The sequence below is a fragment of the Salvelinus alpinus genome, chromosome 36 (assembly GCF_045679555.1).
Source record: "Salvelinus alpinus chromosome 36, SLU_Salpinus.1, whole genome shotgun sequence".
Lineage (NCBI taxonomy): Eukaryota > Metazoa > Chordata > Actinopteri > Salmoniformes > Salmonidae > Salvelinus > Salvelinus alpinus.
The window spans coordinates 16,024,821-16,313,178 of record NC_092121.1 but is presented as its reverse complement, the minus strand read 5'-3'; the positions used below and the strand labels follow the sequence as shown (position 1 = coordinate 16,313,178).

General features: G+C 44.0%; 11 protein-coding genes, 2 long non-coding RNA genes and 5 other non-coding genes across 42 annotated transcripts in view; 7 read left to right on the top strand and 11 right to left on the bottom strand.

Annotated features, from left to right (window-relative positions):
* The window catches only part of LOC139565126 (cytoglobin-1-like), a 7,188-nt gene extending 5,291 nt beyond the window's left edge, over positions 1–1,897 (top strand). The window contains exons 2-3 of the mRNA XM_071385226.1: positions 620–851; positions 952–1,897. Coding sequence (XP_071241327.1) covers positions 620–851; positions 952–1,110 — 391 coding nt within the window. The 3' untranslated portion in view covers positions 1,111–1,897. The remainder of the gene's footprint in view (positions 1–619; positions 852–951) is intronic.
* A 19,778-nt stretch (positions 1,898–21,675) lies between these two features.
* LOC139565535 (fas-binding factor 1 homolog) lies at positions 21,676–33,663 on the top strand. Of its 14 annotated transcripts, none has more exons than XM_071385972.1 (31): positions 21,676–21,756; positions 22,873–22,897; positions 22,998–23,039; positions 23,159–23,237; positions 23,335–23,395; positions 23,487–23,537; positions 23,640–23,865; positions 24,008–24,046; positions 24,251–24,343; positions 24,453–24,597; positions 24,733–24,896; positions 24,984–25,077; positions 25,273–25,713; positions 25,860–25,922; positions 26,044–26,132; positions 26,687–26,920; positions 27,090–27,139; positions 27,249–27,299; positions 27,453–27,581; positions 27,675–27,775; positions 27,871–28,077; positions 28,246–28,353; positions 28,519–28,658; positions 28,792–28,928; positions 31,691–31,813; positions 32,022–32,207; positions 32,394–32,570; positions 32,694–32,831; positions 33,000–33,099; positions 33,183–33,316; positions 33,517–33,663. In XM_071385972.1, the coding sequence occupies exons 1-31, from the start codon at positions 21,733–21,735 to the stop codon at positions 33,598–33,600; spliced, it is 3,735 nt and encodes a 1,244-aa protein (XP_071242073.1). In that variant the 5' UTR covers positions 21,676–21,732; the 3' UTR covers positions 33,601–33,663. The 14 variants fall into 14 exon arrangements, with proteins under 14 accessions (XP_071242073.1, XP_071242067.1, XP_071242069.1 ...); XM_071385966.1 differs by having other exon boundaries at positions 24,206–24,343; positions 24,736–24,896; XM_071385968.1 differs by having other exon boundaries at positions 24,206–24,343; positions 26,062–26,132.
* On the bottom strand, positions 33,467–35,794 carry LOC139565537 (uncharacterized). Its single transcript, XR_011672919.1, has 7 exons — positions 35,643–35,794; positions 35,119–35,192; positions 34,757–34,792; positions 34,532–34,593; positions 34,281–34,309; positions 34,013–34,075; positions 33,467–33,765 (listed from the first exon to the last, which is right to left on the bottom strand). It is a non-coding gene; the product is annotated as an uncharacterized lncRNA (long non-coding RNA).
* On the bottom strand, positions 34,150–34,222 carry LOC139565565 (small nucleolar RNA SNORD49). The gene has a single exon (XR_011672932.1). It is a non-coding gene; the product is annotated as a small nucleolar RNA SNORD49 (small nucleolar RNA).
* Positions 34,390–34,461, bottom strand: LOC139565563 (small nucleolar RNA R38). The gene has a single exon (XR_011672930.1). It is a non-coding gene; the product is annotated as a small nucleolar RNA R38 (small nucleolar RNA).
* LOC139565564 (small nucleolar RNA R38) lies at positions 34,948–35,019 on the bottom strand. Its single transcript, XR_011672931.1, has one exon. It is a non-coding gene; the product is annotated as a small nucleolar RNA R38 (small nucleolar RNA).
* An 845-nt stretch (positions 35,795–36,639) lies between the features above and the next one.
* On the top strand, positions 36,640–57,687 carry LOC139565141 (sphingosine kinase 1-like). The gene is made up of 5 exons (XM_071385252.1): positions 36,640–37,159; positions 46,302–46,451; positions 49,867–49,961; positions 50,124–50,239; positions 53,828–57,687. Exons 1-5 carry the CDS (start codon positions 36,733–36,735, stop codon positions 54,678–54,680), a joined length of 1,641 nt encoding a protein of 546 aa, XP_071241353.1. The 5' UTR covers positions 36,640–36,732; the 3' UTR covers positions 54,681–57,687.
* Positions 57,688–58,739: 1,052 nt separating this feature from the next.
* LOC139564953 (serotonin N-acetyltransferase-like) lies at positions 58,740–60,212 on the top strand. Its single transcript, XM_071384895.1, has 3 exons — positions 58,740–59,026; positions 59,333–59,487; positions 59,672–60,212. Exons 1-3 carry the CDS (start codon positions 58,876–58,878, stop codon positions 60,131–60,133), a joined length of 768 nt encoding a protein of 255 aa, XP_071240996.1. The 5' UTR covers positions 58,740–58,875; the 3' UTR covers positions 60,134–60,212.
* Positions 60,213–64,738: 4,526 nt separating this feature from the next.
* Positions 64,739–65,885, top strand: LOC139565284 (uncharacterized). Its single transcript, XR_011672884.1, has 2 exons — positions 64,739–64,903; positions 65,033–65,885. It is a non-coding gene; the product is annotated as an uncharacterized lncRNA (long non-coding RNA).
* Positions 65,886–67,057: 1,172 nt separating this feature from the next.
* Positions 67,058–87,799, bottom strand: LOC139565282 (envoplakin-like). Of its 2 annotated transcripts, none has more exons than XM_071385482.1 (21): positions 85,715–87,799; positions 78,413–78,512; positions 78,033–78,187; positions 76,727–76,850; positions 76,294–76,425; positions 76,149–76,190; positions 75,698–75,967; positions 75,461–75,556; positions 75,256–75,366; positions 75,007–75,153; positions 74,732–74,886; positions 74,535–74,632; positions 74,223–74,383; positions 73,935–74,113; positions 73,648–73,786; positions 73,305–73,498; positions 71,594–71,744; positions 71,395–71,478; positions 71,170–71,277; positions 70,957–71,049; positions 67,058–70,841 (listed from the first exon to the last, which is right to left on the bottom strand). In XM_071385482.1, the coding sequence occupies exons 2-21, from the start codon at positions 78,473–78,475 to the stop codon at positions 67,359–67,361; spliced, it is 5,985 nt and encodes a 1,994-aa protein (XP_071241583.1). In that variant the 5' UTR covers positions 78,476–78,512; positions 85,715–87,799; the 3' UTR covers positions 67,058–67,358. The 2 variants fall into 2 exon arrangements, with proteins under 2 accessions (XP_071241583.1, XP_071241582.1); XM_071385481.1 differs by lacking the exon at positions 85,715–87,799 and adding an exon at positions 80,333–80,512.
* Positions 87,800–87,953: 154 nt separating this feature from the next.
* On the bottom strand, positions 87,954–93,631 carry LOC139565283 (probable ATP-dependent RNA helicase DDX5). Of its 2 annotated transcripts, none has more exons than XM_071385484.1 (13): positions 93,471–93,631; positions 92,514–92,685; positions 92,241–92,337; positions 91,999–92,132; positions 91,816–91,881; positions 91,592–91,733; positions 91,355–91,515; positions 91,089–91,261; positions 90,872–90,982; positions 90,529–90,590; positions 90,392–90,451; positions 88,913–89,144; positions 87,954–88,704 (listed from the first exon to the last, which is right to left on the bottom strand). In XM_071385484.1, exons 1-13 carry the CDS (start codon positions 93,509–93,511, stop codon positions 88,677–88,679), a joined length of 1,479 nt encoding a protein of 492 aa, XP_071241585.1. In that variant the 5' UTR covers positions 93,512–93,631; the 3' UTR covers positions 87,954–88,676. The 2 variants fall into 2 exon arrangements, with proteins under 2 accessions (XP_071241585.1, XP_071241584.1); XM_071385483.1 differs by having other exon boundaries at positions 88,926–89,144; positions 93,471–93,629.
* A 4,924-nt stretch (positions 93,632–98,555) lies between these two features.
* LOC139565016 (E3 ubiquitin-protein ligase SMURF2-like) lies at positions 98,556–158,380 on the bottom strand. The gene is made up of 20 exons (XM_071385022.1): positions 158,006–158,380; positions 127,311–127,349; positions 125,590–125,698; positions 121,081–121,214; positions 119,544–119,609; positions 118,639–118,723; positions 118,062–118,145; positions 116,804–117,018; positions 115,444–115,528; positions 111,769–111,927; positions 111,554–111,607; positions 106,712–106,913; positions 104,686–104,789; positions 103,943–104,057; positions 103,135–103,313; positions 102,764–102,901; positions 102,363–102,483; positions 102,001–102,202; positions 101,286–101,361; positions 98,556–101,083 (listed from the first exon to the last, which is right to left on the bottom strand). Exons 1-20 carry the CDS (start codon positions 158,055–158,057, stop codon positions 100,984–100,986), a joined length of 2,319 nt encoding a protein of 772 aa, XP_071241123.1. The 5' UTR covers positions 158,058–158,380; the 3' UTR covers positions 98,556–100,983.
* Positions 158,381–158,701: 321 nt separating this feature from the next.
* Positions 158,702–163,450, bottom strand: LOC139565015 (importin subunit alpha-1-like). 2 transcript variants are annotated; one of them, XM_071385021.1, is made up of 11 exons: positions 163,413–163,450; positions 163,047–163,173; positions 162,806–162,946; positions 162,546–162,634; positions 162,178–162,443; positions 161,978–162,072; positions 161,499–161,762; positions 159,564–159,797; positions 159,274–159,456; positions 159,010–159,159; positions 158,702–158,917 (listed from the first exon to the last, which is right to left on the bottom strand). In XM_071385021.1, the coding sequence occupies exons 2-11, from the start codon at positions 163,110–163,112 to the stop codon at positions 158,828–158,830; spliced, it is 1,578 nt and encodes a 525-aa protein (XP_071241122.1). In that variant the 5' UTR covers positions 163,113–163,173; positions 163,413–163,450; the 3' UTR covers positions 158,702–158,827. The 2 variants fall into 2 exon arrangements, with proteins under 2 accessions (XP_071241122.1, XP_071241121.1); XM_071385020.1 differs by having other exon boundaries at positions 163,363–163,446.
* Positions 163,451–165,209: 1,759 nt separating this feature from the next.
* Positions 165,210–189,870, bottom strand: LOC139565014 (nucleosome-remodeling factor subunit BPTF-like). 9 transcript variants are annotated; one of them, XM_071385013.1, is made up of 31 exons: positions 189,149–189,870; positions 186,596–187,418; positions 185,403–185,623; positions 182,422–182,619; positions 182,098–182,283; positions 180,258–180,458; positions 179,859–180,007; positions 179,200–179,555; positions 178,915–179,046; positions 178,438–178,567; positions 178,164–178,299; positions 177,705–178,022; positions 175,589–177,494; positions 175,269–175,393; positions 175,023–175,151; positions 174,585–174,735; positions 174,280–174,403; positions 173,722–173,947; positions 172,996–173,166; positions 172,233–172,375; positions 171,926–172,055; positions 171,382–171,623; positions 171,031–171,283; positions 169,872–170,892; positions 169,448–169,673; positions 168,958–169,232; positions 168,663–168,851; positions 168,372–168,564; positions 168,060–168,144; positions 167,618–167,804; positions 165,210–167,072 (listed from the first exon to the last, which is right to left on the bottom strand). In XM_071385013.1, exons 1-31 carry the CDS (start codon positions 189,624–189,626, stop codon positions 167,066–167,068), a joined length of 9,111 nt encoding a protein of 3,036 aa, XP_071241114.1. In that variant the 5' UTR covers positions 189,627–189,870; the 3' UTR covers positions 165,210–167,065. The 9 variants fall into 9 exon arrangements, with proteins under 9 accessions (XP_071241114.1, XP_071241111.1, XP_071241113.1 ...); XM_071385010.1 differs by having other exon boundaries at positions 165,210–166,044; XM_071385012.1 differs by having other exon boundaries at positions 165,210–166,044; positions 171,941–172,055.
* Positions 189,871–192,276: 2,406 nt separating this feature from the next.
* trnas-aga (transfer RNA serine (anticodon AGA)) lies at positions 192,277–192,358 on the bottom strand. Its single transcript has one exon. It is a non-coding gene; the product is annotated as a tRNA-Ser (tRNA).
* A 154-nt stretch (positions 192,359–192,512) lies between these two features.
* trnas-aga (transfer RNA serine (anticodon AGA)) lies at positions 192,513–192,594 on the top strand. Its single transcript has one exon. It is a non-coding gene; the product is annotated as a tRNA-Ser (tRNA).
* Positions 192,595–194,919: 2,325 nt separating this feature from the next.
* Positions 194,920–244,917, bottom strand: LOC139565510 (growth factor receptor-bound protein 2-like). The gene is made up of 6 exons (XM_071385910.1): positions 244,661–244,917; positions 243,052–243,338; positions 210,249–210,346; positions 197,998–198,120; positions 197,084–197,252; positions 194,920–196,753 (listed from the first exon to the last, which is right to left on the bottom strand). Exons 2-6 carry the CDS (start codon positions 243,127–243,129, stop codon positions 196,568–196,570), a joined length of 654 nt encoding a protein of 217 aa, XP_071242011.1. The 5' UTR covers positions 243,130–243,338; positions 244,661–244,917; the 3' UTR covers positions 194,920–196,567.
* A 403-nt stretch (positions 244,918–245,320) lies between these two features.
* Positions 245,321–249,001, top strand: LOC139565041 (melanin-concentrating hormone receptor 1-like). Its single transcript, XM_071385052.1, has 3 exons — positions 245,321–245,659; positions 246,154–246,268; positions 246,795–249,001. Exons 2-3 carry the CDS (start codon positions 246,190–246,192, stop codon positions 247,823–247,825), a joined length of 1,110 nt encoding a protein of 369 aa, XP_071241153.1. The 5' UTR covers positions 245,321–245,659; positions 246,154–246,189; the 3' UTR covers positions 247,826–249,001.
* The last annotated feature ends 39,357 nt before the right edge of the window (positions 249,002–288,358 follow it).

The following is a 288,358-nucleotide window of genomic DNA, read 5'->3' as shown; positions in this document are numbered from 1 at the left end:
TGATGAAACACCAGCTTTCTGAGTTTTAGGGGAGAGCTGTGCAGCTTGTATACAGTCACTGTCAGCCACTGAGACCAGACATCAGGGACCACATTGGAAACAAGTGGAATCGCTATACCGTGTTATCGCCTAGGTTGTACCCAGTGCATATTTTTCCAAATAAATCAATCACCTGGACCAACAGGTCTCCTAGACCTAGGAGAACATAGCAGTAGCCACCGAAATGCCAGGATGTACACAGACCTGTAGCACGATGACAGGCTGGGTGTGATACTGTATATCACAGGCTGGGTGTGATACTGTGATACTGTGGTACATGATATAATTGTGCTTTTTTTTTTTCTTCTTCACTCAGTTTTTTTGTAAACTGACAAACATTTCTTCTGCCTTATCAGCTAGAAGAAATGTATGTTTTTATCAACACAGTTATCTTGTATTTGAATAGCACATGCTTGTGCTCAGGCCATGGGTGAGTAAATGAAGCATAACCTGTACAGAACCTGGAAAGTGGTTAAACATTAAAAGGGAAAACATGCTCTGCAGCTGTGTCAACACGCTCCAACTATGTTTACTTATAATATCTCACTGGGCCAAGTAATGCACCTCCTTTCTTCTACAGGCTCTTTGTGAACTTCCCCTCCTCCAAGCAGTACTTTAGCCAGTTCCAACAAGTGGAGGACCCTGAGGAGCTGGAGAGGAGTGCCCAGCTCAGGAAGCACTCACGCAGGGTGATGAACGCCATCAACACCCTGGTGGAGAACCTCCATGACGGGGACAAGATGGTATCTGTTCTGAAGCTGCTGGGCAAGGCCCATGCACTCAGACACAAGGTGGAGCCTGTCTACTTCAAGGTGAGGAAGAACCAGGCAATATGTTTTCACATAACCATTATCCACAGGCACACCAAAGCAAATGTATCACTCATTCCATTTCCCTCTCTCTCTTTCTCAGATCCTGTGTGGGGTGATTCTGGAGGTGCTGGTTGAAGACTTTCCTGATTACATCACTCCAGAGGTGGCAGGGGCGTGGACCAAACTGCTGGATGCCGTCTACTGGCACGTGAAAGGTGTGTATGAGGAGGTGGGCTGGGCCTCCAGCTCTGTTGTGTGAACCATCTGTCTGTCTGGGTCAAAGTAACCGTCAGTGACTACTGTGGACTCCCGGAGACTGACTACTACTGGACCTTGGCTTAGGAGGAGGACGATCTACGTCTGACCATTCAAGGGAAGAAATGTATCTTTCCAGAGCTCATAGAATCTTCCTATGTATCATCATGGCTCCCTCCCTGTATCTTTCCCATGCCCCACTGTGGGGTGTGTTCTTCTCTTATGAATGATGGGGTGGTGGTTTGTGCTGACTTTGGTTGGAATGTGTGTGAATGGCCATATGTGTGTATGCGTTTATGTTTGAGGTAGAGCATAAGCCCTACACAGACTGATAGAATCTTGGATGTCTCTTCAGGTACATTGCCATGAGATTATGTTGAAGATTGAGGATTGGCAGACATAAGAACTGTATTATGTCATAGAGACAGTCTAAACGTACACTCTCATACACATGTTTTTATCTTTACACCAAAAACAGATATACAGGGGAGAGTATGTCTTCTGCTAATCACTCAGTTGTTAACCTGGGTTGTGCCTTTCTTTATCCCTGACACTGACATCAAGACCTTTGTTCATTTCATGTGATGCTTTGCTGGTGTATCCTGGGCAGTATATTGTATTTCAGAATCAGTCACCCTTCAGAATCAGATCCACTTCACTGTCTCACAAAATGAGAAATAACTTGTGAGGTGTGGTGTCCACATTTAAGCAATGTAAATGTTTTTTTTATCAATGCCTGTATCTGCATAATAACATAATAAACCAAAACAATGATTATATCTATAATGAAATCATGACATGCATATTATTCTTAATCCCTTGTTTTTCACTGTGAGGTATTAGCACTCTCTTTCCTCCTGCTGTGGCCTACAGTGAGTCAGCAGTCCTAACGATAGGTGGATTAGCAGGAGGCCTAAAGTTATTTATACCTCCCATTTCACCAGACACTCAGAGAGAGTTGCTCAGTTCTGAATCCAGCCACCTCTCCCTGCACATCATTGATTGTTGTGGGAACACAAGTGCACACGTTGCCTTTCACACCAGCATCAATAAAGACTTGTGTGCCGTATGTGCTCCCCCATACCAACCTACTGTATATAGATATCATTACACAATAGAAGGTGCAGTAACAATACATTAGTATAATGAGTCTGAATTACTTAATGACTTCTATGAAGGTGCAATAGAACTACTAGTGATATGTTATTTACATATATGCTGAATCTGATACTGAAAACAATGACATGAACACACACAAACATTAAGACAGCTATGCTTTGTCCCCAAGATGAAGGCTTAATCTAGGTTTTCATTACATAAAGGATTTTACACAAGATCAAGTTCAAGTAAACTCAAGAATTCTAGTAGCCGACAAGTGCATGCATTCTTTGTTTAATATAGGCTACACGCTCTACTCTATCAAAGCCCTGAGACATTACACAATAAAGACAAAACACTCATTATGACTTTAAGCATGAGAGTATGCTACTACAGCAAAATCAAGGTCCATGACAGCCCTGCAGCGCTAGTTCAACCCACACCACATGAATGGCCACAGTACATAGCGCCCCTGTAAAGCTACACTAGTGGCGATGGAGGATTAAAAGGTTGAGCTCAGACCACAAACACTACTTTCTGTTTACCTCCTGCCCCTGCAACAGGGCCTTCCCCTGATCTGAGCTAATCCCACAGGCTAATCTTGCCACTAGCTTGAGAGCCACAGGAATCATTCTACTCTCCCTCAATGGGAGGAATGGTCCCAGTGTTCTAACCCAGCTGCAGTCCCAAAACGGGATACATGTGATAGGACCATGTGCACCACTACGATGGTCCTCACCACTATTGCTGTCATCCTATACAGAAAGTTCTCAAACCGAGTCAAACCGTAAGTACTCTTGTTTTTACTCTTTATCATCCTCTCCCTCTTGCTCTGGTCACGTTCACTTCTTGAGGGAAAACCTAGTTGATAATACACAGAGCCACATGTATCTGGTCACATGTACAGGTAAGGTTGACAGATTTTGTGAAATGTATCTTGGTTGGTTCGATATATATATATTTTTTTATAGTTTTTGGTTGCTTTGTACTTACCTCTTGCATCACGGTGTTATGTCACACAGTGCATCAGAACTGTTAACAGGAGTGTATTTTGATACTGCCATGGAATGTAGTTGTGTACTGTTTGTAAGTGTTCTCATGCCCTTCATGGAAAATTACAGCAAATATCCCAATAGCACTGAATGTAAATTATTTGAACAGATATCTAATTACCAATCAAACATGAAATCAAACATTGATCAAAATGTGATTACTCTAAGGGGTAATCATCTAAATGCTAGATAAATTATGGTATATCACTGAAACTATCCTGAAAGTCATGGCTTGTCTTCCTCAAATAATACACAATCTTGATCTAACATCAAGTGGAAAGTTTCCAGGTTAGCGCTGCGGCTGCAACCTGGACTCAGGGGTAGACGTAACATAGTAAACAAAAATCTTTGACACTCACATTAGTATGATATGCTACGTTTGGTATGGTATGTATTATAATTTGTGGTGCTAAGTAGTTGCAAAGTTGTTAATTACCTAAAATGCTAAAGTTGTCCATGATGAAATTCGAACATGCAACCTTTGGGTTGGTAGACGTTCATGTTATACCTCCCTCCTTAAATAACCTTCTGTCTTATGTAACCACACAAAACGCAACATATCATACTAATTTGAGTGTCCCAGACAGAGTGACTATATATTAACAAAATTGCATCTAATGTAGGGATGCATCTGAGGTCTTGAGCTCTTGCATCTGAGCTCAAAAATGCATCTGAGCTCTTGAGCAGAGGGCTGCTAATTGACTCTAAGTGCAATCCTCTCAGCCCCCCTGGCCCTGCATGACCACTCACATGGCAACAGCACATAATGTCATGTGGCTGCAGCAACATATCACGCTCAAAAGCATGGACAAATATTCATTATCTGATTATATCAAATTAGGATCCATAGTTTTATCAGTCTTACTGACAAGTCAAGAATTGTAATGAAGCTTCAATATGTGCTAACATCAACAACACTGGATTGATGAATGTCCCTCATCTCCCATTTCAGGCACAATGTTGATGATGCCAATGAGGTGCCCTACATGAAGAGCAATGGAGTGGACCCTAAGAAATAACAACCCTCACAGCAGACGTAGCTCTAGTCTACAGTCTACATGGTACATAAAAGTAAAATAACAAGTAGCCTACAGAACTGAATGCTGTCTGATATTTCAAGATGTGGAAAGGAATGCAAGAGGAGGAGGGGAAGAGAGAGGGAGGGAAAATGGAACATGTGGCAGAAGTAGAGATGCATGAAGTGAGAAGATGTATGCCCGTTCCACATTAAGCTTTCAAGTACTCACCACTACGCTGCTCCCACTAAATGATTTAGTGGCAGAACAACAATCCATCAGCTCTGTGGAAGGTTATTATAAATGCATTACCTCCCCAAGCCTACATGTTCAATGGAGTCGTGCAGGGCCTCATAAATATGGGTCAATAAAGGAACACACACAAAAGACTCAGGATGAATGAAATAGGCTTTATTGTATTAGTGTGAACTTTCACCCTACCTGTGCGTAGAAGCTCTCAGATCTGAGGCGGGTCTTTTCAAATGAAGAGACGTGAGTTTATTCATTTATTCACAGCATGATATCTCCCTAAATGATTAATGTACCCCCGCATGTAAGCTTTTATGCACCCTCTTTTCTCTCAGACACGAACTGAAGACAGGTCTTCACCTTGATGGCTACACATCTGGTGAGTTCTCTCAATGGCTGCATTCTATGTCTCAAACTTAAACACCAGAAATGGAGAAGTACTACTGGATTACTACTCATTACTACTACCTGAGATCTACACAAAACCTACTGGTTTTACTACTTGATTGCTATTGAGATGTGTAGTAAACCAGTAGTGATTTATATAGTAATTTAAGTAGTAATGAGTGATACATTGAGACGTTTCACTACTGGTGAACACTACATATTTCCTATTCAAGTCAATACATAATTCTTCCTTGATGACTACTGAGCTTTTGGGTATCTGCTACTTAAACTTCTTCGGGATCGGTGTCCCTTCCACGGGACGGTTGAGCTAACATAGGCTAATGCGATTAGCATGAGGTTGTAAGTAACAAGAACATTTCCCAGGACATAGACATATCTGATACTGGCAGAAAGCTTACATTCTTGTTAATCTAACTGCACAGTCCAATTTACAGTAGCTATTACAGTGAAAGAATACCATGCTATTGTTTGAGGAGAGTGCACAATTTTGAACATGAAAAGTTATTAATAAACAAATTAGGCACATTTGGGCAGTCTTAATACAAACATTTTAATAGAAATGCAATGGTTCATTGGATCCGTCTAAAACGTTGCACATACACTGCTGCCATCTAGTGGCCAAAATCTAAATTGCACCTGGGCTGGAATAATACATTTTGGCCTTTCTCTTGCATTTCAAAGATGGTGGTACAAAACAAATACAAAAGAATGGTTGGTTTTCCTCTATATTATCTTGTACCAGATCTATTGTGTTATATTCTCCTACATTCCTTTCACATTTCCACAAACTTCAAAGTGTTTCCTTTCAAATGGTACCAAGAATATGCATATCCTTGCTTCAGGGCCTGAGCTACAGGCAGTTAGATTTGTGTATGCCATTTTAGGCGAAAATTGAAAAAAAGGGTACGATCCTTTAATACCTACACATACCGACACAATTCCTACATGTTCACTATTGAATAACTATGTAATGCCTTCACATTACTGCTCTATGCCTACTCAATCCCTAATGAATAACTACTGCCATTTGTGTGTGAAGTGTTATGTCACTACTGATCACTACTGAAAAAAAAGTGGGATACATGCCAGCAAAGCCATTACACAACACAACACTAAACAATACATTAATTGCACTGAAGCAAACAGTGCCCACAAACGGCCTACATAAAGCTGTCTCAACAGCAGTCCCAACATCTTACCACTGCCACACCTGGCTATCAGCGGAGCTTAGTCTCACAGCGAAACAGTTCATTCAGCCTCATTTACTGCCTTTTAGAACAACATAACTGATATGGCTGACTTGCCATAGCTGATATGGTTGACTTCCAAATGTGGTTTCTAATGACAATTAAGATGTACAAACTATGGCATAAGGGGACGACAAGCGGATTAGAGGCAATCCGTAATTTTGATTAAGACATTAATGAGCGAGCTAGGACGGACCTAGTCAATATAACTATTTGTTTTGCACTTTTGAAATGTACAGTCACAGAATTCAGAACATGGGCCGTTCTTACAGTGTTCTCCCTGTACCCCAAGTCAGAACCGTAGGATAAATAAAGGGGGCATATAAGCAGACAATGAAAGCTCTTACATTATTGAATGATTACATTTCTCTAAAACAGGTTATAGGCTACATGTGCACAACGAAGTAGAAGAAATTAAGAGGGGTAAATAGACCAAATTATTAGGGTGAGGCACATGGGCTACTAACATCTTACTACACAACATACACTTAGTATTACTTTCTTAGCTACAGTATAAATATCTCCCTGGCATATTACATCATTTACGCAGCAGCATACAATACCTTTTGGGCTCACCTTGTTGTGTTGTGCTCACTTGAACAGGAAGGTGGGCACGGCGGTCCTTCGTGGGCAGATTTTGTCATCAAAGTCTGGCATTCTCTGGATTTATGGTGCTTTCAAAACAACTGGGGACTCTGTAAAAAACAAGGTAGAATCATGATGACGACATTGATCTTCAGGTCATAGCTCTAGAAAAAGGCCGGATTTACAATTCCGAGTTGGATGACCGTTCAAAACTTATTTTCCCAGTCGGATCTCGTTTATTCCCGACTTCCCAGTTGTCTTGAACTCACTGATGTCAAGTTTTCGCAGTTCCGAGTTAACAGTTGTTTTGAGCTCGGCACAAATCATGCTTCATTGACAGCATGGCCAAGGTTGAATGTTAATCATTTTAAACTTGTAAAAGAGCCCCTTAATCCCAGATTTAAAAAAATATATGATTTAACCTTTATTTAACCAGGTAGGCCAGTTGAGAACAAGTTCTGTGACCACACAGCTACTCCACTGAATAGCAGGCCGGTGATTGCTTTGCAATGCTTGCAGTTAGCCACTGTCACTGATTCCTTCCAAACCACTCATTTTTGAATTCGTGATTTCCAACTTGTTGTGTAATGTTTATGTCCAATGGCCGATGAGCACTGATATGTTTTATCTTTACTATTTCTCTTCATATGACAAGGATTAAAAAGGATTTGCCAGTAGATTATCAACTTGATCCATGATGATGACTGCTAGCTAAGATTTTGGAAGTATGATGTTGACATGATCAGTCCAATCAAAGCTGCTGTACATATAACGTGATTTGAAATCATTTTACCTGTGGCCAATGACCTTGAGCCTTCTTGGATGGGCACTTCTAATGTAACTCTATGGTAGCACCCAAGGGGATATAATTTTCTAGCTCTGCCCTTAGACTTGGCAGTGATGTAGTGTCCCCATGAGTGACAGAACACTGAGCCAATAACGCTGCAACGCTATTTTCTGCTGGCTTGCCCCACCACCACAGAGAGCACTGAGCTAGGCTGAAACACCTGCATTTTGAAGCTACCTTACTCATGAAAACAAAAAAGAGACCATGTTTGTATGCGGCTTTATTAACTCAATGATATATATTTTTTTACATTGTTTGCAAACTGATATGTAACACGTATTAATGCCAAAATAATATGCAAAACAGGCAAGCCCCACCAACTTTTTTTATATACTGTATATTTATTTATTTTACCTAAAAGTGTGGTGCTCAAAAACTGCCCTGAATGACAAATCGCCACTGATTAAATTACATATTTACACTTTTGTTAATCCCTTTGAGGCCTTGTCTTCATTCAGCTTTGACTTCTTCAGGATCAGTGGGTCCCCCATGGGACGGTTGAGCTAACGTACGTTAATGCGATTAGCATGAGGTTGTAAGTAACAAGAACATTTCCCAGGACATAGACATATCTGATACTGGCAGAAAGCTTACATTCTTGTTAATCTAACTGCACAGTCCAATTTACAGTAGCTATTACAGTGAAATAATACCACCCTATTGTTTGAGGAGAGTGCACAGTTTTGAACTTGAAAAGTTATTAATAAACAAATTAGGCACATTTGGGCAGTCTTGATCCAAAAATGTAACATAATGCAATGGTTCCTTGGATCAGTCCAAAACTTTGCACATACACTGCTGCCATCTAGTGACCAAAATCTAAATTGCACCTGGGATGGAATAATACATTATTGCCTTTCTCTTGCATTTCAAAGATGATGGTACCAGATCTAACGTGTTATATTCTCCTCTATTCCCTTCACATTTCCACAAACTTCAAAGTGTTTCCTTTCAGATGGTATCAAGAATATGCATATCCTTGCTTCAGGGGCCTGAACTACAGGCAGTTAGATTTGGGTATGTCATTTAAGGTGAAAATTGAAAAAAAGGGTCCGATCCTTAAAAGGTTTTTAACTATCTTCAGATTCTCTTTTTTGTTGCAGCCACGTTTCTCCACCACGTAATCTTTTAGAAAATAAAGACAAGCACCAGAGACAACAAAATATAAGCCATTATCAATAATTTGCTATCAGAGGTCATATAAGACAACACAGAAAAACATTTGCATGCAAGCACACATACTTATTAGCTAGCATGACGAAAACAGAGGCTACATAGCTACATTCCAATGGGGCTAGCAAACAACTAGGCTAAACACAACACCGTTTTGGCTAGCAATCTTTTTGTTGTGGTAAAAAGTTTATATAAACTGCTAAACAACAACATGAAACTATTTGATTGAAGCTCCTTGCTAACATGTTAACTCCTGTGCTTTGGGTATTTTTTCAGTCTAGTTTGACAGGCAAACATTCTATAACCTAAACCCCAAAATGGGTATGTTACAGACAACAGCAGCAGCTCCATCTCAGTCATCTGGAATTGATGCAGCTGGCGCCATTGTCTCTCCAGTGTTCAGAGACTGTGCATTGCCACGTGAAAAGCATCCGAAATTAATAACAGGCCAGGGCAGGCCAGCACAACAAGGATCTTTTTTTATCACATCTTCAATCCCCCATCTGTCCTGCAGATCCCTCTAATGTTATTTAGGCAGAGGACAGTCCCAGGAGGCCTCCCTCCTCCTTCTTGAGGCAGGAGAATTCCATTTCTGGGAATGAAACCTCAACCAATCACATCTTGGTGGAGCTGAATCTACAGGACAACATCTTGGTTTATTGTGGGTTTCTTGTTTTGTAGAGTTGGACGTTTTCTTAAGGCTTAAAGAAGGCCAATGGTCAATGTAAAACTGTTGGAAAGTGTTCCGTGCCTCAAAAAACAGTAGTTTTCTTTGATTGTCATTTTTTGTCTTTGAGCAAATAGGGCTATACAGATTTGTGTCCATTGAGTAAATTATAATGGCTTTTAAAGAAGAGGCATAACTTAAAAATTCTGCACTTTAAATGGTAGGATGTTTTTGGTAATCTTTCACATTCCTAAAATGACCTAACTATTGTTTTTGACTGAAACAAGGAGCTATGGATAAGCAATATGTTTAAAATGAATCGCTTGAACCCATAAATATTTGACCAAATGTCAGAGAACATAAATGTCTTGTAGTGAAGATGTGTGTGCCATGGCTACTCAATCTAAAGCGCAATGGAAAGAGGCATCTGTTTTGTACCTCTCTGTCAACCCTCTCCAGTCACAATGCATTGCTATGTGATGAAAGAAAGCCTGCAATGAATCACCTCTTTCCCTACACCTTTAGCATCCCGTTGGTCCCATTGAAGGAGCAACAGTCAGAAAGAGGTGTGTTACTAGTCTGCCTATGTTCAAAACACAGCTCCAACTTTACTTTACATTTTTAAAAGCAGCTAGGTGTCACCTTAGTAAACGTCTGCCTTGAGTCAGAGCTTGGTTATGATGGTGGTTACTGGTAGGACGGTTTGTTACAGAATCGACTTTCCTTTGACATGTCATCTTACAACCTGCTTCTTCTCTCTAAAGCAAAAATGATGTCTGTTCTTTACTCTCCCCACCTGATCAAATAAAGAGATTGGAAAAAAATGTATTTAGTTTGTACATATTTTTATGGCCTTGGTTTTAATTTTCCCTTGTTGTAGGATATCTACTCCCAAATGTTGCATTGTATGTACTGCATGATGACCGTTACTGTATTAACACTTATAAGAGACCCTTCAACATGTAACATACACAGTCTGAGATATTGAATCTGTTCATGCTTGTTTTTTTAACCACTCCAAACAAGAAGAATTAAGTAGATGCCTCAGGAAGATGTCATCTGACCTCATAAGGATAAAATAGTGATCAAAAACGTGAGCAGGTAAATATAGCTCTGCTGCTGACACAACAGCCTTGTGTTATTCACTTCCAATCTCACCAGGCGTCAACATGACAGTGGTTACTATCAAATCATTAGAGTGGCAAATGACCCCACAAATTGATTGAAGGACCTTGAAAAAGGTCCATAAAGAAGCCAAACGAGTCATGTTTTGGAAGACGCACGGCTCTCGACCTTCGCCTCTCCAAAGTCCATACGGGAGTTGCAGCGATGGGAAAAGACCCTAACTACCAATTAGATACCACGACATTGGGGAGAAAAATGGGTAAAAAAAAACAAAAAAACAAGAAGAAGCCAAAGGAAAACACCTATGGTGTTACAGGCAACACAATATTATCTTTGCTAATAACACCAGCTTCATGACAATAACAAGATGTTCCTGAATAAATAGTTTGCAAATGCAGACTTTGGGAGAGGGTATAGAAGACTTTCATTACCTCTGATCTCCCCACCTCCCTCAAAACTACAAAGGGATGGCAATACCCACTAGAGATAAATGGAACAGTCGCTGTTACAACAACCATGAACAACCCAAAAAACGTGAAGCGGTGGTTAGAGGTCCCTCCATCTTCTACAAGCCTCCTCAGAGTAAGGCCTGGAGTGGAGACATCTGAAAGGGCCTTTGAGTGCTGGGGAAGTGGTCAAGGGGGAAAGTTGTTAGTAAGGCTGTTACTGTCCCACTAGACACACTCTAGTTGAATCAACGTTGTTTCCATGTTATTTCAATGAACCAACCGCCACACCGGCAGTCACGAGTCATGACCACAGTCAAATTCCACGTGACTGTTGAGGTATATAGGCTTCTCCAAAACGGCGTGCTGGTGGTCATTAGCAGCCTACCAAACTTGCTAACGGCCAGTCGTTAATGGCCTGGTACTCAGCGCTCTGTTGTCCCGCTAATCACTCTGGCATCAATGAAAAATGCAAATGCAATTGAAAATCAAATCAAACACTTCATGAGAGGCCTGGAATTCAGAGTTTGAGCGGAATATATTGTGTTCATATAAGCCCATGTTGTACAACATTTCTACAGGCTATACTATGAAAACAGAGTTTTGATGGCCTATATTAAAAAGAGGAGGATCCCATAAGCTTTCTATAGGCGAGGCCTACTACATTGTACAAAAATATAAATGCAACAAATGTTTTGGTCCCATGTCTCATGAGCTGAAATAAAAGATCCCAGAAATGTTCCATATTCACAAAAAGCTTATTTCTCTCAAATGTTGTGCACAAATTTGTTTACATCCCTGTTAGGGAGCATTTCTCCTTGGCCAAGATAATCCATCCATCTGACAGGGGTGGCATATCTAGAAGCTGATTAAACAGCATGATCATTACACAGGTGCACCTTGTGCTGGGGACAATAAAAGGTCACTCTAAAATGTGCAGTTTTTCCACACAACAGAATGCCACAAATGTCTCAAGTTTTCCAGGAACGTGCAATTAGCTGCAGGAATGTCCACCAGAGCCGTTGCCAGAGAATTTAATGTTAATTTCTCTACCATAAGCCGCCTCCAATGTCGTTTTAGAGAATTTGGCTGTACGTCCAACTGGCCTCACAACCGCAGACCACGTGTCACGTTCGTCGTAACATTGAAGAGAGGAGGACCAAGGCGCAGCGTGATATAAATACATTATTCTATTTATTATAACGTAATGAAGAATACTTAAACAGACTTACAAAACAACAAACGAACGAGACGCTATATAATGACAAGTGCAGACACAGGCAACTTACACATAGACAATCACCCACGACATACCCAATGAATATGGCTGCCTAAATATGGCTCCCAATCAGAGACAATGATAAACAGCTGCCTCTAATTGAGAACCAATCTAGGCAGCCATAGACATACAAACACCTAGACTAGACAAAACCCCATAAACATACAAAACCCCTAGACATGACAAAAACACCTACATCCCCCATGTCACACCCTGACCTAACTAAAATAATAAAGAAAACAAAGATAACTAAGGCCAGGGCGTGACACCACGTGTATGGTGTTGTGTGGGCAAGCGGTTTGCCGATGTCAACGTTGTGAACAGAGTGCCCCATAGTGGGTTATGGTATGGGCAGGCATAAGCTACAGACGACGAATACAATTGCATTTTATTGATGGCATTTGAATGCACAGAGATGCTGTACCGTGATGAGATCCTGAGGCCCATTGTCATGCCATTCATCTGCCGCCATCACCTCATTTTTCAGCATGATAACGCATGGCCCCATATCGCAAGGATTTGAACACAATTCCTGGAAACTGAAAATGGCCCAGTTCTTCCATGGTCTGCATACTCACCAGAAATGTCACCCATTGAGCATGTTTGGAATGCTCTGCATGTTGCGTTTATATTTTTGCTCAGTAAATAATTACTACTGTCTAAATAAAAATATTCAAAATACTTCACCAGAGAGCATGACTTAGCCACACAGGATCATTAGCTTGTTTTAAAAATGTTGCTATGGATAGTTTCAAATCACAAGTGTGTAAGCCTATGCTTATTTGGGAATCACGGAATTTGGCAACATGAACGGCAATATGTTTAGCTGATTGAGATGCGTCTGTCAGTGACAAGCAACTAAAATGTGTGAAGATAATATGTATTGAGTATAATATAAAATGTTGCAACAAGGAGGGGAAGGGTGGGTGGAGAAGACATGTCTCTCTCCAGAATGCATGCACTCAGCTCTCCAGAATGCGCTCAGTGGTCTCCTAACAATTATTGCGCATTAATTGTTTCATTATGTGAATTGTTTGCCCTTTGATTGTTATTTTTTTTTATCAATGTCCCATTACATACAGTTGAAGTCGGAAGTTTACATACACCTCAGCCAAATACATTTAAATTCCTTTTTTCACAATTCCTGACATTTAGTCCTAGTAAAAATTCCCTGTCTTAGGTCAGTTAGGATCACCACTTTATTTTAAGAATGTGAAATGTCAGAATAATAGTAGAGAAAATGATTTATTTCAGCCTTTATTTCTTTCATCACATTCCCAGTGGGTCAGAAGTTTACATGCACTCAATTAGTATTTGGTAGCATTGCCTTTAAATTGTTTAACTTGGGACAAATGTTTTGGGTAGCCTTCCACAAGCTTCCCACAATAAATTGGGTGAATTTTGGCCCATTCCTCCTGACAGAGCTGGTGTAACTGAGTCAGGTTTGTAGGACCTCCTTGCTCGCACACACTTTTTCAGTTCTGCACACAAATGTTCTATAGGATTGAGGTCAGGGCTTTGTGATGGCCACTCCAATTCCTTGACTTTGTTGTCCTTCAGCCATTTTGCCACAACTTTAGAAGTATACTTGTGGTCATTGTCCATTTGGAAGACACATTTGCGACCAAGCTTTAACTTCCTGACTGATGTCTTGAGATGTTGCTTCAATATATCCACATAATTTTACTTCCTCATGATGCCATCTATTTTGTGAAGTGCACCAGTCCCTCCTGCAGCAAAGCACCCCCACAACATTGATGCTACCACCCCTGTGCTTCACGGTTGGGATGGTGTTCTTCGGCTTGCAAGACTCCCCCTTTTTCCTCCAAACATAACGATGGTCATTATGGCCAAACAGTTATGTTTTTGTTTCATCAGACCAGAGGACATTTCTCCAAAAAGTACAATCTTTGTCCCCAAGTGCAGTTGCAAACTGTAGTCTGGCTTTTTTATGGCGGTTTTGGAGCAGTGGCTTCTTCCTTGCTGAGCGGCCTTTCAGGTTATATCGATATAGGACTCGTTTTATTGTGGATATAGATACCTTTGTACCTGTTTTCTCCAGCATCTTCACAAGGTTAACAAGGTTTACAGTTCCCGCTCAGCCCAGTCAAAACTGTTCGCTGCTCTGGCACCCCAATGGTGGAACAAACTCCCTCACGACGCCAGGTCAGCGGAGTCAATCACCACCTTCCGGAGACACCTGAAACCCCACCTCTTTAAGGAATACCTAGGATAGGATAAAGTAATCCTTCTAACCCCCCCCCCCCTTAAAAGAGTTAGATGCACTATTGTAAAGTGGTTGTTCCACTGGATATCATAAGGTGAATGCACCAATTTGTAAGTCGCTCTGGATAAGAGCGTCTGCTAAATGACTTAAATGTAAATGTAAGGTCCTTTGCTGTTGTTCTGGGATTGCTTTGCACTTTTCGCAGCAAAGTACGTTCATCTCTAGGAGACAGAACGCGTCTCCTTCCTGAGCGGTATGAAGGCTGCGTGGTCCCATGGTGTTATACTTGGTTACTATTGTTTGTACAGATGAACGTGGTACCTTCAAGCGTTTGGAAATTGCTCCCAAGGATGAACCAGACTTGTGGAGGTCTAAAAAAGAAAATCTGAGTTCTTGGCTGATTTCTTTTGATTTTCCCATGATGTCAAGCAAAGAGGCACGGAGTTTGAAGGTAGGCATTGAAATACATCCACATGTACACCTCCAATTGACGCAAATTATGTCAAATAGCCTATCAGAAGCGTCTAAAGCCATGACATAATTTTATGGAATTTTCCAAGCTGTTTAAAGGCACAGTCAACTTAGTGTATGTAAACTTCTGACACACTGGAATTGTGATACAGTGAATTATAAGTGAAATAATTTGTCTGTAAACAATTGTTGGAAAAATTACTTGTGTCATGCACATTGTAGATGTCCTAACCGACTTGCCAATACTATAGTTTGTTAGCGAGACATTTGTGGAGTGGTTGAAAAACAAGTTAATGACTCCAACCTACAGTGGGGAGAACAAGTATTTGATACACTGCCGATTTTGCAGGTTTTCCTACTTACAAAGCATGTAGAGGTCTGTAATTTTTATCATAGGTACACTTCAACTGTGAGAGACGGAATCTAAAACAAAAATCCAGAAAATCACATTGTATGATTTTTAAGTAATTAATTTGCATTTTATTGCATGACATAAGTATTTGATCACCTACCAACCAGTAAGAATTCCGGCTCTCACAGACCTGTTAGTTTTTCTTTAAGAAGCCCTCCTGTTCTCCACTCATTACCTGTATTAACTGCACCTGTTTGAACTCGTTACCTGTATAAAAGACACCTGTCCACACACTCAATCAAACAGATTCCAACCTCTCCACAATGGCCAAGACCAGAGAGCTGTGTAAGGACATCAGGGATAAAATTGTAGACCTGCACAAGGCTGGGATGGGCTACAGGACAATAGGCAAGCAGCTTGGTGAGAAGGAAACAACTGTTGGCGCAATTATTAGAAAATGGAAGAAGTTCAAGATGACGGTCAATCACCCTCGGTCTGGGGCTCCATGCAAGATTTCACCTCGTGGGGCATCAATGATCATGAGGAAGGTGAGGGATCAGCCCAGAACTACACGGCAGGACCTGGTCAATGACCTGAAGAGAGCTGGGACCACAGTCTCAAAGAAAACCATTAGTAACAGACTACGCCGTCATGGATTAAAATCCTGCAGCGCACGCAAGGTCCCCCTGCTTAAGCCAGTGCATGTCCAGGCCTGTCTGAAGTTTGCCAATGACCATCTGGATGATCCAGAGGAGGAATGGGAGAAGGTCATGTGGTCTGATGAGACAAAAATAGAGCTTTTTGGTCTAAATCCACTCGCCGTGTTTGGAGGAAGAAGAAGTATGAGTACAACCCCAAGAACACCATCCCAACCGTGAAGCATGGAGGTGGAAACATCATTCTTTGGGGATGCTTTTCTGCAAAGGGGACAGGACGACTGCACCGTATTGAGGGGAGGATGGATGGGGCCATGTATCGCGAGATCTTGGCCAACAACCTCCTTCCCTCAGTAAGAGCATTGAAGATGGGTCGTGGCTGGGTCTTCCAGCATGACAACGACACGAAACACACAGCCATGGCAACTAAGGAGTGGCTCCGTAAGAAGCATCTCAAGGTCCTGGAGTGGCCTAGCCAGTCTCCAGACCTGAACCCAATAGAAAATCTTTGGAGGGAGCTGAAAGTCCGTATTGCCCAGCGACAGCCCCGAAACCTGAAGGATCTGGAGAAGATCTGTAGGGAGGAGTGGGCCAAAATCCCTGCTGCAGTGTGTGCAAACCTAGTCAAGAACTACAGGAAACGTATGATCTCTGTAATTGCAAACAAAGGTTTCTGTACCAAATATTAAGTTCTGCTTTTCTGATGTATCAAATACTTATGTCATGCAATAAAATGCAAATTAATTACTTAAAAATCATACAATGTGATTTTCTGGATTTTTGTTTTAGATTCCGTCTCTCATAGTTGAAGTGTACCTATGATAAAAATTACAGACCTCTACATGCTTTGTAAGTAGGAAAACCTGCAAAATCGGCAGTGTATCAAATACTTGTTCTCCCCACTGTAAGTGTATGTAAACTTCCGACTTCAACTGTATGTCACCAGTAGGCCTAGAAAATGTACCGTTAATCTCCAGTCATTTTGTTACATTCATTTCTTTTAATGCATGTATTAATTACAGTAATTTACCGTTTACCAAACGTTGTTTGCAAAATTCACAACCTCCTACACTTGTGAGAAACAAGTTAATGTAGGAAAGTGCCCATTTGGCAATGTCTGATTTCTGATTGTCTTAACTCACCACGTCCACCCACAAATAAAATGAGATTCTCATAAATTTTTTCTTCACCTCACACAGTAAGTCAGTCTGTTTTTTTAACATCCATTGCGAATGATTTTAAATATTTTTGTTGAAACATCATTCCAACACCACCAGCCTCCATAATCACCAAACCTTGGTATGAAAGACCATAATATCATGATCTGATGATACCATATACAGTGCATCGGAAAGTATTCAGACCCTTTGACTTTTTCCACATTTTGTTACATTGCAGCCTTATTCTAAAATAGATTAAATTGCTCATCAATCTACACACAATACCCCATAATGACAAAGCAAAAACTGTTTTTTGTTTTGTTAAACTGTTATTTCCGTGTATCCAACCCATAGGCTTATATGTTTTGATAATGTTTGTATCACACCTAAAGTGTCCAAATAACCCCTGGAACAGGGTTGGAGAGCCCATAGCCTACAGAGCTTGGTGAAACAAGACACCTGGAACAGGGTTGGAGAGCCCATAGCCTACAGAGCTTGTTGAAACATGTATTCTTATAAACCCGTATCATTAGGCAATTTCGTCTGAAAACAGAGTTTTGACTGGCCTCTATTTATATTATGTTTTAGGAAAACAGCTAACTTCCTGCATTTCAACACGGTTTGCCATGGGGCAGAGAGAAAAATCTGCAGTTTTATAATGCTATTCTACACATATTTTCATGAGTCTGAGAAAAATGTACAGTTAAGGTAATATTCTGCTACTCTTCACATTTTGCCATGATGCTGAGAGAAAATGTTGCAGTTTTGAAGTGAAAATCTCACTTTAAAAGTTAATATTCTGTAAGCTCATACCCAAATAATGTTGACTCATCCTATACTGGTATTGGTGGCCAAAGCATGAATTTTAGAAAAAACACCCCACCTCAAACGTGTATCTTAAACAGACCATTTAAAAAATGCTTGCTATTTCCTCATAGAGGATGATGTCATCCTCCTGAGGAGGATAAACTGGCCAATCAACGGTCTTTATTTTTATTTAACTAGGCAAGTCAGTTAAGAACACATTCTTATTTACAATGATGGCCTAGGAACAGTGGGCTAACTGCCTTCTTCAGGGGCAGAACAACTAATTTTTACCTTGTCAGCTCAGGGATTCGATCTAGCAACCTTTCAGTTACTGGCCCAACGCTCTAACCACTAGGCTACCTGGTCTACCTGCAATAATATTTTTTATGACTGGTATACGCCCACACCATTCTGTTGTTGGGACACACACACACACACGGACACACGGACACACACACACTTCATTACAACACAGAAAAGTATCAGAGCACAAGGTGAGACCCAGATGCAGACACAGGAGGCAGATGGTTGGAGTCTTAGATGTTTATTGATCCAAAAAGGGGTAGGCAAGAGAATGGTCGTGGACAGGCAAAAGGTCAAAACCAGTTCAGAGTCCAGGAGGTACAGAGTGGCAAGCAGGCTCGAGGTCAAGGCAGAAGGCAGGCGGGTAAAGAGTCCAGAAACAGGCAAGGGTCAAAACCGGGAGGACTAGCAAAAAGAGAATAGAGAGGGCCTCCCGGGTGGCGCAGTGGTCTAAAGGCTAGCTGTGCCACCAGAGACTCTGGGTTCGAGCCCAGGCTCTGTCGCAGCCGGCCGCGAGGTCCATGGGGTGACGCACAATTGGCCTCGCGTCGTCCGGGTTAGGGAGGGTTTGGCCGGTAGGGGATATCCTTGTCTCATCGCGCACTAGCGACTCCTGTGGCGGGCCGGGAGCAGTGCATGCTGACCAGGTCGCTAGGTGTACAGTGTTTCCTCCGACACATTGGTGTGGCTGCGCATCCGGATTGGATGAGGGCTGTGTTAAGAAGCAGCAGGTTGGGTTGTGTTTCGGAGGACGCATGTCTCTCACGAGCCCGTACGGGAGTTGTAGCGATGAGACAAGACAGTAACTACTAACAATTGGATACCACAAAAAAGGGGGTAAAAAATGAGAATAGAGAAGGCTTGGACATATAAGACAAACTGGCACAGAGAGACAGGAAACACAGGGATAAATACACTGGGGAAAACAAGCAACACCTGGAGGGGGTGGAGACAAACACACGGATAGGTGAAACTGATCAGGGTGTGACAGAAAAGCTGCTCTTTAACATACATAATAATAAAAAAATTGGAAGGAAAATTATTTAACTTGTAATTAATTATAGGTCATATTTCATAGAAATCTGGAAACACTGGACAGTTACTTTAAAGGTCGACTTTGGACAAAACCACAAATATAATATATAATATATATATATATATATATATATATAATATAATTATATCAGGTCATTTAATGCTTAAAAACAAAAACAAAACATGAATGAGATATTTGGCTACAGAAGTGAGATTTCATACCAATCTCTACAGTTTCTGTGCAAAAACAAATCCTGTGAAATGACCTCAACACATACTGGAGGAGTTACTGGCTAGCTACAAGTGGCTAGCTTAGCTAATCAACTAGCTACATCAGTCGCGAGCGCATGACCAGAATGACAAATCGATGAACCACCAAAAGTGAGACGGAAAAGCTGCTTTTAACATTTAACATTTAAGTCATTTAGCAGACGCTCTTATCCAGAGCGACTTACAAATTGGAAAGTTCATACATATTCATCCTGGTCCCCCCGTGGGGAATGAACCCACAACCCTGGCGTTGCAAGCGCCATGCTCTACCAACTGAGCCACACGGGACCATACTTAATAAATAAAAAAATGTTTTCAATTATAAATGTATGTTTGAAAATTGAGAAAGGAGGAGTTCGACTGTTTTTTGTGCGCAAAGTCAACCTTTAAAGCTAATTTCCTACATTTTGCCATTGCTTATGAAGTGTTCATATGCTACCTGCTGGGCCCCAACTAAAAAAATAAAAATATTTAAAGTAATTATTGGGGGGGGAGGGGGCAAATCGACCTGTTCTGAACATTGGAGTTGCATCATGCAGCCTTAGAAATCTCTAGCCACTTTAATAATAAAAAATTGGATGTAATAAATGTATCACTAGTCACTTTAAACAATGTCACTTTATATAATGTTTACATAACCTACATTACATCTCATATGTATATACTGTACTCTATACCATCTACTGCATCTTGCCAATGCCGTTCGGCCATCACTCATCCATATATTAATATGTACATATTCTTATTCATTCCTTTACACTTGTTTGTATAAGGTAGTTGTTGTGAAATTGTTAGGAATTGTTAGATATTACTACACGGTCGGAACTAGAAGCACAAGCATTTCGCTACACTCGCATTTACATCTGCTAACCATGTGTATGTGACCAATAACATTTGATTTGATTTAGAATGTATTAGAAATCAAAACATACAGCTTAAGGTTTGTATCACAACTAAAGTTGCATAAATAATTAAGCATATAGGAGGACCTGTTTCAAATAATCACTTTGTTAACTGTGCTCAATACAGAATAGCTGCACGTGCGCACTCCCTCTGAAATCGTTTGGGAAAAATATATTTTCTATTTTATTCAGCTATATTCAATTGTATTCCTCTTACTATAAAACTATATAAAATAATGCCATGGGAATTATAAGCAAACCTTGTCTGCTAAATGAACTAGTGCAGCCTACAGCCATATTGCATAGCCAGATCAGGGCCTAACATAAGGACGACTCAGAATATGCTATTCTGTTCTTCTGAAATAGGCAACATTTTCTTCATATCATAATTTTCTTTAGACCTGCCTAAAATAAATAGATTGATTGTAATGTGTAGGCTATATTAAATGGATTTGTTAAGAGTTTTTTTAATGTAGATGTTCCAAAGGTCTGCATTAGTGGCTTGTAGGCTATGTGTGGAAGCCTATGTACGCTAAATGTGTTTATGTTAATTAACGGTCAATTACCGTGAGACCGACAGTTATTTGCATGACACTTACCTTCTGACACAATTTCATGATCTCTACTGCCCTACTTGTTAGGAGCTCAAATAGAATTGGTTTGATCCCACCTCACAAATTTAAGTGCTCTGTGTTGTTGGTGCTGGAATGGGAAGGGGACAAGATGCTTTGCATGTAACCAATAAAGTTTTCAAGATCTATAACTTTCAAATACAAAACGCAGCATCATATGATGCAAAATGCATCATACCGGCTGTATTTCGAAAGTTATATATCTTGAAAACTTGATTTCTGACATGCAAAACATTTTGGGACTAAAGAAACAAATACCAAAAGATAGTTTTGGGTGGAGTTTTCCTTTAATTCATCTGTTCGTGCCACTGAGATTTTGTTGGGTATAGTTGATACAGTCCATCACCACCATTGACTGAATGATTAGCTATGTAGACCAATTAACAATGTTGTTATATAATGAGTTACTTCGCTTCTGTACACCAATACTGACCTGCAATTAAACACAAAGTATTTAGCTAGATAAAAACAATATTTGTTATTCTATATTCTGCTATTCTGTACAATAATATATATTGATATCTTGAAATGTTCTAACCTGAAACGCCACCTAGTGGTGACCAAACAGAATGTTTAATTACCAATAATTCACTGGTAAACAGTGAATGCTACGTTGAAAATGCTACAACAGAGGAACCTGCGGGTAAACACACTGATAAAAGCATATGGATTGGTATTTTATGAACTTAAATTGAGGGGTGGTTAGATTTACTCAAAGTTAGATTTACTCAAAATATTTAAGTTAGTATTCAGTCATTCAACCTGGTCAATCAGAGGGAGTAGGTTTTGACTTTCTAGCTAACGTTAGCTAACGTTACCTACACAGTTAACGTTAATGCATTCCTGATGAGACAACCGCATTTCCATGTCATTTGAATGTAGCTAGTGCTGGTGTTAACGTTACAACACCTAGCTGTCCACACTCAGCATTATTTGTCCGTTGTTTCTAAATGCTTAAAAGGTAGCTAGTGACCAAATATACTAGCTAAAGTTTGTGAAATAATAGCTACAGACAGTAGCTTCTAGTCGTCTAGCCAAAGCAAATTTGCAGACTTGCTGGGATTTCCCTTCGTTGTGGTTACCAATAGTCACCTTGACGCTTTACTTTAGCTAGCTAGCTAACATTAGCTATTACATTTGCTCAGATTTAACGCTGCTGCAGTCAGAGAAACATCATGGTAAGTATCGTATACTATCTAAATCAAGATAAGAGTAATTTATCACAAGTCTCCTAATACATTCTTGGTCATTCTGCAAGATCAACCCTCTTGAGATGTAATAGTGCTCAGTATAGGTTGTTGAGAGCAAACGTTAGCCAATTCCCCACAACAAGATAGCGTCTAGTTAAAGCTTACAGTTTATAACTATTCAAGTGCCAGTCACCCCCATTGACTGCAGTGAAATTAGTTTTAAAACCCCTAACCTGGGTGGGTATAATTTATTGAACGTTCTAACAGGAATCTGTTCCAAAAACTTCGTAAATAACAAGGTTGTCAACAAACAACGCATACAAATGTCATTACGTTTTTCATTCACCACGTTTATTCCGAAAAATGTCTGTCCTCGCTCTGGTAGCCTATGGACAAACATTAAGAATAAGCTATGTGGTGAGTTGATGCCTATTCGACAGCTAGTTAGCAAGGTGAATTTATCGTGCTACTTTGTATGCGTTGTTTGGCCATCTTGTATTTTACTAAGTGTTTGGAAAGTTCCACAAATTAAACACACCCCCTATTCTATGTGTTTCTAATCGATACAGGCTAAACAGAAGAAAGGACAGAAGAGTAAGTCCCTCTGATGTTGTTATTTACCCATTTAAATCCTGCACAATACAACTTGAATGGAGCTCACAGATTCATTCAATATGATGTTTTTGTACTACAGGTTCAATTGATGACATGTTAGGAGACCTGTTGGGAGATGATGGTATGTAATTACATCCCTACAACAGATCTATGACCATTCAAACTGACAAATCATTAGTATAATATACTGTACGTACACACTGTGTAGTGATGGTAAAGTTTTCCTGTTTATTTGTACAGATTTCCCAGTGAAGGCCAAAGCTCCGGCCCGTGAAGCAGGCAGACTAGGACCTCCTCTACCATCACGCAGTGGAAAACGGTGAGTTAACTGGGACTGAAAAAATGACTATTCGTGACTATTTAGATAGCGGATACTGTCAGTCTGCTTGCTAATTCTATGCGTTTCGGTTCTCCAGCTCACTATTGGGCGACGACGACTTCTTCAGCAAACTGGCTGAGGAAGCTGAAAATGATGAGGTGAGTTGGCAGGTCATACATTAAGTATGGCAGAGAGGCAGTTGACTATGTTTTCCTTCATATACATCTTTTATATTCACTTCCAATCCAGGGCTCTGATGTTTCTGAGGCTGATCCCACAGCCTTACTGGAGAGCATGAAGGTAATGATGCCTTGTTCTAATGACAAATCCCCAGGGAGTAAGCCTCCAGGCTTTATGTGTGAACATTCATAACCCAGCTGTGTCTGTTCTATCCTTACATAGGACATAGATGATATGGACGCTGATCTCTTTGGATCAAAGAAAAAGCCCAGTTCAGCTCCAGCTCAGAGTAAAGGCTCCGGCATTGGAGGACCTACGAAAAATCCTCCTAAATCAGGAAACAAGTTAAAAGGAGGAGGAATCTCAGATGAGCTACACATTGAGGAGAAGAAGCCAAGTTCTGCTCCTGCATCGGCAGCACGTGGCTACCAGAGGTTCAGCTTCACTGGTGAGCTGACTGTCCTGTCTGGGTCTTTGGCTAGTCTGGCTACACCATTGGTTATCAATGACCTGGGCCACCAAATTAGTATTAATACAATGCGAATATACATAATTGTACATTATTTCTCCCTATTGCTGCATTGCTTCAGATGATGATGACGTTCTTGCCCCAACAACTGACACAAAAGGTACCAAATCTAACAGTTGGACACATGTATAGACCAAAAAATATCAGGCCAACTGTAAAATCCATTAGAGTGGCCCTAAGTGTAGAGTTCTTAACACCATAAAGCATATCAATATCAAAACAGTATCCCCAGCTCTGGTATCATATCTGTTGTCTACAGACTTTGATGACCCTTTGGCTGACCTGTTAGATGATCTACCCATAGAAAACAAAAATGAGCCAAAAATCACCAAAAAAGCTCCTACAGAGAAATCAGTGCTGCCCCCAGACTCCCCTATCATAAAGAAAAAAGAAACAGGTTGGTGAACTTTTTTGTGTGTTTTATTTGTGAATTTATACATTTATAATTTATACATGCCCAAAAGAAGAGAGCCAGAATGTATCAAATGCATATATTTCTCCTGTAGCCTCACCAGCTCCAGTTCCAAAAAAGCGGGACGAGCTTATGTTTGATGATGACGAGGATGACCTAATGGATGCATTGGGGTTTGGGGAGAGTCCCAAAGAGAGCCCTAAGAAGAATGAGACCGTGCTCATACCAAAGAATGAGAGGTAGGGTCTCAAATGCCTCAGTCAACATCATAAGTTCCAACCAAGGCTATCACAAAACCTATGGACTATGATAAACCCAACAAAAAGTTCATTTGAAATGCACCCTCCCTGTTCCTCTGCGCTGACTGTCTCTAGCAGCAGTGAGCTCCCTCAAAGAGCACGCACCAGGCTAGATGAGATTCTGGGGCGTGGGACGTCCCCTCGCCTTCTGGAGCGCCCTCCAACAGGGGAGAGGAAGGACCCTCCGCAGCAGCAGCAGGAAAAGCAGAAGCATCATCAGGAGACCCCCACTACTAAAGGTAGCTAACACTCCATGTTTTTGTATTTAAAGTGTGATATAGTATTCTTGAATGAATTAAATGAGAGTTGTTGTTTCCCTTTGTCAGACCCCTTCCTAGAAGAAGACCTGACGTTTGGTTCCTATCAACCTACACTGGTCACTACACCTGAGGGACGACACTCACGCAGACAGTCGGTCAGGTAAGTCAGAGCTCTAGCAGAAGCCCTCCTCAGTTTGTTTTGGTCAAAGCCTGGATCAATGCTTAGTTGGGTCAATAAAAAGTCCATCATATTTAGATATAATCTGAGTTCCTGAAGCTTATTTATGTCAGCTACTGGACCAGAGTGTATGACAAAGGAAATGGCCACCATCTAAGATTAGCCACTCCTTTTCAGATTCTCCACTGAGGACAACAGTGCCTCTTCTCCTGAGAAGAAACCCAAACCCATCACCCCCACCACGCTCACCCCTACCTTTCCCCGGCCTGCTGCAGACTGGCTGGGGCTCTCGCAGGATGATGATGAGCAGGAGGAAGAGCCCCCGCCTGTACCAGAACCCTTGAAGACCCCCTCTTCGTCAGTGGGAAGCAAACCCTCCTCGTCTGGCAACCGCATTCCACAGCCATCGACAGAGACTCCAAACACCTCCTTCAAATCCCCCAAACCAGTAGGACCCAGTGTAGAGGTCTTTGCAAGCCAAAAGGACGAAGAGGATTGGCTATCAGGGGCATTGAGCAGGAAGAAGACTCAATCATCCACACAGTCAGAGGAAAAGAGAACAACCCAGGAAGACTTTCTGGAGTTTGGAAACGAGGTAGATCTGGAGTCGTTTCTCAGGTAAGGCTAGGACTAGGTAAGGCTAGGACTAGGGTACTCTACAGTGAAGGCTGGGTCATACTACCACAGTTCTAGAGAAACACCTACATTAGAAGCGACTGCTAACATCTCAGTATGTTGACATTGATTGTCTGTTACTTCCTCAGCAAACGTGGTTCTTCACCAGCTTCCAGGAGGAAAGATGCATCCACCCCCAACAAGGAACCAGGGTATGATCAACCTTAATCTAAATAGCTGTGATGTATAATATCTACCACTGCAATATTGCCCCAGTGAGCTATATGAGTTCTTTTGAACATTGAGGTCAGGATTATGTTCCTTCTCTTCAAGAGATTCTCCTCTGCCCAGGGAGCCCTCCCACAGACAGCCCAGCCCTACTGCTCACTCTACCCCAGTGAGAGAGGACCAGTTCAGGCCTGGTATGTTACTCACTCCCGTCTTAGAGGACCCAGCTAACCATGTCTATTTTCCCTCCACGTTGTGCTATTCAACTTCTACCTCATGGGAAGCATCTTTTATAACAAACATGTTTTGTTTTTCCAAGCCAAGTCTCTTTCTAGTCATTTGGCTGACCCAGAGCCTACTAGAATGTCTACCCCTATCCCAACTGACCCTCCTGAGCAGACACAGGAAACCAATCACACATTCACTAGTGACCCAGCTGAGCCAATAGGGACAAAGAGTCATGCCCAGCCCCGACCAGCTCATTCCACTGCCGAAGAAACCGAGCCTATCAGGCAGAATTCACACACAGACCACACCCCCCACTCACCTAAGACCCGTACTGAGCTTGTCACACATCCACAACCCACAGTCATGTCAAAGGCACACATCAGCTCTCCCCTCCCCACAGATACCAGTCGAGCAGTCCACTCATCTCCTCCACAATCCCCCACAATAGTCATCCAACATCCACCCACCAAACCTCAGCCTTTCCCTTCCTCTCAACTAGTCTCCCCCTTTTTATCCACAGCTGTGTCTGCTAGAGTAGGCTTCTATCCTGACCAGACCCCAGACCCCTCTCCCCTGCCAACCTCTGCTACCATTAGCTTCCCCCTGCCCCAGCAGTACCATCCACCAGCCCTGCAGGATCACAGGGAGCCAGGATGGCCAAGTCAAGCAGAGCTGCCCCCTAACTACCCTGCCCAGCCCTGGCAGTCTATGTCTGGCCCCATGCCCCATGCTATGATGCCTGGCTCTATGCGGTGTAGGTACTCTTAGGGAAACATAGGGATAGCTTATGGACAGTAGTCATTTGAATAACTTTCCAACTGTATTCGTATTTCTAATAGTTATGCCTCTAGTTTCTTATCAATCACTGGCATTGATGATGGGCAGATTGTCCTGATTGACACATACTGTTCTTGGTTTCCCAGTGCCACAGCAAAGCCAGATGCAGAACACTGCACCTGTTGTCCAACCACAGGTATGTAGAGGCCTTTCTATTTTTCGTTTATATGCCCTAAAATCATCCATAATGACATATGTTTGGAAACCATAAGTCACTTATTTAACTCTTCCTCTCTTTTAAACAGGTGTCTCTTTCAGCCAACAGTTTGCAACAACTCTTACTACAACAGCAGCAGGTGAAACAAATCTTCAATTACCTTTTCATTTGATGGAAACACTTCGCATTTCATTCGTTTTACTAATGTGAACACAGAAACCTCAGGTTTTATCAGATGTTCCCTTTTGAGAGTCTTCGGTAACTTGACTTTGGTATCCGTCTCTGACCGTAGTTGGAGTCCCAGCTGCTGGGGTTAGGGGGAGCTGCGGATGTAGCTGGGCTGCAGAGACAGAAGAGAGAGACTGAGAAGCAGAATGGACATCTAGCTTTACAGGCCAGCATCATCAAACTGGAGGGACAGGTATCTATCAACTGTCTTTTTGACAGTGCTCTTCCTCTTTCTGCCACTTCCATAAACAACATTCAGCTCTGACTACTGCGTCTTCTCTTCCAGGTGAGATCTCTACAGCAGGAGCTAGACCAGAACCAGATGTTGCTGGAGAGTGTTCAGCAGAGACACAAGCAGGACACTGAGCTCATGGAGAACACACACAGGTATGACAGGAGCTCAGAGACCTATAGAGGTCCTGCCACCACCACAGACTGAATCACTACCTCTTTACCCAAAAGAGTGTGTGTGCTTCCACCAGGGCTCGTGTGAAGCTGCTTGACGATTCCGCGGCACAGCGAGAAGCACGGGCACGACAGGAATGCGAGGACCTAGCAGAGCGCCTAGCCACCGTCACACGTATAGCTGAACAGGAGCGTATGGAGCTGCAGGCAAAGCACCAGCGCAGACTGGCCCAAACCCAGCAGGACAGAGACCGAGAGGTGGAGCGACTCAGAGACCTACAGAGGTAGGGGGCTGCAAGATACCACATTGGAGAACAAGAGATTGTGGCCATGCCTGTATTTTCTCCCTAAAGCTCAGCTATTTTCACTGCTTGTGGATAAATAATGTATGTTATCTTTATATTTCCATAATGTTCCTTAAATTTTTCTGTGTCATGGTTTCCTTCCTCTAGGAAGTCTATTTTGGAGATGAAGAAAGACCACGAGGATCAGGTCCAGAGGCTGAAGAGATTGAAGGATGAGGAGATTGATGCTGTGACCAGTGCCACATCACAAACCAGGTCACACATGCATTTCTACTCAATACTCATTTTTAACCATACTCTGCTTAATATCCGACCTTTGCATAAGAATTATACAGAGGACATGCTACATGTAACCAAACTCGTAACTTACTACAAGTTGACATCATATAGCCTCTCTCATTCTGTGTATTGGTGTTGTAGGTCCCTGACAGTGGTGATTGAGCAGATGGAGCATTTTTCCCACAGGCTGGGGGACCTTTCGTCTCGGGTGGAGAGCACCCATGAGAACACAGCCCAGGGGCTGGAGCAGGGGGCACGGCAGAGAGACGAACAGCTCCGAGGTATCATACCACTACTCAGTTTTATGAAAAGAAAACAATGATTTTCACAATACAGTAGTTTCTATTTATTTTCCCTTCAGTCAGTGAGAATGTCATGACGTTATGTGAAAGTCAGCTTGTTTACTCGTTTCAGTGATGCAGGACCGTCTGGGCCAGCAGCAGAGGGCCATGGCAGAGGAGAGAACAAGGCTCAAAGAAGTCATCGCCAAGATGGACACCCAGCTGGCTGAGCAGCAGAGGCAACTAGAGAAGGTCAGGAGTCACTCAGAGGTTAGGTCTTTGTTGACTGTGCTTCTATGACAGGTCGTCATTGTAAATACGATTCTTAATTGACTTACTTGTATAAATAAAGGTAAAATAAAAATGTTGCCATGTCACCCTGGGAAAAAATGGGATTGGAAAGAAAAACGTGTCAAGTGACTTCATTTGAGGTCTTGTGTGTCAACACAGGGCTCCAGACTAACGTTTTCAATTGGTGGCACCACGCCCCTAAAAAAGATTTTATTGGCAGCTTCACAATAGTATACATTTGAGGCACCATCTTATAAAATCATTCACAATGCTTTATTATCATATATGCAGTCACTTTAACTATACATTCATGTACATACTACCTCGACTGGGCTGACCAACCAGTGCTCCCACACATTGGCTAACCGGGCTATGTGCATTGTTTCCCGCCACCCACTTTTACGCTACTGCTACTCTGCTCATCATATATGCATAGTCACTTTAACCATATCTACATGTACATACTACCTCAATCAGCCTGACTAACCAGTGTCTGTATGTAGCCTCGCTACTTTTATAGCCTTTCTTTACTTACCTATTGTTCACCTAATACATTTTTTTGCACTATTGGTTAGAGCCTGTTTTATTGACAATTACATGAAGTTGATGCAAAGAGTCAATATTTGCAGTGTTGACCCTTCTTTTTCAAGACCTCTGCAATCCGCCCTGGCATGCTGTCAATTAACTTCTGGGCCACATCCTGACTGATGGCAGCCCATTCTTGCATAGTCAATGCTTGGAGTTTGTGGGGTTTTGTTTGTTCACCCACCTCTTGTGAATTGACCACAAGTTCTCAATGGGATTAAGGTCTGGGGAGTTTCCTGGCCATGGACCCAAAATATCAATGTTTTGTTCCCCGAGCCACTTAGTTATCACTTTTGTCTTATAGCAAGTTGCTCCATCATGCTGGAAAAGGCATTGTTCATCACCAAACTGTTCCTGGATGGTTGGGAGAAGTTGCTCTCGGAGGATGTGTTGGTACCATTCTTTATTCATGGCTGTGTTCTTAAGCAAAATTGTGAGTGAACCCACTCCCTTGGCTGAGAAGCAACCCCACACATGGTCTCAGGATGCTTTACTGTTGGCATGACACAGGACTGATGGTAGCGCTCACCCTGTCTTTTTTCCAGATGCCCCAAACAATCGGAAAGGGGATTCAGAGAAAATGACTTTACCCCCAGTCCTCAGCAGTCCGATCCCTGTACCTTTTGCAGAATATCAGTCTGTCCCTGATGTTTTTCCTGGAGAGAAGTGGCTTCTTTGCTGCCCTTGACACCAGGCCATCCTCCAAAAGTCTTCGCCTCACTGTGCATGCAGATGCACTCACACCTGCCTGCTGCCATTCCCGAGCAAGCTCTGTACTGGTTGTGCCCCGATCCCGCAGCTGAATCAACTTTAGGAGACGGTCCTGGCGCTTGCTGGACTTTCTTGGGCGCCCTGAAGCTGCCTTCACAATTGAACCGCTCTCCTTGAAGTTCTTGATGATCCGATAAATGGTTGATTTAGGTGCAATCTTACTGGCAGCAATATCCTTTCCTGTGAAGCCCTTTTTGTGCAACGCAATGATGACAGCACGTGTGTCCTTGCAGGTAACCATGTTTGACAGAGGAAGAACAATAATTCCAAGCACCACCCTCCGTTTGAAGCTTCCAGTTTGTTATTTGAACTCAATCAGCATGACAGTGATCTCCAGCCTTGTCCTCGTCAACACTCACACCTGTGTTAATGAGAGAATCACTGGCATGTCAGCTGGTCCTTGTGGCAGGGCTGAAATGCAGTGGAAATGTTTGTGGGGGATTCCATTCATTTGCAAGGGAAAAAGGGACTTTGCAATTAATCTGATCACTTTTCATAACATTCTGGGGTATATGCAAATTGCCATCACAAACTGAGGCAGCAGACTTCGTGAAAATTAATATTTGGCCACGACTGTACACCTGTTGTATTCTGCACATGTGACAAATGAACTTTGATTAAGTGTAACAGATGTTATTCAATAAATACATTACATCTAACATGTCCAAGCAGGAATGAATGATTCAAATTATTTTAATGCAACCTAATCCAGTGATTCATGAATTTTTGGTTCAAAAATAGGGCTCCAGACATTTTAGCATATAGACATGAATGTACCTTCATCTTTATGAGCGCTAATATTATATAGACCTAATTCAATTGGCGCTAATTCACCCGAGGAAATGGAAACCCAAAACACATTAGCTAGACCTAAATAAACACCTATTGCGAGAAGCATACATTCATCTAACAGTAAATGTAACATTCTAAAAGATTTGGCCGATGCGCAATTTCAGAGCCATATCAGATCCTGTGTAAAACAGTGCGCTTTGAGCTCAATAATGATCGTTAAGAAATGTGTATTATACCTACAGAAAGCGGAGACCCTTCCATTTTTAACATGGATAACTAGTTTGCTTCCAAAGTTATTTTCCCCGCAAATACATGAGGCTCGCTCATTACAGCATCCGGACCCATTGAAACAGGCAGGTAGTGGCACAGCAGACATTTGAGGATAATGCACTTCACTGTTGAACAAAAATGTTTTGATTGAGGTGACCAGGTAGAATGTACAGCTTGCACCAGTACCACCAATAAGATGTACTTGCACAGCCAAGTCAAAAGGGTCACAATTATATTCACAAAGAGAGGTTTGGTCTTAATTTGCATAAATGGTTAGCTTTTCCTTCCATTTCCCCAGAATGTTAAATATGATTGTGTTGTAGGAGCGCTGGAGAGTGAATGCAGAGCAGGCTAAGGCCGACTCATCTCAGAGAGGCCTGGACGAGGAGAGACGCTCTCTAACTCAGCACATCAGCATGGAGAGAGAGGAGCTGGAGAGGGCAAAAGTAAGACAGATACTGAGAGAGAAGTGGTTAAAGATGTCTGCCAGATCCCTACTCAAGTGTTTCCCAACCCTGGTCCTCGAGTACCCCCTACAGTACACCTGATTCAACTAATCATCAAGCCCTGAATGAGGTGTACTCTTTGGGGGTACTGGAGGACCAGGGTTGGGAAACACTGACTTAGGAGACCCCTACTCCCCTCCATGTCTAGAGTGCCCTGTTGGAGGAGCAGCAGCAGGTAATGCAGCGCTGTGCAGAGGAGAGGAGGAAGCTGGCGGCTGAGTGGACCCAGTTCCACACCCAGGAGAAGCAGAGGCAGGACCGGGCAGAGCGGGAGGCCAGCCGGGCACTGGAGAGGGACGCACACAGAGAGGGCTCCATCATCAGCATGGCACAGGTACTGCAGACTAGGATAGGACAAGAGGCTTGTATGTCTAGCATTGTCTCATGCAAACTGCCAGCGTTTTAACATGTTCAGGCAATGGAGTGAACTTAACCCAATCGTCATTACATTTCACTCACTTGATCTCAACCAATTGAGATTTGCAGAGCTTTGAAACAGGCTGTCTTCTGTAATCACCAGGAACAGGTGGACCTGAAGCTGCGTGCTGGGGAGCTAAAGCAGCATGAGGCAGCTGTAGCACGGGAGAGGGAGGCTCTGGAGAGACAGAGGGAGGAACTGGACAAGGAAAAGGAGAGGCTGAGTGGTACAGGCCTGCAGCTGAAGACACGTGCCCAGGAGGTAGAGGCCTTCAGCAAGGTCTGGACCACAATTAGCTAGCTATTGGGTTGACAGTAATGTATATAAATCATTGGTTGTTGTATGCGATAGAGTGGATGTAGCACAATGTTGTGACTGGGCGCCCTGCTTCGGTATTTGCAGCTGGCATCAGAAAAATATATTGAGGGGGAGAAGGCCCTACAGGAGTCCAGACATGTAGAGACTGAGCACCAGACCAGGCTGAGGAGCATCCACTCCCAGATGGAGAGACTGAGACAGCAGGAGCAGCACCTCCATCAGGTAAATAAGTGGGGGGGTATACCAGCCAATCTCCCACCAGCCTCTGCTGGTACACATCTGGAATGGTTCCAGTCAGTCCTCCTATAGCACCTTTGAATTGTGTACAAATCATATCCAGACTCATGGAAATGTTAGTGGTATATCAACTAACCATTTCCCCTTCTGCAGGAGAGAATGAAGATGACTGAGCAGCTTAGAGAAATGGAGAGACTCAAGCACAGCCTTCCAATCACTCCTTTCCCTCAATCTATGGACCCTATATTCACAGGTGGGCTGAGCCTTTTACAAAACAAATATTTTTCACTGAATTAACACAGAACAGCATATTTTACAATATTGTAAATACTGCAGAATTCAGACCAGTGTTGGCAGTACCTCAGATGGCCTCCACTAAGGCTGTTCGCCAGCCCTCACCCCAGTTTTCTAGTCCGGATTCTACAGAGCTCCAGGCCAGATTGGCCCTGCTCAGACACACAGCAGAGAAGGTAACTAATGCATTACTAATCAAATTGAGTGCTTACAATCAGTTTAAAGTTGGACAGTGTGAGCCAATTTCAGAGGGCCAAAACAGTTTACAACAGAAGTCAGCTTTGAAAATTACCCTAGATGTTCTAGTAAAGATGGACCAAGCAGAATAGTTTCAAAATCTTTATTGTCGATCAATGTACTTGTTTTATCTTCTTAGGATCGTGACTTTCTGCAGGACGAGCAGTTCTTCCTGGACGCACTCAAGAAAGCACCTTACAATTCAGCCTTTCACACGGATTAACTGTGGGGCTTAGAGCCCTGTGACTTTCTGGTTTTAAGTACACCATTAAACTTCATTCTTTAATGTTTGCATTGAACTTGTTTCTTTTAGGGTGTCACTGATCATTCATTTGGTAATTTCAGTTCTTGAGTCCTGTCCTTGGCACAACGTCTTTGACCCCATTACCTAAAATGAAAAACATCTAGTAAGCCAAGGAAGGGCTCCAGCAGTCAACTGTTACCTTATAAAACCAGAAAGTCAGTACATATGGATCTCCCATCAAGCCTCAGGGGTTTCTATAAGTCAACACTGCTGTTCAGACAGGGATAACATGTTTCATCACAGGCTTGTTACCCTCTTCACATCTGCACCGCCATTACTCATACCATTTAATTATCAGCCATAAGACTAATTCAGTTCATGTAGTAGTTACCTGATCTGATTCCAATGGCATTACTTGCTGTATTTTCAGGGGTTCACATCCAGGTTGGCAGACCTGTGGAGAAATTATGTTAATTTGGTTCAATGCTACAATTGCCAAAAGCATGGTGACATTCAGGGCTGTGAATTTCTCAGAGCAGCTTTATCAGGCGTCAGTTATCGCATCAGACGGCACTTCCTATGCAGCAATTTCATCTCTGAAACCACTGTCGCCATTATATCCACGGTAAAGTAAACCTAAAACCTAGCTGAGCACTTACCAATCAACTGTCCTCTTGACTCTCCGGCACTATAAACATTTGAAATATTAATACGTGTTCATCATGGTAATACTTTAATGAATCATTATCCCACAATATGAATCTCCCATCAAGTCTCAGGGGTTTCTATAGGTCAACACTATTGTTCAGACAGGGATAACTTGTTTCATCACAGACTTGTTACTACACCCTCCACAGATTTAACACCTTTACTTAGCAATCTGACCATCACTTAATGGCCAAACAGTTACCTGCTCTCACGGGAGTAACTTCATTGGAACATTTTCATGGGATCACACCCAGGTTGGCAGACCTGTAAAGAAATTACCATGTTTGGTTCACATTACCACAACGGTCAAAAACGTTATCACATTCAGGGCTGTGCATTTCTCAGAGCATCTTCAGTGCAAAGTAAACTAATCAATGTCTCCGTTTGAGTCACAAGAGACCCATAGAGGTTCTAGCAAAGTACTCACCAAGCAACTGTCCCTTCACCCTCTGAGGCCACAACACTACAAGAAAGGGTATTAATTAGTCCATTACTGCACAACTTCAATTAATGATCTTGCTATGCAACATGGCTACATATAACCTTAAACTACGCCACACAATACATTCACTCAACTGACTGCCAAAACGGACCCATTCAAATCATATGAGTCTTCCATCAAGCCTCAGGGGTTTCAGTAAGTCAACACTGTTGTTCAGACAGGGATAACTTGTTTCATCACAGGCTTGTTAATTAAACTAGGTAGACACTTCAGACCTGTTCAAATCTGACTGTCATCAAACTGCCCAATTTTGAACTGGTCAAACGTAATCATGGAGATTGTTTCACCTCTTGACTGGCTACAGCTCATAGGACTTCTGACGTCCATCCACGTAGTTAAGATGGGAGTCCGTTCAACGGTTCTGAAAGGTGCAGATAAAGATCAGACGGATACATAGCTAACCACATGCAATAAGATACAATATAGAGTGTAAACAATGTTTCCGCGCTAGTAAATTAATCATAAGTGTGCCGCAAATGTTGACGCAGACCACCACGTTCCCACACCTCAGGCGACCTGCACCAGTGATTACTAAACAAAATCCCAACACTAACTAAAACCCGTTAAGTGATAAGGAAAATCAGGTAACATATGTTCGAACCTGATCTACAGAAACGCCAGGGTGGACTTTTAGTCGCTCTCTTGTAAGTCGCTCTGGATAAGAGCGTCTGCTAAATGACTTAAATGTAAATGTTCTAGAATGTTATTTAAACAGGCCAGGCCTAGACTTTTGGTTAGAAAGTTAGCTTGCCATGTGGCTAGCAGTTAGCGAACTAGCTACTTCTGCACATGGCTAATAGTTGTAACTTACAATTTACACTCATGGTGGCTGGTCGACACTGGAGTTCGTAGAGTGTCTTTGAAGCATTTTGCTATGAGTTGATGCAGATATTAACCCCCCCTAAAAGAAAATCTACCGGCCACATAGCCTCCGCACAACATACGTTCGAAAGACTGAAAATGTGCTTACGGTAGGTATTTATACATTTAAATACGTCATACCCCCCATGTGACCAATCTTGGACCAGTAGGGAGTGGGTTTGAATTTCCCAGAGCAGACCTCAAGTGGCGCACATATCAGGAAGGTTACTCACTCAGCGGTTGGGTTGGGTGACTTAATGTTTTAATCAGTGGTTGCAATCTGTCTCAGTGAATGCACCTATTAATACATATTTGTGATTTAATTTCCATATTTTTCTTCTTTCTTTGCCCTCTGTTGCAAGCCAGTGTCCCTTGGTGCACATTTATGCACGTGTGGCACACTGGGAGGCATAAACTCCAGGACATAGCAGGCATATATCCGATTTTGTGAAATAATAATGGAAATATATATACCGGTAGTCTAGAGCTAAATGATTGAACAACATAGGATATTCTGACCATATAGCCTACAAATAGACAAATGAGAGCCTTGGTTTGAAAATACCTAATTGCATTTGGTGAGGCTATAAGAGAGTAATCAATCTAAAGCATTGCATCTCGTCTTTCCTAATAATATTCTAACATCAATAGATCGTATTATTTGCTACTGGTAAAATAGGGCTCTTTAAGTAGCCTAGCCTATTCATTATCCACGAGGTAAATAGCAAAGCGGTAAATAGGCCTAACTGATCAACAATGTAACCAGTAGCCTGCAGGAAAATGGGTTATGGTAATATTTGCTCAAGATGCAAAACATTTATTATATTCCATGAGAAGAGGTGGATTCCTGGCATGGGGCATCCTTGTCCAACTTTCATTTCTCAGTGTGTGATTCCCCTTTTAGTCACTAGGGAGAGACCTTTCAACAAGAAAAACAGCTGGTTGACTCCGGGTCCAATAGCAGTCAAACAGGCAGGGGCAGCCAGCCGCAGTTATCCTCATCAACTGCACGCCGATCTGCGGATCACATCGTCCACGGGATGGATAACGACATCGCCGAACCGGACCCATCCCGGCAGCACAATGGTGTCGTGGAAGGGCTTTATGGAGAATTCACGGACTCGCTCAACGCAAAGGTCAGATATTCTGTGAGTTTGACTGAGAGTGCTCTCACTATTCAAAAGATCTCATCGTCACCTGGACAGGATGAGGTGGTTTTCCATTTAGCTGACTGTCTTGGCTGCCGGGCTTATAAAGTGGAGGACGAAGCGGACGTTGGGGCGTTCTTTACAGCCTATTTCTACCCGTTCAAGAGGCGACGGATAAGCACAGGCATGGCCCGGCAGAAAGTAGAGCAGTGCTTTCGGGTCGCACTGGTCCAGGACCCTCTCACCAATCTTCAAGAGGCAGAGAGATGGGCGCGTGCCATCAGAGAGGCTTCTATCCGCCAGATACCCCGACGACATGGTGAGAAGCAAGGCTGCATAGTTGAAATAAAACAGTTGTTTCTTTCTGGTTTAGTTATGTTTGATGAGGGCGTAGGTTCTAATTTAATTTAGCCAAACAGCATCAAACTTTAGGCTATTTATATGGATAACCTGAAAACGTCTGTCATCATTGCCATATACTGTGGGTCTATATGTTTCCTCATTTATTTAGGAGGAATTGTATACTCTGCCCAGGGAAATGGGGCTTATAAATTCAGTTCAAAATGTGAGGGTAACTTTCCATCACCTTTATCCCATACTGCACCTAAGGTCCAGTAATTCACAACCTGCTTACTCGGTTTCTATAGAATAGGATAGGCTTAAGTGCCAACTGACTGGGCAAGCTTGGAGAAGGAAATGGAATGTCCTGGAAATGGAATGTTGTTCATCTCTCACACCCAAGAACCAGCTTTACCTGCTGTGGGAGGATGACTGCCAGTTACCCTTCTCGGAGTGAAATCATTTGCATAGATTTGCAACTGTGAAATTTCTGTATAATTTGTAAGGGGTAATTTAGTCATCCCAAAAGCAACATTGCTGAACCCAAGTACACAAGTGATTGAACTCATCGTTTTTCATCTAATGGTGCTTATGCCGGTTGTCTTGGATCAGGAAAACCCTTATTACAACACAACCGTATTCAAATGCCTGCTTTTGAAATCTTCGCTCCATGTCATAGACTTAGTGCAGAGACCCGACTGACCCTTCAGTTCTGAACATGAAACAGAGTGCTGCTGATGCTAGTTACCCAGTTATCACTCACTGAGGAGATCATTTGGTGTGGATGAAGCTGCCTCAGGGAGAGCCATATACAAAATATTATGCTGACATTCTGTCAAAATATCACACATTATTTTGAATTGAGTTTATCCAAGTTATTGCTACAAGATGAAATGTCTCACATTATTGTGTGCTTCATTAAATTGCATTATTAGATTAGGTTTTATTGGTTTATTCGGATCCCCATTTGCTCTTGCGAAGCAGCAGCTATTCTTCCTGGGCTCCACACAAAAACATAGAACATGACAAGGAACAAAACACTGATACGCTGATAGACAAGAACAGTCACACAAATAAGATAGGAGTGCATGTGCCATGGGCCTAAATAGGCAGAATGTAAGGGAATTTCCATCTGAATAAAAAGGAGAGCTGTCGAGGATATAGTCAATCATACATCTATTCGGTTTAAGTTGCAACAAGGAGACACCCTCCAGCATAGAAACATAAAAAACATCTGCCAGTCCTTCTCTGAGAAGGCACTTATATATTAATCAGACAGTACCAAATATTCTCTAAACATCAGCCCGAGAGCCTTGTATGAAGTCAAAATAAAAGACAGTGACTTTGCCAGCCGCTACAGAATCACACAGTGTTCATAATGTCATTGTGTCCTCGGCCCTTGTTTCTTCAGTAGCTCTGGCGTCAATCACTATCGAACGATATGAGAACAATCCATAACATTCAGTGACAGGGCTAGTGACCATCAACCCCTACACAAATGAGTATCATAAATAGAGCACTGGAAATCATGTATTACAGAACGGGAAAACATATACATATGCTAAGCATGGTGTTAATTATCTTAACTGAATATCAACTTTATTCATCTTAAATATTCCCCATTAGACAGAGTGAAGATAATTGTCCATAAAACAGGGGTGCCTGCCTATTATCTGCTTAGGGGCCCATGCTTAGGGGCACTCTCTAGACCCCTCAGTGGCATAGTTCTAGAGGAAACGGATATTTGATTTGACAGTGACGGATTTGGAATGTTGGTTGCCAGAAATGGAGTCAGGTGTTGGTGGAATAAGGAATGAGGTCGCCCCGTGAATTGGCCTTTAGGTGTCCAAGGCAACTGAGACAAGGGTCTTTGTGTGAGTTGCACCTTAGGCCTGGAGCCAGCAGGAGTTGGAGTGTCAGAGCTTTGCCAAGAAGACAGATGGTAACCTGACCTGAGAGGTATATTAATGAAGTGTCTATCGATAGCCACTGATGATAAGCCATTGAAATGCTAACAATTGATGAACTGTGGCATGACTCAGGATTCCTGCTCTAGTACAAGAAGGCTTCTCCATCTGTAGTACAGTGACTAATGCATAATGCAATGATATCATTAATTTATACGTTTTTTTTAGCATTCAAGATTCGGGCCAGACAATAATACAGTATTCAACAGAATATATTATGTATTTTAAATGAGTAATGGGAAGCTAATAGATGCAACAAAATATGCCACATTAATTCCTTGTTCTCGAGCAAGGGTGTCAAACTCATTCCATAGAGGGCCTAGTGTCTGCAGGTTTTTGTTTTGCCTTTCAATTAAGCCCTAGACAACCAGGTGAGGGGAGTGACCTTAATGTATGAAAGTCAGAGGGACAGAGGGTGTATGAAAGTCAGAGGGACCGACTAATCTCTGTTCTAGAGGGTGTATGAAAGTCAGAGGGACCGACTAATCCCAAAAGGAATATTTATGTTAATTAATTTCATTTTATCTGGATTAAGAATTGGAATTGGATTAAGAAGGCAATTGCTTTTTTTGCTATAAGGTTAATGTTTAGGAAAAGCTATCAGACACTTTCAGTGCGTAATACCACATCATTTTGTTGAAACTGTAGATGCTAGATATTCCTTTATTTATTTTTTATTATTGTGGTTCAGTTACAGCTTGACTGTGTAAGGACTGCACAGTGTGTGTTTAAGTATCTGCAGTCTACCATTCAGTTCCTGTCACAGCCAGGTCATAACGGACTGAATGAGGTGTAAATAACGAAATCCTCAAACAATGTGATGTACTTTTGCACATCAAAGGCCATGGAAGGTAATATCCTGCTATTTGCCATGCTTAGAGGTACCATAAAATGAATGTCTGCATTTTTGTAAAGAAATTCAGTCTGTCTTGACTTTCAGGAAGGTAAAACAATTTCAGTGTGAACTTAAACGACTAAAACCAGATATGAAGTATGTAAAAAAGATAATGGACCTATATATTTTTAATAAGATCATCTTTGATAACTAACAATCACCAAAATAAAAACTCTGGGAGAATCTAAAATTCAAAAAACGTCATGGCACCCATTGATTTTGTTATAATGTTTGAGTCACTCAGATAGCATAAGAACATGTCAAAAGCCATGGCAAAATGTGTAAAATTGCAGGAAATTAGCTTTAAAACTTCAAAATGTTGTCTCTCCGTGTGTGTTCCACAGAGAGGGTATGTATTTGTCACTGTGATATCGCCCTACAGCCCAATGCTCTGCTGGCGCCACAGTGTCTCTCAGTGATGGAGACAAGAGCTGAACGGTGCCCCTGCTACATCAGTGGCCTCTCACCCCAGCCAGGCTGGTCCCCCGGGGCCCTCGTCTCCTGCTCTGCTCCCTCAGACAGGCCTGCCTGTGACAGGCTGTCAGGGCCCTGGCTCTACCTCTGTGGGCTGGGTGTCTAACCCCCCACCCTAATCTTGGACTCACTCAAGCTTGTTTGCAGATATGCCAGCTATGTCTGAGTTATGGAGGTAGTGTTACACCTTGGGGACACCTGAGACAGCAAGCTTTCACTTAAAGCCATTTCTACCAGCATTGTATTTTGTTTTCCTCAGTGTTCTGGCTAGTTTTCACTTATATTGATGTGTCAAAGCAATAATGCAATAGTGTGTGGACATAATGAGAGATATTATGTTCTAAATTCATGTTTGGTAATACTATATTTATTGCTTTAGTAGTAGACTGATTATACACAGCAAAGTTGATCAGTTAATCAGTTCCGTTAATTTGATCCCAGCCTCAGTACTTGTTAGTACTTACTCAGCCACCTCACCTTTCTGTTTACCCTTTTCCTCAGAGAAACACACACACTAGCTTGCTTGTCAGACAGCCCTTCAGCATGAGTCAGGGTCACATCTGCCCACAGGCACTTAACCACAGCCACACACACACACACACACACACACACACACACACACACACACACACACACACACACACACACACACACACACACACACACACACACACACACACACACACACACACACACACACACACACACACACACACACACACACACACACACACAGGGCCTAAAAGGTTGTTTCCACAGAAATGACTCTGGGCAGCATGTTACAAAATATGACTTAGGGAATGGGCATCAAAGCTTTAATTATTAAATCAAAAACAATATTGAGCTGGCTCTTTATTTAGGGTCCTCACTGTTTCTGTAACCAACTTGGCTGGTGAAGATCACCGCCTGAAACAGAAGCCCTGTTCATACCTAGTTCTAACATGCGCCTTTTGTACTGATCTTGTCAGTATTATGATTGTGCCCACATTTTTTAGACAGGTGTAGACGATGAAAAGACACATTGTGATTTGATTGTAATCAGATCTTCCCGAGGTAGTCAGGCACGGATTGTGTCTGGATATCAGTCAAGTGTAAACAGATCTGCAATGGTCAAACTATTTAAATTATCATTATACCAGCCTCAAACATCATTGACAGATACCACCATTGATTTACGGCTTCAGTAATTGTCTTAAAATAAATACATTCATGTTATTTTGAAAGAATATCTGTCAAATAATTTGCTTACAGGGAGGCACCAGCTAATCTGGTCACAATGCGGACACAGTGAACGGATAAGAGACACATTTTAATACAATGTGTAGACACGACAAACCTTGATCACATAGTTATTGGATCATATTGATCAGATCACATGTTAGCGCTAGGTGTAAACAATGCTATAATGAACCCTGTATGACTGCTACTGAAACTTTTGTAACTATCAAGCTCTGATAACCAACTTCAATTCGGATAGCTTTGCTTTCGTGCTGTATCCATGTGAAGGAGTTTTTTTCCTGTGATAAGTGAAACACCAAGCTATACAGTATTTCTAGTTGCAGTCCATAGGTGCACAAACGTACACTTCTTTTAATGTCAACTTAATATGTTTTCCATACCCAATTGTACCATAAATAGACCTAATAATGATAACCGGTCTTTGATTGATTAGATCACCTGTGAGCACATATGTTAGAGCCCACCTCTTACTGACCCAGGAACCATGGAAATGCTTCCTCGAAATATACTCTGAGGCTTCTGGGAGCTGAAGGCTTTTGAACAATGGGAGGCCCTATGTTTAAAACTAACGTTACCAAGTTAATGAGTAGACCAACGTCTAGTTTGCGTCTTTAGTTTTAGCCCCAAGCAACTATTAATGTACTGCTACAGGAGACTGAAGGAGTCAGGAGACAGGAAACACAGCAGAATACAGCAGAGCATGATATTGCTTACATGGAAATATCTCATGTTCTGTGGTGGTTAAGGCGGTGCTGAATTCCTACTCACAAGCTGTCAGGGGAGGATGTTAAACCGCCTCTGTATTTGAGGCACAAGGACTACAGCATTGGCTTTGACCCCTGAGGAGGCAGCGATTGTTCTGTCATCCCTGAACTGTTTTATTGAAGCCTTTATTTGGCTCATTGTATTGAGAGCATTTTATAGAGCTCATTTGACCTCACTTGAGTGGAAAAACGGACCCTAAAAGTTATGTACCAAACGGCAGCATCCACCATTGTGTCTGAAAGACATGAAGTCAGAGCCTTTAGTGTATAAAAGCCACATTGTGTAGTGTGAAGAAAAAAATACAATGGCAACCCTTTGTATGAATGGGGAAGAGTTAGCAAGATTGTGTTTTGATACTGTCTTAATACTGCTCTTTCTGATGGTTTCACACCTCACTTTGAGATATTTCGGTACCTCTGCTTTCCCTGCAAAGGAGCCAAATGAGTAGGAGGTGCCACTCCAGGTAATTGGATTTCTGGGCAGGGACAGGGGAGGCCATTTCCGCTCAGACGGCACTGGGCATGAACCAGACAGAGGGGCCTTGTGTGGAGGGACAGTGGCACAGCAGGGTAAGGGTGTACTGGTGCCAGTCCTGTTGGCATGAGGCTACAGGATGGAATTCACAGGGCAGTGCGATGGCTGTTTCACTGCTCCCAAGGGTCCAATTAGGCCCATAGGACCGGTTCCAATGCCCAGCAGAACCGGACTCACATTCACTGGTGGGAAGTTGCTTCCGCATGTGGCACATGCAGGGTTCAGAGGATAATGCTCAACTGCCAACCTTGATCCGGTACTGATAATGTCTAACAAGGTTAATTTGCGTCTGAAGTACTACTCATAACCACAAACAAGTGTAATCTCTGTAAAGATGACCCCAATTAGTCGATTGGTCGATTGTTTGGTCGATAGGCTGTTGCTTGACCAAGATTTCTTTAGTCGAGCAGTGGCAAATATATATTTTTTAAATTATGTGGACTAATCCATTTTGAGGCCGCAGGGATGGCAGACCGCAGTATCACCAGTAGTACATTTACCGTTAATTACCATAAATTCTCATTTGGAATGTTTGTTTGGTTATGGTAATTTATGTTAATACATTCAATATCTTATCATAATTACTGGTCCTGGGTGGCACAGCGGTCAAAAAGCACTGCACCGCATTACTGAGGCATCACTACAGCCCGTGGTTCGATCCCAGGCTGTGTCACAACCGGCCGTGACCGGGAACCCCATAGGACTGCTCACAATTGGCCATCCGGGGTATGGGAGGGTGACCGGTGCGGCTTCCCTTGGCTCATCGTGCTCTAGCAACTCCTTGTGACAGGGCCGGGCGCCTGCAAGCTGACTCCGGTCATCAGTTGAACGGTGTTTCCTCTGACACATTGGTGCGGCTGACATCCGGGTTAAGTGAGCAGTGTCATAAGAAGTAGGTGGCCAGGCGGGTCATGTTTCGGAGGACCTTCGCCTCTCCCGAGCAAATTGAGGAGTTCCAGAGATGAGCCAAGGGACTTAATTTGGGGAGAAAACGGGGTAAACAAAATATGCTTGTGACCAAACTGCCTGTTCAGGGTCGGGGCTGGTTAGTACTGGGACGGGAGATCGCCTGGGAATACCAGGTGCTGTAAGCTAAAAACTATATTATTTTTACAGTCTTGTCATTGTAGGAGTGGAAACGTTGTTGGCAGAGTGCACAACCTAAGTTTTGGTTTATTTCATTCCATTTCCGAGTTGTCAATTTATTCACTGTCTTTTGTTTGAAGCGCTTCTGTCAATCTTGAGTAAGTACATGCACCTGATTACACATAGAAGTAGGCCTAGGCTACCTGGCCTGCACGCAAATGTAGACCTATAAATGTGCCCATTTGGGGATCTGATACTATTTCTGATTGTCTTAACTCACCATCACTGTGGAGTTTCTCAAAGTCATTTTTCCTTCGCCTCAAACAGCAAATAAACAAAGTCTGTTTTTACATCCATTGAGAATGACAATAGTTCCTTAACGTAGCCTAATTGAAAAATTTGCTCCCTTTTGATAACCACTCAGCCTGAAAGGGTGAAAAAATAAATCTCATGCTCTGATCCGGTTGAAACGTCATAAAATAGGCCTGCCTGATTACTTCTTATCCCTTGCGCAAATAGCCTACAGCTTTGTCTGTTTGGGAAACTCTGAGAGCCCAGGATATTTTTACATATTAGCAATGGCAATAGAAGTAATTTTTTTATTTGAATAATATTAATTTAGATAGAATTGTGATTAACCACATGAAATTGATTTTGAGACATGAGGACTTTAATATAAATTAAATGAAACTGTTCCACGAATATGTGCATATGAAAATCATAACTGGCACGCAGATCAGGAGAAATGGTATGATAACTTGGCACTCCAAATGGAAAAGGTTGCCATCCGCTGGTGTATCCTATTACCGGCAACTTCAGGAGCATAATGGCAGAATCTGCGAAGCCCAGCAGCAGCGAGAGGAGGAGGGTCGGGTCAGGAACAGGTTAGGCTTATTGATCTCTAGCTTCCTCTTTAGTAATTTGTGTGTCTTAATTTTTAATCGCAGTGCTTAAAGCATCAGACAAGATAAGTAGCCTGCATATAGTTGATTGTATTCAAACATAGGGTGTGTCTATAAATGGAAAAACACATGTTTTTAAATTTGGAGCAATCTATTGTTCGAAAGAACAGACGACTCTCGACTAAGATTTGTTTTTGTCGGGGACAGCCCTAAATCTCTCTTATGATTTACTATGGCCTCTGAGAAGACACTGTCCCCTGTGCAGAAAGACAAGGGCATCTATAGTAACTACAGTATCAGAGGCTAGGAGTTCATCCTGAGTTAAAAACAACTGTCTCTGAAATGATCTCTCATGGGGCTCTGCAACATCTGAACAAGTTCAGCCAGCTTTTAATTAATCCGTTGGTGTCTGGTAATAATTGTAAAGATAACCACATTCTCCGGTAGTTTTGTATACTTTTTAGCCAGTAGTTCTGAAAGTAGCACTCATGAGCCAAAAGTGGTCCCCGAAAATTGTGTTACCTCACTTATGTGCAGATATGTGCACCACGTCAATGCTTTCTCTCTCGCTCTGCTCTGTGTGCATCTTGCTAGCTTTCACTCAAATTGTGAGGGGCTGAAGCTCATTCGCTGCAACTCAAATTGCTAGGGGGCTGGCCCACCTGTGGGAAAATGTAGGGAAAATAGCGCAGCACAGAAAAACTGTTGCTTTCAAACTAGGGATTTGTGGCTAATTTAGGTAAAACTTCAGATTGACACATCCAGCCCAAAGCGGCAGGTTTAAAAAATACTTAGTATTCGCCAAAGTTCCAGAGCATATCATCAACTTCAACATTAGGCGAATGACTTGAGGTGGCATGTGTTTTGTTTGACTTACATTTCTGGGGAAAAATAAGTGGGTCACAAAAACAATAACGTCAAGCACCATCTGTGAGTGAATGGTGTCACTGCCCTTGGTATCACTGTTTAATGCTATCTTTTTGAACAATGGTTTTCTGCCAAGGGATCTAGAGGGTAGAGACTCCTTTCATAACCACTTTGACATGTCTGAGATTGATGTCAGAAAAACATTTTGGAAGACAATGGAGAGTTGCATGATTGATGTTTCCTTGATACTAGAAAATTAAGTGGAGCAATTATTCCCTTGACAGCTTGAGAATACCAACTCACAAACTATTCCTTCTTCCCTCTTCTGTTTATCTACATCTCTCACTCTATTGCTCTCTTTTTCTATTCTCTCTCTCTCTCTCTCTCTCTCAGATGTGAAGTACTATGAGGTACGGCGGCCCTGCAGGGTCATGGTTCTGGTGAACCCCCAGAGTGGGCGGGGCCAGGCTCTCCAGCTTTTCTCTGGGCAAATCGAGCCCATGCTCACCGAGGCTTCAGTCCCCTACACACTGGTCATCACTGGTCAGTTCCCTACACATTGGTCATCACTGGTCAGTTCCCTACACATTGGTCATCACTGGTCAGTTCCCTACACATTGGTCATCACTGGTCAGTCCCCTGCACATTGGTCATCACTGGTCAGTCCCCTAAACACTGGTCAGTCCCCTACACATTGGTCATCACTGGTCAGTCCCCTACACACATTGGTCATCACTGGTCAGTTCCCTACACATTGGTCATCACTGGTCAGTCCCCTACACACATTGGTCATCACTGGTCAGTCCCCTACACACATTGGTCATCACTGGTCAGTTCCCTACACATTGGTCATCACTGGTCAGTTCCCTACACATTGGTCATCACTGGTCAGTCCCCTGCACGTTGGTCATCACTGGTCAGTCCCCTGCACGTTGGTCATCACTGGTCAGTCCCCTACACACTGGTCATCACTGGTCAGTCCCCTACATACATTGGTCATCACTGGTCAGTCCCCTGCACGTTGGTCATCACTGGTCAGTCCCCTACACGTTGGTCATCACTGGTCAGTCCCCTACACATTGGTCATCACTGGTCAGTCCCCTACATACATTGGTCATCACTGGTCAGTTCCCTACACATTGGTCATCACTGGTCAGTCCCCTACACATTGGTCATCACTGGTCAGTCCCCTACACACATTGGTCATCACTGGTCAGTCCCCTACACATTGGTCATCACTGGTCAGTCCCCTACACACTGGTCATCACTGGTCAGTCCCCTACACATTGGTCATCACTGGTCAGTCCCCTACACATTGGTCATCACTGGTCAGTCCCCTACACACTGGTCGTCACTGGTCAGTCCCCTACACACTGGTCATCACTGGTCAGTCCCCTACACACTGGTCACACACTGGTCATCACTGGTCAGTCCCCTACACATTGGTCATCACTGGTCAGTCCCCTACACACTGGTCATCACTGGTCAGTCCCCTACACACTGGTCATCACTGGTCAGTCCCCTACACACACTGGTCAACACTCAGTCCCTTACACACCTACCTGCTTGAACCCTATTATCACACTGCCCTGATTGCACACACACATGCGCACGCACGCACGCACGCACGCACGCACGCACGCACGCACGCACGCACGCACGCACGCACACACACACACACACACACACACACACACACACACACACACACACACACACACACACACACACACACACACACACACACACACACAGTGTTTGACTGTTTGGCACTGCCTTGTTGGTTCCCCTGCTCCCAGTATTATATACTTTCAACTGCTTTTCACTAACAGTAGCAATGAGTTCAAAGTCACTGAACTCTGCATAACCTTTCACTGAATAAAAGTCAGGTATCTTTGAGCAGCAGGAACAATCCAAGGAGCCAGAAAGACTTTTAGAAATCCCTTCAGCTACACATTAACACCACCACCTATACTTCACCATCACCCGGTATAGCTGACAAGAAGCTATCTCTGCCAGCGTTACAAACCATCACCCGGTATAGCTGACAAGAAGCTATCTCTGCCAGCGTTACAAACCATCACCCGGTATAGCTGACAAGAAGCTATCTCTGCCTGCGTTACAAACCATCACCCGGTATAGCTGACAAGAAGCTATCTCTGCCAGCGTTACAAACCATCACCCGGTATAGCTGACAAGAAGCTATCTCTGCCAGCGTTACAAACCATCACCCGGTATAGCTGACAAGAAGCTATCTCTGCCAGCGTTACAAACCATCACCCGGTATAGCTGACAAGAAGCTATATCTGCCAGCGTTACAAACCATCACCAAGACACCTATGAGTTGTTCAATGCCTTCTTAATCTTTGAAACAACTGAAAAAGGAGAGAACAGAGAGAGAGGAGAAAGAGTGTGAGTTCAGTCCCAGGGGACATGAAAAAAGGCAGTCTAATTACCGACAGTCGGCGTGACGATGCCGACCTGGGACTGCTGGGAGCTGGGGCTGGGAGAATATGGGTCACCAGAGGCTCTCTCAGCTAGCGCTCAGCTAGCACTGCTCCCCCTCCACTGCCTGGGTACTGTAGCTAGCCTGTCTGAGTGGATTAACCAGCGCCACCTCCACTTAGGGAATGGAGCCCTGCAGAACTATCATGTCACCTACTAGTCTATGCCAGAGGACTAAGGCACACTGAGAGGATCGTCTTTCAGCGAGGGGGTAAATCTGGGGTTTTCTGTGGTGTGTGTTCATGTGCTTGTGTGCACCTGCATGTGTGTGTCTCCCTCAGAAACTGAGGGAGCTCATGTGGAAAACAGTTCAATGTTCAAGTAGCTATGTATTCAGGAACTGAAAGCAAAAAAACGTTATATTGGGCATGCGGTATCATCCTAACCCAAAAGGGACCTTGGTTCATATCACATTAACAGAGAGTAGCTACCAAGCTATAGCTCATCAGAAGAGAGGATTACGTAAAATCCAGAAAGTCAAGAGATGGTGAGGTAGCCCCTGTCTATGTGTGTTTGCATGTGGCACTGACCCCGTGAATAAGGAGAGGGCTGGGAAGTGCAGCCTCAGCCTCCAGCCAGCAGCATAGAGTGCTGAGTCAGCCGCAACAACCTCCCTCTGCTTTTGCCTGACAGCACAGGACCACATCACTCCGCTCTCAGTCTCCCCATACATACCAAACAGCATGGACTTAAAGGTAACTCAGTGGGTGAGGGAGGGCTAGGGGACAGATACATGTTATGCTAGGAGAGGAGGAGAAGAGGAGGAGGAGGAGAGGGGGAGAAGAGGAGGAGGAGAGGGGGAGGAGAGGAGGAGAAGAGGAGAGGAAGAGGAAGAGGAGAGGAGGAGGAGAGGGGGGTGGATGTAGTAATGGAGTTTTTTCTGGTCATTTTTCAAACCTCAAAACATACGATAACTCAAGCAGAAAAGTAATGCCCTTGTGATGACAATGCCTCAACACACCCACACAGACACAGACATAGACACACACAATTGCAATAACAAACAAACACAGTACTGCCTTTAGCAGAGCTGATATTTGCTGCAGAACACGAGTCTCAGCTGGCAGAATGGTGCTAGACAGTGTGCTTAGGGGGGATCCAATAAGACCCCCTGCAGCGCGACTGTCTCAAGGACATCTCCAATAAAAACTCCACTAAACAAACAGAGTCGGCCCCAGTCGTCACATTAACCATCACAGCAGTGGCAGATGTTTGCACTAAGGCCTGGCTGCTTTGAAGACTGCCATCGGCCAGTTGAATAGCCACTGCATGGTCTAATGTGATATGTATGGACTGATAGAGGGAAATTGAATCTCTTTTCTCTCCCATCCCACTGATCCCTCCCTGGGGGCTTCTGGTGAAGGGAGGCCATCTCTCGGACCTTATTCTCGCTCTCTTTCCTCCCTCCTTCTCGCTGTCCCTCTCTCATGGTGTTTCTCTCTGTCCCACATAGAGCACCAGAACCATGCGAGGGACCTGGTGAGAGAGACTGATCTGTCACAGTGGGACGCTCTGGTCATCCTGTCAGGAGACGGGCTGCTGTTCGAGGTGCCATAAGTATAGACACTGCATGAACACATTTCCAGCATAGCTAACTTGTCTAAAGTTCCCCTAAGACTGTTTGAATAAGCAGTGGGGTTTGTGGGGTACAACTCTCAGTTGGAGGGTCATGGCCTGATGCTGTTTGTGTGTGTTTGCCTGTCCGGTCAGGTGTTGAATGGTCTTCTGGAGAGAGAGGACTGGGAGGAGGCCATCCAGACCCCATTGGCCATCTTACCAGGGGGCTCGGGCAACGCCCTGGCAGCCTCCGTCCACCACTACACTAAGTAAGTCCACTAATGAGACATTTAAATGCATAGAGTACAGTAGAATGGAATGCGATAGGAAAACTGGCCTGGACAAAGAAGGTGATTTATCCCTTTTCTATGGATGTAATTATCTGACTGGGCAGATTAGGCACATTTCTTCGAGAGACAAGGGAGAGAGATAGTGTCTGCTTCAGCTTCACACTTCATAAAGTCCAAGGAGAGTCATTATTTGACGGTTGCTGATAGCTACTTTTAATGGAGTGATGTAATGGGTTCTAGAGCAACTAGAAATTCAGTGGACTACTACTGAGGTAGTGTCTGGACCGCCTTTATTACTGCTGTTTGTGAAATATGAGCCACCTACATATACAACATCAACAGAAAAACAACAACAAAATACACAGCAAGTTGTATAACATCAGATATCTATCACAGTTGAATAAAGGTTTGCAACCTATGAACAACCCTAACCCTAACACCCCTGTTCAACCCGAACCAAGCTAACCCTAGCCACAACCCTTACCCTAGCCACAACCCTTACCCTAGCCACATCCCTTACCCTAGCCACAACCCTTACCCTAGCCACATCCCTTACCCTAGCCACATCCCTTACCCTAGCCACATCCCTTACCCTAGCCACATCCCTTACCCTAGCCACATCTCTTACCCTAGCCACAACCCTTACCCTAGCCACAACCCTTACCCTAGCCACATCCCTTACCCTAGCCACAACCATTACCCTAGCCACAACCCTTACCCTAGCCACAACCCTTACCCTAGCCACAACCCTTACCCTAGCCACAACCCTTACCCTAGCCACAACCCTTACCCTAGCCACAACCCTTACCCTAGCCACAATCATTACCCTAGCCACATCCCTTACCCTAGCCACAACCATTACCCTAGCCACAACCCTTACCCTAGCCACAACCCTTACCCTAGCCACAACCCTTACCATAGCCACATCCATTACCCTAGCCACAACCCTTACCCTAGCCACAACCCTTACCCTAGCCACATCCCATACCCTAGCCACAACCCTTACCCTAGCCACATCCCTTACCCTAGCCACAACCCTTACCCTAGCCACATCCCTTACCCTAGCCACAACCCTTACCCTAGCCACAACCCTTACCCTAGCCACAACCATTACCCTAGCCACAACCCTTATCCTAGCCACATCCTAGCCACAACCCTTACCCTAGCCACATCCCTTACCCTAGCCACATCCCTTACCCTAGCCACATCCCTTACCCTAGCCACAACCCTTACCCTAGCCACAACCCTTACCCTAGCCACAACCCTTACCCTAGCCACAATCATTACCCTAGCCACATCCCTTACCCTAGCCACAACCATTACCCTAGCCACAACCCTTACCCTAGCCACAACCCTTACCATTGTCACATCCATTACCCTAGCCACAACCATTACCCTAGCCACAACCATTACCCTAGCCACAACCATTACCCTAGCCACATCCCTTACCCTAGCCACATCCCTTACCCGAGCCACATCCCTTACCCTAGCCACAACCCTTACCATAGCCACATCCATTACCCTAGCCACAACCATTACCCTAGCCACAACCCTTACCCTAGCCACATCCCTTACCCTAGCCACAACCATTACCCTAGCCACAACCATTACCCTAGCCACAACCATTACCCTAGCTACATCCCTTACCCTAGCCACAACCATTACCCTAGCCACAACCATTACCCTAGCCACATCCCTTACCCTAGCCACATCCCTTACCCTAGCCACATCCCTTACCCTAGCCACAACCATTACCCTAGCCACAACCCTTACCCTAGCCACATCCCTTACCCTAGCCACAACCCTTACCCTAGCCACATCCCTTACCCTAGCCACAACCATTACCCTAGCCACATCCCTTACCCTAGCCACATCCCTTACCCGAGCCACAACCCTTACCCTAGCCACAACCCTTACCCTAGCCACAACCCTTACCCTAGCCACAACCCTAACCCTAGCCACAACCCTTACCCTAGCCACAACCCTTACCCTAGCCACATCCCTTACCCTAGCCACAACCATTACCCTAGCCACATCCCTTACCCTAGGCCACAACCCTTACCCTAGCCACAACCCTTACCCTATCCACATCCCTTACCCTAGCCACAACCCTTACCCTAGCCACAACCCTAACCCTAGCCACATCCCTTACCTTACCCTAGCCACAACCCTTACCCTAGCCACAACCCTTACCCTAGCCACAACCCTAACCCTAGCCACATCCCTTACCTTACCCTAGCCACAACCCTTACCCTAGCCACAACCCTTACCCTAGCCACAACCCTTACCCTAGCCACAACCCTTACCCTAGCCACAACCATTACCCTAGCCACATCCCTTACCCTAGCCACAACCCTAACCCTAGCCACATCCCTTACCTTACCCTAGCCACAACCCTTACCCTAGCCACAACCCTTACCCTAGCCACATCCCTTACCCTAGCCACAACCCTTACCCTAGCCACAACCCTTACCCTAGCCACAACCCTTTCCCTAGCCACAACCCTTACCCTAGCCACAACCCTAACCCTAGCCACATCCCTTACCTTACCCTAGCCACAACCCTTACCCTAGCCACAACCCTAACCCTAGCCACATCCCTTACCTTACCCTAGCCACAACCCTTACCCTAGCCACAACCCTTACCCTAGCCACATCCCTTACCCTAGCCACAACCATTACCCTAGCCACAACCCTTACCCTAGCCACAACCCTTACCCTAGCCACAACCATTACCCTAGCCACAACCATTACCCTAGCCACAACCGTTACCCTAGCCACAACCCTTACCCTAGCCACAACCCTTACCCTAGCCACAACCCTTACCCTAGCCACAACCCTTACCCTAGCCACAACCCTTACCCTAGCCACAACCCTTTCCCTAGCTTCATGTCCACACCCCAGTTCAACCCTAACCCCATTATCTTACAGTTAGACAGTGCAGATGGTTATGTTTAAAGTACTGTAACTGTCCAGCGTTTCCAGATCTCTATGAAATATGACCTATAGTTAATTACAATATGAGTTAAATAGTGTTCCTTCCCAAAAAGGACAACAGAATGGTGTGGGTGTACAGTGTACCGGTCATTAAAAATATTAATGTGAGTAAACTGCTGATTGGCCAGCTCATCCTCCTCTAGACTGCTGATTGGCCAGCTCATCCTCCTCAGGAGTATGACATCATACTCTATGAGGAGATAGCAAGCCTTTTTGAAACGGTCACTTTGAGTTTTTCTCCAAGTTATACTTTGGCCACAAAAACGACTATAGGACAAGTCAACAACATTATGTGGGTATGAGTTAGCAGAATATGAATTTAAAAGTGAGATTTTCACTGAACAGTTACTTTAAAACAATGGGATTAGGATTTAACCGGCTTGTGGACATGAACCTAAGGTTAGGGTTATGGCGAGGGTTAGGGTTACTGCTGTAAGTACAATGTATTACCATTCTAGAGTTAGGGTTAGGGTCATTACTTTTAAGTGAAGGAGTAGCTCCGGCTCAATTGAACCACAGACTGATACCTAACTGCCTCAGTCTACTGTGAGCTGACTGCTACTCCCTGCAGGTCTCCCCCGGCCTGGGGTAAGGAGCTGCTGCTGAGCTGTGGCTTCCTGCTGTGTAAAGGCCTGGTGACTCGGCTGGACCTGGTCTCTGTCCACCTGGCCTCCAGCCAGCGCATCTTCTCCTTCCTCTCCCTGGCCTGGGGCTTCGTGGCCGACGTTGACATCGAGAGCGAGAAGTACCGCCTCGTTGGCCCCATGCGATTCCTGGTGGGTACGCTGATGCGCCTGGCCTCCCTCAAGGTATATCAGGGTAGGCTGGCATACCTGCCTGCTCCTCCCTTCACACCCCAGAACTCCTCCCTCTGCTCCTCTCTACCCTGTGGGCCCAACAGCTCCCCCAATCAGAACTCTCGCCACAACCACAGCACAAACTCCAACCACAACACCGCCCACAACTCCTCCAACATTGCCATCACAACCATGAGGACCGAGCCCCAACCAGTCAACCAGAAGGGGCCTCCTGACTCGCTCCTACCAGCCTTAGAGCAGCCGGTGCCTGATCATTGGACAGTAGTGAATGAGGAAGACTTTGTACTGGTATTGGCCATGTTCCAGTCCCACTTGGCTGAGGACCTGTTTGCCGCCCCTGGGGCCGCAGCAGACGACGGCTTCATCCACCTGTTGTACGTGCGTGCAGGCATCTCCAGGCTAGCCCTGCTCACACTCTTCATGACCATGGAGAAGGGGGGCCACCTGGCTATTGGCTGCCCACACCTTGTGTATGAGAGGGTGAAGGCCTTTCGCCTGGAGCCTCTATCCCCCGAGGGAGCGATCACTGTGGACGGGGAGATGGTGGAGTACGGGCCAGTACAGGCCCAGGTTCATGAAGGAATCGCCAGGCTCATCTCAGGCTGAGAATCTACTCGGAGAGTCTGTCCTCCCCATAGCTCTGACTTCTCACTCCCTTTCTTACTCTGTCTACTGTATATACAAAGTGCCAAAGACATTATATCAGCCTTTGGAAAATCCCCCCTCTTTTTTTCTACAGATATAGATACTGAATGTCTCTGTGTCCTGTTGTTTAGAGATCCTCCCTTTCCTCTCCATGCTTCATTCAGGGTCAAAGCCATGGGTGTTCTTGCAGCTGGCTGGTCTCAGCTAAGAGTGTGTGTGTATGATAGTGTGTTGTGAGCGGTGTGTTTAGTAGGGAGGGGCCCACGGCTAAGGAGTACCTTGTGTGCTCCGCTGTCTGACTTAATAAGTGTGACACACGTGAAGAGAAGCACATTCTTCTGTCCCGCGAGGATGTGGCAGGCAACCAGCTCTACGCCCGCTATCTAGCCCCGGGGTAATCATTCTGTGGAGGATGAGACACGGGCCTGACATGAAGGTCTTCCCACCTCATGATATACTGTTCGAGTCATGGATGTAGGTTCTCTATGGAGAAGCACAACGTTGGAGAATGCAGCATTGTAGACCTCCACCAATGATATTAGGTTACTCTTCTCTCTCTCATCAGTGAAAACCTCCACTTTACCTCTTCGTTTAATGGATGGGGTGGAAGGGGTTAGGTGCTAGTGAGGTTGTGTTCAAGCAGCGTGGAGGTTCAGGAACCTGGCCAGCTGAGGTTGCCTTCTTATATATCTTGCCTGTCTCCTACCCTGCTGCTGCTGCAGCTCTAGCCAACATGCTTCTTGCTGCTGCTGCAGCTCTAGCCAACCTGCTTCTTGCTGCTGCTGCAGCTCTAGCCAACATGCTTCTTGCTGCTGCTGCAGCTCTAGCCAACATGCTTCTTGCTGCTGCTGCAGCTCTAGCCAACATGCTTCCTGCTGCTGCTGCAGCTCTAGCCAACATGCTTCTTGCTGCTGCTGCAGCTCTGGCCAACATGCTTCTTGCTGCTGCTGCAGCTCTAGCCAACATGCTTCTTGCTGCTGCTGTAGCTCTAGCCAACATGCTTCTTGCTGCTGCTGCAGCTCTAGCCAACATGCTTCTTACAGCTGCTGCAGCTCTAGCCAACATGCTTCTTGCTGCTGCTGCAGCTCTAGCCAACATGCTTCTTGCTGCTGCTGCAGCTCTAGCCAACATGCTTCTTGCTGCTGCTGCAGCTCTAGCCAACATGCTTCTTGGACCACCTCCTTCCTGACACACAAACACACAGGCTTGACTCTCCCTTTCAGATCTGGAGCACTTAGCAGGGAGGGGGATGGTCTCGTCTGCTACATATGATCCCTTTCTTCTAGCTGTGTTAAGATTGTACTCCCTCCTCCTTCACAAGATTTTGGAGCCATCAGCACCTAATGTGTCCTTATTCTGAAGCTTTATGTGTGAATGAAAAATACTAGCTGATAGAACTACAAGCAGTTGAAGAAGATACAGCACATTGTCGATTTTTATGAACGGTTTTATTGTAGATAAAATAATATAAATATTTCTGTTGTTTTCTGTCCAAGCACACACTAAGAAGGGAAACAAGGATTTGCACTACGCAGCACTGCATGGGTCAGTGGGTTTTGCACATTGACTCGATCAATAAGAGTTGGAGCGACCAGGCCAGAGTGCTGTGCTCTCTGCTGGGGCCTTTTTCTTGTCAGGGCGGAGATGATGAGCTTAGTGCACTGGAGCAGATGTGAGCATTATCATCAGTTCTACTCGCACCAGTTCATGCCAGGTCGGGTTCACCCCAGAGATATAACAATTACTGGTTTAACTAATCCTAGAGCCCACACTTGGTTTGGTTTGGATCAAAATGTCATATGGGTGGAATGGTTTTAATGTACTGTATAATGAATCTAAAAGGATGCTTAAAATGACTCTTCCTGAAGGTATGCTGACTGCAGATGTGATATTAACTTCTCCCATTCTGATTTCAATCTTCCATTTCTGTGCCTGTACCTGACTTTGATATGCCTTTAGATAAATAAAAGTTCAAGTTTTATTTGTCACATGCACAAGTACAGTGAAATGCTGGATAAATAATTTATGATAAAAATATTAAACATACTGTACGGTACCTTTTACCCCATACATACCTATCTACCTACCTAATCCTCGTGTGTCAGGCTCTGCTGGTGGTGTTGACAAGGTCATAGACCATGCATACACAAGTAAAAACACATATCCAAATTGAGAGATTAGCTATGCAAGTTCTTTTAATGTGGCCCGTTCTGGGACGCCTCACTGCTCTTTATGCAGTGTGAGGGGTCCCCCTAGTGGATTTACCTTAAACAGTCATTGCAGTGCAAGTGGTGTAAGTTCTGACAAAGTACTTGCACATTTGTTTCTATGGTACAACAGTAGTAATGTATAAAATCTTATGATAGCTCACTTTCATTCATTGTATGTTTGGTTGCATTGATTCACTAGCATACTGGTATCCAGGTTATGAAAACAATTACGAGCCATTTTGAATTAAACTACAATCACTTATCATATTTCCATCTGAATATCAAAAACCTGCATTTGAATCACCTCAGGTACGGTAGCTCATGCTAGACAGTGTATACTGAGTATCATCTCTCCTCAAACGAATATAATCTCTCCTCAACCGAACAGACAAGCGGACATCCATTGCTGACCCTGGCTGACCCTAGTGACTGTTATGTAATATGTACAAAAAACAACCGGTCTCAACACATCTGAGTGGAGTAATTGCAATTGTGTTGAACTACTGTTATCTTCTGTGTCCTGTACCCTTGGCTGGTAGGGTGGACTGTGGAGTGACTACATCATAGTACTGTTATTAATATTCAAATACTGCTGTAGTCTTCTCATTGCATTCATGTCATTTTGTATGTCATCATTTCCGTGTAGGAGAGAGATCTATATTTTTCCAGTGTTTCATTTAGTAAGAACCACAACTAAATACATGAATCATGCTGTATCGACTGTCTGAATGGTAATAAAATTCCCAAATTCTTCAAGAGTTCTGTCTTGTTCATCATTAGCAACCATCTTTTCCAGAGAGCATCAACAATGTTAATTGTCTTTTTAGTTTTTATATAAAGTGAAAATGATAATCCAGGGGTTAATATTGTCCATTACAGGTGTTGTGTATTTGAGGGTGTATTATAGTTCTGCTTTTAGGACCAGACTAATCTTATCTTTATGATAGCAGTGTTCCAATGTCAGTACTGCTGATAGCTTCTCTCCCTCTAACCATGGATACCCATTCTAAATATCCACCTGTTGAGAGAGTAACCACTAAGTAATATCATTTGTAGGCCTATACTAAGGAGACCGGTATAGAGAACTTGGCTGGAGCAAGAGTTGACCACAATTACTCCATGCCTACTATATCTCCCAAATATACAGGAGAATATCCACTTTGCCATGTGTCAGTCAAACTCAAGGGATGACGATAGAAGCTAATACGCCGAGTTGTGGAAACAATTTCTATAATCTGTCACGTGACATAGTAATAATCACTGGCTTTATAATGAAGAGGTGGACGTCTTTCAGGGCACGCAAGAGAGAGAGGAGGGAGGAGATAAAGAGAGGGTGAGATAAGACAATAAGGCAGGTAGAGAGTGTTCGGATGAGATTGTATCAGGTAAGTAAAGCAACGTTATTTTCAGTTACAGTGCTCTTGTCGGTTACCATATCATTTCAGAGTATCTGCATATGAGTATCTGCACATGATGGCAATCAAATATCGAATGGCAGAGGAAAAAACATATTGTAAATGCATTACATTCAGTGTGTTAATTCTCTATTCTGTGTTACATTAATTCTCTAGGCAATTAATAAACAGGTTGTCACAACACTGCCATTTGTGCGTAAAGCAGCTGACCTCAGGTCGCTTAATTTCTGGTTCTAGTTAATTGCTCTCCACTCCCCCTCGCTCCAAATTCTATTATTTCATTCATGAGCACCGACGTCGTACTATTCATATTCTAAATGGTAAAATGACTCACATCTACATGGACCACATCCTATAAATACGGATTCTACTCCCTCTTGGTCATCTGTGCACAGGCTGTCCCAACAAGAGGAGGAAACTGAAGATTAACCCTCGTGTAACAGCCAAGAGAGAAGACTTGTGCAAACAAACAACAATAGAAGGAACAGAAGAATATCGAAGTAATCCAACTAGAGTTATAAAAGTTGTAAAATGTCTCTAGTGGGCGCCCTGCCTTTCCTGAAACCGCGCCTTTCCCCTTCTGTTTCTCCTGGGCGTCAAAGAAGACACACACTGCCAGCAAGTGAGTTCCGACCGCTCAACACGCAAGATGCCATCAGCGTGTTCGAAATCGAGAAAGAGGGTAAGTTGTCCATAGATTCAGTTCTAAATGTGTGTATGTATTATGTGTTATGAATTAATGTCACGAATATACAATGTATGAGCGTTATCAGGGGTACTCAAGTCACGCGTAAAACTCGTGCCAACAGCCTCTCCTTGGGCTTTACGCACGTTGACTGGGCGCGCTAGTCTGTCTCTTGATTTCCATAACACTTTGTATTAATCCCTTGTTATAGGTTTAATGCACTGATACGGATACGCCTTGGCATTCTTAAATACAGTGAGTTCAAAGATGATGAAAACGTGTGTCTCTCTTTTCCTCCGCCAGCCTTTATCTCTGTGTCAGGAGACTGCCCGCTCCACCTTGATGAGGTGCGTCATTTCCTCACGCTGTGTCCAGAGCTGTCCATGGGCTGGTTTGAGGAGGGGAGACTAGTAGCCTTCATCATTGGGTCCCAATGGGACCAGGACAGACTCACCCTAGTAAGACACCTTCTATGATGTTATATCATTTCCTATTGATTCATAGGTCATTTACTCTATATCTTCCTGTGTTTTTATTAGCTCACTGATAGTTTTTCGAAATCAGGTGCTCTGTATTACATCACCGTACACATTATTGAATGAACTTTACTTGAGCTACATTTGCATTTTTCCTTTGCTGCAGGACGCCCTAACTCTTCACAAGCCCAAAGGTTCCACAGTTCATATCCATGTGCTGGCGGTCCACCGGACCTTCCGGCAGCAGGGCAAGGGCCCTATCCTGATGTGGCGCTACCTGCAGTATCTACGCTGCCTGCCCTATGTGCGCCGTGCTGTGCTCATGTGTGAGGACTTCCTGGTTCCCTTCTACCAGAAGTCTGGCTTCAAGGTGCAGGGCCGCTGTTCCATCACGGTGGCATCACTGACCTTCACAGAGATGCAGTACCCTGTGAGGGGCCATGCCCTGATGCGGCGCAACAGTGAAGCTATTGGTTTTCCTCAGACTGCGTTATTATTGGAGGAACAGACTCAGAGGCTTGAGTCTGTGTTATTATTGGAGGAACCGATTCAGAGGAGTGAGTCTGCATTGTTATTGGAGGAAGAGACTCAGAGGACTGAGCCTGAGCCTGAGCCTGCGGATGTGTAAATCTTTTTTTTACTGAGTAAGATATTAGATTCCTGCTGTACATATCAACTATGATGTAAAATAAAGTGATGTAAACATTTACATTTATATCTAAGATGGTAGTCTAAAGTGCACACCATACATGCATGACCAATGCAGGGAGTCTTTAAGCTTTATCACAATGTTTTAATTTCAGATACCTAACGTTATTTAATATGTGACTATTTCAACGTTAACTAGCTACATGCTAATGAATGTTAGAACAAATATCGTGTGACTTCTGTCTGTGTGAGATTATATTTTTACTGCAAATGTTCCCGTTTTATTTATTGTAAGTTTTGTCTGAAGGTTTGGGTTGCAAGCCCCCTCCTCTCTGACGGTATATGGACTGACGTCACTGACTACCAGGCTTAGCAGCTCAACCGTGCCTCTTTATCTCTATTAGTGGGCATTAGGTATACTGTAAACGTCTGAGGATTTACACGAGGATCCTTTCATTGGACTGCCAGTAGATCTAGTGACTTAACAAGCCCGTTTTCATACAATGAGAAAAGTAGGCTACATCCACACCAATTTGGATTAATTTGTTACTGAAACTGTTTGTCTATTCATTTCCCTTTGGGTCATATGTGCAGAGCGTTAATCAAACCATGTAATATCTTATCTTACTCCACCAGAACCTGTCTTACCCTTGAAACCAATCATATCTTAAATAAATATGTTTTTGTACTGTTTTTGTTATTAAAAAATATAATAAAGATGATAATGTATTAACTTTCTGAGCATGTTCAATTTGGATGACTTCAGTATAATAATGAAATTTATTGTTGATTCATTTAACTATATTTATTCATAAGAATACACAACATCATATGCATACTTTGTCTGTTTTTACACATGCAGCCAAATTCTGATCTTTTGCAAAATTATTGGTCCAATAAGTGGGAAAAGATCCGAATTGGGCTACCTGTGTAAACGCAGCCTAACATTTGTCACGACCCAGAACTAAAGCTTGCGTGAACATGGCCAGCTACTGGACAGGAAAGACTACTGGATAGCAGCTTTCAATCTATAGCTAGAGGACTCCCTGATATCTCCAGGCGACTTCAACCTACTTACATCTACCTTCGGTTAATTTCTTTCCACCTCTTTCTTTCCCCTCCTTTCCTCTTCTGGCCTCACCCTTTCCCGGACCCCTCCCACTCACAAGGCAGGCAATACGCTTGACCTAATCCTTACTAGAGGCTGTTCGCCTACTAATCTCACTGCAACCCCCCTCCAGGTCTCAGATCACTATTTTGTTTCCTTTTCTGTCTCCCTCTCCTCCTCCTCCTCTGACCCAACCCACTCAGCCCCTACCCAGATGGTCATGTGCTGTCACAATCTTCGCTCTCTCTCTCTTCCACTACTCTATCCTCATCTATCCTATCATCTCTCCCTTCTGCTAAATCCTTCTCCCTCCTGTCTCCTGATTCTGCCTCTTCAACCCTACTTTCCTCCCTTTCCGTATCTTATGACTCGTACTGTCCCCTTTCCTCCCGGCCGACTCAGCCCTCCCCTCCAGTTCCATTGCTGAGTAAATTATTGCGAGCATACAGAGCAGGACGAAAATCGAGGAAAGCTAAACTTATGGAGGACCTATCATCCTTTCACTCCCTCCTCTCTACATTTTCTTCCTCTGTATCCGCTGTGAAAGTCACTTTCTATCACTCCAAATTTAAAGCTTCTTCCTTTAACCCTAGGAAACTCTTTTCCACCTTCTCCTTCCTCCTTAATCCTACACCCCTTCCTCATCCCTCTCTGCAGACGACTCTGTCACCACTTTGAAAACAAGGTTGATGACATCAGCTCCTCATTCACTCAGCCTAGTGAGTCTATTGGTCCCACTGACACAGAACAACTACGCTACGCCTTAACCTTTTTCTCCCCTCTCTCTCCAGATAAAATCCTGAGACTAGTGATGTCCGGCCACCCGACAAACTGCCCGATCAACCCATCCCCTCCTCCCTTTTCCTGACCATCTCTGTGGAGACCTTCTCCCGTTCCTCACTTCCCTCATCAACTCATCCCTGACCACTGGCTGCCTCCCCTCTGACTTAAAAATGTCCAGAGTCGCTTCCCTCCTCAAGAAACCCTTGACCACTCTGACATCAAAAACTATAGACTGGTATCCCTTCTTTCTTTTCTTTCCAAAACAATTGAGCGTGCTGTCTCTGACCAACTCTCTCGCTAGCTCCCTCAGAATGTCAGTCAGGCTTCAAGACAGGTCACTCAACTGAAACTGCTCTCCTCTGTATCAGTGAGGCTCTCCTCACTGCCAAAGCTGACTCTCTCTCCTCTGTTCTCATCCTCCTCCTAGATCTGTCCACTGCCTTTAACACAGTGAACCATCAGATCTTCCTCTCCACCCTCTCAGGGCTGGGCGTCTCAGGCTCTGCACACTCTTAGATTGCATCCTACCTGACAAGCCGCTCAAACCAGGTGGCATGGAGAGGATCTGTGTCTGCACCACATACTCTCACTACTGTTGTCCCCCAGGGCTCGGTTCGAGGCCCTCTCCTTTTCTCTCTATACACCAAGCCACTCGGCTCCGTCATATCCTGACATGGTCTCTGGGCTCATTGTAATGCGGATGACACTCAATTACTTTTCTCCTTCCCCCTTCTGACACTCAAGTGGCGACACGCATCTCTGCGTGCCTGGCAGATATCTCAGCTTGGATGTCGGTCCACCACCTCAAGCTAAACATTGACAAGACGAAGCTCCTCTTCCTCCCAAGGAAGGCCTGCCCACTCCAAGACATCTCCATCACGGTTGACAACTCTACGGTGTCCCCCTCCCATAGTGCAAAGAATCTTGGTGTGACCCTGGACAACACCCTGTCGTTCTCTGCAAACATAAAAGCAGTGACTCGCTCCTGCAGATTCATGCTCTACAACATCCATCGAGTATGACCCTACCTCACACAGGAAGTGGCGCAGGTCCTAATCCAGCCACTTGTCATCTCCCGCCTGGACTACTGCAACTCTCTGTTGGCTGGGCTCCCTGCTTGTGCCATCAAACCCCTGCAACTTATCCAGAATGCCACAGCCTGCCTGGTGATCAACCTTCCCAAGTTCTCCCATGTCACCCCGCTCCTCGGCACGCTCCACTGGCTTCCAGTCGAAGCTCGTATCCACTACAAGACCATGGTACCTGCCTACAGAGCAGCAAGAGGAACTGCTTCTCCCTACCTTCAGGCTATGCTCAAACCCTACACCCCAACCAGAGTGCTCCGTTCTTCCACCTCTGTGGTTGTCCCACGGACATGCACTAACTGTAAGTGACAAAAATGTAAAGTGCAGGGGCTAACTTTTGACTCAAATTGAAAGTTACAGATTGTTATAATTCCTGACTGTGAGTTTCGGTGAGGGTGAAATAGTAATATTTTGGAATTCAGTGGAAATAAAGCACTGACTGCCATATATTAGTGTTGTCTTTTTACATTAAGTGTATTATTACACCTGCTTAAATTGATCATCTCTCTCAAGGTGGTATTTATTGGAGAGAAGGCAAAGCATTGCGGAGTACTTTTTGCCAAATAAGGCATACTGTCACCCTGTCAGTCTTCATCCACAAACCTGCCAGGTACACAACTGAACCCACACGGAAGGGTAAATCTGGCACAAGGAAATCAACTCCCCTCACTCATTTATTTAGAACCAAATCTACAAAGTAAGCTCAATTATAACATGATCCGATTTTTCATCCTAAAATTGTATCATGACAAATTATTTAAATCCCATCTACAAAGGGGAGACAACCATCACCATACATGTCAACAAAGCCATGTAAACACTGCTATGGTGTGTTTGAACGAATTCTAGCCACAGATCACCTAATTCCATCCTTTTGGTTAGAAATGCGTGCATTTCTCCTTGCTGCTCTGGTTGTAATAGTGTTGGGATATTTTCTAGCCGTTAGTGAGGAGTGCTGCTGTATGATGTGTTTGCTGAGGTCACAGCAATGAAAGAAGGTCGACTCCCCCAGCCATCAGTTAGAAGCGTGAGCGGCACTAAATTGTATTAAATGAAAGACAGGTGTCAGTGACGCCTATTCATCCCAACAGTGGAAACAGAGTGGTGCAAATGCTTCCTCTTGTGTGCAGTGGACACAGGATCAGTGCCAAAGACCGTGGTATGGCATTATGGCAATAATCACACAGCAATACAAAAGGGCCTGCAATTACTTTCGTCATTCATTATGCTTTGCTTACAATGACTGAAAACAACTTACTGTCACACCCGGATCTGTTTCACCTGTCTTTGTGCTTGTCTCCACCCCTTCAGATGTCGCCCATCTTTCCCATTATCCCCAGTGTATTTATACCTGTGTTCTCTGTTTGTCTGTTGCCAGTTCGTCTTGTCGAGCATACCAGCGGTTTTCCCATACTCCTGTTTTTGCTCTGTTTCCCCGGTTTTGACCATTCTGCCTGCCGTTCTGTCCCTTGTGACACTACCCTGGATTACTGACCTCTGCTTGCCCTGAGCCTGCCTGTCACAGATCCCTCCGGAACTGTGTCATTACCACAGCTGGTCCCCATTTCCCTGATTGTAATTGTATAAATGTGCCCTTTGGTTCAAACCATTGGGCTGTCGATTATTGTTCCAATGTCCGTTGGTTGTGTGAGTACCTGTGATGTGTTTTGTCTTTTGTGCCGTTTGTATTGCGCAGAAGATTACGGGTCTCGTCTAGTGTGGTATCATCGTGTGCGTGTATGTTACGGGTCTCGTCCCGGTGTATTTATTCAAGGTACTCCTCGCTCTTTTGTTTGGGTGTCTACCCTGTGTTTTGTATATGTGTTTGTTTTGTCTTCGTCCCCGTGCCTTTACATGGCACGCCGTAATTTAGGTAAATAAACATCCCTATTACGCATTCCAGCACCTATCTTCCGATCCCTTTACCGATGTGACAGAATAATCAACCATCAAGGGAGACAGCGGAAATTGCCCGTCCGACGACGCTGCGACTGGTCCGTCCGGCGCCGCCGTAACTTCAGCAGCTGCAACTGGGCCGTCCGACATCGCCACATCTGGTCCGTCCGACAATGCAACTACAGCAGCTGCAACTGGCTAGTCCGACGCTGCCGCAACTGGTCCGTCCGACGCCGCCGCAACTTTGGCAGCGGCAAATGGCCTGTACGACGACGCAACTTCGGCAGCTGCATCGGGTCCTGATCGTCTTCAGTGCTGGTGTGCGTCAGGGAGGGGTATTGTCACGGATCCCTCCAGAACTGTGTGATTACGCACACCTGGTCCCTATTCCCACTGATTGTAATTGTTTAAATGTGCCCTTTGGTTCACACCATTGGGCTGTCGATTGTTACAATGTCTGTTGGTCGTGTGAGTACCTGTGCTGTGTTTAGGCTTTCGTGCCGCTTGTATTGTACAGATTACGGCTTTTGTCGTGTGGTATCATCGTGTGCGTGTATGTTACGGGTCTCACCCCGGTGTATTTATTCAAGGTACTCCTCGCTCTTTTGTTTGGGTTTCAACCCTGTTTTGCATACGTGTTTGGTCTTCGTCCCCATGTCTTTACATGACACGCTGTAATTTGGGTCAATAAAAAACCCTAAGGCGCAGGAATGCGTAAGTCTCCCGATCCCTTTATACCAACGTGACACTGCCTGCCATTCTGTACGTTTCGGACTCTGCTCTGAATTACTGACCTCTGCTTGACCTGTCGTTTGCCTGCCCCCTGTTTTTGTAATAAACGTTTGTTACGTGGAACTGTCTGCATCTGGGTCTTCTGAGTCATGATACTTACTGTACTTTCATTGAGGTGGACGGACGATTCCATGCCACACCATCTTCCCTACTGCTAGTGAATGAGTGTTGTCATAATGTATACCATAATTTGTGTCGTTTCAGTCATGACAGTTATTCAGACAGCAAGGACAAATCAACAAAGTGGTCCCTTAGACCTTTGACTGCTGTTTAAAAGAACAGTATTACAATGATCAATCTGCCACCCAGGGCATTCAAGTTGTTGCTTGATGGATTTTTCTCAATTTTGGAATTTAGGGATCAGCTACCTCAGCATGGAACCAAGTCATTTTACCAACCAGTGAAAAATACAATAAAGCATTTGGACCTAATGGAGAAATTCACCATTGTCAAATGCATTCTTCTCAGAGCTAGGCTGTGTTTTGTATTCTGTTTTTAATCCCTATATCATTTTAACCAGTTATGGCACCAGGTCACTAAATTTATGACCCCATTTACAGGAGGGGGCCACTTCCTCCCCCAGGCAGGCTCATGTCCAGTAATCCCATAAAGCCCTGTCTGTAACCAACTAATCTGTTTACTAGACATCCCATCAGAGGGGACTCTCCAGTCCCCACAACACCTCTCACCAGGACAAGGGGAGGGACATTTACATCTGTAGATCCTTATTTACTGGCATAACGGCCCGTTCCGGTTGGACACACCGCAGCACAGAAACTCTCCAGATTAAATCCACGGTGTATTGCATTAGCATGCTACCTTGTTGTATGGTTCTGCCATCTCGTGAGAATGTCAAAACACGGACATCATCATGTGGTCTCAGCTGGGTCACAGAAGTGAAATTGACAGTGGGCAGCACACTAAACACCAGGAAAGAGGGGGGCCACTACCATTACTGAAAAGACAATACTATTATATGAAAGGCTAATCCCTGAGCATCCTTAAAGTCATCCTTGAAGTCAATTTTTAAATTCCATTGTTCAATTTTTATTTTATTAGTTTTTTACTCTTTCTATTGTCGCATTGTTTAGAGGTGAACATGCAAGTAAGAATGTCCTTGTACTGTGTACAGTACATCACAATGTGTTTCTGTCCATGTGACAAAAAACTTTAACTTCAACAATTACCACCATCATATAGGAGTAATCATAGATACCAAAGTTTGTTTTGAAAAATGTAATGAGTGCTTATTTGAAAGTTTATTGGAAGAAATGGCTCTCACAATACTGAAAAACAAATCAAAGAAAGCTCTTCACCAAACATTCATTTAAATTATGTGTACAGCAACTCTTGAGAATCATAGCATCAATAAAGAACAGGTAAATGTGTACAGTACAACCTAGACATTTTCTGACTTCAACAATCAGAACTATAAAAATGTTCTACCTTTACCATAAAGACATAAGAACATGTGTTTGTGTTGTGATGTGAATTTCTATTTAGCACCTGGAGCTGCAGCATCTCTCTAGATCTGGCATGTGTCAGCCAGGGAATCGATAGTTGGAGTATGATGGTGCATCTTTGGAGTCACCGCTGGAGGCTGCAGGGAGCAGCAAGAGCCCTGTAGTGACATCTTTTTTGCAGCGATCCATTGCCTCCTTGTACGAGATCTTCTCTTTCGTGATGGGGTCAATCAACTCTTTGGTGTGGGCAGACTTGTCTTGGAGGTTCTTGGCTACTGTGCTGTCGATTATCTTGGTGTTAAGAGCATCTTGGACACTAATGCGACCAGCTTTATGGGGGTTCACCAGCCCCCCAGTCAGGTACTGTGCTTCCATGTACCTCATTGCACTATCCTGAGGTATCCAGCCTTTCTCAGCAGCTTGCCCTACTGCGAGACGCTCCTCGGTCACAGGATCCTCCACTCCAGTGAAGGCCTTCTGAGCATTCAGCAGCAGATGCATGTGACTTTTGTCAAGGAGACCCAGCTCAACTGCTTTGTGAACAGAGAACTTGTCCTTTCTGTTGAGGTCGACGATGCCACCCGTGGCTGCCTGTGCCTCCAGGAGCTTCTGGGCTGTGGTTGGGTCAATAAGGTTTCGAGTCAGGGCACTACGTACAGACATACGGCTGTTGGTGGTGGAGTCCAGCACCCCAGAGATTGGGAAGAGCTCATCACCGCTAGAAATATTCAGGTTGCTACTGCTGCCGTATCTATTGTTTGTGAGACTTGAGTAGGAAGACCTTAGTGATGATGGCATTGTGCTCAAAGAAGATGCCGCAGTGGTCTTTGTCGGTGTCCTTGGTGTTGCGATTGGACCAATGTAAGGCTTTGGTCTGGAATCCCCAGCGACCAGGAGAGCAAATTCTGAGATAGGCATTTTACCCTCCTTGTAGCGGTGCAGATCGGACTGGGTCAAGCGGCCATCCTTTAGAGCATTCCTGACAGAGAACTGCTTTCCACTCTTGCGATCCTGCAGAATCGTGGTCTCCCCATCTGGACCCATTGAGGTGATCTCCTCCCAGTCACATTGTAGCTCCTGAAGTTGGATGTACTTGTTGCGGTCAATCAGGCCCTCTAAGTAGGCATCATATGGTGACATGTATTTGCCAGTCTCGGGGTCAAGGATGCTGATTCTAGTGGAGAGGTTGGTCTCTATGGTGTGTGTCTCAGAGTGGTCGTCTTTCTTAAGATTGTTCTGCAGCTCCATAATGTTGATCTCCTTTTGGTGTATCCGGTCTTTTTCATCCAGGATGTCCTTCTCTAGACGTTGTACCTCAGAATCCATCTTGAAGCCTCTTTGCCTGTTTATCTGGTTTCTCTCACTCATCAGCTTGGATTGCAGCTGGAACGATATGCTTAAATCATGTTTCTCAGACTCCAAAGTCCTCAGTGTTTTGAGGAGATTTTCCTTCTCTCTCATCAGGGAATCTCTATTGAGGGTGATGCTTGTTTCTTCGTGAGAGGTGCTTGACTTTGTTGTCTGGAGCCGGGTCACTTTGGTATTAAGCCTCTGGATTTCATCTTCTTGATCCCGTCTGGAACTTCTTTCCTGCAACACTAGATCTCTGAGATGGTCCCTCTCAGCCTCCACATTCTGGTCCTTCTCCACCCGAATCACCTCTTTATATACAGTCTTTTCAATGGACTTTTCCTTGCGCAGGATGTCCAACTTGATCTTCAGGTTTCGGATGTCCCTTTCCAACCGTCTGATGTTGGTTTCCTCCATATCCATGTCTGTGCGTAAGGCACTGGTTAGTTTCTCAAGCTTGGGGTCTCTCTCCACTTTGAGGACTTCCTCAATAATGATCTTCTCCGCAATGGGTTGAGGGGTATTTTCAAGCTCAAGGATGCGAGATTTGATCTGTCTAAGCTCTGTTTCTACTTGGATCTTTTTTTGCCGGTCTTCCATCAGTGCCAAGTTTTTCTCTTTCTCCTCAACCAGGGCTCTCAACTGTCGAACTTCCAACTCCAGTTTTCTACGGGATTTAACCTCTTCATCCAAGTTCTTGTTCAGCTTTTCATACTCCAGGAGTTGTTTTGGATCCTTCTCAAGACGCACCACTTCCTGCATCACAATCTTCTCCTCTGGTTTCTGCCTTTCCACCATGATGTACTTGTTCTGCAGGTCAAAGACAGTTTCCTCCATGTTGCGTCGTTGCTGGATTTCCTCCCTCACATCTCTCCTCAGACGGTCAGCCTCCTTCTCCAGTAGGGGGTCATTTTCGTATTTGACCACCTCTTTGTTAACAAGCTTTGTCTCTAACTTAGACTTTTCGACCTTCCATTCATCTCTCTCTTTGCGCAGGCGGCTCAGCAGATCCAGGGTGCTGTCATATGAGACCCGCAGAAGTGAAACCTGGTCGTTCAACCTCTTAATTTCCCTGATGACCTCTGGGCTCTTCTCCTCTTTAATCACTTCCTGGGTCACTTCCTTGTACTCTGACTTGGGTTTCTGGGAACGCAGAGATTTAAGATCCACCATAACTGAGTCGATTTCTTTCTCCAGATCAGTGCGGTTTCGATTAGAGTCATGCAGCTCTTTCCTTAGCCTCACCAGCTCCACCTCTGTCTCAGGGTCCACCCTGTAGATCTCATTGATGATCTCCTTGACCTCAAGCTTGGGCCGTACCTTCTCCACTTCACTGTATCGGATCTGGAGGCTGGTGAGTTCCTTCATCAAATCACTGTTGATCTTGTTCTCCTCTTCCAGGCTGGTGTGGATAGTCTTAACCTCATCAATGAGTTTTGGGTCCTGCTCCACCCTCTTCAGCACCTTGGTAACAATCTTTGGCTGGATTGTGGGAATGATCCTCTCAAGTGTGTTTATTTGGCTCCTAGTGCGGAATATGTCATCATTGAGGGACTTGGATCTTAACCCCTCCTTTGAGATTTCGGTCTGAAAGGTCAGAACTGCTTTCAGCATCTCCGGGTCCTTCTCCAGTCTCACCACCTCCTTTTTCACTACTCTCTCTTTGATAGTTGGTCTCTTCTGTGCCAGAACTGTGATCTCAGTTTTCATGTGGACCGTCTCTGTATCTCTCACCTGGACCTCTTGCTCCAGCTTGCACATCTCCTCTCTCAGCTTGGTGGCCTCCTTGTCAAGCTGGGGGTCCCTCTCAAACTCAGTCAACACCTTGGTCAACAGCCTAGGTTTGACATTTGTCAGCTCAGTCTCCCGGCGGATGATATTCTCATTGACAACCTTTATCTCTGTCTGGGTGCCAGAGTGTTTTATAGTCTCATCTTGGATTCTACTCTTCAGGGACACCAGGTCACCCTCTAGTTTGGGGTCACGGTAGTAATGCACAACTTCCCTCTCCTCCATTCGTTCCACACCTCTACGGCTTTTCAGTGAAATAAACCTCTTTCTGTATGTTGCTAGGTCATTCTCAGCATGGGAGCGCCTGGTGATCTCATCCGCCAGCTCTCTCTTTAGAACGTCTGTTTCCTCCAGGTCTTTCTGCTGGCTCTGCAGCTGCCGCTGCTGTTTCACCACCACCTGGCTCACCTTCTCTTCATTCTGTTCAGAGCAGGTAACAGTGGACAATATAGTTTAACCTATACTAGAGTGGGTTTTTTAAATAGGAATTACAGAATCCACTGTGTTGATGTTTTAGAAAGTAATTGTGTCATACTTGGGCAATTATGTTCTTAGCCAATCCCATCTTGTTGAGAAGCTGATCATTCTCTGCAGACACCTCTGAGTAGAGGTTCAGTAGAGCTCTTTCCTGAAACAGAAACACACCGCCTCTAGTCAGATCATGGATCTTGAATCAATGCCCAAACTTGAATGCAAATTAAGTCAACTATAGGATGAGGATTGTTGCGGTCTCTCAGGTCCACAATACCTTTTTCAGCACAGCGTCAGCCATGGCGGATGTGTGGCGTCTTTTTGCATCTTCATCATCCACATCTTTCAGTGTACCACGGTACTTATCAGATTTGGCCTCATACTCCTATGAGACATGGTGAATATATATTTTCTCTTTTAAGAACAACATTGACCAAAACCCTTCAACTGATATGGACATTTTTAATGGTAGCTCTGATTAGATGTATTTTTTTTAACTCACATTGAGGACATTCTGCAAGTCACGGGATTGTTTCACTGCTAGGCCCACATCATCTGATTTCCTTTTTATGTCCTCCACCACTCTCTGAAACGAAAGCAAACACACAATAAGAACAAGAGAAATGTACTACAGAAAACTGACGATGTTCATAGCAGCGACAATTGTTGAGATAAAATAACACAAAAATAAACCCACAAACCTTCTGAGAGTTCTGCTTGAAGTTAATTTGAGAAAGTCCATCACTTGGATTGATCGTATTATTTGGCAGGTTGGTCAAAAATAAGTTCAATGATTGGACAGAGCTCTGGAAGCCTTGATTCTTATTGGTTGCCTCTTGCAGCAGAACCGTTCTATAACAATAGATTTTTTTTAAGCATCAGTATATCATAGACAACAGAAGTAACCACAGACACAAGACATATACAACTCTGACATAAAAACTCAGCAAAAAAAGAGTCAACTGTGTTTATTTTAAGTGTAAATATTTGTATGAACATAACAAGATTCAACAACTGAGACATAAACTGAACAAGTTCCACAGACATGTGACTAACAGAAATTGAATAAGTGGGGTTCAAAATCAAAAGTAACAGTCAGTATCTGGTGTGGCCACCAGCTGCATTAAGTACTGCAGTGCATCTCCTGCTCATGGACTGCACCAGATTTGCCAGTTCTTGCTGTGAGATGTTACCCCACTCTTCCACCAAGGCACCTGCAGGTTCCCGGACATTTCTGGGGGGGGGGGGGCCTAGCCCTCACCCTCCGATCCAACAGGTCCCAGACGTACTCATTGGGATTGAGATCCGCGCTCTTCGCTGGCCATGGCAGAACACTGACATTCCTGTCTTGCAGGAACTCACGCACAGAATGAGCAGTATGGTTGGTGGCATTGTCATGCTGGAGGGTCAGTTCAGGATGAGCCTGCAAGAAGGGTACCACATGAGGGAAGAGGATGTCTTCCCTGTAACGCACAGCGTTGAGATTGCCTGCAATGACAACAAGCTCAGTCCGATGATGCTGTGACAGACCGCTCCAGACCATGACGGACCATCCAAATCGATCCCGCTCCAGAGTACAGGCCTCGGTGTAATGCTCATTCCTTCGACGATAAACGCGAATCCGACCATCACCCCTGATGAGACAAAACCACGACTCGTCAGTGAAGAGCACTTTTTGCCAGTCCTGTTTGGTCCAGCGACGGTGGTTTTGTGCCCATAGGCGACGTTGTTGCCGGTGATGTCTGGTGAGGACCTGCCTTACAACAGGCCTACAAGCCCTCAGTCCAGCCTATCTCAGCCTATTGCGGACAGTCTGAGCACTGATCGAGGGATTGTGCGTTTCTGGTGTAACTCGGGCAGTTGTTGTTGCCATCCTGTACCTGTCCCGCGGGTGTGATATTCGGATGTACCAATCCTGTGCAGGTGTTGTTACACGTGGTCTGCCACTGCGAGGATGATCAGCTGTCTGTCCTGTCTCGCTGTAGTGCTGTCTTAGGCGTCTCACAGTACAGACATTGCAATTTATTGCCCTGGCCACATCTGCAGTCCTAATGCCTCCTTGCAGCATGCCTAAGGCACGTTCACGCAGATGAGCAGGGAACCTGGGCTTCTTTCTTTTGGTGTTTTTCAGAGTCAGTAGAAACGCCTCTTTAGGGTCCTAAGTTTTCATAACTGTGACCTTAATTGCCTACCGTCTGTAAGCTGTTAGTGTCTTAACGACTGTTCCCCAGGTGCATGTTCATTAATTGTTTATGGTTCATTGAACAAGCATGGGAAACAGTGTTTAAACCCTTTACAATGAAGATCTGTGAAGTTATTTGGATTTTTATGAATTATTTTGAAAGACAGGGTCCTGAAAAAGGGACGTTTCTTTTTTGCTGAGTTTAGCTGTGGGACAGATGGGGTTCTCACCTCTCCTGTAGCTGACTGTTGACGTTGGCATAGCGGTTCTTCAGGTGTTTGACCTCTGTCTGCTGGCAGCGGATGTCTGGGCAGTACTCATGGAAGCCCTTCTGCAGGGAGCTGCTCAGCTGCTCTGTGGACTCCAAGTCCCTGCTCAGCTTCAGCATCTCATCCTGCTTTAACGCTACATCCTTGCGCATGTTCTGTTTGTAGGACAAGGGAGAAACACAGGGGACTGATCAAAGAGGATGGATCAATCAAAGCAAAACACTCACTGCAACTTGTAAGAGTCCATCATAATGACATGATGTGTGATGAACTTTAAGTAGTCATATGACTGAAATACTGTTACCTGAAGCTTCTGGATGCGTGTCTGGAGGACGTTGGGAACATCAGGGATGGCAACATCTTCAGCCAGCTGCTCCTCAAAGCCAGAGACTGAGTTGTCCACCATATTGATCTGCCTCTCCAGGAACATGGAAGCTGTGGCTCTGGTCAAGATAAAGAAATTAGTGAGTGAGAATAATCTTGAGGAATTGGATGTAAATCAAATGAAAACAAGTAAAAAAATAAGAACATATAGTTAACGCAACCGTTACATAGTTTTTTTAAATTTCACATTGTAAACTAAATTATTACTTTTTGTTGTACAGGTCACAGAGGACGTTGGTGTCGTCAAACTTGTTGTTAAGACCACTCAGTTTGAGTGACAGGGCGGAGGTGGTGGGCCCAAGGGGCTTCTGGGCTAGGATGGGATCCATATCTCTCTGGACCGCTGCCTTCTCTGCCTCCAGGTTCCTAACAGTCAGGGTGTCCCTCTGCAGGGCAAAACACACCATGGATATCACACTCTGGAACCACGCTGTCCATTATAATGATGCTATGTAGCAGCCTGCAGTGGTCTGAAATAAAAAACAATCCCTTCACCTCATGCTCCTTCAGCCTGTTGGCCAGGTCACGTGTGGGGTCACTGCGATCCAGAGGGGCCCTCAGCCGGCTCAGGATGTCCTTCTCACTGTTGTCCAGGTTCTTGCTGATCTTGTCCAGCACCGTGGTCTTTGGGTCCACTGGGGCATTAGCCACAGGGGCTGAGGACAAGCAGAGGGCACAGTGAGAAATAAAGGGACAGGAGAGGGCCACACTGAGTCTAGTCCCCTGTATCTACTCGGGTCCCACTGTGAGTTCAAACTAAGTGATTTCTGCTGAAGTTCTTAGCAAGTGGAGTGATGTTCCACTCACCTGCTCTCACTGAGCACACCACCTCCACACCGGGGCTCCTTAGGGAGGCCATCAGAGTGGTTCTCTTTCTCTTCAGGTTAGAAAGCTCTCTGTACAGACTGGACATACAAACACACAATGTCATTACAGTTCGCCTGTGATGATGGTTAAGTTTTGGGTCATTGTAATAAGGAGAGTCTTTTTTTCTCCCTCTTTACCTTTCCACTTTCTCAAGGGCCTCAGTGTCTGGCGGTGGGACCAGGAAGCAGGCTCCAGGCAGGGTTTTGGTCTTCCCAGTGCTGGTCTGGACCTCCCAGTTCTCATTGTCTAAGTTGGACTTTAGCATGAGCTTCTCTGCTTGAGACACTGAGTCCTAAGGGTGGCAGGAGTTTGCATCATTATATTGTGCTACAGCTGTCAATTGACAGGACATTAGCTTGCCCTTTAGCTTCTCAGAACTCTCACAATGCTATTCTATGAAGCTGTTTTCTACCTCTCCATTGGTCCATTCACACAGGGACACCACAGGGGTGGGTTTGGTGGGGCGGAGACGCCGCAGCTTCAGAGGGGCGATGGTGCTGCTGAGCTCCCTCAGGGCTACGAGGCGCTGTTCGTTCCTCTCTATCGCTCTCTCATCACCCTGAGGATATGAGATACAGAAGATATTAGAGAACAGATTGAAATAATGCTGTATGTCATAGAAACGACTGAACTTAGATACAAAGAATAAGCCAAATCTCACCTCAAGCTGTAGCAGGATCTCTGGGTTGTTCTTGTTGTCCAGTGATTTGGGGTCCAGATTAGAGTTGAGTCTCTTCATGGACTCAGACAAGGTCTCTACATCCAGCTGGTACTGTAGGTAGGAACACACATAGGAGCAATGTTACATTGAGCCATGAGAACGAGCCATAAGAAACGTCATTTCCCAGGGTTAAGAGATTAAATACCTTCCTGTAGTTATCTATGTTGTCAAGGTGTACCTCCTGGCAGATGCACAGGTTTAGGAAGCTCTGCCACTCGTTCTGCAATGCGTCGCTGTGTGCCTGAGACGAACCAAGCATATTGTCCCATGGAAGATCAGAGTAGATGATGAGGTGAGTAACTCATGTGGTGAGTAACTCAATGTCCTATACTTAAGCTATTACAATGGTAAAAGTTAACATTTTGTAGCCATATAAACATACCCGTATTGTGGAGCTGGCAGGGTGCTTCATTTCAACGAGACGATCCCCATCCATCTGTAGCTGGTTGGTCTCACTCTCATGTGTTAGCAGAGTGTTGTTTTTGAACTTCTCGTACTCCATGCGCACCCCTGGGGGGTCCAGCATGCGGTCGCTCCAGTCCTTCCTGAGGACCCTCTCCTGGTACTCACTCAGGTAGACCAGCTCCTTACTGCAGCCCTGCATGTAGTCATACAGAGAGGCCAGGTACCTGTGTCTCCACAGGGAGGCCTCCTGCACCACACAGCATGGGGAGAGACAGATCAGTCACACCTGGACTATCTTATAGTCAACGGTGGAGAGATAGCACAGGCACAAATGTTCAAATACAACCACAACAGTGTAGCATTCTGAGCCCCTTTGAGAGCCATACTTTAATGCACACACATATGTATTACATAACTTCTGGACTCACCAAGAGATCTGTGTACTGTCTCTGAATGGTAGACAACTTTGCCTGTGGACAGAAAACAAACCATGAAAATCATTGTTTAGAGTTTCTCCCTAGTTTTGGTGAGATTCAGAATGAAGAAAGCAGCCGAGGGCTTTGTAGTCGTTACCGGAGAGCCAGTGCTGCTGCGGTTCATTTGGGAGCCGTAGGCCTCCATCTCCTGGTGCAGGATGTTATGAGAGGCAATCTGCTTCTCCACATCAGACAGGTTGGGCCCGTACCTCTCTGCACGTATCTGCTTCTATAACACACAGCACACAGGTACAGTAAATCCTCTAGAGTTCAGCTGTATGTTTACCTCAACCACATGTCTTGTTAACTTTGTTTGGCTGTTTTCCCCCTGGGGATAATAAAGTTTTGTACCACTACTACTACATTCAGAAAGATATGTTACTCCAAGCAACTAGGAGCTAATACCAAAGGTTTGGTTGCACCAGCAGAAAGCGGTGGTCAACCAAAGTTGTTATATAATGGCAGGACAGTACTGTCTATGGTCATACTGACCTTGAATAGAGATATGGCCAAGGATATGGCAGGCTCACCTGTTTCTCCTCCAGCACCTGAGACCAGTCAATCCTGGGAGTGAGCTCCACCTCCTGCACTGCCTCATACAGGTCCCGGTACATGGTACAGTCCTTAGACCAGCGGTCATGGAGGTTTCTCACACTGAGGAACAGAAAAAAAGGAGAAATCAGAGGCATATTGAAAGAGGGAAAGAGAGAACATGAGTGTTCAGAACGTTCTCTGAGAGCCTCTGGAAAAGTATCTCTTTCACAAAACCATTGTTTCATATATTATAAGTGTGTGTGTGTGTGTGTGTGTGTGTGTGTGTGTGTGTGTGTGTGTGTGTGTGTGTGTGTGTGTGTGTGTGTGTGTGTGTGTGTGTGTGTGTGTGTGTGTGTGTGTGTGTGTGTGTGTGTGTGTGTGTGTGTGTGTGTGTGTGTGTGTGTGTGTGTGTGTGTGTGTGTGTGTGTGTGTGTGTGTGTGTGTGTGTGTGTGTGTGTGTGTGTGTGTGTGTGTGTGTGTGTGTGTGTGTGTGTGTGTGTGTGTGTGTGTGTGTGTGTGTGTGTGTGTGTGTGTGTGTGTGTGTGTGTGTGTGTGTGTGTGTGTGTGTGTGTGTGTGTGTGTGTGTGTGTGTGTGTGTGTGTGTGTGTGTGTGTGTGTGTGTGTGTGTGTGTGTGTGTGTGTGTGTGTGTGTGTGTGTGTGTGTGTGTGTGTGTGTGTGTGTGTGTGTGTGTGTGTGTGTGTGTGTGTGTGTGTGTGTGTGTGTGTGTGTGTGTGTGTGTGTGTGTGTGTGTGTGTGTGTGTGTGTGTGTGTGTGTGTGTGTGTGTGTGTGTGTGTGTGTGTGTGTGTGTGTGTGTGTGTGTGTGTGTGTGTGTGTGTGTGTGTGTGTGTGTGTGTGTGTGTGTGTGTGTGTGTGTGTGTGTGTGTGTGTGTGTGTGTGTGTGTGTGTGTGTGTGTGTGTGTGTGTGTGTGTGTGTGTGTGTGTGTGTGTGTGTGTGTGTGTGTGTGTGTGTGTGTGTGTGTGTGTGTGTGTGTGTGTGTGTGTGTGTGTGTGTGTGTGTGTGTGTGTGTGTGTGTGTGTGTGTGTGTGTGTGTGTGTGTGTGTGTGTGTGTGTGTGTGTGTGTGTGTGTGTGTGTGTGTGTGTGTGTGTGTGTGTGTGTGTGTGTGTGTGTGTGTGTGTGTGTGTGTGTGTGTGTGTGTGTGTGTGTGTGTGTGTGTGTGTGTGTGTGTGTGTGTGTGTGTGTGTGTGTGTGTGTGTGTGTGTGTGTGTGTGTGTGTGTGTGTGTGTGTGTGTGTGTGTGTGTGTGTGTGTGTGTGTGTTTGTTTTCTTGCTGGAACTCACTCAATCTCTATTTCTCCAGCCTGTGGGTGTGAAAGCTTCTTGGCCCGGTCCACATCCAGGAACAGATCCTTCAGCAGCCCCTCAGCCCCAGCTAGGATCTCTGTATTCTCCTTCTGGTGCAGTAAGGGCCTGTCCTTCTTGTCATTCACTGTGTCCTGGAACAGAAACGGAAAGGCACTCCCCATCATGACACATTTGTGTTGAATTGCACATTGATAAATTATCTGTGGGGGATTGAAAAGTTTTTGCTTGATCAAGTGGAATTAAGGGATGCGTATTTCATTAAGTTGGGCATTGTAACGTGTTAGGTAAAGGTGTATGTATAACTGTGTAATTACATACACAGGCAGTGTGTGGGTAGGGATGGTAGGACCTCTTACCACAGCCATCAGCTCCTCAGAGCGCAGCACATTCTTCTCCACCTGGTCTGCATTGCTCTGCATGCGCACCACCAGCACGGCCACATCATTACCTTGGCTCCTGGGAAGAGAAAAGACAAACCTCCATTCACATCAGTGTAATTGACACATTGTTGAAACCAGTAGGCCTATCTAAGAGAGCTCAGTAGAGCAACCTGGATGTTCAGGAACCAGATTCCAGGTTTGGTAGAATAATCAAAATGAGAACCAGACTCAGGCAGAACAAAAAGTATTCCTCAGCCTCCCCCATCCAACTTTACAAAGGACTCTCACTCATCTACACTCTTCTAGCAATCAACACATCTTTAAGTCTGTATGTTCTTGTACTTATTGTTCTGTCATTCCCACTCGTAGTCGCTGTTATGAAAGTCAGCTATTTATTCGTACACACCCTCACATTGATGGATTATTGAGGAGTGTCCTCAGGAATTTACAGAGAATGGGTGACATAGCACATGGAATTCTACTGATGTCCCCATGAATCGCTTTGATCAAAGTTAATAGCTGATGAATGCAATTACATTCCAATGGGACAATAAAATTAATAGTGATAGTGGGGGGAGAGATTTACTGTTTTAACATTGTGGTATCCAGTATCTCACACATGCCTTGTTGACAGTTTTGAGTCATTTAGGCAACTGCTTATCTCTGTTAGTATATGTGGTAAAATGACAAAGTCCACATGGGTTTGGCAGACATATCCTGTCACATCCTAAAGAAGGTTAAAAGGAGTTAGATAATGCATAGCTACCGTACCAAAGCAAACAGCACACACACATGTCAGGGTGAGTAGGAGTGTGACAGGCAGACACTAAAGGGAAGCCTAAAAGTCACCCTGCTGGTTCTATAAGATAGAGAGCTGCAACGGATCCAGACTCTACACCCTGTCGCTCCAAGACACCCCCCAGTGTAGGAGTGATGTGGAGGGTGTTCCTGCATGTGGTGAGTGACACAGTGTTCAGTGATGTAAAGGAACTGAAAGATAAGCCTCAGATTATTGATTTATCAAGGCACACTTGAAAGGAACATAGTACATATTTCACAAAAACATATCTATTCATCTCTACCCAACTTTGTATATACACAAATCTGATAGAACCTGTTTAAGCAACAGAACACACAGTACATACCCTCTTCTCTATATAAACATAAATCCTGAGTCTTCCAGCGATGTACCTAAACACATTCCAAATCTGCTGTCTGTCACTCACTTGTGTGAGATCACACTTCTTCAAACAGTGCTTTTATGTGCTCTGGGCTCTTTGTTACCGGGCCAGGCCACCTTAGTGTAACATAGTATTATCCATCAGAGCTATTGTTGCTCTGTCTACATAATTAGTCAGAGCAGCCATCTATTGAATACTGAGAGCAATGTGGAAGATCAATGCACCTTAATGTCCCACCCCATTGCTAAAGGCACACATCAGTGGTTACATACAACACAGTCCAAATACCAATGAGATTACTCTTTTCTCAGTAAAGTAAACACATTGTGACAGTTACTACAGAAATGATTGTCTTGTCTCATCATCAATCGGCGGCATATAAGATATATTTAATGCTTATGTAAGGTAGCCATGAGACGTTACCAATACTAAGTCCTCATAGATCAAATCTGATACTTTATCTAAATCATCTACTGCATTTTCCTGGAAGACTGCAGACTCTCAAAAATACACCATCATTCCAAGTTGGACATAGAAAAGACCAGTCAACAAATGCCCACATGTGCAGTGGACTAGATTCCAGGTCGCCCCTACAGGGAATACAAGCAGGCTGAGATGAAAAAATAAATAAAATAAGAGACAGAGACAGAGAAAAGAGAAGGAAAGAGAAGGAAACATGACACATCAAAGTTCAGGCAACGGAGGGAAAACTCACTGGGCCACTTTCACCAGGTCGTACTCCTTCTTCTTGCTGAACATCCTGGGAGGCTGTGTGTCCTGTCAGTCCCAGTGCAATTATCTTACTCCTCACTTCCCTCTCCTCGCTGTACCTCTCCCTCTAGCCGTGTCTCCTCTCTCTAGTTAAAGAGCAGCCACCTGTCTCAGCTCCACCCCAATGAACAGGTGTGTCATCATGAAGGCACTAGACCAGAGGAACAGACCGGGTAAACCTGTTCCTCTCTCCTGCTCTCCATCCCACTCTCTCTCTCTCTGTCTCTCTCTCACATTCTCTCCATTCCTACACACCTGCATTCCTATCTTTTAATATATTTACTTTCTCTTACCTGGGCATAATCAATAAAGATCGTTTTGTTATAGACATTGTTGAATAGGCACTGCTTTTCTAGATCAAGGGAGTCAACACTAAGAGATACACATTATTATAACAGTGTGATTCCTCATTGGTAGACTTCCAATGGAGAAACACTGGAATGTGGCAGGGCCAGTCACCTGTTAGATTCCAGGGTGCTACTAACTCACATTTACTGACTTCAATCAAACCAATCTAAATTAATTTCCACCTTGAAACATTGGAGATTGAATTATCTAGTAATGACATTAAACCACTGATTAGTTGTCATTACAAACAGAATATCTAGATTCTAGACATATTTGGGATGAAATGCCAGAACACTAAAAGGCTATAGTGTAATGCCAAACAATACACCAACATCCACTTCGGCCTAAAGTTCACACTACATAAAAACATATCCAACAAGAATGATCATAGTTACTACTACATACACCTTTATTGAAGGTTGGGCACACCACATTCCAACTGTGCTATCCACCCAACAAGCAAACAGAGAAGGACAATAATGTTTAGAGAGTATCAGACTAAGAGGGTGTGATCTGTGGGTAGTAAAAATATCACAAAAATATCCAAGGGAAACGTAATAGCTATCTGTAGTAGTGTGATTTAAATGTTGTGTTAGCCCACTACAGAAAGGGTGCAGTGAAACTGGACAAGTTAAAACAAGTCTATCTTACAACAACCTAAGATAATAAACAAAACGTGACAACTTGACAAGCATTTGACATCACCATTGATCCTTTATTTTAGGAAGTCAAAACTGTGCAGACCAAAGTGGGTGGTCGTGCTTGTATTCTGTAGCTTAGCCATAGGGTACAGCATCGGACACTACAGTACAGTAGGCTACAGTTCCCCAGGCTTCTGAGTATCAGTGATTATCAGACACACACCCTGTTCAATTACCCCTCTTAGTATTTATATATATATATATTATTTCCCTTTATTTAACTAGGCAAGTCAGTTAAGAACAAATTATTGTTTTCAATGACGGCCTAGGAACAGTGAACAACTGCCTTGTTCAGGGGCAGAACGACAGATTTTTACCTTGTCAGCTCAGGGAATCGATCTTGCAACCTTTCGGTTACAAGTCCAACACTCTAACCACTAGGCTACCTGCCACACCTAGTATAATGAGTCAAGGTCTCAGAGAGGAATGCAGAGTACCCTTACCGCTGAGGGAAGAGCTGGGGCCTCTGCTGACGGTAGAAAGATAAATATTTATGAGTGTATGTGCATTGTGCCCTCGTAATCAAAAATCTAATCAAATCCAATTGTATTCATCACATGCTTGTAAACAACAGTGAAATGCTTACAGGCCCTTCCCAACAACGCAGAGAGAAAGAAAATAGAGAAATAATCGAAAAATAATAACACGTAATAATACAAGTTATAATAAATACACCATGTGTATACACCATATGCTGCAGTAGTTTATGTGTCGGGGGGCTAGGGTCAGTTTGTTATATCTGGAGTACTTCTCCTGTCTTATCCGGTGTCCTGTGTGAATTTAAGTATGCTCTCTCTAATTCTCTCTTTCTCTCTTTCTCTCTTTCTCTCTTTCTTTCTCTCTCTCGGAGGACCTGAGCCCTAGGACCATGCCTCAGGACTACCTGGCATGATGACTCCTTGCTGTCCCCAGTCCACCTGGCCGTGCTGCTGCTCCAGTTTCAACTGTTCTGCCTGCGGCTATGGAACCCTGACCTGTTCACCGGACGTGCTACCTGTCACAGACCTGCTACTTTCAACTCTCTAGAGACAGCAGGAGCGGTAGAGATACTCTTAATGATCGGCTATGAAAAGCCAACTGACATTTACTCCTGAGGTGCTGACTTGCTGCACCCTTGACAACTACTGTGATTATTATTATTTGACCATGCTGGTCATTTATGAACATTTGAACATCTTGGCCATGTTCTGTTATAATCTCCACCCGGCACAGCCAGAAGAGGACTGGCCACCCCTCATAGCCTGGTTCCTCTCGGTTTCTTCCTAGGTTTTGGCCTTTCTAGGGAGTTTTTCCTAGCCACCGTGCTTCTACACCTGCATTGCTTGCTGTTTGGGGTTTTAGGCTGGGTTTCTGTACAGCACTTTGAGATATCAGCTGATGTAAGAAGGGCTATATAAATAAATTTGATTTGAATTGATGTGCAGGGGTACGAGGTAATAACTTGGTTATATACACAGGGTACCAGTACTGAGTGGATGTGCAGGGGTACGAGGTAATAACTTGGTTATATACACAGGGTACCAGTACTGAGAGGATGTGCAGGGGTACGAGGTAATAACTTGGTTATATACACAGGGTACCAGTACTGAGTTGATGTGGAGGGGTACGAGGTAATTGAGGTAGACATGTACACATAACTAGGAATAAAGTGACAAGACAAAAGGATAGATAATAAACAGTAGCAGCAGCACATGTAATAAGTTAAAAAAAGTTTGTGAAAAAAAGGTCAATGCAGACAGTCCAGGTTAACTATTTAACTAACTGTTTAGCAGTCTTATGGCTTGGGGGTAGAAGCTGTTCAGGGTCACATTGGCTCCAGACTTGGTGCATCGGTACCTCTTGCCATGTGGTAGCAGAGAGAACAGTCTATGACTTTGGTGGCTGGAGTCTTTGACCATTTTTAGGGCCTTCCTCTGACACCGACTGGTATATAATTACACAAGCATGTGCAATTAATAGAAAAGTGGGAGGTGGGAGTTTATGTCTGAGTTATATTAACGCTACTAACTCATAACGTGATGTCTACGGCTGACTGAAAGCTGTGGTTTAGCATGCTGTTGAGCATCAGGCTTGACGTAGGTATGTCTGGCTCACATCCATAGCGGGTACAGTACTCTCCTGACCAACGGCAACATGCCAGTAGAGAAACATGCAAGATACTAAAGATACAAAAAGTGAAGAGTGATGAATGAAGAGGGACCTACAGGTAACTGCCAAAATAAAGGAAACACTTGAGTAAATGAGGGATACAAAGTATATTGAAAGCAGGTGCTTCCACACAGGTGTGGTTCCTTAGTTAATTAAGCAATTAACATCCCATCATGCTTAGGGTCATGTATAAAAAGGCCCATTTATTATTTTGGTTACCATGGCTAGAAGAAGAGATCTCAGTGACTTTAAAAGAAGGATTTCAAAGATGCATAGGGGGTTTAAAGGGCATGTGTGTGTCTCAGTCACCAGATCTCAGCCCAATTGAACACCTATGGGAGATTCCTGAGCGGCGCCTGGTACAGCGATTTCCACCACCATCAACAAAACACTAAATAAAGGAGTTTCTCATGTAAGAATGATGTCGCATTCCTCCAATAGAGTTCCAGACACTTGTAGAACTATGCCAAGGCGCATTGACGCTGGCAGCTCGTGGTGACCAAACGCTCTATTTAGACACTATGCTGGTTTTCTATATTTTGGTAGTTACTTGTATGCCATACACTAAATTATCAAAAGTATGTGGACACCTGTTTGTCGAACATCTCATTCCTAAATCATGGGCATTAATATAAAGTTGGTCCTTCCTTTGCTGCTCTAACAGCTTCCACTCTTCTGGGAAGGCTTTCCACTAGATATTGGAACATTGCTGCTGGGATTTGCTTCTATTCAGCCACAAGAGCATTAGTGAGGTTGGGCACTGATGTTGCGCAATTAGGCCTGGCTCGCAGTCAGCGTTCCAATTCATCCCAAAGGTGTTTGATGGGGTTGGGGTCAGGACTTTTGTGCAGGCCACACCGATCTCGACAAACAATTTCTGTAAGGACCTTGCTTTGTGCACGGGGGCATTGTCATGTTGAAACAGGAAAGGGCATTCCCCAAACTGTTGCCACAAAGTTGGAAGCACAGAATCGACTAGAAAGTCATTGTATGCTGTAGCATTAAGATTTCTCTTCACTGGAACTAACGATCATAATTGCTCCTCCATCAAACTTCTCAGTTTGCACTATGCATTGGGGCAGGTAGCGTTCTCCTGGCATCTGCCAAACCCAGATTCGTCCCTTTATCGTTCATTTAAAAAAAGATGTAGGCCTATCTCACTTCATAATCCCAGTTAAAAAATACTCACTCTGAGTAAAGCAGCAGTGCTGGTGATGACAAAATCACATCTTTCAAAGTTCAGGTTTTCCTAATGTGGTCATAAGGTGTGGGCTACCGGTGCTGCATATTATTGCATTGTAAATGTCCAATCTCATTTACTGACTTAACATGTAACTCAACCACACCCCTCCCCTATCCAACTACACCACAGGGCAGAACACATACCTGGTTAAATTCCACATTATGCAAACCTGGCTGCCATTAATCTGGGAGAGGCTCAGTCAAGAACACACAAATAATTTACAGAGAGAGCACATTTCAGTCAAGGTATGTAACACTGAAGAGCAGGGCTTGAACTACAAGGGTTATGGGAACAAAGCAAACAAGGGCATTCCCTTAATCATTGAAAACATCAAAAGGGTCCCCAAGAGCAGGTGTTTAATACTTATGTTGGCCCAGGCCCCTATTTTTAGGGAAATGTCTAGTGAATATCAAATCAAATCAAACGTTATTGGTCGCGTACACATATTTAGCAGATGTTATCGCGGGTGTAAAGAAATGCTTATGTTCCTAGCTCCAACAGTGGAGTAATACCTGACAGTACAAAACAATACACTCAAATCCCCAAAATAAATAATAAATATAGAGATATTAGAACGAGCAATGTCAGAATTCGGAACGTTGAATTTCTGGTCCAAATGCCGATCTAATATCAAAAAGTAATTTTCGGATGTAGGTAATAATGCAAGAAATGTTCTGAGCAAATAATGTAAGAAATAACACACACAAAAATATACTGCAAAATTGGTTACGAGCTAGGAACAGGGCGACCATGTCCGTAGGCGCCATCTCCGCTAACGTGTAATTTCAACCCTGACAAAGAGTTCTAAAGAATCACTCTCTTTGAAACACTTCTTAATTGCACATTTACAAATTGAGACATGAATGGATGCAGAAGAACATAATACCTGTGTCTGTGATTCACTGTGGCCTGTTGCTTGGGACAGGACCTCCAAAACTGCCACTTGGATTATTTCTCACTGCTGGATCATGAGAAAGCACCAGTCATGAGAGGCGAGGCTGCAGCAAACAAGGAAAGATAAATATAACCAGCTTTCCTAGGCTAAAAAAGCAGGCAGTATTTACAGTTAACATGCCAAACATACACGATATATACAAAAGTATGTGGACACCCCTTCAAATTTGTGGATTCAGCTATTTCAGCCACACTTGCTGCAATCTCCATAGACATACATTGGCATTAGAATGGCCTTACTGAAGAGCTCAGTTACGTTCAAGGTGGCACCATCATAGGATGCCACCTTTCCAACAAGTCAGTTTGTCAAATTGCTGCCCTGCTAGAGCTGCCCAGTTCGACTGTAAGTTCTGTTATTGTGAAGTTGAAACATCTAGGAGCAACAACAGGAGGTGGTAGGTCACACAAGCTCACAGAAAGCGAGGTCCATACAGAAATGGTTTGTCGAGATCGGTGTGGAATACCTTTATTTGACTAGGCAAGTCAGTTTAAGAACAAATTCTTATTTACAATGACGGCAAACACTGGCCAAACCCGGACGACGCTGGGCCAAATGTGCACCGCCCTATGGGACTCTCAATCACGGCCGATTGTGATACAGCCTGGACTCGAACCAGGGTGTCTTTAGTGACGCCTCTAGAACTGAGAACCAGTGCCTTAGACCTCTGCGCCACTCGGGAGCCCGACAGGCCTCCACAGAGCCCTGACCTCAACCCCATTAAACATCTTTGGGATGAATTGGAACACCGACTGCGAGCCAGGCCTAATCGCCCAACAGCACTAATACTCTTGTGGATGTATGGAAGCAAGTTCCCACAGCAATGGTCCAACATCTAGTAGAAAGCCTTCCCAGAAGAGTGGAAGCTGTTATAGCGGCAAAGGGGGGACCTACTACAAATTAATGGCCATGTTTTTGGAATGAGAGTTTCGACAAGGTGTCCACATACTTTTGGTCATGTAATGTACTCTAGGGCCATTCAGATCATCACGGTTGTGAAAATATGTACCTCTCACCCTCAAGCCATCTAGAAGAAACTGAGCTCATGAGTTCCATGCTTTTCCCCAGCAGGGTCAGACATCACAATATAGTCACTATCTGCTTGCCATCTAGAATGGATACAGTACAAGGTGTCAAAACCTTTAATACAGTTGTTTCATCTGTGTTGAGCTTTAATAGATTTGTGTCACTTCACCCAAACAAGTCCCTGCCAACGCCTCAGTGGGCAGACAGGGTCAACCAGTTACCCAACCCTCACCAGCTTGCTAGAGGGATGGGTGAGGATGGTTTCATGTGCTGCTCAGTGAAAGCAGGCAGAGAAAGATGTTAGGTAAATACTTGAGTAAATCCAGGCCATAATGGATGGATGGCATCAGATGAAATTGACTGACAATTTTCCTTCCCCAAAAAATTTAATCGAAAGCGGCCACTTGAGTCAATATTTAGAAGGCTGTGTTCAAGACATGACAGCTGGTATTGTTTCCAGTACAGACAGGCCCCTCCCTCAGGTAAAGTATTACATACACATAAGAAACCATGACTCAAAACTAAAACGGTTATGACAGCCGCCATACCAGCTGAGAGCCTTTCCTAGCATTGCACAGCAGACACCTGCAAAACCGATGGGGGTGACATTTTAAGTGCACATTTGCCTCGGCATTTAGACAACGAATTAGGTATATGCAGTTACCCATCTAGTCAATTTTAGGGAAATTCAGCTTAGTGGCAGGTCAGACAGTACCCATTATCACTGACAAATGTGGAGGTTGTTTAATCATTGATTGTGTCACTCCAGTCTCCTTTAACCCCTGATTTACATAAGGTACATCAATAGGCTGACAATGTCACCATAGCACAAGCAGGGGGGGTGTTATATTGAGTTGCTAGATGAGATAGCTCTGAACTCCTTGCCATTTGCAAAAAATAAATAGCTCTAGAGGAAGTCTTTAAATCCAACAGTACTATTACATTGATTTGACATAACTGCACGTCTCAATCCCCAGTATTAACAGGTGCGGTGTAGTCAAGCATAAGCATTCACTAATTTAAGCTATTGACAATGTTCATAGATTCTGCTAGACAGAAGATTACCACTCCTGAGCGTTCAGCCATTTACCTGATGTTGAAGTAAAGCATTCACTGAAATTCATGTAATAGAAAAGACAACACGATATGTATTTTTGGTTTTTAATCGAAAGGTCATGCCTCCCAGTTAAGATCTTAACATATCACTTTAAATGGTACAGGTGGGACAAAATACATCTGCAAGAACTAGTACAAAATAAGACTAAACATCACTGAGGAATGTAACAAATTAAATAAGTAAAAGAAAGCAAAACTGTGCACCATCACTATTGCTGCACTGCAGGACCCCCCCCCACAAGGACTTGATCGAGGTTTTAAAAAATCAATTGAACCCTGTGTAAAAAATTAAACAGTACAATTTTGGATAGAGTATAGGACTAAACAAGACAAAAAAGCAATAAGTTACCATCTTTACTTTCATGTGGATGTTTACTGTGGGAATTGAGGGGGCATTGAGTAAGGCACCATGGGCTGTGGCGCTTGTTGCTGCGTGAAGGGGAACTGTTGATGGCTCATGCCATTCTGTGTACCTCCCTGGTTGGCACTAAACTGTGGGGCCTGGAAGTTCTGCGTTGGGAACGCCCCGGCCTGGCTGGTACCATAGTTTGACTGGCCGTTGCTGCCGTAGCCGCCAAAACCATTGCCGCTTTTGTCAAAGCCACTTGCCCCATAGCCTCCACTCTGTGAATTTGTGCCAAAGACCTTCTTTGGTCCACTGTCAAAACCTCTATCGTTTTCCCTGTCCCTAAAGCTACTGAAGTCACGCCTGCCCCCGGAGGAGTACCTGTCCCGGCGGTCATCCCTAAATCCACTACCACCTCTGCCTCCCCTTGAATGACCTGAAAGGAACAACAAGAACAAATTAGAATGGGCTTTCATGCTAGTTTGAGTGATATGAAATGGGTACATTGGAAAACACTGTAGGGGGGTAAATGGCTAACACAAAACTAAATCAAGATCCCATAGCTTTGACTGTGCCAAACCCATCCACGTCAACAAAAAGGGGGAAAAAATGGCTGCAGCTGAACCACAGTTCCTGTATCTCACCAATTAGATTTACCTCCTCTGTCCGCCATCTGGAGGAGTTTAGGGTTGATGGCCTGGTTGGCCTCACGGAGCACAGCAACGAGGTCGCTGGCCTGCCTCATGTTGTTGGGGGTGAAGAAGGTGTAGGCTGTGCCAGTCTTTTGGCTCCGGGCAGTTCTGCCGATGCGGTGGATATAGTCCTCAGAGTTGTTGGGGTAGTCAAAGTTGATGACAAATTTCACATCTTCAACATCTGTAGGATGTGTTGCAGTGTGGCAACAAAAAAAAAGCAGAGGGAGCGCACAAAGATGCACACCACAACAGCCAGACCAAAAGAGCAAAGTTAGTACAACCATTCACTGGATGTAGCTGGGTTTTCCACTAGGCTGTAAAGAAAAGCATTAGACAACTTCAGAAAGACTAAATCTGTGGGGATACTACGGTGGGAAGAGAGAAACGATGCACACTCCAAATGCTTCCAATCCAGATAACCTCTCAATTCTCAACAGCCCCCACCCTTAAACAAGGATCAGAAGTCTTACCATAAAGGAGTATGCATTCACTAGTCCATTCCCATTGCAGAAAACTCCCCACACAATGCCAAGTGACTGCAGGGTGATCCTACACAGTAAGGCCACTATGCGCACTGTTGCCTCATGTGCAAAAACAAGGACCTTATGGTGATAACGAAGGCCCTTTCTTCCCACACACTCATAAGAAGCTCACTATAAAGGCCACACTGCAACGTCTTGCCAAGACCATAAACAATTGGGGAAAGCTAAAAGATGGAGCCACTTACTCCTGTGACCCATAACAAAAGTACACCCAGTCTCATCAAGAACCAGTGTTCACGTGATCAAATGTCTCTCGTTGGCAGGTCTCGACATGACTTGAAACGCAGGTGAGGGAGGAGTGCGAGCTTGGATTTTGTCCCCAGCCAACTGACATGACCCACTGACACTAAGCGCCAGTAGCCATATCATTACAGAGGTGAACGTGTAATTGGACTTACAACTGCTCTCAAAACAGAAGTTTAGGAAACTGCCACATTTGTCAAACATGTTTGAGAAAAGCTACACCTTCCAGAACTCGATGACTTGCAATACAATGCCCAAACCGACATGCAAGACATGGAAACAGCAGAGCCTGGTGGAGCCATGAGCTTGGGTGTGAAGCAGTCCAAACCGATGCCAGAGAACAGCTGCATTTACAGGGGTGCAGCGGCTAACCCTCATTTAGGCCCCCTTTTGGGCAGCCCAGCGTGATAGTCAGCACTCAGGCCCCGCCACCTCTGTATGTGACTGGGTGATGTCTCAGTCAGGACACCTCCAAGAGTCCTCCTTCCCCCTCTGGAGACCTGGGCGTGTCATGCCAAGGCCCTGCCTCAAAAGACCGCTCCTTCAGATAGGGGAGAAACTCAGAAGGCAGAAGTTACAGAAAGAACCACTTTCTCTCAGAAAAAAAGTTGGTACAAGGGACCAAGGACAGAATGAAACTAACCTAGACCCCTGGAAGCGACGTCTGTGGCAATGAGAATTGGAGCCTTTCCGAACTTGAACTCTGAAAAAAGGAAAGGAAATTGATAGCTGGACATAAGAGGTTGTCTCATACTAAATTGTTCTTGTGATAAAACTCACCATTGAGCACCCAGTCCCTCTCCTGCTGGCTCTTGTCTCCATGGATGCCCATTGCTGGCCAACTAAAAGAAGCAAGTGTCAATTAAGTCCAGTAAAACATGTTAATCCGAAATGACACAAGGACAAGGTTCCAGTTTAACAAAGTTTACTCTACTATATGAACACACTACAAGGTAGCCATTACACTCCAGGCTAGGTCCAACAACGAACTAACTTCCTGCGCATGCGCACTCTTGACTGAGTGATAGCCCCGTAATAACAGAAATATAGGGATACTTAAAACATGAACTTAACAAAACACATGAGTACCGAGTTTAAAGAACGAAGTATTGATGCCACTTACCCATCTCGCCTCATCCTCCTAGTGATCTCATCACATCGCCTCTTGGTCTCTGTAAAGATTATGGTCTTGTTCTCCTTCTCACTCATGATCTCCTCAAGTAGGCGGAGGAGTCTGGAAGGGGAAGGCCGGGAAGCATTCAATTAGTGACTAAACAAAAGTGTCTAAGTCATATTTTCCACCCATTACATATACAGTACAGAAATACCACAGGACTCACTTGTCTTCCTTCTCGCCATCATTGCAAACATCCACAATCTGCAAGATGTTGTGGTTGGCACTCAGCTGCAGAGCTCCCACATTGATCTGGACGTAGTCCTTCAGGAAGTCCTCTGCCAGCTGGCGCACCTCTTTGGGCCAGGTGGCACTCCACATCAGAGTCTGTCGGTCAGGCTGGAGATAAGGAAGGTGTCAGAATTTTCCCTTGGCTGTACCAAGTGAGATCAGTAGACTATTAGCACATTAATGCATCACAACAGAACTCACTCTGATTTGGTCCACAATTTTTCGGATTTGTGGTTCGAAACCCATGTCGAGCATTCGGTCAGCCTCATCCAGGACCAGGTAAGTGCATCTGCGCATGTTGGTCTTTCCCGCTTCCAGGAAGTCAATAAGCCTGCCAGGTGTGGCAATGCAAATCTCCACACCTATAATAAACAATCTTGAGCACCAAATTCCATAGATTCAAATCAGCCAAATACATAGAGTGGTTGTGGAACTTACCTCTATCCAGGTCACGGAGCTGTGGCCCTTTGGGCGCGCCCCCATAAACGCAGACAGACTTCAGGCGAGAAGCTCTACCATACTCTGCCGCCACCTGCTGGACCTGCTGAGCCAGCTCACGGGTAGGGGCAAGCACTAAGCACTGAAAGAAAGATTGAATACCATAAATCCATGTTGGGTGGATGCGAGATTAGATACAAGTCTGAATATCCATGGGTCCTTACAATAGGGCCATCTCCACGTTCCAGGAAAGGCTGGTGGTTAATGTGCACGATTGCAGGCAACAAGTACTGCAAAAAGAAAAATTACATTGCATTACAATAAAGAAAAACACTATCAGTCCTCTTATTTTTAAGAGCCATTCTAAGTTGCTGGAATAGTCATAAGGCTAAGATTCTCACACTTACCGAGAGAGTTTTCCCAGAGCCTGTCTGTGCAATGCCAACCATGTCCTTGCCACTCAACGCCAGTGGCCAACCCTGTGCTTGGATCGGTGTTGGTTCTGACCATCCTGCTTTGTTAATGACATCCATAACGTAGGCTGTGGAAAAAGGGGGTTGTACATGAAAACAAACCCAGATTGAAGACAAGTCTGGAACAAAAATAAATATTTCAACTGAATGTGTCAGATATTAGTGGATGTGCATACTTGGAAAACTGGCTTCATGGAACTTCATAATTGGATTAGGGCAGTCCCTCCCCTTCACAGTAACAGCTTTAGTACTTCTGTACTGTGTAACCTCTTGCTGCAATGACAAACATGTAGAGACTCAGATCAATTGGCATGGCAATGCAAAAGACAACTACACCAAATGGCCATTGGTGATATGGGGAAAAAAGGAACCTATGTAAGAACACATGACAATTGTAACATTTACAGAAAATTCAGCTGCATCTGGATTTTGACCACTGGATTACATACCGGAGATCTCCGAGTAACATCGGGGTGCTCTTGGTAAAAGTTCTTGTCAAATTTAGAGAGTTCGTCAAGGTTCCAGTGCTTCTTGCGCAGTCTATCACCGGGATTACCAAACTTCCCCCCACCACCACCTCCTCTTCCGCCGCCTCCAAAACGAGGTGGTCCGCTGCCATAACTGGGGAAATGGATGGTCTAATGTTAGTCACGCCAACCAATGTAAAAGAGATGTAGGTTACCTGTGGATAAACTCGCTTGAGTAAATACAATCAAAGAAAAGTACATTTTAGATTTAACAGAAAACTAGCAGTCAGCGTGTAACTAATTAAACATTACCCCAACTTCAATACAATGCAGAAGCTACTGCCAGCGTTTCGACAAACTAGAAGAAATGCTTGGCTTATTGGACTCTGATTCACGTAAAAAAAAAAAAAACAGCAATCTTCAACATATATCCAGCACAGGAACAATGAAAAAAAAAAACCGGCCGGCATTTTGTATCCGCATTCAATAATGCCACATGGCGTACAAATATATTTAGTCGGCTAGCTTACCGGTTATCGGACATTTGCTGTACGATGAGGCACAATGTTAATGTTAAGATTAACGTTATGAAAATGTGATAACGTGAATTAAAAAATTACAACCGCGGACTAGCTTGTTCGTATTTTAATAAACAGGCCTCCAGCTAAGACTTTTCGGATTCAGATCAGGCCTCTTGCTAGTTTCATGACGAAACGAGGCCTTTACAAAAACGTTGGTCCTTTCTGATTCTGAATACATTTCGATAGGTAACATTTTAAAAGTTTAAAAAAACGGCAGTCTGAGTAAAATAATAAAATACGAAATATACCTAGCTAGCTAAACGAATACGCTAGCTACCGTTATCCCGTGCGTCATGTCAGCCATTTCTGGCGAGACAACGAGGTGTTAAATTCGCCTAAAATTAATTCAAACACTTACCCTCTATCTCTACCACGATCTCTGTCGGAAAATCCAGGCATCTTGTAAACAAAGTGTATAAATAAAAACGATAAATAAACTACGCCTGAAAATCCGATATCAAACGCGAACTGCCGTGATGATGCTGAAATGCCGGTGAACTAAAAAAAGAGATTCGGCTTTTATTGCATGAGGAAGTCTCACGGTCTGAGTGAAGTATTAATCCGCCATGAACTGACTACACCGCAGCACATTGCATAACGTCACATTCAAAGCTATTTGGAAAGAACACGTGCATATTTTGCGTTTATGTTCCGAAAATGTTGTGAAATGGAGGAGGTAATTTTGTCGCAATGTGTTTATAATGTTCTAGGCGCCTTATAGATAAAGTATCTGTATCCTATATGGAAATCTATTATATAAAAAAAGGTTTTGAAACATAAGCTATGCCAAATTAAATCTCTAATACGACAGAATGCTATTGTGTACAACTTGTGGAATTTAGCTAGGTATTAGTATTATTGTCAATGTATCACATTTTATCAGGTGTATCACAATAACCACGTTTCCATCTAGTTTTATACTAGTAAATTCATACCGTATTAACAGCTGTGACATAAATGCCGACGGTGTGTCCGTAAAATGATTTATGTGAGAAATTCACGCGACGATATGGTATGACTCGGGAAACCATTCAGTTTATTGGGCTACATTTGAAATCAATTATTATGAACTTCACAGGTTGGTAAAAGTTCACGGTGATCTTGATGCTCATTTCCAATCAATATTGAGGGTCTAATTCTGGTGACATGATGATCGATGCTTGACTGCCGTTTGACAAACAAATTCTCGCTTTTAGGTGTATCAGAGCGATATATTTACACATAGCTCTCTGGGTGTTTCACTTGGGATTATTTAATGAAACCTGTTGGCGAAAGCATATGTACAAAAAAAACAGTTGTGATCCGGTTGCTTTCCTTTTACCATAAGTGACGTCAGTGCTCAAAGAAAGCACATTCAGTAAAAAAAAATATGGCTAGATGGCAGTCTCAAACTAGTGCAGTCGATATGCAGGAACATCTCCCTAAAATTAGAGTTCTGCTGAGTACTTTAGCGTAAAATATGGTAGACCTAAAGCCACTTAATCAGGTTATGTTTTTAATGAATAATAGACTGTAAAGGGTTTTTGGAAATTGGAAAAGCTGCTCTGTAATGTGAAAATGTTGATTTACAGTAAAAGGTCCCTAACCTCAGAACTTGTTAGTGTAGTTCTGGGTCAGATGTCTATATATTTTTTCACTAAAATGCCTTTAATAGGCTACTGCCGTTAATTACAGTGCCTTCGGAAAGTATTCACCAATGGTGACTCTAAAACAGTTACTGAGTTTAATGTCTGTGATAGAAAACTGAGGATCGACCAACAACATTGTAGTTACTCTACAATACTAACCTAATTGACAGAGTGAAAAGAAGAAATCCTGTACAAATATTCGGAAACCTGCATCCTGTTTGCAATAAGGCACTAAAGTAAAACTGCAAAAAAAGTGGCATAGAAATTAACTTTTTGTCCTGAATACAAGCATTATGTTTGTGGCAAATCAAACAAATCCCATTTCTATCACAGTCAGTAAACTCTGTAACTGTTTTAAAATAAGCATTGGCCTCATGGTGAAATCTCTGAGTGGTTTCCTTCCTCTCCGGCAACTGAGGGTGCATTGACACCGCATCCAAAGGAATATTCAGTGTCTGCTTTTTTTATTTTCACCCATCTACTTATTTATGAGGCATTGGAAAATCTCCCTGGTCTTTGTGGTTTAATCTGTGCTGAAATGCACTTCTCGACTGAGGGACCTTACATATAATTGTATGAAGAGGAGGAAGGGAAGCGCTACTAAGGTACACTATAGTATATTTTGGTAGATAGAAGGTGCTCTTTGGTAAAAGGTGTAAATTGGTCATCAAAAAGAAAGGAGGACCAAGGCACTCTTCATATAATTAATTAAAATGCCTTTATTAGTATGGCATGTTCAATAGAAACAAAGTTGTTTAAAAACCGACGCGTTTCGGCTGCATGGTACTCCCTGACGAAGGCCATGCAGCCGAAACGCGTCGGTTTTTAAACAACTTTGTTTCTATTGAACATGCCATACTAATAAAGGCATTTTAATTAATTATATGAAGAGTGCCTTGGTCCTCCTTTCATTTTGATATAATTGTATGTGTAGGCTACAGAGATGGGTTAGTCATTCAAAAACCATGTTAACTACTATTATTTGACACAGAGTGAGTCGGTGGATTCTATTATGTGACTTGTTAAGCACATTTTTACTCCTGAACTTATTTGGGGTTGCCATAACAAATACTTATTGGCTCCAAACATTTCAGCTTTTCATTTGTAAAAATGTCTACAAACAAAATTGCACTTTGACATTATGGGTAATTATGTGTAGATCAGTAACACAAAATCTAAATTGAATCCATTTTAAATTCAGTCTGTAAAACACAACAAAATGTGGAAAAAGTCAAAGGGTGTGAATACTTTCTGAAGGCACTGTACGTGATCAAGTTTAATATGCAGAGTGGTGTACCACTGCTTGGATCTACGAAATAACATCAATGTCAAGGTTGGCTGTAGGCTACCACAGAAACAATCTGTTTAGGCCTATACAGTCCATCACACTACCAAAAATTACCTTATGTATGCCCATTCCTTTGTCTGAGCAAATAGATACTGATACTCCAAGCCCCCTCCTATCACCACCATCATCATTGATGAAAGCACTTCAGTTCACGCCTCTGCTGCTCAGGACATGCCAGACTCATTCTAATTCAAATAAATGCTCAAATTAAAATGAAAAGCTTTACAGCTCCCACTTTGTCAAGATTTAAAAGCTGGTTAAAGGATGACATAAAACATACTAGTGTGCTATAATACTTCATCTTCAAGTAAACACGTCCCTAAACTGACCTGTTTATTGTATCGTGGTAATCAAACTAGTGTAGTACTGTAATAACAGCCGTTACTCCAGATTTTGTTTAACATTTCCTGCTCTTATACTGTATATAAAATGCCCAATGTCATCTTTCTCATTTCCAAAGTAACCCTTCTCGTATCCCCTTTCCTGATTTGAAGTCAGAGACCCGTTAGCAGACAATACTCTTCATGTACTACGCTATTCTCAATTACAGTTGCTAAGGAAAATAACCTCTCCCTCAACGTCAACAAAACAAAGGAACTGATTGTGGAATTACCTTCCAGCGGGTGGTGAAGACAGCCCAGTACATCATTGGGACCGTGCTTACACCCAACCAGGACATTACTCGAAACGGTGCCGGAGGAAGGCACGCTGCATCATCAAGGACCCACACACCCAAACCACGAGCTGTTCTCTCCCTTACCGTCAAGGAGACGGTATCGGAGCATTAGGTTTGATACCAACAGGCTCAGATACCGTTTCTATCTACAAGCCATCAGACTGCTGAACACTTGAACTGGACTGATCACCTGCTGATTCTCTGCACCTTAGCACACATCACAACTGCTGCTACCAGGCTCTTATAATGCTGCTCAAATTATACACTTGCAATTTATACACCCCCGAGTCAATACTTTGTAGAAGCACTTTTGGTGGCGCTTACAGCTTTGAGTCGTCGTAGGTATGTCTCGATCATCTTTGCACATCTGGATTTGGGGATTTTCTCCCATTCTTCCTTTCAGATTTTCTCACGTTTTGTTAAGTTAGATGGGGAGTGGCAGTGAACAGCAATCTTCAAGTCTTTCCACAGATTTTCAATGGGATTCAAGTCAGAGCTTTGTCTGGCCACTGAAGGACTTTCACATTCTTGTTTGGAAGCCATTTCAGTGTTGCATTGGCTGTATGCTTGTGGTATTTGTCCTGTTGGAACGTAAATCATTGCCCCAGTGTAAGGTCATTTAGACTCTGAAGAAGGTACTTATCAAGGATTTGCCTGTATTTTGCTCCATTCATTGTTCACTCTATCCTTACAAGTCTCCCAGTCCCTGCCATTAAAAAGCATCCCCATAGCATGATGCTGCCACCACCATGCTTCACGGTAGGGATGGTGTTAGATTGGTGTTGAGCTGTGCCTGGTTCTCTAGACATAGCGCTTTGCATTCAGGCCAAAGTGTTAAATTCTTGTCTCATCAGACTACAGAATCTTTTGCCTTATGCTCTCAGAATCTTTCACATGCCTTTTTGCAAACTCCAGACATGCTGTCATGTCCCTTTTTATAATATACTGTAAATAATATATACTGAACAAAAATATAAACACAAGATGCAAAGTGTTGGTCCCATGTTTCATGAGCTGAAATAAAAAATATTCCAGAAATGTTCCATATGTACAAAAAGCTTATTTCTCTCAAATTTTCTGCACAAATCCCTGTTAGTGAGCATTTCTCCTTTGCCAAGAAAATCTATCCACCTGGCAGGTGTGGCATATCATGAAGCTGATTAAACAGCAGGATCATTACACAGGTGCACCTTGCGCTGGGGACAAAAGGCCACTAAAATGTACAGTTTTGTCACAATTGGCATATTGACTGCAGGAATGTCCAACAGAGCTGTTGCTAGAGAATTTAATGTTCATTTCTACCATAAGCCGCCTCCAACGTAATTTTAGAGAATTTGGCAGTACATCCAACCAGCCTCACAACTGTAGACCAGGTTTAACCAGCTCTATATTTTCTCAATTTCCAATGATAGAGACCATTGTGCTCTTAGAAACTTTTAACACTCTAGAAATTGTTTTATACCCTTCCCCAGATATATTCCTCATCACAATTCTATCTTGGAGATAAAAGGACAGTTCCTTGGACTTCAGGATATAGTTTCTGCTCTGACATGCACTGTCAACTGTGGGACCTTATATAGACAGGTGTGTTTCTTTCTAAATCATGTCCAAACAATTGAATTGGCCACACGTGGACTCCAATCCAGTTGTAGTGACGTCAATGATGATCAAAGGAAATTGAATGCACAGGAGCTCAAATTGAGCTCCTGAATACTGCGAAATTCTGCCCAAATCCTTTGAAAGCCCCCAAAATCTCTCACATACACAGACAAAAGACAAGGCACAGCCACATACAAGGTGCCTCATATTATTTGACAAAGACAAGTTTAATTAGACCTAAATTACACACAAAAATAAAATACTCTTACAAAAATGATAGTGTTAAGTACATCTAATTGCATCAGTCAGCTATAAGAGATATAGTCCTGCTCGTGGATCATGCAAAAAAATTAAGCAACAAATAGCTGCATCTAAAATTTGACTTGTTAATAAAAAGTTCCATTCTTCAGGGAGGCAGCTATGGAGTAATGCAGAGAGATTGTGTAAGAAACAGACTGTCGAGGGATCTTTTTGTGCCTTTTAAAGTAAATGAATATGTTTAGATATAAAATCAATCAGTCCATGACCTATCTGGTAAATAGATAGAAGTCACCTAGTACATACGGCGACAAATAGTTCTGTATGTGTGAAAAAAATAAAAAATAAAGTTAAAGATAAATTACAGGTTGTGTGATCCACATTAATGAACAATAACCTATCACAGTACAAAGCACCATCTGAGGACACGTCACTTTGCATACACCTCTATAAAAGAAAAAGATGAGCAATTCATTTTCAATGTATGCTAACTTTAAGAACAGTCCACGGTCATAGATTGCTAGACAGGAAGCCTTTTAAAAAAAAGAAGAAAACATTCAACAATTTGTTTGAATGAGTAGAAAATAAATATGTTCTCCCCAAACCCATACTTGTAGAGCTAGGTTCAGGTGAGTAGAATTAGGGGGTTCATCTCATTCATTCAGATTTAATTTATAGCCAATATGGAGATATAGAACCCCAACTATCACATGTCAATGTCTACTGTTGGGTTACAATACATATGACAAATGTGGACTTTATAGCCACTCAACATAATGTACTGTATAAGTCATTCAACCATTACAGAGGAAAAGGTTTTGTATCTGACCACGTCAGCTACCAAATAATACAACAAATAATATGACATCTCCTGAGAATGTGGCTTGAGGTCTGAGTGATGTTTGTTCAATTCATTGCAACTTTTTGTATGTAGTTTGCTATGCGCCCATCTCAGCCCCAGGTATAAGACTGGTTGCCAATATCTTGAAAGAATTGAGCAAACTGCTGTCTTATTTAGCACCAGAAGACCATAACCGGAAGGTAGTAGTAGTTATTTGCCAGAATGACAAGAGTAGCACTTACAAAGGATGTGTGTAATCTTCACATAACAAAATGTATCAGGGTAGCAGGGACTCTTAGCCATTATTTTGTGGGGACAGAGCAGATCACCTTGAAGAAACAATCATGAAATCATGAGAAATTCCTATGGAACTCATCATACATACCCCACCACAAGTACCTACTGGATGATGTCACTGGAATTTAAAGGGTCAGGTTAATATCTAAATAGTTGAAAAGATTCAGTCAAAAGTATTATGTCACTCAGAGGACTGTGTGTATTAAAGACAACCCACCCTTAAGACCACCTCTCTACTTACTGTGTAGGAAAGAGGCTATGTAAAGATTTCCCCCACAGCAATCTAAGTGTACTTCTTTCAAGCTTAAACAGTAACACTTTTAATATTGGCTTTTTTTTCTGGAATAATGGCAAAAGCTTTCTGAAATATAACAGAAATAAATTATATATATTATATATAATTTTAGTGTTTCTTTTTTAATTTTCCCATTATATAAAAATAACACCATTCAAGCTATTTATTTAAATTTCCAAACAAGCTTAGATGTCAGACGTGTGACACTGGTTTCTGGGAATGGAGCGCTGAAAACCAGCCCGCTTTCTTTGGACAGGGTCGTTGACAATGGGGCCCTGCATGTCTTTCTCCATAAGGTCAAGTTCTGAACATGTGCTCCAAAGTCCAGCCTCTGAGTGAAGATAGATGCCCCAAGAGTCCTCAGTAGTAGAAAAGGACTGTCACCAGGGGGTGCTAAGGAGCCTTCATGCTCCCTTCAGTCCCTGCCTCCAAACATACCAAGCACAATTCAGTGTTGTTGGTAACCGTGGGTAACAATGTACTCCATCAAACCAGTGATACCAGTCTTGTTTATGTGGCCAATGTTTTGTTTAGTTGTGGACTTCATGTTCTGCTTGGTAAGATGGTGCGTAGCTACATGGAATACTGACTATTTTTTATAATGCTAAAACTAAACTTATTAAAAAAAGGAAGAGCCAGCCATTTTTGCAGTTCCACAAGTTAGTAAATAGTCTGAGTTATTAGCAGCTGAAAATGTTATTTTTAAAAGAGGGGGGTGAGGGGAAACCCCTAGACAGACGAGACTGCTCGCTCAGGTCTCCTCTGCCTCCCCCCCTCGGCCTGGCCACATGTCCCTATTGTGGGCGAGAGAGTCCTTGGGCCACTGGACCACAGACGCCCCCTTCCCCTGGGTGAACTGGATGGTGGGGTCTGACTATGGTCGAGTTCCTCCACTCCTTGTTCCTGCCGACCCCTGCGTCAGCAGCGTCTCACTCCACAGCAAAGCCACACGTCTCCTCGATAGCAGTGAGCAGCTTGTCATACAGCTTGTCATAGTTCTCGTAGGGAGGAATGTCGACCCGGTTGAAGCTGAACAAACAGAGGGCAAGAGAGACTTGAGCCTGAGCCTTTGGTATTAGGACCTCTCTATGTTCATGGTTAACATATACATGGGTGGAAACCTAAACCTAAAGCATGATGTTGATATATCAAAGTGCCCTTCCCAGCTTTGACAAAGGCATACATTGTTCCTGAAGGGCAAGCTGCAGGGTCAGATCAGACAGACACTCACCAGGTGTGGGCTTTGGGCAGGTTGTTGGAGCTGGCATCGATCTGGTGGATGGTGAAGAGTCGTGGGCCTGCAGCACCTGTAACATATCAACAGTTACTGCGAAGCACAACGGCAGAGCACACTTCACTCACACACAAAAGACATTACTGTACTGGACAGCTTTCTCAGCACTCTGCGGCGCCAAGTGTGGGCACTAAGAGCACTGGGTTTGTGTATGTTGTCATCGGCCTGCGCGGACCTTGGTATTGAGACCAGCAGCAGCGATGGTCCTGTTATGTAACATGGAAGAGCAGAGTGAAGCGGCATGTCAGACAGGAAGAGCAGTGGATCACAGTGTGTTCCGCACGCCTGGGTGCTCTCTGGGCATCCTGTCTGACAGACTGGACCCACTGAACTACTGGACTGCTCAGCCTGCTCTGCATAGAGGGTTCAGCTCAGGCAACAACAACAACACACTCTGAGGCCTGCTGAGCTGCCTCGGGGAACAGTAGAGTATAATACAAACAACCCTCACCCATCTCCCTCTGGCATAAACATTCGTTACGCTGTCATAACAAATGTTATAAGCCGTCATAACAATCAATATTACATGCCTATAGGGGGTGGACAAGGGCTAGCTAGCAAGCAACTCTCCCAGTGAAGCGCAGTGAAACACTGAGAACCTAACTATGTAGCTACTGTACATGTCCCAGGAGGGTGAGTGCTGTGAGGGTACCTTGGAGGGCTTTGAAGCCTTGCAGGGGGACCCTGGAGGAGCCAGTGACAAACTGCAGCAACCTGGCCCGGCGCTCCTCATCGTACGACTCCACGGCCTTCCAGAACCACTTGACGATGTTGGTGTCGGTGGTGCAGTGCTTCAGCCGCGTGTTGGACTTCCAGTCGTTGATGTCGATCTTACCCAGGCCACACACTATGAGCTGAGGTGGAGAGAGGGAGAGAGTGAAATGAAAGTCAAAGGGAAACTGTAGGGAGGAAATGGATGGGGAAAATGCTGATGTCTGGGAGAATGCAGTCCTTTGTAAAGGATGGACAGTGAAGATAAGTACTGCTAGTCTGGGGGATGTGTCTCATTCATACCTCCAGCTCTTTCTCGTCGAAGGCCTTGAGGAGGTGCTGGGAGATGACCTCGTTGAAGCCCTTCTGCAGGGCCAGGAACTGAGCCTCGATGCCTCGCAGGAAACGCCAGTTCACATACAGCCTGTAGGGAGCGAGGGAGAGGGAAAGAGAGAGTCAGAGATCGATGATTCATACTGGAACGTGAAGGCAAAGCCATGATTCTGAGCCTCTTTGAGGGGTATAGCAAAGCCTTTCACATGTACTTCACTCCCTGATCCTAGGTCAGTTAACTGTGGCTGGTCACTTGCCGCAAAGCTCATCTGAAATCCAAACAGTATCTCCTCCCTGCTGGGCTTGACTGTCGACTGCTAGACCAACCCTCTTCCTGTGTGGTGAGGAGGGGTCGGTGGGGGAGTACTCACCTGACATACTCCTTCTTGGTGTCCTGGGTGACCTGGATGATTTTGCCGTTGGGTTTGAGTTCGTGCTGGATGATCTCCCCGTAGGCATTGTGCTCCACACAGAAGGTGTGGTCCAACACGCCTGTGATGTCATTGTCCCTGAGAGGTGAGAGAGACGGACAGAGCTCATCATGTGTAGCTACATGATCATGAGTGGTTATTTTAGGGACTTTAAAAGTACACCAGTAGATGTTATAGTTCACATACACCAAATTATCACCCGATGAATTAAAATGAGCCATTACCAACTATTATCATTAAAAACCATGTTAATCTCTGTGTGCGCATCTTGGTCTGTGTGAGGATGTTGTTCCCATTTCCTTCCTACTCACAGGATCCAGACCAGGCTGTTGTGGAGGTCTGGGTCCACTGACTCCATGTCGTCCAGGGTGATGGGTTTCCCCAGCAGCTGTTTGTAGAAGGGCAGGGTGAAGCCCCCGTCTATGTAGTGGCCGTGGAACACCGCCATGCCCATGATACGACCCACAAAGTGGAAGTAGGACAGGTGTTCCTGGGGAGGGGGACAGAAACACCTTTAGTCCTCTTAAACACTTCATAGTACATCCATTTAGCATGGCATCTCCCAGTCTTCAGAGAATTACCAAGATTGAGCAACTCAAGGCAGAATCCTAATTTAGGATGCATGCATGCAACTCAAAGTCATGCATTGATGTCGATGGGAGATTTGCGCTATAACTCAGATTTCCTCACGCATGTCTTAAGTTAGGTTTGAGCCCTTGGTAAATTATAAATACCTGCTATTCTTACAGCTGGGAATTTATTGCAGTGCGTAATCCTAACAAAGGTTAGGACTCAAAAGGTGAGCAGCAGCATCCAAACTATTTGCAGTTGTAAACTATTTCCCTTATGATGGATTTAACAACCAAATGCTATAGAGGCAGTAAAGAGTCTCAAAACAGCAATTAAATAGTTGCCTAATTCATCACCAGTCTCCAGGAGATCTAGCATCTAGCATGAGAACAGCTGATAGGGAAATGGAAGGCCAAACAAATAAACAGGCAGAGGAGAGACAGAGGCAGAAAGATTGTGCAAGACTAGAGCAGATGAGCGGTCCATGTGACCTGGTCTTTCACATTACAGTGGGGCGGGCTGGTGGCGGCGTCTGGGCCTCTGACTCACCGGGTTGACGGCTGAGTCGGGGTTAATCTGCAGGGTGTAGATGTCATCGCGGGAGTACTGGAACAGGCCGTAGTACGGATTCAGCATCTCATGGGACAGCAGATACAGCCACTCCCTGCACACACAGGAGACACAGAGAGGGACAGATAAAGAGAGACAGACGATGAGAACATCCATTGTGAAATCTCTTGATCCATTTAATATTTTTTCAAGGCAGGGAACATCAATTTCAGAAAGTGAATACTCCATGGCAATTTAAAAAGCAGAAGTATAATTCTCAGATTGGGTGCTTTAAATCAATATTACCCCTTGGGGGCCAACCTTGTTTTCAGCAGATGGTGGCATTCAAATCAAAATCAAATCAAGTGTTATTTGTCACATATTTCCTAAACAACAAGTGTAGACTAACAGTGAAATGCTTACTGATGGGCCCTTCCCAACAACGGAGAGAGAAAAATATAGAACAAATAATAACACGAGGAATAAATACACAACGAGATAACCTGGCTATATGCTTGAGTCAAAAGAGTTGGTGCAAAGAGGGTCAATGCAGATAGTCCGGGTAGCTATTTGGTTAACTAGTTAGTAGACTAATGTCTTGGGGTAGAAGCTGTTCAGGTCCTGTTGGTTCCAGACCTGGTGCATTTACTTCTCTAACACACAATAGAAATCTTCTTTGTTCCATGATGATGCATATTGAGCATAACTTAGTTTTTTCCTCATGCTTTGCTGTGGATTCCTACCTGGCCACTCCTCCGTAGTCCAGCCCCTCCTCCCCTTTAAACTTCACCATCAGTCTCTTCCACAGGTCCTTCGGCCTCATCTTCATCACCTGGCGGTAAGACTCCTGTAACACATACAGAGATACACCTTTGTAACAAATGGGACTGGGATGGAGGACTGCATCCCCAAACTTACTGAGTACTTCCATCAGAGACCATCTGGTAAATACTGTGCAGTCCAGGGTCTGTGGCCAGAGGGATGCATCTATCTGCACTGTAACGTCTGTGTGTGAGTGATGCTGGCTCTGGGGACCGAGCCAAAGAATAAACATTCCTGTGCTGTCATTTAGGACCAGCTTGGCTGGCCCCTGCCTGCCTAGCTACGCACTCTCCTCCCCTGCCAAAGTAACCTGAGTGTCCAGTCCACCCTTAATCAAAGCGCATTATCAGGAGGTGGGGTGATAAGAGGACATTCTCCAACGCGACACATTCCACCAAGCGATCCCGTGAGTCTCACCCCCACTGTCCCAGTCTCAGTGGTTCATGGGAAACGGGGCAGGAATGCAGAGCATGAGTCTGGCCAAGCCCGGCTTGTCTGCCTGTCCTAAACATGCAAACCAAAGACCTGTGCAATTCCAAATGGCTTCAAGCTGAAGACAAAAAAAAACAAAGAAAAGAAGGAACTGTCCTGAAACAATGATGAGAAACACCCCATGTTCCTCGCCAGAGGGGGCTTCTGTAGAACATTAAACACCAGTGTTTTAGTAACAAACTTTCCCCCTGGTACTCAGAGTCTGGGATCATTACACCCCACTCTGGGTTGGTGCGTTCACCCCACATGCCGAGAGCTGCAGACACAGGCCCACAATGTCCAGCACATTCCAAGTATCGGGGACAGTCTCATTAAAAGTGGATTGTGAGAATGACAGTAAACAGACAGAACAGAAGAGTGGAACAATAACACCGCTTTCCCCCCAGAGCTGGTCCACCGTGCCCTCCAGTTACACTGAGGATGTGTCAGTGGTGACACCAGAGCTGGTCCACCGTGCCCTCCAGTTACACTGAGGATGTGTCAGCGGTGACACCAGAGCTGGTCCACCGTGCCCTCCAGTTACACTGAGGATGTGTCAGTGGTAACACCAGAGCTGGTCCACCGTGCCCTCCAGTTACACTGAGGATGTGTCAGCGGTGACACCAGAGCTGGTCCACCGTGCCCTCCAGTTACACTGAGGATGTGTCAGCGGTGACACCAGAGCTGGTCCACCGTGCCCTCCAGTTACACTGAGGATGTGTCAGCGGTGACACCAGAGCTGGTCCACCGTGCCCTCCAGTTACACTGAGGATGTGTCAGCGGTGACACCAGAGAAATAAGGCCTCTTATCTTTAATAGAATGTACACACTGAGACAGCTTGACAGTCCACCAGCTGACACTTGCCCACACAGTCGTATTTCTAACAGTTCGGCGTGTCCAGAAAAGCGATGAAGTTATGTCTAGCCTTAAAATCCACCCCCATCTCCCTTTCGTGTTGAGATCAGCCAACAAAAATGTCTTCCTTCAGATTAACAGACAAAGCTGTTCCAGCACATTCCATCACATATTTTACGAGGGTCATGTAGTCTGTTGCAGGTGTTGTTGCTCTGATGAGGCTCCACACCTCCCAAACTAGAAAACCTCCCCCACTGAGGAGTGCACTTCACAAAAGCCTAATTTCAAATAAGAGGTCTGCTTTGGATATGAACAAACTCTCTTCACACATCATAGATAATAGCATGGTGGATAACGCCGTGACAGAAACATGACGAGCAACGACCTTGAGAGGAGAGGGAAGTAGAGGATGGAAAACCATTGCTTGAGGTTTGAAAGTGAGGTAAACTAGCTGGTATAATAAACTTTTACAAGTGTAAATGAGAGTGAGGAAAATGTCCAGAGTTGATGCTTTCCTTCAGGATCGGGATAGACAACCTCTTCAGTAATACTAATTAAAGACTCAATAATGCTGGTTGTGTTCAAGAACTGAGGGAATAACACTAATTCGACGGTCTCACCTCAAAGATCTCCTCGCGGGACACCTCTATGCGGCAGTGGCCTGCCTGGGGCTGCTGCTGGGACAGCTCCTGGCGGAGGATCTTCAGCTTCTGCACCAGGTCCCTCTTGTACTTGGGCACCGTGAGGCACTCGGCCTCCTCTGGCAGATTACCTGGAGACACCAGTGCCTGCTGGGCCTGCTCCTTCAGCTGGTTCTGATGGCTGGGGATGGAGAAAAAGAAGAGATGGAGAGGGAAAGATCATTGTTGAGACTTGGGGTCGGAACACGTACAGGTACACAAAAATAAAACACAAAAAAATTAAAATAGAAACCCTAAAAACTCCAAATAAAGCCAGGCAGGAATTCTGTCTCCCTCCTTTTGCTGACTGGAGAACGAGATGTAAACACACTGAGGTCATCTGGGAAGCACATCAAGTCAAACAAGCTGCCATGTGCCCACAGACATAGGTGGAGGTGGTATTTCTGAACAAGCACACATGAGGGGGCAGAGCCAGAGGGTGGTGTGATGTGTCCGTAGGTGCCACATTGTCTGTCTGCTTACAGGACGGAGGTGAGGTGCAGCCAGTGACCCTTCCTCTACGCCCCGCCAGGCTCTCCATACAAACGGCTCTGTCGTACTCTCCTCGTGGGCAACTCCGTGGGCCCCTGCCGTGCTGGGCTCTGCCAGCTCACAGGTGTGTGCCATGCCACCTCCACTCCCCACCTTGCGCTGGACCCACGGTGGTCTCACAGAGAGAGACAGCACGGCACAGACAGAGAGAAAATAGACAGTTCTACAGGGGGGGAAGCAAAATGTGGCTACAGCAAGAGACATCTGCAAATAGATTCAGTGTCGGTCTCATTCTGCACTGAGCAATGAGGGTTCAATGAGGGTGTGTCCATAGACCTCATGTCTTCAGCTTAAATTGTTCAGGAAGGTTCTTTATTTGTTTATTAACAGGAGTGACATTTCAATGCAAGTTCCTTCATAAGAGGATACGTGTTGCTGACTATAGGAACCCAATAAATGAACAACCAAGTTGTGTAGGGTCCCTAACAGCTAAGACGACCACCTCAGTGGGTGGCTGTAACTGTGATAACACATCAGTGCTGTAGAACGGTTAACCTCCAGATCAAAAGACAGGCTATGAGTATGATCTGTGGTGGTAGTGAACGAGGTCCTTGACTCCTGCCCAAATCTCTGGCATGAGAGTGAACTTCTGAACCATGGCAGTGGTGGTGGAAGGCTCTTCTGCTCAGAAACACGCATGCACACACACAGACACAGAGAAAGAGAGAATCAAAAGGCCCTTTATGGAGCCAGAAATTGAGGATTATTTGCATGCTGGCCTTTTGCACTTTAGTGGGGCATAGTGGGCACACTCACCCTCTGAGCAGGGTCATAAACACCAGGATGTACAGCCGGCAACAAAGGGTTGTGTGTGTGTGAGTGAGAGAAAGTGAGAGAGAGTGAGAGAGAGGGGCAGAGTGTGTAAAGACATCCGCATGCTTCCCAGACGGAAAAGTTCAGAAGATCGTGTGCATATATTATGACAGCATTTGTGACGTTTTGGACTTTGGACTTTTGGAGTTTTAGTTAGAAGAAGAAAACTAACTCTTGTTCGGGCACACAACATTTTCTTGCCGAAGTCAGTAGCTGAAGTCTACACCCCTTTGTCTGTGATTGGTCAACAGTAGGGATTCTTCAGTAAAGTCTTTGTTGTCATTCAACCAGAGATGACTCGTTTTCATGCACATTTTTACATTTAGAAATATTACTGCACCAAACATATTAGTTAGCGCTAAGATTTCCTCGGCAAAAACATCTAAATGAATTACAGATTTCTTGAGTTATCTTAGATTAATTCTAACTATTTTGAGGAAGTGTAAACTGGCTACGGTGTCTCAAAATTGACAAACAGTACTATTACTGCTTTCAAGCGAAGGTCTTTTAAGGGAGTACGCCAACACACTCGTTCGATTCGCCTCGCTGACTACGGCTAGCCGCCAGGCCGAACTGAAGCATGCTGACGCCTTATGTGTGTGAGAGAGGAGAGTAAGTGTGAGAGAGGGTAAGCAGAGAGTCTGTGACAGGAGAATCAGGGAACAACAACCCATCCTGGCTAAATGGATTTACCTAGGCCCAAAAAGTACAGGATCATATAATATTGGATAGGCCAAAACCACTGAAATCCAGTCATTTCTAACAACTCAGCAAACCTATTTCTGTCTGGGACACCTACCAAACACCTGCCATTCACTGTACTATACAAAACCAGACAACCTTTTATTCGGTATAATGTCATAAAATATGGCAAATACACAATCCTAGCTCTCAAAAATATTTGTTTGGAGGGTCATACACTGAGCAGGAGTAATTGACAGTCATGTAGCAGCCATCCTGATCTTTATATCCACACACCATAATACACAGTGACAGCTTATTCTAAGGACTGACTGCTCTAGACTCCCACTGTCTTTGGCCTCGTCTAGCTGAGCTGAGCTGGCCACTTCCTGCGATCCCACAGAGCAGCAGGGACCCATAGGGCACTCCAGTCCTCCTCCTCAATCCCTTTATATCCTGCAGACTAGACTCAGAGGGAGGGAGGGACGGGGGTGGAGGTAGGAAGGGCTGCCTCCGGACAGCACCCATACAGAGAGGGAGCCTCAGACAGGGAGAGGAGAGGTACCGAGCAACAGAGCAGCACTCCCTCCAGTTTCACTCATAAATCAAACATTCCTGCCTGTCACTCACACAACACAACACAACACAACCACACACACACACACACACACACACACACACACACACACACACACACACACACACACACACACACACACACACACACACACACACACACACGGCCTAGTGCGCATTCTCTCTTTTTTAAACTTGTTTTAAGAGAGTAAGATGGCGTGGTGTGTTACCTGCTGAAGCTCAGACAGTAATACAGTGAACTCAGTGTAAAGCTAGAGAACACTAGACCCCTGGGAACTGATCCTCTGAGTGTTCATGCCAGAGTTCAGAGGGCAGATCTGAGGCCCAACAAGAATTTTGTTACCTATTGTCCAGTGACCAGGCTTAGAGTCAGGAGATTGCAACATCACAGGGTAAGTCTAACCAAAAACGTATTGTGGCCCGCTGAGGCAATGTCTTTAGCAAATAAAAGGGGTAATAAACTATAAGCTTGAAAGACACGTATATATCAAACATTTTTGTGGGATGACAGCATGAGGGGTGAGAATTTCTGAAATCGTTTTCCTTGATAAAAGGCAGATGTCTTGATGGAAAACCACGCCGGCCTTCTGATATCTTTTCCAGAGTTTTGTCGCTGGTTGGAATGTCACTCCCACCCCTCGTCTCAGCCAGAGTCCAGCTTCTTTGCTCCACAGTGGTCCGTGAGGGGACAAAATCAGAGAAGGTATTCTCAGATAGGATGATCCAGTCAGACTGGGTCAGGCCCATGAGCCCTCTGCTAACCAGCAGACTGCACACTCCAAATCTCTGAGCCACCATCCAATGTGTGTTACATTAGTGCACACCTAGAGATCCTGTCGGCAGCGTTAACACAGGCAGCCTAATTCTGATATTTTTTTGACCAATCAGATCAGCATTGAAAAAGATCTGATGTCAAAGATCTGATGTGATTAGTCAAACTACCAACTAGTGGGAAGAAATCTGAATTGGGCTGCATGGGGTAAATGCAGCCTTAGGTTCCCCAAGACAAAGCCAAGGGTTTCTCCCTTTAAAGCAGAACCCAGGGAAGGTATGTGGTTGGACCCAGGGCCCATCGTACATCATTCTAATGGCCACAAACCCGCTCTTGGCTCAGCTTAAACACCTTCCATTTCAATACAATTCTTCCTCTCAAACAAAGACATCAATAACCTAGTAAACTCTAATTCCCAACTTTAAAGTGAAATAATAATCGGACCAGTGCTTTTTAAAAAGAAGAAACACTGTGCACTGCTTTTCACACATCTGGACATTATTGTGCTTTAGACAAGATTCCTGCATTACAAACATACATGGCGTGCCAGCCTGGGATTTATATGATTTTCAGAGGACCGCAGAAAAAGAAAAAGCACCAAAGTCCCAAACACGTTCTTTGATCTGTCAGAACAGGGGAAAATAACAGCAGATCTTTTCATCGGTGCATTCCGCCTCTCCCGGCACGGAGCAGGAATGAGGTCACACGGAGGAGGCCCACCGAACCCGCCCGTACTCTGCTCCACCTTTACACTGCACTGTGGGTAATGCTGCAGCTATCGTTACATGGGCCGTGTTTGAACAGCTGCGAGGAAAAATTCTGAAGCGCATGCACTGACGAACACTGCACACACAGGCACGCACCAACACACACTATCATGCACACACACAATTCAGTCATTGACTCGGGCATCAAATTTATGCTCCGTTTCCTGGACGTAAGACGCTCCTCAGCCACAGACACATCAGTCTTGGTTTCCACATTGTTATCTGATGTTGAGCCAAAACAAGCTTTGTGACGGATTGTGTGCTAAAACCCCCGCATGATCAAAACCGCTGCCGGGCGGTGGAATGCAGCCTTGTGCGTGCAGTGTGTGTGTGTCTGGATGGGTGAGGTTGTGTGTGGGAGTGTGTGAGGGAGAGTGTGTGCACAGGAGAAAGGCTGCTCTGATAGCTGAACCCCAACAGGCGTTTAACACACCTTGGCACTGGACTTTCCTGTAAAGCATCCTGTGTGGGGGAGTCAATATGTCTGTGTGTGTATCTGTGTGTGTCTTTCTGTGTGCAGTCTGTTCTGCCTCCCCAGAACCAAGTGTTGAAGAAATAGAGGTCGGCCACAGAATAGAGGGGAGAAATAGAGGGCCTCACCTGATCGAACTGTTCTGAATTTCGATGCCGCTGCGGGAACCATTGGGGCTTGGGCTGCAGAACACAAAACACCACAGTTACACCACAGTTACACAGCCACACTGCCAGCCAGTCATACAGTACAGTTCTCCCTCAACTACTTCTCATTTTATCTGGGCTGTTATGAGGCTCTGGACCATGTTTAATTTGTGGCGCTGGTATAACCCGATACTCACTTAAGGACTAGATGCAGGTTGGCGGAGAGGCGCGGGTCTGTGAACTGCGTGGTGCGGTTGTTGTGGTCCACGAAGTAGACCCGGCCGGTGGCTGTGTTCCTGATCTCCCAGCCAGGGGGCAGTGGGCCCAGCTCCTCACAGTTTACATTACTCAGGTCTCTGGGAAGCACAAATCCCCAACACAGTCAGAGGTAGAAAGGCAGAAAATAAAAATAATCAAAGAATGAGACGTAAGAACAATCAAATTCAAGGTATGAATCAGACCTCAAGGCTGATGGTAACTGGGAAACAAAGAGACGCGAGAAAAGATTCCAAAACGACATCACTTATATTCCATTTTTCTTCTTCCCGTCTAAATGATTTATTGCTGCCATGCAATCCTTTCAGCTGGACTCCTTTAGCTGTCTGTGGAGAGCAACTAAGAAATGACAGCAGCCCCACTTCAACGGTAGTGACTTATCAGACTGAGTCCCAGCCAAATGACCAAGCCTCTCAGCACTGGGAGCTTGGCAGCCCAGCATCTGCTGCACACACAACCAGGGTGTGGCATGACCAAGAGGATAGCATCAAGTGCAAGAAAAACGCAATCTATCACACATATTTCCACGGGGGCAAGAGAACAGCAACGTCTAGGTATTTTTCAATCACTGACTTTCTTTCTATTGACTCTATTCCCAGTAGACTGACGTGTTGATGTGTGATCTCCTCTGGGCCTGTGGTAATCCATGAGACACACATGCCTGAGTGAATGGCATCTCTGAGCCACATGTACAGTAGGGCTGAAGGCTGTGTGCTGAGGGTATGGAGTAGAGGTCGACCGATTAATCGGAATGGCCGATTAATCGGGGGCCGATTTCAAGTTTTCATAACAATCGGAAATCGGTATTTTTGGGCGCCGATTTGCATATATATATATATTTTTTTACACCTTTATTTAATCTTTATTTAACTAGGCAAGTCAGTTAAGAACACATTCTTATTTTCAATGACGGCCTAGGAACGTTCTGCCTCGACAGATTTTTAACCTTGTCAGCTCAGGGGATCCAATCTTGCAACCTTACAGTTAACTAGTCCAATGCTCTAACACCTGATTACATTGCACTCCACGAGGAGCCTGCCTGTTAGCGAATGCAGTAAGCTAAGGTAAGTTGCTAGCTAGCATTAAACTTATCTTATAAAAAACAATCAATCAATGACTGTCATTGCTCCAATGTGTACTTAACCATAAACATCAATGCCTTTCTTAAAATCAATACACAAGTATATATTTTTAAACCTGCATATTTAGCTAAAATAAATCCAGGTTAGCAGGCAATATTAACCAGGTGAAATTGTGTCATTTCTCTTGCGTTCAGGGTATATGCAACAGTTTGGGCCGCCTGGCTCTTTGCGAACTAATTTGCCAGAATTTTACGTAATGATGACAACATTGAAGGTTGTGCAATGTAACAGGAATATTTAGACTCATGGATGCCACCCGTTAGATAAAATACGGAATGGAATAAATGTTTTGTTTTCGAGGTGATAGTTTCCGGATTAGTCAAAGGTATATGGTTTAGAGAGAAATAGTCGACGCGTTATAATTCCTGTAATAACTTGCGGCTGAATTTGAAAGGGGTTCCTTCATTATTTTACCGTTCATGTCTTCCATAGAGAATGTCTTGATCTACTTCAAATAAGGTCTGTGTTTCGTGCAGGCTTAAACCGCCTCGACGTTTTGATACCCGTGTAAATCTCACTAGGATAAGGTAACGTTTGTCAACATATTTTCATAAATCCACTCTACATTTTTTTAAATCTTCGCTTATATTTAGCCAATATTGATCAGTTACCTTTGTCTATGGATATCTACACAGTTATAAAATTGGCACGGTGATGTAAGCCTACACGAAACACAGACCTTATTTTAAGTGAATCTAAAAATATCCTATGGAATAAATGAAGGAACCGCTTTTCAGATTTTGCTAGAAGGTGTCATGGGAATTATGACTTGCACTTTGGTTGTCAATTCTTACCATGCCCATTATTAAAATAGAATTTCCTGCATATAGAAATTAAAGTTTTTGTTTTCAACATTCATCACAGGTAACTTAAACTCTATTTTTATTCAAACAGTTGAGAGTATTTGTCTCCTAAGCAGACTCTTCAGTATCATTGTCACTTCAGAGCTGTGTGTGTGTGTGTGTGTGTGTATTTATGTATTATATTAAGTTAAAATAAAAGTGTTCATTGTTCATTCATTATTGTTGCAATTGTCATTATTACAAAAATGTGTGTGTGTGTATGATATATATATAGTAAACATTTAAATTTTTAAAATAAATTGGCCGATTAATCGGTATCGGCTTATTTTGTCCTCCAATAATCGGTATCGGCATTGAAAAATCATAATCGGTCGACCTCTAGTATGGAGGCAGAGGTCGTGCCAGAGGTGTCTGCTGTGAATCCTCTCAGATCCCTGTGGTTTAACATTTACATGCCATTTAGTGGACTCTTTTATCCAAAGCGGCTTAAAGTCATGAGCGTATACATTTTACATACGGGTGGTTCTGGGAATCGATCCCACTATCCTGCCATTGCAAGCACCATGCTCTACCAACTGAGCTACAAAGGACTATGACACCAGCCCTCTCTCTTAGCTTGTCAGCATGTAACCAGCAGCACAATTACAGAAGGGTCTGGACAAGCCTTAGGAGAGCTAGCCACTGATTGTGGTGGGTATACCTGGGCACTGTGTGTTCAGACAGTGGTGGTGGGTATACCTGGGCACTGTGTGTTCAGACAGTGGTGGTGGGTATACCTGGGCACTGTGTGTTCAGACAGTGGTGGTGGGTATACCTGGGCACTGTGTGTTCAGACAGTGGTGGTGGGTATACCTGGGCACTGTGTTCAGACAGTGGTGGTGGGTATACCTGGGCACTGTGTGTTCAGACAGTGGTGGTGGGTATACCTGGGCATTGTGTGTTCAGACAGTGGTGGTGGGTATACCTGGGCTCTGTGTGTTCAGACAGTGGTGGTGGGTATACCTGGGCATTGTGTGTTCAGACAGTGGTGCTGGGTATACCTGGGCACTGTGTGTTCAGACAGTGGTGCTGGGTATACCTGGGCACTGTGTGTTCAGACAGTGGTGGTGGTGGGTATACCTGGGCACTGTGTGTTCAGACAGTGGTGCTGGGTATACCTGGGCACTGTGTGTTCAGACAGTGGTGGTGGGTATACCTGGGCACTGTGTGTTCAGACAGTGGTGGTGGGTATACCTGGGCACTGTGTGTTCAGACAGTGGTGGTGGGTATACCTGGGCACTGTGTGTTCAGACAGTGGTGGTGGGTATACCTGGGCACTGTGTGTTCAGACAGTGGTGGTGGGTATACCTGGGCACTGTGTGTTCAGACAGTGGTGGTGGGTATACCTGGGCACTGTGTGTTCAGACAGTGGTGGTGGGTATACCTGGGCACTGTGTGTTCAGACAGTGGTGGTGGGTATACCTGGGCACTGTGTGTTCAGACAGTGGTGCTGGGTATACCTGGGCACTGTGTGTTCAGACAGTGATGGTGGGTATACCTGGGCATTGTGTGTTCAGACAGTGGTGGTGGGTATACCTGGGCACTGTGTGTTCAGACAGTGGTGGTGGGTATACCTGGGCACTGTGTGTTCAGACAGTGGTGGTGGGTATACCTGGGCACTCGAGGGTCGTGCCATGTGCTGACTCCGGTCTGGGTGTGGAGGAAGTAGACCTGGCCCTGCTGCGTGGTCCTCTGCTCTGTAAGGGGGGAACAATAGCATGGCTACTCATACAGGTATAAGAGGTACAGAGCAATGGTTACAGACAAGTACACACATGTGAGAGATGAGTGAGAGAGTGGATGAGTGAGAGATGAGTGAGAGTGAGAGATGAGAGAGAGATGAGTGAGAGTGAGATGAGTAAGAGGTGAGTGAGGGAGAGAGATGAGCGAGAGAGTGGGAGATGAGCGAGAGAGTGAGAGATGAGTGAGCGAGTGAGAGATGAGTGAGCGAGTGAGAGATGAGTGAGCGAGTGAGAGATGTGAGTGGATGATAAGAAAAATAAAGCTGTTAGTTATACATTTGTTCCACTGTGAGGATTGTTATTGGTGCGTCAATGTGCGTGCGTATCTTGATCCGAGCGTGTGTGGAAGCGTAAGAGAGATCACACAGACAGAGATAAAAGCAGGGATTGAGTCAGTTTGGATCCCAGTTGCGGGTCTGACAGGGGGAGAAGATGGTTGTCTGTGTGTTGGTGAGCTCATTCATCACAGCTTGACGGAGATATTTCCATGAGCTTGGAAGCTCTTCTCTGGCATTCCTTAGGACCCACCGCCCTGCCTCTCTAACATATGTGTACATAACTTCCACCTTCCCCCCTCCCCGCTGAGCACCGATGCGCCCAACGCATTCGACACAGAGTGACACTTCTTGGTCGAACTTGGCCCGCCACTGGGGCTGCTAACAGCGGTTCAGAGGAGCTGGCCCAAAAAGAGACAGCACCCTCCTAATCTTGAAGAGCTGGGCTGGGCTGCTGTGATTTACTCCTCTGGCCAGCACTCCTAAATCCTCAGCAAGACTACACAGTGTCTGAATATCAAGCAGCCGCCCATGGGCTGCATGTGAAGAAGGAGAGAGGAGGGGAAGGAGTGAGCGGCTGCCGCCAGCCTTTAACTGCTAGATCGATTCAATTAGTTTTTTAAAATGGGGCCTGTCAGGCTGCTTATGCTGCGCTGCAGAGTCATGGTGGCTGTGCTGTTGGGACTGAATAGGGACATAGATTAGCAGGATGATTCAGCTGAGCGTTGGGCTGAAGAGAGGAGGAGGGAGGCAGTTAACACCGAGGCATTGCAATGACGACACCGGTCTTAAAACAGAAGGAGACATGTCTGTCATAGAGGATGTTCATAATACAGAATGCTCCAGTCTAGTCTGGCTGTGGGAACCGAAGTGGTAGTCCTATAGTGTGATTGTGTGTATGTTTGTGTATGTCCGGTGTGTCCATATTGTGTGTTAGAATCCTCTTTCCACTAACCGTATCCCTCAGGCAGGTCTGGGGGTGTGTGGAGGTGTGTCCTGCTCATGTAGTTCCTGTGTCTCTGGGAGCGTACGCGTCTCTCCTGGGCCCGCTGGTCGCTGGACGGGACACACGGAATGGTGGGCGTGGCCCCATTGGTGCTCAGGATGGGCGTGTTCTCATCCACGATGCAGCTGAGAGGCCGGCCCGGGCTGGAGTACTCCGACGCAGGCCTGGGAGAGACAGGGAACAGGAGGAGATCACAGTCAGACAGGGAGGGTGGGTTATAATATATCCTTCATGGTAGGTTTGTTCAAATTAGGCCCATGTCTACTCATATTTCATATCTAGCTGTGCTTGTAATACGCTTAGATGCTAGGGCTAGACATTGGCTTGCTCCTGCTTTCATAAGCATCATGAGGTCAGTGAGGCAGAGACATAGACACACACACACACACACACACACACACACACACACACACACACACACACACACACACACACACACACACACACACACACACACACACACACACACACACACACACACACACACACACACACACACACACAGAGCAGTACTGAGTGAGGGGCCTGAGGCCAGTCTAGAGCAGAGCAGAGTAACAGGAAGGGAGCTGATAAGGGAGCAAAGAGAGAGAGACTGTGGAGCAACAATACCGTCTGGAGCATAAGAGTCTTAGGGCCCCGTTCAATAGTCTGCAGTGTCTCCTAATACAAATGCAATGCTGTCTAGGTCTTGGGGACCTCATGCCATGGGTTTGAGGTTGGGTAGTGGGTAAGACTGTGTACTCACTCAGCCTGGACTCAGGGACAGACATAACATAGTAAATGTAAACCGGTCTCCCTCCATTTAGTATATGTTACGAATTACAATTCGTATGATATGTTACAAATTGCAATTTGTATAATATGTTAAGAATTTTCAATACGTATGATATGTTAGGAATTCCATTTTGTTGTGGCTAACATTAAGCTAGGCGGCTAATGTTAGCTAGGCTAGGAGTTAAGAATTAAGGTTAGGATTAGCTAATATGCTAAGTAGTTACTAATTAGCAAAAATGCTAAAGTTTGGGTTGCTAGACATTCGCTATATACACCCACCACCCATCCTACCCGACCAACCTCCCTCCTTTAGTGTTTTGGCTTCAGTAACCTTGTGTCTTATGTCATCATACCAAACATATCATACTAATTTGAGTGTCACAGATTTACATTTACTATGTTACATAAAGACTTTGAGGCCAGGCTGACTCACCTGGTAGGCCTCTCCCACTGTGTGGTGCGTGTGATGTGGTTCAAGTACTGGATTCGGCCAGACGCAGTCCTCCGCTCCTCCCAGCTGGATGCAGCAGATACAAACACACACACGTACAAAGCAGTGAGTGGACATTGAGGGAAACCAAGTTCAGGTAGTACCTCCTGTTTCACTGTTTCAAAACATTTCCCCCCTACTAAACATGACCCAGATATTCCCCACAGAGCTTCTTGCTAGCTAATAGGACACAGTCTCCCATCTGCTCACCCAATTCCTCTGGCGCACACCAACCCCAGACTAGACTCCCTAACCCCAGCCAACATCATTGGCTCAGTGGTGAGGTCAGTCGTGCTAAGCTGGTGAAGTGTCTGAACAGCAGAGCCTCTGGCTACTTAGATTGGAGTCTGGGACACCACACCACATGCTGTCTGGAACACTTTTGGTTGTGGGGCAGTGTGGTTATCATAGGCTCAGACTGGCCCTGCTGTGAGGGTATGATGTGGTGATAGTGGGTCCACTGTCCAGTACGGACAAATGTTAAATGGAGTTGTGGTGTGTTGGTGGGTATGGTACTCACCCGTCTGGCAGGTCATTGTCAAACAGACGGCTGCAGTCCACCACTGGGCCTCCTGTGCCTATCCTGTCTCTGGACTGCAGGCTCACTTTGGACACACAGACACATTCAGATACACATAGGAGAATGATTGGGTGGTAGAATCTCACTCTGTTCATGTCCTCTCATACCAGAGACTAAAGAGGAACTATTTTAAAACTGTGAATTGCTGTAATGCAATACTGTAATGATGTTATTTAGGGCTAAATGAGGAATCCATTTTTAAGAGGATCACATGGTCAAATCCTCTAGTGGGTGACAAGATGATCGTGTCTGGAAGTAGAAGTACCAGCCGTCTGCACTCTGACAGTGGTCTGACCAGTCCCAAATCCCAGTTCTGGAAAGGACCCAAGAAGTGAGTGGAGGGCACGTATCAATGCTAGACTCTGTCTACTGTAGCTAGCTAACTCTGGCCTCTCTGCCACCACCCAGGCTGTTCAGTGCCCATGTTGGTGGGTCAGAGGTGCTGTGACTGTCTGTCACCATGCCCTGTTGTGCAGATGGAAGTGTGGGCCGTCTGAAGTCAGAGGGAGGCGCTCATCGAGCCTGGTGTCAGAGGCACGGCACGCTCAGGGGCAGCGCTCAACGCTTTACACACCAACGAATCACTGGGAAAATAAGTCCCCCTGCAGGCTCAGGTTACTGGAGGGAGCCTACATGGTGTTGGGAGGGTTTCTTGTTCTCTTTCCTAGTTCTCTTTCTATGCGTGGTGGTGTAGTGAGGTCTTATCAGCATTATAAAAACAACTGTGGTTAGCCTGAGGTTCTAATAATGGAGTGGTAACACTTCAGGTACATAACAGTGTTACGTGAATGTACGTGAGTGTGTGGTGAAAGTCTGTGTGGCCTGCTGGTCACTGCTGTACTCACCCACTATCTGACCCCTCACTGTGTCACTGTCATTGAGGCCCAGCTTGTTCATGTCCAATCTCTGATCTGTGGAGGAGAGAGGGGAAGGAGTATAGGGAAGAAGAGAGGAGAGAGAGGAAAGGGGGATCGATCACTGTCTGAGAGACATGTAAACTAGCATGTGTTGGGAGGGTTTTTGTCCCCGCAGACAAGTCCCTTTGCTCTGTATCGTTTACATCACCCACAGTGAATTCCTCTCTCTACCCCCTCCCTTGGAGGCTGGGTATGGGATATGCACTGGAACAGATGGTCTGTGGAGTGGCCATGGACCGTAAAAAAATCACTGAGCATCGGTACCGAGCAGCCTGCAGTTCACTACAGAGGTCAAACATTTGACAAATCTCTGCACAAAGCCGGCACTATTCCACCCAGACTGAACATGGACATGAACCCCTGCCAATGTCTGGAAACTCTTTGTCTACGTTCTCAGCCCAGGCTGAAAAACAAAGCAAAAAAAAGGACCAAAGAAATATCAGGAATACCACGTTGCCTGCAGATATGAGAAATGCCACTATCTGTTCACTGTTGTCTGAGTGTCATGCAGATCAGCTCAGGATGTACGTCTAGACTAAACAGGGACCAAAACATGGTCGGTCAAACCATTACAAGACTGGGGCAATGAGCGTGCACACACAAACCCAAAGCCCCCTAAAACGCCTGTGGACAGGACACAGTGGACCAGCTGCAAAAAGCACAAGCAAAAGAATGACAAACATACACTTGAATAAGACCACAACCGAGGGACATAACAAATCTATGCTTACATTTAAATAGCTGTACAATTATGCATGTCTGAGTAAAATGACCGGTTGTCTAGATTTGCCGACCGAGATAAACGGAGGTTAGTCACTGTGGCGCATGCATGCTGCCAGTCTATGGGACAGACGAGGGTGGAGGGCGTGAGGAGGGGGGAATGAGAGGAAATGAAGAGGCAAACTACTCACAGCTGAGGCACAGGGTTCGGGTTTTCAAGGAAAACAAGTGTCAGGGGCTTCTAGGAAAAGCAGTGGGATTTTGTCCTTTTTCCATCTACAAGACCATAGCAGGCCTATCAGCATAGTATACATACAGTGGGAGGGGGAGGCCCTTTGGTAAAGCCATCACTGGGTCCCTGTCTGGCTGCCACTGCTGCGTTGGCTTGGAGCGCCAAGCCTCAATCTCATTTAGCCATTCGCTTCTGACATGACACGTTTACAGTGATTGTGGGCTGATGCTGATTGTCTTTTCCTGTTCTGGCACTGCAGAATGTGACCCCTCTCACAACCTGGTCTGTGCCCTGTCAGGAATAGGGAGACAGTGTGCGCACTTGTGAGGGTACAGCTCAATGTGTCACTGTGACAGGAGAAGGGGATTATTAGCCTGTGACTCCGCTAGCCTGTGACTCCGCTAGCCTGTGACTCCGTTTGTGGGACAGACAATGGGTCACTACACAGACATTACCTCACAGCATTAAATACACACACACACATGCACACTAATTCAATCAGGTAGTCCTTACAGCCGGTGTCTTTGAGGCGGTTGATGGCGTTGGATAGAAGGCGTACACAGCCCAGGAAGCCAGCCCCCTGCTTCTTATGGATCTTCTTGTGGTTCCACACGCTGATGGTGATGGAGTCAGACTTGCCAATATATCTGAGGAGAGAAGAGAGAGACCAGTCACTTCCAATGTACTGTAGATGTTACTAAAGCCTGTGTGAATGCACTGTTCCAACAGGCCAGTCTTTGCCTGGATGTCCCCGCTGGGGAGGCACACATCCGCTCGGGGCTGCCTGTCACCGCGGGCTGCGTCCCCACAAGGACACAGTCAGGAGGTGTCTGAGAGGGATTTTCCGCCTGTGAGTCATAAATCATCCAAAGGCAGCCCTTCAACCCAAAATCACCCAGAGAAGGAGAGAGAAATGGGAGGAGGAGAGGCTGAAAGAGAGATAGAAAGAGGGATAGTGTAAGTGAGGAAAAGAAGGAGAGAGTGAACAGTTGAACCATGACATTACTCCCTGACTGCCTCTGTTATCACTCTTAGGTACTGTGTGTCAGTCGAGGCCTGGGTATTAAACTCACACTACGTGAACCTGACGTGGCACATCTGTTCTGCCCAGTTCCCTTCCTCAGTGTAAAACTAATCATCCATACAGTTAGCAGACTGCATCCCACTATAATTATCATGCTGCTTACCAAAACTAAAGGGATGTGAAACAATGGGGCTGTGAGTAAGATGTCTGGACATTTTGAGTAGAAGCCAAATGCCTGTCTGGGGTGCTATCTGAGAGCATTAGAATGCAGGACTGGTTTGTAGGGGGGAATTATTAAATCCAACACAGATCTGGATATGATTATTGTATCTTATAATAAGATCAGTAGACTAGATATTGGATTAAGCTTTCCAAAACAAGATACAGTATGTTTACATACACTATACACATGCCAAACATACCAAACTCTCAGATAATATGATTACTTGTAAGATAAGATAAGATAAGAGTTTCTCCTCTTAGGCTATCTCTATGTTATGTCTCTGGTTGGTTTAGTTACAGTATATGGCATATTGCATGGCAGTTGGTGCTAGGCAGGCCAGGCTGTCATACTTCCTCAGCAGGCAGGATAGGACCAGCTGGGTCCTGGGGACACTACCGCCACCTGTTCCCCCTGTCCCCATAGCTGCAGAGATGGGACAGAGAGGGACAAGGGCCTGGGCCAGGCTATGGGAACACAACATTGTGCATGTGTCTTTTCATCCCAATAATTGTATCTATGAAGGTATAGGAGATTAATTAACATCTCATCATTATATATCAGTGACGTGCACAATACGGAAGTGGTCCGACGAAGCAGATGCTAAGCTACAGGACTGTTTTGCTAGCACAGGCTATAATATGCTATGCGATTCATCCCAAAAAATTGAGGAGGTTACCACATCAGTCACCGGCATCATTAATAAGTGCAACATCCACATTGAGCTAAAGGCTAGAGCTGCCGGTTTCAGGGAGCAGGACAGTATTCCGTACACTTATAAGAAAAGCTGCTACAACCTCCAACGTGCCATCAAACAGGAAGTTTGTCAATACAGACTAAGATTGAATCCTACTACAACGGCTCTGACGCTCGTTGGATGCTCCAGGGCTTGCAAACTATCACGGGGAACAAAGGGAAACCCAGCCACGAGCTGCCCAGTGACGTGAGCCTTTCCAGACGAGATAAATGCCTTCTATGCTCGCTTCGAGGCAAGCAACACTGAACCATGCATACAGTTCATTGACTATAGCTCAGCGTTCAACATAGTGCCCTCCAGGTTTATCACTAAGCTAAGGACTCTGGGACTGAACACCCCCCTTTGCAACTAGATCTTGGACTTCCTGACGGGCCACCCCCAGGTGGTGAGGGTAGGCAACAACACATCCGCCACGCTGACCATCAACACGGGGGCCCTTCAGGGGTGCATGCTTAGTCCCCTCCTGTACTCCCTGTTCGCCCGCTACTGCATGGCATGGCCGCGCACAACTCCAACACCATCATTAAGTTTGCTGACGACACGACGGTGGTTGGCCTGATCAGCGATGACGATGAGACAGCCTATAGGGAGGAGGTCCGAGATCTGGCAGTATGGTGCCAGAAAACGGAGGGCCGAATACAGGAAACGGAGGGCCAAACATGCCCCCATCCACATCCACGGGGCTGTAGTGGAGTGGTGGAATTATCATGGTCCACACACACCAACACAGTCGTGAAGGCACGACAACACCTCTTCCCACTCAGGAGGCTGAAAAGATTTGGCATGGGCCCTCAGATCCTCAAAAGGTTATACAGCTGCACCACCGCTTGGCATCCGACTGCAAGGCGCCATCCAGGACCTGGACGCCAGGGAACTCGGCCCCAGTGATGTACTGGGCCATTCGCACTACCCCCTGTAGCACATTGCGGTCGGATGCCAAGCAGTTGTCAGTCATGGGAAGGCCTTCAAAATCGTCAAAGACTCCAGTCGCCCAAGTCATAGACTCTCTGCTACTGCACGGCAAGCGGTACCGATGAACTAAGTCGGGAACCAACATGACCCTGAACAGCTTCTACCCCCAAGACAAATAGTTAACCAGCAGCTACCTGGACTACCTGCATTGAGCCTTTTTGCACTAACTCTTTTGACTCATCACTTACGCTGCTGCTACTGTTTATTATCTATCCTGTTGCCTAGTCACTTTCTACCTATATACATATCTACCTCAAATACTTCGTACCCCTGCACAACGACTTGGTACTGGTACCCAATGTGTATAGCCAAGTTATCGTTATGCATTGTGTATTTATTATTACGTGTTTTACTTACTTATTTCTCTATTTTCTTTCTCTCTGCGTTGTTGGGAAGGGCCCGTAAGTAAGCATTTCACTGTTAGTCTACACCTGTTGTTTTCGAAGCATGTGACAAATAAAATGTTATTTGACATATTCATTAACATATTATACTTCTTACTATAAATGTAGTTTGAAGCATGCTGAACAAGAAACTGATAGGTTTGTCCCCTGGTTTGTCCCTAATAGGGCTACAGACCCGTATTACAGTCCAGTCTGTCTGCTCCACATACTTTAACTGGGCTGGATAGGAGTCGAGGAGAGGCAGTTTGCCAGCGAGACACAGTCTGCTATCCTTGGCATACAGGCCACTTCCGCAACAATGCTGGCTGGGGTCAGCGGTCACGGGCCAGTCTGTTGGTCTGACCACTGACAGCACCACTGAGGAGGCCCTGACGTGTCAATGTTGCCATGAGCACATACACTTCCTCATGCTGTGCACATACAACCAATGGAAAAAAGCTTCAGTGCCAACTAAGCAAAGGCTTTTCTGGCTCTGCTGAGCGTGAGCACCAGGTGTTTCAGACACCATTTGAATATGTGTGAGTTTGCTCAGCTACCCTCAGTCAATTAGACTCCACACACTGAGGAGAGTCCATGTGCCTTAGCATGGAGTAGTAATCCTTAACCCTGACACACAGAGAGAGGGCACCTAAAGGTTTAACATAGTCATTAACAGGAAGAAACACAGGCAGGTTCCAAGTGAAAAAAAATAAAAATGGAGAGGTGTGTGTGAGTGCATTTGGCTCCGTCTTGGGAGCACACAGGTCGATGTCCTCCCATCCATCACCGTGTCCAGCACTCTCTCTCCTCCACAGTGGGACTGACTGAGGGCTATGTTTCCCTCCTGTCAAACGGGACATGAACAGCTAATTAAACAGCCATGTTGGGAGAGGGTCTGGTATCCTGAGCAACCAAACAAACGGAGACATGTGCTTCCTCTTTCTGTTAGCTACGCGTGACGGCTGGATAAACACTGGGCAAATACTGGAAACTTTCACTCCCCCCCTCTTTTCCCAGGTTGTTTTCACAAGACAAGCAGTCTTTGGGAAAAGCGACATGGATGCAACAAGACATGCACATATTTCTGCCCAAAAGGTAAATGTTTTTCTTTTTCACGTTAACTACCCCAGTGGAATTGTCATTGCTGGCCTACAGATAAGTGTGAGGACAGACATAAACACAGCTTACTGTAAGGCATTCAGATCCTGCAGAATCAATGTGTGACACATCCCTGATGTACACTTGGCACATTGGAGTTGGGTGAGGGAATGCGTAGATCACAGGAAGTTGGTGGCATCTTAATTGGGGAGGACGGGCTCATGGTAATGGCTGGAGCGGAATGGTGGAATGGTATCAAATACATCAAACACATGGTTTCCATGTGTTTAATGCCATTCCAGTCGCGCTGTTCCAGCCATTATTATGCGCTGTCCTCCCCTCAGCAGCCTCCACTGGTGTAGATATAGCATAGAGGGCACTGGTGATAGTTATAGAGAGGGGCCGCAGTTCAGCAGAATGCTGGTTCATTACTAAATCAGCAGGTTAAGGTAAGGTTTCTGTTAGATACACAGTTTCACATCTAGTCACAGCTGCTTCTATATGGATGGTATGTCAAGCGCAAGCTCTGCGCTATCCATTATGTGGGTTGAGTGATGAGGGGACTCACAGGTCGTAGTGCTGGTTCCACTTGGGGTCGAGGGTGTTCTTCACGGTGTCTGTGGAGTGACATTGTCCTGAGCCGTCCACCACCACTTTGGCAAAGGGATCAGGGAGGCCTGCAGAGGAACACACACACACACACACTCTGCCTCAGCACACTGGCCTGGCCAAGGACAGGCTGTACTAGGAGAAAATGTTACAGGCATCACTCCATCATTATTTGATGATTTCATTATGCAGATGGAAGTGAGACTATCCGGTTTCTGAAAGGGGGAAAAGAGGTTATCTGAAGAAAACTACTTTTGATGAATAACATTCTATGACAGTCTAGGAATGGCTGATGTGTGAATATGATAGTGTGACTGAACCTGAGCCGAGTGACAGATATCTAGAGATACGGGTGGACATGACATTGACACTAATAGACAGACCTGAGGGACCTGTTGGATGACATTTACCTGCACATAGCCTGGGTGTGGTGGACACACAAGCTCACAGACACACACACACACATATGCCATGCAGGCCCACACAAACAAAACAAACTGCACTTAGAAATACATCTCTCCGTATACATAAACACACTATCCCACAGAGACAAGCCTGCCTTGCTGCCACACAAGGCAGAGTTCTCTCCACCCAGGCCCTGACTGAGTGAGTGTTTACTCAGCCCCTGAGTGCTGGAATGGGAGGAATGGGCACCAGAGAAACCACCTGAGTGAGGGACCTTAACACACTCACTCTCCATGACAGCCTGACCCAAACACACCCAAACACTGGAGCCACTATGGACACCTAGCACACACTGAAATGCTGTGCTGTTTCACTCTGAAATGCACTAGCTTTAAATGACGGTATAAACGTTTTATTGATATCCCATACTTAACCTCTACAGAATTGCCCCAATTACATTTGGGCAGACTTAATACAACATTTTGAACATCCCTGCAATGGTTCATTGGATCAGTCTAAAAATGTACACAGACACTGCTGCCATCTAGTGGCCAGAATCGAAATTGCATCTAACCTGGAATAATACATTTCAAAGATGATGAAAAAGAACGAGAAAAAAACACGTGTTTTTTCCCTTTGTATTATCTTTTAACAGATTAAATGTGTTATATTCTCCTACATTAATATCACATTTACACAAACTTCAAAGTGTTTCCTTTCAAATGGTATTAAGAATATGCATATCCTTGCTTCAGGTCCTGAGCGACAGGTAGCTAGATTTGGGTATGTCATTTTAGGCGAAAATTGAAAAAAGGGTCCGATCCTTAAGAGATATTTCAGACCTGTGTGACTCAATGCATGAAATGTGAATGAAACAAAGGGAATAAAATAGTCCTAGTTTATTGATAATATATATATATAATATTGATAATAATATTGATAATAAGCTACATCATTGTGACGTGGTGAGCTCATCTTTCTCCCCACAAACATATCAGTAGTAACATTACAGGCTACTAACCCTTTCCTCTTTGCTGGTGTATTGTAGTGGTTGGTTAAGTGTGTTAGCATGGCGTTCTGCTGGTAGGGAACTCTAGCAGCTGGCAGCAGGCCCTCTTTTATCAGCTCAAACTGACCCACATTTCACATTTCTCACGGGGGATACATATCTCACACTGCAGACATCAAAGCCCTCAAGCCCCCTGACTATGAAACTATAAAGCCATTTAACATGGAGTCGAGGATCAGAAACACAGCTTTCACTGGGTTACTTACGAAAGAAATCTTTCTTCACCAGGTTTTTGGCACAGAGGACTGAAAGAGAAGAGGAGAATGAGGTGTTATTTTTAATCGTTGCAGATAGACACATATTACACACTGACAGGCTGTTGTGATCGTGTGGTTACATCACTGCCAAGGGAGAGGTTTGTGCAGGGCTGAAGTGATACACTGCTGCTCAGGGAACTGAATCGAAAAGCGCTCCATCTTGGATATGGATAGCCCTGGCTACATTACATAAGCAGCAAGAGCATTTCTTTTATAATGTGTAATGTAAGACAAGTAATGTGACTTTTAGGTGATAGAGAAAACACATGAACATATATCTTTAGCCAGACTGGATTGTGCCAGACTCTATATCTCCACATTTGAGTGTGTGTACTGATCATAAGCTGACAACCAGGTGATGACTCAATGACATGAGGAACTCTCCTGTTCCGCTCCAGAAAATAGACCCACATCAACATGCTTTATAGCTATAGTAGTTGATTAACAGCAACTCAATCAAGAAAGTAACTTGACGATAGTGCATATGGGCACTTGTTGGCGACATGCTGAATCATAGGGCATTCGCACATTAATTCAATATGAACTATTAAAAGGGAGGGGCATACTCTTCCCCACAGCAGCCAGCCTGCAGCAGCAGAGCAGTAGATTGGGCAGATCCCCAGTGAGAATCATGGAGGGGCTGCTGAGGCAATGAGGCAGAGCCACTTAAACACCTTCCACTGGGCCTGGATGAACGGCCACCTGGGTGTCTGGAGCCACCGACACACACTCAGTCACTTACTCAGCCCCTTCAGTACAGACACAGCCACAGCCACAGGCAATAATGGCCTTTCTATTGTACTTCAATTACCTTTGTGTATTTGATCTATGTATTTTTTGGGCCATCCCGGTCACATCCCACTGATCAAAATCCACCCACTATGCTCACTACCAGCGCTGTTCAATACCATCCCCATAGACGCCAGCTGCGGTGTGACAGCCGTCCATAGCTGCCATGTGAGTCGATTTCAGATCTTTGAGACATGAAATCTGTCTCATGTCTGGTGGGCCCCCGAGGCCGTTTGTGTGTCTTCTCTCTACAGAGACCCGCTCACATGCAGGTGTGTCCAGACTTTACTTTGTTAACACAAATAAACAAAGGCAGGCCCATAGGGGCAGACAGCAGCCTAAGCCATTGAATCTACAACCACCGCTATTCATCTGCCCCTCCCCACCCACCCACAGCTAAACACAGGGAGAACCACAGTGCTTACACTGCATGTGAAACATAACCTGACTCCTAAATCAATTTAGGGCTGAGCTGAAACAACGTATGAGAGGGAACAGAACACCATTTAAGAGTGCCATGGACTGAATTAAACACACAAATCACAGACCGCAGTGTGAAACACAAACATCTACACATGGTGTTTACTGATACACTCAGCACACACAAAGGGTTTCTGGGTTTAATGAAAATTACACCATTAAGATGGAGAGGAGGGAGAAGAATAGGTCTCAACCGAATCTAAACCCTCTTGGGGGATGGGAAGGGAGAACATGCTCGACAGACGAGGAAGAATTTCTTCCAGCAAACATCCCTGGGAATGTGTTCCGTTCCAGTGAAACCCACCTCATTACTCAAACATCTGGTATGCATCTCTCTCAGTCAGTCTCACACAGACACTGTATGCCAGTCATCACACACACCACAGGCCTCAAAGGGTCCACAACACCTCGCTCTGCACACCCGCTCTAGCTCCAGTGATCTAATTAATTATTTACAGGCAGAGAGGTGTGAGAGAGAGAATGTCGGGGTGTGAGGTGCTGTGAGGGGGTGAGGAGTTGTACGAATCAGGTAACAGCACTCTGTGATATCACTATTCAGGTCTGGCTTCTTTTACAACCAAATACGGACAGAACGACATACGCTGGGTCCTGAAAACTAGCTACATAGTGTGTTTCTCAAAAGTAGATGATTTAAACAAAAGAAATGAACTCTCAAAGCTGGTAATTTTCTGTATTTTTACAGCTGCAGCGGAGCAAAGCTACAGGAGATGGACATGAACAGTTAAAACGTTACAGGGAGTCCCAGTGAGAAAGGGTAATGGTGAGTCTCATATAGCCAAATGTAAACTGGGAGAGAGGAAGAGGGAAGAGAGAGGAGGCCGGTGACACAGTAGGCCTGTCTGACTGTGGTAGAGAAATGACACATCACGGAACACCAGAACTTGCAGTAAAGTCCCTCTGACCGGGACATGAAAACCAACGGGCCTTCTGTAAGCATACATTAAACCTAGCCATCAATACAGCAGGAAAACAACACTACACTTATACATGTAAAATATAGAACAGACCGAATTACAGCCGAGCACAGCGGACCCAAGACAAAACCACTGAAATTACAGAGATAACCAGACAATGGCAGCAGAGAAGCCAATGATGAGATAGACTGCAGGACATGAATGGAGCACCGGGCAGCAATCATCATCCAATGTAAGCCAACCATCAGAACATGAGAGGAGTTCTTATTACTAGGGCCCTGTAAAATCTGTGATGCGGAGAACGGCGATGGACATTAAAACAGAATTCAACCATATAAATAGTTTTATTGAACTTAGTAGGGAATCAACTAAATGTTTAGAAAATTAATTAATTTGAGCAAGCTTATCATACATAAGACATGAACAGAATACATCAGTGATATGTATTTCCTGCAACTTTCTGAAGAGTTAAACGAGAATTCCCCATCTGTGTATGCGCAGTGAGGGCGTCTACCACTGTATAGTCGTTAGCGATGATGCTAATGAAAAGTCTTCTGGTAGATGGAAAGGCTTTCCAAAAAACCTTCTCAATTAAATGTTAACTACAAAGTAACCTATGCTTAAATGGATTATTTGCATCAATCTAGTGGGTTTTTATTCCATGTGTAACTCTGTGTTGTTGTTTGTGTGCACTGCTTTGCTTTAACTTGGCCAGGTCGCAGTTGTAAAAGAGAACTTGTTCTCAACTGGCCTACCTGGTTAAATAAAGGTGAAATAAATCAAATAAAAAAATTGTTTAGCAAATTCTACCATCACATACACTACAAAAATAACACTAAATAATAGCCTCTTGCTATGTGCTACACCCCAAAATCTACATTTATAAACAATGTCACAGACCTCATGTGGTCTCCTGATGTGGTTTAAGCATTGTTGTGGACTTAGAACATCCAATTTTGTTGTTTTTCTATATAAAAAAAGTTTGATTTTGAGAGTGAAAACCTGAAGAAAAGTTTGAAAACAGAAACCTTGAAAAACTAAACTGAGAATACGGAATCAGGCAAAAAAAATAAAACAGATTTTCTAGGGACCTACATTACATACAGACAAGCGTAAACTCAGACACCATGGGCCAACTGCCTCTCCTTCAGTCAATATATAGCCTAACCACCAAAATACGTGGTAGGATAGGTAGGTCAATGTTATGCAGGTAATGAGCAGATAGTCTGACTGATCACGTAGTAAACTAGAGAGTGAAGACCGGCTGTAAACTATAATGATGTACACATATTTCCGTGATTCCGGCCCTGACTGTCTGATGGGTTTCCCTGGAGAAGGGCAGCTAAATTAACCTACCGTGGCTAAACATGGCGGGCTCCAGATAATGTGAGCGCTGGTTGACCCCAGGAAAGGGAACAACGCCGTGGTTGGATCGGGCTCTATGCCAGCGGCTCAGCAGGCTTCCCCCTTGGACGGACGGACAGACGGACTGCAGTAGGAGCCCGGAGATGGACCTGCTAGACGGTACAGGGTGTCCCGGTCCTCTCTTCAGGGGTGTCATCCCTTATGGGACGGAGGGCTGAATCGTTCGGCTCTGCTTTATACTTTTACAGGGAGAGGATTCGGTGAGTTATTGAATCTTACATGAACACAAAGGGTTATGGGACCCTTGGTTTGTACCTCACTGTCACTCCTTGTGGCCTCATTTTGGTTAGTTAGTGATTTCTCATGGGCTCTTTCCCATGGTAGCTGAGCACTTGCCTCTCGTGTGTAAATCTGAATGTCAAACAGCCACGCTCTTAAATGTTTCCCCGATGATGGTTGTTTAATACTTCTCATGGTGTTACAAGCACTACATGACCAAGAGTATGTGGACACGTGTTCGTCGAACATATCATTCCAAAATCATGGGCATTAATATGAGTTGGTCCCACCTTTGCTGCTCTAACAGCTTCCACTCTTCTGTGAAGGCTTTCCACTAGTTGTTTGAACATGGCTGCGGGATGGTCTTGCTTCCATTCAGCCACAAGAGCATTAGTGAGGTCGGACACTAATGTTGGGCGATTAGGCCTGGCTCGCAGTCGGCGTTCCATTTCATCCCAAAAGTGTTCGATGGGGTTGAGGTCAGGGTTCTGAGCAGGCCAGTCATGTTCTTCCACACCGATCTCGACAAACCATTTCTGTATGGACCTCGCTTTGTGCACAGGGGCATTGTCATGCTGAAACAGAAAAGGGCCTTCCCCAAACTGTTGCCACAAAGTTGGAAGCATAGAATAGTCTAGAATGTCATGGTATGGTGTAGCGTTAAGATTTCCCTACACTGGAACTAAGGGGCCTAGCCCGTACCATGAAAAACAGCCCCAGACCAATATTCCTCCTCCATCAAATTTTACAGTTGGCACTATGCATTGGGGCAGGTAGCGTTCTCCTGGCATCCGCCAAACCCAGTTTTGTCTGTCTGACTGCCAGATGGTGAAGCGTGATTCATCACTTCAGAGAACTCGTTTCCACTGCTCCAGAGTCCAACGGCGGCAAGCTTTCCACCACTCCAGCCGGCGCTTGGCATTGTGCATGGTGATCTTAGGCTTGTGCACGGCTGCACAGCCATGGAAACCCATTTCATGAAGCTCCAGACGAACAGTTCTTGTGCTGACGTTGCTTGCAGAGGCAGTTTGGAACTATGTAGTGAGTGTTGCAACTAAGGACAGACGATTTTTACATGCTCTGCGCTTCAGCACTCGGCAGTCCCGTTCTGTGAGCTTGTGTGGCCTACCACTTCGCGGCTGAGCCGTTGTTGCTCCTATACCTTTCCACTTCACAATAACAGCCCTTACAGTTGACCGGGGCAGCTCTAGAAGGGCAGAAATTTGATGAACTGAAAGTCACTAGCTCTCCAGTACGGGCCATTCTACTGCCAATGTTTGTCTATGGAGATTGCATGGCTGTGTGCTTGATTTGGTACACCTGTCAACAACGGTGTGGCTGAAACAGCAGAATCCACTAATTTGAAGAAGATACTTTTGGTGACGTAGTGTATTTACAAGTAGTTTCTAAATAGAAAATAACTGATGGAGGATCTGAATGTTGAGCAAGGAAGAGAACTGTGGGGGGACAGTCAGAGAACCACCCTGGAGAAAGAGAATGGTTGCACATCCCATCTCACCAACACAGAATATTGCATTAAACGGTCCATAAGCCACTGAAGAAACATAGCAAACACCATATCGCTGACAGAAATATATTAGCCATATGATCCAACCTATGGAACACCCCCATTTAATCTACTTTCTATCACGATAGCTTTGTTTAATGACACAAAGTTAAATGATTGTCCCCATTTCCTGCCAGCACACAGAATTCTTTAAATGTATGGGTTTATAGTCTGTCCTGAAGACAGGAGCCTTCCCTAAGAAAAGGAAACCGGCCAGCTTGCACCTACAGGGCGGCATCGTAAATCTATTTTTATTGGTCACGCCGGGCGCACTTTCTCATACTCACACACTGACAAATATATAGCTCTCTCCATCCAGGCACATAAACATGGCCACACACACACATTTCAAGCATTTCGCTACACCAGCAATTACATCTGCTAAATATTTGTATGTGACCAATTAAATTTGATTTGACACACACATACATATAGAGAATGCAACATCATGGGCACTTGCACACACAGACAGAAAAAGCGTGACACTCACAATCCTGGGAAAAAATGTAGAAATGTAAAAAACATTATTTTGGTTAGTTAGAATCACATAATTTATTTCCCATGACCACTTTTAACAAAATGATGTTCTCAAGGAGTTGCGATCGAGTAATGTATCGAGTAATGTACTTGCCAAAGTGAATAAGGGTGAAGGGTTTGATTGGTAGAGAGCTAGCTGGAGAATCAAAAATTGTACAAAAAAAGTGACAATTCTAACCAATTCCGCCTTATTACCCATGTGGAAGGGTTTTGACTAGATGGGATACAGCTTTTGTCATATTTTTCCTAACAGGTTAGGAGAACTTACACAGAAGGTTAGGAGAATTAGGTTAAGGTAAGAAAAACTTTTCTACTTTTGACGTTCATTTGGCAAAAGCAGTTTCCCTTCTAGCCATGACCATGCGGAAGGAACAATATCAGCCTTGTCCAAAATCCACCCCTGGTGCAAAACGAATTTTCCAAAAATTTCTCACCCTGTCTACCCCTACTAAACACTCCGGAAAAACATCACGTAACCCTCTGCATCCTGGCGCATCTTAAATCCTCAGTCGCCATAGCGACGGCGGTATCGAGTCAAGGCTGAGAGAAGGGTCTCTCTGTGTGTCTGTGTTTCTCATTCTGGTCGCGCTGCCGCCAGCTCAAAGACCCAACGACTGCAGTGTGACTGACAGGGAGGAAGGACAGCACAATTGAGCTGCTCACAACAGGAGAGGAGTAGGCTAATGAGTGTTGACATTTAAAACTATGAATACAGTAATGGAGAAGAATACCACACACAAACAAACACACACTATAATACAGGCGGGCTCAGAGGCATTCCTAATTGTTGAATAGCAGTGGAATGAGTTGAGTGTGGATATGACAGGGTGGACAGAGTAGACTTGTAGTGTACAGTTATTCAATGGTGTCAGCCTTGTACCAGGCACGGCGCTGCAACATCAGTCAACTAAGGTATCTGTGGGGGTGACAAAGTGAGTAATAGCTGCTGTATATCACAGCTTGAATGCTAATGATAACCACGCCGCTCGCCCTTCCCTCCATCACCAGGCTGTCCACACAGCCTTCATAGGGAACCGGGATCACATGCAACTCTGATAAATGACAAAAGCCTTTTAGGCTAACACATTCTACATTTACTCCACATTCTTATCTAAATGGCCCACAACCAAACAGCTGGAGAGGAATTTGAAGCTGCAGCTGGACACACATTCAGAAACCCACCCACACACACTTCCCTCTTATGACCCATGAAGCCTCATTTCTTAATATCCTGTTAAAGATGTGGTATCACTTAATGTCCTCCTACAAGCCCTGAGTCATTGGCACCGACAGGAACAAACAAGTGGAACATATCTAATGACTAAACTGGAACATAACCGGCATTCCAGCATAGGAAGCAGAGGAGTTGTGTGTCCTCCTTGTGTCGGACAGTCAGTCAGTGGGTTACATCATAGGTCTCCAAATCACAGACCAAACTAGGTAGTTTCCCCAAAGGGGGGGGGGGGGGTCCGCAAACACCACAACTTCCTGGTCTTCTCGGTCAAAATCAATGAACAGATAGGTTAGAGGCAGGCAGAGACCTTGGGGGTAAAGTTAAAGTTCCACCTATAGAGAAAGAGAAGTGTGTGAGTCTCTCCCAGGGCTGGACACAAAGAGACCCAGTGTCCGGGGACTCAATGCACCCCACCACTCAGGCCACCTGGGGAGGGAGAGGTCACATGACACACTGAATGAGCAAACAATCACTAGCCAAAACAAAATGGAGGCACTTCAGCTGGATCCCACACATCTCCCTCTCTCTCTCTCAAACACACACTCAAACTCTACCACTCGAATGATAACCCAGTGGAATGGAACATGGGAAATGGATGCTGTGGGGATAAAGGGGGATTCACAGTGCTGCCCTGGTGTACAGCTCTGTGGTTAACCATCACACTGGAGTGCCTGTGGAGGAGGAGGAGGAAGTGGGGGTGTGGGAAAAGAGAACTGCCTTATAAAAACCCAACATTACCAGCCTGTCCAAAGTCAAAATCAGGTCTGGAATTTAACAAAAGAAAAAGAGGGACATGTCAAAATCAACCTCTTTCAGTGTGAAATCATAATTGCGTGACCCAAAACAATAGTGCTGCTGCTGCTAACCCCTGCACCACCCTTCCCCTCCACCTGGTTCTCCTAGTCCAGTGCCCTGACCCAATCCACCAGACAGTCTGACATCTCCCTGGAAAGCCCCCCTCCCCCCCTATCCCCTGCCTGCCTGCCTGTCTCTAGCCCTGTTTTGACTCCAGGACTGAGCGCTCTCATTCGCAGCATTGTTCTTCTGTAAACAAAAGGCTTCCTTTTCCCCCAACCACTCCTTCTTTCACTGCGCCTTAAAAAAAGAGAGAAGACAGATGGAAGGAAGGAGAGGGAAAGAGTTCGGATTAACAAGTGTTGGAGGTGGACCAGGTCCTAATCTGTAATCACCAATCCGCTTCCTTCTGCAGCCTGATCCATCTCCTGGTTTCCCCACTCTTGAGGGCGAATATCCCTCTGCTTCCAGCCAGCCCATTAGGCGCTGGTGGGTTCTCAAATCCGGGCCTAGGCTCTCATTCCAAGAGAATGTGAGTCTTATCTGGGCTGGGGCTTCCATTGCCTCTCCACAGAGGAACAGTGACATGACAACATGATTCACACACACACACACACACACACACACACACACACACACACACACACACACACACACACACACACACACACACACACACACACACACACACACACACACACACACACACACACACACACACACACACACGGGTTCAAAGAGAATCGAGACAGTACAATAAAGTCCTCATGGACATTCTATAGGGTAGTCGTAGACTTTAAATGAGGGTAGATAAATGATATGGCCTATGTGTTGTGTGTCATGGTATGTCTGCCTGGGCTGGCTGTGCTAACATGAGCGTGCCACACGCTCCAGAAAGCCCTGCGTAGTGGGACAGTCCCGTAGGTTTGCCGCTGGGCAGGACACTCCTCTCTATGTGTGCACTCAGCTCTGCTCCGGACAAAAGTGGGTTGTTTTTTAAAGACCTTGCCACACCACCTAACTGTAGACCTGAATGTAGCCTAGTTGGGCAGGGTGGGGGTTAGTGGGGGAGTGCAGAGTAAAATTTCATCAAACCCAACTCTTCAGAGCGCAAGTGTGGAAATGTGGTTGGGCCAATGGACTGGTAGAAAATATAAATATCCATCCAAGGCATTTTTTACATTTTAGGAAATCCACTTATGTAAATATGCTAATCTGATAAGACTTCTGCTGGGCAAATAAATGCTGATATTAAGAGTCTAGGTAGGAGCTGAGTGATCAGGGAAGAGGCTGCCAGGAAAATCTTTAAAATTAGATGTGGGGAAAAAAACACCACCAAGATCTCATCATCTCACCTGTCACTTCAGATCATAAGGAAAACAGAGAGCAGGCTTTTAAGAAAATATATTTTCACTAGGCTCAAAATCATAGGAGCATTCAAAGACATGCTTCATCTCCCACACTCTAGAAGTGCGCCTAGATAAATTAAGGGTTCTAGCTTTAATATCTCAAATATTTGTCATTGTGCTCCTAAATTTATTTGCGTGTGCCTACATTTTTCACACGTGCTCCTTATAAAAAATGTCAGTGTAGAGCCCTGCAACAACTAGGGAATGGAGAGGAAGGTGGGAGAAAACCTGCTGTGATGTACATTACAGCCACAAAAAAAATACAGCTGAATTGGATCCCCAGGACTACTATTACACACTGATGGACAGTGGAGCTGACATCAGGCACATCTGTCACACAGTCACTGTAAAATGACAACGCATGTTGGAATTACAGAGGACTCAAAATGTTCCACATACAAAAAGATAAAAAACATAAATGTCAACCATCAGAGATGTGCTCCAAGAAACCTCTCATTATCATACTTAACACACCAGTGTTGAAATGTGACGACAGAACTGTACATGTTCTGATGTGCTCAAACTAAGAACCTGTACAGCCAGGTGACATGATGTCTGGTTGGACTGTAGAGAATGTCCACCAGGGGGAAGGTGGCATTCATTGTTGCCAAACTGAACCATTCTCCTGATGAAGACCATGAGGGAAGCGCTATTTAAAAAAATATATTTCACCTTTATTTAACTAGGCAAGTCAGATAAGAACCAATTCTTATTTACAATGACGGCCTACCCCGGCCAAACCCAGGCAACGCTGGGGTAATTGTGCGCCGCCCTATGGGACTCCCAATCACGGCCGGATGTAATACAGCCTGGATTCGAACCAGGGACTGCACTGAGATGCAGTGCCTTAGACCGCTGCTCCACTCGGGAGAGACAAGAGTCACACAGAGTCAGTAAAGCAACCTTTCACTGCTAAACATGTCTGACCATGCAAACAAAAGGGCTGACGACATTCTTGGTGTGAGAACATGTCATCCATCTTACATCACCCTTTCCTCCACGAGGCCTTGTGTAATTGCATAAGGAGTCCACACCAACTATTTTGAGAACCAAAAAGAAGGAACTCATCCCCATGTTATTTGCTGTATTTTTGGTACCCCTGCGTAAGTAGGCCTACATGTGTTTTTTCCACTGGGTGATACAATGTGCCTGAGAGGAAGTCATCCAGTCGAGTAAAGTCTTCCACAGCACTGATGCTTAGTGAGGAGTCAAAACAGTGAGCACTCAGCTTCTGCCAACTTGCACCACTGTTGGCTGGGACTGGGCAGTTTAGAGTGGCTGCATGGCTCTCTAAAGCTCTTTGGCTCCTCTGCACTTTCTGATGTAGACTAATGGAGGAGATGCCGGGGTAGAGCTACAGAGGAGAGAGGGATATTACTAACCTGTTTAACAGGCATGGAGGTCCGCCACGGCCTGGAGCAGAGAAATACTGCTGCTCCCGTCATTTTCCTCCCTGTGAGTTTGTTTCATAAAATGATTTCACAACTCTGTTTGAGAGGAGGGTTACATCATGAGCAAGCCACGATTTGGGCCATGCCAACCATCACACTGCCTCGAGTAGACTCTGATTCTTCTTTTCACCTGAACAGCAACGTAATACAATGAATGTGCTCCATCCCTTAACCTTGAAAGCCTATAGGTGAAGACACAACAAGAGGGTAACCTAGGCCCTATGTACCGCCAATGATTTGGGCATAATTACATGTTTTCAAAGTAAAAGAGACAATGTAGTCCACACACACAACATGTAGGCTAGTCACACAACATGTAGGCTAGTCACACAACATGTGTATCTGTTTATATGCATTCTTGGGGGACCCAGTCATCCTTGATTGTCAACATTAGGTACAGTGAACTCCAAAAGTATTGGAATAGTGACGCATTCTTTGTTGTTTTGGCCTGTACTCCAGCCCTTTGGATTTGAAATGATACAATGACTGTGGCGCAGACAGTCAGCTTTAATTTGAGGGTATTTTCATCCATATTGGGTGAACTGTTGAGAAATGACATAACTTTTTGTACACAGTCCCCACATTTTAGGGGACCAAAAGTATTCACGTGTGTAGTAAAATAATAAAAAGATAAGTATTTGGTCCCATATTCATAGCACAGTGACTACATAAAGCTTGGGACTCTACACATTTGTCAGATGCATTTACGGTTTGTTTTGGTTGAGTTTCAAATTATTTTGTCGCCAATTTAGATGAATGCTAAATAATGTATTGTGTCATTTTGGAGTCACTTGTATTGAAAATAAGAATAATGTGGATGCTACCATGACTAATCCTGAACATATCATGAATAGTGATGAGTGAGAAAGTTAGACGCACAAATATCATACCCCTAAGTCATGTTAACCTCTCTCCATTACAATAACTGGGGAGGTTAGTTATTTTTGGTGGGTATGATATTTGTGCGTCTAACGTTCTCACTCATCATTACTCACGATTCATTCCGGATTATCCGTAATCATTAGGGATGCACAATATATCAGTGAGCATATCGGAATCGGACGATATTAGCTAAAAATGCCAACATCGGCCCGATGTCTAGTTTAATGCCGATGTGCAAAATCTGACGTGCATACCTATAAAATACAGCGCTACACAGAAGAGGGTTTACATGAAATGTTACATACACAGCTGGACACGATGGAAACGGACACAGTAACAGTGCGTACCGAAGAAGAGAGGCCACGGACAGACAGAGCTGAAACTTCACTGCTTGACATGTATGATGAAATCCTGGTTGAGAATGAAAAGACTGAAAAATTAATAACGAAACAGCACAGCAAGTGAGTGAAAGAAATAGGTTTTGATTATGTTTTTCTGGTAATGGGGACATATGTAAATGCAAACAAATAACTTTTTGGTCAGTGTGGTGTGGTGTGTGTGTAACCTATATTTAAATAGGCAAGTCAGTTAAGAACAAATTCTTATTTACAATGACGGCCTACCCCGGCCAAACCTGGACGACGCTGGGCCAATTGTGAGCCGCCCTATGAGACTCCCAATCACGGCTGGATGTGATACAGCCTGGATTCGAACCAGGGACTGTGGTGACGCCTCTTGCACTGAGATGCAGTGCCTTAGACCGCTGCGTCTGTGTGTGTGTGTGTGTTAACTATACTAGAATGCTTAAAGACTGCTAAAATGTAAGATATTGGTTATCGGTATCGGGTTTTTTGGCAAGGAAAATATTGGATATCGGTATTGGCAAAAAATATCACCGCATCCCTAGTAATCATTGTATCATCCATATTAATGTAAGTGTTTAGAAACATTCTTATATACAATAAAAGTGACTCCAAAATGACACAATACATTATTCACCATACATTTATATTAGGTACAAAATAATCTGAAACACAACCAAAACAAACAGCAAATGTCTCCAACAAATCTGTAGTCACAAACTTGATGTAGTCACTGTGTGCTATGAATATGGGACCAAATACTTACATTATTACTACTTTAATATACATAAGTGAATTTGTCCCAATACTTTCGGTCCCTTAAAATGTATAAAAAGTGCTGTAATCTCTAAATGGTTCACTCGATATGGATGAACATACCCTCAAATTAAAGCTGACAGTCTGCACTTTAACCTCACAGTCATTGTATCATTTCAAATCCAAAGTGTTGGAGTACAGCGCCAAAACAACAAAAAATGTCACTGCCCCAATACTTCTGGAGCTCACTGTATGTGCAGCTGACAGTCATTGAGCTCCATGATTAAAAACCATGAGCGAATGGCATAATGTGCAGGTGTCTACCATAAACAGCTTTTACTGGGTGTTTTGAAGTGTGTAACACGTGTCTACGCACCATTGTGTCATGTCTGTCCCAGCTTTAGCAATTGAGGGATGTGGGCAGAGTTGTGCCATGCTGCTATAATGAGATCATTCCAAGTCTGGGCAGCTCTGATTAGTGTGCAGGGAGATGGGGTTAATAAGGAGGCACGGTCAAAACTTTGAGATCTTATTTCTTGCTCTCACTTTGAAAAGGGTTATGGCCACTTATATGACAGCCACGTTTAAAAGCTCCTTGAACTTTTTGGGGTGTAAGATGTAGCCTAGTGCATTACACTTTAGTCACCTGTGGCCCCTCCCCTGACGAGTCAGACCAGGGCTGTAATTACACATCCCATCTGAATGATAATGCACATTGAAACCTTGACCTCATACTCTAGAATTGACTGGCTGGAGTGTCTGCGGCCTCTGATCCAGCTAAATCAAAATGAATCATCGGGCCATTGTTGTGATTGTTTTAATGGAGCGGTCCTGGATGGGGAAGGTACTTTCATAATGATTTTCCACCTAGCAAGCCACAACTTATTAAGCAGACAGTTACACAATAACTGGGTCAATCTCGCAAACAAGGCGAGTTAAAAAAGTTAAAAAGCCCGAAATCTGACACTGAGAGTCCCTCTTCTTTCTACAAGGATAAGTTTACAGACCTCATTCTGGAGAGTCCCGATAACTCTAGGACTATGGAATGAGTTGAAGGCTGTGCAATCATGTTGAGAGTAGTCCCTGTAATAACAGCGTTAACTGGGTCCTCTCAACGAGACCTTGTATGCAGCCATTTTAAAAGAAGGATACCTGGCCGTCCTTAAGACAGTCAAACAGCAAAAAATACTTGCTGAATTAAGTGTAATTCTATTTAAAAAGGAGAAGGGGCATAATGTTAGGTGACTTTCTAACTAGCCAACTACCGGACATGACACTCTTCAGAAATAGACATTTTAAAACAGTAATTCTCTTTGCTCACATGCAAAAAATAATTTACAGGAAGCCTTGGCATATTTGTTCAACTTTAGTGGAAATGCCATTTGAAATGTGATCTGGTGTGAATATAAACATCTCGTGATCTATCTCCTCAGAGGACCAAGGGCTCAACGGCAGGCTGGGCACAGACAGATACTTTGTGTCAGCTGTGAGTGCCTTGCGGGTTTTCACACCAAGCATCCCATAACACTGGTGACTTAGAGACCCCTATCTGCTCAAGGTTAGAGAGGTATGGGTTAATCACATCAATCCAGGTTTACAGCAGAGCCCAGGAACATTCTAGGTACCCCACCACCTTTTCCTGGAAACAAGTCTGGATATCTAGTGTAGAGGTTGACCAATTTAATTAGGGACGATTTCAAGTTTTCATAACAATCGGTAATCAGCCTTTTTGGATGCCAATTATGGCCGATTACATTGCAATCCACGAGGAGACTGCGTAGCAGGCTGACCACCTGTTACGCGAGCGAAGCATCAAAAGGACCTTGTGGCTGTAAGGAGCCAAGGTAAGTTGCTAGCTAGCATTAAACTTATCTTATAAAAAAACTATCAATCTTCACAATCACTAGTTAACTACACATGGTTTATGATATTACTAGTTTATCTAGCTTGTTCTGCATTGCATATAATCAATGCGGTGCCTGTTAATTTATCATCGAATCACAGCCTACTTTTGAATATGTCCGTAAACACACCAGCCAGCTGGTCTGCGCATGCTCTGAGGACGCGGCTGGGAATGCCGTCTGGGCCTGCAGCCTTGCGAGGGTTAACACGTTTAAATGTTTTACTCACCTCGGCTGCAGTGAAGGAGAGCCCGCAGGTTTTGGTAGGGGGCCGTGTCAGTGGCACTGTATTGTCCTCAAAGCGGGCAAAAAAGTTGTTTAGCCTGTCTGGGAGCAAGACATCCTGGTCCTCGACGGGGCTGGTTTTCTTTTTGTAATCCGTGATTGACTGTAGACCCTGCCACATACCTCTTGTGTCTGAGCTGTTGAATTTCGACTCGATTTTGTCTCTGTACTGAGACTTGGCCTGTTTGATTGCCTTGCGGAGAGAATAGCTACACTGTTTGTATTCGGTCATGCTTCCGGTCACCTTGCCCTGGTTAAAAGCAGTGGTTCGCGCTTTCAGTTTCACGCGAATGCTGCCGTCAATCCACGGTTTCTGGTTTGGGAATGTTTTTATCGTTGCTGTGGGTACGACATCGTCAATGCACTTCCTAATGAACTCGCTCACCGAATCAGCATATTCGTCAATATTGTTGTTGGACGCGATGCGGAACATATTCCAATCTGCGTGATCGAAGCAGTCTTGAAGCGTGGATTCAGATTGGTCGGACCAGCGTTGAACAGACCTGAGCGCGGGAGCTTGTTGTTTGAGTTTTTGTTTGTAGGCTGGAATCAACAAAATGGAGTCGTGGTCAGCTTTTCCGAAAGGGGGGCGGGGGAGGGCCTTATAAGCGTCGCGGAAATTAGTGTAACAATGGTCTAGTGTTTTTCCAGCCCTGGTAGCACAATCGATATGCTGATAGAATTTAGGGAGTTTTGTTTTTAGATTAGCCTTGTTAAAATCCCCAGCTACGATGAATGCAGCCTCAGGGTGTGTGGTTTCCAGTTTACAAAGAGTCAGATAAAGTTCGTTCAGGGCCATCGATGTGTCTGCTTGGGGGGGAATGTATACGGCTGTGATTATGATTGACGAGAATTCCCTTGGTAGATAATGCGGTCGACATTTGATTGTGAGGAGTTCTAGATCAGGTGAACAGAACGACTTGAGTTCTTGTGTGTTGTTATGATGATCACACCACTTCTCGTTAATCATAAGGCATACCCCCCCGCCCCTCTTCTTACCGGAAAGATGTTTGTTTCTGTCGGCGCGATGCATGGAGAAACCAGCTGGCTGCACCGACTCCGTTAGCGTCCCTTGAGTTAGCCATGTTTCCGTGAAGCAGAGCACGTTGCAATCCCTGATGTCTCTCTGGAATGCTACCCGTGCTCGGATTTCATCAACCTTATTGTCAAGAGACTGGACATTGGCGAGTAGTATGCTAGGGAGTGGAGCGCGATGTGCCCGTCTCCGAAGCCTGACCACGAGACCGCCACGTTTTCCCCTTTTTCGGCGACGCACAGGGTCGCCGGCTGGGATCAGATCCATTGTATTGTGTGGAAGGCAAGACACTGGATCCGTTTCGGGAAAGTCATATTCCTGGTAGGAACGATGATGAGTTGACGTTAATCGTATATTCAGTAGTTCCTCCCGACTGTATGTAATGAAACCTAAGATTACCCGGGGTACCGATGTAAGAAATAACACGTAAAAAAACAAAATACTGCATATTTTCCAAGGAACGCGAAGCGAGGCAGCCATCTCTTTCCGGCGCCATTTACGGACATATTCAATCAATCCTTATCCCAGTCTGCTGTTCCCACATGCTTCAAGAGGGCCACCATTGTTCCTGTTCCCAAGAAAGCTAAGGTAACTGAGCTAAACGACTACCGCCCCGTAGCACTCACTTCCGTCATCATGAAGTGCTTTGAGAGACTAGTCAAGGACCATATCACCTCCACCCTACCGGACACCCTAGACCCACTCCAATTTGCTTACCGACCCAATAGGTCCACAGACGACGCAATCGCAACCACACTGCACACTGCCCTAACCCATCTGGACAAGAGGAATACCCATGTGAGAATGCTGTTCATCGATTACAGCTCAGCATTTAACACCATAGTACCCTCCAAACTCGTCATCAAGCTCGAGACCCTGGGTCTCGACCCCGCCCTGTGCAACTGGGTCCTGGACTTCCTGACGGGCCGCCCCCAGGTGGTGAGGGTAGGTAACAACATCTCCACCCCGCTGATCCTCAACACTGGGGCCCCACAAGGGTGCGTTCTGAGCCCTCTCCTGTACTCCCTGTTCACCCACGACTGCGTGGCCATGCACGCCTCCAACTCAATCATCAAGTTTGCGGATGACACTACAGTGGTAGGCTTGATCACCAACAACGACGAGACGGCCTACAGGGAGGAGGTGAGGGCCCTCGGAGTGTGGTGTCAGGAAAATAACCTCATACTCAACGTCAACAAAACAAAGGAGATGATTGTGGACTTCAGGAAACAGCAGAGGGAGCACCCCCCTATCCACATCGACGGGTCAGTAGTGGAGAAGGTGGAAAGTTTTAAGTTCCTCGGTGTACACATCACGGACAAACTGAACTGGTCCACCCACACAGACAGCGTTGTGAAGAAGGCGCAGCAGCGCCTCTTCAACCTCAGGAGGCTGAAGAAATTCGGCTTGTCACCAAAAGCACTCACAAACTTCTACAGATGCACAATCGAGAGCATCCTGTCGGGCTGTATCACCGCCTGGTACGGCAACTGCTCCGCCCACAACCGTAAGGCTCTCCAGAGGGTAGTGAGGTCTGCAGAACGCATCACCAGGGGCAAACTACCTGCCCTCCAGGACACCTACACCACCCGATGTCACAGGAAGGCCATAAAGATCATCAAGGACAACAACCACCCAAGCCACTGCCTGTTCACCCCGCTATCATCCAGAAGGCGAGGTCAGTACAGGTGCATCAAAGCAGGGACCGAGAGACTGAAAAACAGCTTCTATCTCAAGGCCATCAGACTGTTAAACAGCCACCACTAACATTTAGCGGCCGCTGCCAACATACTGACTCAACTCCAGCCACTTTAAAAATGGGAATTGATGGAAATTATGTAAAAATGTACCACTAGCCACTTTAAGCAATGCCACTTAATACAATGTTTACATACCCTACATTACCCATCTCATATGTATACATACTGTACTCTATATCATCTACTGCATCTTGCCATCTTTATGCAATACATGTACCACTAGCCACTTTAAACTATGCCACTTTATGTTTACATACCCTACAGTACTCATCTCATATGTATATACCGTACTCTATACCATCTACTGCATCTGCCATGCCGTTCTGTACCACCACTCATCCATATATCTTTATGTACATATTCTTTATCCCTTACACTTGTGTGTGTGTGTAAGGTAGTAGTGTGGAATTGTTAGGTTAGATTACTGTTGGTTATTACTGCATTGTCGGAACTAGAAGCACAAGCATTTCGCTACACTCGCATTAACATCTGCTAACCATGTGTATGTGACTAATAAAATTTGATTTGATTTGATTTGATTTTACTTCAACTTCGCCAAACGGGTGATGATTTAACAAAAGCGCATTTGCGAAAAAAGCACAATAGTTGCAGTAATGTACCTAACCATAAACATCAATGCCTTTCTTAAAATCAATACACAAGTATATATTTTTAAACCTGCACACGTAGTTAAAAGAAATTCATGTTAGCAGGCAATATTAACTAGGGAGGAAATTGTGTCACTTCTCTTGGGTTCAGTGCAAACAGAGGCAGGGTATATACAGCAGTTTGGGCCGCCTGGCTCGTTGCGAACTGTTGAAAAGCCATTTCTTCCTAACAAAGACCGTAATTAATTTGCCAGAATTGTACATAATTATGACATAACATTGAAGGTTGTGCAATGTAACAGCAATATTTAGACTTAGGGTTGCCACCCGTTCGATAAAATATGGAACGGTTCCGTATTTCAGTGAAAGAATAAACGTTTTGTTTTCGAAATGATAGTTTCCGGATTTGACCATATTAATGACCAAAGGCTCGTATTTCTGCATGTTTATTATATTATAATTAAGTATATGATTTGATATTTGATAGAGCAGCCTGACTGAGCGGTGGTAGGCAGCAGCATGCTCGTAAGAATTCATTCAAACAGCAGCTCTTAGCAATGCTTGAAGCACAGCGCTGTTTATGACTTCAAGCCTATCAACTCCCGAGATTAGGCTGGCAATACTAAAGTGCCTATAAGAACATCCAATAGTCAAAGGTATATGAAATACAAACGCTATAGAGAGAAATAGTTGACACGTCATAATTCCTATAACTACAACCTAAAACTTCTTAACTGGGAATATTGAAGAACTGGGAATATTGAACCACCAGCTTTCATATGTTCTCATGTTCTGAGCAAGGAACTTAAACGTTAGCTTTTTTACATGGCACATATTGCACTTTTACTTTCTTCTCCAACACTGTGTTTTTGCATTATTGAGTGTGATTCATTATTTATTTGAGACTAAATTGATTTTATTTATGTATTATATTAAGTTAAAATAAAAGTGTTCATTGTTTATTTAGTATTGTTGTAATTGTAATTTATTACAAATATATATTTAAAAATTGTCCGATTAATCGGTATAAGCTTTTTTTGATCCTCCAATTATCGGTATCGGCGTTGAAAAATCATAAATCGGTCGACCTCTAATCTATTCTAGTAAAACTCACCTGAGCAAACCATTACCTCCCCGAACCACAGAAAAAGAAAACAAGAATCACAAACAAGTAAAACTGCTCACAAAATTAACTTAGTAAAAACCGTTCAAGAGTACAGTACCCAGGGATCCCCAGCAAAGTGGAACCCTGAGTGATGGAGCATAGCCTAAGTGATGAAGAATAATAGGGTCATGTGTACCTTTGCTCCTGTGTTAGTGGGAGGAAGGTCTGGTCTGGCAAGGTCAGACTAAACAACAGAGATGAGGAGGGCTGAGTGTCTGACTTAAGGCACTTGGCCATGCTACAGGCCCCTCTGTCCTGTTCTAAAGACTGCTACTGTACATGACCTGTTACACTGTGTGGATTCATGTTTATTTATTTTACCTTTATTTAACTAGGCAAGTCAGTTAAGAACAAATTCTTATTTTCAATGACGGCCTAGGAACAGTGTTTCAGTGGCAGAACGACAGATTTTTTTATCTTGTCAGCATGGGGATTCGAACTTGCAACCTTTTGGTTACAACGCACTAGGCTACCTGCCACGCGGCAGTCATGTCTTGTGTGGATTCATAGACATGTCTGAAGTAAGGCTTTTTTTCTGGATCAAAAAAAGGCTTAGGTGGTGGGCGTGGCAGGGTGCGCGGTCGGCTCAGCAATTTAAAAAACGAAATCCATGTAGTTGAGATACATTTTTGCAGTTTGAAGCGAATTTCCTGCAAATCTATACATTTTGCCACGGCTAATGCTGTGCTCTTTTACTCAAACATACTACAATATATACTGCTATATTCATTTATTTTGGAATTTTCAATTCTCCCTGACCGTTGACCTTTTATTTTGGTGATTGTTAGTTCAAAGATTAAATTATGAAAAAATATATAGGTCCATTATCTTTTCTACATACTTTATATTTGGTTTAAGTCATTAAAGTTTACACTGAAAGTGTCTTTCCATCCCGAAAATTAACCCAAAAAAACACACACACACACATAAACTCAGAAAAAAAAGAACGCTCTCTCACTGTCAACTGCGCTTATTTTCAGCAAACTTAACGTGTAAATATTTGTATGAACATAAGATTCAACTGAAACATAGACTGAAAAAGTTCCACAGACATGTGACGAACAGAAATTGAATAATGTGTCCCTGAACAAAGGCGGGGTCAAAATCAAAAGTAACAGTCAGTATCTGGTGTGGCCACCAGCTGCATTAAGTACTGCAGTGCATCTCCTCCTCATGGACTGCACCAGATTTGCCAGTTCTTGCTGTGAGATGTTACCCCACTCTTCCACCAAGGCACCTGCAAGTTCCCGGACATTTCTGGGGGGAATGGCCCTAGCCCTCACCCTTCGATCCAACAGTTCCCAGACAAACTCAATGGGATTGAGATCCGGGCTCTTCGCTGGCCATGGCAGAACACTGACATTCCTGTCTTGCAGGAAATCACACACAGAACGAGCAGTATGGCTGGTGGCATTGTCATGCTGGAGGGTCATGTCAGGATGAGCCTGCAGGAAAGGTACCACATGAGGGAGGAGGATGTCTTCCCTGTAACGCACAGCGTTGAGATTGCCTGCAATAACAACAAGCTCAGTACGATGATGCTGTGACACACCGCCCCAGACCGTGACTACCCTCCACCTCCAAAACGATCCCGCTCCAGAGTACAGGCCTCGGTGTAATGCTCATTCCTTCGACGATAAACGCGAATCCGACCATCAACCCTGGCGAGACAAAACCGCGACTCGTCAGTGAAGATAACTTTTTGCCAGTCCTGTATGGTCCAGCGACGGTTTGTGCCCATAGGCGACGTTGTTGCCAGTGATGTCTGATGAGGACCTGCCTTACAACAGGCCTACAAGCCCTCAGTCCAGCCTCTTGCGGACAATCTGAGCACTGATGGAGGGATTGTGCATTCCTGCTATAACTCGGGCAGTTGTTGTTGCCATCCTGTACCTGTCCCGCAGGTGTGATGTTCGGATGTACCGATCCTGTGCAGGTGTTGTTACACGTGTTCTGCCACTGCGAGGACGATCAGCTGTCCATCCTGTCTCGCTTAGGCATCTCACAGTACGGACATTGCAATTTATTGCCCTGGCCACATCTGCAGTCCTAATGCCTCCTTGCAGCATGCCTAAAGCACGTTCACGCAGATGTGCAGGGACCCTGGGCGTCTTTCTTTTGGTGTTTTTCAGAGTCAGTAGAAAGGCCTCTTCATTGTCCTAAGTTTTCATAACTGTGACCTTAATTGCCTACCATCTGTAAGCTGTTAGTGTCTTAATAACCGTTCCACAGGTGCATTAATTGTTTATGGTTCATTGAACAAGCATGGGAAACAGTGTTTAAACGCTTTACAATGAAGATCTGTGAATTTATTTGGATTTTTACTAATTATCTTTGAAAGACAGGGTCGTGAAAAAGGGACGTTTCTTTTTTTGCTGAGTTATATACACTGCTCAAAAAAATAAAGGGAACACTAAAATAACACATTCTAGATCTGAATGAATGAAATATTCTTATTAAATACTTTTTTCTTTACATAGTTGAATGTGCTGACAACAAAATCACACAAATTATCAATGGAAATCAAATTTATCAACCCATGGAGGTCTGGATTTGGAGTCACATTCAAAATTAAAGTGGAAAACCACACTACAGGCTGATCCAACTTTGATGTAATGTCCTTAAAACAAGTCAAAATGAGGCTCAGTAGTGTGTGTGGCCTCCACGTGCCTGTATGACCTCCCTACAACGCCTGGGCATGCTCCTGATGAGGTGGCGGATGGTCTCCTGAGGGATCTCCTCCCAGACCTGGACTAAAGCATCCGCCAACTCCTGGACAGTCTGTGGTGCAACGTGGCGTTGGTGGATGGAGCGAGACATGATGTCCCAGATGTGCTCAATTGGATTCAGGTCTGGGGAACGGGCAGTCCATAGCATCAATGCCTTCCTCTTGCAGGAACTGCTGACACACTGCAGCCACATGAGGTCTAGCATTGTCTTGCATTAGGAGGAACCCAGGGCCAACCGCACCAGCATATGGTCTCACAAGGGGTCTGAGGATCTCATCTCGGTACCTAATGGCAGTCAGGCTACCTCTGGCGAGCACATGGAGGGCTGTGCGGCCCCCCAAAGAAATGCCACCCCACACCATGACTGACCCACTGCCAAACCGGTCATGCTGGAGGATGTTGCAGGCAGCAGAACGTTCTCCACGGCGTCTCCAGACTCTGTCACGTCTGTCACACATGTGCTCAGTGTGAACCTGCTTTCATCTGTGAAGAGCACAGGGCGCCAGTGGCGAATTTGCCAATCTTGGTGTTCTCTGGCAAATGCCAAACGTCCTGCACGGTGTTGGGCTGTAAGCACAACCCCCACCTGTGGACGTCGGGCCCTCATGGAGTCTGTTTCTGACCATTTGAGCAGACACATGCACATTTGTGGCCTGCTGGAGATCATTTTGCAGGGCTCTGGCAGTGCTCCTCCTTGCACAAAGGCGGAGGTAGCGGTCCTGCTGCTGGGTTGTTGCCCTCCTACGGCCTCCTCCACGTCTCCTGATGTACTGGCCTGTCTCCTGGTAGCGCCTCCATGCTCTGGACACTACGCTGACAGACACAGCAAACCTTCTTGCCACAGCTCGCATTGATGTGCCATCCTGGATGAGCTGCACTACCTGAGCCACTTGTGTGGGTTGTAGACTCCGTCTCATGCTACCACTAGAGTGAAAGCACCGCCAGCATTCAAAAGTGACCAAAACATCAGCCAGGAAGCATAGGAACTGAGAAGTGGTCTGTGGTCACCACCTGCAGAACCACTCCTTTATTGGGGGTGTCTTGCTAATTGCCTATAATTTCCACCTGTTGTCTATTCCATTTGCACAACAGCATGTGAAATGTATTGTCAATCAGTGTTGCTTCCTAAGTGGACAGTTTGATTTCACAGAAGTGTGATTTACTTGGAGTTACATTGTGTTGTTTAAGTGTTCCCTTTATTTTTTTGAGCAGTGTATATATATATATATATCACAGGAGGCTGCTGAGGGGAGGACGGCTCATAATAATGGCCAGAATTGAGCTAATGGAATGGTATCATTCAGCTCCAGCCATTACCACAAGCCTGTCCTCCCCAATTAAAGTGCAACCAACATCCTGTGAGAAAGATATATATATTATATATATATAGAGAGAGGGAGAGAGAGATTTGCCCTTGAGCAAGGCACTTACCCCTAATTTGCTCCAGAGGCACCATATAACTATGGCTGACCCTGTAAAACAACACATTTCACTGCAGCTATACAACATATAACGCTAGTTAGCATCAGCTCGCGAAACTACCTCGAACTTCCTTCATATTGCACGCAGACATACTTTTAAAAAATGTATTTCCATAATCTCGCATTATCCCTTTAAGACACTAGATATTACGACTAGCCTACATTGGTCAAGGGAGTGAGACCGAACACAACCCATTTCTAAGTACCCAATACTTTCCCTGTACTATTTAACTGAAAAACAACAAGGGCATCTAAAGTGAATCATAGTGAAAAAATACCCCAAAGTGACATTTCTCACTTCAAAGGCAGCGTTTGAGAAAAGAGCGAGAATGAGCATAGGGAGGAAAATAATGGAGTTCAGGCAGCAGTGATATGAGGAGCCTGCAGACAAGCATCAGATTCATTCTCACTAGAGCTCCCCCTCACCGCTAAACCAATTCTGACCCAATAACCGGCTCTGCCAGGTTAACACATCAGGCCTTTGAAGGACAGTGTTTCCTCTGTCAGACAGTAAGGTGGAGGGGCGCTTGTAAATAATGTCAGCCGCTGCCTGGAGAGCACTCATCAGAGAGGGGCTGGCTGCAGATGTTCTGTCGACTGATACTCACGCTCAGCACCTGCTTATCATTGGATGCCCTCTGGTTTCACAAAGAACATAGACTACAGAGGCAAGACAGAGCGGAGTATAGACAGACGGGTTGGTTGACAATGTCAAAACAATGATGCACTCACATCTAAGAGGCAAAAGGCTGTGTTATGATTCTGAATGGTCAGATGGCAGCTTCTTGCCATTGTTGTAGCTGTGGGGAACCATAGGTGGCTGTTTCAGCTAGTTGTCTTGTTTTGCGGTGTTTTGACTTATGTCATGGCTATGCCAACATGGCTAAAATTCGCTAGCTAGCTAATCAACAACTAACGATGCTTTTGAGAGACACCAGTGTTTATTGGGCAAATGTATTTATGTTCTCAATAAACATTAAGATGAAATATGGTTTAATGTCAATAATCCTTTGTAAGCCAACCCCATCTGTGCTGTCCCAAAGTTGTGCACGCATCAGTTCGTTAGGTAAACAAACCACCTGTCTATAGAAAGGGGAATGTGAGGTGGTCTGTGCATTTAGTTTCTAAATCAGACAAGGAAACTATAATCCATTAACCCGACTTGAATGGAATGTATTGAGTCAGTGAGATAAGCACACAAACCAACCTAAGCCAGCATTAAGTTCAATAAAGAACTCTGAAGTTGGGAAAACAATCCACCAATGAAGATAATAAAGCTCTGTCTGATGGGCCACCCTACGCTCGGCCTAGCTGGGAGCACCACTCTCCTAAGGTCCACCACTGACTGATTGCTCAAACATTGCACTGTAGAGAGGACAGGCCTCAATCCCCCCAGCAATCTGTGCAAAACATGAGGACCAACAGACAGTCCTACTGCGTAATAGGACTGCAATTCTTCACTTTATTATTACTATGAACCCCAAAGGGAGTTTCTCTTGTCTGCTCCCCACCTGTCAGGGGTGACATTTGGACAAGTGTTCATCTGTAAAGAGCTTCCTCTCCGATGCTGCCCACTCCGCCTCCATTGCTGGCAGTGGTTTGTGAGTGTGACCGCAGAAGCCTTCGTCCGCGTTGAAGAGCAGCTGAACCAACAGGAAAGCCAACCCCAGTCAATTAATTTATGGAAAAATTGCAATTATTGGAGGGCCCTCAGCGGGGGAAGGAAAACATTTACAAATGACGCGCAATAATTGCTATTATTTTGTTTTCCTTTTCTTTAAGCAAAATGTGGAACTGTTCTGCAATGGAGTAGCAAAGTCAACAGTTCCCCACATGTACCTAATCATTGTGTATTTACGATGTATCCCATCTGAACACCCAGATGACGAAAATCACTTCCATACAGGCACTCTGTAAAACGGCCTGAGTCACATGAACACACCAGGCAGACTCGGCACACATTAAGAACTCTTGATCATTAAGTGCTGTGCCTCTGTAGCACCATCTGTGCCCAGCTGCAAGTTTCCCCCCACTACCTAACATGTTAACCCAATAGGCAGACTAAGGACTACAGAGAATGGATCCTTCAATCAGAATTGTACAGCGAGAGAATGTTTAGTCTCGCAACCTATTGTCACAAGATTATTTTTTGGGCTGCTTTGATTTAAATGAGACAAGTGCATCTGTGTTCTTTCAACAGCCCAAATATAAGATCCCAGCGAGGTAGCTAGCAACTATAATCGACTAAATAAAATGTAGACATTTCAATAGGTAAACCTGACAAAGCTGCAGCTTTGTTCAATGCTGTCCTCAATAGTAGCTGGTTCCCAGTCAAAAGAAAGATACAAAACCACTGACTGAGTCAGAGAGAAACCCAGCACCACACGACAGCTTTCTCTCTCACTGAGGGTGGGGGTGACACGCGCTTAGGATTGGGAGGGGAGCTGTTTACAGTCGGAAAGAACAGGACTGAGTGACTCACAGAAAGAAAGAAAGGGGGATGCTTTTGTGGAGAATGCTAGACAATCCCATAGAGTCAGCTCTTCCCTCTTTCCTGTACATGGCAAAACCCAGAAGAGTAATATGCATGCTAAACAAAGAGTTGAATCAACTAACAAAGGGTCAGACAATAAAACTAAGAACAGATGGCCCTTATATATATATTTTTTTTAGAACCTATTGCTAAGTGTTTCATTTTACTGATGCTATGGAGATCTCTTAATCAATGTCTGTGCTGTTCAAATCTGTTGGTGGGTGAGGCGAATTCAGCTCTCGGCTACAAACAGCTGGGGATCAGAGGCCTCAGTGTTAAAATGGAGGGATCACTTCTCCCTTCCACAGCTTCTTTGTTCAAATGACTTTATGGGAGACATAAGTTAGCATGTGCTGTGTCCTGACAAATTTATGGCTGTTTGGAATGGATACCATTTGGTCATGAACCATGTTTGAGTAATACAATTTAGAGCTGATCAGATAAGGTGCTCCGCATTGAGCCATATTTTAACGCTGTAATTTATTACTTACCGGATCATGTATTGTGCCATTAACCATGTTTGTGTGACATAATTTAAGAGTGATCAGCTGTAGAGCCTAATGGAAACCTGTCTTGTGTATTCAAGGGGCAATTCTCACCACAAGTGTTAGTTTTAGCGGCTTGCTTGCCATATTTTTCCAGTTTAAAAGCTGGCAACCGTCTGCAACATCTGGTTCGAATGGATGGGGGTATGTCAGCAAGGAGAAGCTCAGAGGAACGCAAACAGCGACAAGACTGCTCACATGTAACAACTCATCATTCAGGGTTTACCCAATAACAAACTCATCAACAGCAATGTGTCAAAGTCAACAAGCTGCTATTATCAATTCACAACTCATGCTCAGACCTTCATTACTTATACAAACTCACCTATCAGTAAGTAAACACATTAGATTTTCACAATCATGTCATCTTATCATGCCCAAATAGTGATGATTAAGTATATACAATATTTGACAGATGGAGAATGGAGAAAGATGGAGAACAAGCTATGAAGGAAAAATATGAGTTTTGGTGAAGGTACAGCCAACTAGCGCAAAAATAATATTGCGATATTGTCCAAACGATATATCGTCAAATAAAATCCCGATATGTAACGGCATGTCCGATTAATTAGGGACGATTTCAAGTGTTCATAACAATCGGTAATCGGCATTTTTGGACGCCGATTATGGCCGATTACATTGCACTCCACGAGGAGACTGCGTGGCAGGCTGACCACCTGTTACACGAGTGGAGCAAGGAGCCAAGGTAAGTTGCTAGCTAGCATTAAACTTAACTTGTAAAAAAATCAATCTTAACATAATCACTAGTTAACTACACATGGTTGATGATATTACTAGTTTATCTAGCTTGTCCCGTGTTGCATATAATCAATGCAGTGCCTGTTTATTTATCATCGAATCACAGCCTACTTCACCAAACGGGTGATGATTTAACATGCGCATTCACGAAAAAAGTACCGTCGTTGCACCAATGTGTACCTAACCATAAACATCAATGCCTTTCTTAAAATCAATACACAAGCACATTAACCTACATATTTAGTTGCCTGCTAACACGAATTTATTTTACCTAGGGAAATTGTGTCACTTCTTTTTCGTTCTTTGCAAGTAGAGTTAGGGTATATGCAGCAGTTTGGGCCACCTAGCTCGTTGCGAACTGTGTGAAGACCATTTCTTCCTAACAAAGACCGTAATTAATTTGCCATAATTTGACGGTTGTGCAATGTAACAGCAATATTTAGACTTAGGGTTGCCGCCCGTTCGATAAAATACAGAACGGTTCCGTATTTCACTGAAAGAAATTGCGTGTTTATTATAATTAAGTCTATGATTTGATATACCAGTGGTGGTAGGCAGCAGCAGGCTCGTAAGCATTCATTCAAACAGCACTTTCCTGCATTTCCCAGCAGCTCTTCGCTGTGCTTCAAGCATTGCGCTGTTTATGACTTCAAGCCTATCAACTCCCAAGATTAGGCTGGCAATACTATAGTGCCTATAAGAACATCCAATAGTCAAAGGTATATGAAATACAAATGGAGAGAATAGAGAGAAATAGTCCTATAATATCTACAACCTAAAGCTTCTTAATGAGGAATATTGAAGACTCATGTTAAAAGGAACCACCAGCTTTCATATGTTCTGAAGGAACTTAAACGTTAGCTTTTTTACATGGCACATATTGCACTTTTACTTTCTTCTCCAAAACTGTTTTTGCATTATTTAAACCAAATTGAACATCTCGTTTTTTTGAGACTACATTTTAATTTATGTATTATATTAAGTTAAAATAGTGTTAATTCAGTAATGTTGTAATTGTCATCACAAATACATATATAAAAATCTGCATCGTTTTTTTTGGTCCTCCAATAAGCGGTATCGGCATTGAAAAATCATAATCAGTCGACCTCTACAATCGATCCCCCCCAATCACTAATGGGTAGTCAGGTAAGGAGGACATACCACCACAGCACTGACTCGCTAAACAACGTCCTTCAGTTCAACTGACAGACATGTGGAAGACAGGCAGAAAAGCAAATATGAAAGTAGTTAAGTGCGCAAATACACATTGTGTAAAGTCAGGAAAAGAGGTCCATGTGATCATACTCTCCTTGTTTTTGACAGTGATTTCACATTCTTACTATTTCGCCAAGACACCAATGCAGTCAATCTCTAAGTGGAACGACAGACTAATTCACAGTGGGCAATTTACAAAGTTCAAGAAAATAAAAATGTGACAGAAAACAGTGTTGCACTTGACCATTTAGTTTGGACAAGCAAAACAGACACCGAAATCTGTCTTAAGTTCAGGATATTACGTTGGAAACATTTCAAATGGGGCTATCTAGTTCAAACCTGGTTACCGCACCAGTAGAATTTGTGCAGAAAAGTTCTCACATTTGGACAAATTCACAGGTTGTCAGAACTTTCAATGTGCTTTACTTTCCATGCTTAAAGCTGCGTTTACAATGCAGCCGAACTCTGATCTTTTCACCAATTAGTCTTTTGAGCAATCAGATCTTTTGCCCAAAAATTGGGCAAAAGATCCAAATTGGGCTTCCTGTGCAAACGAGGCCTCTGTAGCACAGGTGATTTAAGCAACACCATTGAGAGTAATCTCTTTTCACCATCAGGCAGATCTCTCTCTCACTTATGTCCAGAGACACCCTGCACTACACGCATTTCTATCAGAAACAGCACTAGCTTAAATATTTAATTTGGCTCCTCCTGGTGATTGGAAAGGCCTGGAATTTGACTCGGCCCTGAACCTGGAGGTACATCAAACACAACTGCTGTCATCCCCCTCTCCCAGTCAAAACAATGTCCTCTCATGTAAACGTTTCACTTTGTGTTGAAATTGTAAAAAAAAACAAATAAGAGCGACCCAGCAAGTGCGTTGATACCCTGTTTGCATCACAGCATTCTGTGGGGGATTGATCCGCACTTTGCAGTATGATGTGGAATGTCTGGGAGATATGCTGCGTTTACACTGACAGCCCAATTCCCATATTTTTCCACAAATTCCCCCCCCAGCAATAATTGTGCAAAAGATCGGAATTGGTCTGCCTGTGTAAACGCAGCCATAGTCTCTCCATCTAGCTCATTTAGTCGCCATCTAGATGCTTCAATTATACAGATTGTGTAGTAGCAATGGCATTGTTTTATTAGCTAGATTAATAGCACAACAAATAAGTTGTGGGACAGTGACACTTATGGCAAATAATGAGAACGTTAGTTACCCACATGAACATTACTATGGTATATGCATAGTTTAAAAATGAAAGAGGGTAATCTATCCTAACAGTGTTCTTACACAAATTTGTGGACGTAATTGAATTTCAGCTAACACCAACTATTTCTTATCTAGAATGAATAAACAAGTGATGTTACTATTTAGTTAGCCAGCTAGCTACTAACAGTAATCCCAGGTGGATTACTTCTGTTTTGCCTGTGCTAACGTCCAATTAGCTGGTTAGCTAACGTTAGAAGCCAACGTTAACAAGCTAGCCATTTAATTTAGCAGGCGTTATAAATCATATTTCAGAAACGTTAAAGTTATCTAGCTACTGTGTCGTTTAGCTTAGTTTGTTTAATTTGTCACATACATAACGTGCCCTACTCGAAATATTAAAGTGCGCCCAAACTTTTAAACCACAGCAAGCACCCTTTCGAACGTTCGTCCTACAAACTAACGTCGTTAGCTGGGCTAGCGACACAATAAACACAACTAGCTATAGTAGCTAGGTCGCGCTAAATAGACACATTTGTGGAGGGACAACATTCAACATTTTGGGTCTCTTACCTGTTAAACGCAGTTTAACCGGACCATTTCGCCGAACTCCTTGGTTAGACATCTTGCTTCCAGCTTAATATTTAATAAGACTAACCAGTTTCAGACAGAAGTAACAATAATGGATTGAAGGCATTGTTGCCCGGATGTAGACAGCACTGCTGCCATCATGATCACACAATTACTAGATAGGATGCCACAGAATGCATTTGATTTCGCAAGAGTATTTGGTCATCGGTGTTCCGGGCGACTAAATATTTTAGAGTAAGCAAGCGAACCGAGTTCACACTTCACATCTTCAGCGCGCTTCAGCTTCGGACCGATTGGAATTAAGTCCTCCTCCCAGCCAGACGAGAGTTGAACTGTGGAGCTCGTGCGCCCTTCAGTGCAGATCCCACTTCAGGGAGGCTAGTAAGTAAATGACCAATGACGACATGGGGATGGAAACAGCTGCCTGTACGGCTTGGCTAAAAACTGACATGATCGGATGCCAAAATGCCAATGACTGAGAAAATACAACTTTGTTAGACTAGTGTAATTTAAAAAAAAATATATAAAAAAAAAAGCTGGCTCTGACAGTCCAGATACCGTAGCAAAAACCGCTTATTTGCATTTCGTTCTTACAGAAAAAAAGAGGATGGAAGCTATAAAGATTCATATTGGAATTCAATGCATTGCCAATCCACCCAAACCAAGAAATTACAGCAGTTGGAATCTTAATACATTTATTTACAGACAATTATAAAACATATGTACATTTCAGACAATAGAAGTCCATTATTACAGAGGACAAACAGTGGCAGTATACAGTAGAGATGAAAGGAAAAGTGGTATTTAGAAGTTGAAAGTGCTTTGGTTCTCACTGATCTGGAATGCATAGCCATCAGTTGTCAATTCTGGAGCAACACATTGGTCTTCCTCTTCCTAGAAAACAGCACATGCAAGAAAAATTGAGGCAAAGGAAATACCATCTATAATAGGACAGGTTCAATTAGTCACCATTACACAATGCTCACCTCTCCAGAGAAATATTTCTCAATCAGGTTGAGGGAGGCCTTGTAGACGAGCTCATTCTCATGGGACTGCAGAGCTTCAATCTTGTCTAGCCCACCACATTCCTCGATCATCATGCACAGCTTTTCTGCTTCACCAATCTTATCTCCAGCCTGATGGACAAAACAAGTTAAAGAATAAATATGTCACCCGAATCTTGCAGTTACAGGGTTATGTCTACACCGTTAAGATTTATTTACTTATTCTTGGCGAGAAAGTCCCCTTACCAGGAAAATGTTGGTGATGGCATCCAAGATGACAAGGATGGTTTTACTGTCCTTTGTTGAGAGTAGATTCAACAGAGGCTCCAGCACATTGGCTTGAACAAGGTACACAACCTGTTCAACTGTGCCCCCACTGGTAAAGTTGGTTATTGCCCAAACTGCCTCTTTCTGAGTCTTGTAGTCACCCTGTATAGAAATGCAGATGCGGAATAGTGTTATAAAAAAAACATCCCACCATTCCTAATTATACAAATCCTATCATATAAGATACTACAGAAAACAATCCTACATACCTTGCGTAGGACATCTACCATGAGAGGGACCAGGCCAGCATTGATGATATCCTGGATCTGAGAGTCTCTCCCTGCAGTGATGTTGGAAAGGGTCCAGGAGGCCTCCTTCTGGATGTTACTCTTGTGATGGCGAAGCAGGCCAGGGAACATGGAGAGGGCCCCAGCATTCAGCACAGCCTGAGTCTGCTCATCCGTGCCAGTCACCATATTTCCAATGGCACGCAGAGAAGGAGTCTGAAGGAGACAGGTCAAAGACAGTGGGCACTTGGGTGAATACAGACATAGTACCATAGATGTTGAAATACACTGCAAAAAAAAGAAAAGAAAAAGGGAACACTAAAATAACACATCCTAGATCTGAATGAATGAAATATTCTTATTAAATACTTTTCTTTACATAGTTGAATGTGCTGAAAACAAAATCACACAAATTATCAATGGAAATCAAATTTATCAACCCATGGAGGTCTGGATTTGGAGTCACACTCAAAATTAAAGTGGAAAACCACACTACAGGCTGATCCAACTTTGATGTAATGTCCTTAAAACAAGTAAAAATGAGGCTCAGTAGTGTGTGTTGCCTCCACGTGCCTGTATGACCTCCCTACAACGCCTGGGCATGCTCCTGATGAGGTGGCGGATGGTCTCCTGAGGCATCTCCTCCCAGACCTGGACTAAAGCATCCGCCAACTCCTGGACAGTCTGTGGTGCAACGTGGCGTTGGTGGATGGAGCGAGACATGATGTCCCAGATGTGCTCAATTGGATTCAGGTCTGGGGAACGGGCGGGCCAGTCCATAGCATCAATGCCTTCCTCTTGCAGGAACTGCTGACACACTCCAGCCACATGAGGTCTAGCATTGTCTTGCATTTGGAGGAACCCAGGGCCAACCGCACCAGCATATGGTCTCACAAGGAGTCTGAGGATCTCATCTCGGTACCTAATGGCAGTCAGGCTACCTCTGGCGAGCACATGGAGGGCTGTGCGGCCCCCCAAAGAAATGCCACCCCACACCATGACTGACCCACCGCCAAACCGGTCATGCTGGAGGATGTTGCAGGCAGCAGAACGTTCTCCACGGCGTCTCCAGACTCTGTCACATGTGCTCAGTGTGAACCTGCTTTCATCTGTGAAGAGCACAGGGCGCCAGTGGCGAATTTGCCAATCTTGGTGTTCTCTGGCAAATGCCAAACGTCCTGCACGGTGTTGGGCTGTAAGCACAACCCCCACCTGTGGACGTCGGGCCCTCATGGAGTCTGTTTCTGACCGTTTGAGCAGACACATGCACATTTGTGGCCTGCTGGAGGTCATTTTGCAGGGCTCTGGCAGTGCTCCACCTGCTCCTCCTTGCACAAAGGCGGAGGTAGCGGTCCTGCTGCTGGGTTGTTGCCCTCCTACGGCCTCCTCCACGTCTCCTGATGTACTGGCCTGTCTCCTGGTAGCACCTCCATGCTCTGGACACTACGCTGACAGACACAGCAAACCGTCTTGCCACAGCTCGCATTGATGTGCCATCCTGGATGAGCTGCACTACCTGAACCACTTGTGTGGGTTGTAGACTCCGTCTCATGCTACCACTAGAGTGAAAGCACCGCCAGCATTCAAAAGTGACCAAAACATCAGCCAGGAAGCATAGGAACTGAGAAGTGGTCTGTGGTCACCACCTGCAGAACCACTCCTTTATTGGGGGTGTCTTGCTAATTGCCTATAATTTCCACCTGTTGTCTATTCCATTTACACAACAGCATGTGAAATTTATTGTCAATCAGTGTTGCTTCCTAAGTGGACAGTTTGATTTCACAGAAGTGTGATTTACATTGTGTTGTTTAAGTGTTCCCTTTATTTTTTTGAGCAGTGTATATAAATATGGTGACTACTTCATCATTGTACATGACAGCCCACCACCTCTGCAGGATAACTAGACTGGGCACATACCACAACAGCGATCTCCCCAGAGCCAAGCAGCTGCACCAGGCGGGATATCAGGCCAGTCTGCACCACCACCTCAATGCGATCGTTGGGCCCGTCTGTCAGATAGGACAATGCCCAGCAGGTGTCTGCCAGCACACCCTTATCATCATAGTGCAGCAGACGCACCAGAGTGGGCAGGATCTGCTGCACGGCTGCCAGAGGGGGAGATGGGTTCTTGTTGCGGCACAAGTTTGACAACGTCCAGGTGATGTTCCTCAGGTAGCCAGACTGCAGAGAAGACAAACAAATATTTGAGGTGTTCATTAATTGAGTTACAGCACCTCCCAGTGGTCAGTGAGGAAAGTAATGTGGGGGCAAGGAGTTATCAAAAAACAAGACTGATACTTTGTAGCGTGTCATGAACAAGTCAAGTGACTGTCCATTACTTATGAACGGTTGCCAAGGATCACCGCATTAAGTGTCTAGCCACTAAGAATACTTACAGAGAACAAAGAAAGCTCAGGGACAGCGAGCAGACTAAGCAGGGGGGCCACAGCTCCATGCTTGATGACTTGGTCTCTGTAGACTGACCCATCACCTAACAGAATAAATCAAGGATGCAAGGTTAGGGGTGGGAGATCACTTATGCAGTTTAGGGCTCTATACACTGACGAGATGCTGTAACAAAAGAGGAAGGCTTTACCTGCAATGTTACCCAAAGCCCACACAGCCTGCTCGCTGATGTGGGGGTGGGGAGATATGACAAGCCTGATGAAGGCTGGAATGGCTCCGCCCTCCACAACAGCACTGGTCTGGTCAGATGTTCCAGATGCAATGTTGGTTAGAGCCCAGGCAGCCTCAAACTGGATAGGGGGTGACTCCAAACCCAAGAAAGCAACTAACTTTGGAATCAACCCAGCACTGATGATGTGGTCAATGGGAGGATGTCTCTCACGGGATAGCAACTTCCTGTAATGAGAACAATTGAAAAAGCAACAAATCATGATCGCCAACACTTAAAAATTAAAATTAAAAAAAAGAGGATTTCCCAGAAAGTTTTACATTGATTACCTTGCAGCTTGCGTGGCGTTGAGCTGGGCATCAAGGTTGTTACTGTTCACACCTGCAATAATTTCCTCCACGGTCCACTGTCGAGTGGCCTGTAAATTAAGACAACAGGTTGTTGCCATTGGAATTATTTTACTAGGCAAGTCAGTTAAGAACAAAATATTTTACGGCCTTCTCCGGCCAAACCCTCCCCTAACCCGGATGACGCTGGTCCAATTGTGCGCCACTGGAATTGTATTAACAGGCAGGCCTAACAAACTCACCTGACAGTTTTGGCTTTTCTCTTGAAGTGGGGAAGTTACCTCGTCGACCAAAGTGGTGACATTTCTTCTTTTGAAGATCTGATCGTCCTTCTTTGCCTTGCGAAGTTCGACGTTCACTTCTACTCTCCTGCGTCTAAGTTCCTGCAAAGTGATCAACAACCATCAGTGACTGTGCCTAGCCAGATTAATTTAGCTAGCAAGCCATAAACACTGAAAAATGTGCCATGCATATGTCACTTACATTCGCATCTTTTCCTTTATTCTTGAACTTGTCCAGACGGACACCGTTCTCGTTGCTAGCAGACATTTTTGAGCAAACTGATAAAAATGTTCGATGAAGTTTGATAAAGAAAGATTTTTTTGAGCACCTAAACGAAATGCAACAAATAGTTTTATAATACGAATTGCTAGCTAGGATCCAAGAACACGTTTTTGGCTTTTCTATAAAGTTATATCAGTCACAAGTGACCAGGAAGAGTGGCTAGCAAACCCCTTCAACAAAGTAAAGCAGTAATATATAGAAGTACATCGAATATTTCCCAAATATAAGCACTTACCCGGTCCTTCTTTAGAAATTCTAGCTAATGCATTGAACATTTGTACAGACCTTTAAATTCCTGTCACAAAGCTCCCCGATTGGTCAGTTCGATTAAAAGCATCACCCTATTGGACTGTTTTGAAAAATCACAGGGCGCTCTGGAAATGTTGTCACTAGAGACCTATCGCGAGATTTCAGTACTCCCATGCCCTCATAATACAATTTGTATCATATCAGAAACAATTTCTCCAAACAAGTTCATGTTGGAACAGTTGTTTTTGTGTTATTAAATATAACTGTTCAAAATGTGTTTTCTGCTTAGGTCTGTGTGTGGAAAACAATATCTACATCTGATGCAATTCAAGGAGTGGTTTCAAACCACCCAGAAGATACGCTTAAAATCAGAGAACCCAGACAACTAAAATCTGTTAAAATATATGGATAAACATTACACTGACTATTTTGTATCATGACCAATAATCAACATCAACCTCTGAATATAGCATTTACATGTGCTTCCGTATATGCATTACAATCCAGACATGAATGCCTGGAACTGGGGATAAAGGGTCACTGGACTCCTATCTGGTCATACCAGTCCTATTAATGGAAATTCAAATGATATAGATGCAGCTAGTTGATGAGATCATAAGGTCTTACCCATAACTGCCAATTAAATAATGTACAGTGCATTTTGTTACGTTATAGCCTTATTCTAAAATTGATTAAATCTTTTTTTTTCACCAATCTACACACAATACCACATCATGACAAAGCAAAACAGGTTTTTAGAAATTTTTGCATATTTATTACAAATAAAAAACAAATACCTTACTTACATAAGTATTCAGACCCTTTGCTGTGAGAATCGATATTGAGCTTAGGTGCATCCTGTTTCCATTGATCATCCTTGAGATGTTTCCACAACTTGGAGTCCACCTGTGGTAAATTCAATTGATTGGACATGATTTGGAAAAGGCACACACTTGTCTATATAAGTTCCAACAAGTGACAGTGCATGTCAGAGCAAAAACCAAGCCATGAGGTTGAAGGAATTGTCTGTAGAGCGCTGGAGACAGAATTGTGTCGAGGCACAGATCTCGGGAAGGGTACCAAAAAATTTCTGCAGCATTGAAGGTCCACAAGAACAGTGGCCTTCATCATTTTTAAATGGAAGAAGTTTGGAACCACCAAGACTCTTCCTAGAGCTGGCTGCCCGGCCAAACAGAGCAATTGGGAGAGAAGGGCCTTGTACAGCAAAGTACAGAGATCCTTGATGGAGTCCTGAGTGCTCTGGAGCAGGTTCTTAGACTGAGGCGAAGGTTCACCTTCCAACTGGACGACTCTAAGCACACAGACAAGACAACGCAGGAGTGGCTCTGAATGTCCTTGAGTGGCCCAGCCAGAGCCCGGACTTGAACCCAATCGAACATCTCTGGAGACCTGAAAATAGCTCTGCAGCGACACTCCCCATCCAACCTGACAGAGCTTGAGGATCTCCAGAAACTCCCCAAATACAGGTGTGCCAAGCTAGTAGCGTCATACCCAAGAAGAGCCAAGGTTGTAATCACTGCCAAAAGGTGCTTCAAAAAGGACTGAGTAAAGGGTCTGAATACTTATGTAAATGTGATTATTATTTTAATATTTATTTTATACATTTGCTAAAATTCCTAAGCCTGTTTTTACCTTGTCATTATGGGGTATTGTGTGTAGAGGAGAAACAACTATTTAATTCATTTTAGAATAAGGCTGTAATGTGGAAAAAGTCAAGGGGGTCTGAATACTTTGAATGCACTGTAAATGCTTTAGGGAAAAATATTTTCATATAGCTAAAGCAATTTATTTCACAAAAGCATATGCCAACACTTTCAGTAGTGGAAGAGAGCTCAGTCTTCTCCATTTATTATGTTTAATATACATCAATCTCTTCAGCTGTAATACAAAAACAAAAATTCAAAATCTGACAAGTTTTACAAACAGGGCAGGATACCTTCAAATACATATTGTGTTTGTGTCATTACTGCTGGGCAATTAATACCAAATACTTTATTCCTTTCAGCATAGCTTGACTGAAACTCAAACTGTTAGTGTCCAGAAAGCTAGTCCAGAAAGCCCAATGAGATGTATCTTTCACACCACCTCTAATAAAGTGATTGAAAGGGTATAGACACACAAGTGTCACTGTGCAATCTGATACACTGAGTGCAACTCAGCTCAACATTTTTCAACGTTCAAACAGGCGTCAAATGTTGTTGTTTTTATGGGCATGGAAGCTTAAGCTTCTCTTAATTTCTTCAACTGGCTAGAGGGGTAACAAAGAATCAAATCAAGAACAAAAAAGGAAACGTGAGATCGCCAAAGAAAGTATTTTCTTCAAGGTAACCTTTTTCAGAAATGCCTTTATTCAAACCCTCCATTTTAAACCCTTGTCAAATGTCCATGTGGCAGAGGTGGGCAGGCAGCAGCTCCACCTGACAGTTCTGTGGGAGCAGCGCTGCTGGTCTTACAGGAAGAATCTTCCTTTGGGGGCTGAGTAGTGGGGCCAGAAGGAGGGAGAGGAGGTCACAAAGCACAGAAGCCAGGTCCCAACATGGATTAATTGTTCAGAATTTAACCCAATTCTCGCTGAGTGCATTTTTTTGTTGTTCAAATATGTGGTATATACTAAGAGGTCGAAGTCTGTAGTTTGTTGTTATGAGACCTATAGAATGTGGAAAAGGGGAACAGTTGAGAACCTTTAAAAATTCTTATGAATACTTTAAACATACTGACACGAACAAAAAACAAACAAAACAATGATACAAAAAATGAATGCCATGGGGTCAGGAAGGAGATAGAGCAGCCATGTTGGTCTAATTCATTGGGAATGACTTAGTCAATGAAAATGGTGTTTCACGTCTACATCCTGAGGTACCTTCATGCAGTAAGGCATGGAGTCCAATATAGTTAAGCCGTGACATTTTATTTATTATTTTAAGTCTGTATAAATTCCTCTGACCATAGGCTCTCTTTGTTTTAACCATAAAATAATCCTTCACAAAAGGATTAAAAACCATACAATAATAATCTTATTTTAATCACTAAATTTAAAACATCCAAATAATAAATCAACCAGTAGTTAAGCTGTAATTTACCTACAAAACCTGTGCACTATATTAAAATCATGCCCATTCATTACGAATGCATGATATTTAAATCAGCTGAAAGAAAGCCATGAGGAAGAGAGGAACTTAATTTGATAAATATATAATAAAATATACAGCTTTACATGTGGTCCCAAATGTTGTTTTTATAATCTCCCTCTCCATGAATAACTAACTACAAATAAAAAATGCATTTCTGGGTGAAGCTTATTTACATATTTCTAAGTAAAAGCTTCCCTGACACTTATCTTACTGATAATTGATACGATTTTAAATGGTAAAATTACCAAAATAATAGAGAAAAAGCATATCCCTTAAACTTGATTTGTAAGTGTCAACATGGCTGCCATTTTGTGATTGTCACGGAAGGCATCTTTGGAATTTGGCTTCTATAATTGCAAATGTACTTTTAAGCATGGTTTGTTTCACTGAAAGAACACTTGTTTGTGTGTTTATTTCCTTAAATCTTAAATAATCACACAGAATTTCCACTGTTTATGAAACAGCAAGTTCCATGATTCACTACTAGAGACCCCAGCATCCAGCTCAGACTCCAGCTATTACGTCAGACTTATGACATCACAATCTGCAAGAAAGAGAGAATGAGTGGCATAAATCAAATGCATGCGGTACAGGTGAAAGAGACACAAATGCAAGGTGATGCATGACACAGAGATGGAGCAAACATTAATGAAGCTCTATTGAAAACTATTGCAGGGAGGATGTCTGAGCTGAAGTCAGCCCTGTAGGCTTTGGTAAGACTGCATCCCTCTACCAAGCAGCCCACAAACCACGGCCAGGTCTGTGGGGAAGACCACAGCCAAAGTCAGGCTACTACAACACAAACGGACATGCCCAGAGAGTGCATGAGGCTAACTAGCATGACACGGATGCATGGTTTAATGAAAAAGAAAAGATTAAAAAGGATGTTCTTGGGAAATTCTCAAAAGCAGATTCAATCAAAGTCACATGGAGTGTCATGAACATTATATGACTGACAAGCCATTACCCATGCCCTAATGTCAGATGAGACCATGGAAAGCAGAGGAGCATGACAGAGGGAGTCTTTCGTAACAGGAGACATAATGACAGGGCCTCTGAAGAGCTTTGGGATGAGAGCTCTGAACTTACCTGCTAGCTTTGAAACCTTTGAGCTTCTGTACAAAGAATGACTCCAGAACTTCGGCACACTGAAAGAAGGGGGTGTCGTTGGGGTTGTAGTAGCGGCAGTTGTCAAAGACTTTGGTCATGTCCGCCACAAACTCAGTGAGCTTGTTGTAATACCGTTTCTGTAATCTGTCTTCCATTGTGGAGAGGTCTGGGGATGAAACATAGAGAAGAGTGACCAAAGGTAAATGTCTTGGTCAATTATATTTTCTAAACTATCAACATAAACACTAGCCAAGTACACATTTTGTGTCTACTTTCCAACACATTCAAGATTACAATGTTTTTTCTAACAAGCATTTCGCTACACTCACATTAATATCTGCTAACCATGTGTATGTGACCAATAAAATGTAATAATAGCGACAGTCAATGACATTACAGTGATTTAGAGATCTGCTCTTACCCATCGGTTCCTTTATAACGCCATAATAATCAGGAGCATCGTTGGGATCTACTGGTTCAAGGAAGGGCCACGCCATTTTGTGAGCCTGTTAACAGAAAAATAGATGTTTCACTAGATTTACAACAGTGAGGTATACTGAAGTATGTTGAGAATGTAGTGCCCCAGACCAGAACACTGGTCCTGCAATGCAACGTTATTTCATTTAATAATTTATTTTATTCAAGACAGGGTACATGATGTGACTCCCAACTCTGGCCATATCCATATCAAATGCATTATCAGTAAAGACACTGAGACCACAGGCTTTCATACCTGTAAGGAGCGCAGGATTCTTCTTAAACCCTCGTAGTCCTTGTCGGTTAATGGTGTGAGGACCGTCATGGCGTCCTCCGTGGATTGACACTGCGGGCACACGTACTCGTCTATGTGGGTGGCCTCACTCTGCAGAATGCCCACACAGCGCCCGTGGTACCAATTCTGGCAACGGTCGCAGCCAATGTAAAACCTGGGAGAAAAGACATGGGAAGTACAGGTCAGGGATATTTGGACCTATAACATTCAGTTCACCCAAGCTATAACCTTATTAGTATTGTGTTATCATACTGTGTTTCATCATATGGCGTCCGGCAGATGCAGTACAGCTCCTCCGTGGTGCCCTCTGAGTCCTGTGAGTCCTGGCCCTGCTTGCAGCCATTACAGACGTAGTCATCCATCTTCTTGGCCTCCTTCTCCGTGATGCCCACACACGCACCGTGGAACCAGTTGGAGCACAGGTCACACCCAATGTAGAACCTGAAACCATGTGGACTTAAGTTCGACGTCTTTGACATACATGCTACAGTTCAGTTACATGTTCAGTGTTTCAATGGGAACCCGATATGGTGCATCCGTATCTTACTTGGCCTCGTCATAGGGCGTTTTACAGACACAGTACAGCTTCACTTCCTTCTTGTGATCCTTTGAGGTAGTGGATATCATCTTCTTCTTCTTGGGCTTGGTGGAGGACGAGTCCCTCTCGTCGTCCCTCTTGCGTTTGTGGGCGGAGGAGGGCGAGGCCATGGTGGGGGAGAGGGATGAGGCCACCTGGGCTGTGGCAGCGGCTGCCTGAGAGGCTGCAGCTTGGGCCTTCTCCTTCTCCTTCCTCAGCCTGCTGATGTCCCTCCTCAGCTCCTCCTGAGAGAGAGGACATAGGGGAAAGGAAGGGGAGAGAGAGAGACAGGGGAAAGGAAGGGGAGAGAGAGAGAATGGTTGACAGTTGGTATCACAATGTAAGGAATTCCTGGGCAGTGGCCGCAATATTTCTCAACACATCCAATATCACACTTCTACACCCTACTGGAGCACTACAATACAGTGGCCTATGATGCAGAGGTGGCTATGGCACTTACCTGAACCTCCAGCTGCAGCTCCTTGTCCAGTAGAGCCCTCTTCTTCAGGATCTCAGCCTTGAGCTGCTCTTTGTGCTTGAAGAGCAGAGCCGAGAGCTTGGTGGCATTCTGCTTGCTGCGTTTCTGCTCCACAGACTCCTCCTTCTTCCTCTTCTTAGCCGCCTGCTTCTCATCCTTGTCGATCTTGTCCAGGATGAACTTCATAACCTGGTTGCAGACGATTATTCTGCTCAGCAGGGGATAGAAGAAGGGAGGGCTTGTCAGACTCATCATGGAATCAGACAAAATACAACTAATAGTTGGCGATTGTTGGTAGGATTAAGCATAATAAGGTTTTGGAACTGACAAATAGATAAAACATGTACTGTAATTCATATGAATGTCGTTATGTTAGGGTCATGTCTGTGAACAATGACCGCCATACCTCTGGTTCTCCTCCCGCTCTGCTGGAGTCATGGTCTTCCTCTGTTTCAGATTTTCTATCACAGCATTCTGCTTCATCACCACCTGTTTCTGGATGATGTCGCTGGGGCTGGAGGCCTGCAGGCTCTGCTCCCTTTTGGCCTCCTGCTGCTTCTTCTTCTGCTGCTGCTCTCTGAGCTGCTGGATCCTCTGCAGGTGGTCCTGCACGCTGGCCGTCTGGATGGTCACCACGTTCTGGATCTGGTGGGCCTGCACCTGGCCTCCTGCCTGCTGGATCTGGATAGGCAGCTGCAGCTTGATCTGCTGGGGCACCACCCCACCCTGCTGGGCCTGGAGCTGGGCCGCAACGTGGGTCTGGATGGTGCCCAGCACCTGGACCTGCTGCTGCAGCCCTGGCACTGTGATCAGCTGGGGTTGGTGGTGGAGCTGCAGCTGCTGCTGGGGCCTGATCTGAGCCGGAACCTGGGGCTGGAGTTGAGCATGGGCGTGAATGGGCCTCACTGTGGCCTGGGTGACAGAGGGGAAGACCGAGAGAGTCTTCATATGGACCGGTTGTGGAGAGGTTGGGATCTGGGCTATCTGCTGGATGGGTAATGCAGTTGGGGACTGGAGGGGGATGTGGACTTGAGTCTGAGGGGGTTGAGTCTGATGTGTGGACACTGGAGGGGGGGCAGGAACGAGGGCAGGGGGCTGGACTGGAGCGATAGCCTGTTGAGGAGGCTGGACTGGAGCGACAGCCTGTTGAGGAGGCTGGACTGGAGCGATAGCCTGTTGAGGGGGCTGGACTGGAGCGATAGCCTGTTGAGGGGGCTGGACTGGAGCGATAGCCTGTTGAGGGGGCTGGACTGGAGCGATAGCCTGTTGAGGGGGCTGGACACGAGCGATAGCCTGTTGAGGGGGCTGGACACGAGCGATAGCCTGTTGAGGGGGCTGGACACGAGCGATAGCCTGTTGAGGGGGCTGGACTGGTGGTGCCGGTGCTTGAGAGGTGGCGGGAGTCTGAACCGGAGGCTGAGACAGTGCTGCAACAGAGGAGAGAGAGACAGCAGCACAGTATTAACACATCTACACAAACTAGAGACCAATCCAAATGAACATTCTAATTCACAATTCTGCAAAGCCTTGTGTACAATGCTTGTTGAAGTGGCCTGGCCTCATACCTGGCCCTGAGGGTGTTGTTGTGGTGGCTGTGACGGGGGTGACAACAGCACTGGTCGTGGTGGCGGGGTTGGGGACATGGGCTGTTGCCCCTGGGGTGAAGAGGAAGCGCTGCACCTGGCCGTTGGGCATGGCAGCCTGCATGAGCTGCTGCCCAGGGCCTGGGATGACTGTCACCCCCTGGGGGATGACCTGCAGCTGGCCTGTGGTCTGGCCCTGTCCCTGGATTACTACTGTGAGACCCTGGTTCCCTCCCTGGAACACACAAACACACACAGTCAGACATAGAAACACACAGAGAATACATCCAACAGGAGTGTGAGAGTATGTGTGAAAGTAGGTGTAAAAGAGACCTGTGCCCCCTGTGTTAGCTGGGTGAGCTGGGCCAGGGTGAGTTTGACCTGGCCCTGCTGTGGTCGGCCGCCTTGGGGGGTGGATGGTGATGGGGACTGCCCGGAGGCAGGGGTGACAGGACGGGGGGACGGGGCGGCACCCAGCATCCTCTGGCCTGCGCTGGTCTGCACAGGGCTGGCACTGGAAACTGCTGTGGAGACAGGTTGGCCCCGGATGATCTGAGTCACCACCTGCTGCTGGCCTAGAGGACAGACAGTGAGGCAGACAAACGGACACACAAGTAGCCTTAAATAACAAAAGTGCATGGGACAGTCCCAAGACAAATCAGGTGGCTTATCATGAATTAATTGACTGGAGGTCATACATAAAGTTAACATCGGAGGACTACCAATACAGCTCTAAATATAATATCCATCCGAATAAAATGAATACGTATAAACATATCAACACAAAGCAATGTTGCCGACTGTCTGTAATGTGCATGCTGAGGAGTGAGCAGAGCCATGCAGCCACAGGTTGGGAGGCGGCAGAGGAGAGACCTACTGGCTGGTAGAATACCTTGTTGCATCATCAAGGGGGTTCTGATGATGGTTTTGCCCATGGTGGTGCCCTGCTGCAGGGGCGATCGGATCACCGTCATGCCCGGACGGATCTGGGCTCCGGTGGAAATGACCTGGGCCAAAGAAACAAAACACAAATAAATGATACTGTACACATGATTATGCTAATTTCACTACATTCCAATTAAGATTATAACTCAAAGAAAGAGCAGGGGAGAGCATAAGAGGGAAAAAGAAAGAGCAATAATATGTGAGAGAGGGATAGATCTGTTTGGATGTCTATTCTCTACCGGCTGAGTGGTGGTTGAGGTGGAGGTGTTGGGTCTGATGTTGATGGTTGCGTTGCGGTTCTGGAATGAGGAGTAGGTCCGCTGGTTGCCTGGGGTACTGGATGGAATAATGCCCAGGACATTCTGCTGGACTTGCACCATACCTGTGACGGAGAGGGACTGTGTTAAGCAGTATGAATTTACTACAAGTAGATCAACAGTAGGGTGTTGAACCTCAATAATGAGATTTACAACAAGTCAAACGCCCTTGTTAAACGCTCATGGAACTAGGAATTCAGTTTGCCAAAGAAATACTAGGTTGAATCACATCTCCAAATATACTGGCAAGTCACAGCCATCAGTGGGAGAAATTTCACCTGCCCCTCTTGCAGATGACCTGGACAGACTGTATTGATCAAGCAGAACAGGTCCTTTGTGTTGAGACTGTCTGGGACGCAGCCAGACACCGTAAGGAAGCTTCCATTGGATCAATAATCTGACAGACAGGACAGCCATTACTGTGTCTGTTACTGAGCGAGACAGACAGGGCATCCCAGGGGTCCTCCTTCCTGGAATGTTCTTGTATTAATCAGTGGCATTTTCTACGTATTAGGGCAGCCAGCACACTCAAACCAAAAGCAACACCTCAAAGCCCCTCAAAGGTTCCACTGGGGTGAGATGGTTCATGGTTTTGCTGAGTGGGGGTAGGCCTGCTGAGTGGGGGTAGGCCTGGTCAATGCGATCATAGCGGCTAAAACCTTACAGACGGCAAGGTCATCCATACCTCCTTGTGTGGTTGGCATGTTGACTGTAACAATCTTGCTGTTGGCCGGAATGGGTAGCTTGGCGGTGATGACCTGGCCAGCCATGGTCACCGGGCTGGCAGAGATCTGGAACGTTTGTCCAGAGGTGGTGACCATGCTGTTGGCCACGGTGGCCCGTGAGCAAGTGGAGGCTGCAAGACACACCACCTGCAGTCACACACCGTGTGCAAGTGCAACCACAACAGCCAGGGTGTATAGCAGTGGTGTCCACTAGGGGTCCTTTCCCCCCCAGCTTTGATTCAAACAAAGCCGTTGCATAATGCTTTTTGGACTGATTATGATCCTGAAACTTTTTTCTAGGAGTCAAAAGTTATTGTAAAGGTTTTTAGAATTCCCTTTCCCAGCCCCACACTTGACTGTGTTTCAGATACAGGAAGTGGACACCACTGGCCATTAAGGCAATTCAACATACCGTAAATATCTATCAAAATAGGTCAAATGAAAAAAGAAGAATCCAAACACTAAAATTATCTATGTTGTTGTAACAGTTTGACATCCACGAGTGAACTTCAATGGCCACCATTAAAAAGTGAATGGGGAACGAAAATGCCTTCTGACCAAAAACATGGAAATATGAAAAATAATATTTCAACACTGCTACCAAGGATCACTATCAACTTAAAACACACCCCCACAGTAGCCACTGCCATGATTTTGTATGAGCAGCTAGTCGTCACCAAACTCACCTGGACTACCCTGGCCCTGCTTGACCCAGGAAGCAAACGACTGATGGAAGTTCTTGTTCTGCTGGAATGTGACAGGTGTCCCCAGCTTGGTGGCCAGGACCAGTTTAGTCCCCGGGGTGACCTGGCTGGTCAGGGATGCCGGAGTGCCAGAGGCTGAGGTTGTAGGAGTGCTGGTGGGGGTGGAGGTAGAGGTGGTGGCACCAGGCTTCTGTTGCTCCAACCGTTTCTACAACGCAAAGGTTCAGATGCTAAATCTATGCTAAACCACATAGAAACACCAAACCCATTGGAAAGTGGAGGCCGGAGTAAAAGACTGTGAGTACAGAGTGAACATGTCTCATCTGAATAATACATAACTTCCAATACACATTTGTAATTGCACATGGTTTAAAAGGACAATTATTCGGATCAAAACCAACCCAAACAGGGGCCCTTGAAATGTCCCAGCTCCCAGTGTTTAGTGTTTGTGCCCCCCCAGGTTTGGGCTGAGGGGGGGTGGATTGTAGGGAGGCTAGGTGTCACCATAGTGCAAGGTGGAAACATGTCCGATCTTCCCACCTGCTGAGCAGCCAATCTCTGGTGCTTTAGCTGAGCCTCCAATTGGGCCTTGGCCTCCTCTGTTGTCTTCAGCGTTCTACTAACCTTAGCCTGGTCTGCAGCCTGGGCCTTCTCCCTCTCTACCCTGTGACCACAAGAGGACAAGCCAGTTAGTCATACTACATCCAATGACAACAGACCTGGGCAGGGTTACAACAAGACATCTTGAGGGAAGTATAGGTTCAAAGGTCACATAATATCAAGCAGTACAGCAGCTTATTCTCTCCAGCCCCAGCAACAAGGCTAAGGACAGTCCACCTGCTCACCTTTCTGAAAAGGCTCTGATCTCCCAGATCTCCAGCTCCTCCTCGGCCACCCACGTCTCTAAGACGATGGGCCCAGTCTGCTTGGCCGGCTCAGGCTTCTTTGGCCTCAGAGCGCTGGAGCGCAGGCCTTTCCTCTGGGGAGTGGGAGTTTCTACCCAGGAGGACAGAGAAAGGATGAGGTAGAGAATGAGGTAAAGGGGAAAACGACATCTGTCAATTAATGTCATCCTTTCTATTGTGGGATAAACAACTTTCTCAAACTCCATATTTTCACTTACATTGCAAAGGATTTGCCTACTCAGGTACTTGAGAGAGAACACTAGAAGGAGGTGAGGAACAAGCTGAGCAAGGCAATCCAAAGCAAAGATTCATGAGACCACTATAAGATTGTGACAGCGTGATCCTAAGAGAATTTGGGATGCAGTTTCATCCTTTTACCTTTGGGAGCATCGGTAACGCCAACGGGGCAGATGATCTTCCTGATGCAGTATTCAGACCGGATGCCGTGCGGCCCCACATCTCGCCGCTTGATGATCTCTGTTGTGGTGATTGCCGTCTCCGAGGATTCTGGGGAAAGCAGAAAGGAAATATGTCCGTTTGAAATGGTGCCTCATCTTCAAATTGAGAGACAGGAAGGAGAAGGGCAGAGAGAGGTAGAGGAGGGTAGGATTGCTGTGCACACACCTGTGCGGGTGGTTCCTACAGCAGGGGAGGGCTTGACAGCCATGTCATCCCACCTCAGGCAGGCCCAGAGCAGCCGCAGCATCAGACTGACCCCCGCCAGAGACTTCACAGTCTGGAGACGGTATCTGCATAGGAGACCCAAGTCAGTGAGTGTTATCAAAACAACCTTTAACCAAACAGCTATATGGACAAATGTACATGGTTCCATGTTCTCAATGGTTTTAGCCCAAGTATTGTTGTCTTTATGTGTTTTCATTTCAGTGCACGGCATATGAGGTGGTCCACTGCGTGAATGGCAGCCTAATGGCTAAGTGACTAACCTCCACGTGATTCCAAAGGTGGGTCTGGGGGAGGGATAGGGCCAGATGTCCAGGGCTGGCTTGGCGTTGTAGTTGAAGATGGGTACCTCTCTGATGCCCCCTCTCCTCGCCAGCTTCTTCAGGTCATCATTAGGCAGTACAAAGATGCTCTTCTTGCTACTCTTGGTGACAAACTTGCGGTAAGAGGGGAGGGCCGTGCCAGAGCGGGTCTTCTTGGAGCGGGAGAACTTTAGCAGCCGGACACGGTCACTGGTGGAGTACTCCTTACTGACTGTCATGGAGGTGACTGAAGAGCCCGAGGGGCCAGATTTGGCATCTGTCAACGTTGAAGTGACAACAGTCTTGGTCTCCTCGGAGACGGCGGCCCCGAGGGTCGGGGAGCTGACCCTGGTGACGGTGGTCTTGGTCATGGTGGTGAGGGTGGACACAGCACTGCTCTCTGCAGCAGGCGTCACTGCAGGCTTAGTGCTGCTGGAGACCTCGGCTATCTGCACCGTGCGAGACTCTGTTGACATGGTGGTAGTAGTGGTTGTGGTGACTTGGGTGATGGTCTTCAGCACCCCAGTACTGCTACTGCTGTTCTCTTTGGTGTTGTTACTCAAGCTGGACTCCTCTGCAGTGGGGATAGGAAATGGGGTGATCTTATTGGATGCCGTCTGCCCAATCTCCATTGGCTCAGACTTGGTGCTGTTGCTTACCGTGGGAACACCAGTGGGAGGCCCTAACATTGACGACGTGACGGAGTCTGCCACCCTGTCGCCATTATTCTCCAGTCTGGCAACCTTCTGAGGTGGCAGATAGTCAGGCTCGGACACCACAACCTTTCTCTCTACGTCCGCCAAGGCTGGGCTGGTGGCTAACACAGTGTTGTTGACCTTTAACCCGTCCTGAGAGAGAGTACCGTTCATAATGGATTTTACAGGCTCCTTCACTGGCAGTGTTTTGATCTCACCCTCTAACGTCTGGAGCATGACCTTGGTGTCCACATTGTTGGCCAGGTCTAAGTGCATCTTTGAGTCTACAGGAGCCTTGGTGTCAACAGCGTCTTTCCCGTTCACCTGCACTAAATGTTGTTTGCTTTGGTCTACGTCCATGCTTTCTATCTCCCTCTGTCCATTACCTTGCTCTGTCTCCTCATAACCTTGCTTCCTACCGTTTTCTCCTGCTATCGTCACTTCTGCTCTGGGAGGTTTAGCCGCACCTAAAGCCGATTCTACAGATGTCAAATTGACTGTGTTGTTGAGGTCTATGCTTTTCTGGGAGCCTCCATTCAGCTCTGTTTGAGATAACGCATCCCCACCATTGCCCTGAACGCTGCTCTCATGGTTGGCCAACCCTGTGGTGTTGAGGTTGGGGCCTGTGGCTCCTGCTGCCTGGGGTTTACAGGTGGCGCCTAATCTGACGTCTAGATTATCTGTCTCTCCTGAGGGCTGGGATTTCACTGGCTGCTCCTGGTCAAAGTCAAGCCTTTTAACAATTGTGTCTTTAACTACTGAGTCTGCTTGTCCCTCAGCTTTCAGACTAGTGCACGGTGTCACTGCTAAATTGTCTGCTGTAGAAGCTTCAGTCTTGATGGTGGTGGGAGTCCCTGTATTAACTTTCTCCTTGGAGACTGTGTGTTTGGCCAGGGCTGACTGCTGTTTGAGGCGCTCTAGCCTCTGCTTCTCCTCCAGGGTGAACTGTTTCACTCTGCGCTCCAGCAGCCCGTCGAGCTTGGACGTCTTCACCTTCTTCTTGTAGGCCGTACGGAGCTGGAAGCCCTCGCTGACGTTCACCACATCCCAGTTGAATGGGCGGACAGGTGACTTGGCCTCAGAGTCCTCCTGCTTAGGTTCTTCTTCCTCCCCGGGCTCCTCCTTCACAGCAGGGTCAGTCAGTGACGAGGGGCATTTGCTGTCCACTATACCTAAAAGAGAGAGAACTCAATGAATGATATTAGCCAAAAAATGCAAACTGTGAGACCTGAAAGACAGCTGCTAAGTACCAGATGAATATAGAACACAGCCAATCATAGTAAGAATGGGGAAAATACCAAATGTCATCTAATAAAATGTCTTATTCAGATAAACAGCAGGGGACCCTCTTTGTTTATTGATGAAAAGTAATATCATTGTACCTTTTTCCTCACTGAGACAGGTGTCTGGTGGACTAGAGTCAACATCCATCTTGTCCTCAGTCTTCTCCTCCACCTGATCATCTTTCTTCTCCTCCACCTTCTCTGTGATATTTTTCTCTTCCTTCTCTTTCAGAGTCTGCCCCTCTCCTGGTGAAGTGCTCCCAGATGACTCCATGGTGGAGGTTTCCTCCTTGTCTTTTTCTTCAGTAATTGGAGTAGACTCTTCTTTTGCCTGGGTTTCCGTGCTTGTTGGTGCTTTGGGCAAACATTTTAGTTTGTTTGGGCCGGATGTTGCATTTTCTTTGCCAGTTTTAGCTGCTGTAGAGAGATTAAAATGAAAACACATGAAGCAGCTAATTTATACTGAGGCATGCTGGAGCCAAATTTTCAGCTTGAGTGCCCTTGATCATCATCAGTGAGATAAGACAGAGATAATATGTGTACAGAAGAAACACTTACCTTCGAGTGCTTTGCGGTAGTTGACGTTGGTGTTCCCTGGTAGCCTGGGAACAAAGCGATGGACGTGAGTCTTACTGACCCAGCTCCAGCCCCCATACCCAGTTACTCTGTACTCCTCCCCCTTCTGCTTCCACACCTTACACACAGAGAGAAAGAACCAGTTAGATAAAAGATTACACAATCGCATACAAAAGATGGGATGATTATGTTGTCAGACATCATGCAGTCATAAAAGCCCAAACAGGACTTGAGAGGAAAGTGAACCCAGATTTACCTGGTGTTTGATGGGGATGGTGTACTTCACCCAGGTGGCCTGCTGCATAGTCTCCTCATCCTCCAGTTTTTTCTCTCTCTTTTTCCCCTTCTCTTTCTCCTCCCGCTCCATGGAGGTCATGCGATGGAGCCTGAAGGGAGAGGGAGGGGGGAGAATGAAAAAAATACATAAAAACGGCAAGGTGACTCTGGCTTGTTTAGTCAGGGCCCCATTATCTTCAACAATGAACCTCCTCTCACTCATGGGAAAAGCGTCACCTACTCTGCATACACTGCCCACACCACTACAGACCTCTGCACTGAAGAGAGGTGAACAGAATGCTTCATAATCAGCAGAGCAGTGAAGCAATATAATTAATTCAGTTTAGCATTGTACACTAGACGGCAGAGAGCAGGAGGAGTTGGGTCGATGTGCTATGACTCAAAACTCAATTCAGCAATTAATTAAGTCCTTTGATTCACAACCGATGTCTCTTACCTGGTGTGTCCAAGTGCATCTTTCCAGACAGGCAGCATGACCACTGGTTTGATGGCACACTCCATGATGGCCAGCGCCAAGGCAAACTCCCGAGCCTTACTGCACATCTGCACCGCTTTAATCCAGTTTGTCCTGTAAAATCCCAAACCCACAACCTCACTATATGGCAAAACATGATTTCACACATGACCTTATCAGTCAATAATATTCCATTTCTCCATTGTGTGAAACAGTTCTGAACCCCACTTTCCTATGCCATAGTAAGTAGTCTGTTCTGGAGCCTACCTGTGCGAGGCCCAGTTTGGGTGCAGGAAGGGGGCGGGGACATTGGTCTCCAGCTGGATGATGGTGAGCCGCAGGGTGGAGATGGTCAGCACCTTGGAGCCGTGGATGGAGCCGTTCCACTTAAAATCCCCGGCGGGGGTTAGGCTGAACTTATGGGAGAGGTGGCGGCGCTTGTCGTGGTCCTCACGATGCTGGTGCTTGTTGAGGCCCAGTGTGTTGGTGCTGAACTGGTTGTGGTAGACTCGGAACTTGCCCTCCTGGCCCAGCTTGAAGAAGTTGTTCAGGTTGCCCTTCACCGTCAATTCTTTCTTCACAGTAGCCAGACGAGCCACTTCACTCTCAGAGCTGGGAGATGTCTAATGGAGAGACACACAGGGGGATATATATACTGAGCTGAATAGAGACACAGCTAAGAAGAGAGACATTGTTTCCATAGGGATTTGGCAATTGGGAGACTACCGGCAGTTCAATTAACTGTGTAACAAAGAAGTGAGTCGATGTGGAACAGAGGACTGGATTTCAGTCTAGATGATTGAAAATATAGCAGGACAATCCATTTAATCCTGCTAAGGCTGCCTTCTCCTAATGTGAGAGACTAGGCTGTGGGTGAAATTCCACAGACGACAGAAGGTTAACACAATGTCTGGTTGGTGTCTCACCTCCTTGCTGTCCCTGGGTGTAGGGCTGCCATCTCCCTGGGTCTTCTGCTGGCTCAGCTTGCTGTCCGGGTTACGCAGACGAGTCACTATGCGATTGTTAGTCCGTCCAGACACTGACCACTCACCATTCCCACTCTCCTTGCCTTCACCTGCGATCAACAGAAAACATCATTAAGATCAGTGATGATTAATTAAAATAGAGAAGTCAATCATGAATAAAGGATTCATGATTAATTGGGCCAAAAACCAGCACAGTGGAGGCAATGTTCAATGATACAAACAGCATCTCTAATGTCACTTGGTAGTCAAGGCCCTTGACAGTTGAATGAGTCAGGGCATGCATCAGTAACTGAGTGCCTCCAGAGGCCTGAGTGTATGAATGGTATGGCAACGGCGTACCCGTGTCGTCCTGGCTGGTGATGGAGGATTGAGAGGACCTGTCAGCGAGGTTTGGCTCTTCAGGCCTCCTGAGGACCCCAGGCGCTGAGACGTGGCTGCTGTTGCTGTTCTCGTCTCCAGGGTGTTGTGGTGTGGGAGTAGGCTGGCACTGGGCAGAGGGGTCCTCCTCTCCATGGGACTCTGAGTCTACAGGCTTATCATCTGGGGAGGAGGAGAGGATTGAACAGTGAGAAGCTGAGCAGCACAAACTCCTTAGGCTCCCTTTGTGTGAAAACATGCATCACCAGGCACTAGCTGTCTATACTGACAAAGTATTGCAAATGATGACGGCAATGCAGAGCAAACACGGATAAACAATTGTAAAAAACAGAATGCTTTTGGCTTGATTCCTTCCCTGCCTCACCTGTTCCTTAATGATCATGCAGACTTAACATAACACCAGGGAAATGCTTAATCAGTGAGTCTGAGCAAGAATTTGCACTTCAGCAGTCCAGGCTGACAGATATGGCTAAAAAACACAGTGCAACACAACACAAGCAGTGCAAAACACGGCTGCAGAACCAAATTAAGAAAGATATTGTGTATCTGAGCTGTGGGTTAAAATGGCCCTGCTGTATATACTGCACTGAGGTAGCAGGTGGAAGGTTCAGGCAGGCAGCCAGCCTTTCGTTTCCGCTAAAGGAACGGAGGCCAATTTCCCCAATGAATTGGGGTGAGAATAAGAGGCTGGTTGTGACAGACTTAGCGTGGTGGGCGCTGCCTGCCAGGGATGCTGCTGCCGAAACGCCATTATCTGAGAACAAGTTTTCAGTGTGTGGACCAGACAATGCACCGCATCAGGATCCGGCTAACACAATGAATGCATTGAGAAAATAGAACATGTAAGCAATGAACAAGGTGACTAGAATAACAACTGGCTACACTTACAGCCTCCTGAGCACTGTTCAGCCTTGCATGCTGAACACTACACAAGACAATGGAACACAAAATAGATGGCAAGAGCACAAGATCCCGCAAAAAGGCACAATGCATCTGTGGAAGGAAGAAAATAACCAGGCAGATCTCGATCATATGAAGATGGATGAAAGACAAATTCTTGGAAAAGAAAACCATAGAAATAAAGGGATACAATAATGGGCTATTTAAACGTTACATAAGCAGATGTGAAAAGCAGAGTGCTTTAAGGAGTAAGAAAATACTTAAGACAAAATATGTTTATTCCTGAAGGATAATGATCTCAGTAAGTCAGCAACACCGGTCAGTTTAATGAGTGATACTGAGGTGAGCAGTACTGTGGCAGAGTAGAGCCCCCTCTGTTACACTCATTACTCTGGACTGGGCGACTAAGTGAAGGCTGCCCAACAGAGTCCACTCACTCTGTTAGTAATCCATGTATTGAATTAGTAGACAGTAGATAACCAGAAAGGCATACTGTGTAACCGTGTTGCAGCCATTCAAGACACTCTCATCCTCAAATGAAGCTATGACTTAGCTTTAATGGTCCAAGAGCACTCTTTAGTAGACTTTCTACCAAACACAGCCAATAATCAAATCAACAAATGGTCACATTGAGCAGCAGCCAACCAGCATGAAGATCATCATCTAGCCAAGAAGCAGCAGCAGCAGCAAAAAGCCTGTAACAGTGACTACAAAGCAATGCACCCTGTGACAGCAATCACATCACATTAAGCACAACTACAGTATGGAGGATGCTTTCAGACAGCCAGAGCACGATACCGATGATGATGGATGCACACATGTATAGCTACAGCAAGGTGTGTCAAGGAGGAGAGGCTGGGAGGAGAGATGCGGATTGCTGGGCGCTTTCTCCATCATGTACCTGGCCTCTCCTGCTCAGGCTCCATGGAGGCCTCCCCACTCTCCCTGCTCTCAGAGACGGCAGAGCAGGACACCTCAGCAGGCTTAGGGGGTTCATGTCTAGGGAGAGTGCCGTCCTGGGTGGACGAGCCAGGCTTAGGGAGGTGGACGGTGGTGTTCTCTTCTCCAGCAGGGGGAGCTGCAACTGCTGTGAAACATACAAGACTCACTCTGGATCTTTAACACACAACCGCCTCACCAGATCAACAAAAAGACGTAGCCATCCTCAAAAAGCTACATGAAAGATGCATCCAGAAAAGGACTTCATAGGCAATACACAACTCACATAGAAGAGCAACTCCAGTCTTCCCTTGTGAGCGTGCGTCCTCTTTATACTCGGGGCCTTGGAGCTCTCTGTGGTCTGGTAGTGGAGAGCAGTGTGTGGGGGTCTCTTCCTCTATCTTGGTGGTGTCTGTAGTGGCCTTCTCTGCCTGCTCCGCTGCTCGCCGTTCCTGCCTGCCCTGCACACGCTCCAGGATCTCATCTACACAAACAACAACACAGCTGATAAACAAATGGCCAACACCCACACACCATGCTAGGTCTGTTTGACCAGAGACTACGTTTCAACTTTATGTGTAAATCAGTAGGTCTACATGTTGTTTATCGTATTATTATGTAAATCAGTAGGTCTACATGTTGTTTACCACATTATTATGTAAATCAGTAGGTCTACATGTTGTTTACCACATTATTATGTAAATCAGTAGGTCGACATGTTGTTTACCACATTATTATGTAAATCAGTAGGTCGACATGTTGTTTACCACATTATTATGTAAATCAGTAGGTCGACATGTTGTTTACCACATTATTATGTAAATCAGTAGGTCTACATGTTGTTTACCACATTATTATGCAAATCAGTAGGTCGACATGTTGTCTACCACATATGTAAATCAGTAGGTCTACATGTTGTTTACTACATTATTATGTAAATCAGTAGGTTGACATGTTGTTTACCACATTATTATGTAAATCAGTAGGTCTACATGTTGTTTATCACATTATTATGTAAATCAGTAGGTCTACATGTTGTTTACCACATTATTATGTAAATCAGTAGGGCTACATGCTGTTTACCACATTATTATGTAAATCAGTAGGGCTACATGCAGTAGGGCGGCACACAATTGGCCCAGCGTCGTCCTCGTTAGGGGAGGGTTTGGCCGGGGGGGCTTTACTTGGCTCATCACGCTCTAGCAACTCCTTGTGGCGCGCCGGGTGCCTGCAGGCTGACCTCGGTCGTCAGGTGAACAGTGTTTCCTCCGACACATTGGTGTGGCTGGCTTCCGGGTTAAGCGGGCGGGTGTTTAGAAGCGCGGTTTGACGGGACATGTTTTGGAGGATGCATGACTCGACCTTTTCCCCCCAAGCCCGTTGGCGATTTGCAGCGATGAGACAAGATTGAAATTGGGGAGAAAAAAGGGGGTAAAATACAACAACTAAAAATACAAGGGGATGTGTCAAGTAGCTAATTCCCAACCAGAGAAGCTATGCTAGACAATAAGAAATGGAATGGAGTTGTTTGGCTCACACTAGCCCTAGCCTGTTTGTTGAAATGATGCCTTTATATTACAGGATGGCATTACAAATATAATGGAGTCAAACCATAATTGCTTTCCAATATTGCTCTCCTACACATTTTGAAACAATATAAAACCAGCTGGTAAAATTGCAATTGGAAAGTAACAGGCTTATGTATAATGCTTGTAACAGTGTCAAGATCATCCTGTCACTCAGTTAACCCCTTCCATCCTAGTTCTCATAGAAGCAGTCACTCACCTTCAGAGAACAACCACACAAACATATCAATCTTGCAGATTGCTAATACACCTTCTAGCACTACTTGAGACTGTGTGAAGAATGAGTGGAAACGGATTGTGACCGGTAATAATAACCAAGTCACAACACGTATGATCACCAGCACAGTTAAATACCAATATAGTTAGCCATTGGCAGCTAAAACCAAGAACAACTCATTAGAACCCATGTCAGTGAGTCACTCCTGATTTGCTGTCTCTACTATTGTTCCCTGAAACGCAACAGTGGGTCAACGCTCCGGAGATGACATTAATGAAACTGCTGTCTGAGCACTAAAAGCAAGAGAGTGGTGGATCAATAATGTGTTCTATGATGATATGGTATAAAATCTCTCCCCATAAAAGGCAGACAGAGAGATTCCAATCTTAATTCAGGGAAATAGATCTAACAAAAAAAGAGGTGGACAGCCAGCAGAAAGCATTATGCCTGTGAAAGTATCCTGGGTCACAGAAGAAGATGAAAAATGAAATCAGTTTCCATTCCCCACCTGCCAACGGTTCATAACTGAGGTTTTCATAGGGAGAGAAAAAGGTGTCTCCACAAAGGGAGGATGAAGCAGTAGGCTTCTGAAGAGGATAAAATACCAGCAAGGCACATTCATCACTACAGATGGTACAGGTGGAACTAGACAGGAGAGAAAAGACTCTGCATTGACTTTAAAGAAAATCTACGTCGTCTTTGGAATATCTGTCAAAGAAAGTCCTCATTGTCTAACAATTGAGGAGACTGATCCCAAAACAGTACAACTAGAACCAAGCAAGCTTACCATATATAAAGCTTGGTTTGTGTAAACTATGAAATCTAGTGGTCAGGAAATGCACAAACAAAGGAAGGCTCTATAACAAACAAGGAGGAGTAGAGTAGCCACACAGAGAAACCAACACCGGTTTAAAACCAACCTTCTCCCTTCGATGGAAATAAGAAAAACGCTGTTTGCATGATAAGTAAAAAGGCTGAGAGAGAAAGGGGAATAGCAACATCTATGATGTTTGATGCTTTTTTTTATTGTCACATACACTGGACAGGTGCAGTGAAATGTGTTGTTTTACAGGGTCAGCCATAGTAGTACAGCACCTCTGGAGCAAATGAGAGTTAAGTGCCTTGCTAAGAGCACAGACTGATTTTTCACCTTATCGTCTCGGGTATTTGAACCAGTGACCTTTCGGTTACTGACCCAGCGCTCTAACCGCTAGGCTACCTGTGGCCCTCTGACAGTTCTAATACATCAACCATCCTAAACATACTTCAGCACGAGGGAGAATGTACTCTCCTCACCAGGGATGTATTGGAATGTAATTGCACAGGAGCTACACAACATGTAGCCTAGGGGTCGTCATTGACATTTCTATATTGACAATGCATAGAAGCCATGGCCCAGCTAAAAATGCTTCAGTGTGACAGACAGTGATTCAGAGCGTCCAGCAGGTGGCTGTCTAGCCTTACCGTTGGCTGCCGTGAGGAAGGCCTTGTTGTTGCCGCGGGCCTTGTTGGTGAGGTCCTCAGTGATGTCCATGTGAGTGTGAACCTCCTCTCTCATCTCCTCGAGGACGGCACACAGGTCGTTTTCCCAGTACTCCTTGTCTAGACACTCTATCAGTTCTCCCAGCTGGACCTTTGTGCTGTAGTACCAGATCTTCTTCTTCTCATGCTCCCCGTCCTCCTCACTGGAATAACAGGTCAACAACCATTATTAGAGTTGTGACAAATAAGATGGAATATAATTGACAATTAGTTTGTTTATAAAAACAGGTTCAAGGACCTTAATGAATAGATCATGAGATGGCATCATTGTATGGCATATAATGCTGCATGAGGCATTGTTAACCGGGACAGAAAGATATCTTAACTTCAAAGGAAAATCAACACTGAATGCAAATTGGCAATAAGCTTAAATTCCATTCGAACGCATGTTGTTTTTCAGCCCCCTTATTCCTTTTTGTTTGCCTCTCGCAAGAGAGACCAAGCAATTGTGAAGACATGTTCAAATGGAGGAGGCAACATGATGAACAAGTGGATACTCCAGCAGCAGTTCAGTAAACTCTCAGGGGGGCTATGGCATCACAGCACAGGAGTTTCACCCTAACTAAGGGCACAATTAACAATCACAGCACCCTCGCTGCGCTGGCTGATGTCTCAAACCGCCACTAATGATCCCTCTGGGACACAGCTTGTCAGATAGATCCCACTCTTCAGATTGAGTCATCATTGAAATCAGCTACATTTTTAACACGCAGTAAATGTTTAATCCAGGCTGCTTCTACATGAATATGGGTGATTACCAGCAACATCCAGCTACTAAAATTCAAGTTAAAAAATATATGTTCCAAGTAGAAATCAGCCCTCTCTGGCAATCTGTGTGTACATAGTGTTCAGCAACAAAATGTGTATTATTCTATCCACAAGACATGACTGATGTTATTGCAAGCAATTCAGCACTGGAAAAAACAACTAAATAATTCTGAAGGCAATCAAATAACTTGTTTTCAAGAACCTCAAGGACATACATCCACTCTCTGACTACATCACAAAACACAATGTATTACTCAGGTGAGATCACTCAGTATGGTATGGAGATGGTGCATAATATTGTTGAAGTCACAACAAGGGAAGTGGGGCGGGGGCCAGTAATTACTTACACAATTATCCTTCGGTTTAGGAACCAGTATTGCCTCCGGTGGCGGTCGTAGCCGATGGGCTCCTGGCGGATGTAGGGTTTGCTCTTCTGCATCTCTGTCACACAGTCTGTGACCCCGGGCACCTTGTGTGCCACGCAGATCTCACACTGCCATTCGTCCTCCGGCACCTCTACCAGCGGCGGCTTCACACACTCCAGGTGGTAGACTGCAGAGCAGGTCTCACAGCACAGCAGGTCCCCCAATCTGTGGCACACCCTGCAGTGGTCATCATACTGCACCACCCCCTCTGACATCAACTCCTCACGGGCGATGTTGGTGGTGAGGAACTGATCCACCAAGAACTGCAGCACCTTGATCTTACTGTCCAGAGGGCCGTAGGGGTAGTCCTCCACCTCCTGGTAGGGCAGGACATGATGGTACTCCTGGTCGCTCTCGCAGTAGGCACGGACCACCTCGGGCCACGTCATACCATCAATGAAGTAGAGGGTGGAGTTGACGCTGTCCTTGAGGTCAGCAGGACCGAACGTGGTGTTGGAGGTGTCCTCTTCACGCAGGATGGCCTTCAGCAGGGCAGTGTGGGTCTCTGCCATCAGCGTGCACTGCTCCTGGCCTACCAGCGCAGCACAGAAGTCCTCAAAGCGGAAGGGAGAGAGCCGCAGCACCGTGCTGAAGTTGCGCAGGACCTCGTAGATGGAGGACACGTTGAGCAGTTCCTCGCTGGGCACCGTGAGGTCCTTAGAGGTTCTGGGCAGCTCCAGAGGAGGGATCTCCTTTTCCTCAAAGATGGGTGAGCGAGGGCAGTGCACCCGCGTCCTCTTCCGCCCTGCCAGACAGAGAGAGCAGTGAGAGTCTTTAAATCACATAGATTATGGCAAACTAAAACTGAAATTGCATTCTGTAAATCATACATAAAACCCAGACAAAGCAGAATTACATTGTCTCAAGGGCTTAAATCATCGATTAATGAAAATTCAAAGCAACAAGTTGAGGACAGAATTTACACAAGTGAAAAAATGTTAGCCGTGGCCATGTAAAAGGAGAGTTCGCAAGTGTCTCTGAAATCTACTGCCACAGAAATATGTTTGATTCTTTATATTGGTGTCAGGTCCGCTTTAAACAAATCAAGTCGTGGACTTGGCGAAACACTACACCAACTCAAAGTTGGCAAGGGTATTAAACCCAGGAACCAAGAAAATTGAGAGGGGTTATATTATTGCAATTGAGAAAGTCAAGAACAGCAATTTAACACAATGGACATTCCCTTCAATGTAAAAAATTACTTCTTAAAATGGGTCTAATCCAAACACTGTGATAACGTTTTGCAACAGCAACATAACCATTACTTTTCTGCTATTCTACAGATATGTTTTGTATCTTTCTTACATTAATTTGAAAGATACTGGCAAACATACTTTCCAGAAATAATAATGAACTTTAATATAATCTAAATTGTAACTTCTATCTATTGTGTAAGAAAATGTGCATCAAAAGTGTGTTGAAACAAATAACTTCTGCATTTAATTTCCAAAGTTTATAACATATGATGGATATTAAATAGTACAGATATTAATTTAACATTGAAATTAATAATTCCATTATGTATTTTGGGGAATGTAAAACATTATTGTGCTGCATCACTGAAAATTCTTCCTCACATAGTTACAACTGGTGAAATTGAGGGCGCTTATTTTCAAAACAATGGGCCACATGGTACCCTGTCCTGTCATTAGCTCGAGCTGATGTGGATTACTAGCAAGCTAGCTGGGTCCTCCTGGACAAGAGCACAAGCCCATGACATTGCTAACTAGCAAGCTTGAAGAACTCATCTGCTTCTCAGCTGTGAAAATATGCTGGATATGAGAAGCTAATGATAAGTAAGAGTGGGTTAAAGAAAAACCCCAAGTTAATTAAGTCTCATTAAATTTAAAGACACATTTGACAAAGTATTTAACTAGCTAACGTTAGCTAGACATGCTAAGTAGCTATTCTCCTGCAAGGAAATGATGCATCATCAAGTGTTGTTTTATAATACGAAACACTCCAGTTATTAGTGTATGTTACTCACTCTGGAATGTTAATATAATGTTGTTGGTCATTTTAGTTGTTTCTAAATGATAAATCTGCATTCACAGCTGTTTAGCAGGTTCAGGAATTAGCTTGTTAGCCTAGCTTACTAACGTTAGATAAGGTATGTTATAACTACCTAGCTATTGCAATAACCAAGTCAGATCCAAAACTAGCAAACACAAGTATAATAACATCTCGCACAATACTGTTAGTTAAAGATGTTTCAGAATTCAAAAATGTGCAATTCGGCTCTCGTGCACTGCCTAGATCGCTAAATGCAAAGCTTTCATTCCATCATCAACAATTTTGAACTCAAACTAGGCCTGTTTTTATACACAGTCAGTGCATTCTCCATTTTGAACAATACAGCTTCCTGCACTATAAGAACTAATGCTAATGAAAATACGCCCAGACAAATTCTAATTAGTTACAATGTCATTGTTTTCTAACATTCTCTAAGCAGCTTGATCAATATTGCGGTTTTACCCGGAGTGCTGCCATGAGTGCTCTGACTCCGAAAGCTGCTTTCAGTACAGTAGCTGGCATCATCATCCTCCTCGAGTATTTCCTCAAGCGGGTCTGACTCCTCGTTGAGGGCCTCTTCTTCCTCGTCTGTTATCGTCTCTTCCTCTATCAACTCGTCCTCCTCAGATCTCAAACTCACAGCATCATCATCTTCATCACTTTCATGATCATCATAAACCACAGATCTAGCGATTGACCGTCTGCCCCTAGTACCTCTGCCACCACCACCTCTGCCTCTTCCCCTACCGCGAGATGATCCCACTTTTCTCCTGCCCCTCGATGAAGAGTTATTTCCCCTCTTGGGACTCTCAAAATCGACCTCGGCACTACCTCTCCCCTTTGCCCTCAACTCCCTCCTTGGTCTCAAGCCACGCTCCGGCTCGGATGAAGGCTCCTGCATCCGCAGGGTTTTGGGCGGCCTGCCTCTTTTCCCCCTCATTATATATAAAAGCTATTATTTTCTATTTCAATTTCTGCGTTTATTTAGCCTTCACAGAACCCAGAAAAACGGGTACCGCCAGAAAGCTTGATTTGCGTAGATTCCAAAGAAGTAGTCCCGTAAAGCCCCGGTCTCGGTTTACGTGAGAAAGCTCAAAACGAATAGTTGGCGTCCCGCTTCTGATCGGTCGCAACCGCCATTTTTCTTCCTCTCCGACTACTGAAAACAGACCGAAGGCCCAGTGCTGAAGTCACGTGGGGACTGTTCTTCCAGTACAGTAGACCTGAACAGGCAAAGGGATTTGTATATACATTGAGTCATTGCACTCTGAACTGAAGTTTGCAATTATTGCCGAATTGCAAAAAATAAAAATACCGAAATTATGTTTTCTCAAGTAGGCTACAAAAGTGAATTATGAATATCTATAAATGGGAAAAAGATATGATACCTAGCTTGTTCCTATCTTGCTCTTCAATTTTTTTTAACAAACATTTGTTTATATTTTCTACATTTTCTCAAGTTATAATGTTCAATTATTATTTTGCCAATGCAAGCATACTCCTTCCCTTTTCATGTTCCTTCATACCCCTTCATGATCTTACTCCTTGAGTCATAGAGGTGAAGTAATTTTTTTAAATGTATTCTGCCAGGGTATGCATTGGTAAATACAAAAGGTCTGATAATGCGTTTTTTTATGTTTAATTTGAAAGGGGTGATGATGAATCTTATCTTCCACCACAATTACTGAAATCACATCATCAGAAGAGGTTATAATCTGTATCGGTCCGTGCTATACGGTATCATTGGGACGTCGCCAAACACCATTGACATTGGTTAGGGTTAAGTAAGGGCTATGGTTAAGGTTAGAGTAATTAATCCTTTGTGATTAAGGTTAAGGTTTAGGGTAGGAATGTCCCAAAGATCCCGGATAGCACTGACCAATCTGTATATCTCATACTGTATATCACAAGATGGCTTGTTGGTGTTGCAATGTATCAAATCATAAACTTATCTCCATCATAACATGACTATGTGTGATAACCTTATCGTAGTAACCAATGATGTACAGTACCAGTCAAAAGTTTGGACACACCTACTCATTCAAGGGCTTTTCTTTATTTTACTATTTTCTACATTGTAGAATATAGTGAAGAAATCAATACTATGAAATAACACATATGGAATCATGTTGTAAGCAAAAAAGTGTTAAACAAATCAGCCACCCTTTACCTTGATGACAGCTTTGCACACGCTTGGCATTCCATCAACCAGCTACATGAGGAAGTCACCTGGAATCAGTTGTGTTGTGACAAGGTAGGGGTGCTATACAGAAGATAGCCCTATTTGGTAAAAGACCAAGTCCAAATAAACAAAGAGAAATTACAGTCCATCATTACTTGAAGACATGAAGGTCAGTCAATGCGGAAAATGTCAAGAACTTTTAACGTTTCTTCAAACTCAGTCGCAAAAACCATCAAGCGCTATGATGAAACTGGCTCTCATGAGGACTGCCACAGGAAAGGAAGACCCAGAGTTACCTCTGCTGCAGAGGATAAGTTCATTTGAGTTACCAGCCTCAGAAATTACAGCTCAAATAAATGCTTCACAGAGTTCAAGTAACAGACACATCTCAGCATCAACTGGCCTTCATTGTCGAATTGTTGCAAAGACAGCACTACTTAAGGACACCAATAATAATAAGAAACTTGCTTGGACAAAGAAACACAAGCATTGGACATTAGACTGGTGGAAACCTGTCCTTTGGTCTGATCAGACCAAATTTGAGATTTTTGGTTCCAACCGCCGTGTCTTTGTGAGATTCAGAATATGTGAACGGATGATCTCCGCATGTGTAGTTCCCACTGTGAAGCATTGAGGAAGGGGTATGATGGTGTTGGGGTGCTTTGCTGATGATACTGTCTGTGATTTATTTAGCATTCAAGGCACACTTAACCAGCATGTCTACCACAGCATTCTGCAGCGATACGCCATCCCATCTGGTTTGCGCTTAGTGGGACTATCATTTGTTTTTCAACAGGACAATGACCCAAAACACACCTCCAGGCTGTGTAAGGGCTATTTGACCAAGAGTGAGAGTGCTGCATCAGATCACCTGGCCTCCACTATAACCCGACCTCAACCCAATTGAGATGGTTTGGGATGAGTTGGACTGCAGAGACAAGGAAAAGCAGCTAACAAGTGCTCAGCATATGTGGGAACTTCAAGATTGTTGGAAAAGCATTCCTCAAGAAGCTGGTTGAGAGAACGCCAAGAGTGTGCAAAGCTGTCATCAAGGAGGCAAAGGGTGGCTATTTTGAAGAATCTCAAATAAGAAATATATTTAGATTTGTTGAACAAATTTTGGGGTTATTACATGTTTACATGTGTGTTATTTCATAGTTTTGATGTGTTCACTATTATTCTACAATGTAGAAAATAGTAAAAAAATTATGAAAAATCCTTGAATTAGTAGGTGTGTCCACTTTTGACTGGTACTCTATATAACAATATAGATCATAACACCATGTATATACATCATTGATTGTAACGTTACTGTATGTATGTGTTACAATGTCTCCAAAAGTGGACATTTCCTCATCGTCACGTTACGGCCGATGTTGCTTTTAGCAGCAATATACAAGAAACGGTTCGTTGTCGGCAGGATTCGAACCTGCGCGGGAAGATCTCAATGGATTTCTAGTCCATCGCCTTAACCACTCGGCCACGACAACCTCATACCACTTTCTTAAAAACATTACTATCAAATAAATTACATTACGATACAAATTATTAAGCGGAAACTACATTTCATTGTAACACTTTCAACAAGAACTTGTTACGAGTTGTTATATAGATTACAAACATTTTTTTAAAGTTTATTAGCAAGTTGTCGTGGCCGAGTGGTTAAGGCGATGGACTAGAAATCCATTGGGATCTTCCCGCGCAGGTTCGAATCCTGCCGACAACGGTCAATTTTTTTGTAGGTTGCTGCTAAAAGCCAATACAGTACACTGTCCAGTCTTGTGGTCTGGTCATAATTGGAGTACAAATGCAGTTCGTTCATACAGGAAAAGGCAGCATTTACTAATTAATCTCGAATGATTCTCGCAACGGACATATAAGGACGCAAAAACTACACCTCATTATCGTAGTGATGCACTTTTACAAAATGTATTTTAACGTTATTTTTTAAAAGAAGCTTTGAAAACATTGACATATGCATACTTTTATATCTAATAAATTGAAAACGGGGAAAATATTAACATTATTATAGCGCTATGCAGTGGTCGAACCGAATGGTGGCATGAGGAAAACAAATTAATTTCAGATGATGATAGCTGCCAGGAGGTGGCGATAATGCACTATGTATACCAGAATAAACATGTCTGTCTTCAGGCAGGGATTGCAGTCATACAAGGATGATCATCTTTACCACAGACCTTTTAATTTCGTCTGTATTTGATGTAATGTAGTGGGTACAACAGATTAGTTTTCATATTGGCAACTACCCATTAAAGGCATTGTAGAACAAACATGTTTTGGCATGGTTGATCTGACAGTCTGGGTTGTAGTGAGACATTTTGACAGTGTCATGGTGGTAGTGTAAAAGTACACCATTGAGATATCTCAGTCTGATAAGTAACGGGGTGACTGGAGTACAAAGAATCCAATGCTTGCATTTCACAGACTATTTGCATGAGGTTCAGTAAACGGGTGAACATCAGTGGTGTAAACATCAGTTTATTCCTATTTGAATATGATGACAGCATAAATAATAGCAGTGGGAAGATCTAGAAGGTTTTGCCTTCGAATACTACCTTCCAATAGTGGATCATGAACTGGTGTGGCCCAGGGTGAGTGATAGGATGCCTCCCACATGGGTGTTTAACTTACTCACTACCTTTTGACTTTTAATCCAAGAGACGACAGCAATGTGAATCTATTGTCTTGATCCTCTGAACAGGAGTCAGGGATGTTGGAAAATGTTTGGTGCCCAGGGCCCTCAGGTTTAATTTAATCTCCATACTACAATTGAGGCTTGTGTAGTGTATTACTTCTGTAGTTTAACCTGAGCATCCAATCAGTCCCTCCACCTACCAAACCCCTACATTGAACACAGTAAAAAAGATGCTCCAGTGGTGTCAAAAACATAGGCCCAACACGTATTTCCACAAATGAAATAGGCCCCAGGAAGTATGACATGGGAAGTTCAGTGTTATTTCACTGTGTGTGTCAATGTCTCTAGATGTCTGAAGGAGAATACAAATATGTATTTCTCTGCACACACACCCACACCTCCGAATGGATAAACTGACGCGCACACACACCAAGCTAAGCAGAGAGATAAACTGTACGTTGCATCTTTGCAAACAATTACTAATTTATGTAAACACAATCATGCAATAACACGCAGTGAATTGCATCAAGATCTATAAAAAATAATGTGTTTCCATGTTTTCAAAGCCAGCAAGTCCCTTAGTGGAAAATTTGACAGACAATTGATAATTTAATTGATCCTCAAATGGTGGGAGATAGGGACCCTGGGAAATTGTCTGACACATTTTTGGAGAAGACAGGTTTTGGTAAATGCTTGTGAAGTTCCCTGGCTATCCGGGACGTCATCAAATATGGCTGTTTATATTTATGCTGCTCACTTACATGTCTCTAGACTCCAGACCTGATGAGACTTCTTACAGTACATGACATCCTCAGACTACAATGAATTCCTTGGACTGAGGATGGACTACAATGAATTCCATGGACTGAGGATGGACTACAATGAATTCCATGGACTGAGCACTTAATGTTCCCAGTCCGCTGTTTTGTTAAAGTGTCCGTCAGTGGAAAGGCTGCCTGCATGTGACGCAACATAGTCAGAAAGTGGCCAGATTGGTTGGACGTGTTTAAGGGCTAAAAATAACAGAACACAAAAGCAGACAGTCCAACAGAACAAGGGTAATGCAATGTGTACATTTTCACCGGGCAGCCACCCCTAGTACCGAAGGCTGTGCTTAAAGACGCCAAGCCATCAGCTTCCTCTTCAAATGAAGCTTGTTCATGGCACCCAGAGGGACAGGAACTTGGCATTGGACACGTAGGGGAGCCTGATGTGTCAATATAGGTATTTATTTGTGATTCATGGCTGAACACTGCATGTCCCAGCCCCTACAGGTTGTCAGATGCAAAGCTAGGTAATGGGCTATTCATTTCTATACATTTTTAGACAGATGAATTTAGCTATCAAAAGGTTTGTTGAATCACAAGATGAAAAAAATAACTGTATGTGACCATCTATGGACCACACCACATGGTATCTCTTTGTTTATTTGTAGAATTGCATTTTTATTTAAAAATTAAATAAAAAAAATAAAAAGAGGCAAAAAAACAGTATCAATAGGGAAGAGAAGGCAAGATACACTTAAATAAGAAAAGTTCCATAAAAGAAGGGCACAATGAGGGAGAGAGATGTGGGGTTGATGGGACAGGTTGGATTATGTACATGGTTTCTCACTGCAGGATTGACGGGCCCCACAAAGGGGCTCAAAGCAGCAGGTCGGAGACACTGAAACACCAGAGAGAAAGGCACTATCCAGAGAGAACAAAGAAACAAAACACACACAGAAAAAAAACACACCAGACCAGAAATCAAATGCTTAACATAAAAAGTGCTTGACACACCACAGACAGAGAGAAAAACAACATTGGTCAAGCTGATCTCTCAACTTTTAGCATAAAAGACACAATTTTCTCAAAACTGTTTATCACGCCATGATGTGATTATCCAACTCACCTACTTGTCATGTGTGAGTCTAACAAGGAGGGGATTGTTAATGTATGCGCGTGTGTGTTTGATGCATATTTTTCATACATCTCTCTATATAATTTTATATTGACACCATTACTAATTTAGCACTTCTCAGAAATCCCTTGCAGTTGTGTAGTTCAGTTCTCCGACCTTGCTTCCCTCATGTCAATGTCTATGGACTCAGTCAGCTACATTCACGGCCCAAGAGTAAAATGGCTGCAATAAATACATTGGCTTCAAAAGGTGGCTGGCCTTTTACAGGGTATCATAATACAACAGCTCATGCAGCATACATGGCTCTACTCGCTGCCCGGCGTTAGCTTCCTGACACGATTGGTTTTGTTAGAAATAACAGATTATTCTCTCATTTATTAGACAAGGAAATTATTTCATGTTTTAAATATCATGCCATTTTAACTGGGAGCCCTCAAATAATCCAGGAAAAATTATACTGATAATTCAGTTTATCCCAGAGCTACTATTCCAGACTAACATTTTTTAACATAATTTACAAATGGAAAAAAACAATACAATTTGTGATGACTGGTAAAACACATACAAATATATATTCTTTAAAAATGGATTCTCTCTATACTGTAGGTGATTTATTTATACAGCCCTGGGCTGATGTACAATGCTCACATGCCAATGATCTTGGACTTGGTAACTTTCTGCAGAAAACATCTGTATTTTTTCAATAATTTTTTAAAATATTTGTACATGTGTTTTTATTTAAAACAGCGTTAGGATTGATTGGTATTTCATTTAGGTGATTAAAACATGCAGCAAAAAAGGAAAAGAAACACAGAATGTGAAGAAGTAGAGGACAGAAGCAGCTGTGGGAGTCTAGGTATAGAATCATTCTCATTATCTTCACTTTTGGTGCACTATGCTTAGTTTCTCTGTGTTTTTTCCTCAATGACAGTTCAGTTCTGACTGAAGCGTTCACTATAGAGGCGAACATTCTCAGTGTTAAAAGTTGGCTTTGCTCAGCTGCCACCGACAAGGTGATGCCGTCGACAGAACTAATCCTCTATTTTTCATTCCTTGTTGCATTCTCCCTCTCTGTTCCTGATGTCTTCTTGATGGGTTGACGGGGGGGGTATGGGGTGGTTGTTGATGTTTGTGTGTTTGTTTACATGTTCCGGTTGACTGGTGTGACGTAGTTGCGGGGGAACATGCCCGTCAGCCCGTGGCATCCTCCCTTCCACCAGTTAGGGTCAGAGTTGTCCAGGACCTGGATGAAGTCTCCGCGTCGGAAGCCCAGCTCGCCATCCTCCTGGGGGTCAAAGTCAAAGAGCGCCTGTACATATGTGGGATTCTGTGGGCCGGGAGAGAGAAAGAGAGCAAAACAAATCCATGAGTCCCAGACATGTTAACACAGTCTTTCAAAAGGATAAAGCCTCGGTTCTTCCCTGGTTGTGTTTTCTGAACCAACCGTGACTCGTTGGTGAACTGAGCCAATGCCTTGACATCCAAAGGTTAGGCCGGCAGGATGAGGGATTGAGTCAGCAACTCTGGGGCCAATCGGTCTCCCTCAAAGCTATTATTTTACACTAATAACCTAGTTTGTTGTTGTGACCATTAAGTCTCCTACAAAGCCACACTGGTAAACAGCCTGAGATTAAGGTTAAGAGGGATGTGTGCTCACCTGGTGGACCTGCTCAATGTCACGCAGGAAGATCTGCTGGTTGCGGGATACAGAGGTGGAGCGGTGGTAGTCCACCAGCTCGTTAAGCGAGTTGAACTTCACCACCCACAGGAAGTACTTTCCTGCCCCATCACGCAGGACTTTGAAGTGCTGAACGTCATTTCCAAACCTGAGGAGACGGGGGACAGAGGAAGAGAACCATGGGTAGCTGGCCAGCAGCAGACAGACAACAGAAAAAGAACTGCTGAAACAGAACAGAGAAAAGAGATCCCAACGGCCAAAGGAAATACATGTGGACATGTTCTCTTAGCAACACATTAGGAAGACAGACTGTCTCTATAACAGTGTGAACACAGGTCATGACCCCATGGATGGTAACGCTGCAGACAGAGATAAACCAGCCTCTTCCACAGCCATCAGGGGGATTAGTCTCTACTAAGACAAACTCCTTGTTCTGTACTCAGAGGGCAATAGACAGCTGGAGTCACATAGTGATCACTTTAATTATCTTGAATTGTCTATCTAATTTACATAGACAGACACTACAGCAACATGACAGTGAGGGCTGCTGAATTGAGCCTTTTTAAGTAAAGCAGAGTGGAAACAGACTTGGGAAATCAAAGAGTTTGCGTCAGTATTGTGCAAGCTGGAAAGAGAGAGCTGAAATCCTGCTGTAAAATGACTGTCAGTGAGCTGGAGTTAATGCTCATAGACACCAGGGGGCAGCACAGAACACTGGGTAAAAAAGAAAGCTGCTAGTGCTGTAGTGTATTTAAACACAGGAAGAGAAAGAAGAGAAACATAGCAAATGTTTGTGTCTGTTATCCAATACATTGTACGGTGCGCAGAGCAGTCCCTCGCCCCAACATATGTAGAACAGGGCTTCTAAACCTTTCGTGTGTGTGTTCATTTACTTGACAGAGAGGGAGAAGTCCCCTGGCGCACTCTCACTCTCTCGGATGAGGAAGGCCCCGTCTTGCCTCTGTTTGTTCAACATCTCCTCTGCCTTGGCACGGGGGATCTTGCCAAAGAACCACCTGGAGGGAGGGACAGCACCACACACACACACACACACACACACACACACACACACACACACACACACACACACACACACACACACACACACACACACACACACACACACACACACACACACACACACACACACACACACACACACACACAGGGTCAGGGGAGAGAACACAGCCGGACCAGCATGAGGCAAACAGACATCTGCTCCCTCACAATCAGGGACGACACATGGTCATCTCCCACTGTTACAGTCCTAAGAGATTATACAGTATTTCAGATAAAGCCTCTGCCCCAGTCAACCGATTAATACTGCAGGTAGGAGAACCAGAACCGTGGGCATTGTGTACAGTGAGGGCACAGGAGTTGAGGAGTGGGGATTGCGTGCTGTGCTGTTGAAGCAGAGCCTGTCTCACTCCCAGCAAGGTCTGTGATAGCAGCCCTGGCTGGGCCAATGGCAGCTGTAGCAGCAGGGGGCAAAGAGAGAGCGAGAGAGAGAAAGCGCTCTCTCCGGTTAATTATTAACCAGAGCAGCCAGAGAGATGACATCTTGGCTCCTTTGCATGAAAGTGAAAATCAATAATAAAATTACCAAGACCTAATCCTCTTTGCATTTGTGCCCTCTATCGGCCGGCCCCCGCCTACAGCTCCCTGTCTGATAAAGGTGCCGGCAGAGCAATTAAAGCAGGCACGGAAAGAGCAGCCAGGCCATGTGGAGCCAGACTGGTTGCGTCTGTCTCTCTCTCTCTCACACACACACACACACACACACACACACACACGCACACGCACACGCACACACAGATATAAATGCCACTATGGAAAAGCAATCTAAAGCTATTTTGACTCACTATAGCAGGCTCCCAAATGTGTTATTACTTATACCACTTCTACTATAAGGATGGTCCAAAAGTTCCATATTTCATGGTCTGGTCTGTGAATACATACCGGGAGATGAAATGCAGAGGCACATTAACATCTAGCGTTGGCTGAAGCTACTGTATTGCATGTGGGTAGTTGCCATAGGGCCAAAACAAAAGTGAACAAATTATTTATTCAAAATTGAAAGTAAAAAAAGATAGTTGCAAAAGCGTATATCTAAACAATTCAAAATGTTCTGTGGCCACTTTTTATTTTAAATTTGTATCCAATTTAATGAAACATTTCATGCATTAGTGCCTTGAGTTTGTCCTCTGGTGTGACATAAGTAATACTAATATGACGGTTTAATGATTCTCAAATACATAAGAAAATTATTTTTTCTAATTATCAGTTACTTAGTTTTTAAATAAAATTTTTATTGGTGTAACTCTATAGAACATGACGTCCCACCGATGGACAATACACAACAACAATGTTACGGTTAAAAAGTAATTAATGAAACTATGAAGTTTCTGACCGCTCTAAAATGCAACTTCTAAACATCAGTAACGGATCCTCATTAAAGTATTTAAAATGTACTCATAACAAATTACAGGATCTCGAAAAAGTCCTGCACTGCTATTTTTCATCACTAGCTCCCCGAGTCGGGAGTGGGTAATTTGTGAGCCTGTTTCCTTCCTTGGATGTGGAAGCCGTTTCTTAGGCTCCGAGCCGGAATCTAACTCTGATTCCACGTTACCCATGATCACCATGGTATGCACAGAAAGTACCATCGGAAATTGATAGGGCACACAATCAAATTAGATGTCAGCGCCACGAAGGGCACGCCACCGGTCGAGGTTATAGAGTCACTAAAAGCCTTAGAGTACCTGCATGGATTTTAGGTCTGATAAATACACACATCCCCAACGGTCAGCACTCGTTGGCATGTATTAGCTGTAGAACAGTTATCCAAGTAACGTTGGAGCGATCAAAGGAACTGATTTAAATGAGCCATTGGCAGTTTCACTGTACCGGCTGTGTGTACTAAGCCTGGCATGTCTTAATCTTTGAGAGGAATATGCTACTGGCAGGATCACTCAGGGAGACACCCCACGTGCAGCGAGGTGCAGGGGCACAGTTATCCAGTGATGGAGGAGACCCAAACGAACCAGTGGGAGGCCCCTCTCCTACCAACAGCCGAAGCCGTGGGAGCCCAAAGCACCACTTGAGAGGTGTTCTGTTGGAGGGTATTTGGAGTATATCGCAAAATGGGGTTTGAGAAACACAACGTGTCTCTGACACTGGTGGGTAATAAATTGGAGGCAGGGTTAACAATCTCCAAAGGAGGTGCCTACCCAGGGTGGATCACGTACGCCAATTGGACAGGAGTAATTGGTGGCATAGACAAAGACAGATCAAGGGAATGGATGGTCTAATGCAGAGAGTGATAACCAGTAGTGGGAGCACCACAGCCAGTCCCCAATATCACTAGGGCCATGTTAAAGAACCAGGCTTTCCCAAGCGGCAGAGAGACACAGATGCCGCCGGAGCAATGGTCACCTGCAGTGATTGAAAACCTGGCGTGGTTGCAAAAGGATACTGCACAAATAGGGTAAGTGTACCATCAAAATCTATACTGAACAAAATCAAACGCAACATGTAAAGTGTTGGTCCTACTGAGCTGAAATAAAAGATCCAGGACATATTCCAAACGCACAAAAGGTGTATTTCTCTCAAATGTTGTGCACAAATTTGTTGACATCCCTGTTAGTGAGCATTTCTACTTTGCCAAGATAATCCATCCACCTGACAGTTGTGACATAACAAGAAGCTGATTAAACATCATTATCATTACACAGGTGCACCTTGTGCTGGGGGACAATAAATGGCCACTCTAAAATGTGCAGTTTAGTCACACAACAATGCCACAGATGTCTCAAGTTAAGGGAATGTGCAATTGGCAAGCGGACTGCAGGAATGTACAACAGAGCTGTTGCCAGAGAATTTAATGTTATTTTCTCTACCATAATCCCCCCCCCAAAAGTCATTTTAGAGAATTTGTCAGTACGGTGGGGTGCTCAGTAGGAGTTTAGACATTTGTAACATTTACTGCTCAAATTTTTTAATTTATTTTAATATAAAATGAAAGACCTCTCAAACAAAGTTTGATAACTTTACTTACATGTTTTAAGAAGACAAAAATATTTGATAGAATGTGTGAAAAGTTCCGACTAAGCTTAATGGGTACAGAGTTTACAGAGGGTACCCTTTAAGCCCATGGTTGTTCCAAATAAGCACACCTCTTAAATAATCAATTTTATTTAGATTAATATAATCTCCCCCAAATAAATAAAAATAAACTGATCATTATTATTCATCATGAAAGTAGCACTCATAACAGGGGGGGGATGTCATATCCACAGAGATCAATAGACTTAGTTTTTTGTTCTTGCCGACCAGTACACACCCGATTCAACTAATCATAGACTTCAATCAAGACATGATTAGTTGAATCATGTATGTTATTGCTTGGTTAGAACACAAACCTGAACCCACACTGGCCCTCTGTGGATAAGAAGCCATGCAACAAAGACCATAACACACACAACTGTCAATGAATTATCTGAAAGATGATTCACATTTGATGTACTGAAAAACAGGATACAAGATACAAATCCTATATATCCCACCTCCCGCAGCAACAGTGACTGGCAGCAGAGCTGTGCGCACTGAGTGAAGCGCTGAAGCCACTGCGCACAGACATAAAATCGGTCTAATTTACTTGAAAGTCTACAAAGTGAGACTTTGTCCTCATCTTTCTTGGCTATTTACATTTTTTTTCGACGTTAGTTTAAGTCTGCTGCTTCAACTGATAGTAAACAGGCACCCTAATCAAATCCCAAATCTCTCACAGACACACATGACAAGACTTGAGTAGCCACGTTACCACGGTAACCTACCACCCTAAACCTATTTAATCCCATTAGTCACAATAGTGACCGCAAAAAAACTTTCAGTTATAAGGCTCAGACAATTTTACTTAATGATGTATCAATACATTTCCATCAAATATTGAAATAATAAAGGGTCTCAACGAAAGATGTGTAGTGTCACATGTTTCGTGTAAATTGTCACATGACCAGAGCTGTTTACTTCCTGGTTGCACCATAAGAAGACGATGGCTGCATCAAAGCTCCCAAACAAAAGGTTAGTAAAGTATGTTAACATTAAGATAGGACAAAGATTTTTAATACACATCATCTTTAAAGGTTATATCCAAGATGGCATAGCAGTCAGACGTCCTTTGTCCTCGTCTTGTCCCGTGTATATATACATTTACATCTTTCTTCGCATATCTTTTATATATTTTCTTTTCCAAAAACTCAACTTCAAAACACTCTCCTGCAACCCACCTCACCAATTTAAAAAAGAAGAAGTATTATTTACCTCAAATCTGAAATCCACAATAGAAGCTAGCCAGTTTACTGGCTAACGTTAGTATTCAGCTAACCACGGTTTGTGGTCATCAGCTATCTAGCTCGAAAAGCTATCGCCAGTTTTGTACAACACGACTCAGACCAGAACATACCGGATCTATTTCTCTCCCCATATCCCCGGATTTCAACCGCAAGCTCTGGACATTTACACCTGGATCTCGCAGCTAGCTAGCTGCTATCCGTGTGACTATTGGCTTACGTCGATCCCGGAGCAAACATCAATTATTCCGGAGCTAGCCAGCTGAAGAGTTCCATCAGCCACTCCTGGTCTACAATCACCTATCCGGACCCGTTTTACTGCCGATGCGGAGCCCCACCGGGCCTTCACGACTGAACTACCGACGTTATCTGCCCGAGGGAGTTATCCAACTGGCCCCTCTGTCGCGACATTACCTGAACGCCCATCTGCGGCCCGCTAATCGTTAGCTGTCTTATCGGCTGCTATCTGAATAGGTCTATCGGACAATTTTTCTATTTTGCCAATTGGATTGATCCCCTCTACCACACGGAACCCCACTAATCTACCGTCGGAAACGCACGAGGTGGCTAAAAACAGACCTCCATCCTATGCTGGCTTGCTACCGATGGCCCGGCTAGCTGTCTGAATCGCCGTGACCCCAACCAACCTCACTACTCACTGGACCCTTATGATCACTCGACTAAGCATGCCTCTCCTTAATGTCAATATGCCTTGTCCATTGCTGTTCTGGTTAGTGTTTATTTGCTTATTTCACTGTAGAGCCTCTAGCCCTGCTCATTATACCTTATCCAACCTTTCAGTTCCACCACCCACACATGCGATGACATCACCTGGTTTCAATTATATTTCTAGAGACAATATCTCTCTCATCATCACTCAATACCTAGGTTTACCTCCACTCTATTCACATCCTACCATACCTTTGTCTGTACATTATACCTTGAAGCTATTTTATCGCCCCCAGTAACCTTCTTTTACTCTCTGTTCTGGACGTTCTAGATGACCAATTCTCATAGCTTTTAGCCGTACCCTTATCCTACTCCTCCTCTGTTCCTATGGTGATATAGAGGTGAATCCAGGCCCTGTAGTTCCTAGCTCCACACCTATTCCCCAGGCACTCTCTGACTTCTGTAACCGTAATAGCCTTGGTTCCATGCATGTTAACATTAGAAGCCTCCTCCCTAAGTTTGTTTTATTCACTGCTTTAGCACACTCTGCCAACCCGGATGTTCTAGCCGTGTCTGAATCCTGGCTTAGGAAGACCACTAAAAATTCTGAAATCTCCATTCCTAACTACAGACAAGATAGAACGGCCAAAGGGGGCGGTGTTGCAATCTACCGCAAAGATAGCCTGCAGAGTTCTGTTCTACAATCCAGGTCTGTACCCAAGCAATTTGAACTTCTACTTTTAAAAATCCACCTCTCTAAAAACAAGTCTCTCACCGTTGCCGCCTGCTATAGACCACCCTCTGCCCCCAGCTGTGCTCTGGACACCATATGTGAACTGATTGCCCCCGATCTATCTTCAGAGCTCGTGCTGCTAGGCGACCTAAACTGGAACATGCTCAACACCCCAGCCATCCTACAATCTAAGCTTGATGCCCTCAATCTCACACAAATGTATCAATGAACCTACCAGGTACCACCCCAAAGCCGTAAACACACTTGCCCTCTAAATACACCTCTGCTGTTTTCAACCAAGATCTCAACGATCACTGCGTCATTGCATGCATCCGTAATGGGTCAGCGGTCAAACGACCTCCACTCATCACTGTCAAACGCTCCCTGAAACACTTCAGCGAGCAGGCCTTTCTAATCGACCTGGCCGGGGTATCCTGGAAGGGTATTGATCTCATCCTGTCAGTAGAGGATGCCTGGTTATTTTTAAAAATTTTTAAATGCCTTCCTCACCATCTTAAATAAGCATGCCCCATTCAAGAAATTTAGAACCAGGAACAGATATAGCCCTTGGTTCTCTCCAGACCTGACTGCTCTTAACCAACACAAAAACATCCTATGGCGTTCTGCATTAGCATCGAACAGCCCCCGTGATATGCAACTTTTCAGGGAAGCTAGAAACCAATATACACAGGCAGTTAGAAAAGCCAAGGCTAGCTTTTTCAAGCAGAAATTTGCTTCCTGCAACAAACTCAAAAAAGTTCTGGGACACTGTAAAGTCTGTGGAGAATAAGAACACCTCCTCCCAGCTGCCCACTGCGCTGAGGACAGGGAACACTGTCACCACCGATACATCCACTATAATTGAGAATTTCAATAAGCATTTTTCTACGGCTGGCCATGCTTTCCACCTGGCTACCCCTACCCCGGTTAACAGCACTGCACCCCCCACAGCAACTCGCCCAAGCCTTCCCCATTTCTCCTTCTCCCAAATCCAGTCAGCTGATGTCCCGAAAGAGCTGCAAAATCTGGACCCCTACAAATCAGCCGGGCTAGACAATCTGGACCCTCTCTTTCTAAAGTGATCTGCCGAAATTGTTGCAACCCCTATTACTAGCCTGTTCAACCTCTCTTTCGTGTCGTCTGAGATTCCCAAAGATTGGAAAGCAGCTGCGGTCATCCCCCTCTTCAAAGGGGGGGACACTCTTGACCAAAACTGCTACAGACCTATATCTCTCCTGCCTTTCTAAGGTCTTCGAAAGCCAAGTCAACAAACAGATTACCGTCCATTTCGAATCCCACCATACCTTCTCCGCTATGCAATCTGGTTTCAGAGCTGGTCATGGGTGCACCTCAGCCACGCTCAAGGTCCTAAACGATATCCTAACCGCCATCGATAAGAAACAATACTGTGCAGCCGTATTCATTGACCTGGCCAAGGCTTTCGACTCTGTCAATCACCACATCCTCATCGGCAGACTCGATAGCCTTGGTTTCTCAAATGACTGCCTTGCCTGATTCACCAACTACTTCTCTGATAGAGTTCAGTATGTCAAATCGGAGGGCCTGTTGTCCGGGCCACTGGCAGTCTCTATGGGGGTGCCACAGGGTTCAATTCTTGGACCGACTCTCTTCTCTGTATACATCAATGATGTCGCTCTTGCTGCTGGTGAGTCTCTGATCCACCTCTACGCAGAAGACACCATTCTGTATACCTCTGGCCCTTCTTTGGACACTGTGTTAACAACCCTCCAGACGAGCTTCAATGCCATACAACTCTCCTTCCGTGGCCTCCAATTGCTCTTAAATACAAGTAAAACTAAATGCATGCTCTTCAACTGATCACTGCCTGCACGTCCAACATCACTACTCTGGACGGTTCTGACTTAGAATATGTGGACAACTACAAATACCTAGGTGTCTGGTTAGACTGTAAACTCTCTTTCCAGACTCACATCAAACATCTCCAATCCAAAGTTAAATCTAGAATTGGCTTCCTATTTCGCAACAAAGCATCCTTCACTCATGCTGGCAAACATACCCTTGTAAAACTGACCATCCTACCGATCCTCGACTTCGGCGATGTCATTTACAAAATAGCCTCCAATACCCTACTCAATCAATTGGATGCAGTCTATCACAGTGCCATCCGTTTTGTTACCAAAGCCCCATATACTACCCACCACTGCGACCTGTACGCTCTCGTTGGCTGGCCCTCGCTTCATACTCGTCGCCAAACCCACTGGCTCTAGGTCATCTACAAGACCCTGCTAGGTAAAGTCCCCCCTTATCTCAGATCTCTGGTTACCATAGCAGCACCCACCCCAGCAGGTATATCTCACTGGTCACCCCCAAAGCCAATTCTTCCTTTGGCCGCCTCTCCTTCCAGTTCTCTGCTGCCAATGACTGGAATGAACTACAAAAATCTCTGAAACTGGAAACACTTATCTCCCTCACTAGCTTTAAGCACCAGCTGTCAGAGCAGCTCACAGATTACTGCACCTGTACATAGTCCATCTATAATTTAGCCCAAACAACTACCTCCCCCTACTGTATTTATTTATTTTGCACCCCATTATTTCTATCTCTACTTTGCACATTCTTCTCAACTTGCCTACCTGGTTAAATAAAGGTGAAATAAAATAAAAAAGGTGTCTAGTATTGATATATGCATTTGCAATTACTTAACTTTGTTCAGTGTGGTCATAGAATGAGTAAACATGTTGACGGCAACAATAGTGACCGGTGGGATAACACAGTGCATCCAGGTATACACATACATAATTCTTGTTCTACCTAACTTTCTACTCTGTTCTTTCTTTTAGTTTTACTTTGAGTCAAGTTCTGGATATGTTGGATTTTGGTGACCGCCCAGACAAGGCGTGCAACGTTGCAGTTATCCCTCAGTGATTGTGATAGCGATGGGTCAGATATGGACTATGAGGGGGAGACAGGCCATTTGCCAGCCAGGCTGTTGAATGTATATGCAAACAGATGATGACAGGAACAACATTATCAGTGATGATGACCTACCCCTCACCACGCCACACTCTCCTCCCTGAGACTGGGTTGGGTCATAGACCCAGTGTCGTTCTTGGTGTTGCAGAGCAATCTCAGGTGCCTCAAGGTTGCAAGTTCCTTCATGACAACCTCCTCACTTCGCTTGCACTCCTCGATGAAATTACAAAAAGAGGATACGGGAGTTCTGGAACGATAAGGCAAAATTGTCTGATGTCCCATTCAAGCCATAGAAGGACTTCATGAAGTTACCCCGGGGTCCGGTTGCTGGTCCAGTTGCTGGTCCGTTAGAAAGACAATAACATTGTCACAGTGGCAAAAAACATGGAGGAGAAATACAGTGAGACCTCTGTCAAGAGATGGAACAAGGAGCGATGTGCCTTTTCACAAAATCCCACAACCAAAATGCATCAACCGATACAATGAGCACATGGGTGGTGTTGAACTTCACAACCTACAGGTTTCAAGATACCATATCTCCATCAGGTCTAAGAAGTGGTGGTGGCCCATCTTTGCATGGTCTCCCAACAGTGCACTCGTAAACAGCCATTTATTTTACAGAGATGTTATGGGAGGGACCATCAACCTGGTCACCTTCTCATTGATAGTGGCACATATGCAAAAGTTTGGCACGAAACCACTGAGCCACGGAAGGAGATCTCTACTGGCTGCTACTGTTGAAGATCAGGCAAGATATGACTAAGCTTCTCACTGGCCAATCAACACGATGCACCGGTTCCATAGATGTCATCATTGTGACGAACGCACTACCTATGCATGTGAGAAATGCAAAGCGCCACTGCACATTGAGTGCTTCAAGATATACCATGGACAGTAGAAAAGGAGATAAGAGCGAATGAAAAAGGGCTGAAAAAGCCAATAAAAGAAAAATAGATAAGTCAATAAAGGGTGAGGAGAGGCAGTACAACGGACTCACGGAAGAAAAGAAAAGTCGACGAAAAAGGGAAAAAGACCATCAAAATGACTGAAATGTTTTTGGAAAAGAGGATCAATTGATTCAAGACATACTGTATGCCAGTAGGTCTGACTGATCACAGTTCAAAATAGTGATGCACAAACTAATCGTGCACTTGGTTCTGAAGCCTACCTCTATGATATATATGTATGTATGTGTATAATATTATTTATTTTTTTGTCCAGTGTAGGCCTCTACTTGAATGCATGTTCTACAGGCTACCTCTATCCTAAATGTTACCTTTATGTTCAATGTGAATGAATGACACGACTGCTATGCAGTTGTCATTGTGACATTTTAGTGCAACATTCACTAACAATGTTAATGAATATTACACTAAAGTACAATTTCAAATGTTACAATAAAGTAACAATATTAATGTTTCGATACATGTTGCACTAAAGCAACAATGTTACAATGTTGAAATACATTGATGGTTGTGTTTTTTTGTTTTTGCTCTGTATTCATATCGGTGTTGTATAAGGGTTCTGATATGTAAAATAGCCACACTAGATTGTGATGGGCATTCTAGTGGCAATGCTGGGGACTGACAGTGACAGAGTTTTAAATGTGTTAATAACTGGGCTGGAATAAAGAATTTTCATGACTGCATTGGAGAAATATGTTAATTCAGTATACATCACATTATCCCACCGGTCACAATTGTGACCAACCATAAAACAGACTTTTTCACCTACTTTTCCATGAAAATGTAAAAAAAATTATGATTGATTATTTCAAAGGGTTACTAATGACACAAGATTTTGATATTTTCATGTCTGGGAAAAATTCAGGATGAAATGGGTTAAAGGGGCAGCTGAATATTTTGGATAAAAGACTCGGGTCACAAAAATGTAATTTAATTGAGCAATATACACCACATAACAAAGCATGGTCATCCGTTGTTTTGTGTTTTTTTATATAATTATGGCGGAAAAATATTTTGCCGGGTAGCTCGTACATTTTTTCCATCTACCTGCACCAGTGGCTGGTTGGCCAAAAAGTAGGCCCTGATGGCAATGGCAGAAAAGTTAAACTATTTTTTCTGTACTTCATTGCAAAAGAACCCTCCCCAGCGCAATGGTGCCCGAATGCTGGCTCGTTGTTTAATCATAGAATTGGGTCACACCATGTGGACATTGATTACATGTTGTCCCCAAAAGCAAGCAGAACTATTCGGAAATATAATGGACGGACTTGGGGACTGCTATTTCTTGAAACACACTTCTGTGTCATAAGAACAAGAGTAGGGGAAGGGAATTGTATTCATTTGTATATTAATTAACAAACAGCAGTCCCACCATTGGACAATTACCACATTTGGTTCAAAATTGTAAGAAAACAAATGACACACTGCATGAAATTACTCATGATCCAAGCTTTTAGTCATAGGATGTCACAATTTTAACCAGTTAAATTAATGTGTTTGCTACTTTGGATAAAAAAGGTCTGTCACGTCAACTACTCATGTACTGTACCCAAAATAAGGCAGGCTAGTTGGTGTGTGTGCGCACTTGCTGCCTGGTGCCACTCCGTCACAGCTAGTCTATAGAGGGACAAAGGGCAAACTCCTGCCCCACTACTACTGGCATGGGATCAGATCACAACTGTCCCCTACACTAAGGCTACACTCAGGGCTTCCATTACACAGACAGACTGAGGGTAGGGACCAGACAAGAGATAACTTGTTTCTGCTGAACATCTCTTCCCCATGATCACAGCCACACCTGTTACTCACAACTCACACTCTGCCCACACCAGCTGACCTGACCTCCGCTTTCTCTCTGCTCATTAACACAGACTATGGATCAGCCATTTCTCACTATCCAAGTCCGGGCATTAATCATCAATAAATTGGCCCTGGAGCAGTTGCTAACAGCTTATACCTGCACTATATATCTGCATTCACTGTACACAGACAGACAAAGCCTAGGCAAGGCATAGCTCCTTGGGACAGAGACAGCCAGACCCAGCCCCCTCCATACTCCAAAATCCCACCTGATAAAATCCCAGTGGCGATGAAATAAGGGTCAATATTAAATTAAGTATAAGAGGCCCTGAGCACACTAATACAGAGAGCGTTAATCTGGCACTGTGTGCTCCAGAGGTAATATCCTCTAAGAAACCTCAGTGCTTCAATGAACACACAGGGAGAAGATTCCACTGCGGTGGTACTGGCTATTTCAGCACAGTACTAGGAGTTGACGGGACTGTTCTTTTTCAATTCAGACAGTTGTTTCATAGTGCCAAATCAATGTGATACATTGAAGCTGTGGCCCAGCGTGACCTGGCAGTCATGATGAGTCCTGTTTGCCTATACCCCGAGTCAGCAACAATAAGCTGGAGAGGTGAGTCCTCCTGAGTCATAATAGGAGTCTGGGTCAGGTGGTTCATACTTACGAATGTGCTTTCATCTCTATGTAGTTCTTGGGGATGAAGCCGTCTTTCCCGCTCAATTCTGCTTTGTACCAGTTCTGGTCACACTCTTCATTTAATACCTAGAGAAGGGAAGAGAGAGAGGTTAACAATATATCACATCTAGTAAACAGAGTACTTCTCTGGTCACTGTGAAGGGGAGCTGAAACGGTTTTGTATCCACTAATATGGCACAGCCATAAACGACAGACAGACACGTTTGTCTGTTGTGAGTACACTCATTTACCAAGCAAGCAAGCCTCCATGACACCAGGCCAGCTGTGGGAGCACTCTTGTCTGAGAGACGTACGTGGTTTGCAGGTTTGGGGGCACTGGTGCATGAGTGTGTCTAAGTTTGTGTGTGTGGCTGTTGTTGTTGAAAGACATGCACCTGTACACTGGTGCAGTTAGTCATGTAAAGCCTCTGGCTTGAACACTCATAGTCAGATGAAAGAAACTGTCGTCATCAATTCTCACCAGGGTTCTGACTCACAGTAATATATTGACACGTCCCACTCAAAACAAAGATATTCCAACCTCCATCTGTCCTGACTGAACACACAAATATCAGACCTTCTGGCTTCAGTACAGCCTTTCCATTTCAGAAGAAATAGGAGTCATACTAGATATAGTTTAGAATACACAGGTATTTCAATGTGATATGCTGACCACAGGCTTCAGTGTTGGGACACACTTCATGGTCTCTGCTAGGTGTTGAAACACCTTTAAACCATACTTGACAATGTGTGATCAAGGGAGGAACTAGGCCTACATCTTTTTGTCTGCAAAAAAAGTGTTGAGGAAATAGAGTGTGCAACATCCTTCCTGTGCACAGAGCACTGGGAGAGAGAGAGCCAGAGATAGAAAGGAAAGTGAGGCAGAGTGGGTGTGCCACCACTGTCACACCAGAGGGTTCTTAAAGCCTGCAAGGCTTTTTGGGCGACCTGACCAAATTCACATTGAAATGTGTGTTATAGATCTGTAATTCGCATTGAAAGCAAGTCTAAGAAGCAGTAAATCTGTTCTATATGCGCTATTTCTATGCTTCCCATGCTTAAGTTTCATTTTTTGCATCTTTTACGTTCGGTTTTGTACACCAACTTCAAACAGCTGACAAAAAAATATTTTTGGTTATGGAAAAGATATTTCACAGCAGTTTAGATGGTACAATGACTATCTACACTATACTTGCTTGTTTTGTCACAAAAACTGAAATTAGGCAAACTATCAGAATTTTATCAACCAGGAAAAGCTGGAGCGATTTCTGCATATTGCATCTATCTTTAAACCTAACCTGAAATACCCAAGGGGCGGTTGCATTGCGTGCAGAATCAAACTCTTTTTGATTTACATAGATGGCTGACAGGTGAGGCAGTGACGATAAACTGAGTAACTCAACTAAAGCACCTGAATCCTTCGCAGATAGTGGTTTAGTGTTTAGTGTCTGCGGGTTCACATAACTTGGTCACACAGACCACATCAGAGTGTGTGAATTGGCCTGGAGGACCTGTGAGAAGAGGGGCTACAGATAGACTACAACCTTCAGGCACTCAGCACCTCAACCACATCCAGCAACAAGAAGGCTTCTTAAGCCCCCATCAAACACAATACAGGCTCTGATCCAGAGCTATAAAATGATCTTCCAACTATCAGATAAGAGGGTTGCTCCGGGTGAGATTGATTTCTCCCTTTTCTCACACAGACAGTAATTTACACAGTAGGCGTGTAGTTCCCCTAGAAGGGAAGGCAGACTGGTACAGCACAGTTTAGTTGGCAGGCTGTGTTGAACAGTGAGTTGTGCAGCAGTACAGAGGGCTTCTGACCACAGAATATTGATCTATGCATTACACAGCGGTTGGGAAACATCTCCATAATGCATACACAACAATGTAAATGCAGCTAGACATGTTGTCTATCAGGTATCATTTTACATTGTTCACAAAAGAAAAGCTGCAGCTATGGTAGAGAGGAAGGACCTACTCATGTCACAACATCTAACCGTCATAGCCCTATCTGACCAGACACTACAGACACTACAGACACTTCAACTTTCAGTGTCTTTTAATCCCGCCCCATCCTGTAAGAGTCAAGTTTTTCTTCGGTGTGTAGTGTTGATCTGAAGCCCACGCAAGCAACCAGTCCCCCTGGTGGTAAAAAACACTATGGCTTAGTGGAAAGAGGCAAGCAGGAGACAACTTTAACAGGAATCATGTAAGACTACGTGAAGGCATCCCAGGCCATCAGTGTCAGCAGTACAGTGTCAGTGTTGAGATTGACATTAGGGCTATCCACTCTTTCCACCACACCCTCCTACTTCTCAAAGCCCCGATGATGGGGGTCTGGCAATTTCCCCCCCAGCTGTTCACTGGCCTCAGTGCTCTCTGACCTCTCTGCTCCAGCTAGCCTGCAGCACACCAGCTGTCACTGTGGAACCACAGCCACTACGGCACAAGAGACAAAATTACAGAGGGGGGAAGGAGGGAGGAGTCCATGCCTGTGGCACTATGATAATGTGAGTGAATGTGAATAGGTTGTGAGGAGCACAGGGGGGAGACGGGCACAGTGATGGAAGAGTATGCCTGTGGCAGTGTGTATGTGGTCTTACAATTGGTGGGGCAATGCAGGCAGGCAGCCTCTGGGCGTGACTGATTGCAAATGTGTAGACGTGGCAGACATGCGGTCTGGAACTCTGAACTCCAGGTGATCTCACTTTCTCTACATCTTATTACAAACACTACACTCCACCTTAGTCTCATCACCTACACAGTTCACGACTTATCTACCTCAAACATAACAGCTCACAGACACTCCCTCATGTTCTCTTGCAGATATTACAAAAGGCTTGGATTTTCGTGATTTTAGGGGTAAGGCCATTTGCCCAATCTACCAGGGCACCAAGGCAATTAACCAAAATAGTCAATTAAATTGATTTGAAAACCAAAAAACAACTATTCTCTTAAGAAAAGCATAAGTGTATGTAAATGTAAATAAAACATTAGCCTACATGTCAAAGTGTAGGCGATAGACTGTGTATTGGCTAAAGCCTGTCATGTCCAGACCAAAGCTGACATGAGGCGCCTGAAAATGAAATGTAACCAAACTTTAAATGAGACTTTTAAACACACACACGGCTAAACACCAGTCATGTTTGACAAATATAATGTACAGGCCTCGGTGTAACACTCATTCCTTCGACGATAAACGCGAAGCCGACCATCACCTCTGGTGGGACAAAACCGCGACTCATCAGTGAAGGCGATGTTTGTGCCCATAGGCGATGTTGTTGCTGGTGATGTCTGGTGAGGACCTGCATTAAAACAGGCCTACAAGCCCTCAGTCCAGCCTCTCTCAGCCTATTGCGGACAGTCTGAGCACTGATGGAGGGATTGTGCGTTCCTGGTGTAACTCGGGCAGTTGTTGTTGCCATCCTGTACCTGTCCCGCAGGTGTGATGTTCGGATGTACCGATCCTGTGCAGGTGGTGTTACACGTGGTCTGCCACTGCGAGGACAATCAGCTGTCTGTCCTGTCTCCCTGTAGCGCTGTCTTAGGTGTCTCACAGTACGGACATTGCAATTTATTGCCCTGGCCACATCTGCAGTCGTCATGCCTCCTTGCAGCATGCCGAAAGCACGTTCACGCAGATGAGCAGGGACCCCGGGCGTCTTTCTTTTGGTGTTATTCAGAGTCAGTAGAAAGGCCACTTTAGTGTCCTAAGTTTTCATAACTGTGACCTTTATTGCCTACCGTCTGTAAGCTGTTAGTTTGTCTTAATGACCGTTCCACAGGTGCATGTTCATTAATTGTTTATGGTTCATTGAACAAGCATGGGAAACACTGTTTAAACCCTTTACAATGAAGATCTGTGAAGTTATTTAGATTTTTATGAATTATCTTTGAAAGACAGGGTCCTGAAAAAGGGACATTTATTTTTTTGCTGAGTTTATATTTATATAAATACAAAAGTATGTGACACCCCTTCAAATTTGTGGATTTGGCTATTATAGCCAGACCGGTTGCTGAGCGGTGTATAAAATCGAGCACACAGCCATGCTTTCTCCATAGACAGATATTGGCTTTACTGAAGACCTCAGTGACTTTCAATGTAGCACCATCATAGGATGCCACCTTTCCAACAAGTCAGTTTGTTAAAATTCTGCCCTGCTAGAGCTGCCCCGGTCAACTTTAAGTGCTGTTATTGTGGCATGGAAACGTCTTGGAGCAACAACGGCTCAGCCGAAAAGTGGTAGGCCACACAAGCTCACAGAATGGGACCACCAAGTGCGGAAGGGCGTAAAAAATTGTCTGTCCTTGGTTTTTAACACTCACTACCGAGTTCCGAACTGCCTCTGGAAGCAACTGTTCGTCGGGAGCTTCATGAAATGGGTTTCCATGGCCGAGCAGCCACACACAAGCCTAAGATCACCATGCGCGATGTTCCAACATCTAGTGTAAAGCCTTCCCAGAAGAGTGGAGGCTGTTATAGCAGCAAAGGGGGGACCAACTCCATATTAATGACCATGATTTTGGAATGAGATGTTCAACGAGCAGGTGTCCACAGTGTACAGGTCCTGTAGTGTACTTGAGGCACTGTTCGTTCACAAAGGAGAGAAAGGCCAGTGCCTGTTGCCCACTGAAACATCACCAACCTTGCAATCTGAGCGGAGGCAGTGAACATTTTGAAACTATTTAACCATAATTGTAAATGTTGGAAACCTGGACGTTTCGTAATTTTATGAGGCATGTCTTACCATGTTCCGACCATTGGAATGTTAAGGGGATTCTTTTATAAACACTTCCTCATATGCCATTGAAACCAGTATTTCTCTCAGGTTCAACTTTATTTTGTTATCCAGCAGCCAAATTCACAATCCTAGTCATATTAACAACCCATGCTTGTTGTTGCGTCTTCAGTCTACATTTCTGAAGGATATTTTCATCTCTGTCATATTCAACCGCTCGCATTTGCGGTGCACTTTTGAGAACAGTGTTTTCCCGCTAATTGCATTTTGGAACATTTGCACTTATATCCTACTGCCGTGTGCGCATTGCTGCGCTTATAATGTGAAGAAATAGCCTAATAGTTGATCAACATTTTAAGCTAAACGTTTTGATCTGTTGCATCAGCCTCATTGCTTTTTGAAGTTTGATGTACAGAGGTTGTATTAATTTGGGATCTGTTGTAACAACTGTCCCAGAGTCTGTTTGGAATATTTATCTCACACACAGAATGACAAGCTGACCAGTAGAATAGGTACATTTTTGTACTATGGGGGATAGTAGATTGACATAGGCTAGTGATTTTGCTGTTTGTTACTCATCTTGTTGGCTGACGAAAAGTAAATGTGGACAGTTCTAACATCTTCAATATGTGCCTCGGAATTCCATAAGGACGCGTGTCGTTGCAACTACGATGTGTCGGTTTTCACTTGTATATGTATGTATATTTTTTACAGCTCTCGGGATATAATTATTGTTTGGATAACCTTATTTACTATTATGTATTGTTTTTTTATCTTAATTTGTTTCACTCTTTATGCGTTGTGCACTGCAAAGAACACCGGAAGAAGAATTATCACAGTGAATAATTGTAATATTTGTTTATGTGTCAATTAATCCCATAAGGGATGGGTTGCCAACTTGCGATTTGACAGGAAAATAAAATGTAATTCATTGCAGCCTACTTCGGAGCTATGACACCTGAGAGAAGGACCAGATCGTGTGTCGGACATTGAATAATAAGAATTAAGATATCTGAGAGAGCTATGTGAGTGAGAGGTGCTTCGGAGCACGGTGATTGGCAGCCAGGAGAAGGGAATTAGAATTATATTCAGCACTTTGGCTGTAAGGCATGGATTATTTTAGGGGAATTATGGCCATACATGGCGGTCGATGCCGCCGGGAAATGCAAGGCCTGTTAACACATATCTAAACACTCACTGCTGATTCACGCACAGCATCATTTTAAATCTGTGGACTACCAGTGCCTTAGGGGTCCTGGTAAAAGTGTGATCTAATGGTGTGAGTGACTGAAGCTCATGATGTGTGTGGGTGATGGTGTGAAAGAGCTACAAGGGCCATTTTACCCTGCATGGTGAGCTAGAAGTGGTTACAAGAGTCAAGTAAAAAGTGAGAGTAGGGCTGTGGCGGTCACGGAATTGTGTCAGCCGGTGATTGTCAAGCAAATAACTGTCCGTCTCACGGTAATTGACCGTTAATTAACATAAACACATTTAGCATCTCCTGGCTTCCACACATAGCCTACAAGCCACTGATGCAGGCCTTTGGAACATCTACATTTTAAAAAGTCTAATAAATACATGTAATATAGCCTACACCTTCACAATAAATCCATAATTTTTTTAGACAGGTCTAAAGAAACATGATATGAAGAAAATATATTTCAGAAGAACAGAATAGCATACTCAGTTGTCCTTTTGTTATGTCCTGATCTGGCTATGCCAAATGGCTGTGGGCTACAATAGTTCATTTAGCAGACAAGATTTGCTTAGAATTCCGTGGCATTATTTTATAGTATGAAGAATACAATTGAAAAAAAGCTGAATAAAATAGTAAGGATATTTTCTCCAAACGATTTGAGGGAGTGCGCACATATTCTGTGTTGAGAGGTTAACAAAGAAATAGGTCCTCCTATATGCTTAATTTAGAGTTATTAATTTAACTTTAGTTGTTCTAAAATGTTGGGCTATATATTTAGATGTTTTATATATTGAAAGGCTGCATGATGCGACTAACGATGATTTGAAAAAAGTAGCTAGAAAGGCATGAGCTCTGCTTCGTTTTTTTGTGCAGCCTGTACACACTTTATCAGTCTCTCATTCACAATTTGACAAGCACTTGATAATGCCTCAAATTTCACAACAGCATCCCCTTTGTGTGGCCGTAATGCACCATGCCTTTTGCTGCTGTTGTGCCCTTGTCCCGGAGTGCTGCGTTGTGCCCTTCTCCCTGAGTGCTGAAAAGCACCTCTCACTCACATGGCTCTCCATCACATGATTGGGTCTTTCTCACAGGCTACAAGTGAAGACAGACAACACTGGGGACGCAATTGCGCACGTCCTTATCCGAGGTGCATATATATACACTGCTCAAAAAAAATAAAGGGAACACTTAAACAACACAATGTAACTCCAAGTCAATCACACTTCTGTGAAATCAAACTGTCCACTTAGGAAGCAACACTGATTGACAATAAATTTCACATGCTGTTGTGCAAATGGAATAGACAACAGGTGGAAATTATAGGCAATTAGCAAGACACCCCCAATAAAGGAGTGGTTCTGCAGATGGTGACCACAGACCACTTCTCAGTTCCTATGCTTCCTGGCCGATGTTTTGGTCACTTTTGAATGCTGGCGGTGCTTTCACTCTAGTGGTAGCATGAGACGGAGTCTACAACCCACACAAGTGGCTCAGGTAGTGCAGCTCATCCAGGATGGCACATCAATGCGAGCTGTGGCAAGAAGGTTTGCTGTGTCTGTCAGTGTAGTGTCCAGAGCATGGAGGCGTTACCAGGAGACAGGCCAGTACATCAGGAGACGTGGAGGAGGCCGTAGGAGGGCAACAACCCAGCAGCAGGACCGCTACCTCCGCCTTTGTGCAAGGAGCAGTTCCTGCAAGAGGAAGGCATTGATGCTATGGACCGCCCGTTCCCCAGACCTGAATCCAATTGAGCACATCTGGGACATCATGTCTCGCTCCATCCACCAACGCCACACCACAGACTGTCCAGGAGTTGGCGGATGCTTTAGTACAGGTCTGGGAGGAGATCCCTCAGGAGACCATCCGCCACCTCATCAGGAGCATGCCCAGGCGTTGTAGGGAGGTCATACAGGCACGTGGAGGCCACACACACTACTGAGCCTCATTTTGACTTGTTTTAAGGACATTACATCAAAGTTGGATCAGCCTGTAGTGTGGTTTTCCACTTTAATTTTGAGTGTGACTCCAAATCCAGACCTCCATGGGTTGATAAATTTGATTTCCATTGATAATTTTTGTGTGATTTTGTTGTCAGCACATTCAACTATGTAAAGAAAAAAGTATTTAATAAGAATATTTCATTCATTCAGATCTAGGATGTGTTATTTTAGTGTTCCCTTTATTTTTTTGAGCAGTGTATATATCTTTTTTACCCCTTTTTCTCCCCAATTCCGTGGTATCCAATTGGTAGTTACAGTCTTGTCTCATCGCTGCAACTCCCGTACGGACTCGGGAGAGGCGAAGGTCGAGAGCCGTGTGTCCTCCGAAACACAACCCAGCAAAGCCGCACTGCTTCTTGACACAATGCCTACTTAATCCGGAAGCCAGCCACACCAATGTGTCGGAGGAAACACCGTACACCTGGTGACCGTGCACTGCGCCCAGCCCGCCACAGAAGTTGCTAGTGCGCGATGGGACAAGGACATCCCTGCTGGTCAAACCCTCCCCTAACCCGGACGGCGCTGTGCCAATTGTGCGCCCCCCCATGGGTCTCCCGGTCGCGGCCGGCTGCGACAGAGCCTGGACTCAAACCCAAAATCTCTAGTGGCACAGCAACACTGTGATGCAGTGCCTTAGACCACTGCTCCACTCGGGAGGCCCCAAGGTGAAAATTGAAGATATTGGAAGAACTGTCCACATTTACTTTTTGTCAGCCAATAAGATGAGTAGGCCTAAGGAACAGCGAAAGCACTAGCCTATGTCAATCTACTATCCCCCATAATACAAAAGTTGACCTACTCTATTCTGTGCAAGAAATAAATATTCCAAACACAATCTGGGACAGTTGTGGAATGCGATAGATCCCAAATTAATACAACCACTAGCATTAAAAAAAACTTTTTTTACGCAATGTGGCCGACGCAACAGATCAGAACATTTCGCTTAAAATGTTGATAAACTATTTATTCATTATAAGCGCAGCAATGCACACACGGAAGTAGGCTATAAGCGTGAATGTTCCATTAGCAGGAAAAAAACATGATCTAAAGTGACAGTAAATGTGATTATGTATGTATGCTTTTATTATAAACGGTGCAGTTATGGTGAAAATGATCTTCCCCAAACTTGAAACTCACGCACTGCGTACAGTATGTATGCCAGTTAGACTCTACACCCCTTGTAAAGCACATTAATGTGCTTAATTTTAAGAAGTAATTTTACCACTTTAGTGATACAAACCTTATCAAAACATATATAGGCCTATGGGCTAGGCTACATGAGGTGTGAGACTATGATTTGAAAAAGTTGCAAAAAAAGGCATTGTTTCTTGCCTTACACTGGGCATCATTCACAAGTGATAGTTTATAATTCACAAGTGATAGGCTAATATTGTCAACCATCAAACTATTCTTGATTTAATCTAGTCTTTACATATACTAAATAATATGAGATTTGTTTTGATTTAGAATGGACCATTATCATGCACTTGTCTCAAAACAGGGACATGGGAAAAATATACATGTAATCTATGCACTTTCCTGTGGTTCATTTTCATGCCAGCCTAGTAAGCTATACTCCTGTTGTAAAGACAAGCAATGTGCTTAATATAATGAAAGTTGAGAAATAAATATATTAGGCCTAGCCTATAGAAAGCTGATGGGATATCCCTCTTTTTAAGAGGCCATCACTATGTTTTCTCACGCAATTGCATAGCCTATAGAAATGTTGCGCACCATAAGCTAATGGGCTCTCATTAAGTGTTTGATTAGATATTCGATTACATTTGCATTAATGTCAGAGTGCTGAGTACTAGGCAGAGGCAGTTAGCAAGTTTGGTAGGCTACTAATGACCATCAGTAGCATCAGAGCTTGGAGAAGCCTAATTACCGTGTCTAAACGGTCACGTGGAATTTGACTGCCTTCATGACTCGTGACCGCCGGTGTGGCAGTAATACGGTCACCGCAACTGCTCTAAGTGAGAGGTGGTTTGTAGAGGCCAACAAAACACAGCCCCACCTCTGTACAACCCTGACACTCCATCAGCACCTAACTGCCGCATCCGAGTGAGTATGAGGTCTCAAGTAGAGATATCAGAGGACAGAACAGATCGCAGGGGTCTCATAAACATGTAAAAAATAGTGATAAATTCAGGCGCCACAGGTTGAGAAGCAGATATTTTTTCTGCGCTTCTCTGTTCTCAGGTGAAGCTTGCATTCTAAACTTCACCTGAGAACAGAGAAAGCACAGAGAAAATACCTGCTTCTCAACCTTGCATTCTAAACAGACCTCAAACTACTTCTCAACCCAACCAAAACCAAGTACATGACCTTGTCAAGCAAAAAAAACAACTCAGTCTCCAGCCGAACACACCCTCATTGTCAACAACACCTCCATTGAACAAGTAACACATTACAAATACCTGGGCACCTGGCTTGATGAATAACTCAACTTCAGCACCCATATCATTAACCGCAAAATCTAATCCAGACTGGGCTTTCTCTACCGCAACAAATCCTGCTTTACCCGCCCCGCCAATGTCCTGTGTCCTCCCTCTGTTGGACTATGGTGACACTCTACCGCAAAGCCTCCAAAACCTGCTCTCAAAACTAAATACTCTGTACCGTTCAGTCATCAGATTTTCCACTGGAGCCCCCTACCGCACCCACCACTGTTCCCTCTATGAGCAGTTTGGACAACCATCCCTCACAAGCAGACAACAAATTCATAGGTTCACCATAATTTACAAAACCCTTACTAGCAAAGCCCCCCTCTACCTCTTTAAATTCCTCTCCATGTCCTCCTACAGCCTACATCTCCCTGTCTGTTCCAACATCCTGCTCCAACTCTGGCTCCAAAACATTAACACTCTGCTGCTACTGACTGGAATAAAGTCCAGCAGGACTTAAAACTCAACCAATTAATCTCCATTCCCAGTTTCATTAACTTTTTGGGGACAGGGGGCAGTATTCGGAAGTTTGGATGACTGATGTGCCCAAAGTAAACTGCCTGCTACTCAGGCCTAGAAGCTAGGATATGCATATAATTGGTAGATTTGGATAGAAAACACTCTAAAGTTTCCAAAACCGTTAAAATAATGTCTGTGAGTACAACAGAACTGATATGGAAGGAAAATCCATCTAGGAAGTGCTATTATTTTGAAATGGCTGTTTTTCCATTGAAAGTCTATCCACCATACAAAGACGTATGACGCAGTTCACGATCCCTATGGCTTCCACAACATGTGGCCAGTCTTTAGGCATTGTTTCAGGCTTTCACTCTGAAAAATGAGGGAGAAACACCACTTTCAATGAGAGGCCAGTGGAAATTTCCAGAGATGTGTCCTGCGCGATCCCGAGAGCACGCCCTTCTTGTTTTTCCTTTTCTATTGATGAAGCTATTGTCCGGTTGAAATATGATCGATTATTTATGACAAAAACAAAATGAGGATTGATTATAAACATTGTTTGACATGTTTCTACGAACTTCTATGGTACTTCTTTGATTTTTCGTCTGCCTGCTGTGACCGCGCTTTGTGCCAATGGATTACTGAACAAAACGCACCAACAAAACTGAGGTTTTTGGACATAAACAGGGACTTTATCGAACAAAACAAACATTTATTGTGTAACATGGAGTCTTGTGAGTGCAATCATACGAAGATCATCAAAGGTAAGTGATAAATTATTTAGCTATTTCTGACTTTTGTTACTCCTCTGCTTGGCTGGTTACTGTTTGTAATGATTTGTCTGCTGGGCGCTGTTCTCAGAGAATCGCATGGTTTGCTTTCGCCGTAAAGCCTTTTTGAAATCTGGCACAGCGGTTGGATTAACAAGAAGTTTATCTTTAAGCTGATGTATAACACTTGTATCTTTTATGTATGATTATTATGAGAATTTCTGTTTTGTTGAGTTTCACGCTCTGCAATTTCACCGGATGTTGTTTGAGACAGTGGATTACTGAACAAAACGCGCTAACAAAAACTGAGATTTTTGGATATAAAGAGGGACTTTATCGAACAAAACAAACATTTATTGGGTAACTGGGAGTCTTGTGAGTGCAACCATATGAAGATCAAAGGTAAGTGATTAATTTTATCGCTATTTCAGACTTTTGTTACTCCTCTGCTTGGCTGGTTACTGTTTGTAATGATTTGTCTGCTGGGCGCTGTTCTCAGAGAATCGCATGGTTTGCTTTCGCCGTAAAGCCTTTTTGAAATCTGGCACAGCGGTTGGATTAACAAGAAGTTTATCTTTAAGCTGATGTATAACACTTGTATCTTTTATGTATGATTATTATGAGAATTTCTGTTTTGTTGAGTTTCACGCTCTGCAATTTCACCGGATGTTGTTTGAGACAGTGGATTACTGAACAAAACGCGCTAACAAAAACTGAGATTTTTGGATATAAAGAGGGACTTTATCGAACAAAACAAACATTTATTGGGTAACTGGGAGTCTTGTGAGTGCAACCATATGAAGATCAAAGGTAAGTGATTAATTTTATCGCTATTTCAGACTTTTGTTACTCCTCTACTTGGCTGGTTACTGTTTGTAATGATTTGTCTGCTGGGCGCTGTCCTCAGATAATCGCATGGTATGCTTTCGCCGTAAAGTATTTTTTAAATCTGACACTGTGGTTGGATTAACAAGAAGTTTATCTTTAAGCCGATGTATAACACTTGTATGTTTTAGGAATTTTTATTATGAGTATTTCTGTTTTTGAATTTGGCGCTCTGCAATTTCACTGGCTGTTGTCGAGGTGGGACGCTACCTCCCCACCTATCCCAAAGAAGTTAACAGGTTAAATTAGCTGGTTATCCACCCCTGGGACTGCTTTTCGAGTAAGTGGCTACTAGTTGTGTCCCCTGTGTTTTACTGATGTGTTATAAAGATGTATTTTTTTACTTCTGTTTTTGCGTGGAATGTCTGCATGTTGTCATGTGTCTGCATTGCTGCACGGTTACTGCCCTCCCTTGGTCAGGTCATTATCGTAAAACAGAATGTGTTCAATGATTTACCTGATTAAATAAAAGGTTAAAGAAAATAAATAAACTAAACAGGGCTGCTTCCTTGCTGGAATATTCCTGGGGAAAGGCCCAGAATAAATGTCAGCTCAAGGTACAGTCATTAAATGTAATTTAATTCAGGTTCCCATGAATAATTAACCAAATAAAGACAATATGCAAACTCTGTACATTCACCAGAACAAAGCAAAACCAAAATAAGTTATTGTACCAATATTTTCCCATTCACAATGAAAACCCTGTGATATCAGTATTCTACCAACATCCTGGGGAAGGTGTGTTTAAAGGTTGACTTGAGACCAAGAAGAAAAGTTTTGTAGTGGCAACCAATTTGCAAACTCTCTATCACATTATGTTGTTAGCTACCAGTTACAGAGGTTTGCTCAGCCTGCGTAAAGAGATTACACTTCTCCCTGGGGCTTGAAGAGGACTGTTTACTCAGATTATGACCGAGTTGCTTTTAAAGGCTGAAAACATTCAATCTTCCATAAGTAGTTCCATGATAACATGAAACCACAAGGCAGTTCCTTTAAACGGTAAAGCCGTAAACCTAGTTGGCTTGTTTACCTCGCTTGGCTTAGTCTGCTTAACCAGTTTTGTTACTGTATCTCTTAACTGACAATGGCTATGAAGAACAATTCTCTCACATCAAATTCAACTCTAGGTCTAGTGCAAACGGTCTGATGACAAAAAAAAATATGCTGAAAGAGCTGCAGCTGATGTGAAAAAGATTAAAACATTTGCTTTGTAGGCAGTTTCTTTCAGAGAAGGCAACACCAGAACTGTGACTGTGCATTGCTCTGTCTTCATGTGTTCCATGGCAGGCCTGTATTATGTTAATGAAATTCTGTGGGCACTCTGCATTCCCTCCCTCTAAAGAGATTTTTTTTGTTTTTTTTATCTGACTGAGGCACAATTGATTCAAGAGTTTCTATTAGCGATGCTAAAGTCCAGGGGATAATCTCCTCCACAGCTGCCACTGAGCAGACCGGCTCCCCCACACACACAGCGCTTCTCAGACCCCCGCTAAAACCCTGGTGGCCAAGCCTGAGACGCATAATGATGAACTCTATGCACCCCTTGGTCTGACTGACTACCATCCCCAAAGCAGACTTCAATGACAACCCAATGCAGATGAGAGAGTAGCTGACATAAACATGTGGAGCGGGTTTCTGACGTTAGCATAGCTTACAGACCCAGCTGGTTACCTGGTGTAGCCTAGCATGAGAGGAGGAGGGGAGGTGACAGATAGCCACGCGTCTGTACTGTGGACGCAATCCAGAGACCATTTCTATGAATCAAGACTGCGGATTATGCTGGAGTGTGAAATTAAGTGAGGCCAGTAGATAAAGATTCTTCAAACTATGGGCCTCCCAGGCCTGTTGTTTCTGATAATGGACTTCTGTCATGCATTTACAATTAAAACAACAGAGATAAAAACCCAAATGTTCATCCATCCACTGATGAAGCAACGGCTGGTTCATTAACTTGTCTACTCACATTCAACCATTGTTCAGCTTTTTGAGAGACCGTAACAGAAAAACGAGGGTTATCTTTATCAGTTTACCCCGTCCTCAACGCGCACGGACAATTGAATCGTATCAATTAGGATCATGACGGATAAATCCGCGAACAAGGCCTCTGTTCATCATCTGACAATGCTGCCTGTGTGTAGTGTATGAGCGCACGAGAGACAGTAACTGTATTCAAAATCTGTGAAAGTAACGTGACAAAGCAAATAGTTTGGCGTACATGGAATGCACCCATTGGAAGGCCTGGTATGTTGACACGTTGGCGGCTGTGCTTTGAGTCCAACAGACTGGGGAAGGTCAAGAGCACACTGACCCTCCTTCCCCACAGCAAGGGAGCAGACACTCGCTCTGAGGAGGAGTGCTGAAATGCACCAGAAAGAGAAGCTTACCCTGCCGCTAATGAAGCACTCAAACACTTGTAATTAATACAATGCTAAGGGCCATTACCACATGGGGAGCCGCCACGCCACCCCACAGCTGCATTCCCCTAGTCAGCTCAAACTCAACTGAGGTGACTGGACAAATACATGACATTATGAAATCACTAGGGCTTTTTAAGTACCACTTCATATATGAAAATATGAAAGGGTCTCAAGCAGGACTTCTAGTGACGTATATGTAGAGAGCAGAGATGAGGGTAATCCACATTTCAATTCTTGTCTGTTGGATTAGAATTTCGTCATGTCTAGAATTAAAAAGGACAAAATCTGGCACTGTGTACAGCCATCTGTATTGAAGGCCAGCTGTTGTATGGAGTATGGAATTAGGGCTCAGCTCTGGTCAATGCCAGCTTTACCAACTGCTCAGTGGTGGAATGGACTACCCATTATTACAATGGCAGTCGGGTCTGTCTACTCTACACGATAATCTAAAGATTGTGCAACACACTCTCTGAAACAGATAAGCAAGAGGCATTTTGGCTTCCATCATCAGCAGTGGAGGGTTAGCGAACAATTCAGACAACCCCATTACTGGTCGCGCTTGACAAATTCTAAAACACTGAGATTAGCTTAGTACTGGAGATTCAGCCTTAACTCTACACTACTTCTGTGTAAGGAGAAAGGGCTTCAGTAGAATGTGCCACAGTGAAGCCAGTCAGTGAGGAGAGCAGCAGTCTGTTCACACCCCCTGCCCAATCCCCATCCCCTGAGGAGGTTTTCTGGGGAATGGGGACAGCCAGGGATGGGAAGGACCAAAAATAAGCAGCAAACCAAAAGAGATTGATACTGCAGGTTGATACTCACCCCTCTCTTCACATGAGAGCAGGAAGGGTGATTTGCATTAACAGGGAGGAGACAGGGGCGGCAGAGGAGTCCTAATTACGGCTTTGACGCACTGCTACGCTGCGAAGCCCTGCTCCTCTCAGGAGGAGAGGCATGATGGACCAGTTCAGAGGAATCACACTCCTTGTGATCAGCTCAAGAAAAGTCCTCCGGGTAAATAGAAAATGAGGGCATCTCTATTTTATGGCAGCAGCCAGCCCCACACGGCGTGTATAAAGTCCAATTTAGCAGTAGCCTATATTCCATGTACAGTTTGTTCCCATGTAAACAATATAACCAGAGGGAACAGAGAGGAGAACTTCGTGTGTGTGTGTGAAAAAAATAAAACAGACAACAGAATAAAAAGATTCTACAAGTCTTTATGTTGGCTAGAATCATCCTTTATCGTACATACATAAAGAACCATTAGATGTGGTTTATCTGCAGCATGGAGGAGGCGGTGTGTCAGATGGTGTGTGTGTGTGTGTGTGAGTGAAAGAGAGATGTCTAACAGGGTGTTTATGTCCAGTAGCTGTGATCAAGGAGCATTGGGCCACCCTAATCCCTGCTTTAGAAGGGCGCTTTAACGAGCTTCACATGCTGCCCACAATGGATTACCGTATTAGAGTGCACGCTGGAGCCGCCTCCCTCCCCACTCTCACTAGCAAACTCACTCTCTCCATGTCGCTCTCCTCCTGAGCCCAGCTGAGACGTAGGCTGGCAGCAGCAGCCTGGGTCTGGTGGCCTCCAGGCGCTCATGGTGATGAGCTCAGGGCCAGCCGCTACTGGGGTAGGGGACAGACTAATCTCATCTCTCAACTACAGCACAGTGGAGAGGAGGGGTACGGGTGAAAGGATGACATGAGATAATATATGAGAGCGAGAGAGTGGGAGGTTGAGGGAGAGTGACTCAGTTTGTGTCCACCCTGCAATGCAGAGGACCCTGGGGCTCCATCCAACCCACAGGTGTCTGCCTGCCTCAATGCCCTCGCCCATAAACCGAGGCACACACAGGGAACCTGTGACATTATCTGGTTAGATATTTATCAGTGACTCACACACTCATGCAGCCATCAGGCCCAGTGATGACTGATTAAAGCAATGGCCTGCTCTGATCCCAATCTCCCCATGAGTGCCACAAGCTGACACTGGGCAGATAGCATTTACTGCTCTGGCGAGCGCAGAGCCAGCAGACACTGTGGATTCTGTCCTTCTGAGGGCAGTGACAACAGGGTGCAGGTGGTGTCATGGACAGAAAGCCTTCCACTGTGTTGCTAAGGGACACCATGTTCACTGTTCAATCACTTCCCCCTCTTAACTTCTGTCTCCTAAACATGACTCACAGCCATGATACACTTCTGCAAGTCAGCCAGGTGCAGCGTTAAAACTCCACATTACTAAGGGGGGGCTGCCATGGCTCGTGTCATAGAATGTGTTCCAAGACAACTTCTAGAAAAGTTCCCCTGCTACCTAATAGGGTCACATTAGCGCTGTTCTGACAACATAGGGGAGGGGGAGACATAGGCTTATTTAAGCCCCACTCTCATGGGACGCCACACTTAATTAGAGAAACCCCATGACTCTCACTAGCTACACTTACAGCTACTGAAACACACAACGTGGCTGGTCCCTTAACACGGCAAGGGAACTTGGAAGGTTCCTGGCTGGGAGAATGGCGAAGTAGAGGCCCTCAGCTGAACCAAAAACTTCACACTGAGCACCACGGCAGGGATTTAACCATTTTCCACTCCCGCGGACTTAAAAACAGCACGATAATTTAACTGTAGGGTTCTGGGAATAAAAAATAGAAAATACAATTACTGGATCTGATCTGGTTTGAGTCAACTTGTCTGCTCAGAGGATTCCTGATGTATTAATCAGGCTCTGGTCAGAACTGGAGTGAGGGGAATGATCAGCATAAGAGGGCACAGCAGGCACGGCTCTTCTCTCCTCTGTGGTAAATCTAATGGGAGATGGGATCGATAGCTGCGCAGAGAGCTAATAAGTGATAGGGGAGATTAATCGGAGGCTTAGAAGAAGTAACTGGCTAAAAGCTTCAGAGCTCCCCCTTTGAGAGTAAAAGCTAGTGGATAGTGATATGGAGAGCCCCCCCAAAAAAGGATCACAACTGAGAAAAAATAACAAACTGCAATTAAAAAGAGAAAGGGGTTGAAAAGAGGGGTTGTCATGAAGTATGATTAAACATACTGAACAAAAATCTAAACGCAACATGTAAAAATGTCAACGATTTTACAGTTAATATAAGGAAATCAGTCACCAGAAATCAATTCATTAGGCACTAATCTATGGATTTCACATAACTGGGAATACAGATATGCATCCGTTGGTCAGAAATAACTTCTTTTTTTTTTTTTTAAGTTGAGGGTATGGATCAGAAAACCATTCAGTATCTGGTCTTAAATACATTTACCTCGTGTAGTGCGACATCTCCTTTGCATAGAGTTGATCAGGCTGTTGATTGTGGCCTGTGGAATGTTGTCCCACTCCTCTTCAATGGCTGTGCGAAGTTGCTTGATATTGGCGGGAACTGGAACACGAAATGGCACGACAATGGGCCTTAGGATCTCATCACAATATCTCTGTGCATTCAAATTGCCATTGATAAAATGCAATTGTGTTAGTTGTCCGTAGCTTACGCCTTCCCATACCATAACAGTGCTCCATGGTGGCGGTGGGGTTAACAACATTGACATCAGTAAACCGCTCGCCCACACGACACCATACACGCTGTGTGTCAGGTACAGTAGAAACTGGGATTAATCCGCGAAGAGCACACTTCTCCAGCATGTCAGTGGCCATCGAAAGTGAGAATTTGCTCACTGAAGTCGGTTATGATGCCGAACTGCAGTCAGATCAAGACCCCGTTGAGGACGAATAGGATGCAGTTGAGCTTCCCTAAGACGGTTTCTGACAGTTTGTGCAATAATTCTTCAGTTGTGCAAACCCACAGTTTCAGCTGTCCGGGTAGCTATTCTCAGACGATCCCACAGGTGAAGAAGCCGGATGTGGCGTGGTTACATGTGGTTGTGAGGCTGGTTGGAAGTACCGCCAAATTCTCTAAAACGACATTGGAGGCATCTTATGGCAGATAAATTAACCTTAATTTCTCTGGAAACAGCTCAAGTGGACATTCCTGCAGTCAGCACCCCAATTGCACACTCCCTCAGAACTCAGAAGCATTGTGTTGTGTGACAAAACTGCACATTGTTTAAGTGGCCTTTTGTCCTCAGCACAAAGTGCACCTGTGTAATGATCCTGCTGTTTCAGTTTCTTGATATGCCACACCTGTCAGGTGGATGGATGATCTTGGGCAAAAGAGAAATGCTCACTAACAGGGATGTCAACAAATGTGTGCACAAAATACATTTGTGCTTATGGAACATTTCGGGGATATTTTATTTGAGCTCATGAAACATGGGACCAACACTTTAAATGTTGCGTTTGTATTTCTGCTGTTCAGTATAGCTAATCCAGCTACTCTTTGGTGATGAGTAAGAGACCCACAGGCTGGTGTATTCTTACATGCCGTTTTGCACTTTGTAATCCTGTGCAGCACTGTAGGTGTAGGGTGTAGTGATCGACTGTGCCGCGGAGACAGGAAGCTGCTGGGGGTGGAAGAGGCTCCAAACAGGAAGTTAGCTAAGCTGTGGTGAGAGCTGCACTGCACACACACTCATGTGCCAGTGCACAAGCTCAATCTGCATTCCAAGGTTCCCAGCACTCTGAAGTAGGAGGGACTGTCCTCTGGCATTTTGCTGACATTGTTCATTACGATAAGTTGCCTACACTATAGAGAAATGTAAAGTTTGAAATTAAATGTTTGCCAATATGGGGGGTTGTTAATGGGACAATTGATAGGTACAACCATCAAACTAGTAGTAGTTGTAGTAGTTTAAAGGATCATTCAAAAAAGGTGCACATTAAATGTTAACTTCAATTTATCGTTATTGCATGAATTCAGGCAATTTATCATGATATAGATTTTTGTCCATATCGCTCAGCTCTAATATAGACCAATTAAGGCCATCCTTTACCATTCACAGTGCCAATGGGAGAGTGTTTGCTCAACACCAGCCTCTAGTTCAGCAGCAGAAGAGTAGACGGGGGAAGAGAGAGGCAGAGAAGGGCCTTAGATCTTGCTCTGCGGGCAGGTTTCAAAGATCTGTTAGGAGCTAAATTTGCCAGCCAGTCAAGCTATTCATCTTTATTTATTTAAGAAGGAAATGAGTGTGAGTGAACGCTGCTGAAGGCTACCGGGCAAACTCTCCTCTGTGGCCTTCTCCTGGCCGTCAGTTATTGCTGCTTTATGGGAGCGAAAGTGGAGCATCGCCTGACTGGAGCTTATATCAGGACGTCAGGTTGTCTTGATAACCTGAGACGTGATTGGATACAAAGCAATAAGGAAGGTATCATCCAGCCACTTTCCCAGTGCTTAGGTCTAAAGAAAGGATACAATATCTCTCAGAAATTGTTGTGTAAAATGGGACTGAGAAATATGTCTTTTATAAACCTCTTATATACCCCAAAAGCGTGTGTGCCCCAGTTTATTAAAACTGAACTTGATGTGAGAATATCCTTTCCTCCATGTTAACATTTGCCATTAGTGAGAAGAGAGAAAATCTAGGCTGTGTTCAAATACACATACTGTATACTACATACTTAATGAGTATATACACACACTAAATACTATTAGTTCATTTTAGTATACTGTAAACAAACAGTATCCTTTCAGTTGAGCGTACTAGCGCATCGCCTGTCTACCGGAAGTTGTTCAATTCAATCTCAAGTGCCAGAGTGCGCTCTGGGCGTTTGTAAATCCAGAGCGTTGTCAGATTGTCCATTTGTAAATTCAGAGCGCACCCTGGATGCTCTGGCTGAGGAGTAGGGTTGAGCCGGGCGTTCTGACCTCACAACGGCAGTCAAGCACCCAAGCTAACTGGCTAGCACGCCCATTTTCTGAAGAATCGCATTATGGGCCCTAAAAGCACAGAAATAGTGTCCACTGCTCGTATACTTCGTATTTTGGTGAATTTAGTACGACATCCGGGAACTTTTGGCATACTAACTATATCCATACGATGACCTATAAGCATACTACATACTCAATTTGAAGTCACAAATAGTACGGTTAGTGCAGTTAGTATGAGCATTCGAACACAGCTCTAGTGTTTTATTTTTGGAATCTAAAATAATTCAACATAGGACTCATAACAGAATAAATTCCTCACCTTTTCTGGCCGTGATGGGTTCATATTCCTGAATACAACAAACTGCCATGCACATCACTCGTTCAATTGAGCATAAGTGAACAGATAAGTCATGTATTTCATGTTCTGCTGTACGTGATCCCATAGGCAGCGCCGTTTATAGCCTACAGACGGATTGAACAGGTGAACAACAATTTGCCATTATATTCTCTTTCAGAAACTGTCGTCACAGTCCTTTTCTAAATACAGCATACATTAACATTCTGCCAACACAGTAAATAGACCGGTAGCTTATGTAAAATATTTGACAGAACTAATAGTATTTAGTGTGTGTATGGGTAGGCTACAGTATTGCTGTGCGATAGGAGCGTGACATCATAAAACTATTTAATCTCAGAGCCTATACCAAGGCAGGACAGGGAAACAATTTATTGATGAACAAAATATTTAACAATTCGTTGTTTGTATAGAAGTGTGGGCTGTAGCCTACATTTAAATTGATTCCAACATACAACCAAAGTTGCAAAATATGCAGACAGGCAGGATGAATGCTGTTTGGAGAAAAGAAAGTCACTGCAAAATATCAGAACATTCTGCCCACACATCTACAGAAATGTGATCAAATATGCAATTGCTGCTTCTTTTACAAAACTGCCGTGGCCTAATTCAAAATAGTGCCAAATTATACAGCAAATAAAGTGCGTTATTGTCACCATAAAAGGTGAATGGAGGGCAGTTTTATTGCTCGTTCACGGTGCAGGTCTGGTTTATAAGTGAAACATGAGTATGTATGGCATGCGCAGGGCCTCCCGAGTGGCTCAGTGGTCTAAGGCGCTGCATCACAGTGTTGCTGTGACACTAGAGATTCTGGGTTCGAGTCCAGGCTCTGTCGCGACCGGGAGACCAATGAGGTGGTGCACAATTGGCCCAGCATCGTCCGGGTTAGGGGAGGGTTTGGCCGGCAGGGATGTCCTTGTCCCATCGCGCACTTCGACTCCTGTGGCGGGCCGGGCGCAGTGCACACTGACGTGGTCGCCAGGTGTACGGTGTTTCCTCCTACACATTGGTGGGCTTCCGGGTTAAGTGGGCATTGTGTCAAGAAGCAGTGCGGCTTGGTTGGGTTGTGTTTCGGAGGACGAACGGCTCTCGACCTACGCCTCTCCCGAGTCCGTACGGGAGTTACAGCGATGAGACAATTGGATACCACAAAATTGGGGAGAAAAGGGGGTAAAAATTTAAAATGTATGGCATGCGCCAAGTTTATCAATCTCAATATTTTTGTACACACGCAGACTTGTCAGAAATGGCGCACGCAGAAATGTACGCAATGTTTATAAATGAGGCTCCTATGTAATACACGATACAAGAAGTTACTCAAGTCACAAACCTAAACACTACTAGGCTATTCCCCTCAGGGTTTTTTTGTAATGGTGGATGATTTGAGATGGGTGACTAAATGTACAGTAAGCATAGCCTAAAAACAATAAAATGACTTTAAAAATCAGTAACATTTTTATTTCACATGACATACACTGACTGGACGCATCTGGCATCATGGCTCATGTAGCCTTAGCTTCCGTTGTGTTAGAGGAGCACAGTAATGAGGTATTGGCTACCCTGTCATATGGCATGACTGACTTGAGGTGCCCATAGGAAAAACATCTAGGGCAGATAAAAAAGGAGATTTACAGCTCACTGCTTCTACAATATGGCATTGGCCGCATTATAATGACACTCTGGTTCTCAAATAGAGGGCTGTCTTTTGCTGTACAAATAGATCTGAAAAAGCACTGGCTGCATTCATGCGTCTCAAAGGAGAACTAGCCAAGAGCATAAAGAATAGGGGGCCTCAAGTTCCATTGTCAGAGGCAGAGGCCCCATCTTTTGATTCCAATCCCATAATGGCATGAGATATAATAGGCCTCCTTTCCAACTGAGATGTAAAATGACAACTCAAGCAGATCTCGTCATAGTGAGATTAGTGTATCATTTTAAACCCTAACCCAAAAGGAGAATTTTTTGAAACCCCCCAAAACTAAAATGAGTTCCTTCCTCTTTTTAACGCTGATGCAAAATCACATGACACACTGTGAAACTAAGCCAATCAGCAAAATGTGAGGAAAAAATTAACCAGATATTTTTCTTTTTAGCTACGTACATTTTAGTGTGCGCTAAGATTATTCTATTAACACTTCACTATTTAGGTTAATATGTAAAGAAACTACAGAAACTCAAATATCTAACAGCTTTAAAATGTACGTTTAATAAAAACAGGAAGGTAGGAGTTACAGCTCTGTTGTGTACGCCATTTACTGATAAGCAATGTGCACCACCACACACAAAGATGTCTATATGAGGTACATGTTCTTCAATTAAAGTTAGCCTAACATGGACAGTATAATTCAGGGCCAAGACTACCATCAAGCACCTGAGAAAACTATTGGTAAGCTAAACAGAGCAAGAAAAAAAAAGGGTAGAAAAAAAGGCTTTTTTGTAGGAACATTTCAGCCGTTGTTGCTGTCAGAATGTGATTGTCCCCTTAGTCTGTGTGTGTGTAACAAATAAGAGGGATACATTTTGGTGTGTGACTCAGGGCTGCAAATTAGAGGAGCCCTGGCTGGTCAATCAGCTGTGTGAGTCAGTGGTAGAGGCCGAGGAACAGTGCAACCTGAATGCTCAACACAATGTGAAAACAACAGGACCATACACTGCACACGTCCCCACTGTGGTCAGAATCAAAAGGCAGGTCACACGAGTGGCTATGACCACTCACTCACACAGAAAACACTGAAAAGGCTATGCAGACACTTCTGACCTGCAAAACCATATTTAATTTCAGAATTTGTTCAAATTAGGTGAAGGGTTAGGGTCTGGTTAAATAAAGGGGAAAAAATGTAATAGTAATTTTGCAGGTCATCAGTGTTCTTAGAGTCTCAGAAAACACATGAAGGGCAACACATTGAAAGGGTAACATCAAAGAGAACACAAATAGACTACATAGACATTCACACACAAAATGCATGCACAGACTAATTTCCACCAAACTTTCCCACAGCTCAATCTTGGTAAACACAGACTTTTTGTCAGCTCTTGTGGAAATAGAACCAGTTTAAGTCTTACTTCCCTCTTTTCAGGCAATGGAAAGAACTCCCAAGAGCACCACGTAATTAGACAATAATGGCCTTCAGAAAACATGTAAAAAATCATGACCAGCTCTACTCCAAGAAATACAAATAGCATGGGCTTTAGTGCACCTTAATTATTCAACCAGACATTGCATTCTAGCGAGAGAAATCAGTAACGCAAACTAATAATCCAAAGTGACTGCTGTCGTATTCACACACAAAACCTACTGACTGAATACTGAGGGAAAGAGGTTTAAAGATATCTTGATTTCACATAGTCGAACTTTTGAATCTGGATTATAGAATGATTTATATTTCTGTAAAAATACATTGTCATGTTTATGAAACACAACAAAAGGCTTACACAGCAGCCGCAGCAGCATGAGGCGATTAATGCATGTTACGTTCCAATCCCACCCCTTTCATCCCATCAATGGTGGAGCTTTAGATAACTAGTTATGTAAAGGGTCATTTCTAAAAGCGGAAATGAGGTGAAATAAATTGCTGTGTGGCACCAGCTAGTCGCTAAACATATTAGCAACTGTTTGGATTAAGAATCCTACTTCGACTTTAAGAGGCCTTCCGTTGATATCCCGTGATTGACATACAGTTTATCAATCACTGACATATACAAGCATTTCTTTCATCAGCTACACCACCAGACTGTAGGCACTGACATCACAGCACAGCTTCTGGTTCGAGAGGGCCAACTCACAATCTTGTTCAGAGGACAGAGACTCTTACAGTCTAGGCTTCAGCCACCCAGAGACTAACAGTGACACACCGAAAGAGGTGACACAGAGACGACACATTGTGTGAAACACAAGGGCTCAACAGATGCTCCTGTGTGGTGAAGGGGGGATAGAAAATAGAATACAAACACCACATCTCTCCATGCTGGTGCACTTAAGGTGACTTTGGGGGCTTTGAATAAACAAAGCCTCAACACAGGCCATCCTCTCGTGAGAGAGACCCCTTGTCTCAAAAGTAGAGATGCTTAGGCTTAGCACTAGCAGGCAGTACTGGAGATAGATGTTGAGAGAAGCGTGCCTCAGACACTGATACTCAATCTTGGATGGCTTTTTGAATGCAATACCCTGCATGCAAACTAAACTGGGTTTAATAATTCAGTAGACAGAAGAAACAGACACTAAGCTTTAAAGAGGTGAAAGTTACACATTATCATGATAAATACCTCGGAATAGATTAATGTAGGTATGTAGGCGTAGGCTAGACCTTTGTCATCAATCACAAGACTACTCTACAGTATGTGAACCTGACAATTTGCATAAAACTGCACAGACTTGGAAACAGAATGGGTGAACTACCTAGTTTCCTTTCCCATTTTTAAAATATCACACTGACAGCTTTGTCTGCTATGATACCCTAAAATTAAACTGACTGATGCTTTATCACATATCAAAATGTCCAGACTGAATGGAAGTAGCAGTCTTGGCCAGCAAGTGCAAACTATGACAGACAAAACCAACCAACGACATAAAGCACCCACCAAATGATTATCCATTAAAACAGGCTATTTGGGGGAGTTGAGGTTAAGATTCACACTAGGCCTATTTATGTGTTACTTTCCTTTCTGTGCCGTAGAACCAGTCATACAATAAGTAGACTTTATCTGAAGTGATTGTTCTGTACACAGAAATGATCACACTGCTGTTTGAGACATAAGGCAGACGGAAAAGGCCCATCTTGAGCACTAGCCATGTAGCAGGCCATTTAAAATGTGACAAATTCTACCTTGCAACTAGTGACTCTCAGCCCTGCTAGTTTGGGAGCAGGCCAAACCTAAAAAGGACAAATCCCACTCTCCTCAAATAGAAAGCGGCCAACCTCAAACGGTCACAGTGATATGGAACGGCAGCTTGACAAAAGGCAGAACACAACCCCTGGATTTCAAACTGCTGGTTTATAATCCAGGATTAATCTTTTTAAGTGTAATAATCCAGTTATGTTCGGTACTCTGATGATTACCTTACCTCAGGGGAACAATTGGTCTGAAGAAAAACCCATCTTAGCAAATAATGGTTGCTCCAAGCTGCCTTCAAGGTTTAGGTGGATGGCAAAGACTGAAAACACAATCTTAGGCATTATCGTATGTGCACTGCACATGTAGTAACTCTGCAATGGCATTTGCATTGCAGTCAATGAAAGGTATGCCTCACCAATACATGCCCCCCAAAAAACTTGCTAAACCAAAGCAGACGAAAATAGTCCATCACATGGAAGTTGGTGCGCTCAGCTTCATTTCATGGTTTAGCCTACATGCTAAACATGCAACGATGTGAGGCGCCTGTGGGCATTATGGGGGATGGAGAGAGAATATGGGCATGTTCTGTCCTGTCCCACAGAAAAGTAATCTGGAGGGGAGAACATTCAGACATGCGTCCTGCTATCAGTAGAGTGAGAAAGGGGGGGTAAGAAATTAAGAGTGATAGTTGGAGAAAGGGAGACTTGTCAAGTGAACGGACTACGGTTCCCCTCAAACCTGGTGGTGCCAGATGAGGTAGCCATCAACCAAGCACCGCCTCCCCATTTCAGATTCTGTAGCCCCTCTACTTCTGTGAACGACTCTGAAGGGAAAACCTCAGTGAGTGACATTGGCAAGTCACTGCTACTCCAGAAAAACTGCTGTTCTGGGGGGTGTTGCTCTAAATAGGCCGACCATCCCCTCTCCGAAAGTGGAGCTTGCTCGGCACTGTTCTGTTAATGACCCCTCTTTCCCAGTCAGTTCACCCCCTGCACTCATTCACAAAAAACAAAGGCAATTATGATGAAAGGGTAATAAATCCATTTGAATTCAATCACTTTTTGACAGCACACCTTTTGTTTAAACAAAACCTTCCATACATATTTGCCTGTTGTTAGAAAGTTAATTTTTGGACATGAATGCAAAAACATTCAACAGATAAACGTGCTCAAAGTTCACCTATTTTGTATACCTGGCCATACTATGAAACATCAATGTCTTCAACACTGGAAAAGATACAGTTGAGATTAATATAATTTTAAAAGTTGACAAACAGGGTTGTCCACCTATTATATAAATTTGTGATTTTTTTTATAATTTTTTTCTCCCAACGTTGTCTTTTAACCTTAAAACGTCAAGGACCTAAAAACGCATATTTTTGGTAGAACAGCCATCTTTTTGGTAGAAGTTAAAAGTTTGAAAAAGTTAAAATATCAATTGCAATGGTGTACCAGCTAAATTGCAGTGGTATGAAGGGATAGGTCCGTTCTATTAATTATATTTCTATAATTGAAATGAAACCCACCCTGTATCCAAGAGCATGTTGTGTCTCCGCCACACAGATATCCTCAGATAGGAATGTCCACCAGAGCTGTTGCCAGAGAATTGAATGTTAATTTCTCTACCATAAACCGCCTCCAACATTGTTTTAGAGTACTTGGCAGTACATCCAACCGGCCTCACAACCGCAGACCGAGCAATTTGCGCTTGTCAACATTGTGAACAGAGTGCCCCATGGTGGATTATGGTATGGGCAGGCATTAGCTACAGACAAGTGTTAATAGCTACAGACAACGAACACTATTGCATTTTATCCATGGCAATTTGAACGCACAGAGATACCATGACGAGATCCTGAGGCTCACTGTTGTGCAAAAACCTAATGTTTCAGCTTGATAATGCACAGCCGCATGTTGCAAGGATCTGTACACAATTCCTGGAAGCTGAAAATGTCCCAACTCTTCCCTGGCCTGCATACTCACGAGACATGCCACCCATTGAGCATGTTTGGGATGCTATGGATTGATGTGTATGACAGCGTGTTCCAGTTCCCGCCAATATCCAGCAACTTCACATAGCCATTGAAGAGGAACAAAATTCCACAGGCCTGATCAACTCTCTGCAAAGGAGGTGTCGCACTGCATGAGGCAAATGGTGGTCTGATCCACACCTATCTTTATTTAAGGTGTCTGTGACCAACTGATGCATATCTGTATTCCCAGTTATGTGAAATCCATAGATTAGGGCCTAATTTATTTATTTCAATTGAGTGGTTTCAGTAAAATCGTAGAAATTGTTGCATTTATATTTAGTATTCTTTTTTTAATTATAAAATAGTTTGACAACCCTGTTTATAGGTTTTTATTGTCACATACACTGGACAGGTGCAGTGAAATGTGTTGTTTTACAGGGTCAGTCATAGTAGTACGCCACCCCTGGAGATTTTAAAATATCAAACTCAACTGCTTATCTTTTCCAGTAATGAAGACATGGATGTCTCATGGTGGGGTATGCAAAATGGCCAAACATGTATGGAAAATGTTGTTTAAAAAAAAAAGGGATGCTGTCAACGTGACTGAATTCAAATGGGATTCACCCGTAAGTGAGAAGCACCAATCATTCTACTGAGGACCCCCTGGTGATTCCTAGAAATTGAATCCAAAACATGTCAGCCAAAGCACAAAAGCAGCACACAGAGAAAGGATTATGAGATGCAAGGTTCCAGGGACAAAGCAGGAGGGGCTAGCCAAATGCACTTACTTAAAGCGATTCTCTAGGACAATGAACCCTAGACCTCCCCATGCTCTGGTAGTGCTTACTCCTTTCACATTCAAACTCATGCCTCTGCAAGGTAGACAGGCTAACAATGTCCTTCTCCGTGTTGAGGATCTGATGTGATCAAGTGCTAAAAATTGATTTGGAAGGGTAAAGAACAGACTGTCTGAATTGCCCAATCAACAAACATTTCACTCTTGGTAGCTTGCTGTCTACTTCTAGAAGTTAACTTCTTTCAGAGTAACACTAACAATTCTGGCTGTGAAAAATTAGATCACTTTTTCCTTCTGATATGCAAATTTAATAGGAACCCTTATATGTAGCTCTACTTTCTATGCCCTCTCTCCCCCAGAGCCCCCTGATGAGATATGGCCTCTTCAAAACCCCATAGCGAACCACATACGAAGACAAAAAAAACAGGCCAAAATGGATTCATATATTGCCACATATATTGCTAAAAAGCAAAGTTGACTGCACCTAGTCTGCATACAATCCTTTTCATATTTATAAATAACCATATTCCAGAGGCATCAGAGAACTCCTCAAGATCTTACTGACACATACGAAGGGCTGGATGAAGGGAGGCAGAATGGACAAGGCCATTTAAACATTTCTACCACAGATATAATGAGACGTGTTCTCATATGGCAGGACCTACTTATTACAAAGTTAGCACTTAGATGAGGGCTGAAATTAAACTGTTGGGGGGAGAACCTTTCAAGTACATGGTTTTTAGATGCCCATGCAATCAAAATTAATTATGTTACTTCGCTCACACCAGTATTCCACCGGTATTTCTCTGATCTCTGTCGATGATGGTGCCGAGGCCATGTGGGCACGGGGCTGTCTAGCCTGTGGCTTAAGCAACTCCTGCAGGAATTTTAGAGTATCGCTGTGCTGCAGGCTTTGCGTTCTGCCATCAAGCTGCTCGCCGCCTCGCCCTCGCTCTCTGATAAATATTTAAGCAGAGCTCGGTGCTGCTGGGGGCTTGGGCGAGGGGGCGTCGGATCACAGGGGCCCAGCACCACGCTGGCATCTGAGGCTAGGAGGGACGGGAGTATATCTCTGGCTAGCCTACTCCTTGTCACCCCAGCGTTGGACCTGTCCTAAAGCTACAGAGGGTACTGCATATGGCTCAGTACATCACTGGGGCCAAGCTTCCTGCCATTCAGGACCTAAATACTAGGCATGTCAGAGGAAGGCCTAAAAAAATTGTCAAAGACTCCAGTCACCCAAGTCATAGACTGTTCTCTCTGCTACTGCACGGCAAGAGGTTCCGGAACATCAAGTTTAGGTCCAAAAGGCTCCTTAACAGCTTCTACCCTCAAGCCATAAGACTGCTGAACATTTGATCAAATGGCCACCCAGACAATTTACATTGACACCCCCACGCTTTTACACTGCTGCTACTCGCTGTTTATTATCTATGCATGGTCACTTTACCCCTACCTACATGTACAAATTACCTCGACTAACCTGTAACCCTGCACATTGACCCGGTAACGGCACCCCTTGTAGATAGCCTCATAGTTGTTTTGTGTTACTTTCATTTCATTTTTTTGCTTTAGTTTATTTAGTAAATATTTTATTAACTCTATTTATTGAACTGCATTGTAGGTTAAGGGCTTGTAGGTAAGCATTTCACAGTAAGGTGTAACTCTTTGTTCGTGTCACACTGCTTTGCTTTATCTTGGCCAGGTCGCAGTTGTAAATGAGAACTTGTTCTCAACTGGCCTACCTGGTTAATTCTTGACGCACGGATCCCTTTAGCGGGATCATTTATCAACAACCGCTGAATTGCAGAGCACAAAATTCAAAAAGAATTGCTAAAAATATTTATATTCATGAAATCACAAGTGCAATATAGCAAAACACAGCGTAGCTTGTTGTTAATCGTGTCAGATTTTGAAAATATGCTTTACAGCGAAAGCAATCCAAGCTTTTGTGTGAGTTTATCGATCACTAGACAAAACATTACAAACACATAGCAGCAATGTAGATTGGTCACAAAAGTCAGAAAAGCAATACAATTAATCGCTTACCTTTGATGATCTTCGGATGTTTGCACTCACGAGACTCCCAGTTACACAATAAATGTTCCTTTTGTTCGATAAAGATTATTTTTATATCAAAAATGTTTTGTTTGGTGCGTTATGTTCAGTATTCCACCGCCTTAGGCAGGTCATCAAAGGTTGACGAAAATTCCAAATAGTATCCGTAAAGTTCGTAGAGACGTTTTTAATAATCAATCCTCAGGTTGTTTTTAACATAAATAATCGATAATATTTCAACCGGACTGTAAACTATTCAATACAAGAGAGAAAGAAAATGTCTAGCTACCAGTGTCACGCACATTAAATAATGGAAGGACATTCAGCTATCCACTGACGCGATTTGATAAATCTCGCTCATTTTTCTGAATAAAAGCTTGAAACTATGTCTAAAGACTGTTCACACCCTGAGGAAGCCATAGGAAAAGGAATCTGGTTGATATCCCTTTAAATGGACGAAAGGCACTTCTGGGTTGGATTTCCTCAAGTTTTCGCCTGCAAAATCAGTTCTGTTATACTCACAGACAATATTTTGACAGTTTTGGAAACCTTAGAGTGTTTTCTATCCTACTCTGTTAATTATATGCATATTCTAGCACCTGGACCTGAGAAATAGGCAGCTTACATTGGGAATGTTATTTTTCCAAACATAAAAAATTCTGCCCCCTAGCTTCAAGAGGTTAAAAAAAGGTGGGGGAAAAAAGGTCTACACTTATATTCGGCATATGTGACAAATAACATTAGATTTTAAATGTTGAAATATTGTGTTTCTGTGGTTATAGGGGTCTTGTGTAAGAGACCACTGTGCTTAACTAGCTTTAAACATTACTTAACTATGCTTTAAAAATGAGATAGTCAAGAACATATTTTCTGAGTGTGACTCATGTTGAAGAGGCTGGGTGGGTTTTAAAAATAAGTGGGAGATGACTACTGATACTGTTTCAACAGCAGAGTCCTCTCCCAACTGCATGAGAGGCAGGTGGGTACCTGTTGCCTGTCAACACACACCGCTATTATAGTGTAAGAACAGGGACGGTCTGCACTGGTGTGTTATGTTCATCAAGTGTCCCAGAGGGGAAAACATCTCTGTTGACATTCATCCACGACATTAATATACAAATAGTGCATGAGGAATTCTGATGGGGTGTACGGACTGCTAATAGCCACAAAACACTACAGAATGCCACAAATAGTTCAACGGATTTAAAGTGTACAGAATCTTACAAACATGTAGTTGCTAGCAAGAGAGAGGTTTAGCTCCATTTGCCACACACACACACAATCGTTTGAAACGGAAATCAGATAAAACATATGATAGCTGGTGTGCTTAGGCGGTAAATTTACCCCCTCTTTACTTAAAACCCATTGACATTCAGAGGGATTATGATGATTACATTTAAATCCCAGAGCACTTGCATATAATTTTTTGCTCCTAATATCTTGCAGTCCCATGATGATCAAGCTCTGAAAATGGACTGAGCTCTTTTCGGGGAGCATGAGAGTGAGGCTTCTTACTCAAGTAAGATGGCTGTCTGAAGTGATCCATTGGCCCCAGGTTGTCAGATTAGAGAAGTTGCAGGATTGGCATTTCAATACAGTGAAATAAACCCATCCACAAAGCCCCTGTGCTCCCTGCGTGGAGCCAAATCACTCTACTAGGCCTAAACCTTGTATTGAACGTACTGTGATGTTGGCTTATTCATTGAATAAGGTGTAGCTTTAGATACCGATACTATACTGTGTGTGAAGAAAGGGCTGAGGAAAGAAAGTGCAAAGAGGAACATTGCAGAAGGCAACAACTCTGACAAATAAACTGTTGTCTAGTAAATAACTGCAACACATGACAAACATTTTATTGTAGCTGGTTTGCAATAGAAAAACATGTATGTGTAATTCAAACGTAATTTTTCTTGACAATTGAGGGGCATATGATCTCAGAACACCAATTTGATGTGCCGGTAAAAATATAAGTAGATTAACAACCTTCGATCAGGTGAATTATACAATCCTTTAAAGCAGATAACTAGCAGTTACCAAGCCTTGCAATTAATTAATTTGAAGACAAAAAAATGCACTCATCCTACCTTTAGAACTTCCCCACGTTTAAAACTTAACTCGTCGTCAGCAGTGGCTTTGAAATCGTATTTGGCAATGGCCTCCATGGTACTGGTTGTTGGATAACCGTGGGTTTAGGGTACTTGTTAGGGTGAATGCTGTTTTATTCCCTGTCGTTGATGTGTGGAGACCAGCAGTGTCAAAATAAAAACACAGTTCGAGAATTCCGTGATCGGTTGCTTGCTCCGAGTCGCTCCTCCCGTCTATGACCCGTTCCTTTAGGGCTGGATCCTCACATAAAGCTCACAGAAGGTATCTGCAAAAAATGGAGAAACATGCCACAAATTAATATCTAGCGTCTCTGTTTATGCCTGGATGTTCTGTCGGTCAACCACTGTATGATGATGGGACTGAAATTGACAGATGTTCTTCTAAAAAGAGATGAAGGCAGACAGTTGACATCTCTCGGGTGTGCACTTGATACATTTGATACTGATAAGAAACAAACCAAACGGCAGTGAGATGGGTGGAGCTCGTTTTGCATGGCTGGTGCCCCGGGTGGACGGAGTATATTAATTTTAGACCATTCCATTAGTCCTTAAGTGAAATCTCAACACACCAGGAGCACCTGGCAATGCAAAACGAACTGTACCAATGTCAGAATTAAATCCACACTAGTGGTTGGCCAAGATTTGACAATTGACAGGCCATTGTTGGGTCAAGAAATGGGGGAGCGCTAAAGTCTGTAGCTACTTGTTGTAGTGCAACTATCCTCATACGAAGTGGTTTACTAGCCCTCCAATCAGATTCGTTGTTTACTAAACATTTCTTAGCCTGCTTGTTACACACACACACAACAATCAAAACCCGCATTGGAATATACAATTTCTGCATCAATTCGATACTTTCCGCTACGTAGGTCACTACTAGTTACCCAGGCTTACTTACCAACCATGCGAAGTACGTTATATTAAGTGACTAGCTAGCTAGTTGGTGAACAACATCTTTCTAGGTTATTATTTGACCATACACGTTATTGGGAGGCTTTCTGGCAACTCTCGTTATCAGTTTGTTTCCATCTGTGACAGAGCTTCCACTTGTAGGCAAGTCAGTTAACTTAGTTAGCTAACTAACGTTAGGTACCCACATTAGGGCCAGTGATATAGCCAATTCTACTAAATTTGCGCTAAAGTGTTACAGTAGCTAAATTCACTTATTTTGGTTGTAATGTGAAACACCGTTTCCAGCTGTTTTGAATTAGAGTTATGAGCCAGTTCAAACGCTAGATATCTGAAAGCGGAAGCTAACGTTAGCTAGCAACTAGCCAAAACGAAAAAGCTAGCCGGTTATTTAGTTAGTTACTAACGTTAGTAACAACAAACACACATACAAAACACCAACCTATTTAACTAACAGTTATTTGTTTAATATCCAGGTTAAATGTTTGTGTGCAGTTCTGCATGTGAATTCGTCGTTTCTAGGAAAAACTGCATGGCAAGCAGGTAGGCCTATTAGCTAGCTACAGTACTATAGCTAACCAAAGCAAAAAACGAAGAAAATACTTTCGTATGCTAGCGGGTACTGTAGCTGGCTGGCTAGCCCTTGCTTAGTATTCAGTAGAACGAGACAAAAACTCACCCGCAAGTTTAGCTGTGAAATGTAAACTTCTTGCTTGATCAAATGTCCTTATTGTTTAGAATCAACACTTTATAGTTTTGTTAGTGGAGGTAAATGTACAAAATCCGTCCGTTTTTGCTTAAACCCGAACTAGCCAGCGACGTTTATTTCCGCTTCCTTCCAGATGCTGCTGCTGCTTCGGCTCCTGCCTCGCGCTGTGAGCAGGGTGTCTGACCAGCCCAAGGGTCTCGCCTGCGATCCACTGGACCATCTATCGCGATACTTTCACCTGACAGCTAGCTGCATAAATCTCTGTGGTTGCATTGCTCGTTTAATTTTTTTTTTTTTAAGTACAGCGAAAATATATGTATCTCTGTCTGTCACATAACTTTGGTATGCCTGATGCAGCAATAGGCAATATAGATTAAAGTGTTGTTGTACTTTTTAAAACACATTTCTGTTACATAGCTAATTAGATGGTGAAAACATAGGAAAGTGCGTCACCTAGTGGCATATGGTGTCCACTACGGTCTACACACGAAATAATAATGCTTACACCCTGGTGTCAAGGGACGAAAGGCAAGGAAATTAATGATTGGAATACAAATAGCTACATTTAGAAGTACTATCCTTGTGGCACGTTTTTTGTTCTCAGTTGTTGTCAATCCAACAAACAGTGCCATCACAAACGGGCATCAATCTTGACAGTGGCACTGTGTTACTTGTGCACCTAGGCACGTACAAACTGGTATCACACATAGCCTATTATTGCTACGATGTAAAATCAGTTGTTACTACGTGTCTCTATGTACCCCTCCTCTTTTTCTCTACCATATAGGGCAAGATGCGAAGCCACCATATGAAATGTTGGCAAGGCACATCACTGTAAACCTCACAGGCTCTCTTTCAAGAAGTATTCTTGTGTGAGGGAGTGCTTTGATTAGCAACACTACTGGTGTAAAGATAGAAGAAGACCAATTGGATTTTGAGGAGAGGCTACAGAAATAGAAGCAGGAAAAGGTCAGTTTGTACAAATTCACCCCGTCTCCACTGAATTACTTTGATTGATTGATTCATTGATGTACTAGAATAATTGGAGCCTGGTTCATCACCAATAATTACAGTGCACAGAATAGACAAGGGCGCCCGTGCCTTTCTTTGGGTCTAAGATGTTTACAATTCGGGTTGTAAAGAATGTTGAGTAGTTACAAATGTTTCACCTGAGAAGTATTATTATTATTATTTTGCATTGTTTTATATTTTTGAGACTGTGATGAGGACAAGGAATTTCCCGAATATATTTTGATGTCATTACAACAATTCTTGCCACTATGAAATAATAAATTTCACCATTCGACTGCATCTATTTGAGCATGAAGTGGGTTTTATTGACAGTAGCCAAGCAGTACAATAATAGTATAGCCTACTGATGACAGAATATATATTTCTATAGTCTACTCTGATGGTAATTAGGCCTACGTTATTTGCCTGTTTTCACATAATTCTTCATTCAGAGCCCATCCTTTTGTTGAGCTTTGTCTAACTTCGAAATGGACTTCGAAAATGTATCGAATGAGAACTGGTCTCAGACGTCTCTCCCATCATACAACTCATCTGAAAGTCCAGCAGGTAGCCTGTGATTTTCCTGATTTCATGCATGAATGTTATAATGTAAAATCAATGTTAATGAATTCAATGTTATCCTGGGAATTTAGTCCTATGACTTTTACTTTACATTTTAATGAAATTATTAAATGTAAACGCGTGGTTTAATTAAACAACAAGGCCCGAGGTGTGGTATGTGGCCAAATACTACAAACCCCCAAGGTGCCTTATTGCTATTTAAAACTGGTTACCAACGTAATTAAAACAGCAAAAATACATGTTCTGTCCTTCCCCTGGGATACCATCTGATATACAACTGCATTCAGGGCTTGAACCACCCAGTTTATAATTAGCAATGAATATCAGCACCACATTAGTTGACAGCTCCCATCTCTGAGGATTAGTTTGGAGTCTTTGATCTTTGTGATGTAGCAGCCAGGAGTGACATTATACTGTTAGTAAAAATCAAGACTTACTGTATGCAAGCAAACACCTGTCTGAATGACACTGCAACATGAGACTCAATGTAATTTTCCTGTCATACTTACAGAAAATGATGTGCCCTACCACAGCGTCCTAATGCCCAGCATTTTCGGTGTCATCTGCTTCTTTGGGATTATTGGCAACTGCATTGTCATCTACACCATTGTGAAGAAGACCAAGTTCCGAGCCCAGCAGACAGTGCCGGACATCTTCATCTTCAGCTTGTCTTTAGTGGACCTCCTCTTCCTTCTGGGCATGCCCTTCCTCATCCACCAGCTCCTGGGCAACGGTTCCTGGTGCTTTGGTGACATCATGTGCACGGTCATAACCGCCCTGGACTCCAACAGCCAGATAGTGAGCACCTACATCCTCACCGTCATGACTCTGGACCGCTACCTGGCCACGGTCCATCCCATCCGCTTCAACCATGTGCGCACACCCTGCGTGGCGGGGGCTGCGGTGGGTCTGGTGTGGGTGCTCTCCCTTGTCTCCATCACTCCCGTGTGGATGTATGCTGGCCTTATGCCCCGAGGGGACGGCTCAGTGGGCTGTGCCCTCCTGCTGCCCAATCCAGCCACTGACACCTACTGGTTTACCCTCTACCAGTTTGTGCTGGCCTTCGCCCTGCCTCTGGTCATCATCTGCGTGGTGTTCTTCAAGATCCTCCAGAACATGTCTGCCACAGTGGCCCCCCTACCCCAACGCAGCTTGAGAGTACGTACACGTAATGTGACCCGTATGGCTGTGGCTATATGCCTGGCCTTCTTCATCTGCTGGGCTCCGTACTACATCCTGCAGCTGGCCCACCTGGGGGTTCAGAGGCCCAGCTTTGCCTTCCTCTATGTCTACAACATTGCCATCAGCATGGGTTACGCTAACAGCTGCGTCAACCCATACCTCTACATCGTGCTGAGTGAGACCTTTAAGAGGCAGTTCATTGTGGCCATCCGGCCGAACAATCGGGTCTTCAGGTTGAACTCTGTCATGGCTGACGGCAGTGTGAGTCTGAGACCGGCCCCAGAGTGTAATCATCAGTCTCAGTCCTCCAGAGACCTACTAGTACACAACATGCTGCCTGTCACTGTGGCTGTGCACTGAGTCAGGAGCCCTAGCCCAGCACCATCCCTCAGCCCTAGTTCCATGAATCTGGGCTCTCTCTCAGCTCAGCTGGAAGTGGTGCCCCCTTCAGACAGTCATGCTCCCAATGTGTATGACAGGGTTAACGTGCAATGTATGTAGTATGCTGAGTGTGTACAGTATCTATTTTGTACACAGCAGTACTGTGTTTATAAGACACTTTTCCCGACAGGGACATTCAACTTCATCCTATTAATCCTATCCTATCATGCTCCCATGAAGGAACTGTGAATACAGGGACTTTGTACTAGTATTCAGTTGGCAATTGAACTGTAGGCTATTAGTAACAATGTGAACTTTTATAAAAGGATGCCAGCCCACAGTTATCAATAACACTATTTTGCAGTTCTGTTTCAAGTGGTAACAATTTGTATTTCGTTTTCTTTGATAATAATCACATTTGACAGATTTCCACTGCAGTTCAATGTGTTAAAACAGGTTTCTGTGTAGATATGTGATATTCTATGATTCTGCCATCGGTCCGTCCAGTCAATGATCTGAGATGCAGGGAAATCACACCTTGTCGTAATGTAATCTATGTCTATACTGGAACCTGTGTGATGACTGTGATCATTGAGAAATTTGTGACATATTGATGTATTATTGTGGGCTATCTTTGAATGGGATTTTGACGTCAACTAATATGTTGTCCTTAGTCATTTTGTAATATTGAATATGTGCAGCCCATCTATTACCATGTTATGTATGTGATCACCAAGGAAACCTCTATGTTGTTATCTTTGGGAAAATAATAATGTTCTGATGCACCATACAGTGTTGAATGACTGCAATTTATCCAAAGGGATTTCTAGATGTTACAATAAAGAATTAAAGCATGAGACGTAAGAAACCCCCAGTGCAATACAGTAGCAGCAGAACTGTCTGTGCTAGAGTGCATTTTGTGTATTTGTGAAGAGCTCTTATTCTCAGAGAAGGGGAAGCACACATAAAAGAGGAAAAAGCATTCTGTCCAAACAAAGCAATATTTTACCTGATGGCTGCTGTAGAAGAGAGGCAGGTTATCTGCTGGTAATCTTGGAAAAGGGTAAAGTTATCACTGGGCTGGAAATTAACCATTTGTAGGGTAGTAATGGCTTGCTACCAAGGAGGAAAATGCAATATTGAACTCTGCTGCTCTCAAACCCAGACACCCATACATTACTATTGTTATTACATTCCCAGGAAAATTGGATTCCCTTCCAACACTGTCCAGAAATAAAGTATATGAATTGGTGTTCAATCAAATAAATGTAGTACTAATTTGACAATACTGTGCACTTGTATGTATGTGTGAGGAGTAAAATGAAGGTAAAGCAAATCAAAATACGAAGGGAATCCAATTTTTGACCGCGCTTTACCAACTCATTAGTGGTATTAAAAAGGATCCTGGTTCACTTCTCATTTATGGAACCACAACACTGCACCAGGGTACAAATGAATTAATAATGCACATCAAGTATTTCATTTCACTCAGTAACTCAAAATGGCCATGACCAAAGGAAAAACCCAGATGAAAGCAATATCCTACTGCAATGTACACAAGTGCTTTTGGAATTAAGAGCTGTCCTAGTATAGGCTGCAGAAATAGTGATAACAACTGGGGGATTCTCATACAAGTTCAGCACTCTATATAAAGGGAAAGGGAAAGGGGGATACCTAGTCAGTTGTACAACTGAATGCCTTAAACTAAAATGTGTCTTCCGCATTTAACCCAACCCCTCTGAATCAGAGAGGTGCGGGGGGCTGCCTTAATCGACATCCACGTCTTCGGTGCCCGGGGAACAGTGGGTTAACTGCTTTTCTCAGGGGCAGAACGACAGATTTGTACCTTGTCAGCTCAGGGATTCAAACATAGTAGAACTTCCAGTGTATGTAAAAATAATATATTTACAATATTAGTATCATGGATCTTTCCTTTTGGCATTATCATTATGTAATATGTAAACGATAAAGTAGTGTGTGTGTAGTGCATGCACTATTAGGCAGGCACAGATACTAACCGAGGCATCTGTTGACTGTTCCTGTGGTAATGGATTTGGGATGGTGTTCTTTTTTTTTTTTTACCCCTTTTTTCACCCCAATTTGTTGGTATCCAATTGGTAGTAGTTACAGTCTTGTCTCATCGCTGCAACTCCCGTACGGACTCGGGAGAGGCGAAGGTCGAGAGCCATGCGTCCTCCGAAACACAACCCAACCTAGCTGCACTGCTTCTTGACACAATGCACATCCAACCCGGAAGCCAGCCGCACCAATGTGTCGGAGGAAACACCGTACACCTGGTGACCTGGTCAGCGTGCACTGCGCTTGGCCCGCCACAGGAGTCGCTAGTGCGCGATGAGACAAGGATATCCCTGCCGGGCCAAACCCTCCCTAACCCAGACAACGCTGGGCCAATTGTGCGCCGCTCCATGGGCCTCCCGGTCGCGGCCTGCTGTGACAGAGCCTGGGCTCGAACCCAGAATCTCTGGTGGCACAGCTAGCACTGACCGGTATGATTTTATTAGTAAAGAAAGGACATAGGCCCAAAACTACACATGAAAACTTTGCCATATTACAAAATGAATGTCTGAACACATTAAAGAACAGTAATAATAACAGTAGTACTAACAATAACAAAAACATTAAAATGTTCACAATCTGTCAATCAATGGTGGTTACATTTTGTGTGTTCTCATGCACATGTTGGACAATACATGGTGGTTGTTGCATGTGCCTGGACTTGGGTTATAGATGAGTGGCAGGTGCTCCACCCACTTGTGCCAAACCTCTCTGATTGCTGCCAGCTTGTCTTGTTGACGGCGGCCTGGTCTTGTACCATGGTTCTCGAAGCGAATCACCCGTGACAACACGTGAAATGTGACATAGTGGCACAAAAAATTGCCCGACCAGACTCTGCATCCCATATACTGGTGGTAGATTAGTTTCTGGATCTGTACACACCAGCCAAAATCAAGAGACCCACGTATGCTTGGACGTCTGTCTTGTCTACCTCCTTCCAGTTGTTTTTGTAAACACGTCTTCCCTCCAAGTTGGTCATGTTTATCACTATAGTTTTGATTGACTCTGTCAGGAACAGTTCAAATCAGGATTTTATGTCATCAACCCGGGATATGGTGTACCTCGTTGGCCCTGGGGTCATCCTGATAACATTTTCAGTCGACCTCTCCTCTCAGGTGGGGATGAAAACTAGGACAAATTCCCATTATTTGACCGGAATGTAACAACAATCTCAGCAGGGCCCTCTTCCTTATCACTGGATTGTTCCACATTGGTTGTCTCTTGGTCTGGATCCTATTCTGTGTTGTCTTCAACTTCTGACACTTCCTCCTCTAATGTATTTTCACTGTCAGTTTCCTGGCCTCTCTCCCCTTGCCACCAGTGTCATGATCAAAGATATGACCAAGAGCCTCACATACAGTATATAATTTGGCATTTGTGCTGCCACAGAATGAATTGTGAGTAAGGCCTCAAAAAAGCTTAATATACCAGAGCTGTGAGAAAAGTTATATTATTTATTGAAACAATGTTGCGATTGCTTGTGAGAATGCCAACAGGTGTGGTTCCCGTGGGAGAAAGATTCTATTGGGTTCCCGTGGGGGTTGCCAAAGGTTCCCGTGGGGGTTGCCATGGAAGCCAAGTGTCACGACTTCCGCCGAAGTCGGGTCCTCTCCTTGTTCGGGCGGCGCTCGGCGTCGCCGGTCTTCTAGCCATCATCGATCCACTTTTCATTTTCCATGAGTTTTGTCTTGTTTTTCCTCACACCTGGTTTCAATTCCCTCAATTCCCTCAATCACTTGTTGTGTATTTAACCCTATGTTCCCCCCATGTCTTTGTGTGGGATTGTTTATTTGTAAGTGCTTGTGCACGTGTTAACAAGACATGGGTTTTTGTACCCATGTCTTGTTATTTTGATGCCGTTGGTTTCGCTATTAAACTGCTCCGGCTATTACCTAGTTCTGCTCTCCTGCGTCTGACTTCCCTGCCACCGGTTACGAACCCCTTACACCAAGAAAGGGAGTGAGGTGTGTGTGTGTGTGCTCAAACACACATGCATTTGGGGGTCTGGGAGAGGAAGTGTGTCCATCTGATGAATGGGCATGTGCCTTATACGCTAATTGTAGTCTCACCCATTAATTTCTACTGACCGGTCATTTTTGACCAGGAACACCACAGGTGTACAAAAGTTAAATAAAACATCCAACATTTTATGAAAATCATCAAATTATATTTTGTGTGTTCAGATGCCCTGTGTGGACAAAGTCATGGAACCTTATGACAATCAGATTAAATTAACTACATTTTTGAGAGAGAAAACTTGTAAATTGGTCCAATTTGACCGGAACAAAACAGGAGGGTTAAATGACTTGCCAAGGCAACAGACAGACTCCAATAACACTTCTCAACTCTTTTTCATCATAATATAAATAATTCCAGACTAAATTGTGATAAATTGATTTAAGCTCTAAATCATTGCAGATCAGTCTTTTGAACAGGATTTGATACTCTCCAATGTGTACATTTTACAACGAAGGCACTGTAAAATTCAGCATAGTAAAAGGAATACATGCATTTCTTTACATGATGTTGCACCAGTGAGTCCCTATCTATGATTATATACACCAAACACCGAGTTTACAAAACATTAGGAACACCTGCTTGTTCCATGACATGCACTGACCAGGTGAAACCAGGTGAACGCTATGATCCCTTATTCATTTCACTTGTTAAATACACTTCAATCAGTGTAGATGAAGGGGAGGAGACAGGTTAAATAATGATTTTTAAGCAATGAGACAAGATATGTGTACCATTCAGAGGGTGAATGGGCAAGATAAAATATTTAAGTGCCTTTGAACGGGATATGGTAGTAGGTGCCAGGCGCACCGGTTTGAGTATGTCAAGAACTGCAACCCTGCTGTGTTTTTCACACCAAATTTTCCTGTGTGTATCAAGAATGGTTCACCACCCAAGGATATCCAGCCAACTTGACACAACTGTGGGAAGCATTGGAGTCAACATGGGCCAGCATCCCTGCGGAACGCTTTCAACGCGTTGTAGAGTCATTCATTAATTACTGCCTCAATCAAAACACAATAAAAATGACACATCTGAGCTGACAGCAGTTTACATCCCTTCACAAAACAGAAGAAATGTGCATAGTCCTCCAGGCATATAGATAACTTCTGGTTGGAGCATAGGCGGAAATCCCAGGGGGGACGGGGGGGACACGACCCCCCCATCCTGGGAAAAATATGATTTGTCCCCCCCAATCTATCACTGTAAACATAACTATGTAATTTCAATAATATTAATAATACGCAATGAAAGCAGTTGTGCTGATTATAGACACTTAATAGCGCCTTTTTAAGTTTCAAAAGATTGCGACCACCCCGCCCTTTGCCTCACAATGGTTTGATCCACTGCCAGTTCTTTAGCTGGCAAGGTAATAGAGGGTTCGTATCTACTGTCCGAAAGGCACATGTACGTAACTGACGTGAGGTTAATCCAGTCAATCGTGCCATAGCAATGTTTACATTTTTATGTTGGCAGGGTTCACACACTAGCTGAATTTGCAGAGCTAGCGCGCAAAATAAAGCAAACATTAACTAGCAAGCTAGCTAGTACCTATTCCATTAATGTGGCGTCGTCAAAGATGGGATCTTTGCTATCGTCAGTTTATTCCAAGATCAGCATGCAGCTGTAGTGCTTCAAAGTCCCTGTGATAAGGTTAGCGATAAACTGAAGTCCAAACTGAACAGAACTACACTCTCTTCTACCATTGTCTTAAATATATTTAATGGTCTCGTTGCAAAAGCTAAATTGTCGCTAGTGAACTTTTTTAAATTTATTTTATTTCACCTTTTTTTTTTTTTTTTTAGATTATAGCAAACACCACAGAAACGGAATTGGTGCTCGCTAGCTTTACAAATTCAGCTATTGTTGGAAGCCAGCCAATATGAAACAAACTATATTAAAGTTAGAAAAGGTTGTAGCATATGTTGTGTAAATGTGTGTGTGTGCAGCTAGACCGGCCAGCCAGGTAGAAAAATGGCAGAAAAAGGTAAAAAGACGGACATCAGAGTATTTTTCAGTACACCAAAACGCAAAGTAAGACCTCTAGTAGCCTAATATCTCAAAGACGAGTTGATAAAATGTTCATAAGAAAGAAGTGAAATGCTAATGGAATGTTTCACAATGATGTCATTAGGCAGAGCAGGCAACAGATGGCACACAGACAGCAGAGCTGGGGACAGATAGGCAGGGACAGACTGGCAGAGACAGGGAGTCTCAGGTAAGTTTGTTGAGTCTTTGTTTGGCAACATTATGAAAGGTTCTCAATTTTTTTAACTTGTAAAATAGGGACATAATTGGAAAATGCCATGGATACCCCCGCTCTCAACTTAAACTGATGACTAAACTAAGATTTGTTTATGGCAATGGTATTGCTGTTGTGATTAATTGTGTAGTTTTGGGTACCGGTAGTTAGGAGTACGGCAAACACCTTATTTCTTTTCTAGGAGACAGACTGAGTCAGTGAGGGTGGTGAAAGGGAAAGAGCCAGGGAGAGAGACTTCAGAGAACAATGTCACAGCCACGGCAGGACCAGGTGTCACCCTTGTTGCCAGCAGCACCAGTATAGGGGACAGTGGCACAGCATTGTCCAGTTACCTCAGTGATGGCACAAAACCATATCAGCCACACCCACAATTTTTGAACCGCAAACTCTTGCCAACAGAGTGTTGACGTTTCAAGAGGCCCCAAAGCACAGAATGAAATTCTGAACATCATGGCCAATACAATCATTCGAGGCATTGCAGCTGAGATTAGGTCTCTTCCGATTGTACAATTTTCATTAATTGTTGATGGTACTCAAGATGTCTCTGGTGCTGAACAGGAGAGTGTCTTTTTGCATTATGTTGACCATGACCTTGTCCCTCACGAGGAGTTTATTGGGCTATACAGGGTGTCGGAGACAACAGGCGAGGGCATTGCGAAAGTGGCAACTGAAGTGTTATTGAGGCTCAATTTGCCCATGTCTGGCTTACGTGGGCAGAGTTACGATGGTGCCTCAAACATGGCAGGAAAATACACAGGTGCACAGGCAATTGTGAGAAGGCAGCAGCCATTAGCCCTCTATGTCCATTGTGGAGCACACTGTGTAAATCTGATTACACAGGCTGGCTGCTCAGCCTCCCCACTGATCCGGGATTCCCTTTCTTGGGTCCATCAGTTAGGTGTCCTCTATGGCCAGTCAGGAAAGTTTAAGAGCATGTTTGAATCAATTGCCACGTCCAAAGAAACACATCTGCCCACCCGGAAACCCCTATGTCCAACAAGGTGGACTGTGCGGAATACTTTTAGAGCTGTGCTAGGGCAGTATGAGCGGGTACTAAGCAGCCTAGAGGAGAGTAGTTTTTAGTACATGACAGTACACTTACAAATTATTTATTTCATGTTATTTTATTTAAAATTGCATACTTTGTGCGACATACTTGTGCATAGCTGCTGTTTGAAGAGTTGAGACACTGACTGAAGGATATTTTGTTTGATTTATTTGGGTTTTTCATTGAAGTAGTTATTTTGCTTTTAGAACTGTACTTATTTTAAGCTTTTTGTTCTTGTAAAGATATTGTAGTAGACTCAGGCCAGTGGCACATTTAATGACTATATAAATGTATCAGAAAAAGTCAAATTAAAAGGTCAATTCAATACGGAGACTAACTTTGTGATGGTTCTCAATGGAGATTATTTTAGATGAGATCACACCATGTTCATTGTATTTATGAAAACTACACCCATACAGTGTACAGTACCATTGCTACCTACTGGCCTTTCTTGATATTGCTAGTTGTAAGTACGAATACCTGCATACATACTGGACTGGTAAGGAGCACTGCTATAACTATTATTAGTAGTAGTATTATAATGATTTAAACATTTGAACAAGTTGGTTAAACCCTTCAGTTAACTACTGTACCTATCAATTATTCAGTTGTAGGAATTATGGTTCCTCAATATACATTTAACATATTACAACGTAGGCTATGTGTTACAGCACTACTTTTGGTGTCCCCCTCAGGAATTGCTCTTGAGAAAATGTAATGTAATTGTCCCCTCCAAGGTTGATATCAGATTTTCGCCCCTGGGTTGGAGTGCTTATTAACTGATAGGGCGAACTAGTCAAATGCTTTAATTAAAAACATCCTCGCTGGTTTGACATGTCCGTTATTCAGAAAAGGGCGATAAGAGCAAGAGCAGAATGTAGAATGTTGAATGTTTTCACCCGACATTTCATTACACCAGAGATAACAAGTCTGTATTCAAAATAAACAGAGGACCACACAGATGAGTTTACTGATTGGATTTATAAATGTGACGCTTTTATAAGACAGTTTGTTCATCCATATATGTGACCAACCGGCTTGATTCGGTCTTATGTAGCAAATTTAGATTTTTTTTTTATTTTTTTTTTAAACATACTGTAAATAAAAATCACACAGAGAGCGTTGGTGGACAGCCTTCATTTACATTTTTTCATTAGAGTATTCATTTACATTTTCAGTCATTTACATTGACGCCATATCTACCTTAAATAACGACCTCACATCTGGCTGGATTGGTTAGAGCTGCATGCATTAGGGGGAGCAGTATGAAAAAGTATGCAAAAACTATACACTCACTACTGTAAGTCCCTCTGGATAAGAGTGTCTGCTAAATGACTAAAATGTAAGAATGTAAATGGTTTTACACAGCAGCCTGCAGTAACTTTGTTGGTCCTTTTTTACTCCTCGGTCCTATAACTTCATATTATGTTATAGGACCGTTATTGTCTCTAACCAATCCAGCCAGATGTGAGGTCGTTATTTAAGGTAGATATGGCGTCAATGTAAATGACTACTCTAATGGGAAAATGTAAATGCAGGCCGTACACCGATGCTCTCTGTGTGATTTTAATGCAGTATGTTCTCAATTAAGTGGTGCTGACCTTTTTAATACTTATGACTAAAAGAGACACATTTGTTCCTCACAACATGCAGATTATAATTGTCATCGGGATTTGAAGAAAAAGGATAGGAGGCCTTGGTCACCAAAAATGATGGACGCTGCATGCTGTAGGTGGGTATTGTTACCTGCTTTATGGACATTGCATGCTGTAGGTGGGTATTGTTACCTGCTTTATGGACGTTGCATGCTGTAGGTGGGTATTATTACCTGCTTTATGGACATTGCATGCTGTAGGTGGGTATTATTACCTGCTTTATGGACGTTGCATGCTGTAGGTGGGTATTATTACCTGCTTTATGGACATTGCATGCTGTAGGTGGGTATTATTACCTGCTTTATGGACGTTGCATGCTGTAGGTGGGTATTATTATCTGCTTTATGGACGTTGCATGCTGTAGGTGGGTATTGTTACCTGCTTTATGGACATTGCATGCTGTAGGTGGGTATTAATACCTGCTTTATGGACATTGCATGCTGTAGGTGGGTATTGTTACCTGCTTTATGGACATTGCATGCTGTAGGTGGGTATTATTATCTGCTTTATGGACGTTGCATGCTGTAGGTGGGTATTATTACCTGCTTTATGGACGTTGCATGCTGTAGGTGGGTATTATTACCTGCTTTATGGACGTTGCATGCTGTAGGTGGGTATTGTTACCTGCTTTATGGACATTGCATGCTGTAGGTGGGTATTGTTACCTGCTTTATGGACATTGCATGCTGTAGGTGGGTATTGTTACCTGCTTTATGGACATTGCATGCTGTAGGTGGGTATTGTTACCTGCTTTATGGACATTGCATGCTGTAGGTGGGTATTGTTACCTGCTTTATGGACGTTGCATGCTGTAGGTGGGTATTGTTACCTGCTTTATGGACGTTGCATGCTGTAGGTGGGTATTGTTACCTGCTTTATGGACGTTGCATGCTGTAGGTGGGTATTGTTACCTGCTTTATGGGACGTTGCATGCTGTAGGTGGGTATTATTACCTGCTTTATGGGCGTTGCATGCTGTAGGTGGGTATTATTACCTGCTTTATGGGCGTTGCATGCTGTAGGTGGGTATTATTACCTGCTTTATGGACGTTGCATGCTGTAGGTGGGTATTATTATCTGCTTTATGGACGTTGCATGCTGTAGGTGGGTATTGTTACCTGCTTTATGGACATTGCATGCTGTAGGTGGGTATTAATACCTGCTTTATGGACATTGCATGCTGTAGGTGGGTATTGTTACCTGCTTTATGGACGTTGCATGCTGTAGGTGGGTATTATTATCTGCTTTATGGACGTTGCATGCTGTAGGTGGGTATTAGTTATCTGCTTTATGGAGCAGTTGCATGCTGTAGGTGGGTATTAATACCTGCTTTATGGACATTGCATGCTGTAGGTGGGTATTGTTACCTGCTTTATGGACATTGCATGCTGTAGGTGGGTATTATTATCTGCTTTATGGACGTTGCATGCTGTAGGTGGGTATTATTACCTGCTTTATGGACGTTGCATGCTGTAGGTGGGTATTATTACCTGCTTTATGGACGTTGCATGCTGTAGGTGGGTATTATTACCTGCTTTATGGGCGTTGCATGCTGTAGGTGGGTATTATTACCTGCTTTATGGACGTTGCATGCTGTAGGTGGGTATTATTACCTGCTTTATGGGACGTTGCATGCTGTAGGTGGGTATGTTTACCTGCTTTATGGACGTTGCATGCTGTAGGTGGGTATTATTACCTGCTTTATGGACATTGCATGCTGTAGGTGGGTATTGTTACCTGCTTTATGGACATTGCATGCTGTAGGTGGGTATTGTTACCTGCTTTATGGACATTGCATGCTGTAGGTGGGTATTGTTACCTGCTTTATGGACATTGCATGCTGTAGGTGGGTATTGTTACCTGCTTTATGGACGTTGCATGCTGTAGGTGGGTATTATTACCTGCTTTATGGACGTTGCATGCTGTAGGTGGGTATTGTTACCTGCTTTATGGGACGTTGCATGCTGTAGGTGGGTATTATTACCTGCTTTATGGGCGTTGCATGCTGTAGGTGGGTATTATTACCTGCTTTATGGGCGTTGCATGCTGTAGGTGGGTATTATTACCTGCTTTATGGGCGTTGCATGCTGTAGGTGGGTATTATTACCTGCTTTATGGACGTTGCATGCTGTAGGTGGGTATTATTATCTGCTTTATGGACGTTGCATGCTGTAGGTGGGTATTGTTACCTGCTTTATGGACATTGCATGCTGTAGGTGGGTATTGTTACCTGCTTTATGGACATTGCATGCTGTAGGTGGGTATTGTTACCTGCTTTATGGACATTGCATGCTGTAGGTGGGTATTATTATCTGCTTTATGGGCGTTGCATGCTGTAGGTGGGTATTATTACCTGCTTTATGGACGTTGCATGCTGTAGGTGGGTATTATTACCTGCTTTATGGACGTTGCATGCTGTAGGTGGGTATTATTACCTGCTTTATGGGCGTTGCATGCTGTAGGTGGGTATTATTACCTGCTTTATGGGACGTTGCATGCTGTAGGTGGGTATTTTTACCTGCTTTATGGGTCGTTGCATGCTGTAGGTGGGTATTTTTACCTGCTTTATGGGCGTTGCATGCTGTAGGTGGGTATTTTTACCTGCTTTATGGGCGTTGCATGCTGTAGGTGGGTATTTTTACCTGCTTTATGGACGTTGCATGCTGTAGGTGGGTATTATTACCTGCTTTATGGACATTGCATGCTGTAGGTGGGTATTGTTACCTGCTTTATGGACATTGCATGCTGTAGGTGGGTATTGTTACCTGCTTTATGGACATTGCATGCTGTAGGTGGGTATTGTTACCTGCTTTATGGACATTGCATGCTGTAGGTGGGTATTGTTACCTGCTTTATGGACGTTGCATGCTGTAGGTGGGTATTGTTACCTGCTTTATGGACGTTGCATGCTGTAGGTGGGTATTATTACCTGCTTTATGGGACGTTGCATGCTGTAGGTGGGTATTATTACCTGCTTTATGGGACGTTGCATGCTGTAGGTGGGTATTATTACCTGCTTTATGGGCGTTGCATGCTGTAGGTGGGTATTATTACCTGCTTTATGGGCGTTGCATGCTGTAGGTGGGTATTATTACCTGCTTTATGGGCGTTGCATGCTGTAGGTGGGTATTATTACCTGCTTTATGGACGTTGCATGCTGTAAGTGGGTATTATTACCTGCTTTATGGACGTTGCATGCTGTAGGTGGGTATTATTACCTGCTTTATGGACGTTGCACGCTGTAGGTGGCTATTACCTGCTTTATGGACGTTGCATGCTGTAGGTGGGTATTATTACCTGCTTTATGGACGTTGCATGCTGTAGGTGGGTATTATTACCTGCTTTATGGGCGTTGCATGCTGTAGGTGGGTATTATTACCTGCTTTATGGACGTTGCATGCTGTAGGTGGGTATTATTATCTGCTTTATGGACGTTGCATGCTGTAGGTGGGTATTGTTACCTGCTTTATGGACATTGCATGCTGTAGGTGGGTATTAATACCTGCTTTATGGACATTGCATGCTGTAGGTGGGTATTAATACCTGCTTTATGGACGTTGCATGCTGTAGGTGGGTATTATTATCTGCTTTATGGACGTTGCATGCTGTAGGTGGGTATTGTTACCTGCTTTATGGACATTGCATGCTGTAGGTGGGTATTAATACCTGCTTTATGGACATTGCATGCTGTAGGTGGGTATTAATACCTGCTTTATGGACATTGCATGCTGTAGGTGGGTATTATTACCTGCTTTATGGACGTTGCATGCTGTAGGTGGGTATTATTATCTGCTTTATGGACGTTGCATGCTGTAGGTGGGTATTGTTACCTGCTTTATGGACATTGCATGCTGTAGGTGGGTATTATTATCTGCTTTATGGACGTTGCATGCTGTAGGTGGGTATTATTACCTGCTTTATGGACGTTGCATGCTGTAGGTGGGTATTATTACCTGCTTTATGGACGTTGCATGCTGTAGGTGGGTATTATTACCTGCTTTATGGGCGTTGCATGCTGTAGGTGGGTATTATTACCTGCTTTATGGACGTTGCATGCTGTAGGTGGGTATTATTACCTGCTTTATGGGACGTTGCATGCTGTAGGTGGGTATTTTTACCTGCTTTATGGGTGTTGCATGCTGTAGGTGGGTATTTTTACCTGCTTTATGGACGTTGCATGCTGTAGGTGGGTATTATTACCTGCTTTATGGACATTGCATGCTGTAGGTGGGTATTGTTACCTGCTTTATGGACATTGCATGCTGTAGGTGGGTATTGTTACCTGCTTTATGGACATTGCATGCTGTAGGTGGGTATTGTTACCTGCTTTATGGACATTGCATGCTGTAGGTGGGTATTGTTACCTGCTTTATGGACGTTGCATGCTGTAGGTGGGTATTATTACCTGCTTTATGGACGTTGCATGCTGTAGGTGGGTATTGTTACCTGCTTTATGGGACGTTGCATGCTGTAGGTGGGTATTGTTACCTGCTTTATGGGACGTTGCATGCTGTAGGTGGGTATTATTACCTGCTTTATGGGACGTTGCATGCTGTAGGTGGGTATTATTACCTGCTTTATGGGCGTTGCATGCTGTAGGTGGGTATTATTACCTGCTTTATGGGCGTTGCATGCTGTAGGTGGGTATTATTACCTGCTTTATGGGCGTTGCATGCTGTAGGTGGGTATTATTACCTGCTTTATGGACGTTGCATGCTGTAAGTGGGTATTATTACCTGCTTTATGGACGTTGCACGCTGTAGGTGGGTATTATTACCTGCTTTATGGACGTTGCACGCTGTAGGTGGCTATTACCTGCTTTATGGACGTTGCATGCTGTAGGTGGGTATTATTACCTGCTTTATGGGCGTTGCATGCTGTAGGTGGGTATTATTACCTGCTTTATGGACGTTGCACGCTGTAGGTGGGCATTATTACCTGCTTTATGGACGTTGCATGCTGTAGGTGGGTATTATTACCTGCTTTATGGGCGTTGCATGCTGTAGGTGGGTATTATTACCTGCTTTATGGACGTTGCATGCTGTAGGTGGGTATTATTATCTGCTTTATGGACGTTGCATGCTGTAGGTGGGTATTGTTACCTGCTTTATGGACATTGCATGCTGTAGGTGGGTATTAATACCTGCTTTATGGACATTGCATGCTGTAGGTGGGTATTATTACCTGCTTTATGGACATTGCATGCTGTAGGTGGGTATTAATACCTGCTTTATGGACATTGCATGCTGTAGGTGGGTATTAATACCTGCTTTATGGACATTGCATGCTGTAGGTGGGTATTGTTACCTGCTTTATGGACATTGCATGCTGTAGGTGGGTATTATTATCTGCTTTATGGACGTTGCATGCTGTAGGTGGGTATTATTACCTGCTTTATGGGCGTTGCATGCTGTAGGTGGGTATTATTACCTGCTTTATGGACGTTGCATGCTGTAGGTGGGTATTATTACCTGCTTTATGGGCGTTGCATGCTGTAGGTGGGTATTATTACCTGCTTTATGGACGTTGCATGCTGTAGGTGGGTATTATTACCTGCTTTATGGGACGTTGCATGCTGTAGGTGGGTATTATTACCTTCTTTATGGACGTTGCATGCTGTAGGTGGGTATTATTACCTGCTTTATGGGACGTTGCATGCTGTAGGTGGGTATTTTTACCTGCTTTATGGGTGTTGCATGCTGTAGGTGGGTATTTTTACCTGCTTTATGGACGTTGCATGCTGTAGGTGGGTATTATTACCTGCTTTATGGACGTTGCATGCTGTAGGTGGGTATTGTTACCTGCTTTATGGACATTGCATGCTGTAGGTGGGTATTGTTACCTGCTTTATGGACATTGCATGCTGTAGGTGGGTATTGTTACCTGCTTTATGGACATTGCATGCTGTAGGTGGGTATTGTGCAACGTCCATAAAGCGTCCATAAAGCAGGTGGGTGGGTATTATTACCTGCTTTATGGGACGTTGCATGCTGTAGGTGGGTATTATTACCTGCTTTATGGGCGTTGCATGCTGTAGGTGGGTATTATTACCTGCTTTATGGGCGTTGCATGCTGTAGGTGGGTATTATTACCTGCTTTATGGGCGTTGCATGCTGTAGGTGGGTATTATTACCTGCTTTATGGACGTTGCATGCTGTAAGTGGGTATTATTACCTGCTTTATGGACGTTGCATGCTGTAGGTGGGTATTATTACCTGCTTTATGGACGTTGCACGCTGTAGGTGGCTATTACCTGCTTTATGGACGTTGCATGCTGTAGGTGGGTATTATTACCTGCTTTATGGACGTTGCATGCTGTAGGTGGGTATTATTACCTGCTTTATGGGCGTTGCATGCTGTAGGTGGGTATTATTACCTGCTTTATGGACGTTGCATGCTGTAGGTGGGTACTATTACCTGCTTTATGGACGTTGCATGCTGTAGGTGGGTATTATTACCTGCTTTATGGGCGTTGCATGCTGTAGGTGGGTATTATTACCTGCTTTATGGACGTTGCATGCTGTAGGTGGGTATTATTACCTGCTTTATGGACGTTGCATGCTGTAGGTGGGTATTGTTACCTGCTTTATGGACATTGCATGCTGTAGGTGGGTATTAATACCTGCTTTATGGACATTGCATGCTGTAGGTGGGTATTATTACCTGCTTTATGGACATTGCATGCTGTAGGTGGGTATTATTACCTGCTTTATGGACGTTGCATGCTGTAGGTGGGTATTATTACCTGCTTTATGGACGTTGCATGCTGTAGGTGGGTATTATTACCTGCTTTATGGGCGTTGCATGCTGTAGGTGGGTATTATTACCTGCTTTATGGACGTTGCATGCTGTAGGTGGGTATTATTACCTGCTTTATGGGCGTTGCATGCTGTAGGTGGGTATTATTACCTTCTTTATGGACGTTGCATGCTGTAGGTGGGTATTATTACCTGCTTTATGGGACGTTGCATGCTGTAGGTGGGTATTTTTACCTGCTTTATGGGTGTTGCATGCTGTAGGTGGGTATTTTTACCTGCTTTATGGACGTTGCATGCTGTAGGTGGGTATTATTACCTGCTTTATGGACGTTGCATGCTGTAGGTGGGTATTGTTACCTGCTTTATGGACATTGCATGCTGTAGGTGGGTATTGTTACCTGCTTTATGGACATTGCATGCTGTAGGTGGGTATTGTTACCTGCTTTATGGACATTGCATGCTGTAGGTGGGTATTGTGCAACTGCTCCATAAAGCGTCGCATAAAGCAGGTGGGTGGGTATTATTACCTGCTTTATGGGACGTTGCATGCTGTAGGTGGGTATTATTACCTGCTTTATGGGCGTTGCATGCTGTAGGTGGGTATTATTACCTGCTTTATGGGCGTTGCATGCTGTAGGTGGGTATTATTACCTGCTTTATGGGCGTTGCATGCTGTAGGTGGGTATTATTACCTGCTTTATGGACGTTGCATGCTGTAAGTGGGTATTATTACCTGCTTTATGGACGTTGCATGCTGTAGGTGGGTATTATTACCTGCTTTATGGACGTTGCACGCTGTAGGTGGCTATTTTACCTGCTTTATGGACGTTGCATGCTGTAGGTGGGTATTATTACCTGCTTTATGGGCGTTGCATGCTGTAGGTGGGTATTATTACCTGCTTTATGGACGTTGCATGCTGTAGGTGGGTATTATTATCTGCTTTATGGACGTTGCATGCTGTAGGTGGGTATTGTTACCTGCTTTATGGACATTGCATGCTGTAGGTGGGTATTAATACCTGCTTTATGGACATTGCATGCTGTAGGTGGGTATTAATACCTGCTTTATGGACATTGCATGCTGTAGGTGGGTATTGTTACCTGCTTTATGGACATTGCATGCTGTAGGTGGGTATTATTATCTGCTTTATGGACGTTGCATGCTGTAGGTGGGTATTATTACCTGCTTTATGGACGTTGCATGCTGTAGGTGGGTATTATTATCTGCTTTATGGACGTTGCATGCTGTAGGTGGGTATTATTACCTGCTTTATGGGCGTTGCATGCTGTAGGTGGGTATTATTACCTGCTTTATGGACGTTGCATGCTGTAGGTGGGTATTATTACCTGCTTTATGGGCGTTGCATGCTGTAGGTGGGTATTATTACCTTCTTTATGGACGTTGCATGCTGTAGGTGGGTATTATTACCTGCTTTATGGGACGTTGCATGCTGTAGGTGGGTATTTTTACCTGCTTTATGGGTGTTGCATGCTGTAGGTGGGTATTTTTACCTGCTTTATGGACGTTGCATGCTGTAGGTGGGTATTATTACCTGCTTTATGGACGTTGCATGCTGTAGGTGGGTATTGTTACCTGCTTTATGGACATTGCATGCTGTAGGTGGGTATTGTTACCTGCTTTATGGACATTGCATGCTGTAGGTGGGTATTGTTACCTGCTTTATGGACATTGCATGCTGTAGGTGGGTATTGTTACCTGCTTTATGGACATTGCATGCTGTAGGTGGGTATTGTTACCTGCTTTATGGACATTGCATGCTGTAGGTGGGTATTGTTACCTGCTTTATGGACGTTGCATGCTGTAGGTGGGTATTATTACCTGCTTTATGGACGTTGCATGCTGTAGGTGGGTATTGTTACCTGCTTTATGGGACGTTGCATGCTGTAGGTGGGTATTATTACCTGCTTTATGGGCGTTGCATGCTGTAGGTGGGTATTATTACCTGCTTTATGGGCGTTGCATGCTGTAGGTGGGTATTATTACCTGCTTTATGGGCGTTGCATGCTGTAGGTGGGTATTATTACCTGCTTTATGGACGTTGCACGCTGTAAGTGGGTATTATTACCTGCTTTATGGACGTTGCACGCTGTAGGTGGGTATTATTACCTGCTTTATGGACGTTGCACGCTGTAGGTGGCTATTACCTGCTTTATGGACGTTGCATGCTGTAGGTGGGTATTATTACCTGCTTTATGGACGTTGCATGCTGTAGGTGGGTATTGTTACCTGCTTTATGGACGTTGCATGCTGTAGGTGGGTATTATTATCTGCTTTATGGACGTTGCATGCTGTAGGTGGGTATTATTATCTGCTTTATGGACGTTGCATGCTGTAGGTGGCTATTACCTGCTTTATGGACGTTGCATGCTGTAGGTGGCTATTACCTGCTTTATGGACGTTGCATGCTGTAGGTGGGTATTGTTACCAGCTTTATGGACGTTGCATGCTGTAGGTGGGTGTTATTACCTGCTTTATGGACGTTGCATGCTGTAGGTGGGTATTATTACCTGCTTTATGGGCGTTGCATGCTGTAGGTGGGTATTATTACCTGCTTTATGGACGTTGCATGCTGTAGGTGGCTATTACCTGCTTTATGGACGTTGCATGCTGTAGGTGGGTATTATTCAGTTACATTGGTTAGATCACTTATGGCGAAATTAAACTTTCTACACAAAATCACATAGGCTATGTAACATGCATCTATTAAAACATTTAAACGTGTTAATGCAGGCCCAGATGGCATCCCCAGCCGCGTCCTCAGAGCATGCGCAGACCAGCTGGCTGGTGTGTTTACGGACATATTCAATCAAACCTTATCCCAGTCTGCTGTTCCCACATGCTTCAAGAGGGCCACCATTGTTCCTGTTCCCAAGAAAGCTAAGGTAACTGAGCTAAATGACTACCGCCCCGTAGCACTCACTTCCGTCATCATGAAGTGCTTTGAGAGACTAGTCAAGGACCATGTCACCTCCACCCTACCTGACACCCTAAACCCACTCCAATTTGCTTACCGCCCCAAAAGGTCCACAGACGACGCAATCGCAATCACACTGCACACTGACTGCCCCAACCCATCTGGACAAGAGGAATACCTATTTAAGAATGCTGTTCATCGACTACAGCTCAGCATTTAACACCATAGTACCCTCCAAACTGGGTCTCGACCCCGCCCTGTGAAACTGGGTCCTGGACTTCCTGACGGGCCGCCCCCAGGTGGTGAGGGTAGGTAACAACATCTCCACCCCGCTGATCCTCAACACTGGGGCCCCACAAGGGTGCGTTCTCAGCCCTCTCCTGTACTCCCTGTTCACCCATGACTGCGTGGCCATGCACGCCTCCAACTCAATCATCAAGTTTGCAGACGACACTACAGTGGTAGGCTTGACTACCAACAACGACGAGATGGCCTACAGGGAGGAGGTGAGGGCCCTCGGAGTGTGGTGTCAGAAAAATAACCTCACACTCAATGTCAACAGAACAAAGGAGATGATCGTGGACTTCAGGAAACAGCAGAGGGAGCAGCACCCTATCCACATCGATGGGACAGTAGTGGAGAAGGTGGAAAGTTAAGTTCCTCGGCGTACACATCACGGACAAACTGAAATGGTCCACCCACACAGACAGCGTGGTGAAGAAGACGCAACAGCACCTCTTCAACTTCAGGAGGCTGAAGAAATTTGGCTTGTCACCAAAAACACTCACAGACTTTTACAGATGCACAATCGAGAGCATCCTGTCGGGCTGTATCACCGCCTGGTACGGCAACTGCTCCGCCCACAACCGTAAGGCTCTCCAGAGGGTAGTGAGGTCTGCACAACGCATCACCGGGGGCAAACTACCTGCCCTCCAGGCCACCTACACCACCCGATGTCACAGGAAGTGCCAAAAAGATCATCAAGGACAACAACCACCCGAGCCACTGCCTGTTCACCCCGCTATCATCCAGAAGGCGAGGTCAGTACAGGTGCATCAAAGCGGGGACCGAGAGACTGAAAAACAGCTTCTATCTCAAGGCCATCAGACTGTTAAACAGCCATCACTAACATTGAGTGGCTGCTGCCAACATACTGACTCAACTCTAGCCACTTTAATAATGGAAAAATTGATGTAAAAAATGTATCACTAGCCACCTTAAACAATGCTATTTTATATAATGTTTACATACCCTACATTACTCATCTCATATGTATATACTGTACTCTATACCATCTACTGCATCTTGCCGTAATACATGTATCACTAGCCACTTTAAACAATGTCACTTTATATAATGTTTACATACCCTACATTACTCATCTCATATGTATATACTTTACTCTATACCATCTACTGCATCTGCCTATGCCGTTCGGGCATCACTCATTCATATATTTTTATGTACATATTCTTATTCATTCATTACACTTGTGTGTATAAGGTAGTTGTTGTGAAATTGTTAGATTACTTGTTAGATATTACTGCATGGTCGGAACTAGAAGCACAAGCATTTCGCTACACTCGCATTAACATCTGCTAACCATGTGTATGTGACAAATAAAATTTGATTTGATGTGCCTGGAATCCTTGCAAACTAACTCTATAGGTTCCATTATCATGGACTAGGGCTACTGTCGGCTGAACAATGCCTGGAAAGATGAATATGTCCACCCCAAACCAAGCAATGTTCAGCTTACTCCCTGCGTCACAAAGTGTTGAGTAATAGACTTTTATTATAACTATATCAACACTCACACTCACACACTCCTTCACACAGTGTCAGAGGCCAGACAATATGCAGAGCCCACTCTATCCTGTACCAACAAAAATGATTGAAGTATGTGTGGTTTACACCAGACTTGTCTTCTATTTTTGGGTTGTTCTCCATGAATTGTTCACTTGATACCTTGTATAACTACCCCCGTTACATTTAATCTTTCATCATCATTGCTAATTGGATTTCAGTGAAACCTGCAATGAGTCATAAACAGAAACAATGTTAAACATAGTAAACATTCTTACATTTTGTTTTGGGTAACACTGTCTATGAGCTACCTGTTTTGTAATGCATGATGCATTCCAGGTAATAATAGCTGGGACGGGTTGATAATAGTGAAATTGAAGATCTAATTAACTATCTGATGTCCAACTCAGACAGGCATGCTAAGTAATGCAATTTGCATGTTATACATTCAGTACATGAGGTGGAACTGCACATTTCAATCCAGTGCTGCCAAGACAAACGTTTACCATTATTTGTTGTTGGTGTGCCTCCAGATCACGTTTTTCTCAATATTAGGAAGGTGTTCCTAATGTTTTGTACTCAGTGTATATTTGTAACGAACGTCGTCGGGAGAAGGAGAAGAGGACCAAGGTGCAGCGTGGTAAGTATTCATAATACTTACCACGAACACTTGAACAAAAACAACAATACGACAAACGAAGGTGCAATACACAAAAGTTCTGCAAGGTGCAATACACAAAACAACTACCCACAAACACAGGTGGGAACAGGCTACCTAAGTATGGTTCTCAATCAGAGACAACGATTGACAGCTGCCTCTGATTGGGAACCATACCAGGCCAAACACATAGAAATACAAAACATAGAACAAAACATAGAATGCCCACCCCAACTCACGCCCTGACCAACCCAAAATAAAGACATAAACAAGGAACTAAGGTCAGGGGGTGACAATATTATCTAGTTATTTTCACTCATTAATTACTGCCTCAATCAAAACACAATAAAATGCAACTTTTTGACACGTATGAGCTGACTGAGTAGTTAAATCACTCCACAAAACAGAAAAAATGTGCATAGTCCTCCAGGCATATAGATAACTTCTGGTTGGAGTGCTTATTAACTGATAGGGCGAACTAGTCAAATGCTTTAATTAAAAACATCCTCGCTGTGGTTTGAAATGTCTGTTATTTAGAAAAGGGTGATAGAAGCAAGAGCTGAATGTAGAATGTTTCACCTGACATTTCATTGCACTGGGGATAACAAGGAGAGTCTGTATTAAAAATAAACAGAGGACCACACAGTTCAAACATGTGAGGTAAATATACGTTTACTGATTAGATTTAGACATGTATAGCTGGTCTAAACTCAGCCTGTCAATCCATACAAACACTTCATAAACACACAATTCAAACACTTAATAAACACACAATGTTTTTTGAACATACTGTATAGTAAGGCATGAAATCCAGTCCCCACATCCTTTATGCTCAAAACCATTCATGTTCTGTTCCAATTGTCTGAAATTGAAGGTCTAATTCACTATCTAATGTCCAAATATGTATCTGATGTTCATATTGTTAAAACATTTCTAGCCTGTCTGTGGGTAACAGGCTTGACATGTTATGCTCAACCCGTTCAGTTTTCCACATCGAATTGCGGTGCTCCCTATCATTTCAATTCCAGCGATTGATTCAGCCCTTATTTACTTGAACAAAGACTCTTCAAAATGGAATCTTCAGCCAGATTTAAATGAAAGCAAAATGATTACTGGTACTCTGGAAATCAATTTGCAGAGTTATTTAAACTGCACTGCTCCTCCAATCAATATTAAGGCTGCTATGATGCAGTTTAAAAAAGAGTTTGGATCATATGAGTTGTACAGTATCATCCTAAGTGTTAGTGGCACTGCAGAATGCCATTAAGTAACCCATTACAGCTGTGTTTTCTTTACTGGAGCAGTAATTACACCCTGCAGGCTACTGAGCGCAGCACAAAGCAAGAGGGGACTGAAGAGACCAATAGCTTTTATTCTACAAAACATAAACATCACATCGGCCAAGAGAATGGGTCATCCATAAAGCTGCTGAACACAACATACACAACACATACCTGAGCCTTCAGTGTGATCAAGTATACTTGTATGACTGACTTTATGAATTTTATTAGTAGAGTCAGTACTTTACCATCACTTTAATGTGCCAACACATTAGGGATTACATGAAAAGGAAAATGTATACATTTGTATTTTGTGACAATATAATATGTTGAGGCCATCGGTTAAAGCTAGAATCCTTAGATGCTACATCCCTTTTTGAACTTATAACGTGTAAATGCCTCATGAGCTTAGTTCAACTGTCGAACCCAAAATATAATCTTGTTTATACTCCTTACTTACTTACTTGTTAAAATCCTTACTTAAGTTTGTTTAAAAAAGTACAAATTAACAAACACTGTATAGCCTCAAAACATGGTTCATACTCCAATTTTGATATCATGGATGGTCAGTCCTTACATCCATAGCTCGGTCTATGAATTTGAGAGTGGTTACATTTCTCCAGGCCCATCCCTCAGCTTTGTTACCAAAACAGAAGAGGAGTGGCCGCTTTGTTATTGTTTCAATTAAGGATTCTAGCTTTAAGTGCATAAAGCTAATGCAAATGATACCGCCTTTCAACTGCCCCATTTCAGTGTCAGGCGTGTAGATTGAGAAATACATACGCCTTTGTACTTTAATTATAAATGTTGTAAACAATCAAGAAGCGTGGCAATATGCCAGAGAAATTACGCTTTGATTGAAGTCATGAAATACTCAAAAATTACAGATGTTGAGATGTCAGTCTAAATCTAATAAGCACACAAAGAAAGCGTACAATAACAAGTTGATGATTAACAAACACTACCATTTGGACAACCATCAGGGTGAAAGGAAAAGAGTGATATAGTATCTTGTTGAAGCATTTTTCTTTGCATGTCTCAGGTAAAGTGCTTTGTATTGTTTGCTAAACACAGAGGGCCCTTACCTTGTGAAGGTAGTAGCCATGAATACATGGCCCTGAATGGACTTATGGGATGTGTGAAAATAGAAGGGAAGATATAACATAGGAAATGTCAACTACTTCTCTTTTGTCCATAACTTTAAGCAACAATCTACCTGGGTTATTGATATTCTTCAACCTAGGTTGAAAATCCTTACTCTTATTAGAAAAACTCAGAGATAAGGGAAGATATTTCATTGTTCCATATTACATTTTGTTCTCTTCACACATGCAATACTGGGTATAACAAAAACTGTAATTATATTTCAATGCATTGTACTGTGACATCCTGCCTAACAAGAGATTGTTGTATCTATAGTTCAGTGATGTGCTTGAATCCCTAAATGACAATATTCTGACATCATAACTGATTATACTGCAGTCTGATTATGAGTGCCTATCTGGCTGCAGTGAGGAACCATAGGAAGTAGTGGATTTTTTAGAACCAGTAATGCTGTATTGTGCTGGTGAATTGCACTATAAGGAAAGGAAAACATGTTGAGAGATTAGAGCACCAAATACATTTAAAAAGACAACCATCTAGAATTATGATTTTCTATGTCTCCTGTCCCTACGCCCCAAAATCTCATCAAAGCCATTGTAAATGCAGTCACTGGCTTGCTAGTTCTCATGGCACAGGTGGGTAACTAGGCTACATCACAGGTTAATGTCCCTATTACATTAAAATACACTCCCCTCCATATGTATACTCTCCAACTTATTTATTTGGACAGTGAAGCTAAAACTAATTTAATTTGGTTATGCTATACACCAGCTGTCAAGCCCTGACCATAGTTTGCTTTGTATGTTTTATGTTTTGTTTGGTCAGGGTGTGATCTGAGTGGGCATTATGTTGTATGTCTGGTTTGTCTATTGCTATGTGTTTGGCCTGATATGGTTCTCAATCAGAGACAGGTGTTTTGCGTTGTCTCTGATTGGGAACCATATTTAGGAAGCCTGTTTTGTATTGTGGGTTATTGTCTATGTTATGTTGCATGTTTGCACAGTGTTTAATTAGCGGTCACGTTCGTCTTATTCGTTTTGTTGTTTTTGTTTAAGTGTTCTTCATTAAACTTAGAAGAATGTATTCAAACCACGCTGCGCTTTGGTCCGCTTCTTACGACGATCGTGACACCAGCATTTTTAATTTGAGTTATGTAAAATATCTTGAGGCAACAGTACAAAATGTCACCTTTCATTTGAGGGTATTTTGATACATATCTGTTTTACCTTTTAGAAATGAATGCACTTTGTGTACACCCATTTAAACGTGTCATAAGTATTTGGACAAATTCATTTATCGGGTATTACATTTAGTCAAAAGTTTAGTATTTGGTCCCATATTCCGAGCACGCAATGCCTACATCAAGCTTGTGACTCAAACTTGTTGGATGCATTTGCAGTTTGTTCTGGTTGTGTTTCAGATTATGTTGTGCCCAATAGAATGGTAAATAATGTATTGTGTCATTTTGGAGTCACTTAAGTAAATTAGAATAGAATATACAGTGCCTTCGGGAAGTATTCAGACCCCTTGACTTTTCCCACATTTTGTTACGTTACAGCATTCTAAAATGGATTAAGTAAAAAAAAAATCTTCAGCAATCTACACACAATACCCCATAATGACAAAGCGAAAACAGGTTCTTGAAATGGTTGCACATTTATTCAAAATAAAAAAACGAAATACCTTATTTACATAAGTATTCAGACTCGAAACTGAGCTCAGGTGCATCCTGTTCCCATTGATCATTCTTGAGATGTTTCTACAACTTGATTGGAGTCCACCTGTGGTAAATTCAATTGATTGGACATGATTTGGAAAGGCACACACCTGTCTATATAAGGTCCCACAGTTGACAGTACATGTCGGAGCAAAAACCAAGCCATGAGGTCGAAGTAATTGTCCATAGAGCTCCGAGACAGGATTGTGTCGAGGCACAGATCTGGGAAAGGGTACAAAAACATTTCTGCAGCATTGAATAAACACAGTGGCCTCCATCATTCATAAATGGAAGAAGTTTGGAACCAACAAGACTCTTCCTAGAGCTGGCCGCCCGGCCAAACTGAGCAATCGGGGGAGAAGGGCCTTGGTCACGGAGGTGACCAAGAACCCGATGGTCACTCTGACAGAGCTCCAGAGTTTCAATGTGGAGATGGGATAACCTTCCAGAAGGACAACCATCTCTGTAGCACTCCACCAATCAGGCCTTTATGGTAGAGTGGCCAGATGGAAGCCGCTCCTCAGTGAAAGGCACATGACAGACCGCTTGGAGTTTGCTAAAAGGCACCTTAAGACTCTCAGACCATGAGAAATAAGATTCTCTGGTGTGATGAAACCAAGATTGAACTCTTTGGCCTGAATGCCAAGCGTTACGTCTGGAGGAAACCTGGCACTATCCCTACGGTGAAGCATGGTGAAGGCAGCATCATGCTGTGGGGATGTTTTTCAGGGACTGTGGGACTAGTCAGGATCGAGGGAAAGATGAACGGAGCAAAGTACAGAGAGATCCTTGATGAAAACCTGCTCCAGAGCACTCAGGACCTCAGACTGTGGCGAAGGTTCACCTTCCAACAGGACAACGACCCCTAAGCACACAATCAAGACAACGCAGGAGGGGCTTCGAGGCAAGTCTCTGAATGTCCTTGAGTGGCCCAGCCAGAGCCCAGACTTGAATCCAATCTAACATCTCTGGAGAGACCTGAAAATAGCTGTGCAGCAATGCTCCCCATCCAACCTGACAGAGCTTGAGAGGATCTGCAGAGAACAATGGAAGAAACTCCCCAAATACAGGTGTGCCAAGCTTGTAGCATCATACCCAAGAAAACTCGATGCTGTAATCGCTCCCAAAGGTGCTTCAACAAAGAACTGAGTAAAGGGTCTGAATACTTCTGAAATATCACATTAACATTTCTTTTTAAAATAAATTAGCAAACATTTCTAAAAACATGTTTTTGCTTTGTCAATACGGGGTATTTTGTGTAGATTGATGAGGGGGAAAAACACTTTAATCTATTTTAGAATAAGGCGGTAACATAACAAAATGTGGAAAAAGTCAAGGGGTCTGAATACTTTCTGAAGGCACTGTATCTCTGAACACTTCTACAATAATGTGGATGCTACCACGGTTACGGATAATCAATAGTGATGAGTGAGAAAGTTAGAAAGTTACAGATGCACAAAAACATGCTAACCTCTCACCATTACCAATAGCAGGGGATTTGGTTTCTTTTTGGGGGGGGGGGGGTATGATACGTATGCCTCTGTAACTTTCTCACTCATTCACTATTCATTCATGATTATCTGTAATCATGGTAGCATCCACATTAATGTAGTGTTCAGAAACATATTCTATTATTTTTACAATAACAGTCTACAATGACACAATATAGAATTTACCATTCATTTATATTGGGCACAACATAATCTGAAACACAACCGAAACTGCAAATGCATCCAACAAGTTTGTAGATCCACAAGCTTGATGTAGTCATTGTGTACAAGGAGTATGGGACCAAATACTAAACTATTAACTAAATTGAATGCACCATGAGTGAATTTGTCCAAATACTCATGATACCTTCAAATGGAGGGATTAGATTCATAATGTGCTTTTATTTCTAAACGGTAAAACAGATATGTATGAAAATACCCTGAAATAAAAAGGTGACATTATGTACTGCTGCCCTCATATAAAACATTTGATCTCAAATCTAAAATGCTGGAGTATATAGTCAAATTAAAAGTTTAAGAATCACTGTCCCAATAAATACATACAGTTGAAGTTGGAAGTTTGACTCAGTCATTAAGACTCGTTTTTCAACCACTCCTCAAATTTCTTGTTAACAAACTATAGTTTTGGCAAGTCGGTTAGGACATCTACTTTGTGCATGACACAAATAATTTTTCCAACTATTGTTTACAGACGGATTATTTCACTTATAATTCACTGCATCACAATTCCAGTGGGTCAGAAGTTTACATACACTAAGTTGACTGTGCCTTTAAACAGCTTGGAAAATTCCAGAAAATTATGTAATGGTTTTAGAAGATTCTGATAGGCTAATTGACATAATTTTAGGCAATTGGAGGTGTACCTGTGGATGTATTTCAAGGCCTACCTTCAAACTCAGTGACGCTTTGCTTGACATCATGAGAAAATCAAAAGAAATCAGCCAAGACCTCAGAAAAAAATAATTGTAGACCTCTACAAGTCTGGTTCATCCTTGGGAGCAATTTCCAAACGCCTTAAGGTACCACGTTCATCTGTACCAACAATAGTCCGCAAGTATAAACACCATGGGACCTGCTCAGCCGTCATACCACTCAGGAAGGAGACGCATTCTGTCTCCTAGAGATGAGCGTACTGGTGCGAAAAGTGCAAATCAATCCCAGAACTACAGCAAAGGACCTTGTGAAGATGCTGGAGGAAACAGGTACAAAAGTATATATATCCACAGTAAAATGAGTCCTATATCGACATAAGCTGAAGGTTAGGAAGAAGCCACTGCTCTAAAACCACCATAAAAAAAGCCAGACTATGGTTTGCAACTGCACATGGGGACAAAGATCGTACTTTTTGGAGAAATGTCCTCTGGTCTGATGAAACAAAAATACAACTGTTTGGCCATAATGACCATTGTTATGTTTGGAGGAAAAAGGGGGAGTCTTGCAAGCCGAAGAACACCATCCCAACCGTGAAGCACAGGGGTGGTAGCATCAATGTTGTGGGGGTGCTCACAAAATAGATGGCATCATGAGGAAGTAAAATTATGTGGATATATTGAAGCAACATCTAAAGACATCAGTCAGGAAGTTAAAGCTTGGTCGCAAATGTGTCTTCCAAATGGACAATGACCCCAAGCATACTTCCAAAGTTGTGGCAAAATGGCTTAAGGACAACAAAGTCAAGGTATTGGAGTGGCCATCACAAAGCCCTGACCTCAATCCCATAAAACATTTGTTGGGCAGAACTGAAAAAGCGTGTGCGAGCAAGGAGGGCCTACAAACCTAACTCAGTTACACGAGCTCTGTCAGGAGGAATGTGCCAAAATTCACCCAACTTATTGTGGGAAGCTTGTGGAAAGCTACCTGAAATGTTTGACCCATGTTAAACAATTTAAAGGCAATGCTTCCAAATACTAACTGAGTGTATGTAAACTTCTGACCCAACTTCTGACCCATTTCACATTCTTAGAATAAAGTGATCCTAACTGACCTAAGGAATTTTTACTAGGATTAAATGTCAGGAATTGTGACAAACTGAGTTTAAATGTATTTGGCTAAGGTGTATGTTAACTTCCGACTTCAACTGTAGGGGAGTGTATTTTGAAAGTGAAGCTAATGTTTTAAATTTGGCTCTATACTCGAGCATTTTGGATTTGAGATCAAATGTCTTGTATGAGGCGATAGTACAGAATGTAACCTTTTATTTTAGGGTATTTTCATACATATGTTTTACTGTTTAGAAATGAAGGCACTTTAATTATTTAGTCCCTTTATTTAATATCTATTTTTTATTTAACCTTTATTTTACTAGACAAGTCAGTATTTACAATGACGGCCTACCCCGGCCAAACCCTAACCCGGGTCTTTAGTGACGCCTCTAGCACTGAGATGCAGTGCCTTAGACCGCTGTGCCACTTGGGATCGAATCCCTCCTTCTGAAGAAGTCATAAGTATTTGGACAAATTCACTTATAGTGTATTAAAGTAGTCAAAAGTGGAGTATTTGGTACCATATTTCTATCATGCAATTACTACATCAAACTTGTGACTCATTTGCAGTTTGCTTTGGTTGTGTTTTAGGTTGTTTTGCCCAATAGGAACTGAATGGTGAATTTTGTGGGTAGATGTTTCTGAACATTTCTTTATGAACCCTGGTAATGCCATGATAAATAAAAATCATATATGAATAATGATTAGTGAGAAAGTTAGAGGCTACAACAAAAAAATAACAGGGGAGGTTAGCATTTGACCTTTGTGCCTCTGTAACATTCTCAATCATAGTTTTTCACGATTCATTCGTGATTATTACATTAATGTAGAAGTGTTCAGAAACACGTTATATTATTGGATTGATTTTGATTTTGTGTGTATTAAAAACCCCTATTGTGTATTCCTGCGTCTGTCTCAAATCCTTTATACCAGCGTGACAGGATGGGTGCTCTCAGCTCCTGCTCAGCTGCAGAACCACCAACCCCGCTGGAACACGTAGCGACTAAAAACAAAACAATAACAAAAATTACGTTTGTAAATAAATGCTTAAACAACTTGGATGCATTTGGTTTACTCTGTTCATACGAGAGAATACTAATGATATACCTGGATCATCCGGCGCGTCTTGCATGTCTTTGTCCCCCTCCACTACTCCACTCAGGATGTATTCCCCTATGATACCGGCAAGTCGCTCATCAAGGGGGTAGAGGTCCGGTGTCCTTTCCCCCGCCTGTGGCACAAACACTTTGTCTGTGTAAGGCTATGCGCCTTTTGGCCTCCACTTTTATGTCGGACCACTTTTTTATTTCTGAGAGGGTCCGACCTTCTGAACCAGCAGCATTCACAGCCGCTACATACCGCCACGCTAACGCCTTTTTGGCATTTGTAATGCCCATACTGTGTCCACCAAACAATATATTTTGTATTGCTTCAACCTCCCCTACAAGAACTGACATTTCACACTGGGTGAAATTTCTTTTTTTAGCCTTTCTGTCGGGATTTGCCGTCATTGTCTTCATGCAGTCAGTATGCGTGAATATTAATTAGGGGCGTTTCACTGACTATTTATAGGCAACTATGGGCGTTAAAAGGGTGGGACAAGATGCTCGCTCATGTGCGCCAAATTTCGAGTTGATTGTGATTTATAAAGGGAAACCGGCGTGGGACGTGCGTGCGCACTAAATCAGAATATTTTTTGTGTGTAAGCACGTTCTGTGTTTCGTCCGTACGCCACTTTTTGACGTGAATCCTCCGCACAGTTTTATAAATGAGGCCCCAGAACTCCAGAGCCGCACGTGTGCACATTTGTTGATATTCTTTGCTAGTTAGCGAGTTATTATCCTTGTATTGATAAGTATAGGTCAGCAATGGGGAGTTACTGCTTCCTACAACAGCACAAAACGTGTAGGCTACATTTCAAGCTGTCTTTGAAAAGCCAGTCAGGTAAAAAGCTTATGTTTTCATTGAAGGGGCAGAGTTGTATTTTGAGACAGGTTTGAATATGCAAATAAGCCAATAGGCAGAGGGGTAGTCTACATTGTCTAATTCTCTGTATGGTAATAATAATACATTTTATTTTTATTTTTAAAGTGGTTTCTTGCATCATACAACACAATACAATGCAATTTACAGTCAGCTATTTGGCCCATGGTGTTACAGACCAAGTAAAACATTATTAACTAATGTCAAGCTCTTCATAATGTAAGAAGTTTTAAAAGTCTCATGCAATGTAGGCCTGCATTGAACACCACATATAGGCTACTTTAGGCTATATCATAGAAATGTGAAAATGTTATGGGATTTTCTCCATTGGTTTTGTTGGTAGTCCTACATTATGCTCAAATAGCCACAATAGCCTATTGGCTACTGTCTATAACTGTAAGGGTACTACCTCAGAGTTCACTGTAAACGGGCACCGGAAGTTGCACAAAATTCTCAAGTTCAAGTTTCTGCACAAAAGACAAACTTTGCTCAGTGCCCCAAAATATTTGAGCGAATATTGCACATGAGGTCAACTGAAATCGAAATACTTTCAAATAATATTACCATATATATTATTATTCAAAACAGTGTTGACTATGTTTGATACATTTTGACCATGTGCTCCCATGGCGCATTAAAAAATGAATTTAATTGGTTGAAAAATTAACATGATTTAGATTACCTCTGGAGTGCATAATGCAAATCTTATTTGGAATAAATGTGTGGTTGGCCTGATATAAATAAATGTTATTTAAAATTATGTTTTAATATTCAAGCAAAAGCATAACACTTATTGCACACTTAATATTGTAAAATGTGACAAACCTACATTGCAAGGCTTATAGAGAGTTAGATACTATATTATATAATGCAGCCTGGAGCCAACTAATCCTGGCTTCTTGCTGCATGCAGGTTTGCATTGTGGCCTGTACATGACTAAGGGGCCGATTCTGACCCGAGATAAGCGCAAGTAAATGGAACTTAATTCCCTTTTCATGCACTTTTCTCTCTATGCGTATTCTGAGCTTGAATTTAGGCATGAGGTAATGCATGTTTCAGTCAGCTATTATTTCGGGGTGGAGATCACAGAAATGTAGGTGAGGCAGTGGTGTGGAGGAGGGTATACGCAGGTAAACGCCATATACCCATATATTTTTCAGTGAGCATTGCATTTACTCACTTCTTAATCCCCACTTTTATAAAAGTAGTGTAGTGGAGGTATATGCCTTATCAATTAATAGGGCTGATGGAACAGATCAGAATGTTTCGCTTAAAATGTTGATAAACTATTATTTCTTCACATTTTAGGTGCAGCAATGTCCACATGGCAAAATGCAATTAGCAGGAAAACACTGTTCTAAAATGCACGCTGCTTCATAGACAGAGATGGAAATATCAGTTAGAAAGAGGGGAGATTAAAAGATGCATCAACTATCATTGGTTACTAATATGATTAGGATAATGCCTTTGGCTGCTAGACAATGAGAGAAAGTTTAAAGAAAACCAATAGAACAGAAGAACGCATATGAGTAAGTCTTTATATCATGCCCTGGCTATAGGCTACTTTGAAGCAAGGTAAGACATGCCTCATAATATGAAGTAAAACGTCCAGATTTCAAACAATTAAGGAATAGGAAAAATATAGCGATGTTAATGAGAGGCCTAACTGTACTCTGGTAGATGGAAAGGCTTTCCCAAAAACCTTCTCTATTAAATGTTAACTAGCTAGAAAGTAGCCCATTCCTACCTGTCATGCCTACCTGTCATGCCTACCTGTCATTCCTACCTGTCCAGTGGCCCTTTCTTTTGCAAACTCCTTCTAATGTGCTACAGAAACACTGCTAATCAAACAATAGTGCTAGGTACCTGCACACTTAAAGGGTAAATACTCTCAAAAATACACAGTTCACCTCCCAGACAATCACTGGTACGGCTGATTAGCTGTCCTAAGTCAGATATCGAGAAAAGCTCATCTAAGTGGGACCATTCCACTACTCTTCAAATCATCCCATCCTACTACGAGTCTCAAACCACCGTATTCTCCTACCATCATCACCAATGGGAACCGTCAACACGGCAGGCTATCTTCCAGAGTGAACACAGCAGAAGAGATGGGTCCGGACCCTTTTGGACAATCAGAGCCTTACAAGCGTGCCGCTGAAAGGCCAACCCACATCCTTCCTAAGAAGGCCTGGATAAACGGTGATCAAAGGCACTCGCACGTAAATACATTCGTCATTTCTTATTCCAAACGGGCGGCGGTTCGTGTGCAAACTATATGATTACTGTGAGAATAGTTCTGAAATGTATCGACGATAAGTGTATTTTTTTCTCTCTCTCTCTCTCCATGTCATTGTGTAAAAAGCCATATTGTGTCAGTCCGCTAGGGACCTTTGTCTCATGTAGTAAGTGTGTATGTTTATTCTGTGCTATTATTTAGTTAGCTAGTAAATAAATAATTAAACCAATTTGTGTAGTACGGAATAATTTTTGCAGATGCATGAGGTTACGATTGTTCAGAATGATGACTTGATAAGAGGTAATGATTAATAAGATTACTGTTTATTGCCCCAGTCTGAGGCCCTGAGCGCTCCGGAGCAGGTTTTCATCGAGGATCTCGCTGTACATTGCTCCGTTCATCTTTCCCTCGATCCTGACAAGTCTCCCAGTCCCTACTACTGAAAAACATCTCCACAGCATGATACTGCCACCATCATGCTCACCACAGGGATGGTGCCAGATTTCCTCCAGAGGTGATGCTTGGCATTCAGGCCAAAGAGTTCAATCTTGGTTTCATCACACCAGAGAATCTTGTTTCTCATGGTCTGAGAGTCATTTAGGTGCCTTGGCAAACTCCGAGCGGGTTGTCATGTTCCTTTTACTAAGGAGTGTTTTCCGTCTGGCCACTCTACCATAAAGGCCTGATTGGTGGAATGCTGCAGAGATGGTTCTCTTTCTGAAAGGTTCTCCCATTTCCACAGAGGAACTGTCGTGGTAGAATCAGATTTAGCTAAGTAACATAGATAGATAAGATGTTATTTTCATCATATGCTTGTGAGATACTTGTCATTAGAATGGGGCCAGAGAGGGGAGAGGTCAGGCTTGTCTTCATATGTCAATGTATATGTTAAACCATGTGGTGCTATGTAGAATATCAGAAGGGGAGGAGGACAGAGTGGAACGTTGTTTTCTTATGGGATTGTGTCTGTAACTATTCCTAAACCATGTGACGGGATGGCGTTATTAATGGGGAACCAGTTAGTTATCTCATACAATGTCTGTACGCCAGTCACTCCCTACTTTTCTCATAGGGGGAAGGAGTTTGGCAGTGTTTGGAACCATTGTATTTCCCCTCTGAGGTTGCCCTTATCTTGACCTAGTATTTGACCTAAGAGGCTCACTGTCTGATTTTGAGTTTGTCCAGGTTTGGGAGTATCTAGAAATGACAATTGATATATGCCATTGGATGAGGTAATGTTTTGGTAGACAGTGAAGTATCAAGCATGAGATTGAAACCTTGTCTTGGGAGATCAAACTGAACAATGATTTATAGCTGATGCTGTCTAGCGATAGGATACTCCTCTTTCGGGTAAAGGATTCTTTGTAAGTTGAGAGGGGTGTATCTTGGCTATAAATTAAACTAAGAATTGTTTTGTAAGCACTCTCAGAGAATTCATTTATAGACACTGAATTGATCTGAGAGTCAAAAAAGGGCTTTGGTGAAGCTTGTATATATATAGTGGGGCAAAAAAGTATTTAGTCAGCCACCAATTGTGCAAGTTCTCCCACTTAAAAAGATGAGAGAGGCCTGTATTTTTCATCATAGGTACACTTCAACTATGACAGACAAAATGAGAAAAATAAATCCAGAAAATCACATTGTAGGATATTTTATGAATTTATTTGCAAATTATGGTGGAAAATAAGTATTTGGTCAATAACAAAAGTTTATCTCAATACTTTGTTATATACCCTTTGTTGGCAATGACAGAGGTCAAACGTTTTCTGTAAGTCTTCACAAGGTTTTCACACACTGTTGCTGGTATTTTGGCCCATTCCTCCATGCAGATCTCCTCTAGAGCAGTGATGTTTTGGGGCTGTTGCTGGGCAACACGGACTTTCAACTCCCTCCAAAGATTTTCTATGGGGTTGAGATCTGGAGACTGGCTAGGCCACTCCAGGACCTTGAAATGCTTCTTACGAAGCCACTCCTTCGTTGCCCAGGCGGTGTGTTTGGGATCATTTTCATGCTGAAAGACCCAGCCACGTTTCATCTTCAATGCCCTTGCTGATGGAAGGAGGTTTTCACTCAAAATCTCACGATACATGGCCCCATTCATTCTTTCCTTTACACGGATCAGTCGTCCTGGTCCCTTTGCAGAAAAACAGCCCCAAAGCATGATGTTTCCACCCCCATGCTTCACAGTAGGTATGGTGTTCTTTGGATGCAACTCAGCATTCTTTGTCCTCCAAACACGACGAGTTGAGTTTTTACCAAAAAGTTATATTTTGGTTTCATCTGACCATATGACATTCTCCCAATCTTCTTCTGGATCATCCAAATGCTCTCTAGCAAACTTCAGACGGGCCTGGACATGTACTGGCTTAAGCAGGGGGACACGTCTGTCACTGCAGGATTTGAGTCCCTGGCGGCGTAGTGTGTTACTGATGGTAGGCTTTGTTACTTTGGTCCCAGCTCTCTGCAGGTCATTCACTAGGTCCCCCCGTGTGGTTCTGGGATTTTTGCTCACCGTTCTTGTGATCATTTTGACCCCACGGGGTGAGATCTTGCGTGGAGCCCCAGATCGAGGGAGATTATCAGTGGTCTTGTATGTCTTCCATTTCCTAATAATTGCTCCCACAGTTGATTTCTTCAAACCAAGCTGCTTACCTATTGCAGATTCAGTCTTCCCAGCCTGGTGCAGGTCTACAATTTTGTTTCTGGTGTCCTTTGACAGCTCTTTGGTCTTGGCCATAGTGGAGTTTGGAGTGTGACTGTTTGAGGTTGTGGACAGGTGTCTTTTATACTGATAACAAGTTCAAACAAGTGCCATTAATACAGGTAACGAGTGGAGGACAGAGGAGCCTCTTAAAGAAGAAGTTACAGGTCTGTGAGAGCCAGAAATCTTGCTTTTTTGTAGGTGACCAAATACTTATTTTCCACCATAATTTGCAAATAAATTCATTAAAAATCATACAATGTGATTTTCTGGATTTTTTTCTCTCATTTTGTCTGTCATAGTTGAAGTGTACCTATGATGAAAATTACAGGCCTCTCTCATCATTTTAAGTGGGAGAACTTGCACAATTGGTGGCTGACTAAATACTTTTTTGCCCCACTGTATTAAAGATGGAATATATAATTTAACTCTGACTTGTGTGTGGTTGGCTCTCTCTCTCTCTTTATTGAGTAATACAGGAAATTACCACAACAGAACTCTGGAGCTCTGTCAGAGTGACCATCGGTTTCTTGGCCACCTCCCTGACCAAGGCCCTTCTCCCCCGATTGCTCAGTTTGGCCGAGCGGCCAGCTCGAGGAAGAGTCTTGTTGGTTCCAAACTTCTTCCATTTAAGAATGATGGAGGCCACTGTGTTCTTGGGGACCTTCAATGCTGCAGAAATGTTTTGGTACCCTTTCCCAGCTCTGTGCCTCAACAAAATCCTGTCTCGCAGCTCTACGGACAATTCCTTCGACCTCATGGCTTGGTTTTTGCTCTGACATGCATTGTCAACTTTGGGACCTTATATAGACAGGTATGTGCCTTTCCAAATTATGTCCAATCATTTGAATTTAACACAGATGTACTCCAATCAAGTTGTAGAAACATCTCAAGAATGATCAATGGAAACAGGATGCACCTGAGCTCAATTTTGAGTCTCATAGCAAAGAGTCTGAATACCTATTATTGATAAGTGCTAGGTCGGATAAATTAGTAAGGCGTTTGGATAAGGGGATTGTAAATATAAATGACAATTGTTTTAGATCTACTGTATTTTATCATATGATCGCTGGAGACAGTTGTGAAATCAGTCATATGGCAGCAAACTGAAGCATATCAACATATCAACTTTCCCACAGTGACATTTATGAAATGTTTATTCCATTATGCAGAATTTAATTCCAAGGGATGAAACTTGGAGACCCAATCTATAGGCTTCTGTAGCCATGCACAAATGGTAGTATAGCGGTAAACCTACCAAGTTGATTTATGATTTCTATAATGTTTTAATTATATGCCCAGACTTTTCACTATATTTTTTACAATTCGTATTGTGTTAAATATTAGCCACTATCATTCCATTACATTGTTAGTTTACCTTTCTTTCCTCTGTCATGTGTGGTTGTTCCTGAGTTTCGATAGCAAAAGTGAATCATATTAGGTTTACAACGTATTACAAGTTGTGCAATAATTTGGGACATGTAGCCTATTTGAGTCATTATGGACCATACGTGGCAGTTTAAACCTGGAGCCTGGACCACGGTTCACAACAACTGGACCGTTGTCATCACATTTATGATTAATGAAGATTATTAGGGTAGATTTATAAGAATACTGTTCAACCTCTATTCTATACTTTTCTCACCTTCCAATATTTAATGGAACAATATTGAATATGGCAACTTTCAGGATTAATCAAATCACTGTATGTTTTATTCACCAATATATTTAGTGCATAAAGGCTCTCCAAAACTTTTTTTATTTTTATTATTCATAAATACTTTCCTAACCCTAAATAATATACATCACAGTATTTTAAAATCTACCAATTGGTGCTGAAAAGGAGATGAATATGTGTGTATTTAAATTAATTAGGGACGATTTCAAGTTTTCATAACAATCGGTAATCTGCATTTTTGGACACCGATTATGGCCGATTACATTACATTCCATGAGGAAACTGCGTGGCAGGCTAACCACCTGTTACGCGTGTGCAGCAAGAAGCCAAGGTAAGTTGCTAGCTAGCATTACATTTATCTTATAAAAAACAATCAATCTTCACATAGTCACTAGTTAACTACACATGGTTGATGATATTACTAGGTTAACTAGCTTGTCCTGCGTTGCATATAATCAATGCGGTGCCTGTTAATTTATCATCGAATCACGGTCTACTTCGACAAATGGGGTGTCACGTTCCTGACCTATTTATGTTATTTTTATATGTTTAGTTGGTCAGGGAGTGAGTTGGGGTGGGCATTGTATGTTGTGTGTGTTTTGTTTTGTCTATGGGTGTTGTAGGTGTATGGGGTAGAGAAGAGTGAGGTTTTCTAGTTATGTCTATGGCTGCCTAGATTGGGTCTCAATCAGAGACAGCTGTCATTCATTTGTCTCTGATTGGGAGCCATATTTAAGGTAGCCATAGGCAGTAGGCTTTTGGTGGGTAGTTGTCTATGTTGAACGTTTGTTGCTTGTCTGTGCACTTACGTTATTTAGCTTCACGGTCGTTTGTTGTTTTGTTAGTTTGTATATAGTGTTCGTTTTGTGTTTTCTCTATCTTCTCAATAAAATAAGATGTATTTTGCACACGCTGCGCCTTGGTCCAATCTCTCTCAAGAAGACGATCGTGACAGAACTACCCACCAACCATGGATCAAGCAGCGTGAGCGGAACCAACAACAGTGGCAAAGTAACCAGGACTCGTGGACTTGGGAGGACGAGCTGGATGGTAAAGGACCTTGGGCTCAACCAGGAGAGTATCGCCGCCCCAGGGCGGAGCTGGAGGCAGCGAAAGCGGAGAGGCGGCGATATGAGGAGGCAGCAAGGAGACGTGGCTGGAAGCCTGAAAAGCCCGTGAGTACTACCCTAAAATTTCTTGGGGGGGGGCTAAGAGGTAGTGGGCCATGGGCAGGTAGGAGACCTGCGCCCACTTCCCAGGCTAACCGTGGAGAGCGGGAGTACGGGTGGACACCGTGTTACGCAGTAGAGCGCACGGTGTCTCCTGTAGGTGTTCATAGCCCGGTGCGGGTTATTCCACCTCCCCGCACTGGTAGGGCTAGATTGGGCATTGAGCCAGGTGTCATGAGGCCGGCTCAACGCGTCTGGTCTCCAGTGCGTCTCCTCGGGCCGGCATACATGGCACCTGCCTTACGCATGGTTTCCCCGGTTCGCCTACATAGCCCGGTGCGGGTGATTCCACCTCCCCGTACTGGCAGGGCGACGGGGACCATTCAACCAGGTAAGGTTGGGCAGGCTCAATGCTCAAGAGAGCCAGTACGCCTGCACGGTCCGGTATTTCCGGCGCCACCTCCCCGCCCCAGCCTAGTACCTACAGTGCCTACACCACGCACCAGGCTTCCAGTGCCTTTTCAGAGCCCTGTTCCTCCTCCACGCACTCTGCTATTGGTGCGTGTCTCCAGCCCAGTGCCTCCAGTTCCGGCACCACGCACTAAGCCACCTGTGCGTCTCCAGAGCCCTGTACACACTGTTTCTTCTCCCCGTACTAATCCTGATGTGCGTGCCCTCAGCCCGGTGCCACCAGTGCCGGTACCACGCACCAGGCCTATAGTACGCCTTGAGAGTCCAGTGTGCCCTGTTGTTGTTCCCCGCACTAGCCTGAAGGTGCGTGTCCTTAGCCCGGTGCCTCCAGTTCCGGCACCACGCACCAGGTCTACAGTGCGCCTTATCCGGCCAGAGCCATCTGTCTCCCCAGCGCCATCTGAGCCATCCGTCTCCCCAGCGCCATCTGAGCCATCCGTCTCCCCAGCGCCATCTGAGCCATCCGTCTCCCCAGCGCCATCTGAGCCATCCGTCTCCCCAGCGCCGTCTGAGCCATCCATCTCCCCAGCGCCGTCTGAGCCATCCGTCTCCCCAGCGCCGTCTGAGCCATCCGTCTCCCCAGCGCCGTCTGAGCCATCCGTCTCCCCAGCGCCGTCTGAGCCATCCGTCTGCCCAGCGCCGTCTGAGCCATCCGTCTGTCCCGAGCCATTAGAGCCGCCCGTCTGTCCCGAGCCGTCAGAGCCGATAGTCAGTCAGGAGCCGCTAGAGCCGCCAACCAGACAGGATCTGCCAGAGCCGCCAACCAGACAGGATCTGCCAGAGCCGCCAACCAGACAGGATCTGCCAGAGCCGCCAGTGAGCCATGAGCGTCCAGAGCCGTCAGCGAGCCATGACCAGCCAGAGCCGTCAGCGAGCCATGACCAGCCAGAGCCGTCAGCGAGCCATGACCAGCCAGAGCCGTCATCCAGCCATGACCAGCCAGAGCCGTCATCCAGCCATGACCAGCCAGAGCCGTCATCCAGCATGAAGCCATCATCCAGCCAGGATCCGCCAGAGCCAGCCAGCCAGGATCCGCCAGTTATCCTGGTGCTGTCCCTTATCCTGGTGCTGCCCCTTATCCTGGTGCTGCCCCTCAGTCCGGTACTGCCCCTCAGTCCGGTGCTGCCCCTCAGTCCGGTGCTGCCCCTCAGTCCGGTGTTGCCCCTTAATCCAGTGGGGTTTATTTGGAGGGTGGCCATTTGGAGGAGGCTACTTAAGCGGGTAGTGACTATGGTGGGGTGGGAACCACGCCCAGAGCCTAAGCCACCACCGTGGTCAGATGCCCACCCAGACCCTCCCCTAGACTTTTGGTGGTGCGTTCGGAGTACGCACCTTGAGGGGGGGGGTTATGTCACGTTCCTGACCTATTTTATGTTATTTTTATATGTTTAGTTGGTCAGGGCGTGAGTTGGGGTGGGCATTGTATGTTGTGTGTGTTTTGTTTTGTCTATGGGTGTTGTAG

Bases quoted from the DNA above. Each gene is read 5' to 3' on its own strand.
- LOC139565015 (XM_071385021.1), bottom strand. From the start codon at position 163,112: ATGTCTGCTAGCAACGAGAACGGTGTCCGTCTGGACAAGTTCAAGAAT. The intron at 162,444-162,545 runs GTAATCAATGTA...TTCTCATTACAG, and splicing joins AACGCCACGCAAGCTGCAAG to GAAGTTGCTATCCCGTGAGA. The intron at 158,918-159,009 runs GTGAGCATTGTG...GCTGTTTTCTAG, and splicing joins AGAAATATTTCTCTGGAGAG to GAAGAGGAAGACCAATGTGT.
- LOC139565535 (XM_071385965.1), top strand. From the start codon at position 21,733: ATGCTACAACAGAGGAACCTGCGG. The intron at 23,040-23,158 runs GTATGTAATTAC...TTATTTGTACAG, and splicing joins AGACCTGTTGGGAGATGATG to ATTTCCCAGTGAAGGCCAAA. The intron at 27,140-27,248 runs GTATGTAGAGGC...TCTTTTAAACAG, and splicing joins CACCTGTTGTCCAACCACAG to GTGTCTCTTTCAGCCAACAG.
- LOC139565510 (XM_071385910.1), bottom strand. From the start codon at position 243,129: ATGGAGGCCATTGCCAAATACGATTTCAAAGCCACTGCTGACGACGAG. The intron at 210,347-243,051 runs GTAGGATGAGTG...TCCCTTCTCTAG, and splicing joins AACGTGGGGAAGTTCTAAAG to GTATTAAATGAAGAGTGTGA. The intron at 196,754-197,083 runs GTGAGCACACAT...CCCGGCCCACAG, and splicing joins ACATTGAGCAGGTCCACCAG to AATCCCACATATGTACAGGC.
- LOC139564953 (XM_071384895.1), top strand. From the start codon at position 58,876: ATGTCTCTAGTGGGCGCCCTGCCTTTCCTGAAACCGCGCCTTTCCCCT. The intron at 59,027-59,332 runs GTAAGTTGTCCA...TTCCTCCGCCAG, and splicing joins GTTCGAAATCGAGAAAGAGG to CCTTTATCTCTGTGTCAGGA. The intron at 59,488-59,671 runs GTAAGACACCTT...CCTTTGCTGCAG, and splicing joins ACCAGGACAGACTCACCCTA to GACGCCCTAACTCTTCACAA.
- LOC139565041 (XM_071385052.1), top strand. From the start codon at position 246,190: ATGGACTTCGAAAATGTATCGAATGAGAACTGGTCTCAGACGTCTCTC. The intron at 246,269-246,794 runs GTAGCCTGTGAT...TCATACTTACAG, and splicing joins CTCATCTGAAAGTCCAGCAG to AAAATGATGTGCCCTACCAC.
- LOC139565014 (XM_071385010.1), bottom strand. From the start codon at position 189,626: ATGAGGGGGAAAAGAGGCAGGCCGCCCAAAACCCTGCGGATGCAGGAG. The intron at 180,008-180,257 runs GTACGCCGTTGC...TGTTGATCGCAG, and splicing joins CACCAGCCAGGACGACACGG to GTGAAGGCAAGGAGAGTGGG. The intron at 168,852-168,957 runs GTAAGATACGGA...ACATGGTTTCAG, and splicing joins ACGCCCTATGACGAGGCCAA to GTTCTACATTGGGTGTGACC.
- LOC139565141 (XM_071385252.1), top strand. From the start codon at position 36,733: ATGGATAACGACATCGCCGAACCGGACCCATCCCGGCAGCACAATGGT. The intron at 46,452-49,866 runs GTCAGTTCCCTA...TGTCCCACATAG, and splicing joins CTACACACTGGTCATCACTG to AGCACCAGAACCATGCGAGG. The intron at 50,240-53,827 runs GTAAGTCCACTA...TACTCCCTGCAG, and splicing joins TCCGTCCACCACTACACTAA to GTCTCCCCCGGCCTGGGGTA.
- LOC139565283 (XM_071385483.1), bottom strand. From the start codon at position 93,511: ATGCCTGGATTTTCCGACAGAGATCGTGGTAGAGATAGAGG. The intron at 91,516-91,591 runs GTAAGTTCCACA...TGTTTATTATAG, and splicing joins GCTCCGTGACCTGGATAGAG to GTGTGGAGATTTGCATTGCC. The intron at 89,145-90,391 runs GTTAGTTTCATT...CACATCCTACAG, and splicing joins CGTCGCTTCCAGGGGTCTAG to ATGTTGAAGATGTGAAATTT.
- LOC139565282 (XM_071385481.1), bottom strand. From the start codon at position 80,376: ATGTTCAGCAAGAAGAAGGAGTACGACCTGGTGAAAGTGGCCCA. The intron at 71,050-71,169 runs GTATTGTGGACC...TTTCTGTTTCAG, and splicing joins CTGACGCTGTGCTGAAAAAG to GAAAGAGCTCTACTGAACCT. The intron at 70,842-70,956 runs GTATGACACAAT...TGCTCTGAACAG, and splicing joins CTAAGAACATAATTGCCCAA to AATGAAGAGAAGGTGAGCCA.
- LOC139565016 (XM_071385022.1), bottom strand. From the start codon at position 158,057: ATGTCTAACCAAGGAGTTCGGCGAAATGGTCCGGTTAAACTGCGTTTA. The intron at 111,928-115,443 runs GTATACCCACCA...TGTGCTTCCCAG, and splicing joins CACGACCCTCGAGTGCCCAG to AGACCTGAGTAATGTAAACT. The intron at 111,608-111,768 runs GTGAGTATCGGG...TGTGTTCTGCAG, and splicing joins AACCTGCATCTAGTCCTTAA to CCCAAGCCCCAATGGTTCCC.